The following is a 232,014-nucleotide window of genomic DNA, read 5'->3' on the forward strand; positions in this document are numbered from 1 at the left end:
TAAATTTCTCTGTAACCCCTGTTTGACTTACAGTTCTCTCTTGGTCTCTCTTTTCTAAAAACAAGGGCCATGACTGGTCCCTAGAGAGTATCTGGGGCCTCCTAGTCACTAAAGTTGAATGAATGTGCCTGTAGAATATATACCACTATCACCACATTTATCACATAATCCTGGAATTGTTTTTCTACTCTACCGGCCTGGAAGAATGTCTCCTATCTGAAATTTTATCATCACTTATCTGAATAAATGCTTAATCATTAAATGAACAAATGGAATTGATGCAATTAATTCACTATTTGTAAAATATTTTTTCCAGATTTGCTGCGATGTAATTGACATGTAACATTGTATTAGTTTAAATGCACAGTGCAATGATTTGATATATGTATATATGGTGACCTGATGACTAAAAATAAAATTTTATTTTATTTTTTAATCTTTATTTATTCATTTTTTTCGAGTTTATTTATTTATTTGACAGAGAGAGACACAGTAAAAGAGGGAACACAGGCAGGGGGAATGGGAGAGGGAGAAGCAGGCTTCCCGCCAAGCAGGGATCCTGATGAGGGGCTCAATCCCAGGACCCTGGAATCATGATCAGAGCTGAAGGCAGACACTTAATGAGTGAGCCACCAAGGTGCCCCTAAAAATAAAATTTTTAAGTGTGATAATTTACCCCTCACAGATACATTTAATTAAAAAAATATATAGTTACAGAAAGCTAGGAGAAAAATGGAAACAAATATTAAATTACATAAATATATATTTTATGTATAATAGTTTATATATATACTATATATAGTTTTTATATATAGTTTATATATATAGTTTAAAAACTATAAATACATGTTTATATAATGATATTTATTTACTTATATATGAGCTCATATAAATAATTTAACTATAATTAAAATATATGAAAAAATTGAAAAGCAAATAACAAACTTGGAAAATATTACAGCAAATCTAGAAGGCAAATGGCCAACTTTTTATTATATAAGTAACTCAGACAAAGCAATAAGAAAAACACTCTAAATTAAAGAAATGGCAAAACAACATGCACAAAAAATACGCAAAAGAGGAAGCACAACTGTCTAGCTAAAGAAAAAAATTTAAATAACCAGCAATCAAAAACACATATAAAAATAACTCTAGGAGTGCCTGGCTGGCTCAGTTGGTAGAACATATAACTCTTGATCTTGGCTTTGTAGGTTTGAGGCCCACTTTGGGTAGAGAAATTACTTAAAAAAAATCTTAAAAAAAACCCAAACTTCAAATATTTTCTCTTGTTAAATTAGCAAGAATAAAAGTAAGTGATGAAAACTGCTGTTAGTGAGATTGTAACACATTGCTGGTTAGAACATGAATCTGTAAAACATTAAGGAAAGCAATTTTCTAATACATAATTAACCTTAGATTTTTTCATGTCTTAATTCAGTAATATTAGAAATTTATCATAACAGATAATTCTAAATACATAAAATGCTATAGCAGCAAATATCTTATAGCAGTATTATTTATGATGGTAAAAATGTTTGTTTATTTATAATGACTATTTTTAAAGATTTTATTTATTTATTTGACAAAGAGAGAGTGGCACAAGTAGGGGGAGCAGCAGGGAGAGGGAGAGGTAGAAGTAGGCTCCCCGCTGATCAGAGACCTTGATATAGGACTCCATTCCAGGACCCTGGGATCATGACTTGAGCCAAAAGCAGATGCTTAACCAACTGAGCCACCAAGGTGCCCCCAAATTTGAAATGATTTAAAGATTCATTTGTGGGGCGCCTGGGTGGCTCAGTGGGTTAAAGCCTCTGCCTTTGGCTCAGGTCATGATCTCAGGGTTCTGGGATCGAGCCCCACATCAGGCTCTCTGCTCAGCAGGGAGGCTGTTTCCCCTCCTCTCTCTCTGCCTGCCTCTCTGCCTACTTGTGATCTCTGTCAAATAAATAAATAAAGTCTTAAAAAAAAGAGATCGATTTGTGGGAAATAATTACATAAGGCATGGAAAATCCATTTGCTAAAGCATTGCAGAGTCATTAATGTTTTCTTTTTTAAAAAATATTTATTTACTTATTTTAGAGAAAGAAAGAGAAAGGGGCATCTGGGTGGCTCAGTGGTTTAAGCCTCTGCCTTCGGCTCAGGTCATGATCTCAGAATCCTGGGATCAAGCCCCGCATCGGGCTCTCTGCTTGGCATGGAGCTTGATTCCTTCTCTCTCTGCCTGCCTCTCTGCCTACTTGTGATCTCTGTCTGTCAAATAAATTAAAAAAATCTTTAAAAAAAAAAAAAGAAAGAAAGAGAAAGAGAGGGAGAGAGACAGAATGAGCACACAGAGGGAGAGGGAGAGAAATCATCAAGCAGGCTCCTCGCTGAGTGCGGTGCCCAATGGGGGCTCAATCCCAGGACCTTGACACTATGACCTGAGTCAGATGCTTAAATGACTGAGCCACCCAGGCGCCCCTATCCTAAACATTTTAATGTTACTAAATAGTCTTTGAAAATATAGGGATGCCTGGGTGACTCAGTCTGTTCAGTATCTGACTCTTGATTTTGGCTCAGGTTATGATCTCAGGCTGTGAGATTGAGCCCTGTGTTGGACTCCACACTCAGCATGAAGTCTGCTTCTCTCTTCCTCTCTCTCTTCCTCTGCACCTCTTCCCTTTTATGCTCTCTCTCTCTCTCAAACAAATAAATAAATCTTTAAAAAAATGTTTAGGATAAAAAACTAACTGGGGGCAACTGGGTGGCTCAGCTGGTGTGGAGCCCCGTGTCCACCTCCAGACTCCACCGGAAGTCTACTTGTCCTCCTCCCTCCTCTTCTCCTTCCCTCTCTGCCTCTCTGCGCATGCATGTATGCTGTATCTCTGTCTCTTTCTGTCAAATAAATAAATAAAATCTTTAAAAAAGAAAAAAACTAACTGAAAAAAAATCCAGGTAACAAATTGAATAGTCAGTATGATTATAATTATGTAATAAAAGCAATAACTAATATATAGAATTGTAAGAAAATACTCACACTTCGCTATACTGTGTTTGGATTGTGAACAAATAGGTTATAGTTATTCTCCTTTTTTTTGTACATTTAATTTTATTTTTTAATCAAAAATATTCTTAACTCTTTTTTTTTTTTTTTTTTAGGTAAGCTCTGTGCCCAATGTGGGACTTGAACTCATGACCCAGAGATTAAGAGTCGCATGCTCTACCAACTAACCCAGACCGGTGCTCCTAACTAATTAATTATTTATTTATATTTTCAATTTTTTTTCGAAGATTTATTTATTTGAGAGAGAGAGAGAGAGGGGAGAGGAAGTGAGAATATGTGAGGCGGGGAGGGGCAGAGGAAAAGAATCTTCAAGCAGACTCCCCATTGAGCATGGAGACTGACGCAGGGCTTGATTTCAGGACCCACAAGATCATGATCTGAGTCGAAACTAAGAGGTAGATGCTTAAATGACTGAGTCGCCCAGGTGTTCTAATTTTTTATTTTATTTTATTTTTTAAAGATTTTATTTTATTTATTTATTTGACACAGAGAGAGAGAGATCACAAATAGGCAGAGGGGTGGGCAGAAGAGAGGGGGAAGCAGGCTCCCCGCTGAGCAGAGAGCCCAATGTGGGGCTCAATCCTAACACCCTGAGATCATGACCAGCCCACTGAGCCATTCAGGTGCCTCTCATTTTTTTATTTTTGATAGAAAAAGAACATAAAAGGAAAAATTAGCCAATGTTAGAAATAAAATTTCATTCCTGCAAAGATTAGGAAAAAGGCAAAGGGGTCTACTCTAACCACTTCTATTCAACATCATACTAGAAGTCCTAGCTAATGCAATAAGACAAGAAAGGGAACTTACCACTTCTACTCAGTATCATACTAGAAGTTCTAGCTAAGGCAATAAGACAAGAAAGGGAACTAAAAAGTATAAAAATTGGGGAGTAAAAAATAAAAGTCTGTTTCAGAGATGATAATGATTGTCTATATGGAAAATCCCAAAACCTCAATAAAAGAAATCCTGGAAATAAGAAGCAATTATAGCAAGGTTGCAGGATATAGGTTAATACACACACACACACACACACACACACGCACACACAGACACATACACAATATATATATATATATACTTGAAATATCTTACTTTATTTTTTTAAGAGTTTTAATTTTAATTCCAGTTAGTTAACATACAGTGTTATACTAGTTTCAGGTATACAACACAGTGATTGAACAGTTCCATACATCACCCTGTGCTTCTCACAAATGGACTCTTTTTTTTAAAAGATTGTATTTATTTACTTATTCGAGAGAGAGAGAAAGAGAGAGAGTTGGGGGGAGGAGCAGTGGGAGAGGGACAAGCAGACTCTGCACTGAGTGTGGAGCCCGATGAAGGGCTCAATCCCACAACTCCGAGATCATGACCTGAGCCAAAATCAAGAGTTGGATGCCTTCCCCCACTCATGAAAGAGTTGGATACCCAACAGACTGAGCCACTCAGATAACCCACAATGCATTCTTTAAACCCCATCATCTATTTAAGATTGTTCTCTATAATCGAGTAGAGGTTAATATATAAAAGACAATTATTTTCTTATTTATCAGAAATGAACAATTGGAATTGAAATTAAAAAGACAATACCATTTACATTAGCACAAAAAATACTTAGGTTTAAATCTAACAAAATATGTACAAGATCTATATGAGGAAAACTACAAAACTCTAATGAAAGACATGAAAGAAAATCTAAATAAATGGGGAGATATTCTATGTACATGGATAAGAAAATCAAATGTTATTAAGGCATGAGTTCTCTGTAATTTGATCTATAGATTCAATGCAGTCTCAATAAAAACCAGCCAGTTGTTGTGTGGATACTGATGAAATGATTCTAAAGTTTATATGGAAAGTCACAAGACCCAGAGCAGTCAATACAATATTAAAGGACTGATAATTCAAGGACTGATGCTGCTTGACCTCAAGACTTGAATTCTACAGTAATCAAGACAGTGTAGTATTGGCAAAAGAACAGACACATTGCGGGCACCTGGGCGCCTCAGTTGGGTAAGCATCCGCTTTCAGCTCAGGTCATGATTCCAGGGTCCTGGGATCGAGCCCTGCATCAGGCTCCTTGCTCAGCAGGGAGACTGGCTCCCTACTCTGCCCCTCAGCCCCCTCTAGTGCTCTCTCTCTCAAATAAATAAATGAAATCTAAAAAAAAAAAATAACAGACACATTGAACAACAGAACAGACTAGATATCCCAGAAATACATCCACATAAGTAGAGTCATTTGATCCTTGGCAACAGAGTAAAGACAATTCAAGGAAGAAAGAATAGCCTTTCCAACAAATGGTGCTGGAACAACTGGACATTCACATGCAAAAAAAAAAAAAGTGAATATAGACACAGACTATACACACTGCACAAAAATTAACTCAAAGTGAATCATAGACTTAAACTCATAGTAGATCATAAAATGCAAGACTATAAAACTCCAGGAGATAGCAGAGAAGAAAATCTAGGATACTTTGGGTTTGGTGATGACTTCTTAGATATAACATCAAAAACACAACCCAAAATAGAAAAGAAAATGATAAGTTGGACTTCATTAAGGAAAAAATTCTGCTTTGCAAAAAACACAGTTAAGAGAATGAAAAGATAAGCCACAGACTAGGAGAAAATCCTTGCAAAACAGATACATATCAGATAAAGGACTGGTATCCAAAATATATAAGAACTCTTAAAACTCAACAACAACAACAACAAAATGACTAGAAAAATAGTCAAAAGATCTGAACAAACCCCTTAGCATATTAATTATATGAAAAGATACACTACATCATATATCCTTAGAGAATTGCAAATTAAAACAACATGAGATACAATTACTTACCTATTAGAATGACCAACAACCAAAACACTGACCACACCAAATGTTGGCCAGAATGTGGAACAACAGGAACTCTTATTTATTGTTGCTCGGAATGCAAAATGCTACACACATATTAGAAGACAGGTTGGAAGTTTCTTACAAAACGATGTATAAATTTCTTACAAAGCATGCTCTTATCATACCATCCAACAATTACAACCTTCATATTTCCCCAAATAAGTTAAAAACTTGTGTGCTTACAAAATATGAACATGAATGCTTATAGCACCTTTATTCATAATTGTCAAAACTTAGAATTAACCAACATATCTTTTAATAGGTGGATGGATAAACAACAACTTGATACACCCATACAATGAAATATTATTTAGCAATAAAAAGAAATGATCAAGCCAGGAAAAGACATGGAGAAGACTTAAATTCATATTATTAAATGAAAGAAACAATCAATAAAGGCTACATACTGTATGATTTCAATTATATGATCATCTGGAAACAGTAAAAGGGAAACTGTAAAACGATCACTGGTTGCCTGGGAATAGGTTGAGGGAGGAACAAACAGATGGAATACAGGGCATTTTTAGGGCAATGAAGCTATTATTCTGTAGGCTACTGTAATGGTGGATCCGTTTATCAAAAACCATAGAATATGCAACACAAAGAGTAAACCTTAATGTGCACCATGAGCTTTAGTTAATAATATTGGCTTATCAGTTGTAACAAACCTACCACACTGATGCAAGATGTTAAAAATAGGGGAAGCTGGGGCTGGGAGAAGGACTGAAGAGGCATATGGGAAGTTTGTAACTATAATTTTTTTAGAAGTTTTTATGTATTTATTTGTCAGAAAGAGAGAGGGAGAGAGGAGAGAGCACAAGTGGGGGAGAGGCTGGCAGGGGGAGAAGCAGGCTCCTGCCAAGCAAGGAGCCCAGTGCAGGACTCGATCCTAGGATCCCAGCATCGTGACCTGAACTGAAAGCAGATACCTAATCCACTGAGCCACCCAGGAGTCCCTGTAACTATAATTTCTCAAGACAAAGTCCATTAATTTAAAAAAATGTTACTGACAAAGGCTGTTTTCTCTTTTTAAAAATAATTTTATGTATTTATTTATTTGAGAGAGAGAGAGAGTGAATAAGGGGAGAGGCAGAGGGGAGGGAAAGAGAGACTCTCAACGCAGATTCCCCACTGAGTGTGGAGCCAGATGTAGGGCTTGATCTCATGACCATGAGATCATGACCTGAGCCAAAACCAAGAGTCAGTCACTTAACTGATTGAGTCACCCAGACAATCTTTCTTATTCTTCTTTTAAGGTTTATTTATTTACTTTAGAGAGAAATACCAAATGGAAGGAGAGGCATGGACCCCAACCTGGGGCTGGATCCCAGGACCCTTAGGTCATGACCTGAGCTGAAATCAGGAGTCAGGCATTTAACCCACTGAACCATTTAAACGTTTCAAGGCTAAATTTTTTAATTATGTTCCATGCCCAGCATGGAGCCCAGTTCAGGGTTTGAATTCACAACCCTGAGGTTAAGACTTGAGCTGAGACCAAGAGTTGGAAGCTTAACTTACTGAGCCACCAGTCACCTTGACAAAGGCTAAGTTTTGAAATGTATAATGAATATTTGTTTGCTAGTGGCTAATGACTGATCATTAAACTATTTCAGATTTCATATGAGAAAACAAAGGAATTGGATCATTGTCAGGGGAAGTTCATTAGCTGGTTAAATCAGAACACATATAGGTAAAAATACCATAGCTTCACACCCATTAGGACGGCTACTATGCAATAAAGAAAGACACCAGAAAATAACAAGAATTGGAGAATATGTAGGGAAATTGGAGCCTTTGTGTATTGCTGGTCAGAATGTAAAATGGTGTAGATATTGTGGAAGATAGTATGGCAATTCCTCAAAAAATTAAGTATAGAATTACCATATGATCTAGCAATTCTACTTCTGGATATATTCTCCAAAGAACTGAAAGCAGGAACTCCAACAGATATTTGTACACCCATCTATGTTCATGGTAGCATGATTCATAATAGCCAAAAGGTAGCAACAGTCTAAATGTTATTCAACAGATAAATGGATAAACAAAATGTGTGTGTGGGGTTTGTGTATAGTGGAATATTACTCAGCCTTTAAAAGGAATTAAATTCTGACACATGCTATAACATGGAGAAACTTTGAAGACTGTATGAAATGATCCAGACACAAAAGACAAGTATTATATGATTTTTAATTTTATTTGTTTATATTTATTTTTTAAAAAGATTTTACTTATTTATTTGACAGACAGATCACAAGTAGGCAGAGAGGCAGGCAGAGAGAGAAGGGGGAAGCAGGCTCCCCGCCACCCAGAGAGCCCGACTCGGGCTCGATCCCAGGGCCCTGGGATCATAACCGGAGCCGAAGGCAGAGGCTTTAAGCCACTGAGCCACCCAGGCACCCCTATATGATTTTTTAAAAAGATTTTATTTATTTATTCATGAGAGATTGGCAGAGGCAGAAGGAGAAGCAGTCTCCCCACTGAGCAGGGAGCCTGATGTGGGACTCAATCTCAGGCCCCCGAGATTATGACCTAAACTGAAGGTAGACCCTTAATTGACTGAGCCACCCAGGCCCCAGAACAAGTATTACATGATTATACTTCTACAAGGTACCTGAAATTGTCAAATTCATATAGACATAGAAAACAGAATGGTGGTTTCCAGGGCCTGGGGAGCAGGGTGAATGAGGATTTACCATTTAACTGATAGAGTTTCAGTTCAGGAGGAGGAAAGGCTTCTGGGGATGGATATTGTGGGTTGCACAACAAAGTGAATGTAGTCAATGCCACTGAAGTCTACAGCTAAAGATGGTTCAAGGGTAAATTTTATGGATGTATATTTTACATAGTAAAAACATGCTTTTTGAAAGAATGAATGAGGAAATATATGAAGAAATCTTTATGAGAATGAATTAATACTGAAGCTCAAAGAATTCTCAAATATTTATGAAACTAGGTCATGAAATTATGAAACAGTTATGATTTAATGAATCAGAATGGGGGCTTCATTTTTCCTGAAAAAATTGTCAAATATTTTTTGAATATTTTACTTGTAAAAGGGCCCATATTAAGTTCTAGGAGAGAATATATATGTTCTTGCCTCCAAAAAGAGTTTATAGCTTAGCCAAGAAGAAACGTAATAAAAACCACAAAATGTCTAAGAAAAAAATTGTACCTACCAGGTACCAACTGAGTGGGACAGATACATGCTCTCTAGGAATTCTGTAACTGAAACATCTCGTCATAACACTTCATATGGATGACAGAATTTTACAGCAGGAAGGTCCTTAGAAATCAACTATTTAGAGCTTTATTTTACAGATAAGTGTTTCAAGACTAGTAGAGTAGAGGCCAGAATTCACCATTCCTTTATTCATTTCACAAATCTTTATTGAGCATCTCCTGTGGGTCAAGTCCTTTGTTGGAGGTTAGAATTTAAAACTGAAGATCCTGGTGAGAAAGTGGAGAACAGGGGACCCTCTTGTACTGCTGGTGGGAATGTACACTGGTGTAGCCACTGTGGAGAGTATGAAGTTTCCTCGAAAAAATTAAAGGTAGAACCACCATATGATCCAGTAATTTCACCACTGGATATTTACCCCAAAAAACAAAAACACAATTTGAAAAGATACATGCACCCCTGTGTTTATTGTAGCATTATTTACAATAGCCATTGTAAATAATAGTATTACTTACAATGCAACCCAGGTTTCCATCCATAGGTGAGTGGCTAACGATGTGAGATACACACACACACACACACACATAAATATTTGTGCATATATATGCAATGGCCTATTACTCAGGAATAGGTAAGGATGAGATCTTGCCATTTACGACAACATGGATAGATGTGAGGTTATTACGCTAAGTGAAAGAAGGCAGAGAGAGACAAATACCACATGATTTCACTTAGAAGTGGAATCTGAAAAACAAAACAAATGAATAAACCACCCAAAAGCAGAAATAGTCCCATAAATACAGAGAACAAATTCAAGGTTGTCAGAGAGTAGGAGGGTAGGATCTAGGGAAAATGAGTGAAGGGAAGGGGGAGATACAGACTTTCAGTTATGGAATGAATAAGTCATAGGGATAAAAGTACAGCAGAGGGAATACAGTCAGTGTACTAGACTGATGACAAGGTTGCTACGCTTGTATTGAGCAGAACGTAATGCGTATGTTTGTTGATTTCTATGTTGCACACCTGACACTACTCTAACCACTGTGTGTCAACTATACCTCAATTAAAAAATAGAAATAGATAGATGAACCAGTGAATTGAATATGTTACAGTATTCACAAATTTTATAGAAAAACATAGGAAGTGTATATAAGCCAGTGGGATGTGTGTACGTGTGCACACACATGTATGTGTAGGTGAAAGGTGGCGTAGAGGTGCCTGAAAACTCTAAAAAAATTCTAAGAAATGAAGAATGAGGCAATGTTAGCCAGAAGAAAAGAGAGGAGGAGGAAGGGAGGCTATCCCATGGATATGGAGTAGCATATCGGAAGTCCCAGAGATGCAAAAGTTTGACAAGTGATTCAGGACACCCAGGTCTTAAGAGTTAGTAGGAAATGGCAAGAAATGACTTGCAGAGATTGGCAGAAGGCGGATCATAAAGGCCTTCGTGAATCATGTTACTGGAATTTAAGCTTTATCTTGAAAGAGATAGGCAACCATTGAAAGTATTTTAAGCAAGTATATAAGTCAGCATACCACTGTACAAAAAGACTCCAAAATATGAAATTGAGGCCCAAATAGAAGGTCATATGTCACGCATTTGTCTGAAGAAGGAGTGCCCAGGTTTTCAATGGCTCATCTCAGCGATCCAGAGACCAGGGTGCTTATGGCTATTGTACTGCTACCCTTGAAGGCCCCACAGGAGTCTTACCCCCTGTACTCAGCAGGTAGAAGAGAAAATCTTCTGAAAAGCTTTGTCTGAAAGTAACATACATAATTTCTGATTACATTCCACTGGCAAACACTAGTCATGGGGCCACCTCTAGATGCAAGGTGGGCAACATGAATCCCTTGCCTGGGCAATCACTCTATATTCTATAGTTAATGCATGGAAGGGGGGGCATAAAGTTTTGTGTTTAGCTGGTGTTCTCTATCTACCACAAGAGAGTGACACGATTAGGTCTGCATTTTAGGAGAATCACTCTGGCAATGAGTGCAGGAAGTAAGTACTATTGGAAGTGGGGAGCATGGTTAAGTGGCTCTTTTGTTAATCTGAATGAAAAATGACGTGGCTTGAACAAAGGTAGCAGCATTGCAGTTGGAGAGAAACAGACAAGGTCAGGAACTAACTGAAAGAAATATCACCTGGCCTCAATAACCAACTGAATCGGGGCGCCTGGGTGGCTCAGTGGGTTAAGCCGCTGCCTTCGGCTCAGGTCATGATCTCAGGGTCCTGGGATCGAGTCCTGCATCGGGCTCTCTGCTCAGCAGGGAGCCTGCTTCCTCCTCTCTCTCTCTGCCTGCCTCTCTACCTACTTGTGATCTCTCTCTGTCAAATAAATAAATAAAATCTTTAAAAAAAATAACCAACTGAATGTTGAGATTGAGTTTAGGAGAAGAAAGAGTGAATGATGACCCAGTTTTCTGACTTAGGCAACTGGGTGAAATTGAGAACATGGTGGACTTTGAAAAGAAGATGGTAAGGGCACCGGGTCGCTCTGGCCAAGCATCTGACTTTTGATCTCAGCTCAAGTCTTGATCTCAGGGTTGTGAGTTCAAGATCCAGGTTGGCTTTGGTGCTGGGCATGGAGCCCGCTTAAAAAAAAAAAAAAAAAGAAGATGGTATTTTAAATATGTTAAAACTTTGAGTTTGAGGTATTAAGTATCCAATGTGCAGGTAGGTATTTGAGACTATTGTTTGAGACGAGATCTTTTCTGAAAATATAATGTGGACATTATTGGTATATAGACAATCATTGAAGCTCTGAAAATAAATGGAGATGAACCATTGTAGTAAAAGGTAAAAATGTAATTTTTCTCAAGTCTTTAAAAACATTTTTTATTGTATAAAAATATACAACACAAAATTTACCATTTTAACATTTTCTTAAGATTTTACTTATTTATTTGACAGACAGAGATCACAAGCAGGCAGAGAGGCAGGCGGAGAGAGAGAGGGTAGTAGGCTCCCCACTGAGCAGAGAGCCTGATGTGGGGCTTGATCCCAGGATCCTGGGATCATGACCTGAGCCTAAGGCAGAGGTTTTAACCCATTGAGCCACTCAGGTGCCCCTTAAAATTTTTTTTAGAAGTGAGCTCTACACCCAATGAATGAGTGGTTTGAACTCACGACCCCCAGATGACGAGTGCCATGCTCTACCAACTGCATCAGCCAGGTGCCCCCCACTTTAACCATTTTATATGTACAATTTAGTGACATTAAGAACATTCACAGTGTTGTGAAACCATTATTACCACTCATCTCCAGAACTCTTTCAACTTCCAAAACTGAAGCTCTGCACCCATTAAATGATAACTCCCCATTTTCCCTTTCTTTAAACTCTGGCGTCCACCAATCTACTGTGCCTATATGAAACTGACTACACCAGGTTCCTCACGGAAGTATAATCATGTAATACTTGTATTTTGTGTCTGGTTTATTTCACTTACCATTATGTCTTCAAGTTTCATCCATGTTGTGGCAGGTGTCAGAATTGAATTCCTTTCTAGGGTTGAATACTATTTCATTGTATGGATATACTGCATTTTGTCTATTCATTTATCTGTTGATGATCATTTGGGTTGTTTCTACCTTTCGACTATTGTGAATAATGTTGCCATGAACACGAGTGTCTACGTATCTGTTAGGGTTCCTGCTTCCAATTCTTTGGACTATATACTCAGAAGTGGAATTGTTGGATCATATGGTGCTTCTATATTTAATTTTTGAGGAATTGCCATACAATTTCCCATAGTCTCCATTTTTGTTGTGCATCAGAATCACTTCTTGAGCTTTAAAAAAATACCACATACTCAGTCTCCACCTCTGGAGACTGATTAGTAGATCTGAGTAGACACCTAACTTTCATTTCTTTTCTTTTCTTTTTAAAAAGATTTTATTTATTTACTTGATATATAGAGAGAGACAGCAAGAGAGGGGGAACACAAGCAGGTAAAGTGCAAGAGGGAAAAGCGGGCTTCCAGCTGAGCAGGGAGCCCGATGTGGGGCTCAATCCCAAGACCCTGGGATCATGACTGAGCCACCCAGGCACCCCAGTGACTTCTGTTTCTTTTTAGAATTCATATTTTAAAAATACTAGAAACAAATTGTTAAGAGGTTTTATTTTTTAAAAGATTTTATGTATTTATTTGACACAAAGAGGGATACAGAGAGAGAGAGAGAGAGATAAAGAGCACAAACAGTGGGAGCAGGATAGGGAAAAGCAGGCTCCTGGCTGAGCAGGGAGCCTGATGTGGGACTCTATTCCAGGACCCTGGGATTCTGACCTGAGCCAAAGGCTGACGTCTAACTGAGTCACTCAGGTGTCCCTAAGAGGTGGATTTTATTTTATTTTTTTAAAGATATTATTTCACAGAGAGAGAGAGATCACAAGCAGGCAGAGAGGCAAGCAGAGAGAGAGGAGAAAGCAGGCTCCCTGCTGAGCAGAGAGCCCCACTCGGGGCTCGATCCCAGAGCCCTGAGATCATGAACTGAGCCGAAGGCAGAGGCTTAACCCACTGAGCCACCGAGGCGCCCCAAGAGATGGATTTTTAAAAATATATTTATTTACTTTAAAAATTCAAGTACAATTAGTATACAGTGTTATATTAGTTTCAGGTGTACAATATAATGATTTAACAATTCTAGGGGCATCTGGCTAAGTCAGATGATAGAGCAAGATTTCATTCTTTTTTTAATTTTTAATTTTTTAAAGTCATTCTTTTTTATGACTGAGTAGTATTCCATTCTCTCTCTCTCTCTCTCTCTCTCTGTGTGTGTGTGTGTGTGTGTATATATATATATATATATATATATATATATATATATATCATATCTTCTTTACCGATTCATCTATTGGTGGACACTTGGACTGCTTCCATACTTTGGTTATTACAAATAATGCTGCAATAAACCTAGGGTTGTATGTATTTTTTTGAGTTAGTGTTTTTTTATTCTTTAGTAAATACCCAGTTGTGGAATTACTGGATCATGTGGTAGTTCTGCTTTTAACTTTCTGAGGACACATCATGCTGTTTTCCACAGTGGCTTCATCAGTGTACCTTCCCACCAATAGTGCATGAGTGTTCCTTTTTCTCCACATCCTCGTGAACACTGGATTTTTGTGGTTTTGATTTTAGTCATTCTGACAGGTGTAAAGCAATATCTCACTGTGGGTTTTTATTTACACTAACCTGGTGATGAGTGATGTTGAGCATCTTTTATGTGTCTTTTGGCCATCTCTGGAAAATGTCTTTCATGTCTTCTGTCCATTTTAATTGGATTATTTATATTTTTGGTGATGAGTAATCTAAGTTCTTTATATATTTTGAATATTATTAAGAGGTGTTTTTTTTTTAAAGATTTTTTATTTGTTTATTTGACAGAGAGAGATCACAAGTAGGCAGAGAGGCAGGCAGAGAGAGAGAGGAGGAAGCAGGCTCCCTGCTGAGCAGAGAGCTCGATGCGGGACTCAATCCCAGGACCCTGAGATCATGACCTGAGCCGAAGGCAGCGGCTTAACCCACTGAGCCACCCAGGCGCCCTTAAGAGGTGGTTTTAAAAAAATAAAAATAAAAGAACATGGAGCACAATATTGAGGTCTCGTCAGTTAACATTTAGAGTGTATCCTTACACATGCACCTCCCCCCACATGCCACACACATTTTTAATACTTTTAAAAAACATAGGGGCGCCTGGGTGCCTCAGTGGGTTAAGCCTCTGCCTTCGGCTCAGGTCATGATCTCAGGGTCCTGGGATCGAGCCGCACATCGGGCTCTCTGCTCAGCGGGGAGCCTGCTTCCCTTCCTCTCTCTCTGCCTGCCTCTCTGCCTACTTGTGATCTCTACCTGTCAAATAAATAAATAAAATCTTTAAAATAAATAAATAAATAAAAAATAAAAAACATAAACATGATCACAAACCACACACAGTGTTCCAGAACATGCTTTATTCTCTTAATAATTTATTATGAAGATATCTCACTATTATGACGATATCTCAAAACAATGTGGATGGAACTAGAGGGTATTATGCTAAGCGAAATAAGTCGATCAGAGAAAGACAATTATTGTATGATCTCTCTAATACGAGGAATTTGAGAGGGAGGGCTAGGAGGTTATGGGGGGAAGGTTATGGGGGAAAGGGAGGGAAATATGAAACAAGATTGGACCAGAGAGGGACACAAACTATAAGAGACTCTTAATCTCAGGAAACAAACTGAGGGTCGCTGGGGGGTGGGGGGTAGGGATAGGGTGGCTGGGTTATGGACACTGGGAAGGGTATGTGCTATGGTGAGTGTTGTGTATTGTGTTAGACTGATGATTCACAGATTTGTACCCCTGAAGCAAATAATACATTATATGTTAATAAAATAAAAAAATACTAAAAAAAAGACAGAAAGAAAAAAAAAGACCTCTCACTGTCAGTATACATATATCTAGCTCAATCTTTTGCAATAGATGCATAATATTCATGGCATCAGTGCACCATATTTTATTTATTTAACCATTTACCTACTGGCAAACACTTAAGCTTTTCCATTTTTTTCTATTATAAACAAGTGGAATTGGAGAAACAAGGCAGAGGATCATAGAGGAAGAGAGGAAAAAATGAAACAAGAAGAAACCAGAGAAGAAGACAAACCATAAGAGACTCTTTTTTTAAAAAAAGATTTTATTTATTTTTATTTATTTGTCAGAGAGAGCGCACAAGCAGGGGGAGCAGCAGACAGAGGGACAAGCATGCTCCTCACTGAGCAGGGAGCTTGATGCAGGACTTGATCCCCAGACCCTGGGATCATGATCTAAACAAAAAGCAGACACTTAACCAACTGAGCCACCCAGGTGTCCCACCATAAGAGTCTCTTAATCTCAGGAAACAAACTGAGGGTTGCTAGAGTGGAGGGGGAGTGGGAAAGTTGGGGTGGCTGGGTGATGGACGTTGGGAAAGGTATGTGTCGTGGTAAGCATTATGTATTGTGTAAGACTAAAGAATAACAGACCTGTACCCCTGAAACAAATAATATATAAACGTTAATAGTAAAAAAATAAAATTATAAAGATATTCTTTTATATTTTCTTTTTAGGACTTTATTTTGTTTTCCATGTGTGGTCTTTTTAAAATTACTTTTTCTATTTATTAAGGTATTTATTCCCCCAAGTCCCCTTTCCCTCTTTCAACTTTTTCATTGTTCTAGAATTTGTGCATTTCTGTATTTATACTTTGCATAATATTCAGGTGTTGCTATCTTTCAATTAATTAATATTAGACTATCTATTGATTTGCTATTATGGTAGATAAAGATTTAGGTTTCTTATATTATCATTTCATGTTGGTAAGAAAATTTATCTTTTTGGTGAAATTGATATTTAGGGTTTACATTATCTTTATGTAAAGATTATTCATTGCTGAGTATTGTGGTACATTATGATTATGTTCTTTTGCTTTTGGGGAAGCACATTCTCCAGCAATTTCCTGAAAAAAGTTACATAGGGATTACATTTTGGAGGGAGGGGAAATTACAGGCCTTTTCCATCACACACTTGTTCAGTTGCTTGGCTGGGTTTAGAATTCTAGGTTGGGGGTCAATTTCACGTAAACTGTTGAAGGGAGAGAGAGATGGTAGAAGCTGATGCCCCACCTCCAGCATCACAAGTGTTTGTAGCAGTCAACTCTGTGTTCCCTGGACTGGCTCCAAATTCATCAGTGTGGGAGGCTGTGACATTGGCAGTGGTAGAAACAGCAACACCAGCAGTTACAGTTTCCAAATGTGACCCTAAGGCTTAAAGTCTAGTGATGGTGTCCGGCTTCATTTTTTCAACTCCTGCCCTTCCAACATATTAAGTACCAAATTAATTCCTTGTGAAAACAACAACAACAAAACCCTTTTCTGAAAGAAATACCCAGAAGGATTTCTGTTTCCTAAACTGAAGTCCAGCACACACAAATATTAGTCATTGTGATTATGTTGGTAAATACTCCGGACACAGCTGTTCTCTATTTTGAATTGCTAATTATCTGGAACTTAAATCTGCTTTACGTTGTTCCTGCTGACCTTTCACTCTTGGTGCTGGGGCTTAGTCGTCTTTGATTGTGAATAGAAACTTCGAAGGGATGAGGGATGATCCACATGGCTATCAGGGAGGAGCACTCTGGGCCCATAATGAGTAGTGAGTGAAAAGTCCTTGAAACAGAATCAGGTCTGGTACCTTTCAGAAATAATGAAGAGCTGTGACCGCAGTGGAACGATTGCGTGTAGGAGGCAGTAATTACAGAGCGTGTAATGGGACCAGATGGTGCAGGGGAATGGGGAGGAATTTGTTTTATACTCTTCTCTTAAAAAAGATTTTACTTATTTGAGAGAGAGATATCGATCATGAATGGGCATGGGGAGGGGAAGAGGGAGGAGCAGATTCCCAGCTGAGCAAGCAGCCCAACATGGGACTTGATCCCAGGACTCCAGGACCATGACCTGAGCCAAAGGCAGATGCTTAATTCACTGAGCCACCCAGGTGCCTTTGTGTTATACTCTTACCAAGAAGAGGAACACTGTAAAGTTTTCAGCTGAGAGTGACATGATCTAACCACAGGTGAAAAGACTCACTGTGGATACTGTGTTCAGACCGTCCTGTAGGTGGAACAGACACAATCATGGTAATCAGTCAAGAGATGATAACAGGGGAGACATGATGGTAGCTTAGACGTGCATGGTAGTGGTAGATGTAATGAGATTTGTTGGGTTCTGGTTGGATTTTGAAGATAGAGCCAATAGAATTTGCTGATGGTTTGAATGTGCGTGGTAGTGAGGGGAGGACTTGAAGGGGAGGAGAGAGAGAAAGTGAGAGAGCAAGAGAGCAAGCGATCGAGAGTTGAAGATGACTTCAAAATTTTTGACCTGAGCAAATAGAAGGATGGAGGTCCTATCAGTTGAGATGCAGGTTTGTGACAGAGGGTCAAGAATTTAGTTTTGGACATACTAAGTGGAGACAGCCAAGTGGAGATGTGAAGTTGGAAAATGAATATACAACTCAGAGGTTTATAGGAAAAATTAGCAGTTGATAGAAATTTGGAAGTGTCAGTTTTCCAATACTATATAAAGGTATGAGATTAGATGGTCTCCGGGTAGTGAGTAGAGAAATGGGCTCTAGGACAATCAAGTGTTAAAGAGACAAGAATATCAGGAGCAATGAACACAATAGTCCTAAGCATGGCTGTTGAAGTAGGAAAAAACTGAAAGACTACAGATGTCATTGAAATCAAGTGAAGAAAGTATTTCATCAAAGAATACTTCTAGAGAAGGGCACCTGGGTGGCTCAGGGGGTTGAGTGTCTGATCTTGATTTTGTCTCGGGTGATGACCTTGGGATTGTGAGATGGACCCCCATATCAGCTCCACACTTGGCAGGGAGTTGACTGAGAGTCTCTCTCTCTCTCCCTCTCCCTCTGCCCCACCCTCCTGCACGCTCTCTCTCTCCAAAATAAATAAATCTTTTCTTTTTTAAATTTAAATTCTATTAATTAATGTATAATGTATTATTAATTTTAGAGGTACAGGTCTGTGATTCATCGGTCTTGTACAATACCCAGTGATCATTACATCACATGCCTTCCTTAGTGTCCATCACTCATTTACCCCATCCTCCCACCCCCCTTCCCTCCAGCAACCCTCAGTTTGTTTCCTATGATTAAGAGTGTCTTATGGTTTGTCTCTCCTTGATTTAGTCTTGTTTTATTTTTTCCTCTCTTCCCCTATGATCCTCTATTTGTTTCTTAAATTCCTCACATGAATGAGATCATATGATAATTGTCTTTCTCTGATTGACTTAATTTGCTTAGCATAATACCCTCTAGTTCCATCCACATCATTGCAAATGGCAAGATTTCATTTTTGATGGCTGAGTAGTATTCCATTCTATGCAATATGAGGTATATTGCATAGAATGGAATGCTATAATATATACATTATACCCCACATCTTCCTTATTCATTCATCTGTCCATGGACATCTGGGCTCTTTCCATAGTTTGGCTATTGTGGACATTGCTGCACTAAACATTGGGGTGCAGGTGCCCCTTCGGATCACTACATTTATATCCTTGGGGTAAATACCCAATAGTGCAATTGCTGGGTCGGTAAATAAATAAATCTTTAAAAAAAGGAGATACTTCTAGAGAAATGTTTTGTTGAAATCATAGAAATATAAGTTTCAGGTTATTAGTAATTGATTAATTGTGTCTTCAAGTTTTTTAAGCAAAAGATCCTTCTTACAATTTCATTAAGCTTCACAGCCATTTTATATATTATTTAGACATAACTACACATTTTCTGATTTCTTTGCTCACGACTATTTCTTTCATCCCAAGTCTAATAGACAAGTCAGACGTAACACGCCCCCAGACAAATTCCTCTCTCCTACCTTCAATCCTGTTTGTTCAAACACAACCATCGACCTTGGGCTCATTTTTTTTTTTTTAACTGTAAAAGGTTATAGAAAAGTTGCAAAAATAGTACGGAGATATCACACATATCCTTCCATTTTGTTCATGTTAACTGACATAATCACTTACAGTGATCAAAACCAGGATACTATGCTATGATCTTTTTACTGAAATATGGACTTTATTCAGATTTTACTCATTTTTCTTCTAATGCCCTTTTTTCTGTCCATGATCCCACATTGCATTTAGTTAATATGTATTTTCAGTCCTCAATTTCCCCTTTTTTTCATGACCTTGACACTGTTGATGAATCCTGGTCCGTTATTTTGTAGAACGTTTCTCAACTGTGGTTTGTCTGCTGTGCTCTCCTGACCAGATTTAGATTATGCCCCTTGGTGGAAGACGGGAAAAGAGATGAATTCAACTATAGTGGTGATTCTTTTTTATAATAGTGCTCTTCAACATACAGTAATATTAAGTTTTGCAAATTTCACTCAAATTAAAAGAAATATTTTCTAAAAAATGTCTAAGGAATCCCAGCTATTAGTGACCTGCTGTATTTACTTTACCAATTACAATGCTTAACACCATCCTAGAGCTAAAGATAAAATTACATAAAGGCATCAAACCAGGTATATTTTATTTTATTTTTTTAAAGATTTTATTTGTTTATTTGACAGACAGAGATTACAAGTAGACAGAGAGGCAGGCAGAGAGAGAGAGAGGGAAGCAGGCTCCCTGCTGAGCAGAGAGCCCAATGCGGGACTCGATCCCAGGACCCTGGGATCATGACCTGAGCCGAAGGCAGCGGCTTAACCCACTGAGCCACCCAGGCACCCAAACCAGGTATATTTTAAAATGTAGAGGGGCGCATGGGTGGCTCAGTGGGTTAAAGCCTCTGCCTTCCGCTCGGGTTATGATCTCAGTGTCCTGGGGTCGAGCCCCACATTGGGTTCTCTGCTCATTGGGGAGCCTGCTTCCCCCTCTCTCTCTGCCTGCCTTTCTGCCTATTTGTGATCTCTGTCAAATAAATAACTAAAATCTTAAAAAAAAATGTAGAGTCCAAAGCACTTGGCCTCATTTGTCTTAAAGCAAGATTAACTCTTTCTACAGCAGCTAGCACTTTAAATGGATATGTTAAAAACCACTGCTTATATCCTTTTTGTGGCAATGAATTAGACTTTATCTGAGTAAGATTTTTGCTGTATATTTTATGGAAGATGTGAACTTATTGGAATTCTCTTTTCATGTGTCTTTCTATTGACTTGTGTCCATTCCTAAGATTCTTTTTTTACTTCTCATATACACTACTCTGCATATTGATTATATTCAATATTATTTGAATTACATGTCAAAAAAGATGATCTCTGAGATTTCCATGGAGGTTAAAAACATTTTTTTTAAAGATTTTATTTATTTATTTGACAGAGAGAGATTACATAGGCAGAGAGGCAGGCAGAGAGAGAGAGAGGAGGAAGCAGGCTCCCTGCAGAGCAGAGAGTCCGACGCGGGACTTGATCCCAGGACCCTGAGATCATGACCTGAGCCGAAGGCAGCGGCCTAACCCACTGAGCCACCCAGGCGCCCCTAAAAACATTTTTTTAATGGCAAACATTGTTGGGATATGAATGAGGGTTCGAGGCATATATTATGGAGGCTCAGATTCTCAAGAGTCTTAAAGGTCTACAATTTACAGATATGTGTTCGTTCTTACTGTAACAGCAATTTTCAAATAACTGATGGTAGTTTCCTTTATTTGCTAGGCTTCACATTGTTTCTATAAAACAACAAAAACAAAAATTCTGGAATTACTTTGAGTTGTAGGGTTTGGAGAATGAAAGATTATCCTAATCATAAATCTATTATCACTACAAAATGCTGTTGGCATTCCTGTTGCTCTGTCTATAAACACTCTTAAAATGGCCAATGACTATTTTAGGAAATTAATTCACAGCTTGTGATACAGTATGTATATAACCAAATGTGTATGTCAACAGTAAAGTTATATGCTTTTTGTTAAATTTGGTATTTTAAATGCAATGTTTCTTCTAACTTAAGTGAAGATACTGATTTACTTGGGAAAAACTTTTTATTATTATAGTTTATAAAAATCATCAGGCAAGTTAATAATAATTTCGATTACTAAAGCATAATCATATGAAGAAGGCTAATTGAATATTATCCAAGAATTAAGATAAATGACATAGTGCCTAACTTCCCAAATTAGAATATGTGCACTATCATGGTGACAGATTATGACTTAATGATTATGCTCATAAATGGATTACAAGGTCAACGTCACAGGGCTAAATCCGCAGTCATCATAACTACAGAAAAGGATAAGCTACCTAACAGACTGTTTTCTATAAGGAATACGTTCCAATAAACCTTGACAAAGCAGGACATGCTAATATTTATCTAGAGGGCAGAAAGTCACATTTGTTGTTGCACAGTGAAAATTCGATTGATTTCTGTTGACTTATAAAAGTCTATGTGAAAGACAATGTAATTATTGTGCCCCTAAAAAGGATTTTAAAGAGACTCCAAGTGAAGAGTTATTTCTATCACACAGGTAAGTTAACTAAGGCAGTGGTATTAATGCTGTAAATTTATATTGGACAGTAGTTTTCCACTTACATGTGGTAGTGATGAGATTATAAAGGATGACCAAAATTCAAACAGGTGCTTTTTAACTAATACACAGTTTTTAGTCATTTCAGGAGGACAATTTAATTCTCTCTATATGTTACAGAAAAAGAGCGTGGTGAGGGTTCTTCATTGAATGGAAATAATTCTTTCACTATACCCCTAACTGGGGGAGGGAAAGAGATCCTTGACTTTCACAAGTCTGGCTTTGTTGACAACGTTTGCCCTGAAACTCTTTCTTTTAAGGATAAACAAGGCCAGTGAGCATCAGGTAACAGATCCAATATTTAATACATCTCTTAAAAATGTGTCTTGTGTTAGCTCTCAAATCATTATTAAAAATATTTAAGGGGTGCCTGAGTGGCTTAGTTGGTTGGGTATCTGCCTTCGGCTCAGGTCATGATCTCAGGGTCCTGGGATGAAGCCCTGTATCAGACTCCCTGCTCACCGTGGAGTCTGCTTGTCCTTCTCCCTCTGCTCCTCTACCCCTATTCGTGCTCTCTTTCTCAAATAAATTAAAAAAAATTTTTTTTAAATTACTTAAAAATATTTTAGGCTTTTAACAGATGCTCTTAATTCTGGAAATTGCAGTGCTTATCCAATTGCTGTATTATCTTTTACCAATGTCACTCTACAATGACTTAATAGTCTTATTTATTCATCAGCTGGTTTGAGAAATATTTATACAAAGAAGAACTGAACTAACAACTAAGGAGAGCGTGATGGAAAACTTGATGAATATACTTTTAAGAAAACAAGCCAAGAGTCCTTGTTAGCTAATGTTTTACATCACCAAAAAATGACCTTTCTGTATCTCTCTGAAAAATCAGCAGCCCTAGCATGTTACCTTCTTTGTGTATCCTCAATTTCCTGGAAAGTCATTATTGCATCTTTTAATTAATACTGAGGCATGGAAGTAGTTATGACCTGTTCTTTTGTTCTCATTGTCAAAGAAATGCCACAGAGATGGACGATGCACATAGGCTGGTCTTTTGCCTGGAACAAGTTCAAACAAGATGCTAAAACCGAGTAGTGCCCAGTAAGGGTTAAAATCCAGATGCAGTTACTGTACAGAAACTAATTTAATAAGAGACCGTTGTTCCCCTATAGACAAGTAAAACAAATCATATTTGGTAATTTTTTTCAAAGATTTTATTTACTTATTTGACAGAGAAAGACACAGCAAGAGAGGGAACACAAGTAGGGGGAGTGGGAGAGGGAGAAGCAGTCTTCCCGCTGAGCAGGGAGTCCAATGAGGGGCTTGATCCCAGGACCCTGGGATCATGACCTGAGACAAAGGCAGATGCTTAACCCCTGAGCCACCCAGGTGCCTCTGGTAATGTTTTTAATACTCCTCAGATTCCTCTGCCATGGAAAACAAATGGGTATTTTATTTTGCCGTAAAACACATAGTAGTCTTTTTTTTTTTCTTTTTGGTCAAGAAATACCAAGACTAAAAATGATACTCTATGTTGGCTAACTGAACATAAAAATAATAACAAAAAAAGAATGATGGGATCATAGCAATCTCTAGGCTTAAAATCTTTTCTTTTCTTTTTTTTTTTTTTAAAGATTTTATTTATCCATTTGACAGAGAGAGATCACAAGTAGGCAGAGGCAGGCAGAGAGAGAGAGGGAAGCAGGCTCCCCGCCGAGCGAAGAGCCCGACGCGGGGCTCGATCCCAGGATCCCGAGATCATGACCTGAGCCGAAGGCAGAGGCTTAACCCACTGAGACACCCAGGTGACCCTCTGGGTTTAGAATCTTATAAAGTCTTCCCATTACACTTAGAATAAAACTTCTTGCTAGGGCCTAAGTCTCTGGGGGATCTCTCCCCTCACCTTTGCCCAAATCAATCTCCTATCACTTCCACTTGTTAATTCTATACCAGTCATAAAGCTGGCTTTCTGGATATTCCATGCATATGGTTTTTGTTTGTTTGTTTATTTTTTAAAGATTTTATTTATTTATTTGACAGAGAAACACAGCAATAGAGGGAATACAAGCAGGGCGAGTGGGAGAGGGAGAAGCAGCATTCCCGCTGAGCAGGGAGCCCGATATGGGGCTTGATCCCAGGACCCTGGAATCATGACCTGAGCCGAAGGCAGAGGCTTAGCCCTCCTAGCCACCTGGCGCCCCTTCCTGGATATGTTTAACTCGTAACCATATCAGGGCCTTTACACTTGCTGGCTCCTTCTCAAATCCATGTCCCAGCTCAATGTCCCCTCCTCAAGTCACTTATTTACTCCCACCCCTTCCTCTCCAGCTAGCCTCTATCTCATTAGGCTCCTTTATTTTCTGTGTAGCACCTACCCTTATCTGAAAGTACAGACTTTATTTTTGTCTACTTATTTATTTTTCTCTTTTCCTCAAAGGTATAAACTTCAGGAAAGCTGGGACTGCCTGTCTTATTTACCATGGGTTCCCAGCAAGCACATAAAAAAGTGCTGACACACAGTAAATGTCAATAAATATTTGTTGGATGATGCATCAGTAAAAACCACCACAGTGGAGAAAATAAGCCTGAATAGACTGTTCATGCGAATTTTTTGGTTACACTCTAGGTTCTTTAGACTCTGGGTTCTGTTCTGGTTATTTATCATTTCACAACAAACTACCCCAAAACTTACTACCTTAAAAGAACAATCATTTTATTATGCTCACACTACTGTCAGAGAATTTAGGTAAGCCTTGACTAGATGACTTTTTTTTTTTTTTTTAAGATTTATTTATTTGACAGATTGAGAGAGAGACATCACAAGCAGGCAGAGAGGCAGGCAGAAACAGAGAGGGAAGTTGGCTCCCTGCTGAGGATAGAGCCTGAGGTGGGGCTTGATGCCTGGACCCTGAGACCATGACCTGAGCTGAAGGCAGAGGCTTAACCCACTGAGCCATCCAGGTGCCCCAAGGTGACTCTTAGGTGGCTTTTCTATGCTGAAGTGTTGATTGGGGTAATTTAGTAAACTAGCAGAATTTCACCAGCAACTGGTATGGTGGGTCCAAGATGGTTTCACTGACAAGCCTGGTACCTGGTGCAGATGCCTGTAAGCCTGGGTTCAAATAGTCCCTTCTCTTGCTTTACATGGTAGCTCAGGGGTCCAACAGAGCAAGGTAGGAGCTGCTAGTCCTCTTAAAGTTTGCGTCTGGAACTGTCAAATCAGACACAGGCTAGCTCAGATGAGGGGAGGAGTAGCAAAGCATATGCAGCCATTTTTAATCTGGTACATTTCTGAGATAGAATATTTCCAAGTAAATGTTCCTAAAGAAAGCAGTCCAACAAATTAGGTATCTTTCTGGAAGTTACAGGTTTTTGACTTAATTCTCACCTAAATTCAAGGTTTGACTTAATTCTCACCTAAATTCAAGGAAGACTTAAAATGCTAAAAGAAAAATACACAAGTTAAAAGTAATATAATATAAAAGATATGGAACACTTTGAATATACACCTTATTTACAACAGCACAAACATTGTAGATTGGTTTAGATCCTCTGAGATTATAGGTAAAAATTTATGTGATGTGTCTGCTGTGTACATTTTTTTGGAGAGTAGGTTCATAGTTTGTATTGATTTTTCAAAGGGTCTAATGACCCCCCCCTTCCCCTATCAAGTATTTCTCTAAGCAAAACTTATGGTGTGCATAAGTTCATTTTTAGAACTATCTCCCTTGATAATACCCAGCCTTGGTAATCATCATCATCATCATCATCACAGTGGACTTAAAAAACTATTATTTTATGTGCAGAAACAATGTTCTATAACCACCCTATGAAGTACTACTATTATCCTTATTTTAAGGAGGAGGACATTGAAGCTTAGTAACTTGCCCACTGACGCACAATTAGCATGTGGTGGAGCTGGGAACCCTACCAGACCGGCTACAGAATGTCCAATGCAATGAGGCGTGGTTCATGAATAATAGTTAACTCCTTTGTAAATTGGGGATAATGATAGTAGCCCAGTGTCACTGTGGTTATTAGATGAGCTGAACTAGGATAGTCCGCATCTGCGTGCCAGGCAGTATTACATTGGGCACTTAAAAAATACAAGCTCTCCATGGTTTGCCTCTCCAGAAGGCTTTGCTGTCTTTCATTGTAGAGATACTGGTGTGATAAAATGCAAGACCTAAAAAGGAGAGGGTGGTGGTGGTGGGGGGGGGGGTAAGCATTTAGGGCCGAAGCTGGAGATACTGCTCTCCCCACTAAACTCCTTAGGGTCTTAAAATTGTATGCAAATGTCTCATTCTATCCCACAATTCAGCAGCTTATCTATTAATATGAAACTTGGTTTACCCCAAACCTTTTGGGATCATTGTTTGTCTCTTGTGATACATCCTGGTTATGACTTGGCTTCCCACGCACCACGGCTGAGGAACTTCGTGCAGGTTTGGGAATTTAGAGGCCTGGATTCCTAGCCTGGACCCCTCAGCTTCTTTGGGCCTTGTATTTTTCACTTCTGAAATAGAGTGGGTGTTGGTGACTAGACGATTTTTACCAAAGTCTTTTCTGTTCTCCAATTACACAATATAAAATTGCCTCCCAGTAGGCTGGTTTTCAAACAGCGGGTCTTCACTTCGGGGGCAAAAAACCCCAATACGGCGGGTCAAACATTACATCAAGGTAACTGATCTTCGGTGAAACTGTTGTTAAACAATTGATATTTTACAGTAACACGAGAAAAAAATTAATGTAAGTTGCGAAACGTACATCTGGAACGTGTATTTTCACCGCGCGGGGTGGTCAGAACCCTTGAAAGATAAGTTCACGGCACTGCAACGTCCACTCGCGTCACCGGAGGAAGCCGATCGGCCCGCCTCGGCGGAGTAACGGAACCTCCACTTGAGCGCCCCCACCAAAAACTCACGGAGCAAAGCGGCGCGCGGGCCACGCTTCCGCGGCTCCTCGCGATGCCCGCTGCCCGGGCCTGCGGGGCGTCACCTGGGCCGACGTCGTACCTCCCGCCTCCCGCCGGGGCCCAAGTTTAGCTGCGCGCCTTCTGACGTCATCACCGGGCGCCGCGGGCCCCCACCTCCTTCCACTTCGCGGGAGAAGTTGTTGGCGCGAATGGATCCCGAGTCCCGGTAACGGATTCCCCAGCGGACAGGCCTGCCAGCCCGCGCCTGAGTCGGTGGGCTGCGATGGTGAGCCCCGGGGGAGGCTGTGCAGCTCGGGGGCTTGGGAGAGTTTGCAGGCTGAGTGTGGACCGGGCACTTTTGGTGTGGAGGGTGGGGGAGGATGGCGGTGCGGGGCTCCCAAGCGGAGCAGAGGCACAGAAGGGGCCCCCAATGCGGCACCGGTCGCACGGCTTTCCTGGGACCACGGGGTTTCAGCTCTGGGAGGCTGGCTGCGCGCAGGGCTTTTGGTGCTGCGCAGCAGTTTCACATTTTTTCGCTCATGGGGGGAAGGGAGAAAGGAAGGGAGTAAAGAAGGTGATTTGGGGACTTAGCGATAAAGTTTTTTTCCTGTTAGGCGTTACCCCAGAGCTCTGTTTCCGCCCTACCTAGAGCATTGATTTCAACCTTTGGTTCAAAGCTGAGAAAAATGTAACGAACTTTGCCTTCTTAGGAGTAAGTTGTCTCAGGCCTTCAACTTTCGTCATTAGTAGCACCATGAAAAGCTCATCACGTAACCGTTTTGAGACCGAGGGTATAAGGAGGATGCTCTATTTCGTTTAAAGGAGTTCATAGAAGTTAAAGGGGTGACACGGTTTACCAGGAAAACACACACACACACACAAACACACCAGAAGCACAGGAGATTAAACACAGATGTAGTATATTTGACAGCTGTCATCGCTTATCACCTGATGTTAAAAATAATCTTTAAAAAAGGCATCTGTGTATAATTCTGCATAAAGCATGTGAATTGAGAGTGAAGTGATTATGGAGCCATCCAAACAGACTTTCATGCTTGTGTGGCAATAGATACAAGTATGCATTTGAAATATTTAAAGGACAATTTATGATATTCCATTAAGCCAGAATCTACATCATAATCAGGCAGGTTTTTTAAGCTTTTTTTTTTTTTTTTTTTTTTTTTTAGCTTAGTTGTCACAATGCCAGCATTCTGGAGGGAAAATTTTTATGCCAAATTGGGAAACCTTGCAGCCCTTTGTGTTTTTTCTCAAAGAAGGATAAAATAGTAGCCACCTTGTACCAGATACCAATATGTGAGCTGTTGGTTTTATATGCCTTTTCTCATTTAAACATCACAGCAGTCTAGTTTTACAGATGGTAGAGGAACCTTTTAGAGTTTAAACAGCTTGTCATACAACTAATAAATGGTTGAACTAGAATTCTTGACCACTATATTACACGGCCCTAAAATGGTAATTACATTTTGTACTTAAGGCAGTATGGTATTGTGGAAAGTTGATGAGGTTTGGAGTATTGAACGTAAGAGTGAGGCAGTGATTTAGCCTTGCTCTGCCATTTAGTAGTTAAGTGGTGGTGGTTTTTATGTGGTTTAAATAAATACCTTAACTTTAACTTTTTAAAGCCCGTGTTTTTCTTAACTGTTAGAAGGGGCGAAGTATAGTTGCCTTAAGTGATTGTCTTGAGTATTAAACAGGATAATATAGGTAAAGCTGCTATTGTGGAACCTGGCATGTGAGGTTTTATACTACTATGTGACTACCAATGATCTAGTTTTCGTAGGAGGGACTCTGTGGAATGTTACATAGTTTTAAGGGACATCTTAGATGTCTCTGATGTCAGTTATGGTGAAAAATTTTCACGTCTTGTATAGTCAACTTTTGATCACTCAGATACTTTAAATTTTGATTCTTTTCTATCCTAGTATTGTTGTTCACAATGCAGATGAAAAATAAAGCTCTTCTTGGAAAAGAAGTAGAAGTCAGATGGGTCAGTTTTGCTCTTTGTTAAAGGGAAGAGGTTCTATAAAATAGATGAGGTTTTTTGATTATATTGGTATTTAATTTGGTCTTTCTGTCTCTAGTACAAAATTTAGCCAGACCCCAGACTAAAATTCTGTTCAGCATAGGTTTATTGAACATCTGTGCACAAGTTATATTGTAGTACAGTAGTTCTTTGGGTCAGTTATCTTTGATAATGTGATGAGTGGTATGCAAATTTTCTGCCCACAGAAGTGGGCATGTACATAGCATTTAAGAGGATTTGGATATCTTCTATAGCCCTTCCATAGATGTTAACAACTTTTGCCTTAGGAGCTATATTTTATTTTTCTCAAATATTTTCTAATTGAAGTTATTAAACAGAAGTAAAATACTGTATCCACAAAATGGAATACTCTGCAGGCATTAAAAAAGAGAAAACTTTTTTCCTTAATATAAAACAAATGTCAAGATAATTCAGTGAAAACAAAGTTATAGGACAGTATGTAAAGTACGTTTCACTTTATGTAGAGAAAGAGAGAAAAGAATATATACATATTTGCTTGAAGTCTGGAAGGATACACAGGGAGCTAACTGATAACATTTGTTGCCTCCAAAGATGGGAGGAAGAGGCAGGATGGGAGGGAGACTTTTTACTCTTGAATTTTGAACCATGTGAACTTAATGTCTATTAAAGGAATTGAAACAAAATTAAAAGTAAAAAGATTAGGAAAGAAACCACGTAAACAATTTGGATTGCTATAAAATGTTAATTATTTGCTCAAAATGTGAATAAAACCTGAGCTGCCATTTTAAAGACATAAGCATACATAATTCATGGCTGGTATAATTTATTGAAAATATGCGTAAAGTTTGAAAATAAATAAATTGGAAAAAAAAAAGAAAATATGCGTAAAGTTGAATTAAACACACATGAGACATAGAGGACAGCCTGTTTGAAGGGCTGTCAATTCTAAATACATCTGAGCTGCTTCATGCCCCATTCTAGGGGATACCTTTCATATTGTGAATATGTGAATCATATTTGAATGCTCCCCATAGAGTAGTGCTGTCACCCTATTAAAATGTACCTTTGCCATATATACTAGTTAGTAGTTGCCCTCTAAGGCCCCTGCCTACTTCTCTTATCTTTCTGGGTTTGTTGTTGTTGTTGTTGTTGTTGTTGTTTTGAGTAGATTATACTGGTTCTGTCCCAGCTTTTGTTCTTGCTGTTTCCTCTCCTTGTTCAGATCCTACCTTGCATATCTACCTTTTTCTCATCATTCAAGCTTCAGTCATCACTTCTCAGAGTTTTTGGTATTATATCTGAGAAACCATTGCTTAATCCAAGGTCTTTAGGACTTATGCCTAAGACTTTCACTTTTTATATTTAACTTTGAGACATTTTGAGTTAATGTTGTTTAGGGTATGAAGTAGGGGGTTCAAGTTTATTCTTTTGCATGGGGATATTCAGTTGTTCCTGCACCATTTGTAGACTCTTCTTTTCTCATTCAGTTATCTTATATCCCTTGTCAGAAACCAATTAACTGTAAGTGTGAGGGTCCCTCTACCCCATGGATTCTGCGTTCTTTTTCCCCTATTTATCTTAAGGCCAATAATACATCTTTATTACTGTAGTTTTGTGGTAAGGTGTCTCCCCTACCCTCCAACCCTGGCTTTATCGTAAGTTTTGAAATCAGGAAGTATTAGTCCTTCAACTCTGTTATTTTTCACAATTGTTTTGTGTTCTGGGTCCCTTGAATTTCCACATGAATTTTAGAATTGGCAAAGAAGCCAGCTGGGATTTTGACAGTGATCATGTTGAATCTGTAGATCGTCTTGGGAAGTATTGCCATCTGAACGGTAGGAGGTCTTCTGATCCATGAATATGGGCTATCTTTCCATTTGTTTAGGTCTTCAGTTTCTTTAAATAATGTTTAGAGTTTTCAGAGTGTGGGTTTTACACTTTTATTGAGTTTATTTCCAAGTATTTTTTTTCTTTTTGATGACACAGTAAATGAAACAATTTTCTTAATTTCAATTTTGGATTATTCATTGGAAGAGTGAGGAAATACAACTGACATATATATATATACACACACACACACACATATATATATATTTTTTAAGATTTTATTTATTTGACAGGTCACAAGTAGGCAGAGAGGCAGGCAGAGAGAGAGGAAGGGAAGCAGGCTCCCTGCTGAGCAGAGAGCCCGGTGTGGGGCTCGATCCCAGGACCCTGAGATCATGACCTGAGCCGAAAGCATAGGCTTTAACCCAATGAGCCACCCAGGTGCCCTTTTATATATTGATCTTGTATCCTGCAATCTTGCTGAACTCATTTAGTAGTTCTTATAGTTTTTTAGTGGATTCCTTAGGATTTTTTCTATATGAGATCATTTCATCTGTAGATAGAGATAGCTTTACTTTATCCTGTCCAATCTAGGTGCCTTTTCTTTCTCTCTCTCTCTCTCTCTCTCTCTCTTTTTTTCCCTAAATGCTTTTGCTGGAACCTCCACAGGATTGAATAGAAGTGATAGGAATTGTCGTGTCTTTTTCCTGATCTCAGGGGAAAGCATCCTAACCACTAACTTTACTTTCAAAGTATAAGGCCTTCATGTAGTTTTAAATACTTTAAGTTTATTTCATAATTTGTTTCTGCTGTGTTGCTACCAGTTAAATTATTGTGTATATTAGCCAGATATATAATTTTGTATTTTAGTGTTTTTCAGGGTAAAAGATTTTTTTTAAGATTTTATTTTTTTATTTGACATAGTGAGATCACAAGTAGGCAGAGAGGCAGGCAGAGAGAGAGAGAGAGGGAAGCAGGCTCCCTGCTGAGCAGAGAGCCCCATGTGGGACTCAATCCCAGGACCCTGAGATAATGACCCGAGCCAAAGGCGGCAGCTTAACCCACTGAGCCACCCAGGTGCCCAGGATAAAAGATTCTTACATTTGGATAGATTTTGTGCATTCTGTAATGATAACCAGTTTCTGTTTGTGGATTTGGTGGGTGGTTTAAAAATATTAATCAAATATTTGTATTTCTTTGTTACTTTCAGAGTAGAGAAGTGAAGTCAAGATATAATATTTTCGCAACTACAGAATACTGCAGTATTTATTTTGCATAAAGTCATGTACCCTCCAAAGATAAGTGAACAAAGTGACATAATTTGCTTTCTTTTTGCATTTTTGATAGACAAATATGACTTGTTTTTTGGTTGAGCTCATCAGCACTGGAAATAAGTAATTAGAAGTTTTTGGTTATACTTCAAAGTAACCATATAGCAGCTTCTGTACATTGACCTTTTAAAGCTAAAGGTCATTATGAAAGTTTACTTTTCTGTGGGTTTAGGAGTGTTTATTGCAAAAAAAACTTTTTTTTTCATTTCTACTAATAGATTTATAACCAACCAAGTTGGAAACTTCTCGATATAGGCAAAAGACTATAAATGCATGATTTTTGTTTGTTTGTTTGTTTGTTTTTTGAGTACTTGGCAAAGTTTGGTACTTTGTCTTGACTGTATATTAAAATAGCATTGGGGCTGCCTGCTAGATGATGCTTTTCTCTAACAGATTTGTGGAATTGTTAGTTACACCTTAAGGTAGAAAATACAAGAAGTCTTTTTTTGCTTACATTTAAGAACATCTTAAGTGTCAAAACTTTTACTAGAGAACATCTTTTTAGCATTCTCAGTTTTTTCATCTGTGACTTGAAGTTAAACATCATAGCGTTGTTATGAGGAGTAAATGAGTCAATATTTTTAAAGTGCCTAAATTATTGCCTGGCACAGAGCAAGTCCTGTTTAAGAGTTTATTAAATAAATAAATGAAGCCTTGAATCTGGGCATTGGCAATAGAAATAGAGGGAAGGGGACAGCAGTATTTGGGAGATAGGGTGGGTGGGATGAATAGGTGTAGAGTCAGATTGAGGAGGAAAAACAGTGTCCCTTTTTCTGTTTTGGGCAAATGGTGGTGCTGTGCATTGAGGTGAGGAATAAAAGAAGAAAACAACTCCCAGAGGAATATGAGCTTGGTTTTGGAGTTTATGAATTAGAGGCATCTTTGGAGCATTTGGGCAGAGCTGTATCTGGTAGACTATTGGCTATGTGGATATGGAGCTTAGAGGAGGGATGGAGACACAAGACTTAGAAGGTTCAGTGTATATATAGGTGGTACTGAGGTTGAGATGGATGGGTTAGCTTGCACAGTATACGCGAATCACAAGTTTTTAATTTCAGGTTCATGGGGAACCATTAATAGGTTTCAGGTGAAGACCCTGCATTTTAAAAAAGGATTTATTTATTTATTGAGAGAGAGGGAGTGATTGAGTGATTGAGCAGGTGTTCGGGGGGCAGAGGGAGAGAGAACCCTATAGCAAACTCCCCGCTGAGTTTGAAGCCTGATGCAGGGTGTGATCCTAGGATCCTGAGATCATGACCTGAGCTAAAATCAAGAGTCAGCCAAAATCAAGAGCTGGCCACTCAGCTGACTAAGACACCCAGGTGCCCCAACCCTGCATTTTAGATTACGTGCAGTTGTGTGTGTGTGTGTGTGTGTGTGTGTGTGTGTGGTTTGGTGGGGGGAGGGATGTTTTCTGACACCCGTCAGTTCTCTAGTTCTGTTGACACCAACTGGATATCCTACAGTTCAATTCAGTTCTGACACTGTTCAGAGTTAGTGCAGACTGCACAAGTTAAGGGGCTCCGTCCCATTGACTGCTTCCACTTCAGAAGCCAAGTGCAAGTCGTGAGCCACCTATACTGATGGACTAGCTCTAGATTGGCTGTTCAAGACCTGCTCCTCAGATGTGATAATTTGCTAGGATGGCTCACAGAACTTGAAAAACACTTTACTTAATATTTACCAGTTTTTCATAAGGACACAGTTCAGGAACAGCCAAATGGATGGTAAAGATCCACAGGGCAAGATATGGGAGGTTGGGGGACACAGAGCTTCTGTGCCATGTTTGGGTACACCACCCTCCGAGCAACTTGATGTGTTCACCAGCCCAGAAGCTCTTTGAACATCAAACCTTGCTTTTTCATGAGTTTTTATAACCCAGTCTTCAAACCTTCCTCTTCTCCCTGTACACCTAGGGATGGTGTGGAGAGTTCCCATTCTCAGCCTTTCTAGTGACCAGTCCCCATTCCCATTTGCCTCATTAGCATAACTTTAGATGTGATCCAGAGGGTGGATTGTAAATAACAGGATGCTCCTGTCACTTAGCAAATTCCAAGAGTTTTAGGAGCTCTGTGCGAGGAATGTAAAGACCTTACATATTTTTGTATTATAGTGTGTTTTTGCATATTTCTATGGAAAATATTCATAGCTTTTTTATTTTTTAATATTCATAGCTTTCGTCAGATCCACAAAAGCACAAAAAAACCCCTCGTATGTTTAATGTTTCCTTGGCACATATTTTAGATATCGATAGATAGTCAACCTGTTACTGACAGCTTCTTATACTAGCATGTAAGTTCTGCAAGGATTGAGGCCACAAGAATAGAGAACTGTATGGTGCCTGGCTCATGGTACATTTTCATAAGTATTTGGTGAATGAAGAAGTATAAATAAACTTTGTGTATCTAATAAAAGAGAAGTCAGCTAGAATAAAATTTACTGTTATCCAAACATCTCTAGCCCTTTCTACTTTGTATCTAATTTATTGAACATTTAATGACAATGTATAATATAGCCTAGAAAAATACAGCATTTATTATGTGATAGGTCTGTTTTCCTTTTTTTAAAAAAATATGTATTTTAAAAATGGAAATATAGGTGACACACATTGTTACATTTGTTTCAGGCATGAAACATAGTGGATTAACAATTCTGTACTTTATGCCGTGCTCACAAGTGTGGTAGCCATTGTATGTCACCATAAAACACTATTACAATACCATTGACTATATTCTCTATGCTGTACCTTTCATCGCTGTGACTTATTCATTCCATAATTGGAAGCCGGTATCTCCCACTTCAGCCATCCCCCGAACCCTCTCCCTTCTGGCAATCACCACTTCTCTGTGTTTATGGTCTTTTTAGGCTTTTTTTTTTTTTTTTTTTAATATGCCACATGTAAGTGAAATTATGTATTGGTCTCTCTGTCTGACTTATTTCACTTAGTATGACACTCCATGTTGTCACAAATGACAAATCTTTCATTCGTTTTCATGGCGGAGTGATATTCCTCTGTGTGTGTGTGTGTGTGTACACCACATTCTTGTATATTCATCTGTCAGTGGACATGTAGGTTGGTAGTTCTGTTTTTTTTTTTTTTTAAAGATTTTATTTATTTGACAGACAGAGAGTACAAGTAGGCAGAGAGGCAGGCAGAGAGAGAGGAAGGGAAGCATTCTCCCCGCTGAGCAGAGAGCCCAATGTGGGACTCGATCCCAGAACCCTGAGATCATGACCTATGCCAAAGGCAGCGGCCTAACCCACTGAGCCACCCGGGTGCCCCGGTAGTTCTGTTTTTGATTTGAACTTAATTTCAATGTTCATTCAAGTAGGTTAAATTTGCTTTTTTAGGCTAGAAGTCAGTTGTAAGAAATTGACTTCTGGATGAATAAAAACTGTAATCAGACTACATTAACCTTGGTAAAAATGTCAAAATATCAAAATAAATCATCAGATCAGGCATAAAGAGTTTTAAATGTTTCAGTTATCTCAATTACGCAGGTTTGAAGACCTTAATTTTTAAAAAACCCAAATTATTAATTTCATTTTCTGTTTAATTTTGCCAGTGTTAGTATTTTTGGATCAGGTATATTTGAAAATATTTTGTGATACAGTTTTATTTTTATTTTTTTTTAGTATTTTGTGTGTGTATATATATATATTTAATTTAATTTTAATTTTTTTTCAGTGTTCCAGCATTCATTGTTTATGCACTGCACCCAGTGCTCCATGTGTTACGTGTAGTTTTAGGCTCATATGATACACATACTATGGCTTCAGAATTTTATACATCTTCCTCAACACAGCTAAGAATGAAAATGTGTTTTTTCGCTGTCTTGGGAGCAAGCGACCTCTTGGGTAAACTAAGTTGATTCCAGAGCAAGTGGGAGAGGCAGATGTTTCCCCTAATCGGATGTTCTCCATTTCTATTCCCTTTCTGTGCTTTATTTTGTCTGCCATTTCCTGTGTTACATTCCCCACCCGCCCAGCCCAAAGACAGAAAGACCCAGAACAGACAGTAGAATGAAAGTTCCACAAGAACAGAGACTTTTGTCTGTTTCGTTTATTCCAAACACCAAGAATAGTTCTTGGCTCATGGAAGGCTCTTAATGAGTATCTGTTGAAAGAATGAATGAATGAATGAATGAGTGAGTGAATGAATGAATGAAAAAAGGAAGGAAGGAAGGTGATGCAGGTTCTTAAAATTCTTCCTGGGTAGAACCTGTTGCTATTTATTTATTTATTTATTTTAAAGACTTTATTTATTTATTTGACAGAGATCACAAGTAGGCAGAGAGGCAGGCAGGGAGAGAGAGGGAAGCAGGCTCCCCGCCGATCAGAGAGCCTGACGCAGGGCTCGATCCCAGGACCCTGGGATCATGACCTGAGCCGAAGGCAGAGGCTTTAATCCACTGAGCCACCCAGGTGCCCCAGACCTGTTATTATTTAAAAAAATTTTTCAGACCATACTTTTTTTTACTCACTGGTATCTTACTCAGGAAATTTCTTGAGTCCTGTGGCAGACTTGGCTGTATCATTAACATCAATTATGTATAGAGATGCATACGATTTCTTTTTTTTTTCTTTAAAGATTTTATTTATTTATTTGTCAGAGAGAGAGAGAGCATAAGCAGGCAGAGTGGCAGGCAGAGGCAGAGAGAGAAGCAGGCTTCCTGCTGAGCAAGAAGCCTGATGCTGGACTTGATCCCAGGATCCTGGGATTGTGACTTGAGCTGAAGGCAGCCACTTAACTGACTTGAGTCACCCAGGCATCCCAATACATGTGATTTCTGAAAGGTAACTCATTTGGCTGAAAGCAGATTGGAAGAGGAAGTATTGTACTAAAAGTGGAAGTACGGGGCGCCCGGGTGGCTCAGTGGGTTAAAGCCTCTGCCTTCGGCTCAGGTCATGATCTCAGGGACCTGGGATCGAGCCCCACATTGGGCTCTCTGCTCAGCAGGGAGCCTGCTTCCTCCTCTCTCTCTCTCTGTCTACTTGAGATCTCTGCCTATCAAATAAATAAATAAAATCTTAAAAAAAAAAGTGGAAGTACTTTTTTTTAAGTAGCCACAATATTATGACAAGAGAGTACCATACTATAAGTATCAATTTATAGAAGTCAATTTTATTTTTATTTTTTTTAAACGATTTTATTTTTTAAGTAATCTCTACACCCAGCATGGAGCTTGAACTCAAAATTTCAAGATCAAGAATCCCATGTTTCACTGAGCCAGCCAGGTGCGCCTGAAAGGGCAACTTTAATAATTCACTTCAGAAATAATATACAATAAGTGTTAATTTAACATCCACTTAAATTCTTTTTTTTTTTTTAAAGATTTTATTTGTTTTTTGAAAGAGAGAGAGCGAGCAAGCATGTGCACATGATCGGGGGGGAGCTGCAGAGGGAGAGGGAGAAGCAGACTCTGTGGCTGAACAGGGAGCCTGAGGGGGGACTCGATCCCAGGAGCCCAGGATCATGACATGAGCTGAAGGTAGATGCCCAGTTGACTGAGCTACCCAGGTGTCCCTCCACTTAAAATTTCTTAAAGCCAAAAGCAATAGGTAAAATCACAGCATCAAATTAATTTCAATTAAAGATTATTTTAATACTCAATCTTTAAAAATAAATCTACCATGAGTTTCATTTTAGGTAATCAAGAACATCTCTTTTGGAGCCCAGGTGTGAAGACCGGTGACCTTAGAAATAACTACACATATGTTCAGCTGAATTTTTTTTTTAAGGTTTTATTTTTAAGTAATCTCCACACCCAACATGGGGCTCAAACTCACAACCCTGCAATCAAGAGATGGCATGCTTCACTGACTGAGCCAGCCAGGTGCCCCCTGCGGTCAGCCAATATTAGTGAAGCATCTACTTGTCTCTGGTGTTGGCCCTGTACTTGACATAGAGTGGTGAGATAAACAAATTTGCCACATGGAACTAAATGGCAGTGCCTTCAAGCTCAGATTTATAGGACTGTGGAAAGTTTCTCCTGGGGCGCCTGGCTCAGCTGGTGGAGCTTGTGACTCTCTCGGTCTCAGGTTCACGAGCTGGAGCTCCATGTTGGAGGTGGAGGTTACTTAAAAATATCTCCTGCTAATCATTTTAGGACTCAGTTCAGGTGTGGCTTCTTTTAGGCAGCTGCCCCGAAGGCCCTCTGTGTTAGGTGCTCGAAGTGCTCTTGTAGTTTATTGGTAAGCTCTCTCTCAGCACTGTTTTGGATCGAATTCTTTATATACTAATTTGTATCTCAGGTAGCTTCATGAGCACCTTTTTCTGTTTGTGTTCTAAGTCGCTGGCGTAATGCCTGCCTGTAAGCATTCGAATTATCAGAAATGAGAAGGGAAAGGCCATACTGCTTGATTGTGGGGTATGACTGCTTTTGCGTAGATTCTTAGAGATATAGGGAAACTATGAAGGGACAGTCATGGTCAAGTGGAAAACTGTGAAAGAGATTTGGAGTCAGAGGACCAGGTTCCATTGTGGAGGTTTTTGACATATCATCTTAATCCTCACAGGAATTTTATGAGGCAAGTGGTACCATGAGGAACCTAAGGGGCAGAGAAGTAATTCATCCCAAGTGACCGCTAGTACATGGCAAAACTGACAGAAAGCCTGTGTTTGACTTAATTCTACTTACTCATCTGTAAAATGGAGAGATTCTGTTTGCCCTACATACCTCATAGAGTCATCCAAAGAGATAAATCTATGTCTGGTAGCTGGAAGTAAAAGCATGAAAAACTACTTGTTTTTATTACCTGTGTGCTAAAATTTGTTTTAGTTTTGATGTGACTTTTTCCTAAATTTTTGCTTTATTTGATATTACCTTTTTGTTCAGCTAATAACTGTTGAAGAAGAAAATAATAATTACTACTTTTTTTTTGTTTCCCCAAGTAAAAACAGTGTTATTTTCTTTTATCATTTCTTTTATCATTCCTTTTAGAGATAGAATTCCTGGTACAATGGGTATGCATATTTACATTTTGATAAGTATTGCTGATTGTCCTTCAGAATGGTTTTTGTTTTCTGGTGTGCCAGTTTTTGCTTTTAGGGCAGTATAGTGTGTGAGCGTCTGTTTCCCTGTATCTTTGACAAATCTGGGCATTATCAGTCTTTCAACATTTAGAGAAAAATAATCCAGTTTCAGCTTATCTGTTTACTTATTTATTTTTAATGATTTTATTTATTTATTCATTTGAAAGAGAGCAAAAACAAGAGAGATCTCAGAGGGAGAGGGAGAAGCAGACTCACCAGTGAGTGGAGAGTCTGATGTGGGGTTTGATCCCAGGACTCTGGGATCATGATCTGAGCTGAAGGCAGCCACTTAACTGACTGAGTCCCCCAGGTACCCCAGTTTATCTGTTTATTATTTGTGAAGTTGAACATCTCTTATTGTTTTTCAGTTATTTGCATTTTTAAAATAATTTGTTTGGGCTCCTGGGTGGCTCAGTCGTTTAAGTGTCTGCCTTCTGCTCAGGTCATAATCTCAGGGTCCTGGGATTGATTTCTCCATCTGCTTTGTGCTCCCTGCTCAGTGGGGAGCCTGCTTCTCCCTCTCCCTCTCTGTCTGTGGCTCTCCCTGCTTGTGCATTCTCTTCCTCAACTAAATAAAATCTTAAAAAAAAGAAATAATTTGCTTTAGTAGTTTTTCACTTTTCTACTCAGCTATCTTATTGATTTGTAGGAACCCTTATATAACACATGTTGTAGATCTTTTCAAGTTCTTTATATTTTAACTTTTGCTTATGTCATCTTTTATTTTTGTGTAGTCAGATCTTTATGGATCTTTATCTTTATCTTTATGGATGCTCTGCTTAGGCTATCCCTTTGCCAAGATTATAAAAATAAGTTTAAAAATCTATTCCTGGGGTACCTGGGTGGCTCATTGGGTTGGGCCTCTGCCTTTGGTTCAGGTCATGATCTCAGGGTCCTAGGATTGAGCCCCACATCTCTGCTCAGCAGGGAGCCTGCTTCTCCCTCTCTTGGCCTGCCTTTCTGCCTACTTGTGATCTCTCTCTCTCTTAAATAAATACATAAAATCTTTAAAAAATTAAAAAAAAATCTATTCCTTTTTCTACTCATATTTAGAGCAAGAGTTATTCTGTGCAGGGAAAAGTGGTGTTTAGATCCATTGTTTGGGAGTATGATTAGCCACTAGATTAATGATTTCATTTCATGAAATCTTTGAAAACTGGGGATACTAGACAGGGAATGTTACGGAGTAAGGTGAAGTCACTCTCTAAATTGAGCCAGATTAGTGACCTTTAGATATTTTTATACATAATGGCTGCTCACATTGGAGATAATTCTAAAAAGGTAGAATAGATTGGCTTTCATTGTGATGAAAATGCTTTTCCAAAAGTTAAGTTTTGTTTTTTTTTTAAAGATTTTATTTATTTATTTGACAGACAGAGATCACAGGTAGGCAGAGAGGCAGGCAGAGAGAGAGGAGGAAGCAGGCCCCCTGCTAAGCAGAGAGCCTGATGCGGGGCTCGATCCGACGACCCTGGGATCATGACCTGAGCCGAAGGCAGAGGCTTACCCCACTGAGCCACCCAGGCACCCCAAAAGTTTAGATTTTTAATGTATGTTGAGTTAGATCATGCTGTAATTTCTTTAACTGTTCTGCTGCTATCAGAGGATAAGGGTGTAGGGAGTGAGAGAGTGGGGTAGCATAGAGGAAAGAAGGGCTGCCTGGGTGGAACAGTTGGTTAAGCACCTGACTCTTGGTTTGGCTCAGGTCGTGATCTCAGGATTGTGAGATTGAGCTCCGCTTGGGACTCTGCCCTTAGCATGGAGTCTGCACCCCACCCCCACCTCCGTGTCTGTCTCTCAAATAAATAAATAAATCTTTAACAAAAATAAAGGAGGAGAAAGAGGATGTGAATAGAAGGGATTACTTGGGAAGGAAAGGTAACAGTGCTGAGGCGTGGCAGTATGGGACAGACAGAAATCAGGGAACCTCAATATAACCAGCAATTCCATTTCCTAAATTGTTTTGTTTTCTTTGTGCGGTTTTAAGCATTTGTTGTCCTAATACAGATTGAAAATCAGCACTGACTTTAACCTGATTATTAACCCTCAGTTTTGGTATTTCCATGGTGTATGTGCTGTTCCGCGCTGTGTCGTGTGCGAACAGTCATCACTGTTTGAATGAAGAATCATTTGGTAATTTGAAAAGTGAAACTCCAATGTGAAACTTTCATTTCCTCCCGAAGCAGTAAAATAAGTGGTTGCCAACCTCAAACCCAATTTTTTGCATATTATATGGAAGACTGTGGCTTTCTTTATGGTCCATCTTTCTTTAGCACCTGACACAAATGTGTTAGTTTCATAGCTGAGGTATCCATTTCGTAAACAGTATTTTTTAGACTTAGATTTTATTAGGATGGGTTTATGACTTTTGTATACTAAGAAATTTATAAAAGACAACATAAAGCCAGGAAAGTCTATAATCGTATTAAAAGAAAAAAAACTTAAGGGGCGCCTGGGTGGCTCAGTTGTTGATTGTCTGCTTCAGCTCAGACCATGATCCCAGGGTCCTGGGATTGAGCCCCCACATTGGGCTTCCTGCTCAGCGGGGAGCCTGCTTCTCTCTCTGTCTCTCCCACTCCCCCTGCTTTGTTCCCTCTCTCCCTGAGTCTCTCTCTGTCAAATAAATAAAATCTTTTTTTTTTTTTTTAAAGATTTTATTTATTTATTTGACAGACAGAGATCACAAGTAGGCAGAGAGAGGAGGAAGCAGGCTCCCTGCCGAGCAGAGAGCCCTATGCGGGGCTTGATCCCAGGACTCTGGGATCACGACCTGAGCCGAGGGCAGAGGCTTTAACCCACTGAGCCACCCAGGTGCCCCAAATAAATAAAATCTTAAAAAAAAAAAACAAAAACAAACCCAACACAAAAACAGTTTAAGGTGTCTATATGCCTCATTTATCTGCTTTGTTTGTTTGCTTAGACACAAAAATATTTGTGTGTGTGCGCAGGCATGTGTGTATAACACTTATTTGGGATTTTTGACATTTTAAGAGTATGACATTTACTGCCAGCATCTAGGAAATGTTAACTTTCTTATACTTCACAAAGCACTTTTAATAGACATTTTCCTCACTGTAATAAAGAGGTAGGTTGGAACAGGTAAAAATGATCAAAAACTTGGGACTATAAACATGAAGGATAGGAAGGGTGGAACACCTGGCTCTTGAACCCTATTCTGAGGAATTCAGATCCTTACTCAGATTTCATTTTTTTGTGTTCATTATACCCTTGCCTGGGAGCAGAGATAATTGAAAATAGAGATGTGTCAGTGATGTGAAGGGATGATAGTTCATAAATGAGGGGAAGGGAAGCTTTCTACTCCAGCCAAAATTAGTTAATTCTTATAAAGCATACGTAGTATTAGTTTCACTTTCCTGATGGGAAAACAGATTAAAGTAATCTGCCCAAGGTCATACATAAAATTCCCTACAGCAGAGATTTATACTGAGGCTAATAAGTTCTTTTTTTTTTTTTTTTTTTTTTTTTTTTCTTTTCTTTTTTTTTTTTTTTTTTAAGATTTTATTTTACTTACTTGAGAGAGAGAGACAGTGAGAGAGAGAATGAGCGAGGAGAAGGTCAGAGAGCGAAGCAGACTCCCCATGGAGCTGGGAGCCTGATGTGGGACTCGATCCCGGGACTCCAGGATCACGCCCTGAGCCGGAGGCAGTCGTTTAACCAACTGCGCCACCCAGGCGTCCCGAGGCTAATAAGTTCTATGCCCATTCTTTACACTATACTTCAAAGCTAAAATCAAAAGTAGGGAAGGATATGTATGCAAAATATAAAAGAGTGATTTAAATTGTAAATTACATTGTAAATGTTTCATTATGATTAAATTTTATTTAAATTTTATTTTAGCAGTATAACACAAGGGGATAGAGCAATTAAAGAGAATATTGTAACAAGCATCAAAATATTTTTTTCCGAATTTGGAAAAATCATATAAAGAAAAATAATTTCTAAGGTTTTTAGTTCTTAAGGTTATAAATGATCAGGCTTGTGAGAGTTATCTTTCTCTGAAATTGGAGTATAAATACTATGGGCAAGGATTACTCTTCAACATTTGTCTTCTCCAGCAATCTGCCTGGAGTGCCCAGAGCATTTGCATGTGAAATGCGTGCTCTGATGTCCCTTTAATAGGTGCTTTCCATACGCTAAGAGGCACCTAGAAGATGGGTTTCTTCTCCACTCCCTGTTCGTTTAGGACTCTGAGCATTTATTGCTTGTTACTTGCCTCTTTAGTAATTGTGTTGTTGTTAAGAAAAATGTCACTTGCTTATTTTTGTCCTGTTTTTGGCCAGATTCCGAGAATTAATATTATTTTTCCTTAGGCAAATTATTTTTAACTCAGGTAATTTTTATCAGTTAACTTTTGCATGTGAAATGAATGCTGTTGCACACATGGAACTATCTGATTATGAAGAAATTATGAAAGCAAACCAGTGTGTATGTAGAGCTGTCCCTTTTTGTAGTTGAAATTCACATTTTGTGCAATTAATGTTTATTTACACATGTTCTTTTTGCTTTTAGGATATTCGGAAATTCTTTGGGGTTATACCAAGTGGAAAGAAACCTGTAACTGAAACAGTAAAGAAGAATGAGAAAACAAAGTCTGCTGAAGAAACTTTAAAAGCAAAGAAAGGAATAAAGGAAATCAAGGTCAGTTTTCTAAATACAATATTGAGTTGTATAAAAAGTGAAATTCATTTCCTAGACTTGATATGTTGGGAGCCTGAGGTAAATACAGATTTCAACTCACCTTGCAGAAGAAGAAGAAAAGTGCATTTCTAATTAATATAGCTGACTGTATTCTTTGCTTTTTTTCTGAAGTAGAGATGGAACCTTTTTTAGTTGTTGAAACTACATTTTTTGAGTCGTTTGTTCTTAGAGACGTGGGTCTCAAATGAAAGGTGTTAGACTTCTGGTAAAAGAAGGTTTTGAAGGAAAGCTTTATTCTTTTCTCTGTCTTCTTTGGACCTCAGAGAAGTTAAGATACAATGTCACTATAGAAAGCAGACAATGGCTACAGTAGTGTGTCTGAGTTAATATTATTCCACTCTATGTAAAATGTAAGAATTTGCAACTCTACAGATCTGTTGATCACCACTTCATCTTTTATGTTTTAGTTGTCATATGTATTATAGCTATATTTGTTAGTACTGCACATTCAGTATAATAATTTTTGCTCTAAACAGACGTATTTTAAAGAAATTAAAAGGAAAAAATAGATCTTTTATGTTTACCCACATATTTGCCATTTCTGGTGCTTTTCATTTCTTATTGAAGATAAGAATTTCAGAACTTCTATGTCATATCATTGTTTTTAAACCTGAAGAATTTCCTTTATCATTTCTTGTAGCACAGATCTTTTGGTAACAAATTTTGTAAGTTTTTGTTTATTTATTAATATATTTTTTCTTCATTCTTGGAGGATATTTTTGCTGGTTATTGAATTTTGGATTGGCACTTTTTCCCCCCAGCACTTTAAAGATGTTCCATTGTCTTTTGGTCTCTCTCTCTCTTTTTTTTTTTTTTTGGAGAGATATTAGCAGTCATATTGTTTTCTTTTATACATTATGTATTGTTTTCCTTATACTGCCTTTAGGAAATTTATCTTTGGTTTTTAGTTTTGACTGTGGTATGCCTGCGTGTGTTTTTCTTATGTGTATTCTGTTTATGGCTTCTGAGCTACTTGAATCTATAAATTTATAAACTCACCAAATTTGGGAACTCTTTGCCATTCATTCTTCAAATAATTTCTGCCTCATTCTTTTTCTCCTCTTCTGGGATTTTTTTGATTCTAGCTACTCTGGCAGGTATAATGTGATATCTCATTGTGGTTTTGATTTGCCCTAATGATTAGTGATGTTGAGCATCTTTTCAGGTGTCCATCTGAAGATCTTTTTTAGGTTCTTTGCCCATTTTTAATCAGATTATTTTGGGGTTTTTTGGTGTTGAGTTGTAGAAGTTCTTTATATACATTGGATATTAACTCCTTATTGGATATATCATCTGCAAATATCTTCTCCCATTCAGTAGGTCGCCTCTTCATTTTATTGATGGTTCCTTTACTGTGCAAAAGCTTTTTATTTTGGTGTAGTCTCTCAGTAGTTTTGTTTTTGCTTTTGTTTCCCTTGCTAAAGGAGGTATCAAGAAAAAGGTTGCTAAAAGGGAGCCTGATGCGGGGCTCCATCCCAGGACCCCAGGATCATGCTCTGAGCCTAAGGCAGATGCTCAACTGACTGAGCTACCCAGGTGCCCTGAGTTTTCAGGGTTTTCTATGAATAGTATGTCATTTGCAAAGGGTGACTATTTCTTTACCGATTTGGATGTCTTTTATTTCTTTTTCTTGACTGGTTGCTATGACTAGGACTTCCAGTACTAGTACATATATTTTTAAATTTCTTCTTTAATTTCATCATCGACCCGTCAGTTGTCTAGTAGCATTTTGTTTAAAGTCCATGTGTTTGTGTTTTTTTTTCCCCCATTTTTTTTCTTGTAGTTGATTTCTAGTTTTATACCATTATGGTTGGAAAGATGCTTGATACGAGTTTAGTTTTCTTAAATTTAATGAAACTTATTTTGAGGCTTACCATGTTATCTATCTTGGATAAAGTTTAGCATGCGCTTGGAAAGAATATGTATTCTTTTGTTTTTGGATGGAATGTTCTGTATATATTTGTTAAGTCCGTCTGGTCTGACTATTGCCTTATTGATTTTCTTCTTGGATAACTATCCATTGATGGAACTGGGGTGTTAAAGTTCCGTACTATTTTTGTATTACTGTTCGTTTCTTCCTTTACATCTCTTAATCTTTGTGTTGTGTATGTAGGTGCTTCAGTGTTGGATGCATAAATACTTAAAATTGTTACATCCTCTTGTTGGATTGATCCCTTTATTTTTATGTAATGCCATTTTTTGTTTCTTGTTGCAGTCTTTGTTTTAAAGTCTATTTTGTCTGATGTAAGTATTGCTACCCTGGATATTTTTTTTTTAGTTTCCGTCTCTTCATTTTCAGTTTGTATGTGTCTGATGTGAGTTTCTTGTGGGTAGCATATAGACGGGTCTTGTTTTTTATCCACTCTATCATTCCCTATCTTTTTTTTTTTAAACCCCTTGTCTTTTGATTAGAGAATTAGGCTATTTACATTTAGAGTAAATAGGTACGTACTTTTTTTTTTGTTAACTGATTTCTGGTTGTTTTTGTAGTTTCTATTCCTTTCTTCTCTTGCTCTTTTCTTGTGACTGGTAAGTTTCTTCAGTGTTGTGCTTTTCTTTATTTTTTGTGTATCTGTTATGGTTTTTGGCTTGTGGTTATCATTAGTTTCCTGTATAACATCCAAGTATATGATAGTCTATATCAAATTGATGATCACTTCAGATTGAACACATTCTAAAAGAACTTCATTTCTACTCCCCTCTGTCTGCCTTTTATCTATATGTTGTTAGGTTTTACATCTTTTTATTATGGGAGTTCCCTTAACTTTTTTTTTTTTTTTTAAGATTTTATTTATTAATTTGTCAGCACAAGCAGGGGGAGCAGCAGGCAGAGCAGGCAGAGGGAGAAGTAGGCTCCCCATTGAGCAGAGCCTGATGTGGGACTTGATCCTGGGACCCTGGGATCATGACCTGAGCTTGAAGGCAGATGCCTAACAACTGAGCTACCCAGGCATCCCTGACTTAACTAACCTTTTAAGGTATAGTTGGTTTTACTACTTTTGTCATTTAACCTTTGTACTAGCTTTGTAAGTAATTGCTCTACTACCTTTACTGTGCTTGCTTTTAATGAAATTTTTTTTCTTTTCATAATTTTCTTCTAATTGCAGCCTTTTTTATCCACTTAAAGAAGCTCTTTAACATTTCTTGTAAGGCTGGTTTAGTGGTGATGAAATACTTTAATTTTTGTTTATCCGGGAAGCTCTTTATCTCTCCGATTCTGAATGATAAACTTGCTGGGTAGAGTATTCTTGTTTGTAGCTTTTTTCCTTTCAGCACTTTGAATATATCATGCCTCTCCCTTCTAGTGTGCATAATAGTTTCTGCTGAAAAATCATCTGATTGCCTTATGGAGTTTCCCTTGTAGGTAATTATTAGTTTCTCTCTTGCTGCTTTTAAAATTCTTTATCTTTAATCTTTGACATTTTACTTATTACTGTTATGGTATGGAGCTCCTTCAGTTCATTTTGTTTGGAACTCTCTGTGCTTCCTGAATCTGGATATCCATTTTCTTCTCCAGGTGAGGGAAATTTTCAGCAGATATTTCCTCCATAACTTTTCTGTCCATTTGTCTCTCTCTCTCAGCTTCTTCTGAGACCCCTATAATGCAAATCTTTGTTTGCTTTGCATGTTTTCCAAGAGATCCTTCCTCTTCTCATTTTTAAAAAAAATTCTTTTTCCTTTTCAGTCCATGGCTTGGGTGCTTACCGTTAGTCTGTCTTCCAGATTGCTGATCTGTTCTGCATTCTTTAATCTTCTGTTATTGTCTCTAGTGTGTTTTTCATTTTATTTACTGTATTCTTCAATGCTAGTCTGTTCTAATATTATCTATCTCTTTGTTGAAGTTCTCCCTGAACTCATCCACCTTTTTCTCCAGTTGGTGAACATCTCTGTGATCATTAATTTTTTTTTTTTTTTTAAGTTTGAAATGTTTGGCAGGTAGCTTGGTTATCTGTTTTTTTTTCCTGAGGTTTTGACTTGTTCTTTCATTTGAAGCATATTCCTCTGTCTTCTCATTTTTGCTTGACTTTCTGTGCTTGCTTCTGTGAATTAGGTACAACAGATATTTCTCCTAAACTTGAAGGAATGATCGTGTATATGGTCATCCCATGTGTAGCTGCATATGCCTGATGACTTTGGCTGGTTGGCTGAAGTTGTAGCTAGTGGTTTTGAGGCATTTTGTGCAGGAGTGCCCTGGTGGGATGGCCTGAGCTGTAATGGATGTGGATTGGGGTGGTCCTAGGGCTCTCTGCATAGAGGGTTCCCTGGAAGACTGCTGAAATGAAGTAGATGCAAGCTGAGTGGTTCTCGGGGGTCTTTGTGCACAGGGTGCCCTGGTAGGACAGTTGAATCTGAAATGGCATGGCCCAGGGCAGTCTTAGGGTTCTCTGTGCTGAGCACAGCTGATGCTGAAGTGTATGCAAGTTGAGATGTGCTGGGGTGGTCTGTGGAGGGGTGCCCTGGTCAGTTGTCTGGATCCAAAGCAGGAATGGACTGGGTGGTCTCTATGCACTGCACGTAGTGGGTACCTAGTGAGTCATCTGGAGCCAAATTGGGCATGTTCTTGAGGAACTCTGCAGCAGGGTTGGCCTTGCAAGTTGTCTGGAGCCAAAGTGGTGTTTTGGGGTGCCTTGTGCCTGTGTCACATTGGCAAGACAGCTAGCACTGTGTGGGGGTGGAGAACTGATCAGGGATGTAGCAGTATGTGTTGTGCTAAGGTCACATGGGTGAGGTGTCTAGGGCTGGTGGGGGATTATTGAGGGGATAGCCAGTAAGACCCTACTCCTGTGCGTGCTGTCAGGGTGGAGGGAGAATGTAAACCTTGGCCCCTCCAACCTGGAGAGAGTTCCAGCAGCTCCCCCACCATTTGGTGGAGATGTGGGGCTGAATTTCTTATAATCTAGTTACTCTTTTAAACCATAGCCTTTTTTCTCTACCCCAAGAACATGAGTCTGCTTATGGTTTCTCATTACTATCCATGCCTAATGAAGTTCACAGTGATGGGTGGGGGTTCCTTTCGTTACCCTGTCTCTGTTTCTCTTGCCATTCTGTATGTGATCTCTCTATTTTTTATTGTGCAGAGGCTGTTCCGTCAGCCCTCAGTTCTTCAGGAGGAATTGCTCTGTAAATAGGTATAGATTTGGTGTGTCCTGTGGAGGTGAGTTCATTACCATCTTAGACCAGAAGTCCTAGGCTTTTTTTTGTTGTTGTTTTTTTTTTTTTTTATACACACACATCAAAAACTTTTCCAGCCTTCATCATAACCCAGTTCCAAAGCCATTCCCATATTTTAGGTATTTTTTACTGCACCACTCTATTTCATGGTAACAAAATCTGTATTAGGATTCTCCAAAGAAATAGAATCTCAAAAGAGATTTAGTTTAAAGAATTCATGAATGTGATTATGGGGGCTGACAGGTCCCTAGACCTACAGCTGGACAAGCTGGAGACTTAACAACAGCTGATGGTATAGTTTAGTGTGAGTTTGAAGTCCTATGAACTAGGAGAGCCAGTAGTGTGATTACAGGCTCAAGCCTGCTTGCCAAGAATAATAGGCTTGAGACTCAGGAATAGTTGATGTCCTAGGTTGAAGGCAGGCAGGAAGGAGGAATTCTCTTACATGGGAGAGGGTTAGTCTTTTTTTCTCTTCAGACCTTTAACTAATTGGATCAGGTTCACTCACATTATGGAGAGGAATCACCCTTTAATCAGTCTATTGATTTAAATGTTAGATTCATCCAAAAACACCTTCATAGAAATACTGAGAATAATGTTTGATGTAATATCTGGGTATTTTGTGGCCCAGCAAGTTTACAGGTAAAACTAAGCATCACAGGTCACATTTCCTAGTTTTTTTTGGTGTGTGTCTGGTTATTTTGGATTTATGTTGTATAGTGTGAATTATATAGTGTAGGAAATTTGGATTGTTACATTCTTCCAAAGAGTGTTAATTCTTTTGGTTTAGCAGGCAGTTAATTTGACTGAACTCAAACTCTAAACTGTTGTCTCCTTTGTGATAGGCAGCAGATGAAATCTTTATTCAGTTTGTTTATCCTTAGCTGGGCACTGGGAGTTGTTACATTCATATGTAGTTCAGGAGACAGGCATAGATTTGGGCTAAGAAATAATTATATATAGCTATATAAGTTTGAGCTGTACAGCATGATGGTTTGACCTTTATCTGTTGTGAAGTGATGACCACAGTAGGTGTAGTTAACATCCATGATCTCAATATAGATAACAGTAAAAGGGAAAAAAAAATTCTCCTCTGGTGAGAACTTTTAGATCTACCCTCTTAACAAGTTTCCTACTTATCAAATAGCAGTGCTAACTATAATCATTGTGTTGTATATTACATCCCTAGGACTTGTAACTAAAAGTTTATACCTTTTGACCACCTTATTCCAGTTGTACTTCGCCTCACCCCCTGCCTTTGGTAACCACAAGTCTGATCTCTTTTTCTATGAGTTTGGTATGTTTTTTGGGTTTTTTTGAGTCCATATAATGGTGAGATCATCCAGTGTTTGTCTTTCTCTGTCTGACTTATTTCACTTAGCATAATGCCTGCAAGGGTTCATCCATGTTGTCGCAAATGGTGGGATTTCCTCTTTTTTTTTTTTTTTTTTAAAATGTGTACTTTATTCTTTATCCTTTCCTACTTTGATGGTCATTTAGGTTGTTTCCATGTCTTGGCTATTATAAATAATGCTTCTGTGAACATGGGGGATGTAGATATCTTTTTGAGTTAGTGTTTTTGTTTCCTTTGGATATATTTCCAGAAGTAGAATTGTTGGGTCATGTGGTAGTTTGGAGCACTGGGTGTGGTGCATAAACAATGAATTCTGGATCACTGAGAAAAAATTAAATTAAAAAAAAATTCTTTTTTTTGGAGGAAACTCCGCACTGTTTTCCATAATGGCTGTACATTTTATAGTCCCACCAGCAGTCCAGAAGGGTTCCTTTTTCTTCAGATCCATGCCAGCGTTTGTTACCTTTTTTCTTTTTGATGGAGGATCTGGCATAGGGCATTAATGACTTTTGAGCTGTGTAATTCTTTGTTATGGAGGAATGTCTTATGCATTGTAGGACATTTAGAAACATCCCTGGTCTACCATCTACCCATTAGATGCCAGTAACATCCCAACCCCCCATAGCCGCACCCCGCACCCCCCGCCCCATTTATGACAAGCAAAAATGTCTCCTTGGGGCAAAATTACTGCGCTCAGGTCTAATGAGAAAAAAGCAGCTGAGTTATGTAGATGTTTTTGTGTTCTAATTATACTGTGATGTTTACAGGTAAATAGTTCTTGTAAAGAAGATGACTCTAAGCAGAAGCAACCAAACAAGAAAAAGAGGATCATTTATGATTCAGGTAATATTTCTCCTGAGGAGCTTTAAAGTTTTAAAATAATTTTATATCCCTCAGAGCAGTGTTTTCCAAACTGATGTTCTGAGACACAGAGCTCTCTGTGATGTTATAATAAGTCCTGTGAAGAGAGGGCTCTATACTTAAAGTTAGAAACAGTTTTATTATACTGTGGAACTTATCAGAGCTGAAATGTGTTAAGGTATTAAATATGTCTGTTTGGGGGGTATATAGTATATATAGCATGTCTTAGACTTACTTTGAGTATGGCATATTTATTTTTTCAAATACTCATACTAACTTCTTTTGCAGCTGAATTTCTTGGAAACTGAATTTGAAAAAAAAAGTGCTTTAGAATATTGCTTTAGAAACAAAGATCTAAAATTTAATTTTTGTGGTTTTAATCTGGACCTTTTTTGTTGCATTTAAAGTGGAACAAGCACCATATAAAATATTTAAATACACTTTTAAGATAGGGAGTGTGTATTTTTATGCTTGCCTTTTATGATATATTAAAGTAACGGTAGAATTCAGAACGTTTTAGATTTTACTTTTGTGGAGTAGATCCATCTGGTGTGAATTCTTACAATTAAAAAGGTAACCTAAGGAAGTATTTGTAGATTGTTAGGATTTGACAGTGATAGCAAAGATTCTGACTCCATCCTAAAAATACATAAGTGTTTATTGTAAGTCTTTTACTGTTGTCTGTTGTAAGGAATTTGAAATAAATACACATTCCCTGGAAGTTTTTATCATTTGGGAAACTGGAAATGTAATTGTTTGGTACAGTTTAGAATAATATGAAGCAGGATTTATAAATGCGTGGTTCAGAGAAAAAGGAAGGATACTGAAGTTTATGAAACTTCCATTTTTGTATTCATTTGTCTTAGTTTGTATTTAAGTGTCTTGGGTAGTTAGGTTGTAGTAGACAGACCAGTGCTTCCAAAGATGTCCATACCCTAATTCCTAGAATCTGTGAATATGTTAGGTTACATGACAAAAGGGAAATTAAAGTTGTAGGAGGCATTAAGTTTGATAATCAGATGACCTTAAAGTAGGGAGATTATCCTGGATTATCTAGGGGTGGGTCCATTGTATTCACAAGGAATGGGGAAGCAGGAGAAGGAGAGAGAGACTAACTATGGAAGAAAGTCAGAGAACCAGAGAGATGGCAGCATGAGGAGGATTTTGCCCGCTGTTGCTGGTTTTGAAGATGGAGGAAGGGAGCCCTAAGTAGAGAATGTTAGTAATCATTAGAAACTGGAAAAGACAGGAAAATAGATTTTTTCCAAGAGTATCTAGAAAAGGATCATAGCCCTGCTGACACTTTGATATTAGTCCAGTGAGACCCGTATGGGATTTTTAACCTCCAGAACTGTAAGATAATATGCTTATATTGTTTTAAGCCACTAAATTTGTGGTGATTTGTTATGGCAACAGAAGTAAGACAAAGGCTCAACACAAGTAGAAGTAACCTGTGAGAATTCACAGTAAGAATTTTGTCTTGAAATGGGCCTTGAGGAATTGGCTAACAATAATCACTTTAAAAACACACTGAGTTTTACTATTTCTTTTGAGGGTTTTGTTTGATCTTCTTTTTATGTACAGATTCAGAATCAGAGGAGACAGTGCAGGTAAAAAATGCCAAAAAGCAACCAGAAAAATTGCCGTTGTCTTCTAAACCTGGTAAAATTCTACGCCAGGATCCTGTTACATACATTTCAGAAACAGGTAAGGTACTGAATATGTTTATTGTTTTAGAGAGCAGTAGTGTGTGTTCTGTTCATGAGCTTCTCGTTGGTGTCTGGATGTACCTCATTCACTTTGAATTGAATTTCTGTTGCCTTTTTTCCTTTGTTGGTGTATATTAGAGGAAGTTTGTAGTCATTATCTTTGGCATTTTCTGTGGGTTAAGGGCCATTGTAAAGACCAATTAGAGGAGAATTGGCCTTGGGATTTTTTAAAGTTTTTTTTTTTTTTAAATTTATCTACTTTTTTTAGAGAGAGAGAAAAAGAGAATGTGAGCATGTGATCATGAGTGGGGAAAGGGGCAGAGGCAGAGGGAGAGAGAGCCTCCCCAAACAGACTCCCCACTGAGGGCATAGCCTGATGTGGGCCAGATTCCAGCACCTTGAGGTCATGATCCAGTCCAAAAGCAAGAGTCAGTCACCTCAGCCACCCAGGCACCCTAGGTGTTCTCTATTGAATAAGCTGAAGTTCTATCTTGAATCACAGATTAAAATGTTACTGGTGTGTTTTATGTAAGTTTTTAAATCTTTCATTTTAGAGTCTTAATAAGCTAAACATAAGACAGTTATTCATATTTGTGATTTATAAAATCTAGCATAGGGGCATGTGGGTGGCTCAGTCACTTAAGCGTCTGACTTTGGCACAGGTCCTGATCCCAGGGTCCTGAGATTGAGCCCCAAGGTGGCTCTGCGCTCAGTGGGGAGTCTGCTTGTTCTTCTGCCCCTTCCCTCGCTCATGCTCTCTTTCTTTGTCTCAAATAAATAAATAAAATCTTTAAAAAGATATATAATCTAGCAGAGATGGGACCTGAATTTCTTGTATTCTCTTGTGACACTGAAGATTTTAGTGCTGCTTTTTAAAAGATGATTTTTTTAAAAAAAGATTTTATTTATTTATTTGACAGACAGAGATCACAAGTAGGCAGAGAGACAGGCAGAGAGAGAGAGAGTGGAGGAAGCAGGCTCCCCGCTGAGCAGAGAGCCCGATGTGGGGCTCGATCCCAGGACCCTGGGATCATGACCTGAGCCGACGCAGAGGCTTTAATCCACTGAGCCACCCAGGTGCCCGTAAAAGATGATTGTTTTTGTACTGAAATTTGTTTGATCTGTTTTGAGTGGTCAAAAAGCAAAAGACACTTATGAATAATTGTACACTAATCTTAAAATGGTAAAATAGCATAAATGGTTGTTTCATAGATATTATTCATTTATGGTGAGGATCTCTGAAATGTCACCTAAAGAAAAAAACTCAGATGCATTCATTGTAAAGTCATTTTGAGTCTGGCATTGTTAACTACTAGAGGAGACTGGAACAGGAATGAAAGGTTAGATGTAGTAATCCTCAAATTCACAGAGCCTGTTGAGTCAGTTCCTGCATAAAAATGCTTGAAGGAGCCATGAAAGCATCTCATAGGTTACTGATTTATTTATATTGAAGAAAACTTCCAGAACCATTATTTTTAGCACTCTGCTACTTCCGTATTGCTAAGAAGTGAATATACCTGGTTTGAAGAGACAAGGTAAAAGCAGTGTATTTATTTTGGTATTCAGCAAACATTTATTGGGTGTTTTTTTACATCCCCGATACTAGGAGCTGGGGATTTAAAAAATGACCAGACTCCCAAGTACTGTAGGAGTTGCTTGAGGCAGTGAAAAGTGGTCAGGCAGAGTGCTTGGAGCTAAGAGTTGGCCTGGCCCTTGAAGGATAAGCTGGTGATGGAGGGAAGAACGAGTCAGCTTGCAGGGATGAGATTATTTAAGGCTCGGCAGCCAGCACAGGGGTTGGTATGTTCATAGGACACAGAAGAGACTGATTGCCCACATGATCAGGCGTGGTGGGAAGTAGGATGAAGGAAGGCCTTGAAGGCTAGGCCGATGAATTTAGCCTTAACATAGCAGGGAAGAGGGAACCATGAAAGTTTTTGAAGAGAGTTGTGGAATGTTGAAAATAGTACTGAAGGGTGATAGCTGGATTGCTAGTGTTGAGGGTGGGATGGAGAATATAGAAATTGTAAAGAGGGAAGTCGAGGCATTTACTGGGAGTGAAGTGATGAGAGACGTAAAAAGTTTACAATAGTAAGGGACTGATATAAATGTTTTTGGGAAATGAGTTACAGATAGGTGTTTGGATGACCAAACATAGTTGGTCATTAGCATATTATTAGCATAGTTGGAGAATTGTCATTAGCATGTTTAAGGTTTTTTGTTGTTATTTGAAAAAATTTTTGAATATTTTTATTTATTTTTAAAAAAGGTTTTATTTATTTATTCGCTAGAGAGAGACAGAGAGAACAAGCGGGGGGTGGCGGTGGCAGGCAGAGGGAGAAGCAGGTTCTCTGCTGAGCAAGGATCCGGATGGGACCTCCAGTCCCAGGACCCTGGGATCATGACCTGAGCTGAAGGCAGAGGTTTAACCCACTGAGCCACCCAGATGTCCCAATTTTCTTTTAATTTTTAAGTAATCTGTATACCTGACATGGGGCTTGAACTCCCAGCCTTGAGATCCAGAGTCTTATGCTCTACTGGCTGAGCCAGCCGGGTGCTCCTTTTTTTTCAAGAACAGCTTTATTGAGATATACAGTTCACCTCTAAGATTTTAGTATTATTGGAATTTGCATATTACAGGTCAAAGTTTTCATAGATACAAGTAACAATCAAACTTTACTTCCATGTATGAGCTGTTACTTGAGAGTGTGCAGGTACTTGTGGTGATACATGAGTCAGTAAGTAGGGAGTGAAACAGGAGTCCTTGTGTTGTAGGAGGAACCTGAGCCTGGAAGGTCAGAAGCCCTGCCTGAGGTTCCATCCTTGGTTCCCATCTGACAGCTCTTCGAGTCTGCCTCACCTTCTACAAAGCAGCAACACTAATTGAATAGGTTTGTTGTGGAGACTTACTGGAATAATGCAGAGGAAAGGGCCAGACCCAGTGCCTGAAGCATATAAAAATAGGCAGTCCAGAGGAAAAAGAGCGAAACAGAAGAAGCCCACAGATGAGCTTTATAGGTTCTCAGAGACGTTATTTGATAAAATTGTACAAATGATCAAAACCAAAATGTAGGTGACAGGAACATATTTTCTGTAAACTTTTTGGTAAGCTGAGATATTTCTTCATTATGGCAGAGGCAGACTGACTTTTTAACCTTTTTGTTCTATTGCTAAATATCTGCTCAGGCACATTGTGCAAATGCACTCTTCTATTAAGAGATCCCCCTATGAGATCTGGCCACCTTTGTGAAGTTTTGAATATGTGGGAGGGATACTAGGAACAGTATGGTGATAGGTTTGTTATGGAACTGAAGGTGGTGTGATCAAGCTTTGCAGTGACACCCTGGAAACGTCAAAGTTAGTGTGTAGACAGCCGTGGCCTTCAACTGTGGATCAGTTGGCTATCCTTATCTTGTGATTTTAGGTACACAGAAGGGTCAGACGATTTAAGCTCTGATCACAGATTTTCTTTAACATGGGATCGTTTATTTCAGACCAGGTATTTTTGAATGTTATTTTCTGAAAAGATATCCAACACTTTATCTGTAATTTCTGTGAACATTATCAATGTTTATGTCATTCTGCTGGTGGCACGTACATGGGAAAGTAACCATTGTCCCCCTTATTGTAGCTGAAAATCTTGCAGTGCAATGTATCTAATAGGATGTTCAGTATTAATTACAATTTTCTGTTTTTTCTTACAATTAAGATATAGGGTTCTAGATATAGAAAAGCTAGTTCTTTTCTTGCCTGTATTTATGGCCTCATAGTTTTTTTATTCCTTGAAATCACAGGTGCATGGGAAGAAAAATAAGCTCTTTTTCTTCCCTCTGTAAGGGAATTAACTGTTATAAAGCAGTCCATATCAGCAAATCAGATACATAAAGCAAATCAGATACAGAAAGAGTTTTAAGAAAGGTGCAACTTCTTGAAATTAATAAGTTGGAAAATTCTTTATCTTAAAAATGATTTAGTTTTTTTTTCAAATCTGAAACTAGTTTTTCAGTAGTGGGTCATGAATAAATATTCACATTATAAATGTAATATCAGGTTAAATACAGTATTTGTGGTAATAATAATTTAAAAATAATTCTAACCTAAAATTGCATTGTTGATTGGGAGATTGGAGTCTTCTTGTGGAAAAGGATTATATGACAATGATTCAGTTTCAAAAACCTGTTAATAATGAAAAAACAGAGGCACCTGGTTGGCTTAATTGGTTAAACATCTGCCTTTGGCTCAGGTCATGATTTAGGGTCCTGGGTAGCTCCACTTTGGGCTCTCTCCCCTTCCACCCCCCCGCCCCGCCCTGTCCTGGCTCATGCTCTCTCTCACAAATAAATGAAGTCTTAAAAAAAAAATAACAGGGTGCCTGGGAGGCTCAGTGGGTTAAAGCCTCTGCCTTCAGCTCAGGTCATGATCTCAGGGTCCTGGGATCGAGCCCCACATCGGGCTCTCTGCTCAGCGGGTAGCCTGCTTCCCTCTCTCTCTGCTTACCTCTCTGCCTACTTGTGATCTCTCTCTGTGTCAAATAAATAAATAAATAATCTTTTAAAAAAAAAAAACAAAAGAAACACCGTATTTTATTTTTTATGAGTCATTTTTTATTTGGTATTTTTCTTGCAGTATAGTGTTTGTAGTGTTTAAGAACATGAGCTCTTAATTCAGGCTGATTGGGTCAACCTTCATTTATCTTCCCCATGTTTTAGTTTCCTCATTTGTGAAATGGGTTTATTATTAGTACCTACGTCAGAGGACTTTGTGATGATCAAATGAGATAATCCTTGAAAAGCATTTAAAACAGGGTCAGGCATATAATAAATGCTAAATAAATATTAACTGTTAGGTTTACATTTCAATTTTGTTGTGTCCCTACATCTGCCTTTAAAGACTATGCTGAAGACGTTTGATTTTTGCTTAAGTACTTAGGACTTTCTGTTGATCATGTAACTGTGCTTCAGAAATTGAGAAATTGAATTTGACCCACTGATGTTGCAGATGTGCACTGTCCAATAGGGCAGCTTCTAATTACTTGTGGCTGTTGAGCACTCGAAATGCGAGAAGCCCAAACTGATAGTGTAAAGGACAGATTTCAGAGGATTAGTATGAAAGAGAAGTAAATTATCTTATTAATAATTTTTTAGTATTGATGATATGTTGAAATGGTAATAATTTGAATATATTGGGTTGAATAAAAGATTTTGTTAAAATTAATTTTGCTTGTTTCTTTTTTACTTTTTTAATATATGGTTATGAGAAAATTTAAAACTCTCTATGTAGATCACATTTTTTTCTGGTTGCACAAGATTTTATAAACAACAAGAAAAATTTAGGAAATAACCTTATTTTGGAAAATAACCTACTTCATTCAAGTGCTTTTGTTTATATTATTATACTCTTCTTTAGGCTATATTATACAGATCTTTAGGCTTATTGTTTAGCTCTGTGATTTTTCATTATCACTTTTATTAAATGTCTTCTATTATTTTTAAAGTACTTTAATTACATTAATCTCTCAAATTTAAGGAAAGGAAAAAAATGGCTTGTAAACATCTTCATAGCTAACCAGTGACTCTAGTAAAATGTTCTTGTAGGTTGGTAAAAACCCAAATACTTGTTGTACTGGGTAAATATATTTACTTTTAGCTGTTTAATGAAGTGAGAGACCTTGAGTTTTGTTTGGCAAAGATGACCTTTTATTAGGCAGTTTCATCAGGGGCTGGTGTTTGGTTGAGAATGATGGGGGTTTTCCCCTGTCTTAAAAGTTGTTTATGGCCGGTAATTTTAATTGAGCACATAATTCCAGAGACAGTGTTCTTGAGGTTATAATTGTTTTCGGGGTGTTAAATTGGAAAAAATTGGGAATGTGGTGTTCTCCAGTTTATGTAATGTTAGCGACCTGTGACTTGGGAAAAAAGTAGAAGTATTGCTGAGGATGTGTGTGTAACATTCTCTTTCACTGATTTTTAGAGGCATATGGTTTTGCTTACCAGATGAATGGGGAAAGCTTATGTATAGTAGAGAGAACGTTTCTTAGATGTTTTCAGGGAAACTAGAGTGATTAAGCCTGAAAATTTCTTTGAAGTGAGAGGAAACTAAGAACTATGTATTACATTTCTTTGATTATACTTGTTCAAAAATTAATATTTATTTCTGCATTAAGACTCTATTAAAGAAACTAAATTTATCATTTTGGGGGATGAGAGTTTAGGTTTATATTATATTATTATTATTATATAATATTAATATTATTTTAACTTACCTAAGTAACACATTTAACACTAGAAGTAACACATTAACACTGAAAGTAACACGGTAAGACATTCTCGCTGAAAACGAAGTAAACAATTCAGATAAAAATTTTTTATTCCCTCATCGATCCCTTTTGCCTTAGGTAGTCTATATAAATAAAAATGTATATACACACATTCATGTATGTGTATATATATACACATACACACAGACACATATTTTATTTGAGTGGCATTTTATTATAAAATTTCTGTAGCTTGCTTTTTCATAATTCAATGTCTTTGACTTCCTCTTTCCCTCCCTCCTTTCCCTCCTTTCTTTGTCTCTCTCCTTGCTCTTCCTCAGCTTCTGCCTCTTTGCTTCAATAAAGAAAGATTCCTGTCTCATTCTTTTAAACTTCTATATGGAATCTAATAGTATGCATTCCATTTTTTTCATGTTCTTATTTTGGATATTGTATTATTGATATGTTCACATACCTGTTTATGTTTCATTGCAATATGATACATTTAACAATAAATGGGCGATTCACAATGAAAAATCTGATCACTTAAAAGAAAATGGTATTTCTTGAGGTTCAGTTTAAGATTTTTTTTTTAAGATTTTATTTATTTATTTGTGAGAGAGAGCGAGAGAGCGAAAGAGTGAGCACAGGCAGGCGGAATGGCAGGCAGAGGCAGAGGGAGAAGCAGGCTTCCCTGCCAAGCAAGGAGCCCGATGTGGGACTCCATCCCAAGACGCTGGAATCATGACCCGAGCGGAAGGCAGCCGCTTAACCAACTGAGCCACCCCGGCGTCCCCCATTTTAAGATGTATTTTACCTATCTATATTATGAAGAATAGATAGGGCTTCCAGTTTCTGCTTCTGGGCACAGTGCTCTTATGAAAGATCCACCTGCACCTCTGCCAGCAGCATTTGTATTTTCTCTTTGACTGTTACTATGTTATGGATCAAAGCGCCACTAATAATATTTTTTTTTTAACACGCTACTGTTAAATCAGGTCTTACCCAGTTTTCAGGTCCAGAAAAGGGGGACTTTACACATACCTTTACTAATTTTTTCCTGAAAGAAACTCATATCTTTTTTTTTTTTTTTTTAAATTTAAAAAGTAATTTATTTGAGAAAGAGAGAAGGCGCACATGCCCTTGTGGTTGGGGGAGGGATGGAGGAAGAGGGAGCCAGAATCCCAAGCAGACGACATGCCCAATGTGGAGTCTGATGCTGGGCTCAGTCTCACGACTCTGAGACATTACCTGAGCCAAAATCAGGAGTTTGACGCTTAACTGACTTAGCCACCCAGGTGCCCTGAGCTCTTGTATTTTTATTTTGTTAGAGTCTAGGCTTTGTATCCCAATCCAGTCATTTATTTAACAATACTTAGCAGTATTAAATCCTCGATTATTTATTCAGTAAACATCATGTGTATACTCTATGTACATGATAGTGTACTGAATAATCTATGAACCAGATAAAAGAATAAAGCATAGTCTTGTCTTCAAGGGCTTAGAGTTCATTGGGAGATTAATCTTATATATAAAAATCATATAAGAAAAATTAACAGTGGTAAAATATTTTCTAAGGATATTGAGGCATGGGAGATGTAAGTTTTATTTTGGAAGTTCAGGAAACATTTCCTGGTGGAGAGAGAAGTTTGAGATAAATGTGAAAGGTTTGGAAGAATTTAACCATGGAGATTTAGGTACTATGTGTACTAGATAAAGAGAACAATGTGGGAACTTGGAAATCAATAGCACTGTTTCATATGCATTATTCTTTACTTTCTAACTTACTATAGAAAGAGAAAATCTATTTTAAAAATTCAACTTAAAAACTTTTACAGATTTACGTAATTAATACTACCTAGTTTTATAGCTCATATACATATATATAATGAAGAAACATTTTTAAGAGATTTATTCATTTTAGAGAGAGAACACACGAGGCTGGGGGAGGAGTAGAAGGAGAGGGAGAATCTCAAGTAGACCCTACACTGAGCATGGAGCCGGATTTGGGGTTCAGTTTCCTGACCCTGAGATCATAATCTGAGCTGAAACCAATTTCATGCTTAACTGACTGAGCCCCCAGGTACCCCCATAGCTCATATTTTCTTAATTATGGGATCTTCTACATAGGAGTCTCTTACTTTATTTGAAACATCTGTGTCCAGAGTAAGAGGCAGGGAGAATTCTACCATAATGATAGAATATATTTCATCTTATGTATGACTATACATTTTTTTTTTCTAAAACATTTCTACTGATTTCATGGAACGGAATAGCATTATTATATGGCTTATATTTCATATACATCAGATTTGATCTTCAAATCTACCTAATATTAGTGATGACTTACTTACAGAAAGCTTGAGGAAACAATTTTCATTCTAAAGTTGCACCAAGATTAACTGTGCAGTCGTCTTTGGGTGTTCCTCATGTACTTGTTTTTCCGTATCATCTGATTTCATACTTCTACAAATTTGGTAAACATATTTTTGAATTCCTTTCAGAAGCATTGGTAAAATTATTTAGTGTTAAGAGGTAAATAAACCTTTTCCGAAATTGACATGATCTAGTATCAGCACCTTGGATATAGCTTTTCTGTTTCTCACGAATGGTCGTTCAGTTACTTAGGGATCTTAATAACCACCTGTATTTCTTCATCTTGCTGTAAATCAGTGCTTCTCAATCAAGGGTGACTTGCCTCTCAAGGAACCTTTGGCAGTGTCTGGAGACATTTGTGATCATCACAGCTGGCAGGTGCTATGGCGTCTAGTTGGTAGAGGCTAGAGATGCTGAGAAACATCGTATGGTGTGCAGGAGAGCTCCCTTTAGAAGCATTATTTGGCTCAAAATGGTCAGTAATGGAGAGGTTGAAGAACCCCACCTTGCCCTATGAGAAAAGAATTTGGTGAATGTTTTGTTGAATTCCAGATAGCCCTTGTTTCTAGATTCGTTTCATCTGCTAGTGCTGTAACTTCTAGAATAAAGAAGCACTTAAGTTGGCATCGTTTATTCCTGGTGATCTCCATCTTCTGTTGAATATTCCTTTTGACCTGTTCTTGATGTTACTGCATAGAATTGTCACTAAACCTCTCCTCTTCTATTGTTCTCGGTTGGGGATTTGCCTTTCTCTTTTCGGCAATGAGGATTCCATTTCTCATTTTAATTTTTAGGGGCTTCTTCATTGTACAGATGATTCAGAGGTCACTGATACTGCTTTAGCAATTTTATTCATAGATTCACATTAACTGAAACATCTTTATAAGAGCTAGATGCTTTCTTACCATCTTTTTGCCCAGTGGTTTGTTCTTCAGGCCTCTTTTAGTAATGCATATTATGAGACCTGAAGATAATGGAGCACCAGAGTATCTGGAATGACTGTTGAGGTTGTGAAGCACCTTTGAAAATGAACAGACTATTGTTTGTTCCTGTGACACATATTTTACTTGTGAAACTATGAGAGACACTGGATCGTATTGCAGAATGCCAAGGAAATAGGATTGCATTAGGAAAATATAATTAAATACTAATAATATACAGGGGATTTATACTTGGCTTTAATACTGAGACAGTTTTGTTACCCCCTCTTCTGTGTGGGGAAGTGGAATGTGAACAAAGCCGAGAATTACACTGCCAAACCACTCCCTTTACTCTTCGGGCGAGTCAGGTTTCCTTCTGGTGCCTGTTTCTTACCTAAGAATTGTAAGAAGCTGTGTGTGATGTACCTGTGTTCTACTATCCAAGCCTCCCCCTTCCCCGCCTGCTTTTCTTTCTCTGTGAGAACCAGTAGAGATAGAGGCAAGGAAAGTAGTTGTAAAATGTTCCATTTTCTCCTTCCCTGTTAATGGTTTCTTAGTAATTGAAGCCAGCTGTAGCTTTTCCTGGACCCGTTCCTCGGGCTCTGGTGGGGCCTTGGCACCTGTGTGGTAGGGAACATCCCAGCACAAGCCAGTACTTTCTCTCTTATTTATCATTACTTACCTCACTAGGCCTCACAGATTATAAAATGGGTTTATTTAAAGATATCATGGGGGCGCCTGGGTGGCTCAGTGGGTTAAGGCCTCTGCCTTCGGCTCAGGACATGATCCCAGGGTCCTGGGATCGAGCCCCACATCGGGCTCTCTGCTCAGTGGGGAGCCTGCTTCCTCCTCTCTCTCTGCCTGCCTCTCTCACTACTTCTGATCTCTCTGTCCTGTCAAATAAATAAATAAATAAAATCTTAAAAAAAAAATAGATATCATGAACTCTGTTTGATTCTAAGAGGATTTATTGGTACTGAGCCATGAGCTCTCTTAATTTCTTGATTAAAGATGAGCAGTCTCAGAGGTTTTATTTAATCATACTGAAGCGCAGAATATTAGATGCACCACATAAATGGTGTAAGGATGGTATGTTTAGTTTCTCTTCCATCTAGTTAATTAACAAATATTTATTGAAGACTTGGCATATGTATAAAACTATCTCTACTTCAAAACCAAAATGACAGTTTGGGTTTTTGACCCAAGGATGTATTGAAAAGGAACTTGGTAGGGAAAAGCTCTAAAAACTCAGAGTCCCTTTTTAGTTTTTGACTAGTTGTTGCTAAATAAATTATTTTTAATCTCTGTAACCAGATTTCTTTAACATTATCTCCATTAATTTGGTTTCTGTGTGTTCCAAACCGAAGGAGAGAAAATCAGAATTCCAAATGCTCAGCAGGGTGAACTCCATAATTATATATTTTTTCCTTTTTGGCTTGTAAGTAGATTTCTGTATGGACCTGCAGACTATTTTCTTTCTCTTTCATTTGTTATCCTTTCTAAATAAATGAATGTATCTAACTCAGAGTGGCAAAGCAATCTTCTCTCCCAGGCAATTCCTCTGCTGTATGTTGGATAATGCTAGTTTACTGGTGATTGTTACCACATTTGAGGTTATGTTGTGTATAAATAAAAATAAATGGTGTTTTTATAAGGAGACAGATATCCTGAAGGGAGATTCTGAGTGTTCAATTGCCCATGATTTTCAACTAGGTCTAAGAAATTGGACTTAGATCTCTTTATCATTATTGTATTATAAGTTTGTGGGGAGAAGAGAACATAGTTTGCCTTTGGCTTCTGACAGTGCAGGAACAAATTTAAGCTCATTAAAAATAAGAATGAATGTTAAAAAAGAAAAACAGCCATAACTTTATCTGCAGTGTTTCATTTCTACACACTGTGTAGGATCTTAAAATACTTATTTTACATGAGGATGGTCACAGCAACACCTGTTAAATGATTGTCTTCTGCAAGCAGTTGATTGCATTGTTCTTATCTTTGGCCTCCTCAGCCTTCTTTTTCCACCATGTATTGGTATAGCCTTTGAAATATTAAGGGCAAAAGGAGTTTTAAGACAGCCAGTTCAGAAGTCATAGTACAAAGATAATAGGACTACTGCTTTCTTCAGGTTTTCTGGTTTTATAAGGCAAGATGACAGAATGCTTTCAGATAGGTCTGCAACTTTATAGAACCCCATATTTTTCTATATTCTCCTTAATGAAACCCTCTGTATTTATAAGAAGTATCTCTGTGCTTAGGAGGATCATGAGTTTAATTTTTTAGTGTTCGTTTTCCCCATAACTGTAAGCAGTGTGGGGACATGCATAAATCATGGAGTACTAAATAAGTGTCAGATCAAGCGAGCCAGTCTTTTTTTTCTCTTTTCATAACTGTTTCACTTGAATTGCTCCTACTTTCCAAGGGGCCTGAAGAGCTATTTATTTTGCGGTTAGCAGAGAAGGGGCCTTGTATGCAGTTTTTAGCTCAGGACAGGATAAACATAGTTGAAATTTTATGCAGAATATTTCCATGTGGTTTTTTTTTTTTTTGAGAATTCATGTGTAATTCCATTTTTACTCAGAAATTATGAAAATGCTTAAAAATTAGTCTGTGTTTGGGTTATAGTATATCTTTGGATCTATAGCTTGAAGACATTAAGTTTAAATTAATGTATTCTAAGCCAAACATTCAGAGAAAGGCTCCATTACCCTCCACTGTTATAAAGAGATCTCTAGTAGAGAATGCTCATGAAAAAGAAGATTCCCTTTTAGGGGTGACATTTATACCTATAATGTTAAGACTAACCTAAAAGAATAAAATGATGGTTTTTTTTTTTGTTGTTGTTTGTTTTTTTGCCAGCTTAATGTTGCTATTTGCATAATATTTTTGAACTTTGAAATTTGGGATTAATTTTTAATAACAGCATGGACCCACTGTATGGTTAGGGCACAATTTATATAGCTCTTCCCCAATTTTGATTGTTTCTGTTGCTTACATTTTTCATGTTTTTAATAGTGTGTTGAATGTGTTTGTATACAAATATTTGTGAGTACCTCCAAGATTATCTCCAAGAATTACTAGGCTAAAGGTTATGAACATCTTTAAGGCTCTGTGTTTATTTTGCCAAATTGCTTTCTGGAAATTCATACTAGTTTATGTTTTCATAATCAGTGTCTATATTAGAACAAATATCATATTCTCACCAATATGGAACATAATTTAAAAATCTATAAAACTATCCATAGATTCCCAAAATTATAGAAAGGAAAATCTTGAGAATTTGTCTGGTTGAACATTTTGCCGAGGAGGACAGTGAAACCAAGGTAATTAAAATAGGGATGCCTGGTTGACACAGTTGGTGGCGCATGTGACTCTTGATCCTCGGGGCTGTGAGTTTGAATCCTGTGGTGGGTGTAGAGATTACTTAAAAATAAAGTAAAAATAGGGAGCCTGGGTGGCTCAGTGGGTTAAGCCGCTGCCTTCGGCTCAGGTCATGATCTCAGGGTCCTGGGATCGAGTCCCGCATCGGGCTCTCTGCTCAGCAGGGGGCCTGCTTCCCTTCCTCCCTTTCTACCTACTTGTGATCTCTCTCTGTCAAATAAATAAATAAAATCTTTAAAAAAAAATAAAGTAAAAATAGTCGGTTGAAGTCAGGTTGGAATTTTAGTTTTCTGGAATTCTGGTTCAGTGTTTTCATTAGAGATTACTACTTTATTATTTATTGAATGTCTTTTAAAACATGGTCAGGTGCTATACTGGGCACTTTGCTTTTAAAAAATCTAATCTTCCCAGTAACCCAAAGATAATGGCTTGAACTGTTTTAACCATTTATATGGCAAGGACCAAAGGAAGAAATGAGATCAGTCTTCAAACGGTCATTGTGAAAAAGGATGGATTAAGGAAAATAGGTGAAATTCACAGGGGATTATTTTGGCTTAATACAAGGAAAACCTTTGAAATTCTTAGAGTACAGTAGTGCCAATCATTAAAGAAAGGGGAGATCATGTTGAATGACATTGTTATATGTTTGTCAGGAATGTAGAAAATGGGGTCTGTGCATTGGATGAGAGAGGGAATTAGTTGACTAAAGGTAATGCATTATAAAGAATATGGTAGAGTATACCTGTCGGGCAGTTTAATCCTTGATAATAATAACTACTATTAGTAGCAATTAGATAAAAAGATAGCATGAACTCTCTGAAGCGGGTGACCGAATAGGCAGAGATGCTGATAAACAATGAAAGAAGTAAACAGCCTCTGCCTTCAGCCCAGGTTATGATCTCAGGGTGCTGGGATCAAGCCCCGAGTCAGGCTCTCTGCTCATCGGGAAGCCTGCTTCCCTCCTCCCCCTGCCTGACTCTCTGCCTACTTGTGATCTCTCTGTCAAATAAATAAACAAATAAATAAATATCTTAAGACAAAAAAAAAAAGAAGTAAACAAAGGAAGGTGGAAAGAAGGAGAAAACTAAAGCTAAGCCTTTTCTGTCTCAGAAAGCCAGGGGGTCAGAGAGTTTCTAGGAGATGGTCAATTTATTCTAGAATATTAGATCAAGGTTAAAAAGAAGTGTAATATATAGATGAAAAAAAAATCACCTATCATCATCTATCCATTTAACTTAGATTTAAATGTGAATTTAAAAGTATATCTATAAATAAAAAAAAGTATATCTGTAAATAAATATAGGTAGATATAAATGTGTCATTAAACCTCCTGTTATGTCACCTGTTTTTATCACATAGTAAACATATGAAGATGTCAGTAAATATGGATATATATTACGATTTTCCATTTCATAGAATTCCATTGTGTGGTTGAACATAACAATAGATACTTCAGTTACTTGTTTTCCCATCGAATAAATGCTATTCACTTACCTCTGCTTCGTGCCACTGTCAAAGTTGAGGCTATATTTTTTGCCTAAACCATATTAGTCACTTAATTTTCCCTTTATTTTTTCTTGTCCTCCTGTAGGCTGTTCTCTATAATTTTGAGTGAGCAAATGTGGTGATAAGCATTTTGATACATACATCTTTGTGTGCTTGTTCATTTATTTTGTTTTGTTTAAATTCTTAGAAGTAGAGTTGCTGTATGTAAGGTTTCAGTACATATTGCCAAATCTTCCCCCGTAAGGATTTTTAAAAATTTGCTGTCATTGCCTGTTATGTGTTTGAAGGTTCTGTTTCCTTACCACTTGCCAACAGTCTTCTTAATGTGATACTCTTAGAATTGTTTGGTCTCACTAAATTTCATGTTAGCCTGCCACCTGTAAAATATTTCTGAGATTGCTGGAGATTTGTTAAACTAGGGATTGCAAGTATCTGCAGTACAGTTGTTCCCCTTTCTTAGCCTACACCAAATGGCAGTGATTGATCTTGTCTGAAGTTCCAGAGACAGATGTTCTCGAGTAATTAGAGAAGAACTGTAACAGAAAAACAGTGACTGACTTGGTCCATTTATTTAGTTCTGGGGTTTTCTGTCATACTGTTTATAAGTATGGCTGGGTATAGTGGAAATACTTCTCTTGGCATTTTTTAAGTGGCGGGGGGCAAACTTGTAGAGAACTCTCATTTTGCAGAGACAATGTAATTTTGTTCTTTTTTTTTTTTTTAAAGACTTTATTTATTCACTTGTCAGAGAGAGTGAGAGAGAGAGATCACACAAGCAGGTGGAGCAGCAGAGGGAGAGGGAGAAGCAGGCTCCCCGCCGAGCAGGGAGCCCCATGTGGGACTCCATCCCAGGACCCTGAAACCATGACCCGAGCTGAAGGCAGATACCCAACTGACTGAGCCACCCAGGCATCCCAGTAATTTTGTTCTTTTATCATTAAGATAATCCCTCCTGCCCAGAAATAGAGTTGTTGATGGGATGCCCTGGTGGCTCCTTTGGTTAAGTGTCTGCCTTCAGCTCAGGTCATGATCCCAGGTTCCTGGGATTGAGTCCCACATCGGGCTCTCTGCTCTGTGGGGAGCTTGATTTTCATTCTCCCACTCCCCCTGCGTATTTTTTTTCTCTCTCTCTGGCAAATAAATAAATAAAATCTTAAAATTAAAAAAAAAAAGAAAAGAAATAGAGTTGTTGAACTTAAACCACGTGAAAATTGTAAAATTTAATAAGCTCTCAGATAAGATTAGGAGCCTTATCTTATATACACTGGGATATGTTTTTAATTTTGCACTTATTGCCTAAGGAGATGTATTGGTTATCTATACTTAGCAGGTTCCAGTTCTGTGTTTGTTTTGTTTTGTTTTTAATTCTAGCCGGGATTTCAGCAGTGTTGATCTTGTTTTGAATCTTCTTTTAGGGTACTTTGCATAATGTGTTTTTGACTACTAAGTAGAACAGTTTGTTGGTGAATGCTACTGGTTCATTATGCTGCAGCTTAACTGAGTCTAGGGGTTTAAAATAAACCAGCCATAAATTAAAAATATTATTTGGGTTTCTGTAAGATAATAATTCATTATGTTATCTTACAGAAAAGGAAAAGAGTTTCAGATTATATTCTTTTTTTTTTAAAGATTTTATTTATTTATTTGACAGATCACAAGTAGGCAGAGAGGCAGGCAGAGAGAGAGAGGAGGAAGCAGGCTTCCCGCTGAGCAGAGAGCCCAATGTGGGACTCGATCCCAGGACCCCGAGATCATGACCTGAGCCGAAGGCAGCGGTTTAACCCACTGAGCCACCCAGGCACCCTCAGATTATATTCTTAATGGTTATTAGGATTATTAAGGGTGATTTTCCTGGCTGTTGTACTTAGGTGGAACGGTGATCACGTCACTTCTCCTTTGTAAAACCATCCGAATCAGACACTTTCCCCCACATCTGGCAGAGACAGATTGTCAGATAGGGAGAACAGATATATGAGTGACTGAACCTAGTCTGTTGGCTGACTCTGGTTAATAGTAGTTAAACTGAAATCTGGTAAGTATATCAAACCATCAATGTACTTAGGAAGATTTATGAATGAATTTTTATTTTAACCATGAAGGTAGATTGAACATGTTGAAGATAAATAAAACAAATATGCTTTAATTAAAATCTTTTGGTTGTGGTTTAAAACCTGCTTATTGTAAAAAAAACCTAGCTTAATAAGCAAAATGGAATTTGTTAAGCCGTTGTCATTTCTCAGTGAATGCAGGAATGAATCTTTAGTGTCTTAGTTTAAGCATATTAGTTCGGCAAACTGATCAAGGGTAAGATTGACCCCCATCTTGATAAGTGCCCACTCCTGGTCCAGTTGTTGGTGGCAAGGAGTGTGGAATCATCTTAGAGATTTATCCATGACTATTGTAGGCCCTTGGAGGGTAGGTAGCCTGAGGTGTAAAATCTTTGGGAATTTGTAGGGAAGGAACAGTTCATTTGTAGTAAATTTGCTTTAAGTGGTGGATTACTTTCTATGTTTAGTAATCAGAAACCTGTAAGGGTTACACTTTGTAAAGTTTATAGTTCCATTTTAACATAATATTAGAAGGTAAGACTAAATGCTTTTTGATTTTTACATATCTTAGGTACTTTCCTCTTTGAGATGACAACCACAGAGGAATAGCACAGTGCCTGGCAAATGGTCTTGGTTCATTGAGGACAGACTTGAGAGGAAGTGACTCACTCCTATGTGGCCTTGCACACCAGATTTATAAAGCGACCCCCTTCATCCCCATTGACCTAGTCTTCACAATTGCCTCGTAGATTTTTCTTTTTATTAGATTTCTTTGGTTATTAGGACAACGCAAAGAGCTTTCTATCTTGTGAATCACTGAACCAAACCAAAACAAAGTTTATTTAGATCCTTTTGAGGTACACTGTGGTATCTAAGCATTAGAAAGTCTAGAGGGCTTGGAAAAACTTTTAAAATCGATGTTTAAAGGGAACTTTTTAGAAAGATAAAATGTAACAAAACAAATGCTTAAAAAATCTTAAATCAAGGGGTAGGTATTGCTGGACAGTCCACCTTCATATGTAGCCGGACTTCTTGCCACCTCTGCAAATGCCACCTCGTCCAAGGCATCAGCACTTCTCCTGGAACAGCATTAGCTTTCAGCATGGTCTTCCTGCATGTGCTTTACCTCTTGACAGTGTATTCTCCAAAGGATAGGACTTAAGTTGGATCACTTAATACTCTGTTAAAAATTTTTCAGTGGGTTCCCATCCTAAATAGAAACTAACATTCTTTCCATGACCTAGAGAGTCCCACATAATTTGGCCCCTACCTCTGTCACCTTAACTCTAGTGCAGTAGCCCCTTCATTGTGCTGCAGTCACGATGACCGCCAAGCACACTCACATTCATGCTTCTGCGCTTGCAGTCGCCGTTGCCTGAGAGGTCTTCGGTGCTTGTCAGAGCGGCTTTCCCTGACCACCATAACTGAAAGAGCACCCCTCGTTGCTCTTTAATTCTTTCTTCCTATTTTACTTTTTCCTTATAGCAATTACAACTCGACAGCATGTATTTGTTTACTTCTCTTATCTTTTTCTTCTTCTAGACTCCAAGCTTCATGAGGTCAGGGATTTTGTCCTTTTTGTTCACTGCTCTATCCTCAGTGTCAGCACATAATGGATTCTCTAACTGTTTGTCGAATACATGCATAAATAAATATATTTGTGTACTTTGGGTGGTAATTGGCGGAAATTGTTTATTATATCTGTGATACTGGTCGATGTGGGGATGAGTATTGAATTCAGGAAATAGGAAGAAAAGAAATCAGCATTCTGTAGCTTTGGTTTGCTTTTTATAAATCTGGGGAAGTCGTTGCTTTATATAATTAGAATCGATGTTTTATCACAGTATTTGGTTATATTCCGTTTAAGATGAAGAAGATGATTTTATGTGTAAGAAAGCAGCCTCTAAATCAAAAGAGAATGGAAGATCTACAAATAGTTATCTTGGAGCATCAAACATGAAAAAGAATGAAGAAAACACTAAGACCAAGAATAAACCTTTATCACCAATAAAACTTACCCCCACGTCAGTGCTTGATTATTTTGGAACTGGAAGTGTCCAAAGATCAGAGAAGAAGATGGTAGCAAGCAAAAGAAAAGAGGTGAGTGTTTAACAGGCAAGCAAGAATGTTCAGGATTTGTACCCACTCACTGTTACATTAATCGAAATTCAGATGTTAAAAATAGGTCAACATATTTTATTAATGAAAATAATTTTCCTATGATTATGATAAAAGATATTTTCATAATTTTAGAGGATGAGGAAGTTAGAATATTGCACATTTAATTTTTTTTTCTAAGATTTTATTTATTTATTTGACAGAGCACAAGCAGGGGAGTAGCAGGCAGAGGGAGAGGGAGAAGCAGACTCCTCACTGAGTGGGAGCCTGATGTGGGGCTCGATCCCAGGACCCCACTGGCATCATGACCAACAGAGCCATCCGTGTGCCCCTGCACATTTTTTTTTTAATATTTGAAAGTGGGAAAAGATAATTTAAATCATAAGGATAGATTGTAATTCTTAGAGTTTAAATACTTAGAATACAAACTCACTTTACCATTGACCTCAGCCAGACCAAATTAAATGATAAGCTTGTTCCCAAATAGGTCATAAGTATATAACTTACAAATAGGGCTTACCTGTTATACTTTTGACCTTTTTACTTTGGCTTAAGTTGGATTTATTTTTTTCTGAACATTTAGAAAACAAATACAGATAAGTTATAGTGAAAGTAATCTCCTGAATTCAACCCTGTCCAATGGTGTGTGTTTGTTGATTTCATTAGTGCCTCCATAGGATAAATGTGACCATTCACATGTACTGGTTTTTCAAAGTTCTGGACTATTTCTAAGGCCAAGATGTTGATCTACAGGTCTTTTTGGGGGTACTTTTGAATGTGGTCAAAATGGTCAGGGAATAGATGTGAACCTAACTTCTGGCTGGTGTGCGCTGAGACTATTTTATAGCATAAACTTCTCTCTCATTGGTGTATTTAATAAGCTACAGTCAAGAAAAAGCACCTAATTTTTAATTTAAGGTTTATGCTAATCTTGCTTGATTTTCTTTGAAATATAGCCTTCACAAAATGCAGATGATTCCAGATTAAATGATGAAGCCATTGCCAAGCAATTGCAACTTGATGAGGATGCAGAGGTATTGGCATTTTATTTAAGTATCATTAACAACTTTTGTACCTTGCTGTTTAGTCTACTCAGGCAGACACTTGAAATGTTCTAGTTTAATTATGGGTTGACTCTTACCGTAAGAGTTGTGTGTAGAATAAGTTAAAATCTAATATATAAAAATCTAGATTTATGTAAAAGATAAATGATCAGAGCAGGGGATAATTACTTAAAAATTTATTGTTAGATTTCTTTGAATGGAAGCCTTTTTTTAGTATAGTTAAAACAATTTAATTTGGTCATATCCATTTTCTTTTCACTATGGGCAATTTCAGTCCACTCCTGTTACTGTAAGTTCTGTGTATATGCTCATGATCCCTAGATCTATTCCAGAGTGCTCTCTTGAGTGGTAAACTTGTTATATTCATTCAACAAATACCAAGCATTACTGAGTGCATGGCATAGTTCTCACTAGGTGTTGTTAAGGATATTGCAGTTAAAAAAAAATCAGATCATTATAAATGCTGTGACGAAAAGTAAAGGGATGGATAGTAGTTTTGGGGATGATTAGTGGGATTATGAGTGTTCGTTTTAAAAAGAGGGGTTAGGAATGCCCCACTGAGGAAGTGACACTGGGGAACAAAATGAAATGATAATGGTGGACCTTGGGGCTGACTACCTGGAGGAAGATATCCTCTAAACAGAAAAGCAAGTGCTTTTCTTCAGGGAGAAACTTTTGAGTTTGATGAATTTGGAAATCCTGTCATGACGAGTCTCTGGAACCTACCAAAAGGACTTGGAATAGTAAGGATTTTGGATTTTGGTTTCTGTGAAATAAGAAGCCATTGGAATGGTTGAATACAGAAGTGACATGATTTTATGGATCTTAAAAGAAAATTATTCTGGCTGCTGGGAGACTAATAAACCATGGTGTGGCAAGATCAAAAGAAGATTAGTTAAAAAAAAAAAAGGCAGATTAGTTTGGTGACTGTTATGGTTATGTAGGTGAGAGGAGATGTTGGCTTGTACCTTGGTGGTAATGGAAGGGATGGTGAGAAGTGGTTGTAATCTGTACGTGCTTTGAAGGTGCAGACTTGCAGTTGTTGCTGACAGATTGGATGTAAGGTATGAGGGAAAGAAGATGCAAAGATGACTCCATGTTCTTTGGCTTGAGCAACTGGATAAATGGTGATACCATTTTTTAAGGTGAAGACTGGTACAAAGAAAAGAATTAGGTTTTGGACATGTTGAGTTTGAGATGTCTAATAGGTTTCAAAATGGAGGTGCAGAGTAGGTGTTTACATAGAGGAATCTGGAGCTGGGGGTCCGGGGCAGGGTGCAGAGTCGGGGAGGGGGTTCTAAACTGAAGATGTGTATTTGGGGACATTAGCAGTTGAATGGTATTGGAAACCAGTGTAACTGGATGAGATCGGGGGATAGTATGTAAGCAGAAAAGAAGTCTCAAGATTGAACTCTAGGGTTCTGTTAACATGTAGAGGTCAGGAGGAAGAGGATGATCCAACGAAGGAGATTTAAGAAAGTGGCTAGTGAAGCAGGAAAATGAGGAAAGCTTGGTATTTTCTGGAAGCAAAATGAAAATATATTTCAGGGAGGAGTGTTTGTCTCTGTCAGAGGATCCAGACCCGATGACTGAACAACCCCCCCCCTTTCTGTTCATGAGCGTAGGGATCACTTTCTCATACTTATTAAACTGTATTAGAAACCCCTCCTACATACTGAGTCGCACCCCATTTTTTAAACATGCATTATAGTTGCTATTTATGTGTTTCCCTCCTTGGAGGCTTTAAGCCCCACCCCCCCCACGTGCAGGCTGTTTATGTTTCACTCAACCTTTGTGACATCAGTTGCTTATTTCGGGGCGTGGCATGGAAAAGCCTCTTAGTAAATACTGCGAGAGAACAGTGTCCAGTTTTCTGAACTATATCTGATCACATTTTATCACTTTGACAGTTTGTAGTTCATGTTTTCAAAATCTTTTCCATCTTACTCGATTACAGTAAATTACATGAACTCTGGTGCCATTTACGTTTCTTCTGTTCTGGCTTCTCAGATCCTTTTTACTAGAAGGATACTATGTAGTGTGAAATTTTGGAAAAATGGTGTAGAGTTCAACTAGGAATCCTTGCCGGGCAATTGGAGGTTTAGAGTTTGAAAGACCTTTCGATGATGAAGATCTTTCATACTGTTACAGCGTTAGATATGTAGCTCAGTTATGGTGAGTATATATTAGGCAGCAGAATGTATTAATGTGCATCTGTCTGGCTTGCTTATGGCTCTATGTAGCTCGAGTTCATTTTAGAAAAAACAAGAAAATGCTTGGCTACTGTGTTCTCATCAGGTATATGCCAATTTCCAAGCCTTTTCTTTTGGTTTGGATGGATTTGGAGGTTCTTTCCTTTGAATAATGTAGGGAGGCTTTTGTTTGCTGTTACATTAAGCCATTTTATCAGGGGGCATAACACCAGTTAGTTTGTAAATGAGAACTGTATTCCACTGCTACACATTCTTTTCTGGAAAAGCTACATTTTACTGCAAATGAAAACACTAGAAATAACAACAATGTAATTATAGTATCTGTGTGTTACATTAGCCATGTTAGGAAAACTTCTGATATGATGATTTAAATTTTCAGAAGTCAGAACAGATACATTTGAATTGGTGATTTCAAATTAGAATTTGATGATTGTAAGTGGTAGTTACATTTGTATATTGTGTACAAAGAAAATATAATTTTCTTGATTTCTTACTTTTTTTGTGTGTGCCCTTCAGCCTGTTGTTTTTCTGTTAGGGTGAGATTCTTTTGAGAGCTCTTTGTAGAGTTCAAAATAAACAGAAGTAAGAGATCTGTAAGTGTTGTATTGGGACTGTTAAGAAAAAAGCTACAGACTTTGAGCTTTAAAAGTGAGAAATGTGACCAAAAATATGCTCAATTTGTCTGTTTTCACCTGTAAAACTAGAAATAAATTGTTCTGAAATCTAATTTGGCTTAATGAAGCAAACCTGTGATTTTGTGAACTATTAATATTAAGGAGAAGAATGTCATACTTTCTGGAAAATGTTTTTTCCAGTTTCTTCTAAGTATCATGACTCAAGCACTTAAAAACTTTAATTTACAGGAAGAAAAAAAGCAACTTTTATTCTGTTGATACTTTTTACAGCTGGAGAGACAGCTGCATGAAGATGAAGAGTTTGCCAGAACATTAGCCATGTTGGACGAAGAACCCAAGACCAAAAAGGTAATGTTTCACCAGGCTGATTGTTTGCACTTGGAGTATACACTGCAGATCAGGATTCCCTTTCATACTTGTGTATTCTAGGCTCTGGAGATACAATCATGAGTCACTCTTCTAGAAAGAAGCTAAATTATTATTATTATTTTTTTTTTAAAGATTTTATTTATTTATTTGACAGAGAGAAATCACAAGTAGATGGAGAGGCAGGCAGAGAGAGAGAGAGAGGGAAGCAGGCTCCCTGCTGAGCAGACAGCCCGATGCGGGACTCGATCCCAGGACCCCGAGATCATGACCTGAGCCGAAGGCAGCAGCCTAACCCACTGAGCCACCCAGGCGCCCCGAAGCTAAATTATTTTAATCTATAAAATCTATAAATATGTTTTTGAAGAAGCTCATCAAGAAACTTATCCTTACTAAAGGAAGGTTGATTGAGCCAAAGCCAACCATACCCTTCCTTCACAAAACAATGAATTATACCTTTTACTTTCTCTGTCACAAATGGGTTCTTATGTACTCGTTTGGAGAATAACACTTACAAAGGTTCCTAAGGAACGTAAAGGTTAATAACTTTAATATTAATACTGTCTTTTTGGGAGCACAGTTTTGCTGTTTCTAGTTAGGTCACTTTAAGATCTGTGTTAGGACAGTCTCAAATAATAATGAGTATATTTTGGGGAATCTTTAAAAGCATTGGTGTTTTTTGTTTTTTTTAAATCACTTGATCTCCAAAAAATTGGCCTTGTTTCCATTGAATCATATTCTATTAATATTGTCAGTATCAATATCTGACTATTTTAAAAGATTTTACAGAAGGTGGGGTATAGGACAGTAAAGAGTTTGGGGGGACTTTGTCATTTGGAAAAGCCTTACTCTCCCAAAGGCATTAAGTTATAGTTATTAAAAAAAAAAAAATACTGTGTTATGCATCCCAGTTTGTGACCTCTTTGTAAAATGGAGATTTGAAGAGCAGTGGAGAGAGTGGATTTTTTTTCCCCTCTCTTGAGAAAGTGCTCTGTTTTCTTTTGAGCTTTGATTGTTTTTTTAGTTTAGTCTTTTGGGTTTAGATTTTAGTTTTTAGTTGTATAATACTAACAGTTTGAGAATTGAGATGAAAGAAACAGAAGCAAGTCTTCCATTCTCACAAGTTGGAAACAACTGTGATAATTTTTTATAGATGTATTTTTTTATAACTTTTCATCAGTTTCTTCATCTGTAAAGTTAAACGTAAGAAAAAAATGCTTCATTTTTCTCAGAAGGTATAGGAATGAATGAATAAAAATTTATTGTATTGTCTTCTTGCTTTGGAAGGTGACCCTTAAGCTTAGAATTAAAACTTAAGTTAATTAAATTAAAACTTTGGTCAATTTTAACAACATATTTTTGTGGTAGTAGTTTTCTTAGTATTTGTCACATTTGACACTTAGAAATTTTCTTAGGCTCGGAAGGACCCAGGAGAGAGAGAAGCGTTTTCATCTGTCCAAGCCAATTTAAGTAAAGCAGAAAAACATAAATCTCCTCATAAAGGTAATGCTAACAGGAAAGTAAGCTGGAACATTTACAGAAGAAAATTCATGATAACTTGTTTAAACATTCTATTTAGTAATTGCCTTATATTGTTCGGTAGATATTATTTCATAGTAGTATTGAACCATGTTCTTCTTAGATACTTTGAAAGCTGTATTTGGATATTAGCTGGTGTTGAATGCCTGTCTATGATTGTAGTAAAAAATGTATTTTGGTTCTTGGTTTCACATTAATGGTAATTTCTAAGTGTAGCACAAAATATGGGCCTCAGTGTATCATGGCAGAGAACTAGATGTTTTGAGCTCATAGAGTTGACTCATAGTTGTCCAGGTCATCTGAATCTCTCCTGCTGATTGTCTGTAGCTTTTATTTTTTACTGGTCCTGATAATCTAAGCATCTGCTAGTATAGATGGTCTTAATCCTATAAATAAATTCATTCATATAGTCTTGAAATTACAGGATTTGGGGCTTTTAGACTATATTACAAACACAGAAATTTTTTTAAAAATATTTATTTATTTATTTATTTGAGAGAGTGTCCTCGGGTGACCATGGACAGGGAGAGAGTGGGAGGGAGAGGGTCAGGTTTTCTCTGTGTTAAGTTTCTTCTACTCAGTAAGTTTTCTCTGTGTTAGGTTTCAGGTCCCTGAAGTTTATCTATGGAGTAAAGGCCATGTCCTTAGATGTAGTTTACTATATCATTTGAAGTGATGAGTCATTTATATTTATTTATTTATTTTGGTGGGGGGGGGTGGGGAGGGGCAGAGGGAGAGAGAGAATCTTAAGTAGGCCCCACGCCCAGTGCAGAACCTGACACCGGGCTTGATCTCACAACCCTAAGAACCTGACCTGAGCCGAAATCAAGAGTAGGATGCTTAACTGATGCCTAACTTAAGTCATTTATAGCTGCCCCTTAAGTCATTTATATTTCAAAAGTCATAACAGGCACCCCGTTAGTCATTTATATCTAAAAAGACAGATCCTTTAATTTGAACTGGTTATATAAAAATGCACAAATGTTTAATTTTTTAAAAAGTGTTCTGTGTAAAGAACTAAAATCTTAATGTGAATGTTAAGAAATCATGATATGACATTGTATGCTACTAAGATTATTCAGTTGAAAAATGAAAAAAAAAATCTTGATTTGGGGAACCTTTTTTCCCCAAAACAATAGTCATAATGTTTTCTTTCTTCCTAGTAAAAACAGAACAATTTTCAGATGACAGAAAGAACTGCAGTCCCAAGAAGCAATCTAAATGTGAAAGTTTGATAGGATCTCAGCAACATTTGAAGTCGTCCCCTCACAAAATAGGAGAAACTTCTCCAAAAGCCAATTCCAAGGTGGCCCTTTTGAAAAAAAGGGGAGAGAGTTCTTATAAAGAAACAGAGCCTATGGTTTCAAAAAGAAAAGAAAATGCTGTTGAATTAAAAGGACAGACAAAAACTCCTAAGAAACCCAAAAGTTCTCCAGCTAAAAAAGAGGTAGAAATTTTCTAAAAGTATATCATTTGGGGGCTATGTGTTGATTTGGGTTTGACTGTTTTCAAGTTATATTTTTAGCCTTATAAATTATTATAGCACTTTTAAGCTATCTGACTTAGATGCTGTTGTACAGTATAGCTTATTAGTATAGCTAAACTAGGCAATATTTATTATTGAGTGTATTGGAGATTGCACTAATACATACAATATCTCATGTAATCTTCACAGCAACCCTGTGAGATGACTTACTTTTATTATTTAGTTTTCGGTGAGGAGGAAGTAGTCTGATGAAAGAGTTCAGTAATTTTTCCAAGATCACGCAGCTAGTAGTAGCAGAGCCAACTTTAAACTCGTCCTCTGAGGCCCAGAAAACAGCAGTATAATAACACGGTGGCTCTGAGCACGGACTCTGGAGGCATTGTCAGATCACGTAGCCCCACTATGGAACAGATATGTTACTTCCTTTCTCTTCAATTTGGTTTCCTCGTTTGTGAAAATAGGGATAATAACAGTATCTGAGTTAATATTGAAATATTGGAATAGTGCCTGGTACATACTAAGTGCTATGTTTTTGCTATTATTATTAAATCATTTGGATTTGTCCTGAGGGTACCCCTTTTTGCTCTAGTGAAACAGTGTTGAAATAATGGAATCATTTGCAAAGGCAAAAAACAATGAAATAATGCAGAATGTTTTTCAAAATCTTTGTTCCCGTATATGTTTGAGAACTGAATGGTTTCTTAGAATCTGTAATTTGGAACCAACTTAGATTTATAGTGAGAAGCCACTATTCCTTCAAGCCTCTTAGGCACATAAAATTAAAAGTAGAATATTGTCTATTTTAACTGCTCATCACCATTATTTTTTAGTGCAGAACAGTGAAATGGTGATTTCTAGATGCTTTTGGTTGTGGTTAGTGCTCATAAATATAGTTAAGGGAACAATTAACTTTTTGGTCTCCAATTTTTCTTCACTAAATACTTATCTGGTGGATGAATGTTTTCTTCAGGCACACTAAGCATGTTCATTTTATAGAGGCTGGTCTATTTTTATTAAAGGAGAAGATATCTGTTAATGTTACTTTACTCTTCACCTTATTTTTCAAAGGTGGAATAGAAATGACTTAGAACTTTTACTTTTAGCAGTTTGGAGAATATCTGAGGGTTTAATAAATTCAGTCTTCCTTTGTTAAATTTGGACTTCATAAATGGGTATGTTTCAAAGTTACTTTATAAGTGGTTTATAATTCAGAATTATATTTTTTGTAGAATTAATGTTATAATTGAATAATTTTCCCATTTTGGTATGCATTGGACTCTCTTGTGAAGCTGGTTAAATATATGGTTTTGTAGTCTGGACAGGTATATTTTAATAAGCTCAGATGGATATGAATGCCCTCCAGCGTTTGAGAACCACTGTTAAAAAAGTAGGGTTTGAGTTTGGGAGCAGCCTCTGATGACTTACATATAGCCAAAGAGGCTTACTTATTTTATCGATTAAAATTATTTGTATAAAAGTTATATTTTTTCAATTCTCAAAGGGATTTGAACTGGCTTATAAGTTAAAAAAATGGAAAATAGGAAGTAGAAAAAACATGAGACCATTCTTGTAGTGGTTCTCAGATCAGAATTATCTAGGATGTTTTTCCCCCAAATACACATGCCCTAGCCATACCCCATATCTCTGATTCAGAAAATTGGAGTGAGTGCAAGGATATATAGTTTGAAAAGTTTACCCAGAATTTTCTGAGATAGACCTTTTAGTAAGGTCTCCTGAGAGAAACAGAATAGGAGAGATTAAACCTGGAAGGGAGGTGGTGGTGTATGGAAATGTATCAGCTTTTTGGAACAAAGCCTGCCTGTTGTTTGAACCTGCTGTATATGAAGCCATCAATTCTCAGCCTGTTGTGCTCATATACTCAGACATACAGGGCCATTTACTTTGTTTTAGGGGTGTGCAAGGGTATGGGTTAACATGGGGTATCTTCTTGTATGATCAAGTATACTTGAGGGAAAATTAATTTTTTCATTGAAATATGCACGAATATATTATGGAAAAGCACTTGAGATTCACATGAATTTTTGAAATAAAATATGCTTTTTTTGTTTCTCTGTTTGGGGGTAGCAGTTTGGCTCGTATACCTAATCTTGAATTAGGCCCTTGCAGTATCTGCCTTTAGAGAGTCAAAAAGCTTGAGAAGAGCTGATGCAGGGAGGTGTTTAAGCCAGACATGTCTAAACTGGGAAGTACCTGTGTAGCTAAATTGTTGATTTCAGGACCAAATATAGAAGTGACTTAATTTTATTTAGTGATACATATTTTTAATTTTACGTGAATTTTGCATGACTTTATTCAGGTTTTTTTTTCCCCTCCCTTTCCCAAAGTCTGTAAGTCCTGAAGATTCTGAGAAGAGACGCACTAATTATCAAGCTTATCGAAGCTACTTAAATCGAGAAGGTCCCAAAGCTCTGGGCTCCAAAGAAATACCGAAGGTATGAATCGTTGAGAGGCAAGCTAGTCTGTCAGGGCCTCTGGCCGCTGGGTCCATGCATGTATTCACTGTGTTCCCAGCAGTAGATAATTGATATTTAACAGTTAACACAAGAGTGCCTGGCTGGCCCAGTCTCTGTGGAATGTGTGACTCTTGGTCTCAGGGTTGTGAGGTTGAGCCCCCCTGTTGGAGATTAGAGATTACTTAAAAAAATTTAACAGAAAAGCCTCAGTCACCATCTTTGTGATTTAGGGATATTTATTTGTGTTATGAATTACAGCTTGGTTCAATAAAGAAGAATTTTCCTTTAAGTAATCCACAACCCTAGAGGGGCTCAGTTTTGAGGAATACGGTGGTCACAAGACCAGTACGTTTTGCTGATAGTATGGACCCACCAGAAAGGGAGCTTGAAGCATACCAGAAAGAGAAGGATAATCAAATGTAGTATGAGGTTTCTGAGGCAGTAGAAAGGGAGAGGAATCAGATCACAAATGGAAATTAGTAGTTTCCTGATAAGAAAGGAGTAAGGGTGAATGTTAAGGGGCTGATGGGTTGTGTAGGAGGCTAGAGGAAGGTGTTAGCCTTGCCTCTTGCATGTGGTATAAGACAGACTCTAAGAAAGACTCAGCAAGCTCATTTTCTTGAGGGGACTTTTTTTTTTTTTTTAAAGATTTTGTTTATTTGAGAGAGAGCGTACAAATGGGGGTAGGGTGGCACAGAGGGAGAGGGAGAAGTAGCTGAACAGGGAGCCTGATACAGAGCTCGATCCCAGGACCCTGAGGTCATGACCTGAGCCGAAGGCGGACGCTTATCTGAGTGAGCCACCCAGGTGCTCCTGCTTGAGAGACTTTAGGCAAAGTGGAGTCCTTAGGGGACTCAGTGGAGGCAAGGTGCTGGAGGGAGTACTGAATAGAGGTTGAGGATCTTGGGTCACATGCTGGTCCTGCAAGTAAGTGTTCTAGAATGGAAAAGTTTGGTTGAGAGGCTAAAAATGCTGAGGTTGGTTGTAAAATATATATTCAGAGCATAATGGGCAATAGTTCAGGGTAGGCGATTAGGGTGTGGGGAAGAGGCTTGCATGTGGACTTTTCCAGGGTCATTTTGAATTTGTTGAGAAGAATTTAAATACTTTAGTGTTCACAAGATCATTTCAGTCCTAGAATATAGGGCTTGAAGGGACCTTGAGATGTTGTTAATCAAACCTTTTCTCTCCAAGCAGATTCATAGCTTTTTTCCCCCCATCAAGAAAGATTCTTCACCGGAATGGTGAAGGATTGAACATGTAATGGGGCAGTCTTTGAATTTTGTTTAACTTTTTCCTTTCAGGCTTGTTTTGAGTCTGTGTTGATCTCAGTTCTCTATTCAAAGGGAACTAAGTCTCTTGGAATGGTTTACATAATTTTCATTTTGCTTGGTTGAATCATTTTACTGAACCACTGCGAAAGTTGAAAAGAGCCTATCATTGTACCCAGTTCCAGTTAAGGTTAAATGTCTCCTCTACCCGGTTCTCTTTGGCCAGTGTCTTTTGTATATCGAGTTATCTTTCTAAGATTTTATTTATTTATTTGACAGAGAGATCACAAGTAGGCAGAGAGGCAGGCAGAGAGAGAGAGAGGGAAGCAGGCTCCCTGCTGAGCAAAGAGCCCGATGTGGGGCTCGATCCCAGGACCCTGAGATCATGACCTGAGCCGAAGGCAGCGGCTTAACCCACTGAGCCACCCAGGCGCCCCCGAGGGCGCCCCCGAGTTATCTTTCTAATCAAGAGATAATACTCGCAGGTTGTTAGATTTTCTGTCATAGGGTAAATAGTCAGAGAGAAGGGCAGGAGCTCAAACTTGTTTAGCCTTTTTCGAATCAAATCTTTCCTTTTTTTTTTTTTTAAAGATTTTATTTATTTATTTGACACACAGAGTGAGAGAGACCACAAGTAGGCAGAGAGGCAGGCAGAGAGGAGGAAGCAGGCTCCGCACTGAGCAGAGAGCCCGATGCGGGGCTCGATCCCAGGACTCTGGGATCATGACCTGAGCCGAAGGCAGAGGCTTTAACCCACTGAGCCACCCAGGCACCCCCAAATCTTTCCTTTTTAACAATAACAAATTCTGTAGGTGGATTATATCTTGTTGTTTATTTAAAGCTTTGCAAGTAAACTAGTGGTTTAAATATTAAAAAATACATGAGAGTAGTATGAATGGATAATTTTAATAAGGTTTGTGGACTGTATTGGATGTATATTTTTCATTGCTGGTTTTGTAAGTTTATTAAATGTTAACCTACGTAAGAATTTCTCAGACTTTAATTTCAGGTTCTGCTTATATGCTGTGAATTTCCTGCAAATTTTTCATGCTGAGATTATTCATGATGTCAGATGAGAAAAATCAACTTCCTGCAGTTTTGATGCCAAATATTTCTTTGGAAGGCTACCATGTAATTTCCTCTCTGCTTGAACGTTTTGGTTTTTAGGGAGCTGAAAATTGCTTGGAAGGCCTTACATTTGTAATCACAGGAGTGCTGGAGTCCATTGAACGAGATGAGGCCAAGTCTCTAATTGAGCGTTATGGGGGAAAAGTAACAGGAAATGTCAGCAAGAAAACAAACTACCTTGTCATGGGTCGTGATAGTGGACAGTCCAAGAGTGATAAGGTGGGTCCTGCTGTCTTCTCAGCACAGTGAAGTAGCCTCCTTGCCTTGGCAGGGTCTTACTGGGACCATTTGTTGTAATGCCCTCTACCAGAGTCAAGTGAAGAAAAAAATTGGAAAAGTAATTTCATCCCTATATTGTTTCTTCCACAGAGGTGTTCTTGGCTTTACCTTAAAGATTTTGGTTTTCTAGTTGAAGGCATAGTTCCTGTTTAGTTGACTTTCCTAGTGTACTATTCTAGTTTAGATCACTTTTCAAAGATAGAAGCAAATGTAGTTTTCTTTTTCTTTCAGTCCTAAATATTCCTGCATATGCCTCTGTAGTCTCCATCTTAAGTTTTGTTTATTGAAAGCTCTTTTAGTGTTGGGGAAAATTATGTTTAGCTCCAAGTAACAGAATATCTGGTACATGTGGTTTGGCGAATAGCTGCTTATTTTCTTACCCAGTAAGAATCGCACAGGCAGACGATTGCTGGGGATGGCCCCACAGCTCAGTGACGTAGCTAGGCTACTTCCCTCCTCCATCTCTCTCACCCTGCTGGTAGCTTTAGTTTCTGTGCACGTTGCCTTGTGTTGCAGGATAAGTGTAGGCATTCAAGTTCACATTGAAGGCAGAAAAGGAAGCAGCGGCAAGATGTCTCACTAACTGTGATTGGCCTTGGAAGAGTTTTCCTGGAAATAGCTCTTGTAGAATTCCCCTGAAGTCTCATTGGCCAGAGCCGTCACATTGCTATTCATAGCTTATGAGGGAGTTTGGGGAGGATGAGGACTTTTCTGATTCTTCAGTCATAATTCATCACTTGGAGATGAACACATCAGAGTTATTTTAACAGGGAAGTTGGTGGGAGAAAACAAAAACTTCCAACGAGTCTGTCTTGGAAGGCCCTAGTGACTTTGCCCCTCCTAGGGTAGAAGAGAAGATAAAGCCATCCATAGAAGTGCTAACATGACATGTCCATTGCCAACCTATCACTCTCAGGGGATGTATTTGTTATTTTCTTTGTTTAATGGTACTTTTTCATGAATATGGTTTTTAAAAATACTGTAGTTTTTCTAATTTACAAATGTGGTTTTCACCTATGAACAGACCCTAGAATTATTCTTTTTTTTTTTTTTAAACAAAGTAATGGTTAGGATATGGTTTTAATGATTTGTATTTTTAATCAATAGGCAGCAGCTTTGGGGACAAATATTATTGATGAAGATGGCCTGTTGAATCTGATTCGAACTATGCCAGGCAAGAAGTCTAAGTATGAAATAGCAGTTGAAGCTGAGGTTTGTATAAAATGAACTTGATTTATTTAAGTTGGTATATATAACAACTTTCCTGTTTCATAGAGACATTTCAGGAGTGTCTAAAGTCCTTTTGCCTAAAAGATTAACTTCCTCTTCTACCACAGATGAACCTACCTTATTTCCTTCTGAGCAGGTGGATTCTGCTTTAGGCTGTCAAATAAATAAATAAAATCTTAAAAAAGGCGCCTGGGTGGCTCAGTGGGGTAAGCCTCTGCCTTTAGCTCAGGACATGATCCCAGGGTGCTGGGATCGAGGCCCACATCGGACTCTCTGCTCAGCAGGGAGCCTGCTTCCTCCTCTCTCTCTCTGCCTGCCTCTCTGCCTACTTGTGATCTCTGTCTATCAAATAAATAAATAAAATCTTTAAAAAAAAAATCTTTAAAAAAAAAAAGAGTTATCAAAGCCAGGAAATTAACACTGATACCATACTGCTAACTAAAAGTACAGGTGGTATTTGAACTTCACATTACCCCCGGTTGTCCTTTTTCTATTCTGGGATCCCACACTGCATTTAGTTGTGGTATCTTCTCTATCTCCTCCAATCTGTGACAGTTCCTCAGCCTTTTCTTATCTTTTTGTGGCCTTGAGACTTCTTTTTTTAAGATTTATTTATTTTAGAGAGTGAGCACGTGTGCACGAGCAGGGGGAGGGCAGAGGGAAAGAGGAAGAGTAGAGAGAGAGGGAGAGAAGCAGACTCCCCACTGAGCACAGAACCTGACATAGGCTCATGACCCTGAGATCGTACCTGAGCCGAAATCAAGTCAGACACTTAGCTGACTAAGCCACATGGGTGCCCTGGCTTTGAGACAGTTTTTTTTTTTTTTTAAGATTTTATTTACTTTAGAGATAGAGAGTGTGCAAGCAGGGGGAGGAGCAGAGGGAGAGGGAGAAGTAGACTCCATGATGAGCACAGAGCCCAGTGTGGGGCTCAGTCCTAGGATATTGAGGTCATGAGTGAACTGAAATCAAGAGTCAGATGCCCAACTGACCGAGCCACTCAGGCGCCTCCCAAACTTGAGACTTTTCATGAGTACTAGTCAGTTCTTTTGTAGAATGTGTCCAAGTTTGGGTTTTTTGATGTCTTATGCTTAGATTGAGGTTATACATTTTTGGCAGGATTCCACAGAAGTGGTATTTTGTTCTTCTCAGTACATAATACTAGATGTGTATGTTAATACATCTTTTTAGAAAAGAAAAACTTTTCTTTTTTTCTTTCTTTCTTTTTTTTTTTTTTTTTTAAGAGAGGTGGGGTTGGAGAGAGGCAGAGGGAGAGGAAGAGAGAATCTTAGGCAGGCTCCATGCCCAGTGCGGAGCCTGATGTGGGGCTCGACCTCACGACCTTGAGTCGATGTGTCTTCATATTGGTGATGTTAATCTCGATTAAGGTGGTTTCTGACTGGTTTCTCCACTAGTAAAGTGACTGTTTTCCCCTTTGTAACTCATAAATATCTTGGAGGGAACTTGAATACTGTGGTAATATCTTGTTTCTCCTCAAATATTTACCCACTAATTTCAGCATCCACTCACTGGCAAAGAGGTACCTTTTTTTTCTTTTTTGAGACATTCCCACCATAAAATTCACCCTTTTAAAATGTATGTCAGAGATTTTTAGTATATTCACAAGATCATACAACCATCACCAGTATCTAATTTTAGAACATTTTTATCACTCTCCAAAGCCAGTTAGCCATCATTCCTCATATCCAACCCCTGGCAACCACTGTCCTGATTTTTTATTTCCATGGATTTGCTTATTCTGGGTATTTTATCTGCAGGGGAACATGCAATTTGTGACCCTTTGTATCTGGCTTCTTTGACCCCGTATGTTTTCAAGGTCCAGCTGCACTAAAGTACATGTGTCAAGACTCTACTCCCCTGCTTTGGTGGTTGACACTCTGTCGTGTGTCTGTCCCATATTTGGTTTATTCATTCTTCAGTTGATGGCCACTTTGGGTTGTTTCTATCCTTTGGCTGTAATAGTAATGTAATTGTGTGATTACATATCATAATTCTGCTATGAATATTTGTGTACAAGTTTTTGTGGAGGTGTTGACTTTTAACAAGTCAAAGTTGGAACAAAAATTTCTTAATGTTTTATCTTGGATTTCAGACTGATTATAGAATATGTATTATTTGTAAACTAATATGGTCTCACCAAAAAAATGGCATTTGGATGCTTTTTGGTGTGTTTGTTGTTAATTTTTATAAAGTTTGGAAGGTGGTGATTTCCACAACAGCAGGGTTTATTGAAAACAACCAGACCCACGTTGGGTAGCTCACTTGGGTATCCCAGATTGCCCCAGAGAGTACATTGAGCAGGAGAGATACTCTGTAAATCTTATCAGGTTTCTTTTTTTCCTCACCTTTCCAATTTCTAAGATGAAGAAAGAAAAGTCCAAATTGGAAAGGACACCTCAAAAAAAAGACCAAGGAAGAAGAAAAATTAGCCCAACTAAGAAAGAATCAGAATCCAAAAAAAGCAGACTGACTCCCAAAAAGGACAGCACTACAAAGTCGCCAAAAAAGGGAACAGGTGTGTTTTGGAGATGCCTGGACTTTGAGGAGCAGGTGGCTGAGGAGACAGACGGTGACAGCCAGGCTAGGAGTTTGGCTGATGACAGCAGTGAGAAGAACAAAGTGGAACATTTGCTCTGGGTGGATAAGTACAAGCCAACCTCGCTCAAGACCATAATCGGACAGCAAGGGGACCAGAGCTGCGCCAACAAACTCCTCCGCTGGCTCCAGAACTGGCACAGGAGTGCGTCCGAGGATACGAAACGCGGTGATTTTACAGCTTCCTTCGTTTCTGTGTGTGTCTGTCACCATGTGATTGCTCAGTTCTGCGCTTGTGGGGCAGTAGACTAGTTGGGCTGCTCATCTCTCAGCAGACATGGAAAGCGTGCGCTGAGTGCAGGCGCTGTCCTGGACCCCGGAGGTGCTCTTGTGACCGGAGCCGCCTCCCTCCGTTTGTTCACAGTCCGTCACAGACATAGATGAAGCAGCAGTGAAGATAGCGGTGCTAAGTACTGTTGTAGGGGTGAGTGGAGGGCGCGGAGAGCGTGGAGGTGTGTGCTCAGGGAAGTGGAGGTGCATCCCAGCCCCGGAGGAAGGGAGAGCCGAGCGAAGACTTGGAAACTAAGTGGGAGTTAGCCAGGCGAAGCGGAGCAAGAGCGTTGTGTGGGAGAGAGTACAGGTACCAAGGTCTGCAGATGTGTGAGCGAGCCCCTGGGAGGGCCTGGGAGATGGGGTGCAGGGGACGTGTGCAGATCAACAGCTGAGACGCACTCCCAGATGAGGCAGCCTGAAAATCCCAGCGGCGCATTGGCTTTCGGTGGGCCTGAGCTCTGGTACCTGCGCTGCTTCGCCATGTGTGGGTCAGGGACACTGAACAGTACACTCTGTATTTAACGTCCAGGACATTGGTGAAACTGAGGCTTCAGGTCTCAGAGGTTCGTAGTGTCTTCCTGAGCTTCACTCGCGGCCCTGGAGGGTACCGTGTGAGAAGTAAGAAGGCAAAATTCAGGGAGCAGCACAGCGAATTCCCAGAGTGATGGCTGGGTTAGCAATGTCCTTCTGCTCACTGGACACTGGCCGATGTGCCAGCTTATTTATGCCAGGTAGAGGATGTAATTGTAAGGGTGCAGAGTTAAGTTGGACTCCTCTTCTCTTTCTGAAACCACATAAAATCTACCATAAAGGGGGTTATAGTGCTTTGTATTCCTGGAGAAGACTTTATAAAGCTGCGGGGGAACTAGAGTCCCTTTTCCCATGCCAGTAGCAGGCTTAGCCATCTCTCTCTCTCCGTCGTCGTGTCTGTACGGAGCACCCTTGATGAGTCAGGCACCCGTGTGATAAGGGGAGGAGAATGCTCTAGAGTTGACCTGGGCAGCATAGTGGCAGACACACCAGCTTCAGTGCATGCTTTCTGTGATCTGGTAGCTGAGGGGCTTGCTGACGGTCATTGAGGCGTGCCTGGCTCAGTGCTCAGCACGCTCGTCCTTACAGTATCCCTGCCGGGCACTTACTGTCGCCACCCTCGTTTTACAGAGGGAGGAAATAGGCCCAGGAGGCTGCATCTCTTCCCCGCGCTGGTGAGCGGCGGGATTAGGGGAGCGGGAGTTAGGATTGGAGCCCAGATGACTCAGCTCCCTGACCTGTGCTTTTGTAGGAAAGGAAACTCCTACAATTATGGTTTCAAATCAGAATTTTAGAGTTAGTTTTAGTGTTTCGTTTTGGGTGTCAGTGAGGTAGGCAGTTAGTTGAGTCTCACTAAGTGCTCTGGAAGCGTTCATGGTTTGTAGAAAATACTCTGCAGATTTAGAGGTAAACCAGAGAGCTGGTCTTGATTTTCGGTTTGTGTGCAGTGATTCCTGCCAATACTGAACTTCTCCTAGGGCATATAGGTTCACACTCTGGAACTTCTTTTTTCCCCAGCCGCGAAGTTCGGTAAATTTGCTGGCAAAGATGACGGCTCTAGTTTTAGAGCAGCGCTGCTCTCAGGCCCTCCAGGTGTGGGCAAGACAACCACAGCTTCTCTGGTTTGTCAGGTGAGTGTGCTTCGTGCAGTCGGAAGGCGAACCCGGGAACGGGCGCGGGTGCATGTACATGCACGTGCGCGCCTTAGTAGGTCTGTGGCATCTGTATTTTAACCTGCTGCATATAGACTTTTCTAAAGTCAGATTTTTAGAATTTACCTTGGTTCCGGGGATATTTGTCATTTTCATCCTTTTCTTAATGTTGGTAATTAAAATAATAGGTAATATTTACTTGTGTGTCAGGCAGTGTGCTAAGCCCTTGGGTGCATTTTCTTTTGGGTAATATAAATGTGTCTTAGAGACTCTTACGGATAGAAATATTTTACATACTATTGTAAGAATTCTCTGTACTGAATATATGTATTCCTACCATCCTCATGTGACAAATGAAATGGGCTTACAGAGGAGGCTGGTGGCCCACGCTCTGGGAGCCTGCCTTTGCCCATGTCTCTACAGCTGCCATATCCTAGACCATGAGAGGAGGAGACACTAGAGCAAACCAGAGGTCGTGGAGCAGAATGTGAAGGGATACATGAAGGGGCATCAGAATGACAAAAGGAGAGATTTCATTTGTTTATTTTATTTTTATATTTACTTTTATTTTTTAAGAAAGATTTTATTTACTTATTTGTTAGAGAGAGACCCGCATGCACACGTGCAAGAGAACACAAGCAGGGGGCGTGGCAGGCAGAGGGAGAAGCAGGCTCCCCACCGAGGAGAGAGCCCAGTGCGGGGGTCGATCCCAGGACCCTGAGATCATGACCTGAGCCGAAGGCAGAGGCTTAAACAACTGAGCCACCCAGGTGTCCCAGAATGAGGGGTTTAAAACTTATTTTAAATATACGACTGGATTTCCCAACCCTTGTCCTATAAGCTGGCGGTTTTGTTTTGCCCTTGTTCTATGGGCCACAGCATATTTCAGCTGATAGAACAGCTATATATTTTCTATTCCATTGTAAACTTAAAACAAAACAAAACATTTTTTTCCTAGTCTCTACAGTTGTAAACATGACTCTTTTCTCCCTTTATTATTATCATTATTTTGGAGGGAAATTGCATGAAGGGCATTTTATAATGCCTATAATCAGTATAATCAATTTTGGGAAATGAGTCAGAATAACTTGATTTTTCACAGGTTGGTAGGAAGATTATGTATCAGGATGGTTTGATAACAAATGATTTAACTTTATCTTGAGGAGCCAAGAATTACTTTTTGTATCTTATAGTAAATTAATTCTATATCTGAAATTGAAATCTAGGGATAGGTGTATTTAATTCTTTGTAGGATTTTCAGAAGCAAACTTAGTAAACTTACTTATTCAGATATACTCTTCTAGATTAGTGATTTATCAGCTGTGGTTTTAAGATGGCACTTGTTTGTGTGTGCGTGTGGCATATATGTATATATTTTAAAAATCTCACAATATGAGCAGCTCTTTCTGACCATGGATCCTGTCCCCGTGCTTTAATAAACCACCATTTTGCACCCAAAAAAAAAAAAAACAAAAAAAACCTCACAATATTGTGAGGTATATTATCTCATCGTCTTTCTCTTTTTTTAATCCATGGCTCCTTATGTTGTTTTTGTTGCTTTATTTTTGAGAGAGTTAATAATTTGCATTGTGACAATAACGGTTTCCAATATTTTGATTAGGAATTGGGATATAGCTACGTGGAACTGAATGCAAGTGACACTCGGAGTAAGAACAGTTTGAAGGAGATTGTTGCTGAATCACTGAATAATACCAGCATCACAGGCTTTTATTCAAGTATGTGGGTATTTGATTTTTTATTTTGGTTTTCTTTGGTTATGTAAGGAAAACAAGTTCACTTAAATATTTAGGAACCAGTATTGAACATTAATATGTGCCAAGCAGCCTGCTAAATCCTGGGGCTAATGATGGAACTCTTCTAGGACAATAGTTCCCCCCACCCCGGCCTTTTTTTTCAGGTCTTAGCAGTTTCTAAGAATATGTTAAAACACATACATGGATATGTTTATGCGTTTTGCACATTGTTTTAGAGGATTCACAGGTGAATCTTGTGAAGAGGGTAATGAATAAATTATTATAGTTCAGTGTGTTGAGTGAGGTAATAGAGGCTTGTAGATGAAGAAATGATTTGATTTGGGGCACTTGGGAAAGCCAGGATAAGGGTGATATTTGTTTGACAGGCCTTGGAGGTTGAAAGAGGATCATTGGTGGTGGAAGAGTCATATAGGCAAGGACAGTAGCAAAGGAGAAGAAACTGTGAAGGTGACACTGTGTTTCGGGCTGGAGCTGGTGATCTGGTGTGGTCAGAGTGTATGGGAAAAATAAGATGCTCAAACTACAGACTCAGTAGTGCTGGTTTAGAATTTATGATGGATATTGCAGGGTCCCCTGAAGTCTTGCTGCTTTCTATGGTAGCAAATCATTATTAAAGAGAATTTGCCCAGGAACGGTCACTCTAGCTGGTGGGAGTATTAGTTAATTGGTACTACTCTGGACACTAGTCTGTCAGTATTTTTCAAAAGTTACATTATACAGACCCATTTAGATCAGAAATTCCAGCTCTTGGAATTTAGCAATTAATATACTTGTATATATGCAAAATGACATATATCAGGATATTCATTTAGTATGATTTAGAATAGCAGAAGGTTGGAAGCATCTTCATATTTTATCAATAGGTAGTGATTATGATACTATCTATAGATAGTGCTGATGATACTATGATACTAATAGATATGTGTAAAATGGGATATTATTAAGCAGCCTTAAAAAATGAGGTGTTGTATATCTACAGATAAAGAACAGATCACCAAAATATATTGACTGATAAAACCAAGTTGTGTATTTTTTTGCACCCATGTTTTTAGTATGTATAAGGATACCTGAGGGGGGGATACGTGGGGGGTGGAATTTCTTTTCATCTGCATATGCTTGTGCCTCTTGCATTTTGGTTTAAAATATTTTACATGTTTTTTAAACAAAATAACAGCATTTGAACAGTTTTCTTTTTTGTCCCATCCCATAGCTTCTCAGCACGGGTCAGGCGGAACAGCCCATTCAGTAAGCACGAAACATGCTCTCATCATGGATGAAGTAGACGGCATGGCAGGCAATGAGGACAGGGGAGGAATTCAGGTAGTGAGAGCACTGTAGTTGTGTAGTTTTACCGTTGATTTTTAATTGTAGTTGTGTGTGTGTTTTTAAAAAAAATATTTCAAGAACTAATGATGCTATAATACTTACAGCAATTAAAGTGTATTGCCAAGGCTTTCAAAACCTAAAATACATACGTTGTGTAGTATTTTGTTGTTGTTGTTGTTGTTTTTAAATAATTATTTTTGTGTTGCAAATTTGCCTTTTAGGAATTAATTGGTCTGATAAAACATACAAAAATTCCCATTATTTGTATGTGCAATGATAGAAATCATCCCAAGATTCGCTCTTTGGTTCATTATTGTTTTGATCTTCGTTTTCAAAGACCTCGAGTTGAACAGATTAAGGTATGATGATTGGAATTTTTTTCTCCATCACACTCTCCTTCTTATTTTTTGGTATTTCTCAAAAGTTACCTTTAAAAGTACCTGATAAATATTCTAAAAATATCTGATTATGTGAATTAAAAAAAAAAGTTTATGATTCTCCTTTGTCAATTTCAGGGTGCTATGATGTCTATTGCATTTAAAGAGGGTTTGAAGATCCCCCCTCCAGCTATGAATGAAATAATTTTGGGAGCCAATCAAGATATCAGACAGGTGAATTAAATACATGTGTAATAGTTGCTGATTCTTTTGAATTAATGCCTTTAACTTTTCAGAGGGGAAGAGTAGCATTATTTTTCTACCTTGACCATGTCTTATTTATGATTTCTGTTAGGTTTTACACAATCTGAGTATGTGGTGTGCACGAAGTAAGGCCCTAACCTATGACCAGGCCAAGGCTGATTCTCATAGAGCCAAGAAGGATATCAGACTGGTAAAATAAATTTCCATTTACTTTCTCAAGCTAAAGCATTTCTTGTTTTGTTCATATTAACTTAATCAAAGTAGATACTGTAGTTCCTGGATATGCCTGTTGAACCTGTAGATATTTATAATAAGAAAGACAGTTCCTAAGAAGTTTTCTAATTCAAATGAATTTTTCCTGAAGGACTTTTAGTGTACATTTTAAATTATGAGAAATGGAAGTTTTAAATTATACTTACACTTCAGTAGTTATAAAATGGCCTTTTCAGGGTCCCTTATATATAGATTTCATGTTTTGAAGTTTGGAACTTTTGGAATAACCTGTTTGAAATGGCTTATTATTTAATAACCTCTCTGAAACTTGAAACTAGAAGTCTGTATTAATTATCTGTGTTCTGTTTCACCTAGTCACTAGTCAGAATTTATTATTACAGTTAGAGCAGTGATTAAGTAGTGTTTGTAACCCCCTCTTTTTTTTTTTTAAATCAATAAACTTTAAGAGCAGTTTTAGTTTCATAGCAAAATTTAGCACAGGGTGCAAAGACTTTTCTTATTTTCCCATACTCCAGACTCCTATGGCCTCGTCCACTGTCCGCGTCCCCCACCAGAGTGGTACATTTGTTCCAGCTGAACCTGTACCAATACGTCATTATCACCCGAAGTCCTTGTTTACATCAGGGTTAATTCACTCCTCATGTACATTGCGTGGGTTTTGACAAATGTGTCATAGCTTAGGTCCACCATTGTATATCACACAGAATACTTTCATTGCCCTAAAATACTCTGTACTCCCCCTGTTCATCCATCCCTTCCCCCAGCCCCCTGACAATCACTGATCTTTAGCCTATTTATTTGTTTTAGAGAGAGAACATGAGCAGGGGGAGGAGCAGTGGGAGAGGACAAGCAGACTCACATTCAGGGTGGAGCCTGACACGGGACTCGATCTCATGACTCTTGAGATCATGACCTGAGCCTAAATCAAGAGTTAGCCAGTTGTTTAACTGACCTGAGCCACCCAGGTATCCCAATCACTAATCTTTTTGTTGTCTCCATAGTTGCACCTTCTTCAGAATGTCCTATAATTGGAATCATACAGTATATAGCCTTTCAGTTTGACTTTTTTTTTTAAGAGAGAGAGAGTGAGCAAGAGTGAGCAGGGGGAGGGACAGAGGGAGAGAAAATCTTAAGCAGGCTCCACAATGTAGGGCTCATAGTGACCCTGACATCATGACCTGAGCTGAAATCAAGAGTCAGATGCTTAACCAGTGGCCACCCGGGCTCCCCGACATTGGCTTCTTTCTCTTAATAATATGCATTTAAGGTTTCTCCATACCTTTTAATGGACTTATGACAGCTCACTTCTTTTCTGTGGTGACTAATACTCCAGTGTCTGGATCTACCACAGTTTATTCATCTTTTGAATGACATCTGGATTGCTTCCAAGTTTTGTCAGTTAAGAATAAAGCTGTTGTAAAGATCCATGTGCAGGTTTTTTGTGTAGTATGTTTTCAGTTTGTTTGGATAAATACCAAGGAGGACAACTGCTGGATGGTATGGTAAGGGTATATTTAGTTTTGTAAAAAAAAAAACCTGCCAATCTGTCTTCCAAGTGACTATACCATTTTGCATTCCTACTAGCAAAGAATGAGAGTTCCTGTTGCTTTAGATCTCTGCAGCGTTTGATGTTGTCAGTATTTTGGACATCGGCCATTCTACTAGGTGTGTCCCTTTCTTTCTTAGGGCCCATTTGATGTTGCCCGGAAAGTGTTTGCAGCTGGAGAGGAGACCGCTCATATGTCACTTATGGACAAGTCAGATCTCTTCTTTCATGATTATTCGATAGCACCCCTCTTTGTCCAGGAGAACTACGTACACGTGAAGCCTGTGGCTGCAGGGTGAGTGTTCGGAGCTCATGAGGGGTAGAATTCGTTCCCTCCTGGTACAGGGAAGACCACATTCCTGGGAGAGAGGGCCGTGAGTATGGACAGTGGTATAATCCAAACTGGTTTATTTATGCAGGGGAGACATGAAAAAGCACTTGATGCTTTTAAGCAGAGCAGCAGACAGCATATGTGATGGTGACCTAGTGGACCGTCAGATCCGGAGTAAACAGAACTGGAGTCTCCTGCCCACGCAGGTAAGCCCAGGGCTCTCCCGAGATGCAGACTCTGCTTCAGGGAGAACGAAACAGCTGTGAGCTCCTGTAGTTACATGCAGCGCCAGAGAAACCTTATGGCTCTTGCGGCCAAGATAATGTCTGTTCTAGATTAAAACACTCTGGGGTCACAATTGTCCATTTCTTAATAAAAATAAAACATAAAAATAGCCAGATTTTTCAGGGTTTCAAAATGTTTTTATGTAAATGGGCATATGGAAATAGGAATGTTAGATTCCAGACATAAGTAAGATGTTAGTCAAAAGTTTCATTTGCTCTGTTTTACCTTAAGAATCAATCCATTTCTTTTTTGTCATTCTTGGTGCTCCCCCGTGGTGACTGAGTAGCTCCTGCTTGGAGATGCAGCCAGGACAGGTCAGGGGCTACTTCTCTGATATGTGACTCTGATTTTCTTCTTCCTTGCTGAAGAGGCAGCTTTATACTGGGCACTTTATTTAAGGGGTAACTTTCACTCAAAACAGAGTTTTGCAAACTTTCATAATTAAGAATGTTATTTGTTCTTGAGTTTTGCATATTTATACTGTATTATTGTCCCAAGTAATAATAAGCAAGGGACTTCTGGAAGGCCTGCTCCTCCCTTAAATTTGCCTGTACATTGTTGGATACCAAAAAACAAAGATTCATTCTGGATATAAAGAATCCTTTCTCTTATGTTTTACAAGTGTTCAGTTTTTATTTATTTTATTTATTTTTATTTTATTTATTTTTACTAATAATTGTAACTTTAAAAATTTATCCTAAAGAAATAACTTTAAACATGGGAAAAGCTTAATGTACAAAAATATTACCTTAGTTTTGAGACTATTAGAAATCAGAGAAAATCTCCATGTCTGGCAGTAGGAGAATGAGTATGGTAAACATTCTTGTTGGAATATTGTACAGTCTTTAAAATCATTTATAAAGACTGTCTAATACAAAAAATGCTTATGAGAGAATATTATTAGAATAAAGCAGGGTACAAAATTTATGTAAAATTCCAGTTTTTAAAAAGTGTGAGCCCTGGATTTAGAAGACATTCAAGGATACCTTTTTAAAAATATTTTCCCAAGTGCCAGTTTACTTAATGCTCTGTTTAGTTTTTCATGCTTTGATCCAGCTGTCTATCAATAGTTCATACTAAAGCCAGTCATGTTCCTCTTAAAGTCTCTTCTGCCTCCTGAAGTAACTGGTGTTTTGGGATCAGTTGGTCAAGGAGGCTGAAATCTCAGATGATCTCTCTGAGGGCCATGACATGTTTTGGACTGATCCGCTGTTCCTCAGACAGAAGAGAGACAGAGGGAAAGGGTGTGATGTTCTGGAATTAGGTACCCGGGACAGGGTTGCTTCGTTTGCTCAAGACTCCTTGGAAGCCAGTAGCCTAGGAAGCAACGTTGCACTGAATTCAGTGGACTGCAATTGATTTTTTTCAGGCCATTTATGCCAGTGTTCTTCCTGGAGAGTTAATGAGGGGGTACATGACCCAGTTTCCTACCTTTCCAAGCTGGTTGGGGCGGCACTCATCTACCGGCAAACACGATCGTATTGTGCAGGACCTAGCACTGCACATGAGTCTCAGGTAAGTGGTGTTAGTCTGGGTCTAGCATTTTCTCAGCGTAGCATATTTAGTTTTTATCCAGTGAGGATAGCATAAGTCAAAAGATGGGTGTTTTAGTTTTGATTTTATTGCTAACTAGATAAATGGTCCTGGATAAGTTCCTTATATTTTGTCGGCCTGGGTTTTATTATCTATAATCCATATAATACTTGTTTTTATCGCTTAAAGGGATCCAGTTGGTAGATAATCTATAACTTTAAGTTTAAAACTACATAAATCTGAGGTAGTGCTACTATTTATCATTATGACTGTGCCCATTAGTAGCAGGCATACAGAATGTCTCAGCTTCCAAATAATTTAATAGGCAAAAGGGGACTGTTTAAATAAATGGACTAATTTTTAGCTCTCCTAGAAGTAGACCAACCGAGTCATTTAGGATAGGGGACATAGTTCAGCATATGAGAACAGGAGGCAGACATGCAGATGATTGAAAGTCAGTGTGCTTGGAGAAGTCTAATGAAGTCCAAAAACTCTTATTTGGTACAGTGTTGTTAAAGTTCAGAAACTCAGAGAATGTGCATGCATATAAATATTAAGTGAACTTTAGGAATTTATTTTTAACCATGAAGAACTTGAGCAGTCTTATTTCTCTTTCTGATCTCTGGAGGTGATGTTAACATTGATCCACTCAGAACTTTTGTTTGAAGCTGAACTGAAATTTCTTTCTTTCTTCTATTCCTGTAAAATTCTACTTCCTACTTTGTTCCCTCTTTCTAGTCTATGGTTTGGGTCTTTTTTTTTTTTTTTTGGGCAACTCTTGTATTCGTTTCCTATTGTTCCTATAACAAATTACCTGAACTTAATGGTTTAAAATGACATGAATTTATTGCCATCTTAAGATGCAAAGAATATCCTGGATTATATGGGCAAGCCCAGTGTAATTACAAGGGTCTTTACCAAAAAGAAAAAAGGGAGGCAGCCATATCAAGCCACAGAGAGAAAGACATTTTAAGATGTTAATTGTTGGTTTTGAAGATGGGAAAAGAGACCATGAACCAAGGGATGTCCGTGGTCTCTAGAAATTAGAAAGGGTTGCATTTCCCACTGCTCTACTCATTGCTCAAGGGGGAGGCCAGGCTCTGAGCTGCTCTTTTCCTCCTCCCTGCCCTCTGCTTTTTAAAAAGGTGATGCATCCCTGTGCCCTGCGGGTATCCGCCTTTGACTCCCTCTCTGTATTCATGTAGATTGTGGGCACTGGACTTCGAGGTTTTTTGCGGCTGTGCTTTTGTACGTCTGTCCCCTTCTCCCATTAGACCAAACATTTCTGGTGGGAGGTAGGCCTGCCCATCCAGCATATAAAATTGGGTCAGTAAATGTTCCTTAATGAATCACGTATACGAAATTGTCATCAGCAGAGTATATCTATAGTGAATTTCATAATTTTTAAAGTAAATTAGGACCTTCTTATTTAACTTTTCGAGCAATTAAGTCATCGAATTTTCATAGATCTCAGTTTCTCTTTATCTTTAAAGTGGAAGTGCGATTTTATTATTAGTACTTGTTGGGGTTACAGATGCCTTCGAGAATCTGGAAAGCTCTTTGATCTTTATTACTCCCAATTGCGCTAATGCACAAATAATGCTAGGGGAATTACAGATTTCTGAGGTTAAGAACCCTTGATTTAGGAACACTAGATGGTACCTTTAGACTTCTCTATGATTCTAAATAGAGGATAACAGTAATGGAACAAAGTAAGAGAACACTTTTGACAAAGGTTTCATGATTTTCTTAGGCACCGTGGTTTAGGGCTTATATTTATCTTCAAGCACTAGTTGTGCTTGACAATGGAAGACTGAGTCTTGAGGAAATGGATGAATTCAAAATAAAGGGTTTTTTTTTGGTTCTTTGTCTAGGTTGTAAAACAGTTGGGGGCAGGGTTCTGGATTTCAAATCAAGAGAACTATTGAGACTCAGTTACCTGAAGACAAGAGCAGGACCCATGAATAATTTTAACATTTTTATGGGTTCTGAAGCCCAGGAACCTTTGAGGTTTCTTGTTTGGATTATGCACACATATAATTGCCTCATTTTATGATGGAGGCAGCTGGATGGAAAGATTTTGATTGGTAGCATTTTGTTTTGTTCATCTATCTTCTGTCTTTAAGTGACAATATTTAAGAGCAAGAGAGAAAATCATTTCATAATAACATTGTCGTTCGCAGCAGACTTTTTCCTGAAGCCTTCCCCTCACAAGTGTGGACCACCTTGTGATTATACAGGGACCTTTTCTGCAGTTTTCTTAGTTTGGGGAAGGCCCTGCTCTAGAACTAAAGATTTCAGAGTAACTGTATTAGGAAATATGAGGGAAATATTTATGTGTAATTTTGCCTGTTAGAATTAAAGGTCAAAAGGTGTAACAGACCCTCTTGTAGGAAGTTGCAGTGGAACTTGAGGTAGGGAATCTCACTGCCTTTTACTGATGTTTTTAATATTTGGAACTGGAATGAGTAATCTTTGGCTTAGTTAAGTATGAGCACATAGAAGTCTTGTGTTGTCCAGGCTTTGAGAGTAGGTTGGTAATGGAACCCACATTTGTGTTTTTCATTCACTGATCCAGATAAGTAGAAAATTTACTCCCTTTGAGCACACTGGTGTGTCCATTATCCTGATGATGTAGTGCTAGGCTTTCTCTATCAGCTGTTAAATAGTAGACATGACATTGGGCATTAATAAAAGTGGATTGAACTTCAGCTACTGTGGCTTGAGTTGGTGGTAGTTTGCCACTGACTACAGTTATGTCTCTTTTGTTTTGGCTTAAGAACTTACTCCAGCAAAAGGACTGTAAACATGGATTACCTGTCTCATATAAGGGATGCACTTGTACAGCCCTTGACCTCACAAGGGGTAGAAGGAGTACAGGATGTCATTGCTCTTATGGACGCCTACTACTTGATGAAAGAAGACTTTGAGAATATCATGGAAATTAGCAACTGGGGAGGCAAACCTAGTCCCTTCTCCAAGCTGGATCCCAAGGTAAATTACGTAACCCAATGGTTCTCCATCACTTTGTAATTACCAGGTTTGTAGTAGAAGTGTTTCAGAAATGTTGTAGGTGCTTTAAAACGGTTTAATTTTTTCCCCTTTAAATGCTTTTCCTTCTTATGGCCTAGGCTTTCCAAAGATTCTGTTTGAGTGCAGTATTAAGAATGGAGTTCTGGATTTGACCTTAACGATTTGTAGTTTTAGCATTGCTCTTTACATTGAGTGGAAAAGCAAGACATAAAATCTAGAGAAGCAAATATAAATGTATTCCTTGTAAAAACGATGAGCCTGGGGAAGTAAGTCAGGTGGTGGTAATATATTATGAAAAGAAAGATGTGTTTATTGGCTGAGGATTTTTATACGTTTTCTTAGTGTGCCTAATCTGTGAATTTAGTGTTTATTATAGTTATAATAGTTATACTTTATAATGAGCATGAAAAAATTAAAATGACATAACATGAATTTGTAATATCTAATACCTCACACTCTGCCTATTTCTTTGGTGCCATTTTAGAAGATAAATATTCTCTGTGGCTTGCCTTCTCTAGAATTTTGATCTGACTTTATGGTTATGGGTAAATTCTCCCAGGAGACCACCACTGTTAGAATTCAAGGACTAATTCTACAACTATATTTAGAAGCTTCAAGTTAGGGCTTTTCAAGTTACTTAGTAGTTTTAATTAACCATTATTATTATGATAAAGTTAGTATTTTTAAATAACCATTATTATTATGATAAAGGTAATTTATGTATTTTGTGGAAGGTAATTTATGTATTTCGTGGTACCTAAGGGCCAACTTTAACTTGGACCATATTGTAAGTCTTTTTTGATTTATTTATTTATTTTTATTTTTATTTTTATTTTTTTTAAAGATTTTATTTATTTATTTGAGAGAGAGACAGTGAGAGAGAGCATGAGCGAGGAGAAGGTCAGAGAGCAAAGCAGACTCCCCATGGAGCTGGGAGCCCGATGTGGGACTCGATCCCGGGACTCCAGGATCACGCCCTGAGCCGAAGGCAGTCGTCCAACCAACTGCGCCACCCAGGCGTCCCACTTTTTTGATTTATTGATTCACTCACTGTACCTCTTACTTTGTAGAACAGTGGAATGCACGGTTAAATCTCACAAGTTAAATTTCTCTCTTTTTGCCTGCCTAATGTTCCCAAATACTGGTTCTTATTTTTGATTCACGGGCTCTATTAAGAATGTCATGAAAAATAATAGAACTTCACCACAGAAAAATGTGCAGAAATACACTTAAATGTTCATATATAATATTTTGCAGAACGTTTTAAGGATCTTGCAGGATCTCACAAAACCTTTAGTTTAAAAGGATTTTTTGGCCCTTATATTTTTAACAGCCTCTATTCCTTTCCCATAGGTGAAAGCAGCCTTCACGAGAACTTACAATAAGGAAGCCCACCTCACTCCATATTCCCTTCAGGCTGTAAAGACACCCAGACACAGCACAGGTCCCGTGCTGGATTCTGAATACAATGAAGAGTTAAATGAAGATGACTCTCAGTCTGATGAGAAAGACCAAGACGCTATGGAAACTGATGCAATGATCAAGGTAGTATTTTAAGCTACAGACAGGAAATGCCATGATACTCCCTCAATAGTTTTATACTTCTTGTGTACAACTTGCCTTCTGAAATCATTCAGGGCCTGTTTTAAGTTTTTAGGTTCATCACATTGAGGGTGGAGAAAGGTATAGATTTTATTCTTATAAATAGCTGTTTATAATAGTGGAAGAAAGCAAGAAAATAGGCCATCATATTGATGGTCATATGCTATTTCAGAAAAAGTACCATTTTTGTTGGTACATTGGTGTGTTTTACAATAGACGTATTTTTACAGTTAGTTGCATTAAGAGAAACATTTTCGTGAAACTGTCTCTCTCTTCTGTAATTTGTGTTTTGCTATTTTGCTATAGCCATCGAACTGCCTATAGAAGTTTCTCAGGATGAAACAATCTTGTCTTGTGCTAGGAAAGATTAAAACCATTTATAGTATCCACCCACCGTTAACCACTGGCTAAGGCAAGGGAATCTAGTCTCTGTTCTTTTCTGTCCTTAGTGTGTGTCATTCTTGTCCTTCATTTGTTTTGTATATGCAGGGGAAGGAAAAGCGGCCTTCTCCAGTATAGCTCTTTAGTCTTGCATAGACATAAGATTGTCTCCCTCTCTCCTCTTCTCAAACTGACGGGAAATTCCTCTTTAAAACATTACCTTATTAGTAAATTATGTCCTGCTTATTTTGTCTTCCCTAAATGTACCTGTCTCCTAAATCCAAGACACTATGTGCCTGGGGAACATATCTTAGTTGTAGATTCTAAACAGCTTTTCAGTAGTCAAAGGCCCCAACTAGCCCAGTTGTTGCTTCAAAGCAAGCTCATCAGGCGTAGTGGTAGTTGAAGGATGCTTGCAACCTTTCCTTTTATTAAGTTGTAGGTAAATAATTGCTTCATTGTAGAAATTGACTTATTTCACTGCCTCAAATACAGCTATTAACTATTTTGTGCATTCTTCTCTCCCAACAGAAAAAGACAAAATCTTCAAAGCCTTCAAAATCAGAAAAAGATAAGGAGTCCAGAAAAGGAAAAGGAAAAAGTTCAAAGAAATGAAGCTGTTTTCCACTACTGACAGCCACTTTTTACTTGCCCCATTGACCAGTCTAGCTTGTCTAGATGATGCCTTGTTTTTTCCAAAGGAATCATATTTTAGCATAATGGGGCAACTCCGTGGTCCCATTATAAATAAATGGTGGTACAGCTAGAGGGAGTAACCAGTAGGCTAACATACACCTCTTATAGAGGTCGATAGGACTGCTTGGGTCCTCCACTGTCCCCTGTCAATCTAATTAGATTGTGCTTCACATTGTGTATAATCAGAAACTGCATGTGGGCTTTGGAGTCAGATTTTAGGTAACAATAATATGCCTGGGAACATTGGTACTAAGGCGATTTTTGTAGGCTTAAGAATTTATCCTAATGGCCTTTATAGGACCAATGCCAATTTTTTTTAAAAAGGTAGTTACTATGCTGTGGTGAAATTTTGTAAATAAATCATAATACAAAACAGTCACCACCTAGAGCTGGTATTCTTTGTATATTGTCAAATACCATACAAAATATAAATTAGGAATTAAAATGTTCCACGCGACATAGGTGCAAATTCTTAAAATGTCATCTTGTACAGTAAAATAATATGTTGGTATATTACATTCCTTATTAGTTTGCAAATGACTGGGTAAAAAGCGAACTCTGTTCCTCACTAACCAGCTGTGTGCAGCAGAACTTCGGCAGTTGGACAGTCAGAACTCTCATTCCTAACCCGAGTACGTCTGTGAGTGCTGGCGGGGTCTCTGTCACGAACAGCAGGTCATGGAGAGGCCCCTGTGGCATCACTGGAGGGGATGGGGGGACTGTAAGCCACATTTTCAGCCTTCCAGAGTCTCAGCTCATCAGGTGTAAGCCAGTAGGGTGTAGGCCGGGTCAGGATCTCAGTCTCACTCTGCCTTGGGACAAAGTGAATGCTGGTTTTCGTTACTTTTCCTCTGGGAGCTCTGGTTCTGCCCTGTGAGCGATTGTACAGATCGTACTGGAATTTCGGATGTAAGTAACTGCAAGTAACTGTACTTGCAGAGTGGCTCTGAGGCCGTGGAAGTAGCCTGGAGTTCAGTTGTCTAGCTCTTTTGGAATTTTGTCAGTAAATGCTCAGAGGTATGTGCTAAAAGGCATGTAAAATTAGGATACCATTTCCTCCCTTTGAGTAATTGACAGTCTTGTTTGGGAGGTGAGACATAAAGTTCTTGAGACATTTAAAGTGTATTGACGAGTGTGAAAAACGTCTTTCCTGTAGCCTGACTTCATTATGGGAATTAAACGTTGCCTTTGGCCTTGCCCCTCTCTGTCAAAGCCCAGCTGGAACCGTCTGCTTCGGCGAAGAGCTCCTCGATTGATGACTAACTCACCTCACCAGTGGGGTGAGCAGGGCTTGCTTTCACACATTCTCCTGTTTCTGTTGCTTTCTGATACGAAAGTCATGCTGCCTACTTGTTTTTTACTCTCCAAGAAAGGGGGTGTAAGCTCCTTGCAGCCAGAACAATGAGTATGAATTTACTTGTAAATTATGATTTTGTTATTAATTCTAAATGCTCTATGATTGGCATAATCAGTGTTGAGATAAATAACTTTTAGAATTAGAGATTATAAACCTGCTCTTTAAAATAGGAGGACAACATGGATCTGCTGGAGCTTTGTGATGCCACGTGGCTTTGCAGAATAAAACGGCATACTTCTTTTAAGATCTGTTGTGTCTTGGCCATTTCGGAAGCTGTAACAAACTACTGTGCTTTCTCCTCCATCCTGTTAAGTGTTTGCGGTCCATTACTGCAGCAGCATTATTGGCCTCTTGAAGTTATTAACAAGGAGCAGTATTGTTGTATCTTCCTAAATAAGTTCTGGTGTAATTATGCTTATCAGTGAATGATTTAAGCTGATAACTCTCCAACTATGGTGTGCTTTACTCACACAAATCCCACAGTGCCTTTGGCTCTTCTTCCTTTAACTTTACAACACCCTTCCAGTGATAATAGGAAAATAAGAGGATGGTAGGTGGGTTTAATGACAGTGACTTGTATCACTTATTCCCTAGCCAGGCTTTGCAGGAAGAAGATCAGATCATAAAGTTGGAGGCATCATGTATGTGGATGCTTGGATGCAGGAAGACATGATTAGGTATTAGTACCTAATACCATAGGCCGGCAGGTCCACTTGTAATACTCAGGATGCTGGTGGCTATACGGTAAGATCCTCTCATCTGAAATACTCAAAGTTAGGCTCTCGGACTAATTGCCAGCTGCCCACACTTTGGAGACATTGGCTTTGGATGACAAGGAAGCATATACTGATGGAAGAAAAATATGAGGTGTGTGTGATATGGGGAAGATTTTGAAAAATGTACGCCTTCAGGGGCAGTCAGATGATTTAATTTTGTGGAAGGAATTAACAACACATATAAAAGCTTACGGTTTATAGTTTCATTCTTTTAAATTGGTGTTTTTATTCTAAGACTGATTCTACTAAACTTCTCATTTCAAACTTTTGAGTGTTAATGTCTGTGCTGCCCGAACTTCACAATGCTATCTCCCTTTAAATCCAGGAAAAACATTACAAATATCTAATGAATGATTTTATTTTAAAGGAGACACTTCAAAATATAAAAGTTATCAAAAAGTTGAATATTTACAGTTCCATCATAGGCTACTATTAACAGTGCAGAGCATATAATTTGTAACTTGAAGAAGAACTCTGAAGTATAATCAACAGCAAGGTTACATGTCACTGTTTTGCCATTCTACAATGGCAACTGTACAATGTCTGTGACCTGAAGAGTCTTTCTTTTTTCTGTATCCAGAAACCACCAGGGTAGAAACTTTGCCTCCTGTGGAAAAGTGGTATCTTTTCAGGAACATTGTATCTAGAAAAGACAAACCCCACATCTTTAGAAGTGTTTCAAATGACTGGCATGCACTAATAAAGCCAAGCTATGCTACAAAAATTTTTGCTCATTTCTGGAATGTGAAGCAATGGCTATTCAAGTTAGAAACCTCCGGTCTGTAATCAGTATTGAGTTTAAATCTTGGCTTTGACTCAAAGTGTACAGGCAAACTGTTGAACTATTATAAAGTGAGGGTGATGATAATAGTCCCTTTACTGGGAAGAATGGGAGAATGCAGGGTAAGCGCTCAGCAATCTGTGAAGATTTTCCTGAAATTAAATGGTCATTAATGGTTCCTTGTCTAAAGGGAGTCAGTGAGGGGCACCTGGGTGGCTCAATTGTTAAGCCTCTGCCTTCAGCTCGGGTCATGATCTCAGGGTCCTGGGATCGAGCCCCGCATTGGGCGAGCAGGAAGCCTGTTTCCTCCCCCCTCGGTCCCCCCGCTTGTGTTCCCACTCTCACTGTGTCTCTCTCTGTCAAAATAAATAAATAAATAAATAAATAAATAAAATCTTAAAAATAAGATAAAAGGAGTCAGTGAACAGTAGCCTCAACCACTATTCATTGTTCAATAAGACATTTATAGCGACTTTTTCAAAAGATGGTGCATAATCATAACTTACCGGAGCATATCTGCAAGTATATAGGAACTGTGGGATTAAGCCTCTACTTTAGTGCAGGGATAGTGTTCGGAGAGAGTCTAAGTAGGATTATTAAAAACATAAGCAAGATTCTCCTTTGGCAGAATTGTAGATTATCCTCCTGCAGATAATAGTTACAAACTCGGGACAAAATACAACTATTCAAAGGTATTGGAAGAGCAACCAAAAGCTGGCAGAAATTGGAAAGGTGTCAGTTCTTGAAAGAAGAGAAGTCCACTGGGTAAGATTCATCTTACTGTGCATTTGACCTGTGGGTAAGTCCATGAGGACAGAGAAGTCATAGTCTTCCTAGCTCAAAGAGTCGGAGAATAGAGTTTGGGCCTGGTGGAACTACTGAAGTGATAGGGATAATACCCTGAAAAGGGCACTGCCCCCCAAATCTGCATATAAACTCCATGTAAACCCTTGAACTTCACAAGCTTAGAAGAGACTTTTATGCTGGACTGGAAGCACAGTTCCATGTTGAAAGGAATGCCATTAGAAATGCCAGTTAGAAAACTGAGGGCAGCTTCTAGGATTCAAGGGCTTCAGTACTCTGATGGTAAGAATGGAATTCCACCAATAAACACACTGGACAAGAGTTTCACATTGGACTGCAGGTCCAATGAACTGCAGCCTTGTGAGATCCTGAACAGAAGACTCTGCTAAGCCATGCCTGTATTACTGATCCACAGAAATTGTGAGATAGGTTCTGGTTCAGAAATTCTGAGATAGGTTCTGGTTCAAGATGGCAATGCAGGAAGATCCTGAACTACCTCTTCCCATGGACACAGTGCATCTACAGCTGCATATGGAACAAGATCCTAGAAACTAGCTAAGTAACTCCTGCACATCAGGTGAACAAGAAAAAATCGACAGCAAAATGGGTACGAGAGGGTGAGGAAATCTTGCCGTAAACCCCACCCCAGCATGATGACACACAACCAGGAGGGAATTCAATTACTCCCTGAGGAGTAAAGGGTTTGGACCCCACATTTGGTGCCTGACTTTTAAGACTTCCACCTGAGAGATAGGCCTCCAAAATCTCTAGATTTAAAAGGCAACAGGCCCTGTATCCACAAGAACTAAAAGGATATGGCAAACTAAAAAACAGTTCAAAATGAGATCACATGGACCCACCGTGGCTAATCCCCCAGGGCCCACATCAGAGGCAGCAGAGTGGAACGCACCCTGTCGGTGAAAAAGGCCTATTGTCTTAAAAGCCTTGGCCTGAGAGGCAGGCTCCTAATTTAACATATACTGAGGGGCCAACTACAACACTCTGCTGAGACTGTGGAGGCTAGCAAGCACCATCTTTGTGTTCTTTCTCTGCCTTGTGCCAGGTGGCCAGTATCTCTCAAAAAGGAGCTTGTGCACAAGCTTGTCAAGGGATACACGATAATCACCTAACTCTGGTGGCCAGCAGAGCTTTACATTTGCAAGTCCTAACTAGATTGTAACAAACAGAAACCATTCTTAACCAGCTAGCCTTTCAGTGCTTAATGCAGAAGCAGCAGACAGAAATGCCCAGTCTTTATGAAAGAGGCTTATTTGCTTAATAACGTGGTCTGAAGGTTCAGCTTTCAATCAGTCTGCATCTAGGTGCTGACAGATTGCCCCCTTCAGGATACTGACACGTCTTGGCATACTCCTCAACTACTGGGAGCAACAAAGAAAGAAGAACCTGGGCAGTGTTGAATGGTTAGGCTGGGAGAGGTGGCTGTTTTAGCTAATGCTTAGAAACCAACACAGAGTCAATGAAAATGGGGAAATAGAAGAATATGTTCCAAACCAAAAAACTGGTAAAACCTCAGAAAAAGACCTTAACAAAATGGAGATCAGTGATTTACATGATAAAGAATTTACAATAATCATAAAAACAATTCATGAACAAAGTGAAGAAAGAACTAAACAAATCACGGACTCAAATACAACTACTGAACTGGTTAATACAATAAAAAGGTTCAATAGCAGGCTAAATGAACAGAAAGGATCAATGAATCTGAACACAGGCCCATGGAACTCATCAGCACAGCAAAAAGATAAAAGCATGAAAAAAAGTGATTATCGTTTAAAGGATTTATGGGATAACATCAACCAATATTCCCAACATGAGGGTCCCAAAAGAGAGGAGAAAGTCTGAAAACATGGGGAAGGAAACAGATAACCAGATCCAGGAAACCCAGAGTTCCAAACAAGATGAATCCAGAGACCCACACCAAGACATGTTATAATTAAATTGCTAAAAGCTAAAGGAGAGAAGCCACTTGTTACATACAAGGGAACCCCTGTAAGATCATCAGCAACTTTCTGTAGAAACCTTTGCAGACTACAAGACAGTGGCATGACCTATTCAAACTGCTGTGAAAGAAATGTGAAACAAGAATATTCTACCAGGCAGTATTGTCCTTTGGAACTGAAAGAGAGTTTTCCAGACAAAGAAGAGCTAAAGGAGTTCATCACAGACCAGCCTTACAGGAAATGTTAAAGGTGCTTTAAGCTGGAAGTGCTGGTTAATAGAGGGAGACATATGAAAGTTATAAATCTGAATGTTTAAAGGTTAATTTGTTAATTCAGAATAATCTTGTAATGGTGGTGGGTTAATCACTTACAAAAGTAGTAAAAATAACAGACACTCAAGATGCAGACATACAAACTATGACATCAAAAATAGAATGGGGGATAAAAATGTAGAGCCTCAGAATTTGTTATCAACTTAAAATAGGTTTAATGTAATCCTCATGGTATCCACAAAACAAAAATCTACACTAGATACACAAAGGATAAAAGGAATCTAAGCATACCACTGTGGAAAGTCATTTAAATCATAAAGAGAGCAAGAGAAGAAGGAAAGAACAATGGACTTACTCCCATTTTTATTGTTTTCTGGGCTATTTTGTAAGTCTGTCTGTTGATAATTACTTTATATGCAAACTCGCTAAAATCCTCTGATCAAGAATGGCTGAATGGATTAAAAAGCAATATCCATCTATCCTGCTGCTAAGAAGAGACTTAGTTTTAAGGAAACAGGCTGAAAGTGAAGGAATGGAAAATACTTCAGGCTAATTGAAATCAAAAGAAATCTGGAATAACTTTACTTATATCAGACAAAAAGGATTTTAAATACTATAATAAGAGACAAAGAAGGTCATTATACAATGATAGATCAACACAAAAGTAGATATAACATTTGTAAGTATGCATCCAACATAGAAGCATCTAAAGATACAAAGCAAAAATTAAGGTCTAAAGGGAGAACTAGCAATATCGTAAGAGTAGGGGACCGAGAATGGACAAAGCATCCAGATAGGAAATCAGTATAAGGAAACACCACACTTAACAGACATTTACAGTGCATTTTATCCAAAAGCAGAATATACAAAGTTAAGCACACATGAAACATTCACCAGGACAGATCACAGGTTAGGCTATGAAAATAAGTCAATAAATTCAAGAAGACTGAGCATCTTTTCTATCCACAATCGTATGGAACTAGAAGTTATTTATAAGAAGAAAACTGGAAAATTAAAAAATATGTGGAGATTCAACAACATGCTATGGAACAACCAGTGAGTCAGAGAAGAAATCAAAAGAAAAAATATCTTGAGACAAATGAAAACGGGAAGACAATATACCAAAACTTAAGGGAGGTAACAAAAGCAGTTCTGAGAGAAACTCCTAGCAATTAATGCCTACATCAAGAAACAAGAAAGATCTCAGGTTAAACATACCTAACTTTATACCTCAAGGAACTAGAAAGAGAAGAACAAGCTAAGCCTAAAGTTAATAGAAGAAAGAAAATAACAAAGCAGAAATAAAGGAAAGAGACTAAAAAGAACAATAAAACTAAGAGCTGGTTAAGGAAAATAGAACTTGACAAGCTTATTCTGAAATTTTATAGGGAGATGGAAAACATTAAGAGTAGTTGAAACAATCTTGGTAAAAAATGACAATATTGGAGGATTCACAGTACCTGACTTTAAGATGTATTAGAAAGTCAGAGTAACCAAGACAGTGTAGTATTGAAATAGGGGACAAATACGTTAATGGAAAAGAAGAGAGGGTCCAGAAATAGACCAACATTTAAAAACCTCATTGATTTCCAACAAAAAGCACCCAAGCAATTCAATGAAGAAAGAAAAGAATTTTCAACAAATGGTGCTGGAAGACTGGCTATCCACTTGGGGCAGGGGGGATCTCAGTCCTCATCTCACAGTGTAAACAAAGATAATTTCAAAATGGATCACAGACCTAGAGCTTCTAGAAGAAAATATACTAGAATATGCTTGGGCCTTGTTAGTAGGCAAATACTTTTTTAGACAGGATACAATAACCATAAAACTTAAAAATGTATAAATTATAATTCAACAAAATCTCACCAAAAGATACCATTAAGGAAAAGAATTAGGAAGCCACAGACAGAGAAAATATTTGTAAAATATATCTTCAGACCTATATCTACAAAATACAAATAAGAAAAGTTTTACAACCCAATTAACAGAAAGACAACCCAGTAACAATGGGGAAAACCAGTCTTTCAGCAAAAGGCACTGGAACATGTACCTGGCAAAAGAAAGTTGGATCCCTGACCACACACCATACACAAAAATTAAATGGATCAAAGATGTAAATGAAGAGCAACAACTATAAAACTCTTAGCTAAGAGTCCAAATGTGAACAAAGGAGGGGGGTGTGGGAAACCAGAGGGGAAAAAAATGAAACTGGACTTCATCAAAATAAAAATGCTTACGTCAAAGGATACTATCAAGAAAGTAAAAACTTCTTCCACAGAATGAGAGAAGAAATTTGCATCATGTATCTGATAAAACACTAGTATCTAGGGTCTCTTAAGAATTCTTACAACTCAACTATAAAAAGACAAATTATCCAGTTAAAAAAATGGGCAAAGGACTTGAATAAACTGTTCTCCAAAGAAGATACCCAAGTGGCCAACAAGCACATGAAAAGATGCTCCGTATCCTTAGTCATTAGGAAAATGGAAATCAAAACCACAATGAGCTACCACTTCACACCTACTAGAATGATTATGAACAAAAAGATGTTGAGGCTGTGGGGAACGGAGGCTTCATATGCTGCTGATGGGAATGTAAGCGCTTGCGGGTGCTGTGGAAAGCAGGAGCACATGAGGAACAGCAAAAAAACCTAGCGGGGCTGCAGCACGAGGAGCAGACAGGGCGGCAGATGCTCCTTGTTTCTGCATGTGCGAGAAAAAGCCCCTGGAGGGTTTATGAAGGAACCTGGTAACACTGCAGGTAGACTAAGAGGACTTGCCCGTGGACTGGGTGACAGGGCTGAGGGTGAGATGAGTCACAGATAATGACCAGATTTCCACCCAGACCAGCGACTTGAGCCGGGCTGCTCCTGACTGAGACGATGCAGATGGAGAGAAAACCGAGAGTTGCCTTTTAACCAGGTTACGGGAGATGCTGTGGCCGGGACTGAGCTCCCTGCTTCTCTTTGAAGAGTCTCCCAGGTTTGGGCAGGGCTTTTGGCTTCCCAGGGAGACACGACACCTCCCTGCCTCCCTCTGCAGTGTGTGTGGCTCTGAGTAAATTCCTGCCGATGGAATGCAAAGGGAAGGGGTGTGGGCCCCTTCTACGTGGCACAAATGAGACTTGGAAAGAAAAAGGGATTTTTCCAATCTGTGGATGCCAAAAGTTTTATGATATATTCTGAACTTTAAAAGACTCCACTGTTACTAGTTGGCTCTAATTTTATTTTATTTTATTTTATTTTATTTTTTTAAAAGATTTTATTTATTTATTTGACAGAGAGAGATTACAAGTAGGCAGAGAGGCAGGCAGAGAGAGAGAGAGGAGGAAGCAGGCTCCCTGCTGAGCAGAGAGCCCGATGCGGGACTCGATCCCAGGACCCCGAGATCATGATCCGAGCCGAAGGCAGCGGCTTAACCCACTGAGCCACCCAGGCGCCCACTAGTTGGCTCTAATTTTAATGGACTGATTAAAAAGAAGCCCTTGTGATTTGATAAAATACATTACAGTTAGAATCCATGATGCTGCACAGCCGAAAAGCCTTTGTCACCATGGAGACAGTGTGACCAGCATTTTTTTTTTTTTTTTTTTAGATTTTATTTATTTATGTATCAGAGAGAGAGGGCGAGAGAGCAAGCAGAGGCAGACAGAATGGCAGGCAGAGGCAGAGGGAGAAGCAGGCTCCCTGCAGAGCAAGGAGCCCGATGCGGGACTCGATCCCAAGACGCTGGGATCATGACCTGAGCCGAAGGCAGCTGCTTAACCAACTGAGCCACCCAGGCGTCCCGTGACCAGCATTTTTAAAGGACATCAACTGGTTTGTTATCAGATTCTTCAAATCGGACAAGTTACACGATGCACAAAAAGGAGCCAATACAAACTATAAATCCTGCCTACTCTGGACCCTCGCGCCCTGGGAAAGGGAGCAGATGGTCTGGGACTCACCTGCACGGGCCGCTCACTGCTCCACCTCTGTCCGCAGGAACTGGGTACAGTCAGAGATTTTTTTTAGTTGAGCAAAGTTTAATCTTTCAGAACACATAGGACATGTGTTTTCCGTGTTTAACATGCTGTTCGGGGAGGGAAAGGCAGAGGAGATTAACATTCCTTTAGCTTTAGGTTATTCTAATGTGAAAAGCAATCCTGTCTACACTTCCTCGGTACACATTCATCACACAATTTAAGAACCAGGAATATTCAGTCTCATGCAAGATCCCCTTTAAGGATAATGTCCTCAAAGGTCACAGAAGCTTTGGGCCTTTAGAGATCTTTAGGAATATGAATAAGGAGACCTCAGAACAAAAGAGTGGTTGAATGAAAGGCCTATTTTGGGGTGAATCTGAGTGACTGAGTGAAATGATGCACACTTACATCTTAAATTCCGAGTACAGAGCAGGGAAGTCACAATGTGGACACACGGTCCAGTCATCCTTCAACATGTGTCGGCCCTGGAAACAGTACACTTAAGAGTAAAATTCATCATTTAAAAATTTCCTGCCATTATTCAATTATTATAATAAGTGTATTAAAATTATATCTAAATCTGGTGAGCAATTGACTAGAAAGAGATAGGGGCAAACAGAAGCCAGATTTCGTTTATCAATTCATGTATAAAGAATGGTCTTCAATTTTGTGATAGCATTACCTAAATTTATGTCCCTTTAAAATAAATTTTATGTTAGTCTAGTGATTAACAAATAATCTGGTATTTAAAATCTTCTAACAGCGGGCACCCAGGTGGCTCAGTCAGTTGAGCGTCCAACTGGATTTTGGCTCAGGTCATGATCTCAGGGTCGGGGACTGAGCCCTGGGAACCCTGCGTCGGGCTCGTGCTCACCGTGGAGTCAGCTGTCCCTCCTCCTCTGCTCCTTCCCCCGCTCCCCACATGTGCATATATTCTCTCTTTCTCAAAAACATCTTCAAAAGTTTTTCTACAAGGTCTTAATATTCAAACGAATAATAAAAGCCACCACTTATTCAGTATGCCAGGTAGAGCACTGAGGCTTCACATATGTCCTGTCATCAGCCTGCAGTTTCTCTCAGTGGGCAGGCGCTGTTACGGTTGGACCTAGCAACGTAAAGCAAATTGCAGAGGATCACAGAGCCAGTAAAGTGGCAGAAGGATTTAAGCCCAGGGACCATCTGATTGCCAAGTGTGCTTTTTACACATCAAGTATTCAAATGGACTATAAATACATATATATAAAGACATACGTATTACAAACTTACTGTTGCAATGCAATACGGGATGTTATTTTTACATCCAGGACAGAGCAGTTCACACTCGGGGAGAAGAAATTCACAGAATGGACACGGGGTTGTGGGCTCTTCTGTCTCGGAGGTATCGGGTCTCCTGTGAGAGAGGATCACGTAACATGCCTACTTCTGCACAGGCGGGGTCTGCGGCTGGAGAAGCTCCCATCAGCCTGCACTCCCGCTCAGGGCGGAGGGAGAGGAAGTGAGGGGTTAAAGTGTCGCGTCATCCAGGCCACATGTGGGGGCTGGAGTTTGCAGCATAGTAAATAGCACAGAACATGGGTGGCTCGTGCTTTCTCCCCTCTTCCTGTGCCACGGATTCCACTGATGGGGTAAGCCCGCTTCTTCCCCCCGTCTCTCCCCTTCGTGGACTGAAGTGGTCAAGGCTATCCAGGGCTGTGCCACCGAAGTGCCTGTGGCCCTGGCAGTGTTCCCGCGCTCTCCAGTGTGGCAGCTGGGAGCCACGTGAAACTTCCGAGCACTTGAAATCCGGAGAGTGTGAGAAACTGAGTTTTAAATTTGATTTAATTTGATTTAAATTTAAATAGCCACACATGGCTAGCAGTTACCATATTCGACCCCCCAGCTGGAGAGGAGCCTCACGTGGGGATAGAATGACTAGCGTCTCTTCCGAGCTGGGGCCCAGGCCACAGTGGCCCTGGACGGTCGGGATGAATGTGCTCTAACGCCCCCCCCACTGCCCCCCCACTCTCCACGAGGAGGACACTTCTGTGCCCCTGATACAAAGCTGGAAGACTGAGGGTTCTCTCCTTGCTGCCACCAGGACACAGCAGGCCTGAACCATGACACTCTGTTTAAGAGTCAAGGAAATCCTGAGTTTTTCAAGCCATTGTTGGGTTTTCTGCTGCTGGTAGCTCAATACAGTCCTAATGGCCACCCCAGTCCATTCTCTCCCTGAGCCGCACCCAAGCAGGCAGAGTCTGAAAACTGCATCTGTGAGACACGGTGAGACCATGGAAGCAGCTGTCCCTGCCTACCTGACCATGGCCTCGATCTTCTTCTTGTATTTGGCGTCGATCTTGTTGCGGTACTCGGGCCGCATCAGCATGGCCGCGAAGCTGAAAGCGGAGTTCTTCAGGCCTGCTCGGTGACACTCGATCACCGTGGACGTCAGGATCGGCACAATGTCTGCAATACACACGGGAGGGCAGGAAGCCCAGTGCTTCTGCTGTCCCGACTCTGTCCCCATTCAGGAGGACAACACGATCGCACCTCTAAGTTTGCTCTTCCTGGCAAAGAACCAGGTAGGACCTGTTTCATGAGGCAAGGGGGCGCATCAGAGTATCTTCCCTGTGATTATACTGTGTTTTTCCTTGGAGCACCCGGACCTGCACTCCCTTGAGGTCCCCCTTCGCATGTATCCTCCCAAACCAGAGATGTGTTTCTGTGTGTGACAGGACTGCCCGTGAATGGTCAGGCAGATTAGTAAGTTTATGCACTGACCTCGGCGTGTGTCTCTCTCTTCAGGACAGATACCAGAAGGTGGATTACTGGATCAAAGAACAGGACTTTTTAAAAAATGCTCTTAGCACAGATTGCCAAATTGCTTTCTAGAAAGGCCCTACCAGTGTCTGTTCCCTACTGCTCCCTTAGCCAGCATGGTATACAATTAATTGTGGAGTCGTTTTCATGTAACAAAAAAGAAGACAGGTACAGAGGAGGGGTTGGTGAATTCTGACCTGTGGACCAAATCGGGCCCTCTGTTTTTGTATGGCTCATGGGCTAAGAGTGGCCTTTATGTTTTTAAATGGTTGAAAAAAATCAAAAGAAAAATATTTTGTGACATGTGAAAATAATATGAGATTCAAATGTCAGCATCCCAAAAAAGTAAAATTCCGTTGGAACACACCCATACGCATTCATTTCTGTACGGTTTATGTAAAAACAGTAGCTGTGACAGACGTTATGGTCCACGAAGCCCCAGACAGTTGACAACTGTACCTTTGCGGAAAGACTTTGTTGACCCCCGACACAGAGCGTGAGGACGTCTGTTAACTGAAGAATGTTAGAATGACATGTCGCTAAGAATGAGGGGAACTTCCGTAGCGGCGGTGGCCTGGCTGAGGACAGGGTCAGACTTACTAGCTGAACAGTGTGGTCTTGGGCAAGTGTACTTCACTTCTTTCCCCTCTGTTTGCTTCTCCGGTAAAACAGAGAAAACAATAGTGCCCACGGGTGTAGTTTTTTTTTTTTTTTTAAATAGTTTGCATTTTGAAGATTTTATTTATTTGACAGAGAGAAATCACAAGTAGACGGAGAGGCAGGCAGAGAGAGAGAGAGGGAAGCAGGCCCCCTGCTGAGCAGAGAGCCTGATGCGGGACTCGATCTCAGGACCCTGGGATCATGACCTGAGCCGAAGGCAGCGGCTTAACCCACTGAGCCAGCCAGGCTCCCCCCCATTTCCAGGTTAGAGTGGCTCACTGTACCTGAACTCTTTGCACAAACAGTGTGGTTTACGCTGAACATCTGCTTTCTGGGAATCTGACAGCCCCCGGTACAAGCCCTGGGCCCTGAGCCTCTCATGAGCGCATATGGTAGACACACTTTACATGTGTTGTCACACACCTCACTGCTGGAGGAGTGCGTCCCGTGTGACTCTGCTGGAGGGGACTCGGAAACAAGCACCTGGTTCTCACCCACACCTCGCCCCGTGCATGTGCCTTTTGCATTTGCTGCTCTGGGTTTGTATTCCTTTGCTGTAATAAATGTTAGCCTCTGGCACGACTGTGGGTTGCATTGTGTGAGTCCTAGTGAACTTGGGGGTGGTCTTGGGGTCCCATTAGACTACTTGCTGGGGTGGGTGTGAGGAGTAAATGAGTTAATCTGTGTAGAGAACAGTGGCTGGAGGGGTTAGTGACTGTCAATCTTACAGTGCCACACTGAGGTCCACACGTGGGGGACAGGTCCTTCTTAACAGTACGTACGTGATGGGAACTTGCTGATGTTGTTGGCCACCCGGATAAGCATACGTGCCCCTTTCATATGATCGCCACTTTTCACGTGAATCTGAAATAAATGACGCATGTTGCTCTTAAGAGATTTTGATTAACCCTAATTCATGCTTTATTCCCCCACATAATTAACTCCTTCATTATGATCCTGAACGAGCTGTCCCATGATCCTCGCAGGCCTACTTGGCTTAAGGCACTTGGGAGTTCTTCTCCGTATCTCCTTCCAGCAGTGCCGCCTGACCCTGTGGCCTCACTGACCTTACCCCCGCTCTACGCTCTGCTTTTTACTTTGCCCCAGACCACGTGGCATGAGTTCAAATCCCTGATCCAGCTCTTACAGGCCATTTTCAGAGCGCTAATAATGCCAACTTTACCAAGTTGTTGTGAGACCTGAGAGCCAAGTCTTTCAGGCAGAAAGAGAGGATGAGCTTTTAAAGGAAGAGGGCAAGGGGGCAGCGGCGGCCGGAAGGCCTGAGATTGGGGGAGTACTGAGTATGAGGGGGGCCTTGACGCATAGATGAGAGGAGGCTTGGAGAGCCAACAGGGCGGAGGAATGATGTCGCCGTATCATCCAGCGAGATGGGGCAGCCCCCAGAGGTGGGAGGGGGGGGTCTGTTGTGGGCTCGGGGTGGGGGTGGAGAGAAGTAGAGCCATAGGAGGCAGAACTGGTTGGTATTTGGTGAGAACGTGCAGCGTGAGCGGAGAGTAACTCCCAGGCATCAGGTCTAAGCAACGGCTGATGGCGTCATTTCCTGAGCACCGCTACCTGGTAAATACTAGAAGGGGGAGGGACTCCCTTGCAGCTTGTCCTCTGCTGACTCCCTGGGCCTCAGACAGCCCAGCTCCATCATGAAGACACCAAGGTCCCGGGCTGTCCCTAAGCCCAAATCCCTGCCCCCGCTCTGGGAGGAAGCACCCACCAAAGTGGTCTTGATAGCCCCTGAAGCGTGGCTGACTTTCTTCAGTCTTTGGCTCAAAGATGCCTGGGACATTTTTATGTCAATGTATTCTTACTGGAAAAGGTTTCACAGTTTCCCTTCTGACACCATGAGCAGTTAAAAATCTTGAGAAAGGGTGGTACTTTCAGAAGAGTCGAGAACTACAGCAAATGGGGAAGAGTCCCGGGGTGCCCTTCAGTGGGAGGGGAAGAGGGTGCCCGGTCGGTCCTCTGCCAGGGATGGGCCGGCTCTCGGGGCCGGATGAAAAGAAAAAGGCTTGAGCACCATCCCTGTGCCTTAGGGTGGTAGAAAGCCCTGGTCCCGGAGGGCTGTGTAGGATTCCCTGACTTCCACCCCCAGAAGCGCCGTTCTGCTGGATTCTGTGCCCACAGTACATGGCCCCGCCACTCATGTCTGCAGATGAGAGAGCCCGCCCTTCTCCCTTCCCACTCCTTTCCACATGAGAGAAGGGATCCTTCTGCTACTCTGAAGAGAAATGTACTCTCCAGGGCTACAAGCCAGAAATCTTCCTTACCATCAGTGTTAAAGAACTGTGCGGCCGAATATGGTAGCCACTAGCCATATATGGCTATTTAAATTTTAAAATTAAAATTATATAAAATAAAAAAATGTAGTTTCTCATTTGCACCAGCTGTATTTCCGGTCTCCATAGCCAGGCTGCTGGCTACCATATGGGGAAGCCCAGACATTGGCACCTACGACACTGTAGAAAGTTCTGGACAGCACTGGTAGAGATCATAATTAGGATTAGTCATTCATAACACGCCTCCTCTATCCTAGGTACTGTCAAGATTAAGATCTTGGGGACTGGACTGGAAACCAAATTGGCATTAATATGGGAAGATGTACTTTGATATAATGAAAATTTAGAAAAATATGTGAGTTGGATTCTGTCTGTATCTTTATAAAGATATGTGTATAAATATATTACAAAATTCACATCAATTTACACATAACTTTTATGTAAATTGCAATATGAGTATTTGAGGTTTGAATGCTATAGTTTGTTTTTATTAAGATTTACTAATTGAGGGGTGCCTGGGTGGCTCAGTAGGTTAAAGCCTCTGACTTTGGCTCAGGTCATAATCTCAGGGTCCTGGGATCGAGTCCCACATCTGGCTCCTTGCTCAGCGGGGAGCCTGCTTCTCCCTCTCTCTCTCCTGCTGTCTCTCCCTCTATCAAATAAAAAAAGTCTTCAAAGAAAAATTATTAATTGAAAAGACAGAATACACAACTGGACATAAATATAATCTTAATGTGGTAAAAAAAATTAGTGCATACGTGTATTTACCAAGTATAGAGGATATACACAGCACAAAGTTAATAGCTGTTCTATCTGGTGATGGACTTAAAGGGTCAGTTACTTTTTCATTACACTTTTCTACATTCTCTAAATTTTCTCCATGAATATGTACCATTTTTATACTCAGAAACTAAATAGTATTAAAAACTGTAGAATTGTATAAAATCTACCATGTTAGAACTAATAAACTAGTAAACTTTGGTTAGATGAAAATGTCTTAAGTAAATTTTTCTTTGACTAGGTAATCTATTTACATGCTTCAAAATCAAGACAAGGTAGAAATACATCCACCGAGAAACCTGCTTTCCCTCTTGTCCCCTCAATGGGGATGATGGCTGTCATGTCGCGTTCCCGTTAGCAAACTACTTTTGCTAGCAAGACTTTGAGTCTATTTCTAATTTTATTTGCAACAAATATATATTCATTCTTATTCTTAACCCTTTTGCACCCAACGGGTAGCAGACTATATAATTATCCTGTATGTTGCTGTTTTCTACTTAACAACAGAGATCTAGAAACTCACTCTAATCCAACGGAGAGGTGCCCATAAGAAATCCCTTCAGGTGAAAACCTCCCTTGGCAGATTATGTCCCAAGTCCCTCAAAGGGTCTCACCTTCACTAGGATGTAGCTGTGCAGGATCATGAGGTTGGTGGCCATCTCAGAGGGAATTTTGATCTTCTGGGATTTGAGTTCTGCATACATGCTAAAGAGAACGTCGTGTGCATTCCGATAGTTTCCTAGAAAAAAAAGGTGGCAAAATGACATTATTGCAAAGGATGAAATCTGAGGCCTTTCTGTGGGCCCTCATTTTATTTTATTCTTTTAAAGGTTTTATATAAATTCCAGTTAGCAAACACAGACCGTAATATTTGTTTCAGGTATACAATACAGGGACTCAGTACTCCATACATCACCCGGTGTTCCTCACAACGTGGCCCTTGTTTCGTAAGATTTTGTTATTAGCAATATCCTCATAATTTCTTATATAAAGGAGCATAGTAGTTCTTCCTGCAGTAACTCTTGGTACGAATATCCAGATGGTCCCTCAGAGAGAAAATGGTGTCAGCCGACACATTTCCCTCTTCCTAAGGACACCATCCGCCCCCAAAGCCAATGGGTCATCAAGTTTGGGGTCAGCCTTCTAAGTCTTCCAAATCCAGCCTGGCCCCAGGCCCATTTAATGCTTCTCGCCATCTCTCCATCCCTCCGCAGCAGCATCGGTATTCCTCTGTTCTGCCTCCACTCTGACGTCAGAGTGTTCTTGGAAAGACCTGGAGTTCACACTCCAACATAAAAACCCTCCAAGGGCCTTAGGGATTGACGGCCAATTCCTGAGCCAAGGACCTGAACCCTTCAGGATCTGCCTCCGCCTACCATCCTAACCCGACTTTGCCCTCCCCCTACCCCGTGCCACGGACGGAGCTCCTGTGTCCCCTGCTGCCGTCCCCCCTGCACCCCCCTCCCTCCCTCATCTCCGGCCAGCTCAGCCTGTCGATGCTCAGCTGAAACTTCTATTGTCTTCTCTCATCTCCATCCTCCAGCTCCCCATGTCCCCCACCCTCAGGATGAGGGGGATCCCTGTCCCCATGCCCTTCTAATGGGTTTCCTTCCCACTCTGGCACTTCTTGGCCTGCACAACAGCTCTGAATCTGCTCTCTGTCTCCCCCAGCAAGTCAGGACTCCCTAAGGGTGGAACCAGTCTCCCGAGTCCTGAGCCCCCGCCATGTACCCTGCAGCAGGTGTTAGATCAGTAATAATTGACTTAACTCCATATTTTCCAAAACCGTGTTCTGTATTTATGAACATCTAAAAGAATCAGCCTGCGCAAACTAGGGAAGATGTCAGACTCATTCTCTTCGTCAATAATATTTCGAGAGCATGTAAGTGAGAGAATGGAACTGTCCTGGAGGTTTTTTGTTTGTTTGTTTGTTTGTTTAAAGATTTATTTATTTATTTATTTGACAGAGATCATAAGTAGGCAAAGAGGCAGGCAGAGGGAGAGGGAGAAACAGGCTCCCCGCTGAGCGGAGACCAATGCGGGGCTCGATCCCAGCACACTGGGATCATGACCTGACCTGAAGGCAGAGGCTTTAACCCATGGAGCCACCCAGGTGCCCCGTGTCCTGGAGGTTCTATCAACGGTCCCTGCATGCTATTCCGAACGAGATCAATTCTAATGCTACATCATCTCCCATCTTCTAGTATCTTTCCTGTTGTTCAAGCCAAACACATGGGACGGAAGGAAAGTGCACAGTGTAGGGGAGGGGCTGCGGGCCAGCGAGGGCGGGGAGGTCGCCGTCCAGGACCAGGAGCTGCGAGGCCATGAAGGGGAGAGGACGTGGCGTGGTCAACAGAAGGCGTCAGCGGAGGTACTCCGTGATGGGGCACCGTCTCACTTCCCTCGGACCCAGAAACGGTCCTTTCCCCAGTCTTCCGGCTTCAGAGCAAACCCAGATTAGAAAAGGGCTACTACTTCCTGCGCAGCAAAGGGGCTGGAGCTTGATTCCACTCCTTGAATCTGGGAAAAACACGAAGCCCGGACCTACCCGCGGACTGCTCTTCTCTGGCGATGATGATGGCGGTGCGAGCCGCTTCCCGGTACTGCTTCAAGGCCATGTACAAGCGGAACAGGTACTTGGCGTCCTAACATGCAAACCGTTACAGAAACGTCACTGTCTTCACTAGTGAACGGGAGAAATACCTACAATTTTGCATTTCTGTTAAATCCACTTTGGATACTCTTTTTAAAAAAAAATTCCATTGAATAAAGCATTTATTTATCCAGTATTTATTCATAGTTTAATATGCACCAGGTCGTATTTTCAGTACTTGAGAACTATTAATGTGTTTAAACCTCATGCCCTCCCTGGGAGAAAAGCACGGCTATATGCTAATTGCACTGATGAGAAACGAACCCAAGAGGGCCTTTCCAGAGCTGGGATCAAGCCGCAGTGATGGGGCTTCAGAGTCTGTATTCCTAACTCTCCCCCCACAGAGTTTTCTCCTGTGTGCTTGGAATCCAAATGTGTTCTCATATGATGTACCAACTTCATAAAATTTCAAAAACTGCTATACCCATATCAATTTCACTGGTCCACAAAAAACTCTGGCCTTTGACTATTTCTTATTCTCATTCTCTTCACCTCCAGACAATCTCCTACGCTGGTTTCCTGGTTATTAGAATAAGTGGACATCAGGTGAGCAGGCTGGTAAGAGTTGAAGAGTTTAACCTTTGGCGGGTTAACTTACTCTCCCCTGGGTCTCCGTGTCTCTATCTGTGAAACACTGGAAATGGACTCGGGGATCATGTTTGCTCTATAATCCTCTCCGGCTAGGACATTCTGGCACCTTCTCTCCAAATCAGTAACTTGACTTCCTTCACAAGAAAATCACCTCAAACATCAAAGCAAAAGGGAAGAAAAGCTCAAGGGTATTCTCAAAGGAGACCATCCTCATCAGGACTGGAAGAAAACTGATGTCTGCATGAACTCCCAAGTCACATACTTTGAAAATATTTTCTTAATAATTTATTTCTCCTTTATATTTACAGTGAGTTACTTTCATGCTAAATATGATCGCTATTCATTCCCATATCTTTTGAAATATGAGCAAAGTATATGATTTTTAGGGATTAATGCTAACTCATAGTTCTAATAATATTTTTCATAGTTCCCAGAACAAATATAACCTTTAACCTTTGAGGAAAACTGTGGGTGGTAAAAACTGTTATCTTGAGGGGGAGGGTTGCGTCTATCGCACAGGTGGCCGTGCCAATTTCAAAGAACGAATATATTCAATAGCCTCTAAAATGCACGGTCTGTCTAGCCGACCTCAAGCTGTATTCAGACAGAAAATTCAAGAAGCCATAGTAGGTAAAAACAGGGCAGAATAAAGTCAGATCATAACTAAACTCCGTAAAATCCAAATGGCATTTCTGGTACCTTCGGCATGCCGTCACTCTCTCCCATCAGGTGGTCTATCAGCTGGCTGGTCAGCAGTTCATCTTTGGCCTGACCAACCTGTTTAGGAAGAGAAAGAAACCATAAAGAAACCATAATTCGGCATCTTAAAACTAGAAAGGAAGGGGAACTGGGGGGAGACAAATAATCTTGGGCTAAGGAAATGGAATAAAAAAAAAATTGTAAAAATACCTGAAGTCAAGTGCCTGACAGGATATAAATTCAGGATCTTTCTTATTTCATTTATAGTCTCCAATAATAAAAGTCTATCCTTCGAAGCTATAGATTCTCTAAGTTGCTATATTAAAAGGCCATTTTTTTTTTCACACACACAATACACTTCTTGAATGTTTCGGTAAAAACTTCCTTAAGGTAAGTGACTATGACATCTAGATAATAGGGTCTTGAGCATAGGAACTGGGCCTTCTGCAACAGCATAGCATCAAGCACTGCATCTCCAGCATTCCCCAAGGAAATGCACCTGTCCGTGGCCAACTGAAGTCCAAAAGCAGGAAAAGTATGGCCACTGGGGCCCAGAAGAGGGCAGGCGGCTGGAAGCGTGGGTGGAGTTTGGGAGAGGACGCTAGCCTGGAGACCCAGGTGTGAGAGTCACCTCCATGAAGGTCAGAGTTCAATCTCTCATGAGTTGTGTGGTGTTGATTAGGAAAAATTATGGACCACAGGAAATGTATTAGGTTTAGATAGGAGGAATAATTAATTATTGACAAGAATAGGAGGCTTCAGAGTCTTGTGTCCAGAAAAAAAGGGGTGAGCCAAGAAACAATAGGAGCTCCAGAGCAGCCCTAGCTTGCTACACCTCAGGGGAAAGGATTAAGAGAAGTTAGAAAGTTCCTTGTAGACAAGGGATTGTAGCGAACCTGTGGAGGGGAGAGGCTCTTTTGGCTGCAGAATTTCTACACGCTTGTGTGTCAGTATAAGAAAGCTAAGCTTTTATAAATCTGTTGCCTCTGCTTTCACGCCTGCTGTAAGGAAGGGATGCTGTAAGGAAGAGAAATCCTGTACAGTTCCTCATCTTGATGGCTTTGGTGGATGACTCTGGTGGATGGTGAATCAGCCAGTACAGAGACAAGGTTAAAGCAAGGTCTCTGGAGTCAGCCTGCCTGAGGTCAAAATATCACCGGTGTGATCTTCAGCAGGTGACTCTTGGGACCTCCACGAGGATAAAAATAATACCTAACTCACAGCACTGTTTTAAGGATTAAAGAAGTTAATACTCTTAAGCTTAAAGGGCTTGGACTGGTCCTAAGCAGACGGTGTTGCCAGGTACAGCAAATGAAAATAAGGGCACCTGGTTAAATTTGAATTTCAGAGCATTGAGCACACCCAAAATGTTAAGATAAATGGAAAGGAGAGGCAGTAAGGAACAGATGTGGCCACTCGGAATTAAAATTAAAAGGAGGATGGAGACAGAATGCTGAGGAACACATACATTTAAGAAGCAGAGGAGTCAGTGGAGGAGGTTGAGAGAGGACTATCTGAGAAGTAATGGGAGAAGCAGTGTTCTAAGGGAGTAACAATTTCAAGAAAGGTATAGTGTAATAGCATAAAATGCTGCCATAACATGGAATAAAGACTGAGAAGAAACTCATGTATTTAGCAAGTAAGAGATTGGTGGAGACCTCGTAGAAAAGGTTTACAGAGAGGTGAAACCAGAAGCTCACTGCAGAGAGGCAGGAAGGCCCCCAACCCAGCTACCGGACCCATCTTTCTCATCCATCTCATGGGTTTACTCAGGTAATGATTCCCAACTAGGGCTCTTCTACACCCACATCAACACACATACACCAAGAATGTATTTCAGAAACTTCACGGGTAGAGGATGGGGGGGTGGGGTAGGGGTGGGTGAAGAATGAATTTTTTTTTTTTTTTAAAGATTTTATTTATTTACTTGACAGAGAGAGATCACAAGTAGGCAGAGAGGCAGGCAGAGAGAGAGGAAAGCAGGCTCTCCACTCAGCGGAGAGCCCGATGCGGGACTCGATCCCAGGACCCCGGGATCATGACCCGAGCCGAAGGCAGCGGCCCAACCCACTGAGCCACCCAGGCGCCCCAAGAATGAATATTTTTAAGATATTCTCAATTATGGGGTCAGCAGGTAAGAGTGCACAGATTATAAGAAAATTCAAGTCAGAGGAGGGGGTCTCAGGTTGGAAAGGAATGGAGGGTTGGAAGGGAATTTATACCATCTATATAATGCATTCACTGAGCTGGGAACCAACGTGTGTTCAGTCAGCAAATATTTACTGAGTGCCCATGATGTGCTAAACACTCTATGAAGAAATGGGTCCTTGTGCTTGAGGACTATTAATCTGAAGGAGAAATGTAATGGTAGGTGATGTTCAAACCACTTTTGTCTGATATTGATTCCTCTGACTTCTCTGAGAAATGCTCCCACTTTCCTTTCAACCATGGGTTCTAGTGGGACTTTGGTGCCTCAGAGGACCCCATTCTCCATGACCATATAAATGGGAATGTCAAGGGGTGGGAATTTAACCCAGTTTGCCAAAGTAAGATATTCCATCCCTGTGGCCACTAGTTGTTTAATCTTGGAATGGCCATCTGAACTAAGCAAATCAGAGCCTTTCTGGATTTATGAATTTGGGGCCAGAATCCCAGTCCATCTTTGGTAGGAAGGGCGGGAAATATATTCTGGAGAGCTGCTGGAAGTCTTGAGTCTAGCTTTCTGGAGGAAGTAGGTGTTGGAAAATGTTGTGGATATGCAGAGAAAACCAGAGAATGTAACTACTTTTATAATTAAAAATGTAGATGTATAGATATAAATGTAGATGTATAGATATAAATGTAGATGGCTAGAGAGTAATTTCCATTCTCTAATAATTCTACCGCAGTTTCAAATTCAGATACTTTTAGAAAATATTAATTTTTATGTCACAATAAAAAGTGCCAACATTTATACTGGAAAGGCTTAGAAACAGAATATTCCTAGCACCCAAATTATGGTCTCTAAAACTATTTCTCATTGAAAGGAGTCAGAACTCCCTAGAGAAATGGCTGGTTCCAGGTCTGGGGCAAGAAATGGAACCTGGCCACAGCAATTACGCAAGAAAAAGAAAGAAAAGGCGTCCTAGTTGGAAAGGAAGAAGTTAAAGTGTCACTGTTTGCAGATGACACGATACCATAAATAGAAAACCCTAAAAAAAACCACCAAGAAACCATTAGAACTAATAAATAAATGTTGCAGGATAATCAATATGCAAAAATTTCTTGCATTTCTATACATTATTAATGAAATATAAGAAAGAGAAATTAAGAAAATAATTCAATTTACAACCACATCAAAAACAATAAAATACCTAGCAACGAATTTAACCAAGCAGGTGAAAGACCTGTACACTGAAACCATAAGACGCTGATGAGAGAAACCGAAGAAGACACAGATAAATGGAAAGATATTCCATGCTCATGGCTTAGAAGAATATTGTTAAAAATGTCCCTATTAACCAAAGCAATCTAATACTCAGTGTGATACCTATCAAAATTCCAATGGCATACCTCACAAAACTAGAATAATTCTAAAAATTTGTATGGAACCACAAAAAATCCCAAATAGCCAAAGCAATGTTGAGAAAGAAGAAAGCTGCATGCAGGAATCGTGGTCCCTGATTTCAAATTATACGAAAAGCTACAGTAATCAAAACAGTATGGTACTAGTACAAAAACAGACACACAGATTAAAGGAACAGAGTGGAGAGCCCAGAAGTAAACCCACACATATAGGGAGGATTAACCTAGGACAAAGGAGCCAAAAACATACGATGAAGAAAGAACAGTCTTTTTAATAGAAGTGTTGGGAGAAGCACCTGTGTAGGTCAGTTGGTTAAGCATCTGACTCTTAATTTTAGCTCAGATCATGATCTCAGGGTCAGGAGATCTAGCCCTGTGTTAGGCTCCATGCTGAGCGTGGAGCCTGCTTGAGATTCTGTCTTTCCCTCTCCCACTGCCCACTGTGTGCTTGTGCTCTCTCTTTAAAAAAAAAAATTAAAAAATAAATAAAAAATAATAAACCATAAAATAAAAGTGAACAAGACAGGTGCACCCGCTGCTCCCCTCCCCACTCCAGCCACAAAGTTGGGAAAACTGGAAAGCCATATTGAAAAGAATGAAACTAGATCACTTTCATACACGATACACAAAAGCTAACTCAAAATATACTAAAGAATTGAATGCAAGACCTGAAACCATAAAAATTCCTAAAAGAAAACAGAGAGGGGTAAGCTCCTTGACATCAGTCTCAGTGATGTCTTTATAGATCTGACTCCAAAGACAAGGCAAACAAAAGTAAAAGTAAACAAATGGTATTGCATCAAACTAAAAGGTTGCATAGCAGAGGAAACCATTACCAAAAGGAAAAGGAAACCTGCTGAATGGGAGAAGATATTTGCAAACTCTATATCCAATATGGGGTTAATTTCCAAAATATATATAAAAAATCCATACAACTCAACAACAACCAACCAACCTGATTAAAAAATGGGCTTGTAAGTGGATCTTAATAGATATTTCTCCAAAGAAGACATACAAATTACCAACAGGCACTGGAAAAATACTGCACATCACTAATTATAAGGAAAATGCAAATCAAAACCACAGTGAGATATCACCTAACACCTGTCAGAATGGTTATTATCAAAAAGACAAGAAATAACAAGTGTTGGAGAAGATGTGGAGAAATGGGAACCCTGGTACACTGTTGGTGGGATTTTAAATTGGTGTAGTCACTATGGAAAACAGTATGCAGATGCCACAAAAAATTAAGTATAGAACTACCATATGCCCCAGCCATTCTACTTCTCAGTATTTATCCAAAGAATACAAAAACACTAATCCAAAAAAAGGAAATGTGCCCTTATGTTCATTGCAGCATTTACAATAGCCAAGGTATGAAAACAAGGATGAATGAAGATTTGGTCTACACACACACACACACACACACACACACACACACACACAGAGGAATATATGCTAAGTGAAATAAGTTCAAGAAAGAAAGATACCACATGATTTCACTCATATGTGGAATCTAAAACAAAATAAAACCCCCCCAAAATTATAATTCACTCATAATTCATATCTTGGATACACACACACACACACACATACAGGCTATATCATATTATGATTAAAAACGAGAGCACCTCTGGAGGTCACCTTTGGAGGATGCTAGGAAACCAACTCATTATTCTCAAAACTAGTAAACAAAGGGAAAAAAATCAAGCATTTATTCTCCTTTTCTTTTATCTTAGTGTACCAAAACAGCTGATGTGGAATTCAGGAGGAATGATAATCAAATATCATCATTTTGCAAACCCTCATGAAATAACGGATCTAGGTAATAAATATTAATGGCTGCTGAGATCATTAGGTGAAAGGCCAATGGGAAACCTTACAATGGAGGGGATCGGGCTGACCATTTCAACATCCAATAATCGATCTTAACACCATAAAAAGAGAGATGACAAATTATGGGCTATTACAGACGGAGTGTTCATGTATCTCCCAAATTCATGTGTTGACGTCCTACCCCACAATGTGATTGTATGTGAAGACAGGGCCTCTGGGAATAATTAGAGTTAGATGAAGTGATGATGGTCGGGCCCTTATGATGGGATCAGTGGTATCGTGAAAAGAGGAAGGGAGAGTGATCTCCTGGAAAGGCCACATGTGGACATAGCAAGAAGGTGGCCACTTACAAGCCTCGAAGAGAGCTCTCAACAGGAACCAAACTGGCTGGCCCTTTGACCTTAGCCTTCTCAGCCTCCAGAACTGTGAGAAATAAATTTTTGTTTTTTAAGTCACCTCGTCTGTGGTATTTTGTTACGGCAGCCTGAGCTGATTAGGATATAAGCCTCATATATAGAATTTAAGAAAGAACAGAGGATCATGGGGGAAGGGAGGGAAAAATAAAACAAGATGAAATCAGAGAGGGAGACAAACCATACGAGACTCTCAGGCACAGGAAACAGGTTGCTGCAGGGCGGGGGGGTGGATCAGGTACTGGGTGATGCACATGAAGGAGGGCATGTGATGTATGAGTGTGGGGTATTACACAAGACTGATGAATCAATGAACTCTATCTATGAAACTAATAATGCACTACATGCTGACTAACTGAATTTAAGTTAAAAAAATCTAAATAGATCCAAAATAGACACAAACCGAATCCTAACAAGGAAAAAAAAAAACACCCTACTGACGTGATGCAATAGGAAGTACATGGCACCATTTATGAAGCCATTTTCCTAAAAATATCAAATCTATGTCTGATCAAGTATCTAGATTTAGTTACCAGTTAGTGGGGAATACAGGAGATGGGGAAATTTGCATTCTAACTAGATGTTCAGTAATGTCAAGGAATGACTGTTAGAGAAACTGCAGTGCAATGTTGGGAATGTAAAATGGTTTAGCTGCTTTGGGAAACAGTTGGGCAGTTCCTCAAAATGTTAAACATAGAGCTAACATACGGCCTAGCAATTCCTAGGTATATACCCAAGAGAAATGAAAACACAAGCAGACACAAAAACTTGTACACAAATGCTAACAGCAGCATTATTCATAAAAGCTCAAAAGCAGAAGCAACCCAAATGTTACCAAACACAATGTGGTAGAGTCCTACAACAGAATGTTATTCAGCCATAAAAACGAATGAAGTATTAGTACATGCTACAACATAATTGAACCTTGAAAATGGCTCAGGTCATGATCCCAGGGTCCTGGGATTGAGCCCCGCATCGGGCTCTCTGCTCAGTGGGGAGCCCGTTTCCCCTGCCTCCCCACCGCCTGCCTCTTTCCCTACTTATCTCTCTCTCTGTCAAATAAATAAATAAAATCATAAAAAAAGAAAGATGCCAGACACAAAGGTCACATATATAGTTCCCTTTATAATAATGTCTAGAGTAGGCAAATCCAAAGAGGTAGAAAGTAGATTATGGTAAAGAATACATACAACACAACAATTTAGACAGTGTGGTAGTGGTATAGGGGAGACAAATCAATGGAAAAGAATATAGAATCCAACACCAGACTTACACAAAAATGGTCATTTCATCTATGACAAATGCTGTATATAATTCAGTGTGGAAAAAATAGTCTTTTGATAAATGGTGCTGGATCAAACCAGATATCCATATGGGAAAAAAAGATTCCTGACTCCTACCTCACACCATATATGAAAGTTAATTCAGGATAGGCAGAGGCCTAAATAAGAAAGCTAAAACAATCAAATCTCTAGAAGAAAACATATAGAATGGGCAATGATTTCTTAAATAGGACTAAAAATCACTAACCATTAGAGAAAAGATTTGTAAGTTGATTTATTTCCATCCAGACACCATTGAAGAATAAAAAGGCAAGCCATAGCTTGAGAAATTTTCACAATACACATATCTGATGAAAAGACTTGTATCTAGAAATTATAAAAAAGTCCTACAATCAGTAAGAATGAGATGATACAACGAAAAATTAGAAAAAAAGATTTAAAGAGCACTCTAGAAAAGAGGATACCCAATATACCCAATATACATATTGCTCAGTATCATCAGTTTTTAGAAAAAGGGATTAAAACCATGAGATACCACTATACACCTATCAGAATAGTTACAATGAAACAGATTGGTAACTGTCAGTAAAGAGAGCAAGTAAATTCTTTCACACTGCTGATAGAGGGTAAATTGGTACAACTACTTTGAAAAAAATGTTTGGCAGTACCTACTGTTGCTAAAATATGTGGAGCTAATGACCTAGTAATTCTACTCCTGGATATATACCCAATAAGGCAGAGTGTTATGTCCATCAAAGGACATAAACCGATTTATGGCCACTTTGTTCATAATATGCCCAAACTGGAGACAACCCAAATGTCCATTAGCAGAATAATGGATAAATAAATTGTGGTACAGTTGTACAGTAGACTATTACACAGCCAACAGTAAGAATGAACTATTCCTGGGCGCGTGTGTGGCTCAGTCTGTTAAGCATCTGCCTTTGGCTCAGGTCATGATTTCAGGGTCCTGGGATCGAGTCTTACATCAGGCTCCTTGCTCAGCAGGGAACCTGCTTCTCCCCCTGTCCCTCCCCCTGCTCATGCTCTGTACTATCACAAAAATAAATAAATAAAAATCTTTTTTAAAAAAAGGAACTATTGCTGCATGCAGTAATACAATGCATTAGCAACTTAATGGTTGATTGGAAGAAACTGGACACAAAATAGTACAAATATGTATGAGGCCATTTATATGAAATACGTAGACAGATATGACCAGTCTATAAGGACAGAGGTCAGAATTGTGGTTCCTCCTGGTTGGGGGCACTGATTGGGAGGCAACATGAGAGAGCATTCTGGAAACTGGGAATGCTCCATATCTTGATCTCAACAGGGGTCACACCAGTGTACTCATATGAAAAAAATGAGCTCTACACATTTAGGATCTGAGCACTTTACCGCATGCAAGTTACACCTACAAGAAAATCCAAGGGTTCTTATCTTTTATAGACAGATTTTTGTGCCTATAAATAAATGACTTGGTTTAAAATAATACAGCAAAAGAGGTGGGCGTATGAATAACATAAGAATGGTCACATGTCAATCGCTGCTGAAGTCAGATGATGGGTACCTGGGAACTGGTCACAATCTTTGGTCTACTTCTGCATGTCTAATTTTGCACACTGGCGTTCTCAAAGGTTCACATTACAGAGTTTACTTACAGTTTCAATTGCCATTTCTATGGCCGCATTATCTTCTGAGCTCGGACATTTCAGGAAATGTTTAAGTGCCTGAAATGAGAATTGCATAGCAATTGAAAATGTGCAGCCTGCTTTCACGCTGGGGAAAAACAAAGCTTTCACACACTCAAAGTAATGATAGTTCCTGAAAGTACCCTCCTCTCAGCCAGGGGCGTGTGTTGTCTGGGTCTTAAAATACACTCTTGAAAGGCTGAGTGCCGTCTCAGCGATGGAAGGATCCAGTGAACCTTCTACAGAATTTCGTTCAGACTTCTGGTGAGAGGAGAATGAAAAACAAGCCCTTTTTCATTGTGAAGAAATAATTATTTTCATTCATTTGTTCGTCTGACAGGTAACTACTGCCCATGTGTTATACATATGTGAGACTGTGCTGGCTGCTGGGGAGAATCCCAGGAAGGACAGATCTGTGTAATGTCATGATGTAAGGAACCAATTATTTTAAGTCGTAATGGGCTAATTTCACAACACTACACCACCACATCTATGAAGAATATTAAGGTTATAAAAGTTTAAATGATAAAGGGGCAGTATGACTGGTTGTTTTCATAGGTGCTCTGAGGAAGAAAAGTTGATCTACATGGGGATGGTCCCAAAGGTGCCACCCAGGAAAAAGGACTTGAAGAGGACCGGGTCCATGGTAGGTGGGGAAGAGGAGAATCTAGATGAGAAAAGGACTGGGAAAAGGCTAGCAGGAATATAGGTTTTTTCCAATGGAAACAGCTGGATGCCAGCAGCTGGTTGGGAAGTTCCAGCTCATTGGTCAATTTGTGGGACTTCTCTTGAGTGTCAGTTAAGGAGTCTGGACATTATCTAAGTGGCCAGAAACTCTAAGTTGGTGGCCAGAAGGCTGAGTTCACACACAGTGGTTTTTTTTTTTTTTTTTTTTTTTTGGTGAGTGAGGTATTATACAAATATCTGGGTCCCTATTTTAAAATTGGGAGACTGAGACTTCTGTTTCTCATGAAAAACCCTCTGATCAGGCACTAGTAGGACCACTTCCTGAAAGGCAACAATGTTCTGGTAGCAGAAGCTATTTCTGTCAGACCAAACAGGTGCCACCCAGTAGTCCCCAACCTGTCACACAATGAAAGCACAACATTGCTTAGTTCTGTCCTTGCTAGAACCCCCGCCGTGGGGCTCTTTTGCAATGCAAGTATGCACCATTTGGGGAACAAAATGTAGGGTGAGTTATAGGGACAGAAACTAAAAACAGGGAAAATAGAAATAATATTTTAATAATCAAATAATAAGTGGGGTGATCCAGGTCTGAATTAAGTCGATGGTAGGTAGAATGAAAAGGGACAGATGTCAGAGATACTACAAAGGAATAATGTGACTTGGCTGTGGGAGAGAGAGGATTTAAAGTTAACTCAGACTTCAGTTCTGGATGTCTGGGAGCATAATATATTTTAAAATATTTCTGGGGCACCTGGCTGGCTCAGTTGGTGGAACATGTGACTCTTGATCTCAGGCTCATGAGTATGAACCCCACATTGGGCATAGAGATAACTTAAAAAAAAAAAAATTTCCCTAAGCATTCCCATGGAGTTCATTGTGTATTTTCTTGGGAAACACTAACTCGTGAATACTGGCCACACAGCAAGAAGAATTTTCCAGCTTGAAAATGTCTTTTTTCTCCTTCAAAATATAAGGCGATGCTTTGATAGTCTTCGTTCGAAGTATCTTCAGAACCTACGACAGAAGTTCATTGAGTAAAACATCTGAGCAAAAGGTGTTTACCTTTTATTGTTAACTTAAAAATAAGATCTAAAATCAGATGATTAAAAAAATTTAACTGTGAATATCAGTGCTGCTATGAGTGTTTTCCTCACAAAACCCCTTCACCGTCATTATCCCAAATATGTTCCATCTTCTTTGCACTCAAACAGGAATCAGGAAGGAAATGAGGAGGCTTTGTGAGAATCTAGGTTGTGGTTTGACATTACCCTTTGTGACTTTTATCCATCTTTCAGAGCCTTATCTCCTCTCCTGAAACAACAGGAACAACTAGGACTATATTCACCATCGTGATGGGCTTAGAGTTTCAGAACAATCATAGGCCAACTTCAATACAAATGTATTAAATAAGGAGGTAATATTCAAGTAGCCCATAGATGCCACTTAAAGATAATTACTGTTTTTCTTTATATGTTAAGCAAAGAGGGAGAAGGACCTAAAATCATTGCTTACATTTACACAGAGGAGTCGGAGGTCCATTAATGTACCAAATATAACGACAGCCCTGGGCCTCCAGCCCAAGGTACAGAGGAAGTTTATGGGAGAAGAGGGTAAACAAAGGTGGAGAAAAGTAACTGTGTGTGTGTGCACACGCACGCGCACATGCAAAAAAATGCTTATGAAATGAAAAAAAAACTGAAATGCGTTAGTGCTGTGGTGATCTGCAGTGTTGAGACAGAAGTGTCATCTGTCAAGCTAAACATTAATGAGTCTAACGTTGCTTTTGTCTGTATTTCCTTTTTCTTTAGCTGTTTATTTTCTCCAATTATCTGAATGGCTTTGTAACATATCAGAAGATGCTTTTACCTATTTGTTCCCTTAAAGACTGAAAGAAAGATTTTTTCACAAATCCTATCATCAATTCTTATGGTCATTTTGTGAATTAAAAAAATAAATAAATAACACAAGGTTGCCTGGACAGCTCAGTCCGTTGAGTGTTGGGTCTTGATTTTAGCTCAGGTCTTGATCTCAGGGTTGTGAATTCAAGCCTCACATTGGGTTCCACACTGTGCATGGAGCCCACTTAAAAAAATAAATAAAAATAAGTAAATAAATTAAAAAACCCAAAATAACACAGAAGGACAAATACTTTGATTCCACTTATATGACACACTATGAATCATTAAATTTATAGACACAGAAAGTACAATAGTGGCTGTCAGGGGCTGGAGGAGAGGGAAACGGGGAGATACTGTTTACTGAGTACAGGGTTTTAGTTCAGGATGGTGGAAAAGTTCTGGAAATGGATGGTGGTGATGGTTATACAATGCGAATGTACTTAATATGACTGAACTGTACATGTAAAAATGGCTAAAATGGTAAATTTATGTTATGTGTACTTTTCCATAATAAAAACAAAACAAAATAAAATACCACCACAAATAACATTATATATGAATCTCAAAATTATTTCAGTGGTTTCTAAGAATAATTTCAAACAAGGGAAGAAAACCTATTAGGCAGGTGTTCTCAGAATAGAAAAATTCTCTTTTGGACTTTCTTCTGGAAAACCATATTTTGCTTATATCACTCTTCATCCAAGTATAATCATATAATCTGAATTTATAAGTCAATTTAAAACATTTATGAAAATATTTCTTAAAAAATTCTTTTGTGTTTTCAATTACCTTCATTTTGGAACCTTGTGTTAACACTGGTTGACAAACGGCAGAATTTGGGAAATCGGACCTCTTTTAAAGGTCCCCCCAAAACCTGAATTTTTGAAAATGGTCTTATTATTCCATCTCACTTTGAGACAGTAGGAATCCTGAAATCCGACAAGTACCATACAGATATGCGTATGTCTATGTGTAAGTGGTGTGAGGGTATGTGCTTGGGGCATGCCGATCCGAAACTTGGATCGTAAGAGTCGAGGATTCCTGTGATACAAATCTTTAAGAGAAATGAGGGCAAACAGTGGTATTTACCAATAATGTCTGCATAGATTTCCATTTTGTTGTGCTGCTGAGCCAGTGTGAAAGCTTCATTATTACATTTGGACATAACAAGAAACTGGATGGCAGACCCGTAGTCACCCAACTGTAGGAAAAACCTAAAACAAAGTTACTTTCATCAGCTTGACTCATTTCAAGTAAGTGTGTCATTGACAAAATAAAATCTTTCTGCAACTATGAGAAGCCACTGGAAAAAATCAGGCACACCACAGCTCTACACTATAGGCTTGTGTTAGAAAAGCTTTACTCTCACACACTGACTGCAACAGACACAATTTGAACTTAAATACTCAGACCTAACAAAAAATTTTTAAAAGACTAAATATTCCCTTTGAAAACTCAAAGGGAATATTTAGTCTCTTAAAAATTTTTTTTGTTTCAAAATTTTGTTTTAAAATTTTAAAAATTTTGTACAAAATTTATTTGATGAGGGGAAGTGCAGACTTTCTTCTAAGGCTAGTTTTTGGAACTCCGAAGAACATGCATTCTGTTACCTGGCTACCATTTTGGCGCCATCCAGAGACTGGGTCTCTCTGACAATACTGACAGCCTTCTCAGGATTGTTGAGGTGATCCAGATAGATGCGGATGACACTGTTCCACTGTTTCGCATTCTCATAAGCCACAACAGCTTCTTTGTATCTGTAAGAATCACTTAGTTCAGAAGAGCTTTCTTAACAGTGTTGCATTGGGGAGAAATGCCAATAAATGGGACAATTTTTTAATGATGGTGATTTCTTTTTTTCAAATTTTTATTTATTTGAGAGAGAGAGATAGAGACAGCGAGAGAGGGAACACAGCAGGGGGAGTGAGAGAGGAAGAAGCAGGCTCCCTACTGAGTGAGGAGCCTGATGTGGGATTTGATCCCAGGACTCTCGGATCATGACCTGAGCCAAAGGCAGATGCTTAACCACCTGAGCCACCCAGGCGCCCATTTGGTGGTGGTTTCTTATTTTTCTTGAACTACTTCTTCATCGGAAAGAATATAAGGACTTGTCTCACTAAAATGTGTTCTTTTTGGGGCACCTGGGTGGCTCAGTGGGTTGGGGCCTCTGCCTTCGGCCCAGGTCATGATCCCAGAGTCCTGGGATCGAGCCCCGCATTGGGCTCTCTGCTTAGTGGGGAGCCTGCTTCCTCCTTTCTCTGCCTGCCTCTCTGCCTACTTGTGATCTCTGTCTGTCAAATAAATAAATAAAATCTTTAAAAAAAAATGTGTTCTTTTTACAGGTTTAATAAACTAACAGTAAAATACTCATATTGAATGCATTTTCTCACCTGAACCATGTAATCTTTTACACTTTACTTTTTTTTTTTGGAGTGGAAAGATTAAAATAGTGATATAAGCTTATTTTAGAAAATAGAAAATACAGACTATTTCACATTTATAAGTACAGCAAAAAGTGATCTATAAAATCTTTGCGTGTCGGGGCGCCTGGGTGGCTCAGTGGGTTAAAGCCTCTGCCTTCGGCTCAGGTCATGATCCCAGGGTCCTGGGATCGAGCCCTCCATCGGGCTCTCTGCTCAGCAGGGAGCCTGCTTCCTCCTCTCTCTCTGCCTGCCTCTCTGCCTACTTGTGATCTGTGTCTGTCAAATAAATAAATTAAAAAAAAAAAAATCTTTGCGTGTCAACCTCTAGATGGAGCTCGAGACTTCTCTTCATTCCCCACTAGCTCTCCATCCAGCTCTTTCCTAGTAAGACATTTAATGAGGTAGAGCTTTTTCATGTTTATACAAAATACAATTTCATAATTGTGTTTCCTCCTTTGGGAATCCTTCACTTTGAGTTTCTTATAGCACGTTGCTGGGAATCTTTGTATGTTTAGGATATTAACTATCCATCACTGTATCTTGACGCTGTTTTGTGGCTCTCCCTGAGCAATCCTGGGTGGGGAGTTCGTATTCCTTCACTGTTCTTATCCTCTGCATCCATGTTATTCTTCGTAATAAAATGATGATCACTTTGTTTTCATGCCACATTATATCAAAAATATCAACTTTAATATTAAACTCTCAAATACAAAGAGACAGTAGCCTATATTTGAATATACAAGGGATCAACTGAGGTATATAAGTTATGGGAGAGACTGAAAATTCTAGCATTCAGGCCAGATGAAGGCAAAAGATGTTTCCTTCCTCCACTCTGCCTTTTGCAGAGGTTACAAAGGTCGATGGTTAATTTATCAAACTTACACAGTGCTTTAAATCTGTATGAATCTGAGAATCTGTACAAACCTTCCATCGGCTTCTTTCACTTTGGCATACTGCAGGTGAATCTTTGGGGAAGAAACACGAGGCAGAAGTTCACCAACTTTGGCCCTAGAAGGCAGGTTTTGGAGAATAATGTCAGCACTGTGTTCAAACCCGAGGTAGCGTCTTACAATCAAATGTTAGTTTTTAGGATTCAAAATAGTTATCACAATCTTTAAAGAAATCTTGGTTCCTATAGGTAGAAGCAGATGTAACTGCTTTTCCTTCTGACCCCACACCCCTGCCCTCCCTCGCTGTGGGAAATCAAGGCAGTGGTTGAGCTCTTCGGGGACAAGAGAGCTTTTTCCCCTAGTAACTTGTCTGATCAGAGATCTCCCCACACCAGACTGATAGGAAATACTGTTCTTTGGAAAGTGAACTATGAACATGAGCTCACAGAAGAAGAAGAAGAAAAAGAAGAGGAAGAAGAAGAAGAAGAAGAAGAAGAAGAAGAAGAAGAAGAAAAAGAGAAGAGGGAACAGGATGTCCAAGAGGGAGGAACCGCAAGGAAACAAGAGGGGAGACCACCAGGACCCATTCACTTCCACACCTGCTCCGAACAAGTCTTAGCCAATTCTTACCAATTCTTACAGCGGATGTAAACTGAGGCTGCTTTGTCATAATAGAGACCCTTTTCATACAGTTGGGCTGCTTCTGAAAATTGCTAAATTAATAGGAGATTATTAAAACACTGAATTTATTACATGAAAGTGCCCATGAATGTTTATGCAGAGACAAGCACACCTTCATATTCTCCAATATGGCGCCACAGTCTCTTTTAAGGACCCTGCTGGGATGCTTCAGCGCCTGGTTAACCCCTCGGCGTATGTCTCCCATTCTTATGGACATCTGGGCCACCCCAGCCAGACACACTTCATCGTGTTCCTGAAATCATAAGGCAAATAACTTACAAATCAGACCCTAAGTTAAACTGATTTATTTCAGCCAAACAATTAATTTAAATCTAAAATGAGCCCAAACACTACATTCATTAACCCTTCCAGGCAAATCTCAAGGTTATGAAATAACACTGAGTGCTTTTTTTTAAAAATCACCTGTTATAAAGCTATACCTTTTTTCTTTAGAAGTATAGATCTTTACAAATACCATATAATTTTATTCATATGTGGAAGTTAAGAAAGAAAACCGATGAACATAGAGGAAGGGAAGGAAGAATATGATAAAAGCAGAGAGGGAGGTAAGCCTTAGGAGACTCTTAGCTACAAAGAACAAACTGAGGGTTGCAGTGGGGAGGTGGGTGGGAAGACGGGGTAACTGGGTCATGGGCATGAAGGAGGGCACTTGATGGAACGAATACCAGGTGCTAAATGCAAGTGATGATTTACTAAATTCTTCCCCTGAAACTAATAATACACTGTATGCTAACTAACTTGAATTTAAATATACCTAAACAAAAAAAAGAAGTCTAGATCATTTATGCTTAAGAACAAATTTTTAGGGGCGCCTGGGTGGCTCAGTGGGTTAAGCGGCTGCCTTCGGCTCAGGTCATGATCTCAGGGTCCTGGGATCGAGTCCCACATCGGGCTCTCTGCTCAGCAGGGAGCCTGCTTCCTCCTCTCTCTCTCTGCCTGCCTCTCTGCCTACTTGTAATCTCTCTCTGTCAAATAAATAAATAAAATCTTTAAAAAAAAAAAAAAGAACAAATTTTTACTACCCCATGTCATAATGCCTTGTATTTCTTTGTATGTCTTCTTGGTGTAAAATTTTATGTAAGAAGTAATATATCTGATACACAGCATAAATGCTATGAGCAAAATTTTAAAAAAAACCATTTATGGAATTGAAGATTTCTCCATTAGACATGATTAAACATTAAAAACTTTATGTAAAACTATTTAATTCATTAAAGATAACTACAGAAATTTTCAAGTAATTAATGTGTACTAGCGAACTATAATGGCAGATTGCATTTTATGTGAGGCACCAGGTCTAGAACACTCTGGGGTGATGGAAATGTTCTGTATCTGCCTGGTCCTGCATGGTAGCTAACAGTCACGAGCGGCTCTTGAGTAGCTGAAATATGGCCAGTGTGACAGAGGAACTGAATTTTAAATTTTAGTTAGTTTTCACGAGTTTAAATAGCCATGTGTGGCTAGCAGTTACTGTATTCGATAACATGGATTAAAAAAAAACACCTAAAATATATGTAGCCAAAGAAAATATCAAAAACCCGAGTTACATGGGCAAAAGATGCCCATGTAACTCGGGTTTTTGATATTTTCTTTGGCTACATATATTTTATGATCAGGCAATTCATTAAAAAAACATGTAATTGACCAAGAAATAAAACATGCTCAGCTCCACTAATAATCAAATACACATAAAATACCTTTTCTTGGCTTATAAAATTAGTAGAGGAGATAACACGGTAACATTAGATGTTGTTGGAAATGGGGGTGGGGGTGGGATCAACACCTCCATACAGACAGGCCTGTAACTGTATAAGTCACTATAAATTCTTTTAGAGAGCAACCTGACATTGTGAGAAATTAAAAGCATACATTCTATGACCTAGAAATCCCACCTGTAAGAATATATCCTTCAGAAATACTATCTTAGGTAGTTAGAGATACAAGTATATTAGGTAGAACATTCATTGCAGTATTTTCATAGTAAAAAAAAAAAAAAAGCAAAAACAATCATAATTCAATAAGGGAATAGATGAAAAAACTGTGCCACATCTAAACAACAGGACATGAGTGGGAGCCTAGATGGCTCAGTGGGTTAAAGGCTCTGCTTTCTGCTCGGGTCACCATCCCACGTCCGGGATCGAGTCCCGCATTGGGCTCTCTGCTCAGCAGGGAGCCTGCTTCCTCCTCTCTCTGCCTGCCTCTCTGCCTACTTGTGATCTCTGTCTGTCAAACAAATAAATAAAATCTTTTTATAAATAAATAAATAAAAATAAACAACGGGACATGAGAAACTCTTAAAAGATTAAAATCGATTTGTGTGTATTGACTTGAAAGACCATGAAGAAAACTGAATGCTGCTTTTCATAGAACGGATTTCAGTTCATCTTTGCTAAATGAATGGAAATGAATGATTTTTTATTTAGTAAAAACCCATATTTCATACATATCTGCATGCTTACAAGAGATTCTTGTGTGGAAATATATAAAACTGTGACCAGTGGTTACCACTGAGTCATGTGATAGAGGGGAGAATGAAAAGGTGACTTCTCATGTCACACTGTCGCAGTTTTTAAATTGACCGTAATGAAATTGTATGACTTCTGTAATAAAAATTCTAGATAAAAGACAGGAGATAAGATTTTCACTCTTTACAAGACATCACGTAAAAACATCAAATAAGATTTTCACTCTTTACAAGACATCACGTAAAAACATCAACTTTTATTGCAAAATTTGGCTTCTTGAGCTAAAATTCTAGGGGGAGAATGAGCTGGAATAGTGGTAAAGTCCATGCTTTCCAGGATCATCATAAAAGATCCAGCGTGACAGATGAAGGGGCAGAACGGACTTTATGACCTGGGAGTTAATTTCTCAGTGGTTAGTGAAAGGTTTTAAGAGAGTGAAAGGAAAAGCTTCGTGAAAATCATAGTCAGCCTATACGTGGGAAGGCATAAAAATTTTAACTCCCAGCATTAACAAGAAGCTCACAGTTAATATACAAAGGAAAATATATCTTTTTCAGAATGATAAAAATATTTTCACCTTTAGTTTTTAAGTGTTTTTAAAGATGTAACTATATCCTTTGCAAGGTTGTTAATAAACTGAAAAAGAGCTCACCTACCAGATACTGAATAAGAAGCAATTCAGACAATGCCTTTTTAAATAAAAATAACAAACCTGAAGATAATTACACATATCTTGATTCAAGGTTACCTTCTGATCACCAGTTATTCCTTTCTCATAATGAGCCAAAGCATTTACATAATCACCCCTGAAAGAAAAATCAGAGTGAATTTCAATACATAAATATGTATCATATTTACAAAGACAAGATTTAAAAGATAATCTTTGTCACTGGGTTGCTTGAGATCACAAAAAAGATGTGATACACAAAATACAAGCTTTTTTTTTCAAGTGCAGTTCATTTTAAAAATGATTATAGGGGCGCCTGGAGGTGGCTCAGTCAGTTGAACATTTGACTCTTGATTTTGGCTCAGGTCATGGTCTCTTGAGTCATGAGACTGAGCTCAATGCTGACCAGGGAAACTGCTCAAGATTCTCTCTCCCACCTCCCTGGGCTCCTTACCGCCATTGACTTGCGTGTGTATGCGCATGCACTGTCTCTCTCAAAAAATAATAAAGCTGGATTATGTGAAACTGTAAGGTACTTACTTTGTAGTATGTCAGGCATTTTGGGGGGCTATGTTAAATGTGATGGGCCACTTCTGGGGGGGAATCCTTTGTGTTTAAAAAATTATTTTTTAAATTCAAGTATAATTAACACACAGTGTTGTTAGTTTCAGGTGTACAATGATTCAACGAATGCGCCTCAGGGCTCATCATGGTAAGTGTACTGTTAATCCCCTCCACCTGCTTCACCCCCAATCCATCTCCCCTCTGGCAACCACCAGTTTGTTCTCTATTTTTAGGAGTATGGGTTTTTGGTCTTTTTTCTTCATTTATTTTGTTTCTTAAATTCCACATATGAGTAAAATCACACAGTATTTGTTTTTCTCTGACTTAATTTCACTTAGCGTTTTACCCTGTAGATCCACTGGTGTTATTACAAATAGCAAGACTGCACTCTTTTTTACGGCCAAGCAAACACCGCATTGTGTGTATACACCACACCCTCTGACCTGCTCATCTGTCGGTGGACACTTGGGTTGCTTCCCCATCTAGGCTCTTGTAAATAACACTGCAGTAAATGTAGGATTGCATTCAACAATACATCTTTTTGAATGAGTGTTTTCGGGTTTTTTTTGGAGTAAATACCCAGTAGTGTGATTACTGGATCATGATAATTCTGTTTTTAATTTTCTGAGGAATCTCCATGCTGTTTTCCACAGTGGCTGCTCCAGTTTGCATTTCCACCAACAGTGCACGAGGGTTCCTTTTTCTCACATCCTCACCAATACCTGTTTCTTGTGTTTTTGATTTTAGCCATTCTGACAGGTGTGAGATGATATCTGATTGTGGTTTTGATTTGCATTTCCCTGATGCTGAATGCTTTTCCACAGATCTCTTGGCCGTCCGTATGTCTTCCTTGGAGAAGTCTTCTGAACAAGTCATTCCTTGTTCGTGTCTTCTGAATAGGCCACTTTTGATCTCTTTTTAGGCACTAAATGATAATCATGTGACCATGAAAATGAATGTATTTTCTGAAGGCCCAATATTTGTAAGAAGAACATGTATTGAAGGGATCAGGGTAGATATGAAGGAACACACTTAGGATTACAGTATTGAGGGCCCTGGTTCTTACTGAGATAAAAAATATTATACATAATATAAATAATAATAATACTCCCATAACTAATGCTAACACAAGTATGCATATCCACAAGACCTATTTATTACCTTGCTTTGACTATCTGGGACAGAATGAATCCTGTGATTTGTGGCTGAGGCCCAACTGGAGATCCATCTTCCTCTGAAAATGGCACTAAGCTCCAGGCAAGCTCCATCTTTTATCAGCTGAGGCAAGTTATCCAACCTCCCTAAGCCTCACTCGCTTTCCTCACCACTAACCTACTTAGTTACTATGATTACAAAGGAAATGCTTGATCACTGGGGACTGGGTGTGTGTTTAGATCAGAGTCCAAACAGCAGTTAAAGTTTTGGGAATTGGTGGCAAGAAAGCGCTAGAAGTTTTAAGAAATATCAACAACAAAGCACTGGCTTTCAACTGGACTCAGCTCACCCAATTATAATAAGACAGAGTTTGAGAGTTTGCTACAAAAGCTTCGATTTCCCCCCAAAAGGAGAAAATAAATGTCTTCTCCGTGGTCCAAGGGTTTACTAGGGTGTCTGTGTTCTGGGAGGATATGGTGGGTCATCTCCCAGTGAAATGACCCTTTTCCCTTTAGCACAGAAGTTTTGTGCTCTAAGACCCTGTCACTGTCAGGATGGAGATGGAATGCCAAGGCACTGGGAGGCCGTGGCCTTTAGGTTATGCACGAAGATTGCAAATTTGTCCTTTTTTTTTTTTTTTTAAGATTTCTATTTATTTATTTATTTGAGAGAGAGACAGAGAGAGGGATCATAAGTAGGCAGAGAGGCAGGCAAAGAGAGGCGGGAAACAGGCTCCCTGCTGAGCAGAGAGCTCACTGTGGGGCTTGATGCCAGGACCCTGAGATCATGACCTAAGCCTCGAAGTCAGAGGCTTAACCCACTGAGCCACCCAGGTGCCCGCAATTTGTTCTTTTTAATATATGAAGTTACTTTTTCTTTTTTTAAATAGATTTTATTTTAAAATAATCTACACCCAACATGGGACTTGAACTCACAACCCTGAGATCAAGAGTCACAGGCACTACCAACTGAGCCAGCCAGGAGCCCTTCCAGAGTTTCTTTTTAAGGGGCAAATATGTGACAAACTTAAATTGAGGTTGGCTACACAAGAAATGAAATCTCTAAAAAGTTTTTATTTGCAAGATATAAAATTTCAAATAAGGGAGGACGGTTAGAACTGAAAGACCACTTTTTGAAAGCATGATTTCTCCAGCTATAGTTACGTGTCCATATTCTCAGTGAATCCAAAGTCTGCTAAAAATAAAGTGGAACTATATAAAAATATTTTTAAAAAACCATTAGAACCATTTTTCCTTTGTTCAAAGACCAATGCTTTTCCACATTTCCCTATTTTTGAAATGGCAATGTATAATCAGTGTCAAAAGAAACTGTCCAGAGGTGTGATACAGTCGTTATTGTACATATCTGTGTGAACTGAATTTGCAAGAAAATTATTCACTTGAATTGTTTCTCCAGGTATTTGCCTTGGTAGCACTAAGCATGGCTGCCTGTGAGCTTAACACTGGATTCTGAATGCTTCTACCATCAAAGCAATGAAATAAAAATCTACATTCTGTAATTAAGACTACCGACAATTAAGGCTGTTGAGCAACAAAGAGCATCAGAAAACTCTAACGCTCTTGGAACTGTTTCCCAAGGTAGGAGAGATCTGTGAAGCCGACTCATGTAGCACAAAGGATTATTACTCAAGCACTGAATGACCACCTGTGAAAAGCTTCTGGCTTGACTTTCAACCCAACCTTTATCCAGATGCAATTCAACTTAGAGAAAAACTATAATTTTAAGCAAACAGTAGATGTACACCAAATTCTGTGGTTTTTTTCACTATGACTTGAAATTACACTGCAGAGCTGCGAAGTGTTCAAAGAGGTCAAGATCATGAACACAGGCTGTGAAAAGCAGTCCGCCCCCCGATACTATGCATAACTGTTGCTGGCCAAGTGTGATTCCAAACAGTAGCTAGATTCTTGGTATAGGAAAGGCTTACACCCAGGCTTCAATTTTGATGCTGAAAATGACAGTGGATAAAGGCCTGGACAAGCCTTCACTAGTGAGAAAAGACAATTTTTTTGGAAGTACAGATAATACAGATTTTTATCCCTAACAAGCAATTATTCAGTCAATAGAGGGCAGTTTGGAATTGGGGATATTCAGCAGTTAGCGACTGACCAAAAAACATAAAGAGAAGCACTTACGTGAATTCAAGCTGAATAGCATATTCTTTTGATATAAATGGTATCTGGTCCGGGGCTAAGCGCTTTGCCAGTTGTAGCGCACTGTCCCAGTGCTGTAAATCCCTTCTCATCTATCGGGAAGAAAGAGACCTTAGTTTCAAATGAACAAATTACTTTGCATTGTCACCATACAGTGCCAGTTTTACCAGAAGTGATTAGAAGAGCTTTTTGTTTAAAAAGTGGAACTTGAGGGGCGCCTGGGTGGCTCTGTTGGCTGGGCGACTGCCTTCAGCTCAGGTCATGATCCCGGAGTCCTGGGATCGAATCCCGCATCAGGCTCCCAGCTCCACGGGGAGCCTGCTTCTCCCTCTGACCTTCTCGCTCATGTTCTCTCTTACGGTCTCTCTCTCTCTCTCTCAAATAAATAAATAAAATCTTAAAAAAAAAAAAAAAAAGTGGAACTTGACCCTGGCAAGGATAACACAGTACTCGAACATACATTCTCAGTGGGAGTGATAGAGCTCCCACAGGGGTAAAACAGGTTCTTGGAGAGCAAAACCATCTTACTATTTTTTTTTCTTTTTTAAAGATTTTACTTATTTGACAGATAGAGATCACAAGGAGGCAGAGAGGCAGGCAGGGGTGGGGTGGGGGGAGCAGGCTCCCTGCTGAGCAGAGAGCCTGATGAGGGGCTCGATCCTAGGATTCTGGGATCATGACCTGAGCTGAAGGCAAAGGCTTAACCCCCTGAGCCACGCAGGCGCCCCAAACCATCTTATTATTACAACGGTTTGTGGTCCTCCAAAACTCAACCTCCCCAACAAAATATGATTCTTTTGGATTTAATTTTTACCCATATGAAAAAATTAAATTGAATTAAAATCAATTCCATCAATTAAGGTTAATTTTTCTTATTAGAGGGGAGAGAATTTTAAAAAATGAGAAATACTTAACTATAGGAATTGATGTTATTTCCTGAGAAAATCTGAAACTACATGACTAATAGCAAACATAAAGATAAAATGTGAACATGTTTTTCTTCCGGGCTCCTGTGGTCTTTTATCTGCATCTGGGACACAATTCCAAACATAAACTAATTCTTAAAGAATCTTTTGGAGTTCATTCCTCACTTAAGTCACACTTTGTAAAGAATTAATAATAGCTAACATTTTTCCAAGTGCTATTCTTTGCCAGGTACTATTCGAGGATATTAGCTTGTTCACTTTTCCTAACTGGGCCATTAGCAAGGAACTTTTCTTTTACCCATTTTAGAGATCCAGAGGCAAAGAGAGGCCAGTTTTATAAACAAAGTTTGATATACAGAGCAAAGTGGCAGGGCCGTGCCTCTGACCTCTTTACCTGGCTAACTCCTCAGCTTTCACACTGAGGTTAAAAGAATGACAGGTACAAGCACCCCTCCCCACCCCTCTCCACCCATCACCTCAAATCCTTTACAAATCTGGTAGCAAACAGCAAGTGCTCACAGCTAAATGCAGAGGAATTACGGTGACATTTTCCCTTTCATATCACAACCATATTCCTACTTCAATGTGTACCAGCCCAAGTTCTGAAAATTTCTCAGGGTGTCGTCAATTGTTGCAAATAATATAAAAGTATTTAAATTTTTTGTTAGAACAAAATTAATTCAGTTCACTTAAAATTTAAAGGTTTTTTTTTTTTAATTTATTTGATAGAGAGAGAGAGATCACAAGTAGGCAGAGAGGCAGGCAGAGAGCCTGATGCAGGGCTCGATCCTACGAGCCTGAGATCATGACCTGAGCCAAGGCAGAGGCTTAACCCACTGAGCCACCCAGGAACCCCAGTTCACTTAAAATTTAAAAATGGAAATTTGCCGTTGAGTAATTTGAAAAAAATGAAGTCGTAAAACCAATAGCAATTATTTTTTAAAACACCTCCTCTGTGTAATTGAGCAAGTGCTGATTTGAGGTAGGATAACGTTAATGACAATAGCTATCACTTTGCGTCTTAACTATTTTTTAAAAGATTTTATTTATTTGTCAGAGAGAGAGAGAGACAGCATGAGCCAGTAGGGTGGGGGCAGAGGAAGAAGCAGGGTCGCCACTGAATAAGAAGCCTCATGTGGGACTCAATCCCAGGACCCTGGGATCATGACCCAAGCTGAAGGCAGACACTTAACTGACTGAGCCACCCAGGCATCCCAGGGTCTTTACTATTGATCACGCAGTGCCCCAAAGGATTTAGCCTCATTTTAAAATCTTTATAACAATCCTATAGACCAGATATTTTCCCCCCTACTTTAAAGAAATGGGACCAGGAGATAGAAAGATTAAATAACTTGTCCAGGTTGATACAGAGCTGGGATCTGAACCCCTAAAGTCCCTGTTCTTAACTGCTGTTCTATATAGCCACTTGGCCTTGCACTGATCTGGGTTCTTCCCTCTGTTCTAGTCCTTCCCCTGCAATGCTCAGCTCTGGGAAAGTAAGGTCCTTGGTAAACCTCTCAGTGCACAACAGAATCTCATACGCCAAGTAAGATACATGCACCTCAGTGTCCCCATTTGGCAACAGAGACAATAACTCTCTCCTGGGATTGCTGTGAGGGTTAACTGAGTTAAAAATGTATCAAGTGCTTAGGAAAGTGCCCGTCACATGTGGGCTCTCGATAAACGGTACCAGTGCATTTTTGTAAATGCACGGTGCATGCATTTTTGTAAATTACATAATCTGTTCCCTTCGGACGCAACTGAGACTTGAAATTATTTGGTAACATTACAATTACATGTCTTTTGTGGTTCCACAGAACACAGAATGAAAGTATTTTTTTAATTAATGAATACTCAGGGGTCTTAAAGCTTAAATGTCTAAATTTCAGGAGGGGGAAGGCATAAGGCTTCCGGTGCTGAACAATTCTAACTACGTTCTTCCCAGCTTTATCCGCTGCCATACCTCCAGCGCAGCAATAGGACAGCTGGACGCAAGGTACAGGTCCTGAGCCAGGTTGAAATCACTAGTAAACATGGCAAGATGTCCCGCCAGAAGATTATAGTCTTCTATTCCCTACAAATAAAAGCAGTTTTAATGAGAAGAAATAGAAGTGTTTCATTTTTTTTTTTTTAAGCCTTTGCTTAGTAGGAAGTGGTTAAGGTTCTACCAATTAACTTGCTAATGAGTTAGGTAAGACTAACTGCGGAAACCTAACATGACTGAATACATGCCATTTAAATCCGAATGCAGTGAGTCTCAGGAGATGCTGCTTACCTTTATCTGCTCCAAGGACATCACCATGCCCACGTTTCTGATTGTCCGATAGACGCGGATGGCAAACTCCACTTCCATGTGATGGAGACAAGCTCTGGCCAGCTCATTCCAGGCAGCGTGATCATTCAGAAGCTTGCACATTTCCCAAGCATCAGAAAACCTAGCATTTCAACATATTGGATTCATCAGGGAGCTCTATTTGCCCCCTGGTTGGCAATTTTCAGGTTATATGTTATCATGTTGGGTCTTAAATTTTGCAAAAACACTTCTTCATCTGCCATCCTCATTTCCAAGTTAGGAAAAACTATATAAACTTTTCTTCCTTTATTGTACAGATCAATCTTTTTTCTTGGAAGCCTTCTTCTCCTTCTTCACCACCCCCCGGCTTGGGCTCTCTCTCACTATCTCCCTCTCTCAAATAAATAAAATCCTTTTACAAAAATGTTCTTTAAAAATTTTTTTAAATGTTTTTTAAACATTTAAAAATTTTAAATTTCAATACTTTATTTATCTATTTACTAGAGAGAGAGAGAGGCAGAGAGAGAGAACACCCACAAGCAGGGGTAGCAGCAGGCAGAGAGAGAGGGAGAAGCGGGCTCTGATGCAGGACTCGATCCTAGGACCCTGGAATCATGACCTGAGCTGAAGGCAGATGCTTAACTGACTGAGTCCCCCAGGTGCCCCCTGACTGGTATTTCAAGGGTGGTGACTAGATGAGATTGTCATGAGGCTATCAGTCGAGAGGGCGGTCGGGGAGCGCTTAGAGTATGGATTTTTCGGAGTGAGGGCCCGTGTTAGTGGGGGAGTACGGGGCAGTGGGGAGGAAAAGGTCTGGGGTGCGGGTGTGTGTTGGTGTCGGTGTGTATGTTGGGACATGTGCACGTGGGATTAGGACTGGGGGGAAAGTGGAGGCTGGAGATGAGCTGTTTTAAACAGAGCAAGTGTGAGGAGCTCACGGACTCCCAAACACACAGCTGGTGGCTAGCGGTATATACCGCATAAGTGGAAGATGCATGTTCTACAGTCCGCCTCTTATGAATGCTATTGGAGCCGTGTTAGTAGGGGAGATGCACTCAGAAAGAATCATTAGAGAAGAGGGGGCTCATGGGACCCTAAGGAACAGCAACATGTAAGACCACGGTCGGAACCACAATGGAAAGCTCACAGCGGCCGTTAACAGGTAAGAAGTAGAAAAAGGACGTCCCCAGCAAGGAAAACCCAAACTTCTTATGTCGACATTAGGATACTGTTGAAATCATGAGGCTTATTAATTATTAATTATATAATTATTAATTATTCATTTCACTGTAAGTGTGCTATTTGGGTGATGAGGAACCTCTTTGTTCTGAAGGGCTTAGGACATGTGCACTTCCTTTAGAATTTACACACAGTCTCCACCCCCCTACCTGGTTTTCTTATTTAAGCCTCACAATAATCCTGTAAATGATGAAAATACTATCATTTCCCGCTACTTTAATAGGATTTGACCTTTAAAAAGCACAAAAGCAAACTTGACACTCAGGAGAAGGGGAGAAGCCTCTGGAGTCCCCCACCTTTTGAGCATTAAAGTCTGCGACAGCATCTGCCGCAGCTCGCTCGGCCCCACGTCTTTTAAACCGTCGAGGAACTTGTGGGTGCTTAGGTAGATGTTGTTTATTTTCCCGCTCTGCGTCTGGCAGGTCAGCTCTCCGTTAAACAACAGCAAAGGTCTGTGAGAGAAGGGCACTTTGGTGCCTCCGGCCAAGATGACCTTAGACCCTAGATTTGAAAACAGACACCTTAATGTTAGAAGTGGATCTTCAGCCCATAAATCAGAAAGGAATGCTTTAATTTCACTGTCACGGAAATTTATTTACCAACAACCGCACAAGAAAAATGATTACGTACCTTGTATCGTGTCCTTGTGGAAGACGTAAGTGTACACCTTATCGTCATCGTAGGCAATAAATACGCCTTTATCCATCGGCCAGTTTTCCCAAAGAACACCTTTAATGGTTGGTGAAAAGTCTGGAATCTCATAGGTAGCATCATTAACCTACGAAACAGGATTTACAGATCTGCCCCAAGTCTGTACTGTAACTGTCATTGCTGGCCTGGGTAGGGGCCTGTTTGCTGCCTTGGCGGCCTACAGCTTTCCCACCTCGTTCACCCCAACAACTCTCCAGCCACAGCGGGAAGGAAAGTTCCTTTTCCTATTCCTGTACTAGATCTGGCTTGAAAAAAAAAACCCCAGGGTTTGTATGGCAAATCAAGGTTTTTATCTAAAACTTAGTGCAAAAAATTAAACTAATTTAAAAAAATTTAAATTTTAAATTAAAAACGGTGCATTTTCAGGAAAAACAGCAAGTCTGGACACAAAAGCTTCAGCTTAATAAAACAAACAAAAAAAGATCAAAGCTGCTGAACACAACAGAAGTTTAAACTACGAACACACTTGTGTTGAGAAAATTTTCAATACCTGGTATAGAAATGGTCCAGCTAGAGAAGAAACTAATTAATTCATACATATCTGGAAATCAAATAAACTCCACTGGGTCTGTTTTATTTCAAAACCTTCTCTAGAACACACACCAATAAATATAAAATGTACTGTTAGTGATATAAGCTATTAAAAAAAAATCAATGTACATATTCCACCGACCTCCACACACAGGCTTGTATCTGTTCTGAATGTGCAGCTGAGCCATACCCCCTCTTCCCTCCCTCATCTTGCATCTTGTTTGCAAAATAAGAAGGAAATGTAAGAGCACAGACTAGCTAATACTCTAGAGCTGAGCTGTGCAACAGAGTAGCCACTAGCTCACAGTCTGGTGGCTCTCTGAAAGCTGAAATGCGTCTAGGCTGACTGAGACGGAAGTTTAGACGACCCACTAGATCTCAGGGAGCTAGTACAAAAAAGGGGGTAAAACATTTTAGTCAAATTTTATATCGACTACATACCGAAGTATTAACATTGGGTTGAACACATTAACATCAATTTCACCTATTTCTTTTTATCTTCTTGTAAAAAAAAATGTGGTTAGCAGAAAATTTAAAATTATATGTAGTTCTAATTATGTTTCTAATAGTGCTACTTATCAGACATTGTGCTAATTACTTATTTATATGCAACCTGATTTAATTCTAACCTTATACTGTACAAGATAGGCATTCTTTTCTTAAAGATTTTATTTATTTGAGACAGAGATAGCAGAGCACAAGAGAGGAAGAGGGCACAAGCAGGGGGAGGAGAAGAGGGAGAGGGAGAAGCAGGCTCCCTGCTAAACACTGAGCCTGATGTGGGGCTCGATCCCAGGACCCCGAGATCATGACCTGAGATGAAGTCAAACGCTTAACTGACTGAGCCAACCAGGTGCCCCCAGGATAGGCATCCTTATGCCCATTTTTCGGAGAAAGCAGCTCAGGCACAAGGAAATTTGCCCAGAGTCACACAGCTAGTAAGCTGAAAAGCAGGACTTGGACGCAGTATGCAGACTGCCCCCCAGCCTATGCTTAGACTTATGCTTATGCTTCCAACCACTGCTTGACACTGACCCTAGGTTTATGCAGATGGCGCACAGTGCCACCAGACTGGGGGTAGAGTTTTTTTTAAAGGTAACCTTATATTTTATTTTATTTATTTGACAGAGAGAGAGAAAGAGAGAGCATGAGCAGGGGGCAGAGGGAGAAGCAGGCTTCGCACAGAGCAGGGAGCCTGACTCGGGCTCAATCCCAAGACCCTGGGATCATGACCTGAGCTGAAGGCAGACGCTTAACGACTGAGCCACCCAGGCACCCCAAGGTAACCATTTCTTCGGTGCTTATTACATGGCAGGCATATACTAAACGCCTTGTGCACATCGTCCCATTTCCTTTTTATGTAACAAACTACAGAGTAGGTAGATCTGCACCCATTTGGGGGGCACCACCCAGGTGCCTCTGCCTTTAGCTCAGGTCATGATCTCAGGGTCCTGGGATCAAGCCCCATACCGGGCTCTCTGCTCAGCGGGGAGCCTGCTTCCCTCTCTCTCTCTGCCTGCCTCTCTGCCTACTTGTGATCTCTGTCAAATAAATAAATAAAATATTTTTTTTAAAAAAGAAAAAAAAACTGCGAGTGCAGTTCACCATTTTATCAATGGTGAAACTGGGATTCCGATCAAAGCGAGGACTCTGGAGGAAGTCACCCCGGGCTCAGACCACAGATGCCATTTTCTGACTGTGTGACCTGGGACTGCGTGTCCAAGGTCACACAGTCAGAAAATGGCAAGTCCAAGTGAGCCCAGGCGAGGAGCTTGGGCAGCTCAGACAAGGACCCTGTTACAGAAAGGGGATTTGTCCAAGAGGGATTTCCTGGTCAAGTAGAGAGAACTCAGGGGTTATCTTGCTATTTATGGCATTTGTCCTCATTTGTTCTGTGACTGGGAGAGGAATGGGTTGAATTAAGAATTGGCCCATTGGGAATTTTGCTTCAATAATCCAGGAGCTCCTGTGGGGAAACCTGTTCCATTTATCAAATGTAACAAAGATTTATCAAAGATAAAAAGAGGAAAAAAAGAAAAGAGTTGAAGGAAGAAAAGGAGAGACAGGAAGGAAGGAAAGGAAGAGAGAAAAGGAAGGAAGGAAAGAAAGATCATGACCTCCGTCTCAGGTCATGATCTCAGGGTTCTGGGATCAAGCCTGCATCTGGCTCCTGGCTCAGCGGGGAATCTGCCTCTCCCTCTGCCCCTCCCCACCCTGCCTGTGCTCTCTCTTTCTCTAATAATTAAATAAAATCTTTTAAAAAAAAATGCCAAGAGCAGCTGTAGGCTATGTGAACTGTGACCAAGAACATACTAAATCATTAACTGGACATCAAAAGTAAGTAAATGAGAAACCCAAGTACAGTAAATGATGTAAAAACCTATCTCCTTTTTTCTAAGTTATTTTTTAAAAAAAGTAAGGGGTGTATAAAAATAAGAGTAGCTGATTCTAAAAAGGATCTACCTGTTTTTAATCTATCCTATACCAAAATACCTTTTCTTTCTGTTCAGGTTCAATAAGGCAAGAGGAAAATCAAGTGAGATGGGCAGAAAGGAGTCCCTACTTCTGAAGTTTATTGCATATCTGGAGAGAAAAGTCACATACATCAAGATTATACTGTAATATTGTTCAGTAAATAAAGTTAAAGTGTACAGAATGTAACTATTTTTCCATTTAAAGAATCTTTCTGAGACTGACACTATGAAAAACTGCAGAATAATGGAAAAAGTTTTCTTGAAGTAAATAGTTATAAAAATGGATCACAAACATGATTTAACAAAGTACTCTAATCCTTCAACTAGTTATGGAACAATGATTTTTATATATAATACATATTAAAATACTTTTCTTTATATGTTAAAAAAAATGAATGCTTAAAAAATCTTCCAGACTTACCGGACAGTAGACAAATCCATCACTTTTTTCATCAATGAAAATTAATCTGGTCCCATTTGGGTCAGGAAAAATCTTTTTCACACCAACAGGATGTCGATAATCATTAACAAATTGCCAATCTTCGATGTAGAAATACTGAATAACACCAGTCTAAAGAAAAAAAAAATCTAGTAATAGGCATAAAAAGGTTGCAAGAAAATACTTTAAGCACTTAAACACACTTCCAATTTTAAGAGAAAATGTACCATATTTTTCATGCAGGAAGAGTCTAAAACTAATATTTACTATATGTAAATGTACAGATCCAAGAGAGTAAGTGAGAATGTGATTCTCACATGTGATTCAACAGTTAGTTCTAATATTCTTAGTGCTATTGAAGTATAATTGATTTTCAGAGTTTCCACTTATAAGAAATACCTTCACTGCTTAAGAATAACTTTCAAATCATGTTATTTTTAAATATTCTTGCTGTTAATTAAGACCAATTAGAAGACTGAAATAAACAAAACCACCTCATGCAATCAACTGTATTTCTATATATTAGCAATGAACTATACATACCAAAATTTAGAAATATATTACCATTTACAATCACTCAAAAAAGATGAAATATTTAGGTATAAATTTAAGAAAACTTGCACAGGATTTGGATGCTGAAAACTATACAACCCTGATGAAAGAATCAAAGAAGATCTAAATAAATGGAGGGTATACAGTGTTCATGGATTAGAAGACTCACCATAATAATCATGTTAATTCTCCCCAACGAATACACAGTTTTAATATAAACCCATATCTTGGGTATAACCTAGGAATGAAATTCCTAGGTCACAAGGTAACTATGTCTATTTATTTATATAGATTTATTTATTTATTATTTGAGAGAAGGGGGAGGGACAGAGGGAGAGGAAGAGAGAATCTCAAGCAGACTCCCCACTGAGCACAGAGCCTGAAGTAGGGCTGGAAAACATAACCCTGAGATCATGACCTGAGCCGAAATCGAGTCAGATGCTCAACCAACTGAGTCCCCCAGGTACCCCTATGTTTAATCTCTTACAGAATTACCAGAGCGTTCTGCCAAGTAGCTGCACCATTTTAACATTCCCACCAGCAGCGTATAAGAGTTCCGATTCCTCTCCAACCCCCTCAACACTTGTTATTATCTGACTTTTTTGATTATAGCCTCATAGTAGATGTGATGAAGTCGTAACTTCACATTTACTTCTGGGTACTTATTACAGAGAAGTAAAAACTCGTTCACACAAAAACCTGTCTATGAATGTTTATAGAAGCTTCACGGGCAATAGTCAAAAACGGGAACCTATCCAGATGCCCTTCAATTGGTGAACGCTTAAACAAACTGGTATATCCATACCGTAGAATACCACTCAGCAATAAAAATGAACAAATTATTGTTGCACACAATGACTCAAATACATCTCCAGAGAAGTATGTGAGTGAAAAGAAGCAATCCCCAAAGGTTACACAGTGTATGACTCTACTTATGTAACACTACTGAAATGCCAAATTATAGAAATGGAGATCACAGTTGATCCTTGAACAACACAGAGATTAAGGTTACTGACCACTCTCATCCCAACAGCTGAAAATGCACGTATAACTTTGACTCCCCCAAACTAAATTACTAATAGCCTACTATTGACTGGAAGATTTACCGACAACATAGTTGATTAATACATACTTTGTGTGTTAAATGTATTATATACTGTATTCTTCCAATAAAGTTAGAGAAAATATTATAAGAACCATAAGAAAAAATACATTTACAGTACTGTATTTATTGAGAAAAAAATACATAAGTGGACAGGTCCTGCATTTATTGGGAAAATTCACATACTAGTAGACTCCTACAGTTCAACCCCTGTTGTAACCCTTTTTGTAACTATAACTTTGTTAGCAGGGATTAAGGTTGGGGTGAAGGCAGTAGGCAATTGAGTGTGTCTATAAAATAGCAACATGAAGGCATCCTTGTGGTTAAAGAACCATTCTGTATCTTGACTGTCAATGTTAATATCCTCCATTCTCTATCTTGACTGTCAGTGTTAACATCCTCACTATGATATGTAATATAATGTTACCATTGAGGGAAACTAGGAAAAGAGCATACTGGATCTCTCTGTTTTGTTTCTTACATGGGATCACTTTCTATTGTTTCTTACAACTGCCTGTGAATCTATAATGATCTCAAAAAAAAAAAAAAAAGTTAAAATAAAAACACATAACATCTTGGGCTTCTTATTCAGGCTAAGATAGGGTAACAGCCAGGACTTAATTTTCCTACCCCAAACAACCAAAAACAGTAGACAAAAATCATGAAAAAGCAGTTTTCAAGATCCTGGAACAATGACTTCTGCCCAAGATTTTGGAAATAAATCAGGTGAACCCTGTGAGCCCGCCAGCTTTTGCTTTGAGAGTTTCTAAGACATGGCAAAGGGAGGAGGATGCAGGCAGAGCATGGCTCCCCGAGCTGAAGAGATGGAGCAGAAAGTCTGGGGAGAACAGGCGGCCGTGGTTTGCAGGGCAGAGTACAAGAGAGAGAAGCCTGGAGAGCTGCAGGGGGTCTGCTGTGAGTCCTTAGCAGGTACTGATCCCTGCAGGCAAGTGAGAAAGCCACAGGGCCAGGGAAAGAACCATCCAAAGGGATTAGAGGGAACAGGACTGGGAATAGTAAATACTCCCAATGACCAGACTAGAAGAAATCACAGGGCACTGGGTAGAGAACTCAGAAAGATCAGAAGTGGGAATAATCAGCTAGAGACTGAGCAGTGTTTCACATCTGTCTAAGAAATCATAAACCAGACTCAAAAGGGTCAAACTGTTTCTAAGTCAATTAACTGCATCCCAGAGCAAAGCTCAAGAGTATTTTTAGCACCTGAGTGACTCAGTCGATTAGGTGTTTGACTTTTGATTTTGGCTCAGGTCATGAACTCATGGATCCTGAGACTGAGCCCCCGCATGGGGCTCTGTGCTCAGCAGGGAGCCTGCTGGAGATTCTCTCCCTCTCCACCTCCCCAAGTTTGGGTGTAAAAAAAAGGAATATTTTTAGGAATACAAAAAGATCCTGCATCCCAAAAAGTAAAATTATCGGGTATGCAAAAAAGTAGAAAAGAGGAACCATAGCTTAAAGGGGTTTAATATGATTGTGTATCTTCTATTATTTGATTTTATCTAATTTGTTGACTTATTAGCTACAACTCTATCATTTTAATGGTTGTTTTAGGTTTTGTAGTATACATACAACCTGATAACAGGCAACTACAGAAGATCCACAGCTAAAATCATACTTAATGGTCAAGAATAAGACATAGCCACTTTCTCCATTCCTATTCAACAATATAATAGAATAAAAGGCATCCATGGGGCACATGAGTGGCTCAGTGGGTTAAGTGTCCGCCTCTGGTTCAGGTCATGATCTCGGGGTCCTGGGATCCAGCCCTGTGTCAGTCTTCCCACTCAGAGGGAAGTCTACTCCCTCTCCCTCTGCCCATCCCCCTGCTAGTGTTCTGTCTCTCTCTCAAATAAAATCTAATAAATAAGTAAGTAAATAAATCAATAAATAAAAGGCATCCATATTGAAAGGAAGAAATAAAGCTACATTCAGAGATGACATGATCATCTATATAGAAAATCCAATGAATCTACAAAAAACTACTATTAACTACTCAGTGAATTCAATTAGGCTGCACTATACAGGATTAATACCCCCAAATCTGTTGCATTTCTAAATGCCACAAATGAATAATCAGATGTTAACATTTAAAAAGTAATATTATGTGTTAAAAATATGAAAAATGATAAAATACAAAAATATGAACTACTTAAGGTATAAATCTGACCGAAGGGATGCTGGGACACTGAAAATACAAAAAACACTAAGAGAAATTAAAATCTAAATGAAGGAGATATATACCTTGTTCATTGGTGAGCAGATTTTGCTAAGGTGGCAATTGATCCGTAAATTCAACATGATCCCATTAAAATTCCCAGGAGGTCTTTTGTAAAAATTGATAAGCTTATCATAAATTCAAATGGGAATGCAAAGTACTGAGAACAGCCAAGACAACTTGGAAAAAGAAACTCAAAGTTGGAGGGCTAATGCGACCTGATTTCAAGACTTATTATAAAGCTAGAGTAACTAACACAGTTTTAGTGAACTAAAACTATACTGTTTTAGTAAAACACAGACGCATGGATCAATGGAATGAGCAATTCCAGAAAAAGACCCAAACACTCATGGACAATTTGATTTCTGACAAAAGTACAAAGGAGATTTAGTGGAGAAAGGACAATCTTTTCAACAGATAGTGCTGGGACAACTGGAATATCTATAAACAAAAAAATGAACTTTGATCCATACCTCACAGCATAAATAAAAATTAACTCAAAATGGATCATAGACCTACATACAAAACATAAAACTGCAAAACTTATAGAGAAAAACACCGGAGAAAAACTCTGGGACCTTGGGTTAGGCAAAGATTACTTAGATATGACACCAAACACAATCTGTAAAAAAATAAATTGGTAAGTTGGAATTCATCAAAATAAAAAAATTTCTTCTCTATCAGCAACACTGTTGAGAGAATGAAAAGGCAACTGATGCACTGTGAGAAAATACTTAGAAAGCATATATCTGATAAATTACAGACTTGAATCCAGAATATATAAAGAACTCTTAAAAATCAGTAATCAGAAAACAACCCAATTAAGAAATGGTCAAAGAGGGGTGCCTGGGTGGCTCAGTGGGTTAAGCTGCTGCCTTCAGCTCAGGTCATGCTCTCAGGGTCCTGGGATCGAGTCCCGCATCGGGCTCTCTGCTTAGCAGGGAGCCTGCTTCCCTCTCTCTCTCTCTCTCTGCCTGCCTCTCTGCCTGCTTGTGATCTGTCAAATAAATAAATAAAATCTTAAAAAAAAATTTTTTTAAAGAAATGGTCAAAGAAATTTGAACAGACACTTCACCAAAGATATACTGAGGCCAAACAAGCCCATAAAAAGATGCTGGTGGAGGGGGAAGGAGGGGGGGGGGAAAGGTAAAGGAAAGATATTCCACAGGAATCCATTAGGGAAAAGCAAATTAAAATCACAAGATTTCACTACACACTTAAGAGTGGGTAAAATTAAAAAGACTGACCATATCAAATGTCAGTGAGGATGTGGAGGAATTGGAATGCTCACACTGTTGATGGGAATGTAAAATGGTACAACCAACATAGAGACAGTTTGTCAGTATCTTAAAAACTTAAACATACACATGCCATATGATACAGCCATTCTACTTGTTGGTATTTATCCAAGAGAAAAGAAAGCATATGTCCATGCAAAGGCTTGAACACGAATGTTTACAGCAGCTTTGTTTGTAAATACCTCATACTGGAAATAATCCAGGCTGGAAACAACCCCGAACTGGAAACACCCCCAAAGTCCATCCTTAGGTTCATGGTTAAGCCGATTATGATAAAGATATACTATAAAATGCCACGCCAGCAGGAAAAAGGAATCAATTGATACACACAAGAGGAATGAATCTCAATGATACTGAATAAAAGAAGGCAGAAAGAAAGAAGTGTATACCATGTGATTCCATTTACATAAAATTCTAGAAAACAGAAACTCATTTATAGTGACATAGGGGGGGTTGCAGGACTGGAAGGAGGAATCATAAAGGGGCATGAGAAAACGTTTGGTGGTGATCACCATGTTCACTATTCTGATTGAGCAGATGGTGCTTCACAGGTACAGACAAGTCAAAACTTATCAAACTGTGGACTTTAAATACCGGTTTGTTGTGAATCAGTCATACCCCGCTGAAACTTTAAAAAACGTACTTTTAGAATCACTCAAGAAAGAGATTGAGATAAATGCTGACTTCCGGACAGACCACCACACCTTGAGTCCTCAATTCAAAATGCTGAGGGGAAGAGTGCGAAGAGGGGATTTTACATCAGGAGATACTGGCCAAGATCTGCATCTGTTACAAACTTACTAACCTCCTAATCTTCAGTGTTCTTCAGTCTCTAAAACTTCCCTGCTTATTTTATAAAACTAATGAGATAAAACAAGCGAGATCAGGGCTTTATAAACTGTTACATCTTGCATAAATGTATCACATTTGCTATTATTTACCATATCTCTTACTACTTTATTGGACATGTGAGACCTACCGTACTGATGTATATTAGTATTAGTATTTAGGTTGGACTTCCAAAGTCTCTCTTATAAGCATGTGGTAAAGACATGTTTACTTTAGAAAGCAGTTTAAAGGGAGAAAATGAAGTGTTTGAAACAGTCAATAATTGGTTTCCTAATGTGGAAAACAGTGACCTTCCTACCTTTACTAAATTCTTCTAGAGCTTCAACAAGACAACAGGTATGATATACTTTGAAAAAATCTTTGAAAGCCTTTCACGAATGTAAGATGCTATTACTATATGTTTTATGTCCATCTGGCTAGTACAATATTTAGAGGTCTAGGGTACTGGTGGTTCAAAGGACCAAAGATCAGGGCACCTGGGTGGCTCAGTTGGTTAAGTGTCTGACTTGATTTCAGCTCAAGTCACGATCTTAGGGTCATGAAATCGAGCCCCGCCATCAGGCTCCACACTTAACCAGGCATGGAGCCTGGTTAAGATTCTCTCTCTTCCTCTCTCTCTGTGCCTCTCCCTCCCCAGCTCATACTCTCGCTCTCTAAAAAATAAAACAAACAAGCAAACAACAACCCAAAGAGTAAAGTGGGATTCTCAATATTCAAATAATTTTGCCATTTGTTAGTAGGCATTGGAGATCTAAAGTTCAATGATATGTCTTAGGTTCATCACCAAATTAGATCCCTAAAGCAACTAGATAAGGAAAATGCGGCTTGGAATGGGTTAAGTAGCACCTAGCAAGTAAGAAAACTGCCAAGTGTGAGAATCTGAGCCCAGATTTTCTAAACTCCAAAGTCTGCTCTTTTCACTCTGCCATCAAAATTGTTTATATAATCTGAACCATGAGAGACTATGGACTCTGAAAAACAATCTGAGGGGTTTGAAGTGGCAGAGGGGTGGGAGGTTGGGGTACCAGGTGGTGGGTATTATAGAGGGCATGGCTTGCATGGAGCACTGGGTGTGGTGAAAAAATAATGAATACTGTTTTTCTGAAAATAAATAAATTGGAGAAAAAAAAAGAATACAGTATGTAATACATAAAATATACCAATAATATACAAAATACCATTGAAAAAAAATTGTTTATATAATCACAAAAGCACTTGCTACTAGCAAATCCAGGGACCTATGTGCTGTACATAAGTGTATATAGGAGGTAAGGTATATATGTTACATACATACACCTATATGTATGTATACATTATACACACACATATAAAAAATTAAAAATTAGAAATTCCCCTATATTCTATAACAAAGAAGCCAATACATACATCTGTACCATAGATGAGGAAATCAGCAGTTAAGGCATGGCATAAAATACGGCACTTATCGTCCACTGCTGGGAAAAGCCGGGTCTCACGTTCTTCCTGAGCATCCAAGATTTCACTTTCTATCTAAAACAGAAAGACAAAGAATAACAGTAGCTCATAGATTGAAATAAAGTTGCTCTGCACCATCTAGGGAGACAGAAGAGATTCGTCTTCTTAAGTTCGATTAAACATTCAGACTCATCGGACTACCCGTCTGGAGAAAGACATCAGATAGGAACCCAGCTCGCCAGCAGGGCAGCATTAAACATCCCTAAACATCCCTCTTGAGTGGAAATAATCTTTGCAGCCGGCTCTCCAGGGGTCTGGTTTCCCAGAAGCAAAGAGCCAAGAAATAGATGTAGGAGATGCCCCCTTGCTTAGAAGACCCATTATTTCAGGAGCCAATATCTTTTGAACAATTTTCTAAGTACCATTTCAAGGATCCCCATAGGTAACCTGCCCAACTGTGTAAGTCAATTCATGGCAGGGAGCCCAGACATAGAAGGTTCCCATCAGTTTTTAGTTTTCCACTAGATGCACTTTACCACCAGAGCAAGAAAGTTAAGTGAGCATCTCGTGCAGATGGGTGAAGAGTTTTGTTAGTCCTTTATCTACACTTGACTTTCTAGCTCGTCTGTATGTGGCTGCTTCCTGAACAAAGTTCTTGGTAATCTGACATTGGGCTGTTCTGTCTCATCACTAATTGGAGTCATCCAGAGTCCCCAGGGCTCCAGGACTTCAAAATTATACTTACTAAATGCAACTGGACTTTGCCTTCAAAAAGTGCAGCAGCATAGTCAGAATGAAGGCAAACACTGGCAACTGTCCCCAGATATTCCACATCTTTCAATTTTTTAACAGCTGTAGCAATAAAAAAATGCATACACATTAAAATATATTACATTAAGATTACATTAAGTTTGCAACTAATTTTTAAATGGGTACCTTTTTAAGGGTACTCTGAATCTAAAATTTTTATTTGAGCCATTCTAAAGAAAATCGTAGTTGTCACATAAATTTGCCTTCAGGAATTCCCTAGTGATTCACATGAAACAAAGGAACAGAAAATAAAACTATACATGAAACAACCAAAAATTTCACTTGAGTGACCCTAAGCTTAATGGTATACTCTAGCTGAGGCTGTATCTCCGGCTGGCTGAGGGTTATCTGACCTCCAATGAGGAGAAGAAAAAGCCAGGCTCCCTTCAGATGCTAATGGTCACAACATAAAGAATAAAAGGTAGGGGGAGGGACCCAACTACCAGCCCAAGGAGTGCCTAAGAAAATCACTGTGCAGGGCACCTGGGTGGCTCAGTGGGTTAAGCCACTGCCTTTGGCTCAGGTCATGGTCTCGGGGTCCTGGGATTGAGTCCCACATCGGGCTCTCTGCTCAGCAGGGAGCCTGCTTCCCTCTCTCCCTCTCTACCTGCCTCTCCATCTGCTTATGATCTCTCTCTGTCAAATAAATAAATAAAATCTTTAAAAAAAAAAAAAAAAAAGAAAGTCACTGTGCAAACGTGCATCACATTTTATTTCCTTTAGTTTTCCTCATGAATCCTTGACCCCTACGTGTAGAAGAATCCTCATTTTTCTGGATGAAGGCTTCTTTTTTTTTTTTAATTTATTTTTTCAGTGTTCCAAGATTCATTATTTATGCACCACATCCAGCGCTCTACACTGAGGCTCAGAGGGGTAGAGAACTTGTCTACAGTCACCTCCAAGAGGCAGCCGGGGAATTTACACTCAGGGCCTCATTCTAAAGGTCATACTCTGCCCACTATACCAAGCTATGCTCAGTACAAAGGTTAAGAATAAAATCTTTCCAAAAATTATGCACAATTCACCAAACTGTTTAAGCTTCTTAAGAAAGAGCTGAAGCAGAGAACCTGGGTGGCTCAGTGGGTTAAGCTTCTTCCTTCAGCTCAGGTCATGATCTCAGGGTCCTAGGATCAAGTCCCTCATTGGGCTCTCTGTTCAGGGGGGAGCCTGCTTCCCCCCACCTCTCTGCCCGCCTCTCTTCCTACTTGTGATCTCTCTCTATGTCAAATAAATAAATAAAATCTTAAAAAAAAAAAAAAAAGCTGAAGGAAAAGCGTGAAAGGCCTGGTCTTCAAAAGAACCTTTCAGCGCTCCCCAATTAATAACAGAAGTTATACACCAGGTAAGAAGATGACAACTGGTTTGAGACTTGCCATTCTCTCCAAGGACATAAAACCAAGCTCGGTTATTCATTCCCACGGCCAGATGATAAAGCCCAACCGCTACGAAGTTGGGCTCCACATCAACAGAAACTGTGATCGGCAGCTCCTATAATGCAGGAAAGGGACAGTAGCAGATCGACCGTTGCAACTGCTGTGATGTTACTAACGAATCAAGTCAAAATAACACCATTTTCATACCCCTTCCACGGGGTTGGCTACTGTGACTTCGAGCAGGGAGGTGAGGTAGGCAATCCTCGTGCTGCAGGCAGCCCCAAGTATGGGAAGCTTGGTCAAGAAAACATGCAGCGAGCCCCTTTGGGTAGACAGTGCCAACAACTGGCCATCATCTGTCCAGGACAAGGTGCCCAACCCTGAAATGATTGACAGAATAAAGGATCAAAAACAAGTAATGTTGTTGCAGGCAAACAAGCATTTTCACATAAGCTGCAGAGACCTAAAAATCTTCAAGTGTTGTCTTTCATAGTTAAGTCTGTACAGAATAAAACTTGACCATGGACAGGCATGTGAACATGACCATCGATTCATTCCGTAGTGGCTCAAAGGGAAAGGATGTAAGAATTTAGGTTTTATAACTGAAATGAGATTAAATTCACTATAAATCTTTAGATCAAAGTGGACTTACGGGCTTCTATAATTACTAAAATAAGTAAGTTATTTTAGGGAACTCGCATGAAGGGTGATAATTTTATTCCTCCTATAATGAATGCAAATCAAATAATAATAAACACATTACTGTGATACTGCAGTGATAAAATGTCACTCTGCTTCAGAAAAATTAGTACCTTTATTCTCATCATCCAGGTTGATTATAGCATACATGTCCTTTAATTCTGCCAAGTCATGAATTTTAATGCTGAAAAATGAAAAAAAAAAAGAGTAAGCTACAGAACAGGTCAGGGTTTTCCAGAAAGGGCTGTGAAGGATAATCTATTGGGTCAAGATAAGAAAATAATAGAATTTCTATAATTGTATTTTATCTTAAAAAATATCCCTTTGGGGCGTGATGTTTGCGTCTGGGTCCGGCTTAATTCTCAGATCTATAGTTTCAGGAACAAGGAGGTTTAAGTTGCCCTTAAGAAAAGTTTGAGTAGGAAAACATTCTCTTCAGCAGCACTAATTATTGTAAGAGGAATAAGGTTTCTCTTTGCAATGTGCTCCCCCCATCGCCCTGACTTCTTTCATAGAAAAAGTAATGAGGTAACATAGAAAGAGCATTCAATTTGGAATCACAAGGCATAGGTTGAAATCTCTGCAAAACTGGGGACATATTACTCTATAGGGTTACAGGAAGAATAGGTGGGTTCAAGCCAATGAAAGCTGTGTGGCACAATGTTAGCCCCTAACGGCTGTAAGATTATCTTTCTTCCTTGGCTCCTTTCCTCTCTCCTCACTTCTGCCCTCCCAGGGTTTTCCCTTTATATATTTCCCCTCATTGTTTTCACTTAACTTTTTATTTTGGTAGAATTGTAAATCTACATGCAGTTGTAAGAAATAATACAGAGATTGTATATTCCCTCCTCCTTTCCCCCAAATGATGACATCTTGAAAAAATATACGGTATTATTATAATCAAAATATTGACATTGACATAATTCATGAACCTTTTTCAGATGTCTCAAGTTTTACTTATATTCATTTTGTGTGTGTGTGTGTGTGTGTGTGTGTGTTTAGTTCTAAGCAATTTTATCACATGTAAGATTCTTGAGACACACAACCACAGTCAGGATATAGAATATGTCCACAACCATAGTCAGAATACAGAATAGTTCCATCATCACAAGTCACTACAAGTCAGGAGATAGAATAAATAGTTCCATCACCACAAGGACCCCTTATGTTGTCCTGTTATAAACACACTTAAACTTCTTCCTCCTCTAGGTTCTGGTCATCCTTCACAGCATTTGATGGTATCCCCATTTTTCACATACTAATACTGTGTGTTTCTCTGTTTTATTTGGGTCTTCTTTCAACAGCATTTTGGAATTTTCAGCACACAGACCCCTCCATGTTCTGTTAAGGTGATATCTAAGTATTTCATTTTCTTCAGAGTGATTAAAAAGGCATATTTTGGGGGCGCCTGGGTGGCTCAGTGGGTTAAAGCCTCTGCCTTCGGCTCAGGTCATGATCCCTGGGTCCTGGGATCGACCCCCGTGTTGGGCTCTCTGCTCAGCAGGGAGCCTGCTTCCTCCTCTCTCTCTGCCTGCCTCTCTGCCTACTTGTAATCTCTGTCAAATAAAATAAATAAAATCTTTAAAAAAAATAAAAAGGCATATTTTTAATTTGATTTCCACACGTTTGTTGCTAGTATATAGAAACGTGATTGATTTGTGTGTGTTGATCTTTGATTCTGAAACCTTGCTGCACTCATTAATTAGTTTTTGTTCTAGGTGTGTGTTTGTAGATTCCTTGAGATTTTCTACATGAGCAATCATGTCAACTACAAATAGAAATCATTTTACTGGGGCGCCTGGGTGGCTCAGTGGGTTGGGCTGCTGCCTTCGGCTCGGGTCATGATCTCGGGGTCCCGGGATCGAGTCCCGCGTTGGGCTCTCTGCTCAGCAGGGAGCCTGCTTCCTCCTCTCTCTCTCTCTGCCTGCCTCTCTCTGCCTGCTTGTGATCTCTGTCTGTCAAATAAATAAATAAAATCTTTAAAAAAAAAAGAAAGAAAGAAATCGTTTTACTTTTTTCTTTCCAAACTGGATGCATCTTATTTCTTTCTCTTGTCTTATTGTAGTGGCTAGAACTTCTAATATTAGGTTGCATTTGAGTAGTGAGAGTAGGGGGTCCTTATTTTGTTCCCAATCTTAGGGGCAAGCACTCAGACTTTCACTATGAAGTATCATGTTAGCTATAAGTTTTTTGTAGGTGTTCTTTATCAAGTTGAGGCAATTCGCCTTTATCCCTAACTTACTGAGAACTTTTATCATGAATGGGTGTTGGATTTTATGGAATAATTTTGTGTCAAATGATATGATCATATGGTTCTTAAGCTGTTGGTATAGTTACTTTGTTGATTTTTTAATGTAAATAAGCCTTGCATACTTGGAATAAATCCCAGTTGGTCATGAGGTGGAATTCTTTTCATATATTGCTGAATTCAGTTTGCTAAGTTTTGTCAAGGATTTTGTGTCCAGTTTCATGAGAGAAATTGGTCTCTAATTTTTAAAAAAATTTTCTTTGATTCTGGTATTGGGATAATGCTAGCCTTACAAAATAAGTTGAGACATGTTCCCTTCACTTTTATTTTCTGAAAAGATTTTGTAAAATTGGTGTGAATCCTTTAAAAAATATTTGATAGAATTCTCCAGTGAAACCACCTGAGCCTGGAGATTTTTAAGGGGTGAAAAATTATTCTTTGATTTCTTTAAGAATTACAGGCTGATTCAGATTATCTGTTTCATGTGGGTTGAGTTTTGATAGTCGGTGGTTTTTAAAAGAATTTTTCCAATCTTTTAATTTGTCAAACTCCCGAGTTGTTTGTAGCTTCCACACCTGTAGTGATAATCCTATGTCATTCCCGATATTTATTTGTTTTTTTAATTTGTCACTCTTGCTAGAGGTTTATCAATTTTAGCTGTTACAGATTTTTTTCCCTATTCTATGTTCATTGTCATCAGCTTCTGCTCTTTATGATTTTATTCCTTCTGTTTTACCCTTATTTTGCTTTTTTTTTTCTAGTTTCTTGAGGTAGGAACTTAGATTACATTACTTGAGATTTTTTTTTCTTTTGTATATAAGCATTTAATACTACAAGTTTTCTTCTCAGCATTGCTTTAGCTATATAGCATATTTTGATATGTTACATTTTCACCTTTATTCAGTTGAATGGGTGGGTTTTTGTTTTTTGTTTTTTTTTTTGTCTTTTAAACTACTTTATTAACTTCACAATATATAATGAACATCTTTCCATGCAATAGAGTAAAATTCCCCCGCTGACAGAATCTTACAGATTGAGCCAAAAGACAACATTAGAGTAGAAGCTAGTTGTAGGGGACCCACAAGAGACACATAACACCAAAAGGTTTGCCACAAAGGTACACTGAGAACATGTAAGTTTAGGAAACAAGTGTGTCTTCCTGTTAACTTCAGGAAACAAAACATCAGGATTCAAGGGGTAAGGCAAAAGTCCTTGTGATGGTCATGTTGAGGAGGGTCCATGCTAACCGTCCCCAGACCATGACTGAATTGCTTCTCCTTCAGCTGGCTCACCTCCCCCCACCTCCCTAATCCTTTCCATATTCTCTTCTCTCATCCTTGCCTGTGGTTCTCCTAGACCTGAATCATGTCCCACCTATACTGTGGGACGGAATGCCTAGCATGGAACCACCTATGATTTACTCTAGGCACACAAAAGTCAGCTTCTAAAGTGAGGGCCAAAGGCTCTCCTTTATTAGCAACTTGATCCTTTTGATCCTTTTTATCATTTTCCTGGTTGGCAATTGTCCATGTTGAGACTTTTTACTGCTTGTTGCTCTTTGGACGCCATTGCTCCTGGCCCCATCCGTGCAGTCTCCTGCTCCTCTCAATTCTTGCTGCAAGTGCACAGATGCAGACGCTTAGACCTGCACACCTGCTCCCCCTCCGCCTCCTACTCTTTGGGGCCACTCCTGGCCTACACACCCCCAGGGCCACTGGGAGCAAGAAGGGAGAAAGGGAAGGCTGGGTCTGACACTAGAGCGAGGTGTTCAAGTCAGCATTGGAGGATCATGGCTCAGTTGCATGTATTTTTCAATTTGCTTTGAGATACACTCATGAATTACTTGGAAATAGGTTAATTTCCAAGTGTTCATTGAATCTTCCTGATGTTTTCCTGTTATTTAAGTGTGATTACGTTATGGCCAAGGAACCCATTTTGCATGACATACAGAGTCCCAAGCAGATGTAAGATCCTGATGTGACTTCCCCAAAAGCCCCATGATCACCAGTCTCTCCTGCCTCTCAGCATGCCCCTAGGATAAAATCTCTGGGACTTACCAAAACCCCACACTTCTGGTTAGAATTGACCAATCTGGCCTCACCCTGGGAACCCGAAAGCAGTCTATTCAGGGCGCTATTTTTTTTTTTCATAAACCCTATAGAAAGTACATGCCCCAGGTTCTGTGTCTTTTTTTTTTTTTTAAGATTTTATTTATTTATTTGAGAGAGAGAGAGACAGTGAGAGAGAGCGCGAGCGAGGAGAAGGTCAGAGAGCGAAGCAGACTCCCCATGGAGCTGGGAGCCCGATGCGGGACTCGATCCCGGGACTCCAGGATCACGCCCTGAGCCGAAGGCAGTCGTCCAACCAACTGAGCCACCCAGGCGTCCCAGGTTCTGTGTCTTTTTATCTGCACTGGGCCTTGACCTCTCTCTGAGGTCAAGACAGGCTGGTTACTTCCTCCAGAACCTGTGAATAATGAACTTTTCTATTTCGATTCTTCTTCCTGCGTGTTGTACCACAGCTCAGGACCTGGCACCCTGCACTCTGCTTAGTAAGTGTCAATTTGACATGTTTATTTCCTTGTTGATCTTCTGTCTAGTTGTTCCACATCTTATTAAAGGCAGAGCCTTGAAGACTTCAACTACTACTGTTGTCTATTTTTCCCTTTAGTTCCGCCAGCTTTTCCTTCCTCTATTTTGGGGCTCTGTTGTTAGGTGCATACTCACTTAGCATCATTTTATCTAGTCAATATGCAATATGCCTCTTTATCCCTGGTAATTCTCTTTGCTCTCTGTCTGATACCTGCCTAACCACCCAGATCTCTTTTGGTTAGCATTTAGATGAACTTTTTCCACCCTTTTATTTTTTACCTAGTTGTTTCATTACATCATTACATTGAAGTGAGTTTCAACAGGCAACAGGGTCACTTAAAAATTCTATTCTAATTGTCTATGTCCAATAGCATTGCTGTTTACACATTTATCATAATAATTGATTTGTCTGAACTTAAATCCACTGTTTTATTGTTTTCTGTTGTTTCTTTTGTTCTTATTTCTCCTTTCCTGCTGCCTTTTACCTATTTATTTTTAACTTGGCTCATTTTTTAAAAATATAACTTTTAAAAAAGATTTTATTTATTTATTTGACAGAGAGAGATCACAAGTAGGCAGAGAGGCAGGCAGAGAGAGAAGGGGAAGCAGGCTCCCTGCTGAGCAGAGAGCCCAATGTGGGGCTCAATCCCAGGACCCCGGGATCATGACCTGAGCCGAAGGCAGAGGTTTTAACCCACTGAGCCACCCAGGGGCCTTTTAAATATAATTTTTTATTTTTTATTAACATATAATGTATTATTAGCCCCAGGGGTACAGGTCTGTGTCCTGCTGCCTTTTAGACTTGAACATTTTTCAGTATTCCATTTTAATTTACTTATTATCGTGTTTTTGTATATATCTCTGCATATTTTTAGTGGTTACTCTAGATTATAGCATACATAGTTAACATCTCAGAAGCTCTTTAGAATCAATATTTTACTAGGTGACACAGGGGCTCAATCTCAGGACCTTGAGATCATGACCTGAGCCAAAGGCAGACACTTAACTGACCCTCTCCCCTTTCTCCTGTGCTCGTCATATGTACTGTTTCTTAAACACGGAACACGCTATCAAATAACATCATTTTTACTTTCAACAGTACCATATGTTAAAGATCTCCAAAGGGGGGAAAAAAAAGATCTATTTACCATTTCTGCCTCTCTTCATTCTTTTTTTAAAAAAAGATTTTATTTATTTATTTTTGAGAGAGAGGGAGGGAGCACAAGATGGGGTAGAAGGGTAGAGGGAGAAGCAGACTCCCCACTGAGCAGGAAGCTGATCGATCCCCGGACACAGGGATCATGACCTGAGCTGAAGGCAGATGCTTAATGAACTGAGCCACCCAGACACCTGCTCTTCCTTCATTCTTTTTTTTTTTTAAGATTTTTATTTATTTATTTGATAGACAGAGAGAGATCACAAGCAGGCAGAGAGGCAGGCAGAGAGGGGGGGGGGAAGCAGGCTCCCCGCTGGGCAGAGAGCCCGATGTGGGGCCCGATCCCAGGACCCTGAGATCATGACCCGAGCTGAAGGCAGAGGCCTAAACCACTGAGCCACCCGGGCGCCCCTCTTCCTTCATTCTTGACGTCCCAAATTTTCTTCTGTAATCTGTTTTCTTCCATCTGAAGCAATTCCTTTAGCAATTTTAGAGCAGGTCTGCTAGCAATAAATTCTCATTTTTCTTCATCTGCAAATGTTTCCATTTCACTTCATTCCTGATGGATACTTTCACTGGGTGATGCATTTCAGCGGACAGTCCTTTTCCTTCAGCACTTTAGAAAGTCGTGATGCTTCCTTTTGGCCTTGATGGCTTATGGTGAGAAACCCACACTTAAAATGTTGTTCGTTAACTGCTTTCAAGATTTTTTCTTCATAGTTAGTTTTTTAGCAGTTTGATTATGATGCGTCTGTGCTAGGTTTTTTTGGACTTATCCTTTTAGGGATTTGCTGAGCTTCTACAATAGACAGGTCTGTCTTCTGCTGAAGGTGAGAAGTTCCCAGCCATTATTTCTGAGACTCTTGTGACATAAATGTTAGATGTTTCGGTATTGTTTTACAGGCCCCTGAGGCTCTGTTCATTTTTTTCCAATCTTTTCTTTCTCTGTGCTCACTGAGGGTATTTCTTTTGGTCTAGCTTTTGGTCTAGACATTTTATGATCTCCATTCTGCTAGTAAGTACTGCATTAATTATAATTTTTCAGGTCTAAAAGCTTCCATTTAGTTTTTTTTTCTAGATTCTCTTTATTCTCTTTATTCTCTTTATTCTCTATATTATTCTCTTTATTCTCTCTATATTTCCATCTGGTGTGTGTGTGTGTGTGTGTGTGTGTGTGTGTGTGTTTTATAATAGCTGCTACCTGCGTCATCTTGGCACTGGCATCTTTTGATTGCCTTTTCTCAGGTGAGTTGAAATTTTCCTGATTTTTCTTATGCCAGGTAAGTTGGGGTTCTATTTTGGACCTTCTGAACACTACATTTGAGACTCCTGCATCTTGTTTAAATCCCATGAAGAAGGTTAAAGTTTGTTTTTTTAATAATCAACCCAGTTGGGCTCAGGCTATGAGTATCAAACAGCCTTCTATGGCTTGAGGTTTCAATGTCAGTTCCATTTTCAAAGGCTCTGCAGTCGTACTCAGATATCTACCTATTCTGCTCACTTTGTGATCCACAAGACTTGCACTAGGGTCTATTCCTTAGTTCAGTTCTCGAAGTCTTTGGTATATTTAGGATGAGATACACATATATAGCTCAGGAGTGAACCTGGGAGTTCACTAATGTCTTTAGCCGGTTACTTTCCAGAGCTCTTTCCTCTCCAGGATCTCCCTGGTATGTTCTGATTCTCTGGGGCTTCCCTTTTTTGGTCTCCCAGCAGGAAAGCTGGGGATCTAGTTACCCTGAGGTGACTTGCCCTTCCACAACTGGACCCATACTTGTGGCCAAGCAGTGTGAGGGCGCAGAGAATAAGCAACAGGGGCTGCCCCACTTCCTGGGACCACAGCTCCTCTGCTTGGAGGAAGGTTACCCTCTGTCGGAGTTGCGGGTGTCTGTGGGTCCTTCCTCCCACTGCTGTTGCTGCTACTGCAAAGTGGCACGGTGGCTGGGGCGCGAAAGAACAAAGAAAAAGAAAGGAAGCTGGGGGATTTTCCCAACTCTTGTTAGTGGAGTTCTCTTTCCTGCAACTGGAGCCGGAACCAGAGGGCTTCACTCAGAGCCCTCTTGTCTATACTCTGGTGTCTACTTCTGGACTTTGGCTACCTTGAGTCTCAAGAGACTGGAAGACAAACTGGGAGACTCCTCACTGGTTCGGTGGCACTTCAAGTTCTGCTCTTCTTCGATCTACTATTTACTTTCCAGAGCCCTTAAAGAGCTGTTTCATGCATTCTGCCCCGGCTTTATGGTTGTAATTAATCAGTGAGAGGGATAAGGTGGAGTGTGCTGACTCCACACTACCCGGAGCCACCTATTTTAAGATTGATTTTCAAAATTCTCTGTTTTAGGTTTTGTCATCGGTAAACATTTAGCATTTTAGGTTTTAGCCTGCGTGTTCTAGCAGGAGTCTTAGAAGTTTTCAATTGCAAACATGTTTTAAGACTGCAGGAGAGTTCTGCTGACAGATTCCCACTAGCTATCAAAGTCTTGTTGAATATCTTTTTTTTTTTTAAGATTTTATTTATTTGACAGACAGAGATCACAAGTAGGCAGAGAGGCAGGCAGAGAGACAGAGAGAGAGGGGGAAGCAGGCTCCCCATGGAGCAGAGAGCCCGACATGGGGCTCGATCCCAGGACCCTGGGATCATGACCTGAGCCGAAGGCAGAGGCTTTAACCCACTGAGCCGCCCAGGCACCCCTCTTGTTGTATCTCTTAAACATTCCTTACATAAGCTTTCCTGGGAATTTTTAAGTGTAACTTACCAATTATCACCACACGTAGCAGCTTTATTAAGGGTCTGTGAGACTGCAATACTGGTTAGACTATCTTTGTGGTCACGAGCCTGAAATATCTCTTGACCAATCTCTCGAATATGAGTGGAGATGACCACAAAAATTCCACGTGAAAAACCAATCATGATGTAGCCATCACCATACCTATAGCAACAAAGGCAATGGTACAGTAAAAGGAAGGTTAGATATCATTGGCAACACAGTAAATCATCAAGTACATTAGAAGTAAGGAACTACAGAACATAATTTGTCGAGGGCCAGATAATATGCTAGGTTGTTTCCCATGTGAAGTCATAGTCTACAATCCAGAAAATGTGACATATAGAAGTGCAAATGCTATGGGCAAAAATTAAATATAATGAGTAAGGAAGAACACAGGGACATCTTTTGGTAATGAGCTGCTTGTACATACCAGCTGTAGCAGACAATGTTCCCATAGCGCTGCTGAAATTCCAGATCAATTGGACTATCTGGGTCATTCAGATTATAAAGAAACAACGTTTTCTTGCCAACCACCACGCTGATCTGCCAGGAAAGATTAAGAGATTGTGGAATGAATTACTCAGGACTTCATGAAGACCAATAAGCAAATTCAAATAGACGAGCCTAACTGATGAAAAGGTGAGCCAAATTTACATTAAATGTTTTAACCAGGGGTGCCTGGGTAGCTTAGTGGGTTAAAGCCTCTACCTTTGGCTCAGGTCATGATCCCAGGATCCTGGGTTCGAGCCCTGTATCAGGCTCTCTGCTCAGCATGGAGCCTGCTTCCCCCTCTCTCTCTCTGCCTGCCTCTCTGCCTACTTGTGATCTCGCTCTGTCAAATAAATAAATAAAATCTTTAAAAAAAAAATAAATGTTTTAACTAACAGGATAACAATGTGACTTTAAAAAATACATTGTACTGGGGCCCCTGCGTGGCTCAGTGGGTTAAAGACTCTGCCTGCAGCTCGGGTCATATCCCAGGGTCCTTGGATCGAGCCCCGCATCGGGTTCTCTGCTCGGCGGGGAGCCTGCTTCCTCCTCTCTCTCTCTCTCTCTCTGCCTGCCTTTCTGCCTGCTTGTGATCTCTGCCTGCCAAGTGAATAGATAAAGTCTTTAAAAAAAAAAAATACATTGTACTAATATACAGTCTGAGAAGGGTCCTTGGCTTTGCACCTTTGAGAATAACACTAAAATTGCTGGGTTGATTAACTTAAAAATTCTCTATACCTCTCATCAGAGTACTGTGTGGCACAGGGCCGGAAGTCCAACACAGTTCCACTGAAACTGAGCACATGTTCGGGGTACAGAGTCTTCCTGCCTAAGAGGTCATTCTGATTTTGAGCCATTGGGGATTACAGTCCACACGGTGTGGATAAATGAGCTTGGCTTTTTGCATCATTCTTTCCATCTCCTGCAGGTCATTGGTCAATGCGGCTAGACTAGTGTCCCTCTGTCACTCACACAAGTCAATACTTAACTGTAATTCTTAGTGGAAGGTGTAATTGTGTGAGGGAGAGAAAAGAGTGTATTACTTACTTGGGCTCATTAAGGGTGATGGATTCATATAAGAAGAGAAACACTTTGACCCAGTTCCTTAGTCTATCAATTATAAGTCATTATCGAGTCAATAATAGCTTTTTAAGAAAAAGAAGAGTATTACATTTAAATATATTTGTATTAATGGTTTTCTCCAACCTAGCCACTGCCTGGATAATTGTTACCCTGAATTCCCTTTCCGACATACTGTTTATGTCCATATCCAATAGCTCTGATGGAGAGGGCACAGTCTCTGAATATTTCCTCTGTTGGGCATTTCTCCTTCTAGTCATTTTGGTGAGAGGTGGCTGAGGGGATGTGTAGCTGAATATATCAACCACAATCCAGGCAAGGTGCACCCTGAAACGTTTCTGCACAATCAGGAGTTCCCACCAAAAAGAAAGAAAAAAAAAGAGAGAAAGAGAGAGACAGGGGATAAAGAAAGAAAGAAAAGAAAAGAAAAGAAAAAAAAAAAGAGAAGAACTAGCCAGAATGGGTCCCAAAGGTAAGATTTATAAAGTATACAAACAAAAACAGACAAAAAGACTGACAAAAGTAAATGACAAGAAAAAAAGAACCCAGCCAAAATGAACCCCAAGTATAAGATTTATATACAACCAGAACAAAAACAAATACACAGAAACACTGGCAGAAGAAAAAGATGGGAATGTGGTTATAAATCCTCAGTGTGGACAAGGAAGGTTATTTTGATTCTTCCTGTTTGTATCTTGATATCTTTGTTAAAGGACTCCACTTTCCCGGGATAAAGGGGGATTAAACTGGTTTATATATAGGGCTAGTATTGATTGGGGAAAGAGGATTACCTTGAAGCTCATCTATATATGAATATTTAAAAAAAATAGAAAAGCAAGAAGAACACAGGTATATGTATCAAAAAAGTTCAAGTTAAAAGGTTATTATGGAAACAAAAAGGTTATTATGGAATTTGTTGTATTGAACCTCTTGTGACGGTAAATAGGTTAAAATTTTTTAAAAAAATTAAAAATAATGAGGATAATGGGAACGAATTAAAAATAAAAGTAGTATCTATGTAGTATACAGGTTTTAGGGCAATACCAGGAGCTTAATATCTTCTTTTCCCTTGATACTGGGGTTTTACAGTTTTATGGGGACCCTGTGGTAGTTGTCCTCTTGGTTTTTGTTTTGTTTTCCCTCTGGCTGGCTTTCTGGGTAATTGCGAAGATCCTCTGGATTTCAGAATACTATGTGGCAAGGAAAATGCATCTAAGACATTAACAAAAACTACAAATTCCAGAGTTCTGGTCACCACCTCCAAAAGAGAGAAAATAAAAAATCATGTAGAAATCAGTACTTCTGTTTATAAAGGTACCCTCGCTGTTTCTGCTACTACAAGAACGAGAAAAGCAACACCAAGAATAATAAGATGTCGTCATTTCCTGTGCTACTGCCAGCAGCAGCAAAAGCATCGGATGCCTCAGACACTGAAGTCTTTACTAATTTAATAAATGACACACCGTAATTTATTTATCCATATACATTCGGAACCATCCTGGAAAAGGAGAAAGCATAGTCTATGAAATTATCAAAATAACTTGGACATGGCTGTGACTTTGAATTCTCACCGTGCTTTCAGAAGCAGACGTTCGGTCATCTGTCTTCATCATGGAAAACTGCATGTCGCTAGGCTCTGACCTCACTGGTGTCTGCAGGGACAGAAATATTATCACGAGGAATAAGTGCAACACTTAAATTCACTCTGAATTTATAATAAAACCAGTAACTTGCTTTCACTTCTGTTATACCTGAAAATCCCACAGCTACAAACATCTGGAAATGGTGGATGATATAGAACACATGTCTTATTAAATAGAGAGAAAAGTTTGAAAGAAGGCAAGGAAAATTTCCAGGGAAAATAAGCAAAGAGCAAACCACAAACCAAGTATGTGTAGAAATTGATGCTGTAGCTATCCAGAGCAGTTGGTAAGGAGACAATAAAGAAGCCTATTTGACTTGGGCTGAGCTTTGGGTCAGAAAAAATACTGAAAAGGTTCTTTTCATTTCAAAGACCTTCCTATCTTCATTATGATCTGAAGTTCATATTTATACTTTGAGTGGGTTAGAAACTCCTTGGAGTGTTTGTCAAAAACAAATCCAAGGACTCTTCCAAAGCAATAAAAAATTTCTACAGACAAGCCCTGCTGAAGAGGAGTTCACAATTCAAAATGAGAAAAGTCACAAGACATAACACATCAAGAACAAAAGTCAGCAGATCTAAGAAACACAGAACTAGCAGAGAGACACTCCGCTAGACACTTTAAAAATGACCAAAGATGTAAAGGACTCATAAGTATGACAAAAGACTTAAAAAAAAAAAAGTCCAGACATATTTTTTTAGAGAACTACAAAGTACTTTTCTTTATTTATTAAAGTACAGCTGACTCTTGAACAATGTGGGGATTAGGGGAGCTGAGCCCCTGAACAGTTGAATATTCACATATAATGTTGAGTACCCCCCAAATTCAACTACTAATAGCCTACTTTCACTGGAAGCCTTACCAATAATATAAACAATTCATAGACATTTTATATGTTCTGTATATCTCATACTGTATTCTTACAATAAAGTGAGCTAGAGAAAAGAAAATGTTATTAAGCAAATCATAAGAGAAAATATATTTATGGTATGCATATAAGTAAATCTCCACAGTTCAAACCATGTTGTTGAGGAATCAACTCTTTACTTGACATACAATATGCTATTAGCTTCAGGTGTACAACACAGTAATTCAATATTTACATACATTACAAAATGACCTCTCCCATGGTAAGTCTAGTTACTATCTCACCATAAAAAATTATTACAATATTAATGACTATATTCCCTATCCTGTATATTACACCCTCATGACTTATGTATTTTATAACTGGAAGTTTGTATCTCTTAACCCCATTTGCCTATTTATCCAAAGTACTTTCTAATAATAAAAAGCAGAATCATTAAGATTAAAAAAAACTTAATAAGATAGATGGCCAGATAAATTTGAAGAAAGAGTAAGTAAACTGATTAAGTAAATAACCCAAGAGATTGCACAGAATGACAAAAAGATATGAAAGAGAGATAAAGAGGGGCACGTGGGTGGCTCAGTTGGTTGAGCATCTGACTCTTGGTTCCACCTCAAGTTATGATCTCAGGGTCATAGTCTCAGAGTCATGAAACTGAGCCCCAAGTTTGGCTCCCCATTCAGCAAAGAGTCTGCTCCTCCCTCTGCTCCTCCCCCGGCTCTCTCTAAAATCAATCAATAAATTTTTTTTAAATTTTATTTATTTATTTGACAGAGAGAGATCACAAGCAGGCAGAGAGGCAGGCAGAGAGAGAGGAGGAAGCAGGCTCCCTGCTGAGCAGAGAGCCCGATGCGGGACTCGATCCCAGGACCCTGAGATCATGACCTGAGCCGAAGGCAGCAGCTTAACCCACTGAGCCACCCAGGCGCCCAATAAATAAATTCTTAAACAAAAAAAGAGAGATAAAGAGGTAGAAGGTCCAACGTATGTCTAACAGATACTCCAGAAGCACAGAATAGAAAGGGCAAGAGGTAATACTGAAAGAGATAATGACAGAATTTTCCAGAATTGATGAAAGACAGCAAACTTCAGATTTAAAGAACAAGGCAAGTCCTTAGTAGGATAAATAAAAATAAATCCACACAAGAAACACTGGAGTGATCTGCAGAGTAGTAAATTCAAAGCAATTCAGAGACAACACAAAATAAAGCAATACTTTTCATGTATGCTTTGTTTACCACAGGACAAATTAGAGAGTATACCTAATTCTAGAAGAATACTTCTTAGAGATCAGCAATGGGAAATAGCTATCTTGTATGTAAATAACAACTGAATGTAGTTATTTCCTAGGATGTGATGTAGCAAAATATTGTAAGGTCATGTCCTGATTCAGTGGAGGAAAAAAATGTCAATATCTACTGATGATGTCTGATATGGATACAAGGAAGTGAGTGCAGAGCTAAAGCATTTCAACTTGCATATCTACCATTCTAACTCAAAATGGCACCAAAATAGAATGTCAAAATTTTAGGTTTCTAGAAAATATTTTTTATACTAATTAATCTTAAGAACAAGTTTAATCATGGGGCGCCTGGGTGGCTCAGTGGGTTAAAGCCTCTGCCTTCGGCTCAGGTCATGATCCCAGGGTCCTGGGATCGAGTCCCACATCGGGCTCTCTGCTCAGCGGGGAGCGTGCTTCCCCCTCTCTCTCTGTCTGCCTCTCTGCCTACTTGTGATTTCTGTCAAATAAATTAAAAAAAAAAAAAAGAACAAGTTTAATCATGCTATGGTTCTACTCAACATGGCTGAGTAACTTCTGCCTAACTTTCAGAGCTGTCCAGATACAGAAACCAATGTTCTTCTTCAGTCTTGTTTTCTGTAAATTCTCAAAACTCCTATCTTCAGTAGGCCAATCATGAACAAGCTATGAACAAGCTAGAAGTTCTTCCTCCTAACTCTGTCCATGTCGTTTTGCTAGGGTTGAACAACAGACTGTTAAACATCTTACAATATCCACTTAAACAAATTTCAGTAGGGTACACAATTACAGAGATGATATTTGCGGCTTCACTGGCAGCAGTGAAGTGTGACTATGTGACTAGGTTCTAGTGATATGGATGGAAAAAATAAATGCATCTTCTAGACGAGGCCCTTTAAATATCTCTTGCACTCGACTTTTTTTCTTCCTTCCCTGGAGGGGAAATGCAGATGTGGTGCAGGTAACTATGCAGAAGAGGACAAAACATCCTTGCAAAAGGCAGAGCAATGTGATGGAAGGAAGCTGGGACTATGTAGTGCCTTGTGAAGCAGAGATGAACAGATGATATGCCCACCTGTCTCTGTTCCATAAGGAAGAGAAAGAGGAAAAACCACCCAAACTAGCATATTTTTAGAGCCCTTGTAATTTTGGACCACTCTGTTACAGCAACTTATCCTACACCTTGACTGATTCAGATTGTCTGTCTTTTAAAGGTTCATAATCCAACTTGCATTGGATTATGCATCTCAGATATTATGAGATGCATCTCAGATATGGGACTTGTAAGCTATACCAAAAGATATGGCAATCATGGTATAAGGTTGTGTGTGTTTTATCATGATTAGTTCTGTCTTCTTGAGAGTAGGAACCTATGGTTGGCAGCTTCTAAGATGAGCCACAGTAATCCTCACCTTCTGTGCAATCCCCCTTCCTAGCTGAATGTGGGCTGGACGGGACTCACGTCTACATAACAGAATATGGCAAAAATGATTTTGAGATCAGGTTATTTATTAAGAGATTGTGGCTTATGTTTTAAGTGGCTGCTCTCCTTGTCTTACCACCTGCTATGTGGTGAGGCACTCTATGGAGAAATCATGTGGCAATGAAATTAGGTGGGTTTATAATCAATGGCCAGAAAGGAACTGAGATCCTAAGCCTAACAACCTGTAAGGAATTAAACTCTTGTCAAGAACCATGCGAATGAGCTTAGAAACAGACTTTTTTCCCAGTCAAGCCTTCAGATGAGACTCCAACCTTGACCAGGAAAATGCAGGCTTGTGAGACCTTAAAGCAGCTAGGCTACATCTGCATTCCTCATCCATAAAAACTATAAAACAAGAAATATATATTGTTTTGAAACTGCTAGGTTTGGGGGGTAATTTGTGATGTAGCAATAGAGAACTAATACAGGACCACATTTCACATTTTTTCTTAAGTACATAGCACAGTGTCATATACCTAGAGGATATTCAAAGAATTTGCTAGTCATTATAGTCCTGGCAATACTAAGTCATATGCCAAGTGGTCCAAAGTAAAATTTATCTACTAGTGAGATTATGTAGTAGCTACTGGCAATACAAATTCCCTCAAGGAGCCGCTGAAGATCTATTCAACTGGGAAATTTGAACAATAGTAAGCTTTATTCCTAAAACTAAATTTAATAAGGATTAGCTTGGAAGCAATTTAACACACCAGTTAAAGGCATGGGCTTTAGAATCAGGCAGACCAGACTCTGAGCCCAGTTATTAACATTTATATTATGACTATATGCATATAAAATCAGAGTTATCTCACAAATATACAGCCTAGCTATAACCACAGAGCAAATAATTCATGCCAATACTAGGTAATGGCAAATGTACAAAGGAAGATATTTAGATAAAGGATTCCTAGGAAAGAAAAGTGTTCTAATACCTAAGAAGAACAGTTTTTGTTACTTTGGAAAGGAAGTTATTGCATACAGATCCCACACAGAGATTTTAAAATTTCACAGATTAGTTTGGTAGACAAACTTTATTTCAGGGAAAATTTTGAATACACCAGACCAAAGATGATACGGAATTACCTGTCTTATCGTGTCACCTTCCTGATTGCTAACGGTAATCATTTTATCTTCACCACCTAAAGCAAGCAGATTTTCTGCATTCCAACATCCGCATGTGATTCTCTTAGTATGTTTTCCTGGAAAAGAGATGATTTTTGTACAGACACGTGGGTTTCTCAAAAAAATTAAAAGATCTGTGCTGTCAATCTAAAAGTCTAGGTAATAGGGGGCGCCTGGGTGGCTCAGTGGGTTAAAGCCTCTGCCTTTGGCTCGGGTCATGATCCCGGGGATCTGGGATCGAGCCCCGCATCGGGCTCTCTGCTCGTTGGGGAGCCTGCTTCCTCCTCTCTCTCTCTACCTGCCTACTTGTGATTTCAGTCTGTCAAATAAATAAATAAAATTTAAAAAAAATAAAAAAAAGTAAAAGTCTAGGTAATAGGCTGTCGATATTAAACAGACAAGGAATGCTAAATCTCATCAAAGTAGTTAGCATCTAAGCAAACTTATTTAAAAGTCATTACCAAGTTCTAAAGCAATATAACGGTTTTCAACTAGTTAGATGGGTATGAGCACAGGCTCTAACATGAAGAGATACTCAGCTCCTGGACAAGTTTGTTAGCTTACCATATAACCAAACCATATAATAATAATGTCTTACCACAAGCACTAAATCCCAAGGCACTCAAGTTACTTTACTACACTCAGTTTCACAGTTGGTAGACACCTTGGTATAAACAGATTCAACATTCAGTTTGGGTTACTCATGTAAAACTAGAACACATTTGATTTCTGGTCATACTGAGGTGCAAATCTGAATGTACCTTATTAAGACTGGTGTGGAGAACTGAGTCACTTAACTAGGAAGTGATACTAGATGGAAGCGATAAGTATCAGGAGACTTTCACGCTGAGGAATCTAGCCAATAAAAAACTGTATTTTGGGGGGAAAATCATATACTTGACACCGGGTGCATTTGTTGAAGGTCCTAGGACAGATAAATCCTTGAGTCTCAAGATTCATTTTACAATGAGGAGTGGATTGGTCAAGTCTACATATTCTGGAGCTAGCCTGCTTGCGTTTGAATCTCAGCTCTTCCACTGACTATAAAAGCTACCTGACATTTCTGTTCCTTAGTCACATATCCATAAATTGGGGATAATAGTAGGGCCTGTCTCATAGAATTGAGGATCAAATGAGTTCAGGCATTTGGAAGTGCGGCATACAGAAAGTGCTAGAGAAGTTTAGCTATTTTTTGCTGCTTTTTGAGAGCAAAGACCACATTAATTTTATTCTTTCTTGCCCTTACAGAACTGAATACGGTACCGATGCTGGAAGTAGGTTCTAAAGAAGTAGATGTTAAGTGAGTAGACCCTGAGGCCAGAGTCCGGGTGTGTCAGAGGCTCAGGAGGAGGACAGTGTGGCTGGAGCAGAGGAAGGAAGAGGGGCGGAGTCTGAGATGAAATCAGAGTTTGTAAGGCCAGGTCATGTGGGTGTTGGCCGGCCACTGTACGGCCCCTGGCTTTGACCCACTGGAAAGGACTGAGCAGAAAGCTCGCTCTGGCCCCTAGCTTGAGAATATTTTATAATGGGGAAAGAGCTGGAGCAGGGAAACCAGTTCCAAGAGCGCAGAAATGAACGTGGAAGATGTGCGGGGCTCTACACACAGTGGTAACAGGAGAGACGGTGAGAACAGGCTGGATTCTGGAAATATCTGAAGCAAGAGCCTACAAGATTTTCTGGCAAATTAGATGAGGAGGGTATGAGAAAGAGGAGAGTCAAGGAGGATGCTAAAGTGTTAGCCTCAAGATCTGAAAGGATGGGATGTCATCAACGGTGAGAGGAGCAGCTGGGGTTAAGAAGGGCTTTAGAGATACGAAATTTCAAGTGTTTACTGGACATCTTGTCAGAAATGTTGAATAAGCAGTGGATACAGGAGTCTAGAGATAGGAAGAGATCAGTATGGGACTGGTCACGATTTGGATGGCATTTCAAATCAGGAGATCAGGGCACAAACGTGAAGGGACCATTCAGAGAAGATGCTGAAATGGAGGAGAGTTTGGTGATCATAGATGAAGGGACTCGTGTCGTACTTTGCACTGGGCCCCCAGAGATGCACATTAGGAAGGGAAGAAGAGTGCACAAAGAAAGGTGGGGAAAAGCCAAAGACAAACTCTTCTTCCCCCTTTCTGCATACCTCATGGCCTCTTTGTTTCTTCCAGGGCTCGGAACTCAGGTTAGCCTTAACATCAAGAACAGTTAACCTGTTTTGTGTGTCTACTTACAGTATTCTGGGCACTTTACACATACTGACTTATTTAAATAATATTAATTCACAGTTCATCTACTATGGTAACCGAAGTTTGAACCATGTTATTGGGAGACTGGCAGTTAATTAAACCATAGTAAATGAATAATATAATAATAATAATATAATATAATAAAATAATATAAGAGTCACACAACATGAGAACTGCCTATATGTGGTTTAGCTGAAGGGAGTAAATCAGTACAAGACGCAACAAGGTTAACAGTTTTTAGTTACTGTGAAATGCTGGCAGCTCATGGTACCATGGAGGGGCCCTCTAGAGTGGAAAGCCTTGGATTTAGGAAAGTGAGTTATTTAAAAGGAAAAAAATCAGAGCCACAAATCATAACCAACTCTGAGAAAAGCAGCTATATATTTAGCTAAAGGACCTAAGACATATAATTGACCTGAATAATCTCCTCAGGCCCATTTTATAATAAATGACTGAGAAGAGACCCAATATTCATATTAAATACAAAGATCACCTATAAAATTAAGTATATATGACAAATACTTGACATAACATAATTATGCTTTGACAGATTATTTTCTTATATGTTAAGTGTCAGACTTTCTGGGGCCTGTAAGTTAACTGGTAGGGTGTTCCTACAGATGAAGGGGGATACGCAAAAATGCCTAACTGAGGTTAAATAGTCAATTTATGGTGAAAGTTGATTTCTGTAACTCAAAATATTTTGTTTAGGTTTTCAAATGGATCAATGGCATTACCTTTTGGCTGGAGCACCAAAAATATAAATATTAAAGATATATATGTATGTGAAAAAAATTGAAAAAAATTATGTGTCCTTAATTGAAAGGCACTTTCTCAAGTATTCTGAGGACACTCTTATCTCAAGAGTTTAATTCCTTCCTTAGCAATAAATTATAATTATTTGGCCACCTGGGTATAATTAAGCCTACTAGTTTCACCATTCACCAGCAGGATGTTATGATAATTGAAAAGAATCGATGTGTTTCTTCTTGGGTGTTCAGAAGGCAGATGATAAGTGACCAGAGACTGGGGGAATCAAAGAGTCTGAATCAAGGTCAAACAAGGAACAAACACCCTCTAGTCATATACCCTGAGGTTCAATATAACTCGCCGTGCACACTCAGTTGGTGTTTGGAGAGAATAAGAGGTCAGAATTAAGAATCTAGATATATTCTGACCAAAACAATCACCAAATGTTTCAGTCCATCTACTAACGCGCGGATATACACAGCACCGTCTATCTCCTGTCCACAGGTACAATCTGCTATTAATGTCCTGGTGTCTAAAGGCACAGGCTGACCTTAGAGCAACTATTCTGTGTGGCCTGGTAATTCTTCATAAACAGTGAAGAGGGATCGTGTAGTTTAGCTAGCTCTGAGGCTTACCCGGGGGAGCTTTACTACTACACAATTTCCCTGGCGATATCAGAAAAATCTGAGGCATAAAACATTACATTTATGTAAAGCATCTCAAATACAGAGCAGTGTTTTCAGCTATAACCTACCCAGCACAGGAATCTTTCGAGATGTCTGACGATTATAAATAAGCAAATTTCCTTTAACGGTTCCAACGGCCAGGAAACTTCCAATTTTTGACCAAAGAAGGAAAGACATTTGATCCCTGTAATGTTAAGATATAAATCACTAAAAAACTCACAACATAATCTCCAGGTAGTTCTTTTAAAAAGTATTTCATGAATAATTTTAATATCTACTTAGAAACTGAAGTACAAAATTAGAACTTACTGCTTTAGGACAAAGACTAAGGGCTAAAGGCATTTTGGAGAAGCTATAAGATGATGTTATGTCAGTGAGACCTAACATACATATGTAATAAATACAAACTCTACTTCAGTCATGCTGGAATCTCAAAGGTCATAAAATGAGTCATGATGAGACAGTTTGGTCAGCCTGATAGTTGTAAATGTGGAAAAATCTTAATGGATGATGATGCCACATGCTTTAACAACAATAACAACAAAAAAGTAGGTTCCAGGGCGCCTGGATGGCTCAGTCCATTAAGCGTCCAACTCTTGATTTCGGCTCCAGTCATGATCTCAGGGTTGTAAGATTGAGCCCCGCATTGGGCTTCACACTGGGCATGGAATCTGCTTAAAAGTCTCTCTCTCTCCCTCTCCCTCAGCTTCCCCCAACCCCTGCTTAAAAGAAACTAAAAAAAAAAAAACCTAAAAAAAAAAAGTGTTAAGTAGAGTCCTCTAACATACTACATTGGAAAAATCACTGGGAATTGATCACCTTAAATAGGACATATCTTTTCCAGCTCTGTCACTTTTTAAAGTTTTTATGTAAATTCCAAGTAGTTAAGAGTATAATATTAGTCTCAGGTGTGCAATACAGTGATTCAGCACTTCCATACATCACCCAGGGCTCATCATGACAACCACACTCCCTCATCCCCATCACCTCTCTTACCACTACCCGCCATCATCTCCCTTCTGGTAACCATCAGTTTGTTCTCAACAGATAAGAGTGTTTCTTGTTTTGCCTCTTTTTCCCCCCTCCATTGCTTGCTTTGTTTCTTAAATTCCACATAAGAGTAAAATTGTACAGTATTTGTCTTTCACTTGCTGACTTACTTCACTTAGCATTATACTCTAGCTCCACTAATGCTGCAAATGGAAAGATTTCTTTTTTATGGCTGAGTAATATTCCATCGTCGATATGTGTGTATATATCTGTGCATATACCTATAGATATACACATATGTACACACACATGCGTACATACATACTACATCTTCATCCAGTCATCAGTCAAAGGACACTCGGGCTGTTTCCATAATCTGGCTACTGTTGATAATGCTGCTATAAACATCAGGGTGCATGTATGCCTTCAAATTCATATTTCTGTATCATTTGTATACTAGAGTAGTATGATTGAAGGACTGAAGGGTAGTTCTTTTTTAACTTTTTCGAGGAAACTCCATACTGTTCTCCAGAGTGGCTGCACCAGTCTGCATTCCCACCAACAGTGCAAGATGGTTGCCCTCTCTCCACATGCTCGCCAACACCTATTGCTCTTTGTTTTTTATTTAAGCCACTTTGACAGGTGTGAGTGACAGATCCAGCCAAGCACCCCTATGGTGAATGATTTTTTAAAAATGTATTGTTTGATTGGGTTTGCTAGTATTTTACTGAGAATTTTTGCATCTATGTTCATCAAGGATATTGGCCAATAGTACTCTTTTTTTTTTGGTGGAATCTTTATCTGGTGTTGGTATCAGGGTAATGTTGGACTGAGAATGAATTTGGAAGTTTTCTTTCCTTTTCCTTTTCTATTTTTTTGGAAAAAATATATATATATATTTATTTAAGATTTAGTTATTTATTTGACACAGAGAGATACAATGAGAGAGAACACAAGCAGGGGGAGTGGGAGAGGGAGAAGCAGGCTTCCCACTGAGCAGGGAGCCTGGGGCTCGATCCCAGCACCCTGAGATCATGACCTGAACTGAAGGCAAGTCACTTAATAACTGAGCCACCCAAGCACCCCTATTATTTGGAATGGTTTGAGAAGAGGCATTAATTCGTCTTTAACTGTTTTATAGAATTCACCAGTGAAGCCATTTGATCGTGGAGTATGTTGTGAATTTTTTGATTACTGTCTCAATTTCTTTGCTGGTTATTGGTATGTTCAAGTTTTCTATTTCACCTGTTTCAGCTTGGGTAATTCATTTGTTTCTAGGAATTTAATCATTTTTTCCAGGTTGTCCAATTTGTTGGCATATAGTTTTTCATAATATTCTCTTATAATTGTTTGTATGTCCGTGATGTTGGTTGTTATTTCTCCTCTCTCATGTGTGATTTTGTTTATTTGGGTCCTCTCTTTTTTATTTTTGATAACTCTGGCTAGAGGTTTATCAATATTATTGATTTTTTTCCCACAGAACTGGCTCCTGGTTTCACTAATCTGTTCTACTGTTTAAGTTTCCAAATCCTTTATTTCTGCTCTAATCTTTATTATTTCCTTCTTTCTGCTAGCTTCAGGCTTCACTTTTTGTTCTTTTTCTAGCTCCTTTAGCGGTAAGGTTAGGTTGTCTATTTCAGATTTTTCTTGCTTCTTGAGGTAAGCCTCTTTGATATATGTTTCCCTGTTGGGACTGCTTGAGATGCTGCAGCTCAAAGGTTTTGGACCATTGTGTTTTCATTTTCATTTGTTTCCATGTACTTTTTAATTTCTTCTTTTATTTCTTAGATGAACCACTCATTGTTTAGTAGCATGTTATTTAACTTCCACGTATTTGTGGTCTTTCCAGGTTTTTTCTTGTGGTTGACTTCTAGTTTCCCAGTGTTGTGATCAGAAAAGTTGCATGGTATGACTTCAATATTCTATTGTTAAGGTCTATTTTGTGACCTAATATGTGATCTCCATTCTGGAGAATGTTCCATATGCACTTGAAAGAGTGTGTATTCTGGGGCACCTTGGTGGCTCAATCAGTTAAGCAAGCGACTCTTGATTTTGGCTTAGGTCATGATCTCAGGTTTTTGAGATTGAGCCCTGTGTTGGGCTCATCCACTGAGCATGGGGTCTGTTTAAGATTCCCTCTCTCCCTTAAAAAAGAAAAGAAAGAAAGAAAAGAATGAAAGAATGTGTATTCTGTTTTAGGATGAATGTTCCAAATATATGTTAAGTCCATCTGGTCCAGTATGTCATCAAGGCCATAATTTCCTTGTTGATTTTCTGTTTAGATGTTCTGTCCATTGATGTAAGTGGGGTGTTGAAGTCCCCTACGATTATTGTATTATTGATTAGGTCCCTTATGTTTGTTATTGTTTTATATATGTGGGTACTCCTGTGCCAGGTGCTTATATATTTATAATTGTTATATCTTCTTGCCCCTTTTATTATTCTTTGTCTTTTGTTACAGTCTTCGTGTTAGAGTTTGTCCAATATAAGTATTGCTCCTCTGGCTTTCTCTTGACATCCATTTGCATGATGTTTCTCTATCCCCCTCACTTTCCATCTGCAGGTGTCTTCAGGTCTAAAATGAATCTCTTGTAGGCAGCATATAGATGGGGGTTTTTTTTTGTTGTTGTTGTTGTTTTTTACATGCACTCTGCTATTGTGTTTTAGCTGTTCTATCCTCCAGTCATCTGCAGAAGCTCTCCTTACTTGCTAAGTAAGCACTCCTTACTTACATTAACATTAACAAACCTTAATGTTTGGTTCCTGATCTGAATGTGGTGAGTTTTAACTAGGTGTGCTTTTAGTCTGATTATGAAATGAGACCTGTCACCACCTCCACCAGAACTAAGACCCTGCAACACTCTTTGGCTAGGAAACATGGTGTAGGCAGGGGTTTGTGCTGGTCTTCCGGGCAGGGGTCTGGTACGCTGGGACTGAGGTAAGCATCACTGAGAAAAGCAGTTCCACCAAAGCACAGGGATTGCTTAGTGTAAGCAAGTTAGGCAGCCAGTTTCCACACTGCACTGCTTCTGCAGGTGGCTCTGTGTTTATGCTGAGCGGCAGGAGAGGGAAATGTGCTGACCTGCTCCTTTGTTCCTGGGGAGGTGTCTCCATGAATAATATCACTCAGGGACATGTTCTGAGAAGAGCAAATAATATCCCCATTTTGTACCCCAGGGTCTCTTGAGATGTTGTTTCCATGCTGTACCTCCCTGTCATCTCACCAGGAGTGTGGCAGTGCCTATCTATCCTAGCCAAGCCCAGTGACATTGAAAACTCCAGGCTTTAAGCCCCACTGGTGACAAGAATTCATGAAATTCAGATCCTCTCACTTTCCAGGCCAAAGGCTTTGGGGAAATGTTCTACATCTGTGTTCCTCTGTGTGCTCCGCTCTCTGTTGCCCTTCTCTGCAACCATGGCTCCTTCCCCTCTACAGCAGCCAGGATCTGTTTCTTCACCATGCCTCCACACTTCTTACCTTCTTCAGTATGGTCTCTTCTCTCCCTTTAGTTGTAGAGTTTGTCCTGTCAGTCTTCTGGTTGACTTCTGGGGTATTTGGGATGATTTGATAGTTATTGAGCTGTGTTTGTAGGAGGAGGTGGGCCCAGGGGTCTCCTACTCCACTGCCATCTTCCCGTCTCTCCCACCTCTGTCACTATTAAGATCGGCTCACTCAGAAAGAGGTAGAAAGCACATTTGTCTACCACCAGTTCTTAAGTACATTCTAAGACCTACTGGTTGAACTTTTTTTTTTTAAGATTTTTATTTTATTTTATTTATTTGACAGAGATCACAAGTAGGCAGAGAAGCAGGCAGAGAGAGAGGAGGAAGCAGGCTCCCTGCTGAGCAGAGAGCCCGATGCAGGGCTCGATCCCAGGACCCTGAGATCATGACCTGAGCTGAAGGCAGAGGCTTTAACCCACTGAGCCACCCAGGTGCCCCTACTGGTTGAACTTTTATATAGTTCTCTATTAAATGGAATCAGGACTCCTGGGAAATCAGACTCCTAGCTCATTCTCTAAATGGAGGGAAGAAATCACAATGGGTATAGAAAAGTGGTTGTGAAAATCCAATCCCAAGACCAACAGCATCACTTGGGAACTTTAGAAATGCCAGTTCTCTGATCTCACCCCAGCCCTTCGGAATGAGAAACTCTGAGGGTGGCACCCACCCATCCGTGTTTCAATAGGCACTTCGATACAGCTAAAGTTTGAGAACCACCGATAAATCATTTACTGTTTACAGAAAGCAACGCTGCCCTCAAGAAAGCTGATAATATGGAAGCCCAAAAATTCACTTAAAGTATAAGAGAAGTTTGGTTGCAACAACAGATAAATGTAATAACATATTCAGTTAGAAAATTACTTCTAATAAGTACTAATATCCCAGGCTGCTGGGTTTAATCTATAAAGTGTATGTTTTTAAAAGACCAATATACTTGTTTCTCTATCTGTTTGAGCAGGTGTGACAGTCATGAGAATATGCCTCTTAGGTCTCTAGTTATGGAAAGTGTAACTGATGAAGGCCCCCACTGGAATCCACCACTTTGATGTGCTAGGGCCATGCTTTCCCATGGACTGTTCCCCAGACAGTAACTGAGTGGGCAGGGATACTCTTGAGGCCCATTTCTGGGAAACACAGGGTTCCACTGATGGGTACCTCTGGCTTAAAGTCTCCTCGGAGGCCTAGTTGAACTTAGAATTGGGCTACAGTATAAGATGCTTCTACCCAATGTTTCTTCCTTCCCTCTCCCCTTTACAAGGATCAGACATGCACTGTGGTCTGATGGCTTTTCTAACCTGTCCCCTCTATGTTTCCTCAGAGGCATTTCCTATAATAAATCTCACATGCTCAATCCTATTTGGGATTGAGAAAACATGAATAGAAAGAATCGTGAGCAAGATAAATAGCGCCAGAGAGAGGGGGAACTGCATGAGAAGCACAAGTCATGATCAGCACCAGCGGTCACACTGAGTAAGAGCAGAGTGACAACAGTCCATTCCATAGTCTATCGTTACTAACAGTCACACAACAACCAACTAGAAAAGGAGTTAAACAGTGTGTTCCAAGAAGATCAAGTAACCAAATATCCTCAAAAGAAGAACCAGCTGAACAGACTCCATCTTCCTTTTCTTCAGAGAAAAGTCCTCTAGAAGGCCCTACAAATTACTATAAGATGCTATGGCACATTTAAGTTCCCAGTAATGCTCGCAGATCAGGACAATATATAGGAATTACATGTACTTTTGGCCAAGTTAAACTTAAAGAATATATTATTCAAGGGAAATGCACGTGGCTACAAAAAAAAAAATGCAACCTGTATGAAAGGCATAGGCTTAAGAAAGTCTTGCTGATAAGACAAAGGAAGATCAATTAGGAAAGAAGCTGGGTAGGCTGACCAGTACTCAGGTCTGAATGGCCGTGGGAGAAGGAACCATGTCCCAGAAGCCAACCACAAATTAACTGACTGATGAATGTGATGCTGTATTTAGTGTTTTCTCTGGAAAGACTGCTGTATTCCAGGGACATAACTTTTTTATGTCTAAGGAAAATCAAGGGAAGTACCACTATAATTCTAAGAAGTTATAAAAATACATGCAGTAAAAATTAATCCACTCAATTCATTGTGTTAACATAATAATTTAAGATAGTTAAGTGACATTGTAGTAAGTTTTGCAATGATTGTACTTGAATACACTTTGTGTATTATTTAAGATGTTCAAAGGGCTCAAAAGAATAAATTCCAATTAAATTTCTAAATGGAATTTAAGTTTCTCAAGGAAATTTGTTAGCCAAATGAATATATTTTAAAAAACCTGATATTCAAAATCGTGTTTAAGTATCTTAGTATAATATTGACCTTTAAATTAAAAAACAAATATGAAAAAAAACAAATATGGGGGTGTGACTTTGTATATACAAAAGTCCTTTAGATATTAAATATTAATATAAACTAATAATTAATTGGTTCCACCTCGATAATTACAATAACATCTACCATTCATTCAGTTCTTAATTTCGTGCCTGGCCATGATGCACAATTAAACGTCCCAACAACTCTGAGATGATGTGAGGAAATGGGATCTGTGGGAAGCTGGACAGCAGAGGCAGACATACACCAGTCTGAGACACCTTGGATTAATTATGCATTTTCCCTGGGTGAGCATGTGTTCTCACTGATGCTGAATTTGGTTCCAGAACCAGTACTTGGGCGCCTGGGTAGCTCAGTGGGTTAAGCTGCTGCCTTCGGCTCAGGTCATGATCTCAGGGTCCTGGGATCAAGTCCCGCATCGGGCTCTCTGCTCAGCAGGGAGCCTGCTTCCCTCTCTTTCTCTCTCTCTGCCTGCTTCTCTGTCTACTTGTAATCTCTCTCTGTCAAATAAATAAATAAAATCTTAAAAAAAAAAAACACCAGTACTTGAGGTTTATAAATACTTTTTGAACTGAAGAGCAGAGTATGTAAAATCTTTCTAAAAAGTGACACATACCCAAAGTGTAAAAGGACAGAGCAAGAAATTAAGGTTCTCAAGCCTGAAGACTTCACGGTGGGTGGGCAGTACTACCCGTGAGTGCTCGCCTCATGCGTCAATCTGGAGGGTTAAGAGAAACAACGCTAAGGTCACCTTTGGTCCTGTTCTGCATGGCCACCTGGCTTTCTCTGGGTTGTTACTCCTTGGCAAACTGGAAATTTACAGTCTTATCTTACAACCTGTGTGTGGTATCTGCATGTCACGTGACACCATGAGGCAGATATTATTACACACATTCCATAGAGATGAAGAAACTGAGGTCTAGAGAGAGGTAAAGCAACTTGTTCAAGTTTGAACGGCCAAGTTTTAGTTGTAAATAAATGTTTCTATTCCAGATGTTAAAGTGGTTTCTATTTCAGCAGAGATCTGTAATTTCTTCCGTTTGCCCACTATATTTTCCATTTGGGAACTGTCCTACCTTTACCCCACTCTTCACTGCTGGGATTTTTAATCCCATGGCCCCGTCTACCCTACTCAGAGACCTTTTGAGTAACCGAGTGGACACTGGTAAGGTGATGGGGATACATTCTTCTCTTTGGTGTAACTTGCTGTGAAGATAAGCCAATAGTTGGCAGCAGCATGGAGTCTGACTTAGAATAAAGTCAATACAGAGAAAGGAAAAGCTCAGAGATGGAGAGAGAGTCCTGACTGCATCCCTAGAACCCCTAGATCCAGCAATGCCTGAGGCCAATCCCATTTCCAGAATTTTCCATATGTTTTGTCTCATCTTTGGACATTTTAGTCTGTTCCAGCGAAAGCAAATTTTAAGAAGCTACTTGTATCTTACAATCCTAATAATTTATTCTAATTAATTGGGCAAAATCAATAGGATTATATGTTACAATAAAAAAAGAAATAAACTTTCTTTCGTGGGAAAGCAACTCGCAAATGCATCTTTTATAATAACAGCAGTAAGTATTGTTAGCATCAGACCTACAAATAACATTTAAAAGTGAAGATTTAAAATAAAAGTTATTCTTACCTCATACCACTGTCTAACTGGCTGGTTTTATTTGTGTTGGCATCCCATAGATAAATGCAACTAGATTTCTCAGCAATCACTGCTAGGATATCTCCATCTTTGTCCCAATCCATAGCAACACAGTTACTTTTAAAAAAGAAAGCAAAATATCACTATACATTTTCTTAAAGTAAGGGAAAGAAATTTAAATGCCTATTTACAATTTTTATCTACAATAAAATCATCCAGTTTTGAATAGGTCATAAACTTCCTAAAGTGAGAACTACAACTCACTATTCACTGCTTAGATAACACTTTTTTTTTTTTTTTGAGAAAGAGAATGTGCAAACAGGGAAGGGAGGGGACAAAGGGAGAGAGAGAATCTTAAGCAGATTCCACACTGAGCCCCCGATGTGGGGCTTCATCCCATGATCCTGAGATCATGACCTGAGCTGAAACCAAGAGTCGAATGCTTAACCAACTGAGCCATCCAGGTGCCCCCACCAAGTTAAATATTTTCTTGTTGTTGAGGGAATGGGAAAAAATTTTAATTCTATTTTAGATATCATTTATATATACTACACTAAATATAATTACATCTAGTAAGTTAGCAGATTTTCTTAGATCCTATAAAGAACCTGGTCTTTTGGCAAAACAAATCCATCGTGTACCTCTACAAAGGAATCACATTTGGAATCAAGAGGTAATTTGTTTGACCAAGTGCTGAAAGGTTATTTCAGATTTACAGAGAGAAAAAGAAGGTACTGATAAAAAATGAGTTTCATCTAGTTAATTTGTGTATAAAACAGAACATGGCTGGGTAGATATGGGATTGTAAATAATAGAAAACCTAGATTACACATGTTATTTCATTTTATAGCATCTTGTTTTCAATTCATGCCATAATAGATTAAGAGTGATTCAACTAAAATGACTTTAGAGTTATAAATAGGAAATACTTTTTAAATATGATATTGTTTAAAATTATTTCAAAGAGCTTATTACAAATCAAAAACTTCCTTGAGGATTAACTTTTTCTTCTCTGATGTTATTTTTCACTTTGAGAGACTCTGCTCTGGGATATTGGCTAAGCCAAACTCAGATTAATAAGACAATAAACTATGACAACTGGGAGTTACTTGGTCATTTTTTTCCTGAAATGTTAAAATATGTTTGGGGATCTTCATTTTCTCTAGTATTTTCAGACCCTGCTTAGAAGTCTCTCTCCCCGTCTTCTCTGCTCCCCATTGCTGGCTGCTCAAAGCACACACACTCTCTTAAAAAAAAAAAAGTGTTTTTTTTAAAATAAATTAATTTATTTATTTTCAGAAAAACAGTATTCATTATTTTTTCACCACACCCAGTGCTCCATGCAATCCGTGCCCTCTATAATCCCACCACCCGGTACCCCAACCTCCCACCCCCCCCCGCCACTTCAAACCCCTCAGATTGTTTTTCGGAGTCCATAGTCTCTCATGGTTCACCTCCCCTTCCAATTTCCCCCAACTCCATTCTCCTCTCTAACACCTCCGTGCTGAGCATAGAGTCGGCTTGGGATTCCCTCTTTTTTCCCTCTACCCCTCCTGCTTATGTTCTATCTCTAAAAATAAGTAAATGAATATTAAAAAAACAAACAAAGCAAATCCCTTTGCAAAGGAAGAAAGCAAAAGAGATAGATTATATATGAGTTGTAAAACTCTATTTGATTACAGCTTTAAGGCAATAATACTTTTTTTTATCTTTTAGGAAACAATGTTGAAAAATTTTTCGATCTCTGTACTTACCCAGATAAGTTGATTTCACTTCTTTTTTGACCATGGCGATCAAAGATTTTCACAGTATGATCAGCTCTAAAAGTAATTATAACATAAAAATATAATTTAAGTGTTTCTTCTTATAAATGTATATTAAAAAACTAATCTGACATCCAAGTAATTTCAGTGTTCTCACATGACAGTTTCATAATTTGTATCTACAAAGTTATTACCAGGGAAAAGATTTTATGAACTGTGATATTAGTGGAAGTGAATGTATCATTTTCCCCACTATACAACCATCACACAAGAACTACTAAATAAATGGCGGGTTATGCAGGCATACAACCACCTGAAATCAGGATGATTGACTTAAAATATTCACTGATTTCTTACCCTGTTACTGCAAGGTAGTTTCCTGATGTTTTTTGCCAGGTGAACTGTATTGGTGTGCCAAGCCAAGTCTTTTCCAGCAGTGAGAAAACACGCTAAAAAGATAAAAGTAATTTTTATATTTTCCAAACATACAATTTAAGGGTTGGTCAAAGACATCAAAACGTGATCTTGAAAACAGTAGGGTTCAAGATGGTAAAAGCTTATATTAGAGCTTATCTGGAAAAAGTCAACAACGTAGGACAAAATGACTAATGGGATCAACCGATCAACAAACTTCTACAATCTAGTTGTTTGTATGGACAAACAAAAAACTTTGTATGAAGTATGGACCTCAATACACAGGTAAGCATTTATTATATATTATAAATATATTATTATAATATATAATATATTTATATTATAATTTATATTAAAAATAATTTTTAATATATTATAAATTATAATATAAATATATAATATATAAATAAATATATTTAAATATTATAAATTTTTGTTTTAAATGTTTTTGAATATTAATTTTAGAAATATTACAGTTTTAATATTTTATATGCTAAAGTAAAATAATTTAAACTTGAATTCAGCTAATAATCAGTAGCATGGACTTGTAAAAATTTTTTATTTAAATTCAGTTAATTAACATAAAGTGTATTATTAGTTTCAGAGATAGAGGTCAGTGATTCATCAGTCTTATATAATACCTAGTGCTCACTACAGCAGGTGCCCTCTTTAATGTCCATCGCCCTATGTTCCCTATGATTGAGAGTCTCTTATGGTTTGTCTCCCTCTCTGGTTTCATCATGTTTTTCTTTTTTTCCCCACTCTTCCTTTATGATCCTGTTTTGTTTCTTAAATTCCACAAGTGAGTGAAATCATATAATTGTCTTTCTCTGATTGACTTATTTTGCACAGCATACTACACTCTAGCTCTACCCATGTTGTTGCAAATGGCAAGATTTCATTCTTTTTTTTTTTTTTAAAGATTTTATTTATTTGACAGAGAGAAATCACAAGTAGGCAGAGAGGCAGGCAGAGAGAGAGAGGGGAGAAAGCAGGTTCCCTGCGGAGCAGAGAGCCCGACATGGGGCTCGATCCCAGAACCCTGGGATCATGACCTGAGCCGAAGGCAGAGGCTTTAACCCACTGAGCCACCCAAGCGCCCCAAGATTTCATTCTTTATGATGGCTGAGTAATATTCCATTGTATGTATGTGTACATACATACATATATATTTCTTTATCCATTCATCTATTGATGGACATCTGAACTCTTTCTGTGTTTGGCTATTGTGGACATTGCTGCTATAAACATTGGGGAATAGCATGGGTTTTTAATTTTTATTTATTTTTATTTTTAAATATTTTATTTATTTATTTGACAGACAGAGATCACAAGTAGGCAGAGAAGCAGGCAGAGAGAGAGGAGGAGGCAGGCTCCCTGCTGAGCAGAGAGCCCGATGTGGGGCTCAAACCCAGGACCCTGGGATCATGACCTGAGCCAAAGACAGAGGTTTTAACCCACTGAGCCACCCAGGCACCCCAATAGCATGCATTTTTTAGATTAAACTTAACAAAACTATCATTTAAAACATCTTAACCATGAAAAAAATATAAACTACTTCATTCAAAATTTTCTTCCTTTACACACTACTTATATTTAGTTAACCATTAAGTGTTTAATTTAGCTATTGGGTGGACAGTCTATCAACTGAAAAGCCTTTCTTTTCACTCAGTCCAGAACTGGGGTATCCAATTCGGAAGCCACAAAACAGAGCTGAACTTGAAATTTTATTGAGGGCTTGAAATGTAGGTAGTCTGAATTCAGATGTGTTGTAAATGTAGAATACATACGCCTTTCAAGGAATATAAAAAAAGGAAACTATTCCACTGATAATATTTTATATTGATTACATATTGAGATAATATTTTGGAAATAGTAGATAAAACAAAATAGTATTTAAATTAATCTTACCGGTTTCTTTTCAAACATTTTAATGTGGCTACTGAGAATTTTAAATTACAATGACTCACAGGAGATTTACATCAAACAATATTGAACTAGAACAATTAACATACAGCTTGAATGAAAAAATTTAGATTTTAATATTAGGTTAAGTTATAAACATATCTAGGCATATGACGTTTACACAGTACTACAGGAGGCTTGGGGTTTGAGTGGCCACACAAAACTCATCCAATGCTTCAAATTAAACACCAAGGGGCACCTGGCCAAATGTCAGGCTCTTGATTTCTGCTCAGGTCATGCTCTCATGGTTCTGAAATTGAGCCCTGCACTCAGCAGGGAGTGTGCTTGAGATTCTCTCTCCCCCTCCTTCCTTGCCCCTCTCCCTGCTCATCCATGTTCTCTCTCTAAAAATCATCATCAATCTTTTTTAAAATTAAACACCAATCAATAAGAATTCCGTATGTTAAACAGATGAAATCCACCTCTGTTGGAAACAGGAGTGTCCTATAATCACCAGTGCATCCACGTTTTGTGGAGCTTGAAAACAATTTGAAGGTGGCGGGGAGGGTGGGAGGCGGGGAGGGAGGGAAGCACAAAGGCATCTTTTGCAGTTCTGTGACCACAATGACGCTGGAACCCCCTTCATGCCAGTGAGGGATCCTTAAACTTAAATTTCATTAGCTTCATGGTAGACCTCTCCTGGCTGTGATCTTACACATCTTTCTTACGCAGGGTTACATTTACATGCTTCATATACATTATGGTGAAAGAGTGTAGCTTCACAACCAGAAAACCAAGGTTTGAATTTCGCTTTTTACTTCTCAGCTGTAGGGCTTAAAACAAGTCGCTTAAATAGCCTCAAGCACAAAATTCTCCATTGTAAAACAAGAACAATTATCTCCTCCATTCTGATACTTCATAAATTGTGAAGCGCTTTTGAAATGTTATGATTACCAGTCTGTCAATTCCAACTGTCACGCCAAGAGCCAGGAGGAATCATTAGGACTTAATTTTTAAATCGAACTGCCGTTTCCTTGCCAGATCAGGGCGGAGAGCTTTTGCTGTCATAAAGCAGCGGGTTTTGGAAATGAGCTGCAGCCAGTGACCCGGGATGGGGAGTCACCAGAAGCCCAAGTGTAGGAACGGTGCGTGCCCAAAATGCTGCTCTCGAGCGGACCTGCGTGTTCAAGTGCAGACTTCTCCGCGAATTATGGACATTAGCCACTGAGTGATTTGTACATTCAAGTAGTCACAAGCCATACAACTTGACATTATCCTTTCGGAAGGTTCTCGCTGTTTAAGCGCTGAGCAGCCGCGCGGCTTGCCAGGGGCTCAGCCGCAGGGAAAGTAGCAGCTGCGATGCAGTCAATTCCGCTGCAACCCTCCAAGCATACCGCTCTCTCCGCGGTGCGAAGTTCGGGGGCCTTTCTGACCCAGTCGGCTCATTTCAGGCCGTGCCTTCAACTCCGTTCGCGGTCCCAGAAATGGGGCCTCTCTCTCCGCCTTCTCCTCCTCTCCAGTTTTCTTTCTTTTCCCCTCCTTCCTTCAACGTCGCCCCCGCTTTTCCCCCTCCCCGGTCATCCAGCTCTCTTCCCCATTCCGAAAGCACTCTGGAGGGGTGGGATGGGGGGCACAGGGCCCTATCCTCAAAGTGATGCTCAGCGGACTACGGGTCAGTGGTCGCGTTTTCCCGCCTCCCCATCCCCGAGTTTGTAAGTTATTTACCTTCATCTCAAGGCTCGAGCGGCCGCGCGACGTAACAAATACGCAGGCGCACCTGGTCTGCTCCAAGAGGGCTAACGCGTTCCCGTCACCCAGGAGACCGCGCGAGCAGTGACCAATCGGCGAACACCAGCTGAAGGGCGGTGCTTCGCAGGAGCCTCCGCAGGGAAGGGCGGGAGGCGGGGGACTGGAATCACGTGACGCCGACAGCGTTAGGCCCCGAAAGATTGCGCGTCTGGAGGCCCTCGCTTCCTGGTTGGGCTCTGATTGGATGAGAGCGAGGGACTCGCCCGAGAGAGGTGGGCTCTATGAGCCCGGAAAGGCGCCTGCGTAAATCTCGCTTTCTGGTTACTAAGCTGCCAAAGGTGGCGGGAGGGGGCGCCCAGAATCAAGGAAACGAAGAGGAACTGACAGTTGGAAGAACCGAGAACGGCAATTTGCTCTTGGGGCAAATACTCTTACACAGTACGCGCAAAGAGGACTTGGACGGGCCCATGTCTCAACTCTTTTTTACCTTTCCAAGCTTCTGGGCTCGAAGAAATAGGATGTGAGAAGTAGTTCTTCCCCACCCACACCCCCCAGGCGTTAATAGGCCAACTAAATTGGGCAAGAAAAATGAGCACTGAGCGCTTCTCTCTTTAGACTTTGGACCTGGCAGCTTTTCCCTAAATATTATACCCTGCCATAGATTTGTGCTTATCTAGTCCTGATTTTAGTAACTTTGAATGCTTTCTCGTTTTTCCTGTTTGGTCTAGCTAAATAAGTCAATTTTGTTGGCCTTTTAAAAAAATGGATTTTGGTTTTGTTGATGTGATAAGCTTAATTGTGTCCCTTCCAAAAAATATGCTGAAGTCCCTGATAAACCCCTGGTACTTGTGAATATAACTTTATTTGGAAATAGGGTATTTGCAGATATAATTAAGATGACATTAGCATGGCCCTAATGTAATATGATTTATGTACTTACAAGAAGAGGGAAATTTGAACACAGATGTACAGGGAGAATGCTGTGTGACAACAGAGGCAGAGAGTGATGTAGCTATATCCAAAGAATGCCAAGGATTGATGCTCACTTCAGAGCTAGGAAGAGGCAAGTCATAGTCCCTCCTCCCCACCCCCCACCCCCGTTTGGGGGGGGGTACAAGGTCCTGAAACACCTTGAAGTTGGACTTCGAGCTTCCAGAACTGTGAGATAATAAATTTCTGTTGTTTTAAGTTACATGGTTTGAGGTATTTTGTTACAGTAGCCCTAGGAAACTAATACAGATTTTGGTACCAGGAAGTGGTGTGTTGCTAAAACAAATACCTAAAATGTAGTAATGGCTTATGGAGAGAGACTGGTAGGATTTTGAGGTACTTGGTAGTAAGCGTAAATTGCTTTGAAGACATGGTTGGTTGAAATATGAACATTAAAGATATTTTGAGAGCTTATACAGGAGAGCTATAGAGGAAGTTTCCGGGTTTTTTAGAGGTTGTTATATATAGATACAGATATATCCTATAGGTTATATAGGTTGTTAGAATGTTGCTGAAAATATCAACAGTGCTTCTGGGGAGGCCTCAGATGGAAATAAGGGACATGTTACTGGATGCTTGTTATAAAGTGGTAGAGAATTTGGCTGAATTGTGTTGGGTGGAAAGCAGTATTTGTAAGTGATAAACTTACATATTTAACTAAGGAGATTTTCAGTTAAGGTGTTTGAAGGTACAGCCTAGTTTCCCCCTGCTGCTTAGTGAAATGTGAGAGGATGGAGATAAGATGAGAATGAACTGTTAAGCACAAAAGAAACAGCACTTGATTATTTGGAAAATTCTCCAGCCTATCCAGTTAGCATGTTCTGGAAACAGGGCTAAGGGTATGGATACAAAACCATTTAGTAAAGAGATTAGGCATGTGACTTATGAGTCCAGTCAACCATCTCAGCAAAAACAAAGATTAGTGAACTTCAAGCTATGGCAACTTAAACAACCCCCCTCCAAAAAAAACCAACAGCCAGGCACTGAGAGATGTATAGAGCATCACAGAGTTGTGAAACAACTTCAGGAGCCCAATTTGTGTGTAACTGGAGTCCCAGAAAGGAGAGGGAGTGGAGGAATAGAATATTTGACAAAGTAAAGGTTGAAAAAATTTTCCAAATCTGATGAAAATCCTAACCCCACAGATCCAAAAACTCAATGAACACTAAGCAAAAGAAACATGGAAAAAAAAAAAAAAACCTGTGATGAGAGAAAATCTTAAAAGAAGCCAAGTTAAGAAGATAAATGCATAGAGGAACAAAGATAAGAAAATGAGTAGACTCCTTGTTGGAAACCCTGCAAGCCAGAAGACTGTGGAACAACATACTAAAGTGTGAAAGAAAAAAGTTATCCACACAGAATTCTATACTCAGAAAAAAGATCTTTCAAAAGTGAAAGTGGCCAACAAACTGAGTCCAGCAATATTTATTAAAAAAAAAAAAGAATGTACACCATGACCAAGTAAAATTTATCCAAGAAATGCAAGCATAAGTCAGTATCTTAAAATCAGTTAATACAATATGCAATATTAATATAATAAGGAACAAAAAATGTATGATCATATTAATAGACAAAAGAAAACCACTTGACAAAATCCCCAGCCCTTAAAATTCAATACTCAATAAACTCAGAATGAAATGTATTTTCCTCAAACTGAGAAAGGTCATCTGCAAAAAAACCATATAAATAACACTATACTTTATGGTGAAAGACTGAATGCCTTCTCCCTAAGCTTAGGGAGTAAAAGGGATAACCACTCTTGCCACTTCTACTTACCATTGTATTAAAGGTTCTAGCCAGAGGAATTACTGAAGAAAAGATAATAAAGACCATCTAGATTGGAGAGGAAGAAGTAAAACTATGCAGATATCATAAATTTGTACAGAGAAAATTCCAAGGAACCCATTAAAAACCATTATAATAAACTAATAAATGAGTTGAGCAAGTTTGCAGGATATAAGATCAATACAGAAAAAGTGAATTGCATTTTTTTATTCTAGAAAGGAATAATGCAAAAGAAAAATATTTTTAAATCCATAATAGCAATAAAATAAAACAAGGTACATAAATTTAATAAAAATACAAGATATATACACTAAAAACTATAAAATTTGTTTAAAGAAATTTAAAAAATAAATGTGCATACATGCCACCTTCATGGATCAGAGACAATATTCTTTTTTTTTTTTAAGATTTTATTTATTTATTTGACAGAGATCACAAGTAGGTAGAGAGGCAGGCAGAGAGAGAGAGAGGAGGAAGCAGGCTCCCAGCTAAGCAGAGAGCATGATGCGGGGCTCGATCCCAGGACCTTGGGATGATGACCTGAGCTGAAGGCAGAGGCTTTAACCCACTGAGCCACCCAGGTGCACCAAGACTTACTATTCTTTTTTTTTTTTTTTTTTTAAGATTATTTATTTATTTATTTGACAGAGATCACAAGCAGGCAGAGAGGCAGGCAGAGAGAGAGAGAAGGAAGCAGGCTCCCGGCTGAGCACAGAGCCCGATGCGGGGCTCGATCCCAGGACCCTGGGATCATGACCTGAGCCGAAGGCAGCGGCCCAACCCACTGAGCCACCCAGGCGCCCCAAGACTTACTATTCTTAAGATAGCAATATTCCCCTAATGTATAGATTCAATAAATCTCTATTAAAATCCCAGCTATCCTTTTTGAGGAGATTGAGAAGATGATACTAAAATTTGTAAGGAATTTCAAGGGACTCAGAATATGCAAAACAATCTAGAAAAAGAAGAACAAAGTTGGAAGCCCCCCACTTTTTTATTTTAAAACTTAAACTGCAAAGCTACTGTAACCAAAACAGTGTGTTATTATCATAAGGATAGCTATATAGATCAATGGAACAGAATCGAGAGTCCACAAATAAAACCATACATTGGTGTGCAATTGATTTCAAAAAGGTTGTCAAGACAATTCAATGTTGGATCCCTACCTCACAGAATATGCAAATATTAACTCAATTAAAGAAATAAATGCAGTAGTTAAAACTAAATATTCTTAGAAGAAAACATAGGAACTTATTACTTTAGTTTAAATGATTGTTTCTAGGATATGACACCAAAACCACATATGACAAAAAACAAAACAAAACAAAAACTGTGGACTTCACAGAAATCAAAATTGTTGTCCCTCAAAGGATACCACCATGAAAGTGAAAAGACACCCCACAGACTGGGAGAAAATATTTACAGATCGTATATTTGATAAGAGACTTGTATTTAAAATATGTAAAGAAACCTTACAACTCAATAATAAAAAGACAACTCCATTAAAAATGGGCAAATAGGGGCGCCTGGGTGGCTCAGTGGGTTAAAACCTCTGCCTTCTGCCCAGGTCATGATCCCAGGGTCCTGGGAACAAGCCCTGCACTGGGCTCTCTGCTCAGCAGGGAGCCTGCTTCCTCCTCTCTCTCTGCCTGCCTCTCTGCCTACTTGTGATCTCTGTCAAATAAATGAATAAAATCTTTTTAAAAAATATGGCTAAATAATTTGAACAGACATTTCTCTAAAGAGGATACATGAATGGCTAATAAACCCATTAAAGTTGCTCAACATCCTGAGTCATCAGGGAAATGTAAACTACAATGAAATGTCCCTTTACATGATATTCATTGTCAGTTTAATTTTTATTTCTTTGTGTGCTGAGTTCAAACACTTTTCTCTTGGTCATTTATGCTCTTCTGCACATTATTTAACAGTATTTACTAATTTTATTGGGTTTTTTTTTTAATGTGTCAATTTGTAAGAGATCTTGCATAATCTTGCATAAACAGCTACTTGGTTCTAGCCTTGGTTTTGAAATTTTCCCCACTTATCGACTTTCTTGATTTTTTTTAATTCTAATTTTTTAACATTGAAATCTTTAATATATAGTATTTAATTTTGTAAATGGTATCAAATGGGGGGGGTCTTCTTTTACATTTAATGTGGCCCAAACTCTTCCCTAGACGTTCACCCAGGGTAGAGCTTGGTCTACCACATGTATTTTTATTATACTCAAGAAAGGAGTCTGCAGGCCAGAGCAACTTAAGTTATTCCATTTAGTTTCAGAAAAAAATCATTCCTTCTTGATCAAACTGCTGCTATATACTCTCGGCTCACCACACTGATGTCAGCAAGAACGCAGTCTGCATTAGTCTCATTTTGTCTTTTTTTTTGGCGGGGGAGGGAGTGTCCTTTTCTTCCCCCTATAAGATCTTGGTAACTTGCATAATTCCCCTACTTTCACTGACTTTACTTATTCTATTTTTTTAAAGATTTTATTTATTTATTTGACAGAGATCACAAGTAGGCAGAGAGGCAGGCAGAGAGAGGAGGAAGCAGGCTCTCTGCTGAGCAGAGAGCCCGATGCGGGGCTCGATCCCAGGACCCTGAGATCATGATCTGAGCCAAAGGCAGAGGCTTAACCCACTGAGCCACCCAGGTGCCCCCACTTATTCTATTTTCATTATCTAAACTTACATCTTTCCCCACTCTAAATCATCTCCTTATGATTAATATTGCCCATTCAACAGTTCTTAGTCCAACCAAAGGACTTCATTTCAAGTTGTTTAGGAATGCTAGAACTTCATCATATATTGTACCCAATTTAATCTTTTTTCACTGAATTATAAAATTGTATTGTTTTATTAGCTTTTCATGTTTATTTTTCATTTTTTCTGGCTTTTCATTTTTAATATTCACTTTTATCTCAAGTTTGATGAAAATTATAGAACTGGTCACTTTTAGTATGTTTTTAAGAAATTGGCTGGGAACACTATCAGGCCTATGACCATAATTTTTCTAACATTGCAATAACTTAGTAATTAAACAAAGCTGATAAGTAGTGGTCATTGCATATTTAACTTTAAATATGAGTACTAAATACATTTGAGTTTTTTAAAATTTTAATTTTTTTAAAGATTTTATTTATTTATTTGACAGATAGAGATCACAGGTAGGCAGAGAGAGAGAGAGAGAGGAGGAAGCAGGCTCCCTGCTGAGCAGAGAGCCCAATGTGGGGCTCGATCCCAGGACTCTGGGACCATGACCAGAGCTGAAGGCAGAGGCTTTAACCCACTGAGCCACCCAGGCGCCACTAAAATTTTAATTTTTGTGCATTGTATTTATAGATTATGCATATGTGTTTATAGATTTAAATGTTTTTAAATTGTAAAATAATAGGACTTTTTAAAAAAGATTTTATTTATTTATTTGACAGAGATCGCCAAGTAGGCAGAGAGGCAGGCAGAGAGAGAAGGGAAGCAGGCTCTCTAAGCAGAGAGCCCGATTAGGGGCTTGATCCCAGGACCCAGGATCATGACCTGAGCCGAAGGCAGAGGCTTTAACCCACTGAGCCACCCAGGCACCCATGATAGGACTCTTTTTTAAGGACTGCATAGTGTAATAGTGAATTGAACTTGGTCATAAACTCCCAGTTTAAACCCAGTTCATGGCACTTACTAGTTTTTTGTTTTTGTTTTTTAAAGACTTTATTCTTCAGTAGTCTCTACACCCAATATGGGGCTGGAATTCACAACCTTGAGATCACGAGTCACACGTCCACTGACTGAACCAGCCAAGTGCCTCTAGTTTTTTGACCTTGGGCAGATTATCTCCTCCAACTCGGTGCTCTGAAGTTTAAAATGGCAATAATAATACCCACCCTCATTTCATTTTAGAGAAAATTAAATTATTAAAAAGAGAAAAAAGAAAACATAAAATTCCACTATTATATTATATATTAGGGTTTTTTGTGTATTTCCTTCTGGGTTTTGCTTCTGTGCGTATCTGTTTTACTATGCATTTATAATTATGGTAGGTGCATGTATTTAACACATTTATTTAGGTCAAGTAATAAATTAAACATATTTATTAAGCCGCTCAGTACTGAAAATAGAAAAGCATACATTCCTAATAAAATGGATTTTGAGTTTTCCCGTACCAGCTTAAGTCAATTCTTCAACTCCCTTCTGCTGAATTAGAAGCTGAATCATTGGGCGCCTGGGTGGCTCAGTGGTTAAGCCGCTGCCTTCGGCTCAGGTCATGATCTCAGGGTCCTGGGATCGAGGCCCACATCGGGCTCTCTGCTCAGCAGGGAGCCTGCTTCCTCCTCTCTCTCTGCCTGCTTGTGATCTCGCTCTGTCAAATAAATAAATAAAATCTTTAAAAAAAAAAAATAGGAAACCTCCCCCTATTAAAAAAAAAAAAAAAAAAGAAGCTGAATCATTTAGATCATTGGTTCTCTAACTTTAGTGTGTATCTGATACATTAAGTGTGTATTAAAATCACCTGGTTGGGGGTGGCTGGTGAAACAGATTGCTTAGCTCCACCCCCTGTCTCTGATTTAGTAGGTCCACAGTGGAGCTGGAGAATTTCCATTTCTTTTTTTCTTTCTTCTTTTTTTTAATAGTAAGCTCTTTTTTTTTGGTTTGTTTTTAAAGATTTATTTATTTGGGGGAGAGAGAGAGAGGATGATGGGGGGCAGGGCAGAGGGAGAGGCAGAGGCAGACCCCCACTGAGCAAGGAGTCCGACATGGGGCGCCATCCCAGGACCCTGGGATCATGACCTGAGCCAAAGGCAGACTCTTAACTGACTGAGCCACTTCGCGTCCCTCAATTTATTATTTTTAAGTTGCAAGAAGCATTTGGTACTATTTTATATAAATCAGGGATCCTAATTAATGCCTGGTTTTCTATTTGTTGTTGTTGTTGTTATTCTTGTTTTTCTCCTGACGCTGGAATCAGAAGGATTTCAGTGGGAAGAAAAGAAAGGATATTGAGAGGGGCGCCTGGGTGGCTCAGTGGGTTAAAGCTCTGCCTTTGGCTCAGGTCATGATCCCAGGGTCCTGGGATCAAGCCCTGCATCAGGTTCTCTGCTCAGCGGGGAGCCTGCTTCCCCCTATCTCTCTCTCTCTGCCTGCCTCTCTGCCTACTTGTGATCTCTGTCTGTCAAATAAATAAATAAAATCTTTAAGAAAAAAAAGGATATTGAGAGATAACGAGGTACAGTGGAAGCTGCAGGCAAAGTGATTTGAACTTAGTAACAAACACTTAGTAACTTAGATAATGTACTTAACTTCCTCGGCCTCACTTTTTTTTAATTGAAATATATTTGTCATACAACATTGGGTAAATTTAAGGTATACATGTTAATTTAATACATTTATTTATGTAGTATGCTTGCCATTGCAGCAATGATTTTCAGCTTCACTTTTCTTATCTACAGTGGAGCACGAAAATTAATAAAAATATTTTTTTGTATTCTTCTGGAAATATTTATACCCTCTGCAAATGCCTCAATCCTTTCCTGAATGCAAAATCCTTTGTAATATGATTTTTAGGAAAGAAGGGAAATCCAGCTCCCCACCCTAAAATTTAAGAGTCAGGCACATGATTAAGCCTGCTCTCCTGGGAAAGGCCCTGGTGTCCACTTGTTTGGGAGACTCATTGAAGAATTACTTAAGCCAGAGTGCCTGGGTGGCTCAGTGGGTTAAGCCTCTGCCTTTAGCTCAGGTCATGATCTCAGGGTCCTGGGATCAAGCCCTGTATTGGGCTCTCTGCTCAGCAGGGACCTGCTTCCCCCACTCTCTCTGCCTGCCCCTGCCTCTTATGATCTCTCTGTCAAATAAATAAATAAAATCTTAAAAAAAAAAAGGAATTAGTTAAGCCATTACACAACCTGTGGGAGGGGTAATTCTACAATGCACAGAGCTATTTTTGTTTAAGCTATACAATTTAAAATTGATTGCTTATTTAAGTATAAATAAATAGCTGTTATTATAGCAATCTTCAGAAACCTCTAATTTATTTGGAAAAGCATGGCATTATGAAAAAGTATTTTCAGAATCTACTATAAAAACTGGTAAAGATTGCAGGAAGCTTGTCAAAAGGATACTGAAAAAAAACGAACATAATTTGCTACAATATCAGAAAAATGTTTTTCCAGAGAGAGACAAAGAAAAGGGAGAGTTTCCAAGATGAAAAGAGAGATAGCATGTGATTTGGGATGGAAAATAATGACGTTTATACTAAATATAGACAAAGGAATGGGAAACTTAGGTGGAATTCAGGTTTAAAAAAAGATAAACTGGGGCGCCTGGGTGGCTCAGTGGGTTAAGCCGCTGCCTTTGGCTCAGATCATGATCTCAGGGTCCTGGGATCGAGCCCCGGGTCGGGCTCTCTGCTCAGCAGGGAGCCTGCTTCCCTTCCTCTCTCTCCGCCTGCCTCTCTGCCTACTTGTGATCTCTGTCAAATAAATAAAATCTTAAAAAAAAAAAGATAAACTGTATAGAAAGTTCTTTATTGCATATTACATCTCCAGCAAATACCAATATTGTTGACCATCTTGTGTTTTTGCCTCCAATTTATCTTTTAGACTTCTGGTCTTTAAAATGGCTATTTGAAGAAATATATATATATATTTTTTTTGACAGAGAGATCACAAGTAGGCAGAGAGACAGGCAGGGGCAGAAGCAGGCTCCTTGCTGAGCAGAGAGCCCCATGCCGGGCTGGATCCCAGGACTCTGAGATCATGACCTAAACCGAAGGCAGAGACTTAGTCCACTGAGCCACCCAGGCGACCCTGAAGAAATAATTTTTTTTACCCATATTATATAGAAAGGAAGTCTAATAAGCATACTAACTAGGGAAAGATGGTGTACTCAAAAATAATATCTGGCTAGAGATCCTAAATTGAACATTTCCCTTTGGTCTCCTAACTAATATCAGCAGGTAAAAATATTAATGTCATTTAAAATTACTAACAGCTACTAACAGCTATATGATTAATTTTAAGCTTAAAATAAAATTGGATGGTCCACATTAGGCCAGTTATTTTTGTCCAATTCTGTCGGAGGCACGAGTCTAGGTACAGAGACATGGCTATGAATCAAACAGCCAAGGAAATTAAGAAATTAAAGTTAGTTCTGGGTCCATGACAATTTTATGATTCCTATTCTCTGGGGGAAAATTTTTGCAATTACTTTCCCAGAATTCATATAGAGTAGTACTTCTCAATGTTGGCTGCCATTAGGATTTCTTGGGGGTCACTTGGGGTGGCTCAGGCTCAATCCAGATTTATTAAAACAGAATTACTAGAGATGGAGCCTGGATGAAACTTTCTTGCTTGATTTCCTTTTTTGTTTTGATTTGTTTTGTTTTGTTTTTTAAACTCTATGGTATACAGCCAGAATTGAGACCAAGCGATTTATTCTACAGTATGCTAAATCCAAGAAAGCAGATGGAAATTCTGTTTTGTTTCTGAAGGCAAACAGCCTCTTCCCTTGACAAACCTATGCTCAGAAATGTAAAGGGACTCTGTCACTTTGGAAACCAGTTTGATGGTTCCTCAAAAAGTTAAACATGGTATTACCATAAGACCTGGTAATTTCACTCCTAGGTATATATTCCAAAGAATTGAAAACAGCGACTCCAGCAAATACTTGTACACATATATACAGCACTAGCAGATTAGCCAAAAGGTGGAAACAACCCAAATGTCCCAAATGGATAAATCAATTATAATACACCCATACGGGCGCCTGGGTGGCTCAGTTGGTTAAAGCCTCTGCCTTCGGCTCAGGTCATGGTCCCAGAGTTCTGGGATCGAGCCCCACATCGGGCTCTCTGCTCAGCAGGGAGCCTGCTTCCTCCTCTCTCTTTGCCTGCCTCTCTGCCTACTTGTGATCTCTGTCTTCCAAATAAATAAATAAACAAAAAATCTTTAAAAAAAAAAATACACCCATACACACCCATTCAGTGGAATATTACTCAGCCATTAAAAGGAATAATGTGTTGGTACATTTCATGCTACATCATGGATAAATCCTAAAAATATGTTAAGTGAAAGAAGCCTGACATCCTCACATGTCATATGATTCTATATAAAATATCCAGAATTGGTAAATCCATACAGACAGATTGCAAATTGGGTGTTGCCAGGAGATGGGAGAAGAGGGAATGAGAACTACTTAATAGTTAGGGGATTTTCTTTTGCGCTTACCAAAATGTTTTAGAGCTAGACAGAAGTGGTGGTTGCACATCATTATGAATGCACTAACTGCTACTAAGTTAATTGTTCGCTTCAAAATGATTAATGTCATGGTATATGAATTTCGCCTTAATTACAAAAAAAAAAAAAACCACTATGTACAAACATCCGATCTTAACATTTAAGGTGATTTTCAACCCTGCGCACGCCTTGGTTGTGAGGTAGCCCTTGGTGGTCTCTTCTGCACGCGGGCTCCGTGGCCTAGCGTCCCTGTCCCCGCCACCCACAGGAGTGCACAGAGGCCTGTGAGGGGTCACCCCCAAGGTTTCCACCAGCCCACCAGCGACAACATGGCAGCCATTCCTTCCAGCAGCTCGCTTGTGGCCACCCACAACTATCACCAGCCCCGCCCGGGCTCCACTTCCAGTTACAGCTCCTGCACAGACGTGGAGTAGCCTGGGGAAGCCATACCTCACCATCCCGGTATCCCCAACACCCCCACCTGCGGCCTGGACACTGGTGGGGAAGCTTTTTTTTCCCCCGAAGATCTGCTCTCCCTTACATGGCTATAGTCTTGGAGGGCCCAGAATGCTCAGAATCTCCCCAGGCCTCCAGTGGCATGATCACTTGGCTTCCCTCCCCTCCGCCCTATAGAATAGGCAGGCTGCAAGGAACAGAAGCAGTTGGGTTATTTTATAGCAAAATAGCAAAACACCAAAAAGTAAGTCGAGATACCCTGCAGTGGTATGCCTTGCACCAATAGGAAAATAAACTCTAAGCAGCCAGTTTAAAAAAAAAAAAAAAAGTGATTTTCCTGCTAAAAACCAGCTTTTATGAAAATTGGATTAAAGGTTGTCATGAAAAACAACTAATGGGGGGCCCCTGGGTGGCTCAGTTGGCTAAGCAACTGCCTTCCACTCAGGTCATGATTATGGAGTCTGGAGATCAAGTCCCACATCGGACTCCCTGCTCAGCGGAGAGTCTGCCTCTCTCTCTCTGACCCTCCCCCCCCATGCTCTCTTACTCTCTCTCTCTCTCAAATAAATAAATAAAAATCCTTAAAAGATAAAATAAAAACTAATGAACCTAATTAAGCATGTGACCCAGGTGTTCTGTTTGTCTCATCGATAACTTTAAGTAGAAGCTGTGACTTACCTATTTTCCAGAATATATTCTGCATATACCTAAGAATATGCTGTACCTGTATCTGGAGTTTTGAATTTCTTCACACCTGGGTGATTAGGCCTTCAACCAGGAGCAGGCACAGACCAAAGCGTATTCCTTGTTCTCATAATTAGTGTTAGTGATTTCAAAACTTCTGGGCCTGTCCTCAAAGGGTAAAGGATTAAAGATACTGTCTTCTCTAAAACGTAGAGAAGAAGCATACCAAAGAGAGAAGAGGAAATTAAGGAAAATGAGGAGAGAATAAGAAAAATCGAAGCAGTAAGGCTGAGAGATGTGAATACTATCTTAAGAAACTACAGACTTAAAGATTTTTTGTTCTGGCTTTTTTTTTTTCCCTTTTTTTTTTTTGGAAACACACCAGAAATGTGAGTTTTTCTTAAAAAAGAGATATGAAGATGCTCTTATGATATTTCAAAATGTCAGGCAATGGGATATATTTGGAACTGAGGAGAAAGCTGCTGTTTGAGAAACAATCTTCTGAAAGGGCGAAAATTGTGGGAAGTAATAATGCAACGGGTCTACCACAAGATTCCATGATAAACACACAGGACCACACACACATAGGAGAGAAGGGGTCAGAGTCCCGACCCTGCCCTTACATTCTTTCTGGCTAATGCCCATGTCCTCAGAAGCATGGTAGATATAACATGGAACTAAGGCCCTAACACACTGTGGTTACATCAGGCCTTTTTTTTTTTTTTTAAAGATTTTATTTATTTATTTGACAGAGATCACAAGTAGGCAGAGAGGCAGGCAGAGAGAGAGAGGAAGGGAAGCAGGCTCCCCACTGAGCAGAGAGCCTGATGCGGGGCTCGATTCCAGGACCCTGGCTGAGCCGAAGGCAGAGGCTTTAACCCACTGAGCCACCCAGGTGCCCCACATCAGGTCTTTTAAACCCTAAGTCTAGCCCTGAAGATAGAACTCATTTTGACCTTCCCGGTTCATGTGTAAAAAATACACTATTTGTGGGGCGCCTGGGTGGCTCAGTGGGTTAAGCCGCTGCCTTTGGCTCAGGTCATGATCTCACGTTTCTGGGATCAAGTCCCACATCGGGCTCTCTGCTCAGCGGAGAGCCTGCTTCCCTCTCTCTCTCTCTCTCTCTGCCTCCCTCTCTGTCTATTTGTGATCTCTCGCCCGGCTAGCTCAGTCGGTAGAGCATGAGACTCTTATTTGTGATCTCTCTCTCTCTCTGTCAAATAAATAAATAAATAATCTTTAAAAAAAAAAACAACAGGGCGCCTGGGTGGCTCAGTGGGTTAAGCCGCTGCCTTCGGCTCAGGTCATGATCTCAGGGTCCTGGGATCGAGTCCTGCATCAGGCTTTCTGCTCAGCAGGGAGCCTGCTTCCCTCTCTCTCTCTGCCTGCCTCTCCATCTACTTGTGATTTCTCTCTGTCTACTTGTGATTTCTCTCTGTCAAATAAATAAATAAAATCTTTAAAAACAACAACAACAACAACACTATTTGTAGGAAATGCTGCTATATTGCCATCATGACTCATAAAAAGTGAATTGCCACGTATACCTAATAACCAGCAGTGCCCTCCCCTGCTCGTCTTTGTATTTGCAAGAAAATCATGCTAAATGTAAAGATTTGATTTTTGTACATCAGCTTCCTTTACTTTTTACTTTGAAAGAATCACAGATTTATAGGAGTGTGCAGAGGAATGTGCAGGGAATTCCCATAGACTCTTCCCCCTGTCTCCCAAAACGTTACCACCTTACGCAACTACGGTGCAATACCAATGCCAAGAAATCAGTATTAGGACAATCCATACCGTTTCAGATTTCCCTAGTTATATAGTCACTTGTGTGTGAGTGTGTGTGAGTGTGTGTGTGTGTGTGTGTGTGTAGAGCTGTAAGCAATTTTATCAGACTTAGCCTCAAATAACCACCACTGCAATCAAGATATGCAACCGTACCATCCCAAGACTCATGTAATATTCCCGTATAGCCACGTTCATCCCTTCCTCCACCATCTTGAACCTCTGGCAACTGCTAACCTGTTCTTCACCTCCATAATTATGTTATTTCTTGAGTCTTAAGCAAACGGAACCATGTCATGGGTAACCTTTTGGCACTAGCTTTCTTCACTCAGAACCATTTCCTTTAGGAAGTTCATCCATGCTGTGGCATGTATCAGTGTTTCTTTTTCTCACTGAGCGGTATTCCACGGTATGGACATACCACATTGGTTTAGCCAACCACCAAGTGCAGGACATTTGTGTGGTTTCTGGTTTGGGGCTATTAAGAATAAAGCTTCTATGAACATTCATATGCAAGTTCATGTCTGAAAATCACCCTCCATTTCTCTGGGACAAATACCCAAGAATGCCACTGCTGCATAGTAGGGTAAGCCTATTTTTAGCTTTGAAAGGGACTGTCGAGTATTTTCCAGTATATGCATAGGCTTGTAAGACAGGAAAATGTTCACTTTCAGAAAGAATGAATTTCACCAATGAAGTCTCCCATATTTCCCTAAATAAGTGGAATTTTTAAGGGAGAAGAGAAAGGAAATTATTTCTTAACAGAGAGGGGTGCCTGGGTGGCCCAGTCAGTTAAGAGTCTGAGTTTTGGCTTAGGCTCAGGCCATGATCTCATTGGGCATGAGTTCAAGCCCTACATCTGGCTTTGTCCTCAGCAGGGGGTCTGCTTGAAGATTCTCTCCCTCTCTCAAATAAAGAAATCTTTAAAAAAAAATAGATAGGGTGCTTGGATTGATTGTATTTTAAGTTTTGTGACTCAGAGATTTTCTTTTTCTACTTTACCTGTAATTATTCAGATGTTGCTGACAGAAGTTGATTCTCTGTGAGCTGCGGTCTTACAGAAAGTGAATATAGGGGCGCCTGGGTGGCTCAGTCGTTAAGCGTCTGCCTTCGGCTCAGGTCATGATCCCAGGGTCCTGAGATCGAGCCCCGCATTGGGCTCCCTGTTCGGTGGGAAACCTGCTTCTCCCTCTCCCACCTCCCCAACCCCCAGCTTGGGTTCCTTCTCTCGCCGTGTCTCTGTCAAATAAATAAATAAAATCTTAAAAAAAAGAAGACGAATATGAACCTAACACAACAGCAGAGACAGATGTCAGAAACTCAGGGATAAAAGTAATTTTCTGTACTTTGGTTAAAAGAATCACAAAAACAGGGATGCCTGGGTAGCTCAGTTGGTTGAGCAGCTGCCTTCAGCTCAAGTCATGATCACGGCGTCCTGGGGTCGAGTCCCACATCAGGCTCCTTGCTTGGCAGGGAGCCTGCTTCTCCCTCTGCCTCTACCTGCCTCTCTGCCTCTCGCTCTCCCTCCTCTCTCTCTGACAAATTAAAAAAAATTAAAAATAAATAAAAAATTTAAAAAAGAGTCACAAAAACAGTATTTTCAAAGAAAGATTTATGAAAGAAGACAATAACAGTTTCTATTGGCTCACTGACTTATAAGTAAAGGAGGAATCTCTTATGGTTCATTATTAGAAAACTTCAAATAATCGAACGATGGCAGCTGCTAGCCTTCTTAAGTGACGAGGGAGAGAATGAAGGAGAGCATTTAGTAGCTGGCATATTAGGCCAGGGGTATTGGCATATTTAGAATGGGGCTAGAGACATAAGGCCTTCGGCATCAATTAACCTGTTCCTGGACCTTATGATTTTTCTTTAAATTTAAACGTAAAAAATTTTCTTTTTTTTTTATTTTTTATTTATTTTTTTAAAAGATTTTATTTATTTATTTGACAGATAGAGATCACAAGTAGGCAGAGAGGCAGGCACAGAGAGAGAGGAGGAAGCAGGCTCCCTGCCGAGCAGAGAGCCCGATGCGGGACTCGATCCCAGGACCCTGAGATCATGACCTGAGCCGAAGGCAGCGGCTTAACCACTGAGCCACCCAGGCGCCCCAACGTAAAAAATTTTCTATGTCTGTTTTCACCTTCTTTGTTCCTGTCGCCTTTTTACTTTTTATCTGCCCTGGAAATCATAACTATCTGAAAAAGAAGCTTTTCCCCTCTAGATAAGCTGTTCCCTTGGCTCATTACTAGCAAGATACTATAACCTAAGTATCACCTTAAACTCATAAAAATGTTAATTTCAGAGGTTTCAGCATTTCTTTCCATGCCTTTATTCACTTTCTCTTATCTCTCCCACAGGAAAGGGGATCATTTTTCTCCAAAAAATTTCTTAAAAGGAATAGAAAACTGAACTTTGTGTGCCTCATTTGCTCCATCACAAATATGGTCATTTTCATAAACTCTATCTCATATGGATGGAGTTACGCACAGAGAAGCTGCCATTGTCAGTTCTGAGATCAGATGTGCAGTTTTCAAAAATCAATTATTTGCAGATGTTTTGCAATTGCACTAATGTTTCCTATGCATCTGAGAAAAGCAAGAAATTTACTTTGTGGAAAACTGGAAGGAGGAGGCCTAGAACGTGGAGAACATGTGTCAAGCTGAAAACTGAGTCTTTTTCTTTTAATGTTTTACCAAATTTTGAAACAACTGGAGAGTTACAGAAACACAATTTTTTTCTGAAGGGTTCGTGAGAACATTGCGAGCGTAACGGTCCATCATCCCAGAATATTCTGTATTTCCTACAAACACACTTCTGTACAAAACCACAACACAACCATAAAAATCAGCAAGTTCCCACGATCATTATTATCACCTGGTTGTCTCTATAATGTCTTTGATAGTGAAAGAATTCAATCCAGGATCAGGCATTACATTAAATTGTCCTGTTTCTTTGGTCTTCAGTTTGGTACAGCTGCTCGATCTTTCCTTAATTTTCAAGCCTCAACACGTTTGAAAATTCCAGACCAGTGATTTTGTATAATGACCCTCCATTTTAGTTTGTCTGATAATTTCCCATGATTAGATTCAGGTTTTGTATCGTTCCCAGGAATATGAAATCACAGAAGTGATGCTGTGCTCTTCTCATCCTATCCTCTCATGTGGTGTTAGATTTTGATTTATCCCATTACTAATGATGATCACTTTGATTACTTTTTTTTTTAAGATTTTTTAAAATGTATTTTTTCATGAGAGGCAGAGAGACAGTACAGGCAGAGGGAGCCCGATGCAGGACTCCATCCCATGACCCTGGGATCATAACCTGACCTCCTGTTAACCAACTGAGCCACCCAGGCGCCCCTGATCACTTTGTTTACTTGATTAAAGTGGAGAATGCCAGGCTTCTCAATTTAAAAGGACTCTTTGGGGGCGCCTGGGTGGCTCAGTGGGTTAGGCCGCTGCCTTCGGCTCAGGTCATGATCTCAGGGTCCTGGGATCGAGTCCCGCATCGGGCTCTCTGCTCAGCGGGGAGCCTGCTTCCTCCTCTCTCTCTCTGCTTACCTCTCTCCCTACTTGTGATCTCTGTCAAATAAATTAAAAAATAAAAAAATAAAATAAAAGGACTCTTTGCCCTTTGTAATAAACGAATATTTTGGGGGGAGATAAGTTAAAACTATGTAAATGTCTTGTTCTTCAAACTCTCAGTGTGTATGTTTTGATATCTGATGGGTTCATATTTTATTCAAAAGCTTATAGTTCATCGCTGTTCTTTTTTTTTTTTTTTTGAAATATTTTATTTATTTATTTGACAGACAGAGATCACAAGTAGGCAGAGAAGCAGGTGGGGGTGGGGGACAAAGCAGGCTCCCCGCTGAGCAGAGAGCCTGATGTGGGGCTCGATCCCAGGACTCCGGGATCATGACCTGAGCGGAAGGCAGAGGCTTTAACCCACTGAGCCACCCAGGTGCCCCTGCCCTTTATTTTTAAGCTTAAATAGGCTCCAGTTTGTTTAGGGGAAGCCCCTCCAAGCTGTCTTCCATGTCCTTTTGCCATGTCCCCTGCATTTTTTTAGCACAAGTTTGCTGTCAACAATAAGATGTCTTAGGCTCTCCTTGTATTTTTCCTGCCCCAAATCTGGAACAAGGCATTTCTCCAAGAATCTTTGCTTCCTGTTAGAAAATGGTATTTAGAAGTCAAGATCTGGGCACAAGGTGTGATCACTGCTATTCCGAGATTGTCTCTGTGGAGAGCGAGCGCTAAGGACTATTTGTCCATTTATCTGTCTAAACTATCCTGAACTGTGAGTTCACACAGATGCATTCAATACCAGGATTCATTCTAGTTTTTACTATTCTGTATTTATAACTCCCTTCTCCAACGGTGAGAATCTTGTGTTTCATTATCCTTAATAATAACTAATCTGATGAATCCCCTTTAACCGTTCTGGGACCAAACTCAATGTCTGTGGGTTTTTTCCATACCATCAAGTAATCCGTGTCTCAAAATTCAACTCAATTCTTCCTTTTAAGGTTTTACTTATTTATTTGTCTGAGAGAGAGAGAGAGTAAGAGAGCACAAGCAGGGGGAGCAGCAGGCAGAGGGAGCAGTTTCCCACTTTGCAAAAGCCCACTGGGGGACTCGATTCCAGGATCCTGGGATCATAACCTGAGCCAAAGGCAGATGCTTAACAGACTGAGCCACCCAGGCATCCCTCCACTCCATGCTGACACTACCTGGAGGTAGTGTCAGATCCCATAGGTTAAGGGCTCCATCCCACAAGACTGCAACCCCCATTCCCTCAGTTCAGACACTAATCACAAGTCCAGTTTGCCACTTGTGCTTCTCACCAACTGACTGTGGATTAGAGTTTCCAACAACCCCCTCCTTGGGTCTGATTAATATGGCAGAAAGGCTCGCAGAAACATTTTACTTAACAATCTGTTATTAAAAGATATAACTCAAGGAGAGCCCAGTGGAGAAGATGCATAGGGTAGGGCAGCTTACCTTAAAGGTGTGGAGCTTCTCTGCCCCCTCCCAGCTGCCAGTTTCCTCAATTCTCCACAGAGGCACCAACCCAGAAACTCTCCAAACTCCATCCCTTCTTGTTTTGCTAGGGAGGGTTTATTTCTTAGGCACGATTGATTAAATCATTGGCCACTGGTGATTGAATTCAATCTAGGTAAGGGGTGGGACAGAGTTCCAACCAATAGTTCACCTGGTTGGTTCCCCTAGCAACCAGCCCCCAGCCTCAGGGGCTTTCCAAAAGTCACCTCATTAACATAACCAACGACACCTTCATTGCTCTCCTCACCCAGGAAATGACAAGGGTTTTAGGAGCTCTGCATCAGAAACTGGAAAGGAGACATAAAATACATATTTTTTATAAATTACAATATCACACCTTTGTATGCACACACTTCCCAATCCCTGGTCCCACTCTCTTCAGGTCCAGATACCCGCCGCTCCCCGCCGGGCTCTGACTCCCCTTTCCAGATTGTCCCCCTTGGACACCTTATTCACTCGGCTCAGTCTCCGACTTGCCAATGGGAGCTGCCCCACGGTGTGGTTACCCTCCCTATCCTGCTTGGACTCCAGTGCCCCACACTGGGCCACCATGTCTTCCCTCAATACCACTGCCCATGTTGTCCTTGCCACGTTCCTCCTAATGGCTTTAGATTGCATTTTTAGGGAAGGAAAATGCTTTCCTAAAAATAAATTTTAGGGGTGTCTGGGTGGCTCAGTGGGTTAAGCCTCTGCCTTTGGCTCAGGTCTCCGTCTCAGGGTCCTGGGATCAAGCCCTGCATCGGGCTCTCTGCTCAGCGGGGAACCTGCTTCTCCCTCTCTCTCTCTCTCTCTCTGCCCGCCTCTCTGCCTACTTGTGGTCTCTCTATCAAAATAATAATAATAATAATAAAATAAAAAATAAAAAATAAATTTTAAATTACTTAAATACAATCTATGTTTTTATTTGAATAGGCCCATTCTCCAGTCATTCTGTTTCTCTTACCTAGTTTTAAATAGGCTCAGCAAGAAAACAGATGGTACTTTGGGCTGGCGTTACTGGTGAACAATGGACATTTTTCAAGGGCTGCTGTTTTTACTTTCAGAAGCTATATAAAGCTTGGTATTTTGTTCCCTACTCTTTATTTTCCCCTTTTCTGTTCAACTCCGTGGTGTCCCCTGTAAACTTTATTTTTTCTCTGCCGTCTTTTCAAATTTAAGTAGAAACATTCAGAAACACATATCCCATGGTTTTTTTTTGCTACATCTCTGGGATTCACCCATGTTGTTGTGTGAATTAGTAGCTGGTTCTTTTTTATTGGTGAGTAATAGTTCATTGTGTCAATAAACCACTTTATCCATTTTCTGTTTCAGGACCTTGGGGTCATTTCTAGTTTGGGGCTATTCTACATGGAGCTGCTATGAACATTCTTGTTCATATATTTTGATAGAGATAAGCGCTCATTTCTGTTTAGTATATATTCTGGAGTGGAATTGCAGGAACATAGGGTTTATTTGTACTTAGGATTAGTAGATACTGACAAACATTTTTACAAAGTGGTTATATTCATTTAGATTCCCACCAACAATGGGAAAGAGTTTTAATTGCTCTGTCCTTACTAACATGCAGTGTTGCCAATCTTTTAAAATTGTATTTATTCTAGTGTTGTGTACAGTGATGCTATGTCAGTTTTAACTCACATTTGTCTAATGACTAATGATGTTGAGCACTTTTGCATATATTCATTGGATACTTGGATATTCTTTTTAGCAAATTGCCTTCAAGTCTATTGCTCCCGCTTTAACTGGTTTAGCTGCACAACTTTAAATCCTGCAGAGGTCCTTTCTTGTGCCCACAAGCAAGGCTAAACAGCATCAGATCAAGCACTTTCTGAGGCAGGTGGACGGGAACTCAGTTTGGCTAGTCTGAGAGGTGGGACAGAAACTTCTAGAACTCTCTGGAAATGTGAGAGAAATTATCAAACCCAGCATGTTTCTATATAAGTTCTGCAACGATCAGAACACTGCTGCATGTCTTGAAGGAAAAAAGAAACAACTTTCATCATACCATTTTTTTGTGTGTGCTTTGTTGACAATATCCATGACTCAATTTAACAGGAAAGAAATTAAATTTTTTCCCCAGATGCTTTATAAAAATAAGATAAAATTACTCTTTTTTGTAATGTGAATCAGTGAAATCACAGTCCCATCATACCTCACTTAGAGTCCTAATTTTTCTCTGGGGGACGAGTCACATGGTTCTCCACATTCTAATCAACCTGGCTTCGTGTAGCTCTTGGACCGTCTTCTTTTTTTATTTTTTATTTTTTTTAAGATTTTATTTATTTATTTGACAGAGAGAGAGATCACAAGTAGGCAGAGAAGCAGGCAGAGAGAGTGGAAGGGAAGCAGGTTCCCTGCTGAGCAGAGAGTCCAATGTGGGACTCGATCCCAGGACCCTGAGATCATGACCTGAGCCGAAGGCAGCAGCTTAACCCACTGAGCCACCCAGGCGCCCTTGGACCGTCTTCTTGTTGACGCTCTGGCACCTGAAACTGCTTGTGTCCACCTCTGGCCAACTTTGCATATAGGGACATCAGGTTGGTTGTCTGAAATTATTACCTGGTGGGAGTATTTACACCACTAAAATAGGCAAATGCACAAATCGGAGGATGGTTTTTTTCTCCCCTACTGAGATTTGTTGTTAAACATCTACCAAGATACAGCTACTTCTACTTCCTGCAAACTGCTCATTGCCAAAAGCTGAGGTCAATTTCAAGTTGCCCACTTTCACGTATTTTTTCACTTTTGTAGCTATCCTGGCTTGGGTAGGGTCATGAAGGTACAGGGTAAGAAGTTGTATCAGGATAGCAATAGTCCCCCAAAGTAGGGAAAGCAAAGAAGCATGGGAAAGGAGGAAAAATAGCTCATATATGAAAGAAACCTATTGCAAATCTTCTGGAAACCTAAAAGATTTACACCACGGGGCGCCTGGGTGGCTCAGTGGGTTAAGCCACTGCCTTCGGCTCAGGTCATGGTCTCAGGGTCCTGGGATCGAGTCCCGCATTGGGCTCTCTGCTCAGCAGGGAGCCTGCTTCCCTCTCTTTCTCTGCCTGCCTCTCCATCTACTTGTGATTTCTCTCTGTCAAATAAATAAATAAAATTAAAAAAAAAAAAAAAAGATTTACACCACATGACCAATAATGAGTAGTGAAGCTGGAAGGGGCGTTTGTAAACTATCCACAATAAACAAATTATGATTAACCAGGCTAGAGGAATGTGAATTACCTTTCTACCTCTCTATACTCTCTACAGGAAATATTAGAAAATTGTTGCCATGTGTTGAGGTGATCAGTAAGTAGGCAACCGAAAACTGTAGCAGAAAAGTATTATAGAGGTATGTCAGGCAGTTCATAAATTTATTTCATTCTTTAGAGTGTACCTTAGAGATATTTAACAAATTTTTTAAAAGATGTTGTTTATTTATTTGACAGAGAGAGACAAAAGAAAGGCATTTTAGTGAGAGAGAGAGTGATAGCAAGAGAGGGAACACAAGCAGGGGAGTGGGAGAGGGAGAAGCAGGCTTCCCGTGGAGCAGGGAACCCAATGTGGGGCTGAATCCCAGGACCCTGGGATCATGACCTGAGCTGAAGGCAGATACTTCACGACCAAGCCACCCAGGCACCCCAATATGCTTCTAAACTTTCTAGTTTTCCCCCTTTTGTAGTAAAAGTGGCATTGTTATGGTTAGCTGTCTGTGCTCCCAGCTTGTGAGCTCCTTAAGATTGCTGAAGGGTTAGGGGTTATGTCTTTTGGTTTTTGCAGCTCTCAGCACTCAGTGGAGATCACACACACACACACACACACACACACACACTTGTTAAAATGGACTGAATCACCCTCTTCCTTCTATGTTTTCACACTATATCTTGATTCGCTGTGTCTTGTACTACGGATAGTCATATATGCTAGTCTTTAATTTATGCCTTCTCATCTCCAATCTTCATTACCTGCCCTGTGAAAACAGAAATGGGCCTTTTCCTCCTTTTCCAGCTGGCAAATGCTAAATGCTGGAGACATGGCAAGAGGAAGGGGAAGGCCATCTACAGCAGTCCCTCGGCATCCCTCTTCACTACTCTTAACCCTGGGCCACATATCAGGGTGGTGTGTGTATGTAGAAACCTCGAGGACAAAGAGCTGGCTTGGTTACCATTTACCAGAAAATCAGCGAATTCCCTAAACTCGGTGGATTCCCCACCTGCTCCTGTGGAACTTGGGGGCCAGGGGAATTCATCCAAACTGTGACAGCCACACTCATTTTTTTGTACTTTGGGTAATAAAGTTCTTTGTCTCTGCCCCAGTTCAGTGTCCTCTGCCAGCAGCCATGAAACAGTAACAGGCGAATTTATTAGCCCGCAAGTAGGGCAATCCAATCCCACACCACGACAGCCCGCCAGCCGTGTGCGAGTCTCACGTTCTGTAATAGCGAGTAATTCCTTACACCAAACCTTCTCAGTTCCGGGGATGCTGTGGGTGCCAGCTCCAGCTTGGACCCTGATCGATCCAATACAGCTACAGAATCCTCCTCCCCACATCCTTAGAATTTGGAAGCCCTTGTCTCTTTGAAATTATAATTAAATGTTGAACAATGGATTGACGACTTGCCCATCGTCTCATTTCCATTGGTTACTGCTCCACCCAGCACCGCCCCCCCCCCTTGGCTCTATTGACAGCCACAGCGCTCTGTACCCAGGACATTAAATATGCCACCCTCACTAAAATGCCCTTCTTTTGTCCTCTCCCAACAGAGCGGCTCTTATTAAAGGCCTGTTTGTGTGCGCGCGCATGCGCACTCATGCGCGTAAGAGGTAGAATTACGTAGCCTGTTCCTACTCATTAAAAGTGAACATTTATAATGTGGCACAGATGTGATGAGGACACTATCATAACAACTGACCTTGCCATCAGATTTGTATCATCCTTTGAGCTAAAGCTCACCTCCATGTGGCAATCTTGCCTAGGTTTTTGAAGAAGGCTCTGAGGTCCTACAGATCTGGTTGGTTTTTAAATTTGGCGCCGCCATTTACTAGCTGGTTTCCACACCATGAAGTGGGAATGATCGTATCTACTTCATAGGGCTCTTGTAAAGATCTTAAAAATTAACATGCTTAACATAGTATCGGCCACATAATCAAGTTGACTCAAACTCTGCATTTCAGTAAACGAATGGCCAAGTCTGAGGCAATTTGATAAAAACATGAGCTTTTAACCCAATTTCATTTGGCTATCTCAACAGCTAAGAGAATCTCTAAGTGTCTTCAGGCCTGGAGAAGACTTCTCCGAGACTCAGTAGGGAGGCCAAACTGAGTTCACAACCTCATTCCTCAAACTTTCCTTCTCTCTCTTCTTCCAATCACTTTCTTGCTATTGAAAGCTCCCTCTTGGTTTACCTTTTTTTTTTTTTCTCTGTATTTTCCGCATTTCCACCCTGTCAGAGGTCTCATCTCCTAGGTGATGGAAGAATGATCCTCCCTGTACAGGTTGGCAAACTTTTGCTGTAAATGTCAAGAAAAAGATACGGTTTCTGTCACAACTCAACTTTGTGGTCATGCACCAAAGTAGCCAAAGGCCATATGTAAACAAATAGGCACATCTGTGTTCCAATAAAACTTTACAGACACAAACAAATGGCAGACAGATTTGTCCTGTGGGCTATGGTTTGTTAACCTCTGACCTCTAGTTTCTCTGCTTCTATATTTAATCTTTGGGCCTAGAGAGCTGAAGTATAATTCTGAGTTGGCCATTTTCCTCTGTGTTTGGTCTTCAAAAGAGGAACTCATTTGTGGAACTTTGCCTCACCACAGGTAAAATCTTCATTTTAAACATATTCTCCATTCCAGTAGTACTTATTATATTTTATCATGGGCCTTCATTGAATGGTTCTATCTGGCTTCCTGAGATTCTATAGTCATAGGCTATTTATTATATGTATGTAGATGATTAGATACAAAAATACATTTAGCTCTAATCTTAAAGCACTATGTAATTACTGAAAAAAATGGCAATGTGCTGAATAGCATTAACTATACAGTATCAATGAACAACCCAGATTAATTAATTAATTAATTAATCAGCATAATTTTTACACTTTGATGTAATATTAGAAAGCCCATAGTCTAAAATGTCAACTGAGTAAGACAAAGAGAAATGGAACTGAATAATTTTTATTATCAACAAGAGAGTAATTTCAAAATAATGACGGTTAAAATGTTTAATATTGGGGCATCTGGGTGGCCCAGTCGTTAAGTGTCTGCCTTTGGCTCAGGTCATGATCCCAGGGTCTTGGGATTGAGCCCCACACTGGGCTCTCTGCTTGGCAGGAAGCCTGCTTTTCCCTCTCCCACTCCTACTGCTTGTATTACTTCTTTCATACACACTCTCTCTATCAAATAAATAAATAAAATCTTAAAAAATGTTTAATATTAATTAAGTCATTGTTTTATTATGGTCAAAGAACTTATTATTATGCAGTCATGGGGGATTTTGGTTCTCTTAACTAAACTGTTAGTTGATATTTTGTAGGTTTTTGAAACTCTTTCTGAATGCTCAAACATTATATAACATGCTTATACTAATGGCAATTGTTGTAGTGAACAACACAGAAGACTAGATTGAATTAGAGAAGTAACATCTTTCACCATATTTTGAATAATCATAGAATTAGTTTAATGAACAAATTTTAGCATTGTTGAAGGTCATATGAATGAAATATTTTATTGAAATTGTGTAGATAGGGCATTTCTTTGACGTCATTTTTCTGAAATTAATTTCCTGAGCACATATTATTCTGTTTAAATACTTTTTAGAAAGATAGTCTTTCTTGACTGGTAGAAGTTGTCTGAAAATATCTGGGCCTGGAGTTTTCTCTGTGAGATTTTCTTTAAATGATTATAGGACTATTCAGATTCCCTATGTCTCCTGTGATGTAAATCTGGGGCAACTTTAAGGCGGTGTGTGTGTGTGTGTGTGTGTGTGTGTGTGTGGCTTGTGATCACCTGTTCTGAAGAGATCCTAAGGCATTTTCTTTTCTCTTTTCCTTCCTTCTTCCCTCCCTCCCTCCCTTTCCTTTTTCTTTTTTTCCTTTTTCTTTCTTTTTTAGTCTCCTGATAATGGAGAATGAAGTAGGTATTATTTTGGTTTGCCATTTCCCTTGGGCTGTAGCACTTTGAGATCTCAGCTTTATAGAAGTAGTCTTTACCCCTTGGGCACATCTTGGGATTTAACTTTTCTGGCCCACACAGTAGGAGGCCAACAAAACCAGAGGAAAAGCTCCTCAGTTTGGGGAATGCCCTCGGGGCAAAAGAGGTTTAGTGCTCTCAGCTCATCTTTCTGGGTCTTTCCTTTCACTTAGCTTTTTGTTTTCATAATCATTAATATTTCATTTGTTTTTCAGTGTTTTGAAGAAAATGCATTTTATTCAGAATTTTTGTTGTTTTAAGCAGGATGATTCATCCAAATGCTCTACACAACCACATTCCCAGAAACGGAAGTCTGCTCTGAGATGTTCATGTTTTTCAAAGCTGCTTTTCATTTTAGACCATCACAATATCTTTGTTAAATGAGTTTGTTAAAAATACTCCATTTCTTCTACAAAAATACCATACAGGCTCCCTGATTTGGTATAATTTGGGAAAAGCTCATCTAAATTGCGAAAACCTCTCAATGGTATGTAATTTTAAAATAAATTGTATACTTTGCACATGCTAGATAAAGCTAGCAAGATATCATCTCATAGTGGTCTTTGGGGGAACTTGAGCAGATAAGACTGATTTGCAAGCTCATAATTATGTGACTAAATGGCTCTCCTAAAACGGTTAGAAAGTTCCCTCTTGGTGTAACACTGTGGTAGTCTGTCCAGCTGCTATTTAAAAAAAAAAGTCACTGACCAGATGGTTTATCAACAGTAGAAATTTATTGCTTACAGGTCTGGAGGCTAGAAGTCCAAAATCAGGGTGCCACGTGATTGTGTGAGGGCCCTTTTCTGGTCGCAGACTTCCCGGATATTCTCTCAAGGCAGAAGGATCTAAGGATCTCTGTGGAGCCTCTTTTATGAAGACACGAATCCCATCCAAGAGGGTTTTTTCCCTCATGACTTAGAAGCGCTTTCCAAAGTCTTCGCCTACAAATACCATATCTTGTGGGGAAGAGGATCTTAACGCATGACTTTCGTGGGGATGCAAACACTCAAACTACACCAAGCGTAGAGGGCCTTGATTTGAAGAAGTTGGCAAGTGATGACGTAGTCTGAGGGGAGCGGAAGCCACACTGTGTGACACTGGCCTGGGTTAATGGTTCTCTGCTGTGCCTGCACATTTGAATCACCTGGGTTCTGGCTGGGACTGACATCCTGAGATGGCAGGTAAGGGGTAGACCCCAGACGCCAGGGGTCTTCCTGTCAAGGAATCCTGATGGGATGCCATGGCTGGGAATCCCTGGCGATGCCTGCAATGCGGTGATAACTCCACAGCATTCTGGGTTCTGGTGGGGATGGTAGCCCCAGCTGTCATGGCTGGTGGATATCAATGCCCACAGATACTCAGATGATAGTCAACCTACTTTACTGAGTACTGGAGCTGGAAGGGACCTGAGCAGCCATCTAGGACAATCTTTGCAAAGACTAGTTCTTACTGTGAAAGGTTTAAGTAACGGACAGTACAAATTTTCCCAACTGCCCAAATATTGAGTTCAATGGTCATGACACTTGAAAATCGTTATTGTTGTAATATTGCTGGGAGAAGAGAAAACAGACCATTTAATTGATATATTGTAGCTGCACATGGTCCATATGGCTACTTAACTGAGGTCAGAGGGGAAGAGCAGGTAGACAGAGCATAATGGGGACTTACCTGTAGACTGCATCCCTGGTGTTATTTATATCCTTCTAGAGCTTCTGCATAGTATTTTGGAGTCATGTGCAGATAAAAACGATGTCTGTCCTTCTTGAGTAAAACAGTAACTGAGCCAACGTTTCCTTCCATCGCTCTGCATATATCCGATGTCTGGGCAGTCAGCCTGGGCTGCCTCTTCCTTCCTGAACATATTCTAGTTTCCTCACTCCCGTGCTCATGCTTTCTACCCCTCTCCTCATGTCATAACCCTCTTCCAAAATGTGCACGAGGAAATCCCCTAAATTCTTTTTGTTCTTTCAGAATCTGTGTTATTACCCACCCACAATTCAATACATCTGCAGGGACTGACCTCAAAGACCAAGTTGACCCCATATTTACATCAACCGGTAATTAGCAAGAGCCTATTGGGTGAAGGTGTAACAGTGGGGAAAATGCTAAGTGCTGTCGTGGGTACAAAAAGATACCCCAGTACGTGCCCTTAAGGAATTAACCTTCTTTCCCCTTCTTTGTGTCATGATCAGCGATTGTGTAAGATTTTAGTCTCCTTGCGGCTTTGTTCAGTGCCTTATTGATCAGAAAGTTTCTGAGATAAATGAATTCTCAATTGAATTAACTTCCCCTGCCCCCAATCCCAGTCCTTCTCTGCAGCTCCGCTATTGAGTTGTGATACAGAATCAGTCAGGTAAGTAGGTCAGCTTTTGCCAGACTTACTACCTGGCATTTTCTTTCTCTGAAGTCCTCACACAGCCCAGCTAATCTTGTCATGGACAGGCAGCTCTTTGAATGACAGCTTCTCTCTAACCTCATTGCTCCGGCCACCATGATGCCAAGACCTCTTTCCTTCCACAAAATTTTTCTCCATCTGGGTCTCTTTGGAACTGCTCAGCTTATCATGTATTTTAGATTTGCAAAGATGCGAACTTCAAAGAAAGCAATTTTAAAAATGTAGTGTGCATTCTCCTTTTCAATTTCAAGTAGCGTGTCTGTGCTCTCTTATAAAAAGTGACAACAGACTTTCTGGGTAGAATTCACTCAGAAAAATATAAATAAGCAATGTGACTAGTTTTGAAACTAGTGTAGCTATGATAATTTTTTTTTAAAGATTTTATTTATTTATTTGACAGAGAGAGATCACAAGTAGGCAGAGAGGCAGGCAGAGAGAGAGGAGGGAAGCAGGCTCTCTGCTGAGCAGAGAGCCCGATGCGGGACTTGATCCCAGGACCCTGAGATCATGACCTGAGCTGAAGGCAGCGGCTCAACCCATTGAGCCACCCAGGCGCCCTAGCTATGATAATTTTAATACCTTGAGCATGCCACCGCTCCTGGTATAACAAAAGGGTCACCGAGTCATTGTTTGCCTTCCCAACTTCTATTAGTTATCCTCTAAGCACATATTATACAAGTAGTGTTCATTCAATAATATATCTGTATGCTGATGTATTTACAGATATCTCAAATAAATATGTGTTTATTATCCACAAAGAAATGTCACCAAATGGAACCAACATTGGCTTGGGCAAAGATGGAGGACACCAAACATGGTTTCCAAGCTTCCTTGGCTTCACTCTTTGGAGGCATCTCATTAGCTAAATGAAATAATTACCCAGGGAGGGGGGAAATAGGGTGGGAGTAAACACTAGATATGATGTTAACACCTACATCAATCAATATTGTATTTCTTCAAGAGATTCACAAGATGCCAGAGTCGCTCATGCCCAGGAGAAGATACAAAGTAAACATGGTCTTTTCTTTCTTTCTTTCTTTCTTTTTTTTTTTAAGATTATTTATTTATTTGACACAGACAGAGATCACAAGTAGGCAGAGCAGCAGGCAGAGAGAGAGAGGGAAGCAGGCTCCCCGCCGAGCAGAGCCCAATGCGGGGCTGGATCCCAGGACCCTAAGATCATGACTTGAGCCGAAGGCAGAGGATCAACCTACCCCAACATGGTACTTTCTTGGGAGTAAGGACAGAGTCTCTGATGGGGGAGTTGGTCCATTTTTATAAATCATGGAAGGTATCTGAGATTGAGAAGGATGAAAATGCCAAAAGTAGGTTTTAATTTTTCATGGCATTTGATTTTTTTACTACAACTAAAAAATGAAATAGAATGAAAATATTACATGGGGATTTATAATCCAGTCACAGTAAAATGTCATTTTACTGAATATTTATTCAATAACAGTTAAGAAATTACAACAATTTTAAGCATTATTTTATGAAAAGATACTTTGACTTTTAACATTTATGGGATGCTTTTGGGTAGTAGGCATTGGAAAAGAGCTTGCAATCAAAATTTCCTCTGTCATTGTTTCTCACTCTTAGATTAGAATTACATTCTAAAGAGATACTCTGTCAGACTTTTAAAAATCTGTTTACTTGCTGATTACATTTAGAAATAATCTCTTTGGGATGAATATAAATGCAGAGTTTTAATCCTAGCAATATAGAGAGAATGTCTGTTGTTATGACATTTAAATAACAATTTGTGATGTACCTACTAAGCTTTATATTGTTGTAAAAGATACATAAAATTTGTCATAAGTGACATTTAGTACCTTCACCCTGTTGTGTAACCACCACTAATTAGTTCCAGAACATTTTTATCACTCTGAAAGGAAACTCCTTACTCATTAAGCAGTCATTCCCCACTCCCTCTTCCTCTGAGACTCTGATTCCCTCCACGAATTTGCCTATCTTGTATATTTCATATAAATGGACTCATACTATATGTGGTCTTTGTGTCTGGCTTATCTTACTTAACATAATGTTTTCAAGGTTCATCCATGTATCTGTACTTCATTTCTTTTTAAGACTGAAAAGTATTCTATTATATTATGTACCAAAATTTGTTTATCGGTTCATCGGCTGGCATGAGCGACCAAAATTTGTTTATCGTACCAAATTTGTATATCAAAAGGTTGTTTTTAACCTTTTGGCTACTATGAATGTTGCTATGAATATTTATGTGCAAATTTTTGTTTAAACACCTGTTCTCAGGGTTTCATATTTTAGTTGGGGGGGTGAATATATACCCAGGGGCAGAATTGCTTGGTCACATGGTAATTCTATGTTTAATTTATTGAGGAACCACCAAACTCTTTTCCACTATATCTATACCATTTAACCATCCCACCAGCAATATATGAAGGTTCCAATTTCCCCACATCCTCTCCAATACTTATTTTCTGTTTTTAAAATTATAGTCAACCAAGTGGATTTGAAATGGTATCTAATTATGGTTTTTATTATCCTTCCCTAAAGACTAATGATGTTGAGCATCTCTTCAGGTGATTCAGACCTACATTGGAGAAATATCTATTCAAGTCCTTTGCCCATTTTAAAATAGGTTGTCTATCTTTTTGTTGTTGACTGTAGGAGTTCCTTATATATCCTGGATAGAACCTTATATGATTTGCTAACAATTTCCCATTCTCTCTCACTTTCTTGATAGTGTCCTGTGATGCACAGAAGCTTTTAATTTTGATGAAATCCAATTTATCTTTTGTTGCCTTGTGCTTTTGATGTCATCTATATGAAACCGTTGTCAAATCCAAGGTCATGAAGATTTATGCCTATGTTTTCTTCTTAGAGTTTTATGGTTTTAGCCTTATATTTAAGGTCTTTGACTTATGTTGAGTGAATACTTATTGTGTCCTATTTCATTCTTTTCCACATGAATATTGTTTCAGCACCATTTGATGAAGAGACTATTCTTTCTCTGTTGAACGGTCTTGGCACACTTGTTGAAAATCAGTTGACCATAGTTTATTTCTGGACTTTCTATTTCATGCTAGATTTTGAAATCAGGATATGTGAGTCCCTTACCTTTGTTCTTTTTGAAGATTGTTTTGACTTACAATCCCATATGAATTTTAGGATCAGCTTTTCCATTTCTGATATAAAGGGCCATTGGGGGTTTGATAGGGATTACACTGAATCTGCAGACCAATTTGGAGACTATTGCCATCTTTTTTTTTTTTTTCAAGATTTTATTTATTTATTTGACAGAGAGAAATCACAAGTAGATGGAGAGGCAGGCAGAGAGAGAGAGAGGGAAGCAGGCTCCCTGCTGAGCAGAGAGCCCGATGTGGGACTCGATCCCAGGACCCTGAGATCATGACCTGAGCCAAAGGCAGCGGCCTAACCCACTGAGCCACCCAGGCACCCGAGACTATTGCCATCTTAACAGTAAGTCTTGTAATCCATGAATGTGGGATGTCTTTCCATTTATTTAGAGCTTTATTTCATCAGTGTTTTGTATTTTTCAGTGTGCAAGCCATGCACTTCCTTGGTTAAGTTTATTGCCAAGTATTTAATTCTCTGTGATACTACTATAAATAGAATTGTTTTTAAAATTT

At 39.4% G+C, this 232,014-nt stretch overlaps 2 protein-coding genes and 1 pseudogene across 2 annotated transcripts; 1 reads left to right on the forward strand and 2 right to left on the reverse strand.

The window, feature by feature from the left end:
• The first annotated feature begins 27,211 nt into the window (after positions 1 to 27,211).
• Positions 27,212 to 104,934, forward strand: RFC1 (replication factor C subunit 1). The gene is made up of 25 exons (XM_044224496.1): positions 27,212 to 27,340; positions 43,805 to 43,933; positions 51,287 to 51,362; positions 52,965 to 53,087; positions 71,444 to 71,676; positions 72,651 to 72,728; positions 75,877 to 75,954; positions 77,388 to 77,475; positions 78,675 to 78,958; positions 81,343 to 81,450; positions 83,910 to 84,089; positions 85,257 to 85,361; positions 87,762 to 88,164; positions 89,817 to 89,929; positions 91,572 to 91,686; positions 92,936 to 93,045; positions 93,273 to 93,410; positions 93,567 to 93,662; positions 93,784 to 93,882; positions 95,613 to 95,767; positions 95,892 to 96,009; positions 97,458 to 97,603; positions 100,402 to 100,615; positions 102,008 to 102,199; positions 103,169 to 104,934. Exons 1-25 carry the CDS (start codon positions 27,338 to 27,340, stop codon positions 103,250 to 103,252), a joined length of 3,468 nt encoding a protein of 1,155 aa, XP_044080431.1. The 5' UTR covers positions 27,212 to 27,337; the 3' UTR covers positions 103,253 to 104,934.
• An 874-nt stretch (positions 104,935 to 105,808) lies between these two features.
• Positions 105,809 to 199,863, reverse strand: WDR19 (WD repeat domain 19). The gene is made up of 37 exons (XM_044224494.1): positions 199,793 to 199,863; positions 196,106 to 196,197; positions 195,740 to 195,805; positions 193,977 to 194,102; positions 185,543 to 185,658; positions 181,763 to 181,878; positions 176,999 to 177,079; positions 174,289 to 174,401; positions 173,847 to 174,020; positions 165,209 to 165,279; positions 164,604 to 164,776; positions 164,397 to 164,511; positions 162,959 to 163,065; positions 162,166 to 162,288; positions 154,728 to 154,877; positions 151,221 to 151,368; positions 150,887 to 151,091; positions 149,334 to 149,493; positions 149,022 to 149,132; positions 146,115 to 146,224; positions 142,321 to 142,378; positions 139,199 to 139,339; positions 139,036 to 139,118; positions 138,440 to 138,523; positions 136,703 to 136,849; positions 136,182 to 136,306; positions 134,096 to 134,208; positions 132,478 to 132,546; positions 123,718 to 123,795; positions 122,323 to 122,419; positions 120,389 to 120,513; positions 117,486 to 117,567; positions 115,539 to 115,689; positions 114,514 to 114,637; positions 113,656 to 113,732; positions 113,230 to 113,354; positions 105,809 to 106,109 (listed from the first exon to the last, which is right to left on the reverse strand). Exons 1-36 carry the CDS (start codon positions 199,796 to 199,798, stop codon positions 113,243 to 113,245), a joined length of 4,029 nt encoding a protein of 1,342 aa, XP_044080429.1. The 5' UTR covers positions 199,799 to 199,863; the 3' UTR covers positions 105,809 to 106,109; positions 113,230 to 113,242.
• LOC122889401 lies at positions 167,844 to 168,912 on the reverse strand (annotated as a pseudogene).
• Positions 199,864 to 232,014: the final 32,151 nt, after the last annotated feature.

This window comes from Neovison vison, chromosome 11, assembly GCF_020171115.1.
Source record: "Neovison vison isolate M4711 chromosome 11, ASM_NN_V1, whole genome shotgun sequence".
NCBI lineage: Eukaryota > Metazoa > Chordata > Mammalia > Carnivora > Mustelidae > Neogale > Neogale vison.

Bases quoted from the DNA above. Each gene is read 5' to 3' on its own strand.
- RFC1 (XM_044224496.1), top strand. The intron at 51,363-52,964 runs GTAATATTTCTC...TTTTATGTACAG, and splicing joins GAGGATCATTTATGATTCAG to ATTCAGAATCAGAGGAGACA. The intron at 95,768-95,891 runs GTGAGTGTTCGG...TTATTTATGCAG, and splicing joins GTGAAGCCTGTGGCTGCAGG to GGGAGACATGAAAAAGCACT.
- WDR19 (XM_044224494.1), bottom strand. The intron at 165,280-173,846 runs GTAAGTTACACT...TTCATTTTTCAG, and splicing joins GCTACGTGTGGTGATAATTG to CATTAAAATTCATGACTTGG. The intron at 164,777-165,208 runs GTACTAATTTTT...CAATCATTTCAG, and splicing joins CCTGGATGATGAGAATAAAG to GGTTGGGCACCTTGTCCTGG.